Consider the following 288,358-nt stretch of genomic DNA (forward strand, 5'->3'; position numbering starts at 1 on the left):
TGGGCTCAAGCTCAATGCCAAGAAATGTATAGTTATCCCCTTTGGGAAAAAACATGTACCTGTGAATTACCATGTAGGTGGCAGTACACTAAACACCGAAAGTGTGATAAGAGACTTAGGGACACAGGTGGAAAATGGTCTCACCTTCGATAACCACATTGCCACAACAGTCAGGGAATCCTTCTATGTGGCACACCTCATCACTAAGGGCTTTTCATCCAGAAAAAAGGAGGTCATTGTCCCACTATACTCATCCCTCATTAGACCCATTATAGAATACAACGCCCCGTTTGGTATGTACCTCTCAAGACATCTGCAACAATTGGAAAGGCTGCAGAAATACCTCACTAAAAGAATCACAGGCCTAAAGCAGATGCCCTATGCTGACCGCCTTAAAAAACTCCAGCTACACTCTGTCACATATTGTCTACTCAGAGGCGATCTCTGCTTAACATACAAGGCCGTGTCAAACCCAGAGCTGTTGGACATGCTACACTTAAAGAAATCCCAATCCCTCAGAGCCACACGCTCCAGGGATCTAAACCTTGTCATCACAATAAACAAAACATGCTGGAGGGATAGGTTCTTGACCCAGAGACTCCCCAGACTCTGGAATAGATTACCCATACATGTCAAGCAGAGTGCCTCTTTGGCCCTCTTCAAAAGGAACCTTGACAATTAAATGGGAGAAAGGAAATTCACCCCGGGCATCATGTCAGTCGCCCTGCTAGACAGGGGTCCAGGGAAGTAAATAGTGTGGGATGAAATAGCCAGGGAATTGTTATGGCTAGGCTTGTATATGCCCTAGGGCTGATAGCCTAGTACCAACATATGAACCTATGAACCTATCAGTTATGAGGGACTTGGGCACCCAGGTTAATAGCAAACTGGCTTTTGACCACCGTATTGCCTCCATTGTACAGAAAGCTTTCTACATGACCCACCTCATTAGTAAGGGTATCTCATCCAGGGATAAGGTGGTCATAACATCCTTGTATTCTTTCTGTATAAGACCCATTATTGAGAACAATGCCCCTTTCAGCATGTACCTCTCAAAGCACATGCAGCAGCTGGAGAGACCACAGAGGTTCCTCACCAGGAGAATCCATGGCCTCAAACATCTACCCTACACAGGTAGGCTAAAGGCTCTGTCCCTCTACTCAGTCTCCTACAGACTCCTCATAGGTGACCTCTGTCTGGCATACAAAGCAATCTCAGACCCCACCTTGATGGGACTGCGGTATATCTGCAAGTCGAGCTCCATTCGGGAAACCCACACACGAGACCTCAACCTGGTCTGTGACATCAGTAGGACTTGTTGGCAGGATAGATTTGTATCCCAGAGACTCCCCCTTTTGTGGAATAGACTCACGCTCCAAGTCAAGCAGAATAACTCATTAACCATTTTTAAGCGCAACCTGGATAACTGGATGGGAAACAGAAAATACACCCTTGGGATTCTAACTGTGTCCCTAATGGACAGTGGCATAGGATGCTGACTTGTTGGAACATGGGCTAAATACTTGGCTAGGCTTGTAATGGCCTCAGGGCCAATAGCCTAGTAACTTCATAGGACCCTGTGATCCCCTTAAAGCACTAAATCACTTAACCTGCTAAATCCCCTTCTAATCTTCTTCTTCTTTCGGCTTTTTTCCAGTTAGGGGTTGCCACAGCGGATGACCTGTCTGCTCATGAGTGGCAGTGGAGTTTTTTACGGTGTCGAGTTGCCAGCCCAGCACCCAACCTTCTGCGGAAGACACAAACACACACGCACTCACGTCTAGGGCCAATTTAGAGTATCCGATCCACCTACAGCATGTCTTTGGGATGTGGGAGGAAACCGGAGCACCTCGGGGAAACCCACGTGACCACAGGGAGGACATGCAGACTCCGCACAGAAGGCACCCCAGCTGAGGATCGAACTGGAGAACCTCTTGCTGTGAGGTGGCAACATTAACCACTGCACCACCACGGCCGCCCACTTAATCCTATTCTAATACCTTACTTTATTGTACTTCTTAAAGTACTATACCTACTTCTAATTAGCACAACCAAATTACCATTCCATCACTATTTCTCTGTTAACACTCAGACTTGCTTATCTTCTCTAATACCTCACTGTACAGTATTTCTTACTACTACCTATTTTACATGCCAGTCTTTTATCTATAAAGTGTCAGTATGAGTATTGTAAATGTAATGTTTGTGAATGTCAATATAAATTTTATTATACTGACTATTATGTTTTTATATATATATATATATATATATATATATATATATATATATATATATATGTTTATATATATATATATATATATATATATATATATATATATATATATATATTCTGAAACTGCATTATACATAAAATGCGTTACTGTAAATATTGACTGCATTAAATTTGATACATTGGAGTTTTTCTCCACAGACCTCCACTGAAAAAGGGCACCTGTGCCCATTCAGACTTTCCTGGTAAACAAATGTCAGTAAGCAAATAAGTAAGTGATAATTCAGTTGTTTTGTCTTTCGGCTTTTCCCGATTAGGGGTCGCCACAGCGGAACTCCGGTCCCCTAATGATTGGCAGTAGATTTTTACGTGCCGAGTTGCCAGCTCTGACGTACAACCTTCAATGAAAGGAGTTAAAATTGTTGTGACAGATTTTATAAGTTATTAAAAAGGTAAACAGATGCCCAAAATTGAAAACAAAAATATTTTTGTAAAACAAATCCCTAATGAATTTTAAGAGATTTTATATAAGGGATTGTGCTATTATGCTATTTTTAAATGTAGCTGAATGACCTTGATGCCTCCCTTATTGTGGGTTTTGTCACTAATTTTTGAAAACTATTATTTATTTTGAGTTTGTTTTGAAAGTTGACATTAATCGAGTAGTCTCTTACTTTCAAGAAATTTAAATTGCAGTGTTTCATAATGTAGAACTGTCAGATGTTAGATGAAGGTGCTAAATTTAAACTGAAATTCTTTGCTTTGCTAAGCAAATGCATTGTCTGTATTACTGTACTTATTACTTAATTGCTTAGTCTTTTTGTGTTCTGAGTTCATCTTACAATCCAGTAGTTACATGTCTCAACACTGTTAATGGGACAGACACACACACACACACACACACACACACACACACACACACACACACACACACACTTATCTGCAGAACTGTGTCTGTATTTTGAGGTAGGTTGAAAACACCTGAGTAATGTTTCATAAAGCTGTAAGTGCCATGTACTGGAAACAAAGAGGCTGGCAGTTGGAATATGAAAAAACAAAACAATGTTAACTTCTAAAAATTGTTTAAAGGAAAACTCCACCCTAGAACTAAAAAACTGTTTTTTTTCACTCTGTCTTTGTTTCCTGACCTATTTTAACACCTCAGAATCATTCTAAGTGCTTTATTTGTAATTTTTGCCTATTTTCGACAACATGGCTACCAATGGGGCTTGATGTATCAAAGTGATTTTGTACTCCCTCAGCCCTTTCTCTTTCCCATAATACTTTGTATGACTCATGCCAGACATAAGGAAGTAACTTTGAATTCCCATGCCATTGACATAAAATGGATTTGGGAGGGTCACTGTTATTTTCTTTACCTTCTGTAAAAGGACTGCTTCTTTTCTGTCTCTAATCACCCTTATTTATGTTTGGCGCAGACCCTGTTTTACATTATACTTAGAAGTTATCCAGCTACAGACAGAAAAGTAACAAAATAGCAGGTCTTTGTTCAATATTTTATTTTATAGTTCAAGAGAAATTGAGAGTCTCCTCCCCCATACTACTGCAGAGGTGTTAAAACTGTCACTGCACTGAGACACCCTTGCAGAATCAATTCTTCAGACTACAAAAGAAAACCCTGAACAAAGGCCTGCAATTTTATTACTTTTCTGGCTGTAGCTACATAATTTCTGAGTATAGTGTAAAACAAGGTCTGAGACAAACATAAATGAGGGTGATTAAAGACAGAAAAGAAGCAGTCCTTTTACAGAAGGTAAAGAAAATAACAGTGACCCTCCCAAATCACATTATGTCAATGGCATGGGAATTCAAAGTTACTTCCTTATGTCTGGCATGAGTCATACAAAGTATTATAGGAAAGAGAAAGGGTTGAGGGAGTACAAGATCACATTGATACATCAAGCTCCATTGGTAGCCATGTTGTGGAAAACAGGCTAACATTACAAATAAAGCACCTAGAGTGATTTTGAGGTGTTAAAATAGGGCAGGAAACAAAGCTAAGAGTGAAAAAACATTTTTTTTAGTTCTAGGGTGGAACTTTCCTTTAAATACTTCTGAGGCACTGCATCTCACTGAAGTCGATTTAAGTAGCCAGACAGTAATTGGAGGAATAAGTCTGATTTGTTGTTATTTTTTGACAGGTCTCAGTAGTTGATGAACTTAAAACCTGGTGCATATCAAAATTTCAGAACTTGGAGTCCAAACTTTCAGGGAATCTGCAGCATAAGTCAACCCCCACAGCCACAGAAACTGCATTCATAGTACAAGATTCAGAAAGACTCCAGAAAAGTGAAGATTCAGAGTTGTTTCCACTGGGGCCACAGCCGGTCAGCTCACATCATTGTCACTTCGATTTGCAAAGTGGCATTGCTGAAGATTTGGCAACAACTAAAGTGCAGAGTTCTGAAGAAGGTTCCACAAAAATGTATTTTGTTGTTAAGCAAGACAGCCTGAAAGGTATGTGACCACTGTAATAGTGTCAGTGTGGTAGAGTTTAAACTTTAATAGTGTTACATTTCATTATAACAGTATTACAGGACTGCTGATAAAAATAAAAAAAAATCCCTTCATTTCATTTAGTGTCAGCTGGTATGTGCTGCACATAAATTCTATCTGTCAGTTGGTTTTAAACAAAACTAAAATAATTCTTTCACCCCATGTAGTGATGTTGGGTAAAACTTTTATCTGTCAATAACTTAGCTGTTGAATGCTGTGCTGATAAAACAGTAATATTGCCATTTAAGCAGTAAACAGTGTGCTTTAATGAATGAGTTGGCAGCATTAGAAAATGACCAAGAGGAATGAGGTAGCCCACATGTCTAGCCTACTCGGCTTTGAGGAACATTATGGGACTCACAATACTTTGTGTGAGAGGAGAGTATCCATGATCATTGAGAAAAAAAAGAGGTGACATTTTGAGCCAGTAAGCTAGTGAGGCAGGTGCACATCCATTAATTCCAGGGGAGCTTATGATGCAAAGCCACTGGCTAGTTGGATCATGCTACTCCCTGCAAAGGCAACTGTAGCTCAGGTCCATCCTTGTCTCCATCAGTAGGGACACCAAAGGAAGAGAGTATTACCACAACACTCCTGGCATTTCTGTCTTGACAGCACATCATATAGGTGAGGTATGGAAGAGTAAAAGGCTGAAGGACTCAGGTTGGGGAATTCCAGTACAATAAAATATATCAAATCAAATAAATGAAACATACAACATAAGTAACTTTCTAAAAGAAATAGCTTCCTCCACAGATAATATCAAATAATATTAAAAATTGCATAAAATACTTGGTGACTTCAGTCTCAACCTATTTAGTCCCATCTCCAGTGACCTGAATTGTTTTCTAATATACAAAACAAGCTCCAAACGAAGCAAAACACTAGTAACCAAAAAACAAAAAACAAACCAACCCAAAACAGGCAGAGGAACTCCACTTTAATGACACGAGCAGAAAACAGCAAGTCCCATAAACTAAGCGCTTTCACCATTAAAATATGGCTTCCTCAGAGTTACATGGGATACAAACAAATTGGTTTAAATAGAGTGATGTAAGCAAAACCAACCAATCATTTCATGTGGTCACCTTGAATTCATTTTTTTTTAAACACACACAGTTAATAAAGGTAAATAAAACCTTCAGTTCTCTCCAGAAAATATAAAACAACACTTTTACAGCTTATATAACCATATGATTAAAAAACATATATCTTATATATGTGTAATAGATGTGTTATTGAACTGTCAAGAAATAAAATGCAGTTAATGAATTAATTTAAATACCCCTTGCTCTTTCTTTTAAAATGGGTAAAACTGCAATGTTGTCTTTCAAGCCTTGGGGGATGTGGCATCAAGCCTAATTTGCCAGTTTATCGCCATAATTTCTACTTTTAATTTATCATCCCCTCCCCTTTCACACGGTAGCACCTTGTCTATCACAAAAAAGATAAACTTGTTAATGTTAGTGCAGGTTATACTGTGCATGTATAGAGCATTGTGCTGATTTTTGGATTTGATTGCCCTCGTATGTTCTGCTATTCTATCCCTTAATCTATGTATAGTCTTGCCCACGTAGAAACTGTGGCAGCTCGTGCTTGTAGCAACATACACTAACATAGTAATGCTGCAGCTGCACCTTCCTGGGCAAGATAAAGTATGTTCAAATCCATGAATGGAAACGTCAGGGCCATCATTGATATATCTGCAAAACTTACTTGCTCCACACTTAAGCATTATAGACTTTTGTCGGCTCCGTTTAGAATCCTCAATAATATTTTTAATATTCATTCCTCTGCTATAAACAATCTTTGGCTTGTACCCTAAAATATTCTTACTGGTCTCATTGAGACCAATCTGCCAAGCATTGTTGATGGCTATCGATAGTGGTGCAGCACAGTGATTATATCTCAAAATCATAGCACTAACATTATTCATCTCCTTGTTTATAGTTTTCTTCACTATTTCAGAACACTTTTCTAATATAGTTCAACCTCACCCTAATAGACTCAACCTCAAAATCTCACCACTCCGTCCTAGATCTCATATTAAGTAACAACCCTTTTCTTATCTAAAACATCACCATCTTTTAATGACCATCCATATGTAAATGTACCCCCAAAGCTCATATCTTTCTGTAATAAGTCACAGAATAACAATAACAATGTTAAATCTACCCTTTTCTTAATTGACTGGTCACCAGATTTGAACTTCTTTGACCCTAACATTTTGCTATTAACCCATTTTTCCATTCTGAAATAAAAGCACATTTCAACACTCTAGGAAAATGCAACTGCTATATCTCTGGTCATATAACTTAACCTCTTCATTCCCTTAGTCCGTCTACATACCTTGCTCTGACTCTTGATTTTGATTGTGATTCTTTTTTGTAATGCATGTTGTTTTTTTTTTCCACTCACTCTGTGTATAATGTCATGTATTTGTTGTCTTTATTCCCTCAAACCAACTAAAATATTCACTTTGTATGTAATATAGGGTCTATATTATTTGAATGAAAGTTCAAAATATCAATCACTCTAAACAGCAAAAACGGCGGACATCGAATCCTGTATTGTGGGGGGGCTGTGCCCCCCCCACACACACACACAACCCCTGCTAATAATATATAGCAACTAACTCTGAGATTGCACTACAGTGAGGAAAGGGGAAATTTCCCGATCGTCACTGTACCGTGATCTCACAAAACACGCATCAATACCGTACATTTTCGCTGTTTACAGCAGTCAATATTTTGAACATTCGTTCAAATAATATAGACCCGTAATATATATATATATATATATATATTACATTCTGTCATTTACTCTGTATATAACGTCATCTACCTGTTGTTGTTTTTTCCCCTGGCTTGAGACTGAAACAGGTCAAGTGGGATCAGTGCTCTACTCCAGTTAAGAAATTCAAAATAAATAAATAACACTAACTGTAAAGAAAGCTGATACATGGCTATAGTTAAGATAGAGATATAAAACATTAAAAACACCTTATTTAGTTGAAGTGAATCCATGACATTTTCTCTCACCATCCAGGACAGCTTCTCTGTATCCTCCTCAAAGGGAAAGCAAGTGACCTACTGTGCAGAAAAATACTCACATCACTACAAAGTGTTTTGCTTGAAGAGTAAAAGAACATTATTGTCACTTTTTAAATTAAAATTACATATTTTTTCTTGGTTTTGTTTTGTACTTTAGAGGTACAGTTGGGTATATTCCAAAGGAAGACTGCATTGTACATAGAAATAGGGAAATGGTGTTACTTGTTTAGACTAAGTGAAGGCTGACATTTATCATGGATATCCTCTGAAGAAAGAGAGAGAGGTAGAGGGAGAGAGAGAGAGAGAGAGAGAGAGAGATAGAGATAGAACAGGCAAGAGGGGGCATATGCCCCCACGTGGAAAACCAAGTCATATATTTTTAAGTATTGCTGCCTATACCAAGTCAAAACTAGTAATGTATATCCAAGTCTGCTACATTTTTTTTCTGGAGCCTTCTGTTTTGCAGTTTAATTTTTCTCCCACCTTCTAGTTTGAAGAAACCTCCACCAAACTATTAAGGCCATTCTTGTCCAAAATTAATCAAGAACAGTTCAGAACTGACAGAGTACATGATATCTTTCCATATAATGCCCAAAGTCAGAGAACATTTGCTGCCACTGGCTCAGACTGTCACAATGCTTTTATGGGAGCTATGTTAAAGGCAGTTGTCTGACACAGTTGGCATTACATTTCCCATTGTACATTGTGCATGTGTCACAAATTTTTGCATTGGAGAAAAATGGGGGAATTGCAGTAGTACAGCTATCCGGTATACAGTTTTTGACTGAGGTGAACAACCAACTTAACTGAGTGGAAAACACTGGAATAGATAATGGCTATGTATTTAAAATGTGTGTATATTTTAAATAGATTGATATTTGGCTCAGTTTGTTAACTCACTGTCTTCAGTGAACCCTGAGAATCACATAAGCATTTGCTATGACTTTATTTTTTCATTTTGTCTGCCTTGGTTATGTGTTGTTGTAAGTAAATAGTAAGCTGTGCTGTTACTGCAGACATACCTTTTGTGTTTGCACAGCTGTGCTCTGAATACTACTGCAAACATACCTTTTGTGTTTGCACAGCTGGGCTCCGAATACTATCACTGACATATTGCAGTTGGGAAAATATCTTCTCACTGCATCAGTAGCCTTTAGGCTCTAACGGTTGTTTCCCTGCCTAAGAAGCAGCTGTCCAGGTTCACATACTTCTACCCCCTGCAACACCCACACATATACGGTCACACACACCTTCACTCTGACTAATGATTGACTAGCACCAGGAAGTCAGAGTGAAGATTTCTTCTTGCAACCTTAAAGAGAAGTATCTCTGGGGATTCACAGGAGCAGCAATCAGCTAAGAGCTTTGTTTCTGGCAGTAAGTCATTGCTGAGGAACCTCTTCACATAGAAATGGTTGTCGTTGTAAGAAAATATATTTATTTTTAATTTCTCACTAAAAGTGGTATTTAAGAAACTCAGTAGTTTTACAATATCAAAAATTTCTTGTCAAGTTATTTAGCTAATTAGGAGCTAATTTTGGCTAAATATATATTCTGTTTGTGTAGACTCAAGTTTGGTTCTAAAAGATTTATCTTGGGATGGGTGGGGATGTGTGTTTACAGTATAGTGCTTATGTTCTGTTTGTGACAACCTACATGCCATTTTTCTTCTTCTGTCAGCGTTTCTAACTTTCAAAAGGTATATTGTCAGGGAAATTGTGTGCTACTTGTGCTTTTACTTTGCAAATTGACTGGGACAAGAAGTGTGTGCGTAAGTCTGCTGCTCGTGTACCCTAGGTGACAACTTAACTTCTGACCGACTAACACCAGCAATGCTTACTGCTTTTGGCTTCTGTTCCTCAGCTAGAGAATGGAAACTTATGCTTTTCCTGCTGACTCTACTCTCGCTGGTCCTAGAAAGAAAAAAGCTCTTACAAAAGAGTCCTTGCCATTGTCACTGGCTCAGTCTGCTCCTCAGGTAATACTGGGTGAACCTGCAGTGGCCATTGGTTGTTCCTCAGACCACTCACTTACTTTTCCAGCTTCCTATGGTGTGGTGTACTCTTTCCAGCCACCATGAACTAGGGGTCATCCATGTCCTCTTCAGCTGTTCCATTGTCTGACATGTGCAACCTCTCTAGGGCTGGGAGACACCCTGGGAGATTCCTTGGTGGAGGAACCGAGGCAAGACCACCATTAGACTAGTCAGACATCCCTGCTTCAAATCAGTCTTCTTCTACAGGGACTCCTATGAAGAAAAAAAAGAGATTAAACATTGTTTATCTTAAGTCAAGAAAAAATTACAGTTAAGAAAGATGACTTTTTTACCTTAGCAATGCATACATTACAGGCTATGAATCCTGGTGTCCAGAAGCCATTACAGGTGAATATTCCCTGTAAAGAAATTCCTGAAGATACAGGGTCTGACTATTCTGATTGTGACAGAGATGGGGCTTCCTCTCCTATAGACTCAGAAGCCCAATTTTCTGACTGTTAAGAAAATTTTAATTATTTTCCTCAGGTGGAGGAATTTTCTGTTAATCAGACCATAGCCACAGCACATTTGGTATTTTTATGGTAAAAAACAGATGTTCCCTCTGAACTGAGGTGATATTTTATAAATGGGCATTCCTATTTCCACACCCATCCATCCTATACTGCCAGCGTTGGAGGATGGGTTGAATGCTGCCCATAATCATCCTGTTACCCAGTCGCCACTCCCTAGTAAAGTAGATAAGATGTATAAAGTACCTTAGACTAATAAATTGCTGCTAAGTCAGGCCCAGCTGTGATATCTACTGCATCTCCTGCTGTAAATGGATTGGTGTTTAACACCAAACCTGTACATGAGAACAAGGAAGGGAAGGTGTTGGACCATCTAGGTAAGAGAATGCTTTCCTCTTCCACTTTTGCTTTCAGAATTCTCAATTTTTAGGCCTGTATGTATAAGTTTATGCTTTGCTATGTGGACAGTCTGAGGGAACTTACTCCTTCACTTCCTATATAAAAAAGTTATTTTCCGAATCATACCAAATCTGCCTTGTCCCAAATGTCCAAACGTGCTTTAAAGACTGTGTATAATTGTGCAGATACTGTTTATAGGATCACTGTTACTGCTACAGTGTTAAGAAGTTATGCTTGAGAACATAACCAAAAGTCTGCTTATGAGGTAAAGTGTGAAGTTATAGATTCTGTGTTAGATAAGGAGTGTTTGGCTCATCTTCTACCTAGGTTCTCAAGCTATATAATGAAAAAGGGAATAAGATTTTCTTTGTCCCCGAATGCAAATCTTATAGCCCTCCCTATTTCACAAAACAGCCAAACAAGCAAAACTAGTAATTTTCTGGCAAACAATGTGCTAAAAAGAGAAGACCAGAGATAAATAACAAGAAGCAGGGGTAATTTCTGAAAACGGGATAGATTGGCATTTCAGAATGATGATGCCAGCATTCTATCCCCATTCCCTCTTGTCTGGACAGCAGCTCTATAAATCTGTCCCACAGACTGGTTCCCATGACCGTCCTTTGGCAAAAGATTGTCTCAGACTCGTGGGTGTTAAAATGGTGCTGGACAGTTAACAGCTGGCACTGGATACAAAAAACTGTTTTCAAGGGAATTCTTCCCCACCCTCTGAAGCAAACAGAGTATTTTCCTCAGGTTCTTCTGTCTTTACACCCATGGAGTCATAGAACCAGTACCTGTAAATCAAAGTGACAAAGATTTCTGTTCCAGAATGTTTCTGGTACCAAAGAAAAAACCTTTTGGAGACTACTACTAGAGCTTTAATTTCTAAATCATATTGGAAAGTACAAAAATTCAAAATGTTGACCTTGCGGAATCTCTTACCCCTTATTCCTCCCATGAGTTATTAACACTTTCCCATAGCCACAGGCTTCAGGAAGTACCTGAGGTTCTCTGTTTGTAGGCCACATTATCAGTTCTCTGCTTTACCCATTAAATTATCAACAGTTCCAAGAGTCTTCATGAAATGCCTAGTTCCAGTCATAGCTTATTACAGACTAAATGGCATTCACTTTTTTCCTTATTTTGGTGCCTTGCTTATCTTTGCAGAGTTTTTAGCCAGATGTCAAGAATCATTAACATGGATTATGTCTGTTCTGACCAGTATGGGCTTTTGCAGATAAATATTGCAAAATCCTCAGTGACTCTGTCTCACAAAATTGTGTTCTCGGTTGCCTTCTAGAACCTTCTCTTAAAAAGGCCTTTTTCACATACGAGAAGGTGGACTTTTTTTTACCTGGAGTCTTTCTTGGGTTTTTCCAGTTCAAAAGAATTTATCAGTATTCTAGGTTCATGACTGCCATGATTCCCCTAGCCAGGTTGCATGTAAGAAAGATGGCATGGTTTCTAAAAACATGGATCCAGCATTTACATCTTTGGAACATCACATTCCAGTTTTGGATTTTCTAAAAATGTAACTGCACTGGTGGAGATGACAAATTCAGTTGAAACCAGATCTTGCTTTCTCTCCTCAGACCCTAAACCAATCTCTCACCACAGAAGCCTCAGATTTTTCTTTTAGAGCAGTTTGCATGGGGTAAAGGTGCAAAACCTGTGGAGTCATTCAGACAGATGAAAGCACATTAGTGTAAAGGAGAAGTTGGTCATGATCCATACTTTAAAATTCCTCCATCACCTATGGTCACCAGGACCTCTACATGTAATTACAGACAGTGCCACAATCATGTGGTACATAACAAGCAGGGAGGTAGAAGGTTGTACCTTCTATACAGGCTGAATTTGATGTCTTGATAGTTGGCTTTTTTACTTTATTTAACCCTTCAAGCATTGTACATTCTGTCAGAGAAAAACAGTGTGACAGATAAGCAGAGCAGGACCAGAGCAAACACTCACAAATGGAATTTGAACAATGGGGTCTTCCAGGAACCGATTCAGATGTGGGGAATACCTCAAATGTATCTGTAGGCCTCCTTTCAAACAGACAACTGAAAAAATTTTGCACCAGGCTTCTTGCAAGCAGGTATGGAAATAGATGCATTTTCATTCCCATGGAATGGAATGTTCTTTTATACTTCTCCACCCTTTCCACTGATATCCAGGGTAAGTCTGAAAATTCAGAAAGGTTGCCCCAAAATCATTGTGATGACTTCCTTTTGGACCAGGCAACATTAGATGTTCTTCATGTTTCACTGATGCAGTCATTACATTTGGGTAATCTGCTGGCAGGTTGCCCTCAGTCGGCCTGAATTCCAAAGTCTTGGGTCCTGCGTCGGTTGCTGTCTTCTCTTCAATGATGTCAGGTCGTCAGAGCTATAAAACATGTAGCCAACACCATTTTCTTTAGTCTTTCTTGCCGCGCGGTGCCCGAAGCAGAAGCATTTCCCAAGTGCCAGTCGGCCGACTACTGAAATATTCAAGTTTGAGTTTCAGAACTGAAGTCTTCACTAAAGCTAAGTATCCCATTGGGGTAACTTTTTTCTTGCTTTTTACCAATGTCAGAAAAAGTTAATAATTGTATTACTTGTGGAAAGCAAATACCTCATAATGATTTCCATCTATACTGTATTCCTTGCCTAGGCCCTGATCACAACGTGCCTGGCTGTCGGTTTTGTGCTAGATTTAACCAACGCACTATTAAGCGTCGGTATATTTTTGCATCAAAGTATTTTGGAGACAGATTTAACTACCCAGAAATGTTATCTGATAATAAACCGACTACCGGACTACATAAAAAATGCAAAGAAAAGGACAGAGAAAGGCAGTCGAGATCCAAAACCGATGACGAAGCTTCTCCTAAGCCGTTCGCCGGTACTCAGTGAGGTGTTTTCGCAGCCCCTGATACCCGCTACCTTCGAGTCGCAGGCCTCTACCGACACCCATGTGGAGTCTGGCATGCCGCAAGATACTCAAGGTATTGGACCGATGGATATATCTCCCTCGGATGGGTCCGGAGCCGCTGAGCAGGCACCGGCTTCTGAGGGTGTATTCAGACCTCAATATTTGTATATCAAACCGACGAAAGCTGCAAAACCAAAGACAAAAGCAACTTCTAAAACTAAAAAACCGACGTATGAGCCATGTGCACAGGCCTCTATGCCTAAAAAACAGATGGTCAAAATGGCTGAAGACCTTATTACCTTGATCAGGAGTACCCACCCCCCACCCCCCCCGATAAGAGGCCTAGGCAAGACACTGGTTATGAATCTTCAGATCAGGTTTCTATTTCTTCTGATTCCTCTTCTTATCAGGAATTATCTATACCTCCCTATGAGGATTCTGATGCTGAGGAGTCTATTCCATCTGCATCTCCTCCTGAGGATTATTCATTTGGAGAAACCTTGCATACTTTGAGGGAGCATTTTCACTGGGAGAGTCAAGACTTCTCAAAATCAAAAAAGAGACTCAGGGATTTCCTTCTTCTTCCTCAGCACAGGCCTTTAGCCATTCCCCCTGTTTTAGACATTGTGGATGATGTGTTTTCGGAGTCAAGCTTGACCCCTGACTCCTTACCTCCGGCGCCCAGTAAGCCTGACAGATACTACAGGGTCCCTGACTCACATAGATTTTTATTTAGAAACCCTGCTGCTGATCCTGAAACTGTTTCACAGGGTCCAAAGGGAGTTAAGGCCTCAACAGCAAAAAATCCTACCCCCTCTGACAGAGATTCAAGGGCATTGGACAGATGGGGAAAAAAAGGTTTATACATCTGCAACTTTGGCAATCAGGGCCTTAAACTGTCAATTTCATATCCTTAAGTACCAACAACATGTTATGGGATTGCTGAAACAGAAAATTATGTTGATTTCTGAATGTGCAAAAATAAAGAATTGCAGGAATTACTGCATGCAGCTATACAAGTAAAGCATACTTTGCAATGTGGTTTTGATTCCTTAGAGGCCTCCTGCAGGGCCGCAGTTACTGGATCTGTGATTAGGAGGCATGCCTGGTTAAGGGAACAGAATTTGCCTGATCATGTTAAAGCAAAATTACTAGATGCACCTTTACAGCATGATTCTCTTTTTGGTATTAAGGTAGAAAAGGTTTTAAAGAAAATGGAAGGTAAAGCTAAGTCTATGCAAACTGTTAAAGACCTCTTACAAGTGCAGCCACCAAGATTCAGTAGACACTGGCCTACAGAAAACTGGTCCTTTCCTGTGTCAGACAGAGCTCAAAGTGGCAAATCCAGATGCCCTAAGGGTTCCAGATACCAGGCACAAGATTCATACAGGTCAAAGCAATGGGGCACTTCCACCTCCAAATCTGGAGGAAATAAAGCTCAAACCTACAGAAAGCAATCCCAATGACTTCCCTCTGCCTACACCAAGCACGTATCTATTGGCAGCACCCATGGGGGAAAACTAGCACTTTTTGCTCAAAATTGGCAGTTAATAACCCAGGACAAGTGGGTACTACACATCATATCACAGGGATACAGATTTCATTTCCACACTCTGCCAATGGCAAATGGTTGGCCAGATCTGCCAAAAAATCAATGGGCAGAGGCACAGAAACAGGCTACATCCCTCATGGATATGGGGGCCATTCAGACAGTACCATAGCAGGAAAAAGGACAAGGTTTTCACTCAAGACTGTTCTTGGTACCCAGAAAGGACAAGGCCTGGTGGCTAATACTGGATTTATCGATTTTGAACACATACCTGGACATTCCAAAATTCAAAATGCTGACTTTGCAGCAGCTTATGCCCATGCTGGGCAAGAATGCTTGGCTGGTGACTTTAGACCTAAAAGAGGCATACCCAATAAGACAATCGTGCAAAAGATATCTCAGATTCAAAGCTGGCCTAATGCATTAGCAGTTCTCTGCACTGCCCTTTGGCTTATCTACTGCGCATAAGGTCTTTACAAAGTGCCTGGCACCAGTAATTGCATTTTGCAGACAAAAAGTATACAACTATATCCTTACTTGGATGACTGTCTCATTCAAGCAGAGCACAAGGACACTCTTCTTCGACACCTGGCATTTGTGAAAAGGCTTTTAACATGCCTAGGGTACACAATAAACGAAAAGAAATCACAGCTGGTACCCTCTCAAAATATAACATTCTTGGGTGCAAGTTTGAATACAACTGCCCAGATGGCTTACCTCACACCAGACAAACAAAGGCAACCGACTACTTACTTCAAACTGATGGCAACCAAAACCCAGTTATCTGCAAGACAAATTCTGCAGGCTCTGGGCTTCATGGCATCCTGCTAATTCCATATGCAAGACTGCGTATGAGGAAACTTCAGTGGTATCTAAAAAGTTTATGGAGTCAGCATTCTCACAGTCTGGAAGCAATGATTCCTCTCATTCCCTGCCTACAACAGGAGTTTTTGTGGTGGGCAAAGGCATATCACCAGAACATGGGACGGGCCTTCACTCTCCCCCTTGCCAGCCAAACCATAACAACAGACACATCGGATTATGCCTGGGAGGCCCTCATGGCAGGAAGATGCATTCAGGGCATATCGTCCCCAAAACAAATGCATCTACATATCAACCAGAAAGAGATGCTAGCTGTTCAAAATGCCCTAACAGCCTTCAAGGAGTTACTTCATCCAGGACAACTACTGATAAAGACGGACAACACCACAATCATGTGGTATATAAACAAGCAAGGGGGCACACACTCATACCCGCTTTGCAGATTAGCCATGACACTGTGGGACACAGCTTTGACCTACCAAATACATCTTCAAGCTCAATTCCTGCCAGGAAAACAACATACACTGGCAGACGATTTAAGCAGAAGCCTTATGGATCCTCACGAGTGGAAACTAAATCCATAAGTCTTCAGCATGATAACAGAGAAATGGGGGAGACAAACATAGATCTGTTTGCCTCTCCTCAAAATTATCAATTGAAAAGATTCTGCACAAGGACTTATCACAGACAAGCATGTTAAGTGGACGCCCTATCCTTCAGTTGGAAAAACCTATCAGTTTATGCCTTTCCTCCTCTGCCTCTTCTCCCCAAGGTCCTCCTAAAAGTCAGACAAGAGAAACCAAAGATGATACTAATTGTCCTGGACTGGCCCTGCCAGTACTGCTACCCAGTCCTAAGGAACTTGTCTCAATACCCAGCTTGGACCTTACCTCAAAGACCTCAACTACTGTCCCAGCAAAGCAATCAGATCCTGCGCAATCAATTACAGACACTGAATCTGGCAACATGGCTGATCATGTAGTTATACAAACAACACCTCTCAGTAAAGCTGTGATGGATGTCATTTTGGAAGCCAGAAGACCTAGTACTAGGAAATCTTACGCTGACAAATGGAAGAGATTCTGTGCTTGGAATCAAGCACAAAGAACCCATACAGCAGAACCAAATATTCCTCAGATATTATAATACTTAACTGAGATGCTTGACAAAGGCCTATCTTTCTCATCAATTAAAATCCATGCCTCTGCCATATCGGCTCATTACAATACAGAGCCACCAATTTTTTCACATCCTTTACTAAAGCAGTATCTTAGAGGAGCCAAAAATGTAAGGCCTCCTAGAAGATCACCATTACCTGCATGGGACCTCAATTTTGTGTTGGAAAAGCTCACCCTGCACCCATTTGAACCAGCTGCTACCGCTGATATAAAGTTCTTATAATGGAAAACAGCTCTGCTACTAGCAATTACTTCAGCAAGAAGAGTATCAGAGCTACAGGCCCTCATGGCTGTAGAGCCTTTTATCATATTTTACCCAGACAGGGTGTCTCTGAGGTCAAATCCTACTTTTATGCCTAAGGTGGTTTCCAGTGTGGCTCTTAACCAAACAATTCATCTGCCAACCTTTTATCCAAATCCGCAGAACAAGGGGGAGAGAATTCTGCATTCCTTGGACATACACAGGCAGCTAAGATTCTACTTGAGCAGGACTAAAGCTCTAAGAAAAACTGAGCAATTACTAGTGTCATATGCTGCAGGATCAGAAGGAAAGGCTATTACGAAGCAGACAATTTCAAAATGGATAAGCCACTGCATCCGTTTCTGCTACTTACACCATGGTAAATCTGTGCCCAAGGGCATTAGGTCTCATTCCACCAGAGCTGCAGCTACTTCAGCAGCCTTTCTCAGAGAAGTGCCAACCAAAGGCACTCTAGAGTCTGCTACTTGGAGTTTTGTCCACACCTTCACAAAGCATTATCATTTGCCTCTCTACTGTACTTCCTGGGTAGGCTTTGCCACTGCAGTGCTGCAGGGCCTTATAGCTGCACCTAATGCTGTTTAGCTCCAGCCTCCCAACCATAGCTTTGGGATTCTACCCAAATGTAATGACTGCAACAGTGAAACATGAAGAATGTAGTACAGTTGTGTACACTTACCATAAATGCAGATGTTCGAGTGTATTCACTGTTGCAGTCCAGATTACCCTCCCGTCATCCCCCTGTCATTCTGGAGTTTATCTTTCCTTCTCTATCTTCTACAACCTATGTGGTGTATTTGCTTGTAGATGAAGGTAAAGTTTATATTGATGCATGTATATATAAACATATATATTTTTGCTACCTTTTTGGGGGCACCTGACATCGGGGGCAAGATAAACTAAAGAAAATGGTGTTGGCTGCATGTTTTACACCCCTGACAACCTGACGTCATGGTAGAGAAGACAGCAACTGACGCAGGACCCAAGACTTTGGAATTCAGGCCGACTGAGGGCAACCTGCCAGCAGATTACCCAAATGTAATGACTGCAACAGTGAATACACTTGAACATCTACATTTAAGGTAAGTGTACACAACTGTACTTTCTTCCTTCTTACAAAATTAGCCAAGGGCAATTACCAGAATCTTCTTCACAGATAGGATGCATTCACCCAAGACAACAGGAGTTTAAAACACCCCAGTCTCAATCAGTTTCAGCTGACTGCCTGAATGATTCCATTCTAACACCATTTGGGCACTTATTTCATTAGACATGCAGCAGGTACTAAAGGAAGCACAAAAGCTTGCTACTAGAAAGTCATATATTGGGAAGAGGAAGCAATTTTCTAGTTGGTACATAACCAATAATCAGGGGCCTAACATGGATTTTTTACCACTGGTATGCAAATATTCGTGTGACGTTCTTTCCTCTGTCCTCTGCATACCTCTCAGCCTGGAAACATCAAAAATCTGGACAAAGCACCATGAAAAGTTAACTACAACTGGCCAAAAATCTGCATGTTGATTAACATAACATTTGCATATAAAATTACATAACCCCACCTACTCCACTGGAATTGTGGGATACCAGCATTCAAACACAAATTGAAGAACAGACAAAATATTAAACACAAAATATAACCAGAAAAGTGTTTTATTTAAACATTTGAACATGCATCAAACTTTGAACTTGTATAAAACTAAAATATAATTCTCTTTTATAAAACTAAAATTAACTGCATTGAATCGAGAGAGATGTTGAAAGCTGACAAGCAACAGCAGACCCCCATGTAGAAAATCAGAAAAAGAAGTGTTGATGATGACAATTTAATTCCAGTCAAGCTTGCATTTCACTAGTTAACCAACAGGTTCATAGTTACTAGGTATCTCCTTCAAAGGAGGACATTCTCAGGACTGCAGCATCCACCCCCTTTAAAAGTACAAGACAGTACAGTATCAACAATCCATTTGCATACTGTGGGAGTAGAACTCACAGCCTTCTGCATCAAAAGCAAGTATACCACCCATTGTGCTACTAACAATGCAAGCAGACTTGGCATAAGCAGCACTAAACTTCTCTTTCCCTGAAGCTCTCAGCTCCTTGTAAAATCCAGTTGACACTCAACTATATCTCTCAAGTTTCCAGCACAAGAAATCTGGAAAAAGCCAAAATTTATTGGGGGGACAAAGGCCCAAAAAGGGACACATTTTAAACATTGCTTGTATAATCTTGGAAAGTTGCAAGAATAAAATGGTTTGTGTTTTCATGAGTTTCATGAAAGATAAGAAGACTGAAACTTAAATGGCTATCATTATTTAGTGAATTCAGTTCTCACTGATTTGCTAGAGAAACACAAATTTTAAGAGGAACAGACCAAAAGTATGAGCCAGACATTGAATCACAAGGAATCACTAGTGGTGGTATGGGTAGGGAATTCAGGCTTTTGCTCCTTGTACCTTGCAGCATTTTACACACACACACACACACACACACACACACACACACACACACACACACACACACACACACACACACCTTATTTGAACAGATGGCAGCAACTTGAACAGGACGGCAGCAATGAAAACTTGCAAAACAGCAAAGTTTCCTTACAAGCTACAGCACAAATCTATTCAGAAAGAAGTACTGGGACAGACTGGCAGTAATGGGAACTTGCAAAACAGCAAAGTTTCCATACACGTTACAGCACAAATGCATTCAGGAAGAAGAACTGTGACCGGGCCGGAAGAACGTTTTACTATTAATTGATGTGATACTATGGGTAATGTTTTAATTGAAACTATATGTGACAGCTCCAAACCACCCTTCCCATACACCCCCAGCTACGCCACTAACACAACTACTGACAGTTAAGCAACTAACTGCAAATGTGAATTTACTTGAAAGAGTCAATAACTGGCAAATGTTGTCATTTTTATAACACTTTTCAAGTTGCTGTTTGGTTGGAGTCTAAGATTTCTGAATTGAGTGGACCATTTACTTTTACCTGGAGGAGCCGGTGGAAGAGCTGGTGATAATTCTTCTCAAAATTTCTTTAGAAGAGAAGACTGGTCCATCTGAGTCGTCCGATGACTGCTGCTTAGAGTGGTTGCTGCACAGTATTAATGAATGGCTTTCCTTCCCTCCTTGCTCTAATTAATTTAAATACACAGTACTACACTATAGTAGCACAGTACAGCTGCTGCTGCTCTCAGTATCCTCCACCACTCCGTTAGTTACTTAACTCTGCTGTTCCAACTCAAACACATTGCCGTACATAAAAAATAAACACAGACTATAGTAGTACACACCCCCGCCAGCCCTCAGCCAAATTCCAACAGGCTGGCAGCAGTCTGCTCATGCAGCTGACATCATTGCCCGCTCCTGCACGTGATGTCAGCAAAAAAATTGCCCCCTCCCAAAAAAAATTGAAAAAACCCCAGGAAATTCAGAAATTAAAGTGGCCACTTGGGAATTCATGGCACCCCATTATTTTGACCTCAAAACTGGTAAATACAGAGGAATTTGTTATGGTTGAGAGGTGTGGTCCACTTATTCCTGTATAAAGGCTAATTTTGTGTCCATTTCAGCATGTCTGCCCATGGATCCTACTCTTTCTTCTCTTATTTGTAGTAAAACAGTTTCTAAAAGGAGTTTACAAAGGAAAACTCCTTGTAAAAAGGGTTGCTTCTCCTTAGTATCTCAACTTTGTGCTGGACATGTTGACTGCGTCACCCTTTGAACCAGCCAATCAAGCTGATTTAAGGTTCTTGACTTGGAAGACTGTATTTATTATTGCTCTGATCTCTACAAGAAGAGTATTTGAATTGAAAGCTATCGTGGTGGGTGAACCTTACCTCATTTTCCCCGGAGATAGGGTCACATTACACACAAATCCCTCATTCATGGCCATAGTGGTTTCAGATTTTACTTTGAATCAGGTCGTCAGTCTCCTAGTTTTCTATCCAAAACCTAAAAATGGAGAAAATATTCTGCAGGGTGTAGATGTGCATAGGCACTCAGGTGCTATCTTGACAGCATTAAATCCTTTAGAAAACTGATCAGCTATTTGTTTGTTATGAAGGAACAGAAAGGAACATCCTGTGTCTAAACAAACACGTTTCGAGTTGATTGTCATCTGCCATTGCGTTTTATTTCCACCATGGCAAAACCATTCTAGGAAGTATCAAGGCACAGTCTACTAGTGCCTTGTCTTCTTTGATAGCATCCTGGACAGAGTTGGACTCTAGAAGTATTCTAGAGGCAGCTACATAGTCCACTGTGCATACATTCACAAGGCATTATAAACTGGATTCCTTTTCTAAGTCCAGAGTTAGCTTTGCTAGGAACATTCTCCAAGGTCTGTTTGAGCAATAACTTTCCTTCTCCCAGTTTGGATAGGCTTTTCTTATCAACCCATATAGCCTCAAGTCTACTGCAACAATTGTAATGATGAACATATTCCAGCAGTATAAGTTGCACTTACCCATAACATTAGATGTTCAAATTCCACACTGCTGCAGTAGCCACATCCACCCTTTACCCCTTTCTCTTGTATATAGTTGTGTTAAGGATATAAAATAGGATTTTGTGTGTTTCAGCTTTATATTTGTTTCCATGTTATTTACAATTGTTTAGTTCAGGATTGTTAGGCTGTTCTCTTTGTGTGTGTGAGAACGAAAATCTGGAAGAAATTTTCACTCTGACTGCTGGTTTCCCACCTTAGGACTATCAAATCAGCAGCCAGACAAAAGGTGTGGGGGGAGCCAGAGGTTTGTGGAGCTGGACAATTGTTTCCTAAGCAGGAAAAACAACCTCTATCATATCTGCATTGAGGAATTGAGCATCTACTGTTATGGATAAGTGCAGCTTACAGAAATGTACTCATAGCTGTCAAATGTCCCTGAATGTGGCCCACGTTATAGCTCTGTCCCTCTTAAGAGAGAGACAGAGAGAGATCTGTTTCAGTGGAAACGTTGGATTTTGTTTTGACTGCAGGAATGTCTTCAGTCTTAAAACATTACTATCTTGTATGTTTCTTCCTGACAAGACAGGTAGACAGGAGGTAAAAAAATATTGCCTCAGCCAAAGTCCTGCATTATACTGTGTTCTTGGCATTCATTATCTGTTGTAGCTGTGTTTTATTACCATCTCTACAGCTGCTTATTTCTGTTAATTGTCAAAGGGTGTATCACATAGTAGGATCAAAAGGTTGGAAAAATGCTTTAAAGGGCAATACAAAGCATTTAAAACCCCATGGCTGGGCCTCAAGACTCCCAGCAGTATTTAATTATTTCCGCCACATCTCCTGAAATCCCCATTAATGAAATGACCTTGATTTTATAAGTATTTATAGCGTACTTAAGCTGCTTTAATTTTCGCATAGCAGTATTCCGAACTCACTGCAAACAGCTGTATAAATAAATAGTAATATATGCTGTCTACGGCAGAGGGAAACTTTGCCCCACCCCCTCTCATCCACCATGCAGAACCTGGAAAATGTCATTTCTTGTTGATGCGAATGTTTGTTGTAGCATAATGAAAGCTTTGGTTTTATGTACCTTTACATGGTAACTGTGATGGTTAAGTGTCACTTGGAAACTGGTTGAGGAATAAATAGGCAGGTAAATCTGGAGGTAAACACGGAGATTATGATACAAGCTGGGTGGGTTTGGTGGTGGTGAGGTAATTCTAAAAGAGAAAGAGACAAGCCTGTAGCAATTGAAATATTTCATGAAATGCCTCACTGGCAAGTGAAGAAATGTGGACCACGGCATGCTGAGTGTCTCAGACATGTATTAACAATACCCAGTTTAGTGCACCCGCAGGTGTAGCTGAAGTAGATATGGGTTACTTCCTACCTGACTCTGGTGACACCCCTTTTTTAGGCTCAACACCCCAAGATGGCAAGTGATAACAGATTTTATTCTAGGTGAAACTTTAGTTTTAATGGGCAATAGCACAACAACAAACAAATTATTTCAACAGTGCACCAGTTAGCACTAAGGCAGAGTGAGATACGCGTGTAATGAAACCATACATTTACGCCCTTCCCCAGAACTCAACAGAAAAACATATTGACATTCAAACATGCACACGAAAGCAATATCAATGAGCAGTAAAGCTTTTATAATGCAGCAATGCAAACATGGGAAAAAATGCAATGTCATTGAGGGAAAAAAAAGGTTATAATACAACAGTCTTTGTCTTTCGGTTTTTCCCGGTTAGGTGTCACCACAGCGGAACTCCGGTCCGCTAATGATTGGCAGTTGATTTTTATGTACCGGCTTGCCAGGCCTGATGCACAACCTTCAACGAAGGTACGCCCATTCATGCATGTCTCCACGCAGAAGACGCTCTAGCTGAGAATCGAACTGGACAGCGTCTTACTGTGAGGCGACAATGCTACCGCAGCACCACCACCGCGGGTGTTATGAAAAAAGATGCAGTGTCATTGAGCAGTAAAAATTCTTGAAGGCAAAAGTACTAACACGAGCAAAATGCAATGTCACTGAACAATAAAGATTTATAATGCAACAATACAAGTATGAGAAAATGCAATGTCATTTAGCAATAAAGAGTCTTTAAGGCAACCCCCTAGATCAATCTAAACAGACCAACTATGAGACACTCTATTGTACCCTGTTCACTGGCCAGTGACTACTTACAGTCCTGTTGCCGGCATGATGGGGCCCAAGGTTGGAGCTCATATGGATCCCAGCTATGTGTAAGCCACAAAGCATTTATGGGGGATCCACAATCTTATAAAAGTATAAAAATGACAGCCAAAAGCCTCTCACCACTCCGTTGAGAATATCCCAGCTACCAGGCACCACAGTTCCTTCGACGAGAAAAATGGAAAATCACTCGCCAGAACTCTGGTAGTCATCTACGACATCTCTGCACTAGGCCCAAGGGAACTCCTTTTCTTGCTGAATCATATGCAGGCATGGATTTATTGGTTTCAGACTTCTCTCCTGAATCCACAAAATACCATCATCCAGGATTTCTGCAAGAGACAGACACAAACTTCTACCTCACTTCTCTGTCCCAAAACACTAGAAGAAAAAAAATCCAGTCATGCTGCAAGGCCCTTTTCCCTTCAGCTAGTCTTTCAGTCTTCCCTCCTTCAGCTAGTGTTCCAGTCTTCTCTCTTTCACTTTCGAAATTGTCTTTTATATTCCTTGTGGTATAATGGAAAACTGCAGTCTGTTACTTCTAATGAAATACAGTGGGAGCTACACCAGTATTCCAAAAATTAATTTGTATGGTATTACAAAGCAGTCTTACAATTACTAAATCTGAAACTGAGATTGTGTTGTTTACTGTGAATAAAGCATTTAAAAACAGCACCCATAAATAATGTCCTTCTGTGTTCACCAAGTTCTAGTCTTCTTTCACAGATAGGGTATGAACTATTTTCATCAAGTGTTATGTACTTTGTGAGTTATTTTATTACATGGAAATATCAAGATGCAAGGTTCTAGTCTAAGAGCTATTATGTTAACAAGTCTGAGGCATTCATTTCACAAAAATTGTGTTAGTTTGTGATATATCCAGACAGTCTGAATTTGCCTGACATTTAAGAAACTGATGTGGAGTCCATAGCCACTCTTATTCAGATGTTGTTTTTGTTGTTCAAAACTGTTTTTCATGTCTCAGTATCAGTCCGAAACACAGCATTAATTCATCATAAGTTTGATTCTCATAAAATATCTTTAGTTAGGGTTCGGAGCTGCAATTTGTTAATGAAATGAGATGTTTAATTATGTTACCTAATACTTGCTAATTTTTAAGGGGTACAAGTGTATTAACTAGTTCAGGAAATGTTAAATTAAGCAATCTAATTAGATTTAGGAAGTATCTGTCATTTGTAATGGGTCCTGATATTCGTCAACATGGTATCCAAAGGTATATAAGCATTCTGGGCACCGGGTTTAGTGTGCCGACTTTCTGCACCAAAATTCATAGTGATAGATTGTGCCACTGAAGGCAGGCACAAAAAGGAATATCACACAGGAGTGTATAGTACACAATGTGGTCTGTATATGCTATGTTGTTGCATGTTACAGACATTCCCAATTGCAATGTTGTGGTATTGGCTTTGAAACGTGTTCATTATGACCTTCAGTGTTCCAGACACCCCCATTTCGCCTGTTGTGCTGCTAGCATTGCGACACAGCCCAGCACAACAGTGAGTAGTTAATAAGCTGTATAACAGACATGTACCGTATTAACATTCTGTACCCTGTTGCGTTGTTCACCACTATTGTGCCTAACTGTAATTTATGAAACCGATGCCATTTATTAAGCATGATGATGGGGGAGCTAGAGTCCAGAGCCGTAGCTGGTTCATTCGGCACCTGGTGCTGCTTCTCAATTTGACGCTCCACAACAATATGTTGAGGAGAGATAAAAACAAGGCTTATTCCATGATTTAACATTCCTCCATGGAGCATTGTGTCTTATGCACTGTCTGAGAGCACAAAAAGGTGCTCTTTCTTTCTCTCTTAAGTGCCAGCTCCTGAAATCTTTACACTCTACATGTGAGTCAAAAACAAAAAAAAAAGTCTGATCAGGTGTTCCTTCCCTCCTAAGCAGGAGTGAAAGGTCCTAAAGGCCTCATGCTCTACTGCCTGCCCTTACATTTACATGACGAGCAAAAAACTTAAAAAAAGATCTGCCATTTGGACCCTTTAACATATTGTGCTCCCAAGGCAGCTGCTCCCTTCGTGCCACCCTAGCTGTACTTCTGCTAGGATCATTACTTGGTACATTAACGTGGTAAAAAGGGATAAGGTGCTGTATGATTGTTCACTAGAAAGAGTTTGGTAACTCCCAAAGAATATAGCAACAGTCTACCACTGAAGTAATGTGTTTTTACTATACTAACCCACTGTTTCCACACATTTTCCCTCCTCTCCATTTGCTGTAATCAGTTATTGCTTGTTGTTTTAGTAAGTATATCTTTTATTGTTGTTATCATCTGATACTGTTCTGCCCTTCCTGTTGTTTGATAGTCTGTGTTTTCTTTTGTACAGTTTCTGTTTTTTTAACGTATGAGAGCTGAGCTTGTAAATAGTCCATGTAGATCAATGTTTTACCCCTTTTAACAACTGCATTAATAGATAAGTAATTAACTAAATGTTACTGTGTGGGATGGGTAAAGTGTAGTTGTGTTAGCAGGGTTGCCTGTATTGAGGGGACTCCATTACTGGTAAGGTTTTTCCTATTTTCCTACCAGAGAAGAGAGTTTTTTATTGTTATTATTAGTATTATTAGTATTATTATTATTAATTTATTGATGCAGTTCTGCCTGCTGAGCAACATGTCAGCAGGGAAGGGGAGTAGTTGCAGTAGCAAGCAGTACGTCATCTATTTATATGTATCTGGAGTCCCTTAAGTAACCTCTTTGATGTGAATAGCATATGATGTTGAACACAGGTGGGGTACTGAGTATGAGTAGTGGATGAACAGGGAGACGTTGATTTGTACATGCAGTATGTGAGTGGCACATGTGTATACAGTAAGGCAAGACTGTATACAAGGTCCACTGGGTATAATTCTTTATGAATCACAAGGGGCTTTGGTATACAGTTGTACTGTCAGCCCTATTCCCTGGTGTGTAATGATTATGACTCTCTTCCTGAGGTACCAAAACATGTCAAACCTCCCTAAGTCAAATCTGTGAGTGTTGATTGTAATGGAATAACTTTGTATTAAAGAAGTGTTTTATGTCAGTAAAGAGCCAACAAGAATATGTATATTTATTATTACACTGAAAACTAAAGAAATATGCTGATTACATAAAAAGTAAAAAAAAAAGTTACTTTTTTCAGGGAAATGTGCCTTCCTGCGCCCTTCAGTGTTGTGGATTATACCACCACACCCCATCTAACTAAATAAACAAACAACAATGTCATACTAACTTGAAATAAAATGAATACTTGGTTTTCCAGCAGACTATGGCAGTAGCGGTGCAGCGTTAGCACTATCGCCTCTCAGCAAGAGGTTCTCCGGTTCAATTCTCGGCTGCAGCACCATCTGTGTGGAGTCTGCATGTCCTCCCTGCAGTCGAGTGAGTTTTAAAGACATGCAGATAGGTGTGTGTGCCTTATGTGACGGTTGGGCGCTGGGCTGGCAACTCGACACTGTAAAAACTCCACTGCTATTCAATCTGCGGACCGGTGATCCACTGTGGCGACCCCTAACTGGGAAAAGCCAAAAGATATTGCTTTTGCTTCATTTTCCAGCAAACTAAGTGTTCCCATTTCTTTCATGTGGTATCAAACTTAGTATATTTAATTACCAGGAGTATCAGGGGCTTTAGTTATCACAATACTGTAGTCAAATTTGCTTGTGTCTCGAGTTATGAACTGAGTTTTTGGAATACTTTTGACTGCATGTTCTGAGTGACTAGTGCTCTCACTTAATACAGGTATTTTAACAGTCTAACATAAAGGTGTTTTAAAGCTGTTCAGAGATGCTGAACTTATAACTCTCAATCACTTATTGCAAGAAATCTGGACAAAACCTAAAATCATGGGGAAACAAAGGCTCAAAAATAAGGACAAATGTTTAAATATTGCTTTTATAAACTTAGATTGCCAGTAGAATAACAAGATTTATTTTAGCATGCATTTTTGGAAGGATTTGAAGTCTGAAACTCAAATATATGTAATTATTTAGTAACTTCAATCCTCAATAATTTACCAGAAAACACACATTTTATGTGGAACAGACCAAGAATATGAGGCAAAAATCTGGACAGTTGAGAGGTATGGATGAACTTTTATGTTTGATTTAGAAAGTAATTTGGCATGTTGTTTATTATAACATGACTGTGGGAGGGTATTTGAATGTGGAGTTTTACTGTTTGGTTTAAATTGATAAGGACATATTCATGCTAAAACTGGAATTTCTCTGATATGGCCATTAACACACAGCAAACTTTAACTTGTTTTTCTCTTTAAGTGCAGATTTATTGTAGCTTACAGACATATGCAAATAAGCAAACTGGTATGCCTTTGAAGTTTTACAGCTGATTTAGTCATTTGTCAGTAGATTAAAGATGTGCAGTTTTAGAGACAACATTCACAGACTCAACTGTTAAGGAGCTGCACATATCTTCAGTACTGTTTGAGCCTAATGTAATATCTGACTTTTGACTTTTTATTGTAGTTTGTAGTTTTTGCAGAACTAGGTACATTTATTTACCTTTTTATACTGTATAATTAAACACTTACAGATGTGAATTGCTACATTCATCATACTCAGTTCAGCCCTACTTCTGTCTTTTAGTATTTCAAGCTTAGGCATAACTTCTCTAGTTATGTGCAGTATCTTTCTTAGTTACGTAAATCTGTTTATGGTTCTTCAACTTGTACCCTTATAATTCTGCCTTATTTTTAATAACGTATGCACTTTTTATCCTAATGTTTATAATTTCTTTTGAAACAGAAGTGCCCAAATTGTCCTAATTACAGCACTGTTTTCATGTAATGGTGCTCTTCTCAGAGTTCAAAGAAGGAAGAAGGAAAATACCCAATTTTTGTAAAAAAGCCAATCATTTAATTTTTTTTCTGTGCTTAATGTCAACCCTGAAAGTCATTAAAGTAAATAGCACAGGATGTGGAAGGTGAAGGAATTTGGCTGGCTTGACCCTTCAGCGTAAAACAGTAATTTCAGATATCTTTGGGAAAGCTTATTTTCCAAAAGCAACTCTTTTGGTCATGATAACATTCATCTAGGTCATCTTAGAAACAAACTGTTATGCTTAACAATTACTAAAATTTTTTAGATCACATGACATCAAGACAATAATCTGCTCTCTGGTTCCCATTAACCTACATATTCTTTTGGGTGATGCTAGAAGCCTGAACAGCATGATTTTTGACATACATAATGCAGTTACTTTACAGGTATCCGGGCTGGTACTTTGTTGCTCACCAAACACTTTGCTGTGTGTTCCCACCACTGTGTATTTCTGGGTTTAAGGGCTTTCACAGCACCAAGAGTAACAGAATAGGAAGTGGCATTTCCATTTATGAACCAGGATCTCAACTCTTTAGTAAGACTCAGTAGCCTTAATGCTGGAATTACTGGAGCTGACATCACTGTTTGAAGGCACAAACTCTCAGTTCCTCATTAAGCACCTTAGAAATGGTCAGATTTAATTGTGAATTTATCTCTTGTATAAAAAGCTGTTATGCCATAATTACAAAGGATTTTAATTCTACCCATTTTAATTGTGATTCTTGCATATCTAGTAACTCACATGACAAAGATATTTCAGCATGTGTGTTCAAACACAAGCATTCACAACATCTCCTTTATTACAAGGGATTGTGATACTTTAGATGTTGTACTATCACACTGTAATGTCCCTCTTAGTAATGTTCCTTATCCATCCATCAAAACTTCAGACCACATTAATGTACTTTGTAATATTAAGAACAGTAAAGTCATGAACAGGTAACTTAGCTGTGCTACTTTGCTGGGCCAATTTATCATTTACAGTTACCTGCAGTGGAATTAAAGTTGGATTTTAACCTGAGGATTTTGCCTTTCATTTGGATTTTAACCTGAGGATTTTGCCTTTCATTTCTACTTGTGACTCTGCATCAGCCTAGTTGCTCCTTTTGGTTTCATTAATATTATTCAAGTTTTTCTGGAGCACTGGGCGTTTATCCTGTTTGTCAGCAAGTGGTTTGTTCCTGTTTTATTAGAAACATACTTTTGAGTTTTAGATTAAGTAAAGTTAGGGCAGCACGTACATTTAACTTATTTTCTCATCACTAACAAGAAAGGCTTCTACAAATATTCCAGATGTTATACTATTGAAGTCTATGACAATTTAATTCCTCAGGGATAGAGATCAGTTGGCATTTGGCACTGAGGCTGGTGGGTTGGTTGCAAATGTTTTTTTTTCTTTGTATTAATGGGCCTTCCAATTCTATACACAGTAGATCCTTTCTTTAGTGTCAGTCACTGCATAAAGTAAAGAGGGATTTTGCTTCAAGTTCATTTTGTCTGAATGAATGCTTATTCTGTCATATCAGGGATATAGTCAGATTGTGTGGTATACACTTAGCATCTTAGTTAATCCACTGTGTATGTACCCAAGTCCTGAAATGTACATTGAGTTATACAAACCTATAATAGTGATGTCACTGAGCTCATTAATTACTGAGTGATTAGTTTTACACTTATCTTGAAAAATGCTGAGAGAGAGGGAGACAGATAAAAAGTTCTTTAATGCCAGATCCCTTCAAGCAGTTGACATCAACAAACAAAGTTTCAGAAGTGGACATTCTTGTCCATCCTGTTTGTTAAGCTTTTACAGAACAGTTACTGATTCTCTTGGTAATGACATCCCAGACGTTATTGTATCTCAGGCAGACGTCTTCCATTCTATCCGTTGTGTAACCACATTTAATGCCTTGGCATCTTTAAGTATCAACTGTTACATAATCTCTTAGACAATCTTATGCTGAAAGGACTACTATTCTATGTCAGAGTCAAGGATTCTTTTTCTTTATGTCATATACAAAGGGTGCTCCCAAGAACTCTGTACTAAACCCATTTTTGTTTAATATTCTGGTGCCAGCTGCTCTTATGTCTGTACAAAGAAAAATTAGCAGTTAATACCAAGTTAGTCACAGTGATTTTTGGCATCACCAAGCAGTATATTCTTTGAATGTCATTAAGTATCTTGTTTTTTATGGGTGAAATACAACCACATTTTTCTCTTTAATATCAAAAAAGTCTGCACTTGGTCATTAAAAATTAACTTAATCCATATTCAGTTACCAATAGCAATTGGCACAAACTTCCTAAAGACTTGGGGGCAACAGAAGGTAGTGCCATAGACTTTGATGTTAATGTCAGCCAGAAAATTAGGAAATATACTTGCAATATGAAACTTATTTTTCGTTCCATTATTTCAAGACATCTCAGTGTGAAGACTGCATTTTAAGTCATTCATTCATTATTAAGTTGTTGATGCTCTAAGACTAAAGAGAGCGCAAAACAAATTCAAACACTGAAATCCTTAATCTACTTTAAAAAGCTTGCTTGCCCAAATTACATTTGTTCTGTTCTAAATTACAGGAAGGTGACTTGATTATACTATTCAGATATCTTACAGAGTCAATATAAAGTGCCACTATATGGTTTGATTTTTCTAACACATAACATTATGGACAGAGAACATGGTATCAGTCTTGTAGCAGAAAGTTGTAGTAGTCTGTTTAAAAGAAGCTATCCTGGTTTGGGTCAAACTCCCATTTACAGTATTATTTGCAAGCAGTTACCTGTATATAAAGGCTAAGTAGACAAGTACTTTGGGAACAAGGCCTATATATATATATATATATATATATATATATATATATATATATATCTGTGGGATCCAAACTCCTTAATAACTTCTTTTGAGGTTCTGAGTTTGGTTACAGTGTAAATTACAGCATTGTAATTATGTATCTATTCATGGTCTGTGGCATATAACAATAAAACCCAGACTAAAGCCCAGACAACCCTAGTTCATCTGGTGGAGTTGGCAAGGGAGGGCAGTGCAGAGCCAGATGCACATTACCACAACCCATTGGATATGGGACAGTAGTAAATGCACTACTGGGGCTCACAAAGCCACCATCTGGTGGTAGCCTCCAATACAGGTGAGCAAAAGCATGCATTGTCCTGGGGAAGACATTGTAGGCCTCAGTGGTAACATGGATCATATGGCCTCCTGCTCTCATCCAGGGTTAGCCTATTACAAAAAGAGCAGGATGCCAGAGAGGACAATAAAACAGCCTTATGCTGCCACAATGAAAGTCCCCTTCAGACAGCTATCCCCTTCATTTCCAGTGATGTGACCCTGTGGCAGTGGTTGGCTTCTCTGGGAGGGGGGGGGTAAAATTCAGTTGTAGGGGATGAGATTTCACACCCGCAATCATAACATGTAACCCTTTATGCTGTAGTGCTCTGGGAGCTGTCTGTCTTGCTGGTCCACTTTTCCATGAAGTTAGGTCCTTGTTGAAAAAATTAAGTGAATCCAGAAGTGCCAATGAATGGATGAGCCTAATCTTGCTGCACTGGGTGATCCGTCTGTAGCATCGTGTCCTGCCTAGGTCATAACTGAGCCAACAGCCATTGGTATCAGTCTACATCTTGAACCTCCCTCTTCAAACTCACTACCATCCATGCCATCACAGATTCCTTCATGTAACAAGTCTCTGTGAAAGTATAGCATCTAGATGAAATACCTTGGCATGCTTATAGATTGAGTGAAAGATTTCAACAGCTGCTTCTTAACTTTTTCATTGCCTGGGATGTTCAGTTTGGAGGACTGGTGCACGAGGGTCTGTGGTTGGTCTACTGGACCATTACTGAGATAGTAAAATGCAGTTTGAACATCTCTGTCCAGAAAGACAGTTCCTGAGGGGTGATCAAAATCTTGTCTGCTTTCCTAAAAACTGGGGCCATAGTTTTTGGATCTTGCTAATTTTGTTGTACTATGTTGTTGAAGGTGCCAATAGATGAACCCATCCAGGAGGATTGTTCTGTCACTTGGCAGGCTTAGTGAATCCCTTCTCTGGGGAGTTAACATCCTAGCCCCCCCCCCCCATCACATCATTTTTAAGAATTGTCCCCAAGTTTCTGTCATTGCAGGTGGGTAATGGATGAGAATAACCCTCCTTCCTGCCACTTCCCTCTTCATAATCAGTCTGAGGCTTCAGTTTTTGGATTTAGAGAGACTCTTCCAGGTTTTCTTATATGTCAGTGACTCAAATGTGGTTGATACTGCTACAATGTTTTGAATGGAAAGCACCAACATGGAACCCCTTCTGTGTAGGAGGAGGGGTGGTCTTCTGTTGGGAAACTGAAAATTCCATTTGGAGAATTAGAAGGTATAGACTAGTTGAGAGAATTATTAGCATGACACAGTGGATGGGGTGTATATAACACCACATGGAAATCTTATCCTGGCTCTTAAGGGGTCACTTCATTCTTAAATACAGGCAGTGAGAACTCCCTAAACATAATGTGGATGCAGAGATGTGAAATAACAGTGGATGTCCATTGCCATAAGCATGGTAGATGCAGAGGAACGCTATCTGTTTGCCAGACCAGCACCAGGAGTTATGACATTGGTTATCCTGCTGGCACCCTTAAAATATAGGAATTGAGAATTCCCTGAACTTACTCGGTATGTGATATAATGATGACTGTACATAACCAGCAGCATGGCAAATGCTGAGGGAGAGGGGAGACACCTGCTAGACCAACATCAGAGTTATGACATTTGTTATCCTTTTGAAGGCATGACTGATGGCAGTGGTCTAGATATCTGGGGCAGCACTGGTGAGCCTAACCCTTGGTACCTGATGTCCATGGCAGACGTACCTGGTGTAGTCAGTGAAACTGATACTGAACAGATGTGCACTAGTATCTGGCATTTGGAGACCACTACGGTCAATGCCAAGTGGTCATACTCTGTTTCTTCGAATAAGATTATAAGTACTCTGAAGGTGGGAGGAGGGAGTAGAATAGGATCGGGCACCTAAAGAACCTTAAGGAAGGGGAAGCTGTGTGGGGGACTGGTTCAGATAATCTAAAAGAGGGGGCACCAGAACACCTACTTGGGTTTGAACATATGCTGGTGGCATGGCTGTAACAGGAGCTGGTGATGGCAAACATGAGTCCCCTTGAGGATCCTGCCTTTGCCTGGCAGGTTTGAAATTAATCTTAGTCTTACCTTCTCTTACTTCATTACTTTTTGCTGACCTCCTCTCTTTACCTTGAGAGCATCTGTGGTATTTGAAAGATTTCTAAAAAGGCAGAAACCTGAAGTCTAGTGGAAGAATAGTAAGGCTCGTGTTCTAATCTTTTTGAAGGTATGCAGTGTTTAAGTCATACACAGCTGCTGACAAATGCACTAATGAGGTGTAAAGTACCACTGTGCTGGTGAACATGATTATCAGAAACTAACAAAAAAAAAGAGAAAGAAATGCTTTAAATTGATTTAGCAAAGCAATGTTTTTTTTACATCAGTTAAAATGATTTATTTTGATTTAAGCAGTATATTCATGATATTGAATGTCACAAATTCAGTACTGAGAAAAAATGGTTTTGATTACTGTGTCCAGGCTACTTTTGAAGCCCTACACAGCACAAGAGGAATGGTGTGGTCAGAGCTGTCCACACATGTAGTGAGGTTCAAGCTAAGTATAACACAACCAACTTTATGAGCAAAAGTGAGTTAAATAACTGTATAAAGTTTTTATTCAAATTTTAATGGTAGCATCATTAAATCTTCTACAGTCTATATGCTGTTTAGTGTTCAAGGGTCTTAAATACAATGAGCTGTTGAGGTGTGGATCTGCAGTAGGATGTATTTTGCCACAAGGGCTGTAACTAAACAAAAAAACATGCATAAAATGTGGAAATCAGACGAAAGAAAAACAAGTGAAGATTTACAGAGATGGAAAACATGAGAACATTTTTATTTGAAAATCTCATTCAAAAAGAAGAAATGGATTTACTTCAGAAACTTTGAAAGTCAACTTGTGTGTGTGTCTGTACTTTTTCTGCCTCAGTGCCTGTTAACCAGCAGGCTGCTGTCACAGCTGTCCATTCAGTCTCTATCTCCACTGTGGTTAGGACTCTGTGCCCATTTGTTCCCCTACTGGGTGAGAACAGATCATGGCACAGCTGTCAACAAGGCAGCATTGAGGGGATTTTCACTTTAAATCTCTAACTTCACTCCCCCTTCCTTGGTTGTGGTAACAGCATGTCAGCACCTACATGAGCACTGGTACATGTCTTGCAAGAACTACTGGCCCCAGCTTGGGTAGCCACATCTGTGCCTCTGTCACAGCCATGGCTTCACTGGCAGGGACTAGCCTACCCCTGGGATGGTATGGCTGATAGCAAATATTTTATTTTCCATTTTTGCTAATATCCATCACCAGTGAAAGCCAACATCTGGCACTAATAAAATAATTGATCTAATGTTGTCAGTTTTCATTCTGTCCTCAACTGATGGGTTCATATCCAATCTTCGGATCTGTCTTGGCCATTACTAAAGCTCGTGGTAACCAAAAAGCTGTCGAGCTCCTCCCTTACCCATAATCCACCAACAATAAGCAACCTCAGATCTCATTTGCCTCTTTTCGCGAAAGACGTGGTTAGCCTAGCTCTCGAGCTTTTAAAGATAAGTGACAGTTTTTCTTTAAAATCTCCTAAAACTTAATATCTTTATTATATTATAGTGTCTTTCTTACCTTTCTTAACCCTTACCCTCATATGAGTGTGTAGTTCTCTGATTACCATAGTTGGTAACTTCCTTTTCTCCCCTTTCTTCTCCGTCTTCACTAAATATAATTATTATTCTGTCCTTTACCTTTCTACACTTTTGTGTAGTACCTTTTTACCATTGTTGGTATTTCTTTTCCTATATTTGCTGTACATACACACACACACACACACACATATATATATATATATATATATATATATATATATATATATATATTGACTTTATTTGTAGTTTCTACCATAATGGCATAGAAAGGTCCTTCTGGATTTAAAAATGTGTCAAGTGTGGGCACAAGCTACCACTATCAGATGCCCACACATTATGTATTTATTGCCTAGGGTCACAGCATTTACAGGAGGATTGCTCTATATGCCATAGTTTCAACACTACTAGAGCTATAGTCAAAAGAACAAAAAAAGATAGTATTGAAAGATTTGTTACCATCTTTTTTTGGAGAAGTGATATCTGGGACTCAGTACCCTCAAAGGTAAACCTAAAGAGATGAAGCTTTCATCTCCGAAGCCTTCTACTTCATCCACCTAGTCTTTGCAGCCATCTAAGAGATGACCTAAATTGGATCTGAAAAGGTCCCAGAGTTCTTTACCCTTGGATCAGAAAAAGAAAAAAGCTACGGATCTGACTATCTTGGATTCAACGAAATAAACAATCGGATCAGACTGCTTTAAGTCCTGTAGTTATTCCCAGGACTTAGATACTCACCTTCCATTGACCCTGTGCCTTCCAGGGTACCTTCACACATTTTGGAAGGGCACTGATCTAAGTCTCCTTCGCTTGCCTTAACACGTTCATCTGGAAGTCTGACGGAAGAAGATATGGAAAGAATGATGCAGAAGTTCAACTTGGCACAGATTCAGATGGGTGTCTTGCCGGTGCCTAGCCCCCTCAGATCAGGATACCGCATTTATATTACGCTGTTGAAAACTCAAACTGTCGACAGCATAATAACCCGAACATCGAACACACACACAAACAAAAAAAACCACCCAAACACAACACAAATTGCTCTCACCCCCCACACCCCTGCTACTTAAATATAGCAACTCCGAGATCACACTACATTGCAGTAAATGGAAATCTCCCCTTATGGAGATTTCCCTTTACACATGTGATGACTTTCGCTTTTGACATTTCGGTGCCAATATCAGCTTCGATATTGTCGGCCTTCGACAGGGTGAAGTAGACCCAGGATACCTGTCCTTCAACTACAACCCCACTGCAATCTCCTCCTCTGATCCCTTCCATGGTTTCAGAGTCCCTGGATCCAAGCCTCCCGGATCCATCTGGCTTGGATCCAAAGTTAGCTTTATATCCGAAGATTACTGTGAGTGCTCCAGTTTGGATTTCTTTGTATCTGAATGACACTGAGAGCCAAAACTTCCTTGTCTGATCCGAGGTGTTGAAGTCGACTCTGAAGTTGTTGTAGCCATCTCTGCCCCTCAAAGTCTTGGCACTGGATAGCTCAGCTCCAGCTTCCTCCTTGGGAAGATTGCCTTCAGAGCAGGGAAGACAGAGGTCCAGAAGCTTGCCTTCTTGGAGCCTGGGTCTTCTCTTTCTCCAGGGTAATCTGCCTATGAGTTGGTGAAGAGGGTATTCTCTGCTCCATCAGGACGGATGATCTAACTCCCCTCAGATCCTCAACCTTCTACCCTGGTGCCTCTGTGCTTAGAGCCTCATCATTCTTGGCCACAGGGACAGCCAGACTGAGACCTGTAGGATTCCCAGCAGGGTATTACAATTTCTTCCAATACCTCCCCAGATTACCCCACTGAGGAGGTACTTAGTTAGAAGAAGTGCAAGAGGAAGCACTTGGACTGTGCAGAAGAGTCAGTCACAGAGGATACAGATTTTGATGAAGGTGAAGGATCCCCATATTCATTTTCAGAAGATGTCTCATTTGGAGACATCCTTGAGATCCTAAAACACAGAGGTGGTTGGACCCCCAGCAACCCTTCATCTGAGGAGACTGTATTCCAGGAGGCTTTCATTACTGGCCCTTCTACCTCCCTGGTTACTCCACCTGCTGATGAGCTCATTGAGTTGGTCACACGGCGAGTGTGGAAGGAAGCTGACACAGTCGGGCCCATACCTAGAAGACCAGACAAGATTCTGGAACCACCTTTGAGGAAAGAATTTTGGGCTAAAGTGTTGCCCATTGATACCATAGTCATGGCAGCAGCCACCAAAAAGGAACTTGCTGAACATGGAGTCTGGGGTGATGGACAGGTTTGAGAAGCATGTCTATGCTTCAGCCACCTTCGCCCTAAGGTCACTGAAGTATTTGGCACATTTTACTAGGTTGCAGAGGGGATTTGATCAAGGAATTTTCAAATACCCTCTCAGGATCCATATCTGCAGAGGTCCAAGCATCTGTGACTTCTCAGTTGATTACCCTGCAATCTATTTCAAATTCATCCATGAGGCTGATTTTGCATGTAGCCAAAGGGACCTCAAGGGCAGCGGGTTCAGGCATTTCCATCAGGAGACAAAGCTGGATACACTTATGTGAATTTGCAGAGCCCTTTAAGTCATCCTTCATTAATGCTATCTTTCACAGCACTTCCTTGTTTGGCCATACAGTGAAAGAAACTTTATCCAGGTGTGAGAAGGATAGAAAGACACTGTCTCCAGTTGGCATACATTTTTCAACTCCTGAAAGATTGTTTTCAAGGAATCAACAAGGTGGTCAAAAGATGTGGTTCAGAAAATCTCATGGTACTTTCCAGGACACATGTGGAGGAACTTCCCCAAGGGCAGAGGGGGGGGACTTCAATGGTTGACAACACCCATGCAGCAGAGGAGGCCCGCAAAACCAGGGATTCAGAGATTCTTTCTTGGACAGACCCTACTAGCACTCATGAAAGGAGGCCTGATTGCCCACCTCTGGAGGCAATTATCCATACACAAGTTAGCCTGGCTAGACATAGCGAAAGATACTTGGGTGCAGAGGATTATTTCCAGAGGCTTTATAATACCCGTTTCCCTTCCGTCTCCAATCTCAAGAAAAATCCCAATGTTCCACCCAGTCAGAGGTAAGAAGCAATAATTCACATACAAAAGCTGCTGAGTCATCCAAGAGGTCCCACCAGACCAGATAGAATGTAGAACTTACTCAAAGTTCTTTTTAGTGCCAAAGAAAACGGGACTGGAGACCAATTTTGGATCTCAGCAACTTGAACAAGTCAGTTCAACTTGCCAAGTTTCAGATGGTCAGGGTTCAGTCCATTCTCCCTTTTCTGGGCAAGGACAACTGGATGTGCTCAATAGACCTTCAGGATGCGTACTGTCACATAAAGATGATCAGATGATCCAGAAGGCACTTACGCTCTGTCTGGGAGCCAGTCACTACTAGTTCAGATTCTGCCCTTTGGTCTCACCACAGCTGCCAGGGTGCTCACCAAATACATGGCAGTAGTAGCAGCTCACTTGAGATTGCAGGGATTTTGGGTGTTAGCCACATCTAGATGACTTTTTCATTACCACCCAGACCAGGCATCAATTGATAGGGGCAAGAAATCAGGTTCTCCAGACTTGTTCTCATCTGGGAATTACCATAAACTATGACAAGTCTCAACTGGAACTGACTCAGAATTTGGAATTGATAGGAACAGTTTTCAACACAAAGTTAATGATAGCTTCACTGGCTCCCTTAAGATTTCAGCCTCCTTGGTCCTTCAAGCTCTAGGATTATTGTCAGTGGCAGTAACACTAGTACCTTTAGTCAGATTTTATATGAGGATTCTCTAATGCATGTTAGCAACTCAGTGGTCGATACTTTACTAATCCATGTCAACCCAAATACGGATCACTGAGATATGCAAGAGAGATCTCAGGTGGTGGATTCAGTCAGATTAGGTTCTACAAGGCCATCCATTCATCCCCCCAGCTGACGGCCATAGTGACCACGAATGTTTCTCAGTTGGGGGGGGGGGCATTTTGGGGGGAAACAGTCCAAGGCACTTGGTCTCCTGAAGAGATCAACTTGCATGTCACTGTCCTAGAGATGAGAGCAGTGTTTTTAGTGTTGCGGGCCTTTCAAAATATTCTCCCCTCGGGGTGATTGCAATTCAGATGGACAATATGTTAGTAGTTTGGTACATCAACAAACAAGGTGGGACTAGATCTTACTCCTTATGTCAAGAAGCACTCACAGCATGGTAATGGCAGATCTCATCCAACCACTTTCTCATAGCAATGCACATGCCGGCAAAGTCCAGTGTGATACCAGACAAACTGAGCAGTGGTCTCTCAACAAGAACATGACGGAAATTATTTTTTGTCGATGGGACTAACCTTGCTGAAATATTTTTGCCTCTGCCCTAACTAACAAATGCAGCAGCTACTTTGCCTTAACCCCCCCCCCACATGGGGAATCACAGAGGGATGCTCTACTTTACATTTGGCCCCCCAGTCTACATTATGCCTACCCACAAGTCCCATCAATTCCAAACTTTCTGCAGAAAGCTGCTATGTTGAAGAACAAAATCATCCTCATTGCACCTTAATGGCCTTGACAGATTTGTTTACCCTTCCTTTGGCCTCACTTATTTCACCAACCTTGGATTATGGATCTTACTCCAGACCTCCTGTCTCACCTGACAGGCATGATCCATCCTGACATATCAAACCTCAGGCCGACAGCCTGTTTTCTCTAGTTATGTTAATAGCCAGACAACCAATGCCCCCTTCCCTTGTCCGACATATAGTTTTATCTTCCCATAAACCTTCAACACGAAAACTCTATTCAAGTAAATGGAAAAGATTTGTTTACTGGGCACAACAAAATCATGTTGAATGTCTTTCAGCTCCGATACATAACATACTTGATTTTTTAGCCCTGCTTTTTAAAGAAGAGGCTAGTTCTTCAACCAGTAAAATTAAGTTAGCAGCAATATCAAGCTTTAACATTGTATTTGAAGGTAATTCAGTAGTCTCTCAGAATTGTGCAGAGCTTTCTTGCAAGGTACTCTCCTTTTGAGACCTCCATTTAAGGACCCTAGTCCCCCATGGGATCTTAATCTGATACTGCAGGCACTAATACATTCCCCCTTTGAAGCAGCAGCTAAATGTGACCTTAAGTATCTTGACTAGAATACTGTTTTTCTAGTAGCCATTACCTCTGCTAGACGAATTTCAAAGATTCAAACAATGTCTTCAAAACCTCCATACTTGATATTTCACAAGGATAGAGTGACGTTATGAACAAATACCTCCTTCCTTCCCAAGGTAGTGTCAGAATCTAATATCAATCAGTCTATTAATTTGCCAGTATTCTTTCTTAATTTTGCTAACAAGGGTGAGTATATGTTACATTTATTGGATGTTCACAGACAATTACGTGTTTACCTGCATAGAAAAGAGACATCAGAAAAACAGACCAATTGTTTGTTTCCTTTGCAGAACTGAAATTGGGAAAACCAGTTGCCAAAGTAACTTTAGCCAGATGGCTGATTTTATTTAATTTATTTATAATAAATTGGGTATTACATTACCACAACCAGTACAAACTTATTCAAATAGGTCCATGGCAACTTCTTCAGTTTTCCTATCCAGAGCATCCATGGATGACATAAGTGCAGCAGCAACTTGGGCTATTCCCCATACTTTTATTACTCATTACAAATTGGATCTGGTTTTCAGGTGTAGAGCATCATTTGGTTCAACTGTGCTCAGGAACATCCTTCCTTAGAGTCCACCTGGGATTATAGGTAGCTGGGGACTCTGTCCCATCAGTTAAGGATAGAATGAAAATTAGCAACATCAGATAAAGAAGTTATGTACTTACCATAACATTCCATCAGTGTTGTCCATTTTCATTCTTCCTCAACTTCCTGCCCACCAACCCCCATCCTTTCTGTTCATAAACTTCTGGACGAATGAGCTGTTGGTGGAACATCATTAGCCTTAACACTGAGTTACAGATATAGTTTTCTCCTATATTGAGAACATTCGGTTTTTATGTCTCCTATATTTATGCATGTTAAAAATGTCTTTTTAGGTAATAAATAAGCAAACAATATCTGAGGTAGCTTAAGGTTGGTGCATTATGGGTAAGGGATGAGCTATAGAGCTTTTTGGTTACCATGAGCGTTAGTAATGGCCACCCATCAGTTGAGGAAGAATGAAAATGGAGAACACAGATGGAACATTATGGTAAATACATAACTTATTTTTTTCTGTATGCAATTTCTCCCATACTAGGTTATATGTAAAGTCTTCACAAATTAGTAACATCTCAAAGAAATAAATAAAGCACAAATGATAATTATGTCTGCATTTCAAAATATTAGTCACAAAAACAGTGGACAGTAAAGTCATGTTGTAGTTGTTAATCTGCTTTTGTTTTTTGTTTTATTTTAGATGGAAAACAGCAGTTTTCAGTTACTGGTTCAATTCAGGCTGCTGTGGAATCCCCTCCAGCTGTAAGGCCTAAAGAGACCAGTTCCAGTGCCTCTGGAAAAGTATGTCAGGAACTGCCCCCATATGAGTTTTCAACTTCTGCATTTAAACATGCACCCTCCAGAACTACAGACAAACAACTAACTGAAGCATTTCACCAACATGGTGAGTCTGGACAGGAAAAAAGAACTCAAACAAAGAAGTCTGTGATGGGAAAGACTGGTCAGTCCAAACATCGACACCGTCAGCAAAGCTCAGGACATGGCAACCAGGAACAGGGCTTCCTTCATGACAGCACTGGTCAGCCTATCTCTGGAATCAGAGATGGTTCCCAGGCACTTGAGCTTACGCAGTATTTCTTTGAAGCTGTTTCTACTCAAATGGAAAAGTGGTATGAAAGGAAAATTGAGGAAGTAAGTAGTCAAGCTGAGCAGAAGGTGAAAGAGGACAAAGCAGCCCTTCAGGATAGAATTCGTACCCTAGAAGAGGAATTGCTTAAGCTGAGAACTGACGTGCCAAAAGACAGCTAGAAGCAATAGTTGTAGTTGGGTACAGGAGACAGAAAGGGCACAAAGATGCAATGCAGTAGTCAAACTGATGGATATGATCTATTTCTGGAATAGAGCTGCTGTCACTGGTGTGATGGCTTTTTGTTAGACTATGTAATCAAGTAATAGTCACTAAAGTAACTGGCAAGACAAAATTTCCAGCTAGAAATACATCTGCCATATCAAAGTGATCACAAAATAAACAATGTCAGAATTTTTTTTTTCTTTTTCAAAAGCAGTACTTCAGCATTTTTAATGTTTTAGTGTGAACTGTTAACTTTTACAACTACAGTGGTCAACAGAGTTTTTTTTATAATTTAGCCCTGTTTGTTTATTCAATTAACATCACTAGGCAAAGTAATGTTTTGTTTACCCCAGTTTGTCTAAAACGAATAAAATGTTATTGTCATGTGCCATCAGGACATATCACAATTACTCTGAGGATATTTCTTGTACTTGGTAACATCTTTGGAGAGGTAAATCATTAGGACTATGTGAAAATTATAGTTATCAGTGGCCATTAGTGATATGCCAGGTATATATGTGCAGCATCCGTTTCTGTTGTCATTTCATTAGATTTAAGGAAGAAAAAAATGTTAATTTAGTCACCTTTTGTTTATAGTGATTTTAATTAGTACTTTCTCAACTCTGCATGCATTTAAAGCCAAAGTAAGTTTCATTTTGTTGTTGCAAGTGTAAATAAAAACATTTTTAAAGAAGTCAGACACATTAACAGTCTTGGTGTTCTGTTTTGGCTTGTCTTTCAAAAGAGATGATTTGTGACAGCCTAATGTAGGCTACATGAAAATACCACAAAAAGGCTGCAGAAAACTTAATTGTTTTGAGAACTTTGGATGCCAGAAGAAGAACAGGGTCTTACTGCCTATGTTTTACTCAGAATGTATGAGCATGCTTATCAAAACATTAAGACAATGAATGCCCATTGCCTCTTTTAATTTGGTCCTTCACTCAGGTGTAAGGACAGTGCCGCTTTACTACTGAGATCATAGTCACCTTTCATCAAAGGAAGATACTGCTTAATCAGGATCTGCAGCTTACCCAAAAGGTAAAGAAGTGGACAGACTAGGTGGACAGGTGGTTCTCATCTTCCCCCAAAATTCTGTACTTTGTAAAGATGCATGCTGTATAACATCTGGTGTTGTAACACTGAATATAGTTTCTTTTTGTTATCAAGATGCTAGTTCCATTGCTTCGCTTATGCACTGTTCTGGATCATAGGATCAAAGGATCATAGGCGGTTACTAGGCTATCGACCCAGAGGTCATTTCGAGCCTAGCCATTTCATCCCAATTTAATACCATATATACTCTAGTCAATACCCAGGTTTGTATTTAGTAATGACTGCCCATGTCCAGGAGGGTTGTGGGCACTATCCCAGTTATGAATTTACAGTGCCCCATCCACTCATCCAGGTTCCTTTTGAACAATGTCGTAGAGGTGCTCTGCTTCACATGAATTGGCAGCCTATTCCAAAGACACGGCAGTCACTGGGAGACAAATCTGTCCCTCCAGCACATCCTATTCAAGTCGCAGGCCATATTTAGGTCTCTGGAATGGGTATATCTAGTCCTGTTTGATTTGCGGTTGTGCAGCAAATTCATTAGGTTTGGTTCAGAGATTGCTGTGTAAGTCAGGCATAAGTCTGCCCTAAGAAGTTTATACGATACTGAGTGTAGTGACAAGGGCTTTAGTTGGTCTGTGTAAGGCACGTGCTGGAGTCTCATGATCTTCTTTCTTAGAAACCTTTGAGGTCTCTCCAATTGCTGCAGGTGCTTTGTGCAGTACATGCCAAAAGGGGCATTATACTCAGTTATGCGCCTGATTAGTGATATAGAGGGATTATAGCCTCCTTTGCTCTAGAGGCGATGCCTTTGCTAATCAAGTGTGCTATGTAGAAAGCCTTCCTTACTACAATAGACACATGGTGGTCAAAGTTAAGGTCGCAGTCTACTTGTGATTCCAGATCTCTTATCACATCGTAGGTACATAGGGTATTGTTGTTAATCTGATAGTGTGAAGGGGCATTGTTTTTACCAAAGGGAATGATGATGCATTTCTTTGCATTTAGGTTGAGACCGTGACTAAGACACCAGTCATTGGTCTGTGTAAGACCCTCCTGAGGTATACTGACATCATTTCGGGATTCAATAATTGCACTCAGTTTGCAGTCCACAAACTTGGGTCAGCCACAGCCCCTTAGTTTTGGCCTGAACTTCTGAGAAGTATATACCAAACAGTCAGGGGCCAAGCACTGACCCTTGTGGCACCCCACTGTTGACAGATCTGCTGGTTGATGTGGAGTCACCCACTTTGATAATGTGTGACCGGTTTGTGAGCCAGTTGTTAACCCATCTTACAGCAAAGGAGTTTACATTCACTTTGCTAAGTTTATTGGTAATGCCTGAGTGTGGGGTTGTGCAAAGGTCTTGGCCAAGTTGAGGTATGCTGTGTGCACAGATTTGCCACCATCAATGGCTCTGGTCACATTTTTGAAGAAATCCTCCAGGTTTAACAGGCAGGATCTGCCCTTGATGAAGCCAAATTGGGTTGAATCCAAGGTTTGGAGGTCACCTATGTCTTTATTTATGAGGTCCATGATATGTTCCATGGCCTGACAGATAAGGCTGGTCAGACTTATGGGTCTATAATTCCCCAGGTCTGTTGCTAAGCCACCTTTGTGGAGACGAATAACTGTTGCTGTTCTCCATTCCATAGCAGCATAGTGGTTAGGCTGTGATTAAATATGGTACTTAATGGTGATGCTAGTTCATGTTTTAATTTGTTTAGAAGACAGCCTGGGATGCCATCTGGTCCCATACAGGCTGTGTTTTTGCCTTAGACCACGCTTTAATGACCTGCTCTTCAGGGGAAGTTGGGGGCAAGGTTTGTGATAAGTTTGGAGGAGATAAGGGAGTGAAATTTTCACCAAATCTGTCCGCTAGCAGGTTTGTTTCTCTGCGGGATCAGTGTGTGTGTGTGTGTGATACCGTTAGTCACTAGTTCAGCACATGCTTGTGTCCTACCATTTAGGCTGCATACACAGCTGTAAAATGCCTTATGCTTATCCTTGACTGTGATTGGTACGTTTTTCTCAAAGTTAACCTTAGAGGATTTGACATGTCTTATTTGCCTGTTGAGGCTGAGGAGGGTCCTTTTCCATTGTTGGGGCCTCGGCTGCAATGTTTTCTGTTTGTTGCAAAGTTTGTTGATGCTGGATGTCTGCCAAGGTGGCTTGTTTTTACTTTGGACTGTGGCTTTGATTCTGTCTGGAACAGCCGAGTCTATACACTTATACAAGTGATTGTACAGAGCTTTAGTGTAAGTTTTGGTGTAGTTGCCACTTTCAGCTGGGGATGGGGCCTGGAATGCATTTATACCTTCCCCTAGGAGGGTATAATTTGACTTGGTGACGTTTTGTAGTCTCACTTCACCCTTTGTGCATTCTGGTGTTAGTGCCGGTTCGAAGGCAAGTAATTTGTGGTCTGATTTAACAAATGAGGGTCTGATAGTTGCGGTGGTACATTTGTTTGTCATGTCAGTGAGGACCAGATCTACTATGTTTGTTCCTCTTGTTGGGGTTTGAACAATCGTTCCCGGGCATTTGAGTTAACAAAGACAAGGAACTTTTGCAGTACTGAGTTAGGGCTAGAGTAGGTTTCCCAGTTGATGTTGGGATAATTGAAATCCCCCATGACCAGAGCGTTTGGCAATATTTGGATTGACTCCAGTTTAGTCATGTAGAGATTGTGCACATCATGATCCATAGAGGGGGGATGTATAACTAGCTATGAATTGAATGGGGATCTTACCTACAGTAATCTGAACTTGGAGTAACTCCATGGAGTTGTGCTAACTACTGGGGTGGTGAATTTATCTTTAATCTAGACAGAAGCACTGCCTCCTTTGGTTCTCACCTGTTTGTTTTGCAGTCTGAAGGTGCAGAAGGCATTATAGCCTTGCAAGGCCGGGGTACTCTCTGAGGCCTTGAACCAGGTTTCTTTGTGCAGACATCTACATCCTCCAGTGATAGGAGTGTTCCCAGGATGTGCAGTTTTTGGTTTAAGCTTCTAGCGTTTAGCAGCATAACCCTTTTTTTGTTATGACTGGCAATTTTCACGTGGGCAACTTTGTTTTTGAGACCTTGCCTAAAAAGGCACTATGGGGAGGCAAGAACCTTTGCCAGCAGCTGAAAGCCTAGTTGTGCCAGGTGCAAACCTTCTCTGGCAAAGCACCAAGGTTTGTTGACCATGCTATCCCAGGCTGACAGAAACTACATCCCCTTGGAATGACACCAAAAATGAATCCAGTTATTGAAACCAATCATTTTTTGTTTATACTGTGGCATCATTCTAGGTGAGGGTAATACGCTGCTCATGGCTAGGGACATAACTGCCAGGGACACATACTCAGAGAGCTCAATCATGTCTTTCTCCATATAGTCCAGTAAGATATGTCACATGGTCATTCACTACAACATGAGCTATGACAGAACTGTAGTGGTAGTTGTTGCCGAGAGACCCGAGTGCATGCATGGGCTGACAAATCCTGGCACCAGACAAGCAGCTGACTGTGATTTTCTCCTTATCTAACCTGGTGAGTGGGACATAGGTTCATAGGTTAGTACTAGGCTATCAGCCCTAGGGCCTATACAAGCCTAGCCATAACAATTCCCTGAATATTTCTTCCCACATTATTTACTTTCCTGGACCCCTGTCTAGCAGGGCGACTGACGTGATCCCTAGGGTGAATTTCCTTTCTCCCATCCAATCGTCAAGGTTCCTCTTGAAGAGGTCCAAAGAGGCACTCTGCTTGACATGTATGGGCAATCTATTCCAGAGTCTGGGGAGTCTCTGGGTCAGGAAACTATCCCTCCAACATGTTTTGTTTATTGTGATGACAAGGTTTAGATCCCTGGAGCGTGTAGCTCTGAGGGATTGGGATTTCTTTAAATGTAGCATGTCCAACAGCTCTGGGTTTGACATGGCCTTGTATGTTAAGCAGAGATCGCCTCTGAGTAGACGATATGCGACAGAGTATAGCTGGAGTTTTTAAGGCGGTCAGCATAGGGCATCTGCTTTAGGCCTGTGATTCTTTTAGTGAGGTATTTCTGAGGCCTTTCCAGTTGTTGCAGATGTCTTGAGAGGTACATACCAAATGGGGCATTGTATTCTATAATGGGTCTAATGAGGGATGAGTACAGTGGGACAATGACCTCCTTTTTCTGGATGAAAAGCCCTTCGTGATGAGGTGTGCCACATAGAAGGATTTCCTGACTGTTGTGGCGATGTGGTTATCGAAGGTGAGACCACTGTCCACCTGTGTCCCTAAGTCTCTTATCACACTTTCTGTGTTTAGTGTACTGCCACCTATATGGTAATTCATGGATACATGTTTTTCCCCAAAGGGATAACAATACATTTCTTGGCATTGAGCTTGAGCCCATGGCTCTGGCACCAAGCATCTGTTTCTGTAAGGCCCTTTTGTAGAGTATCCACATCATTTGGGGATTCAATAATGGCTCCCAGTTTGCAGTCATCTGCAAACTTTGTTAGCCAGAGTCCCTTAGTGTTGACCTGTACTTCAGAGAAGTAGATGCCAAACAAGAGCGCCCAGGACTGAACCCTGAGGTACTCCACTTGTCACTTGTCTGGAGCTGGATTTGGAGTCAGCTACTTTTACAGTGTGGGTTCTATCAGTAAGCCATTTAGCAACCCATTGGGTGACATAGGGATTAATGCCCAACTTAGTAAGTTTATCTATGATTCCAGAGTGGGGATGGTGTCAAAGGCCTTGGCAAGGTCTAGATAGGCTGTGTGGACCACCTTACCCTTGTCCATGGCTCTGGAGACTGATTCAAAGAAGTCAATCAGGTTCAGGAGACAAGATCGGCCCTTCACAAACCCAAACTGGGTGGGGTCCAGTGTTTGAAGGTTGCCAATGTCTTTGTTTATAAGTTCCATGATAATACGCTCCATGGCCTTGCAGATAAGGCTTGTCAGACTGATGGGACGGTAGTTTCCGGGATCCAAGGTGGATCCCCTTGTGGATTGGGATAACTATAGCTCTGCCACTCAGTGGGCACGAAACCTGAGGTGAGGCTATGATTAAACATGACACTTAGGTGAGGTGCCAGTTCATATTGTAGTTCATGTAGTACACAGCCGGGATGTCATCTGGTCCCATGGATGCTGTATTCTTGGCTTTAGAGAGTGCGTTTTGTACCTGTGTGGCCGTTATTACTGGAATTTGGCAATCTTCGGTATTGAGATGGGCCATTTAGGGGTGAGAGTGGGGTGAAGTTGGCACTGAATCGATCTGCCAGGATATTGGCAATATCCTTCGATCAGTATATTTAATGCCATTCTGTTTTAGCTCAAAGCAGATCTGAGCATTGCCATTTAGATTCTTGACATAATTATAGAATGCTTTGTGGTTGTCTTTGGAATCTTTGGCAATTTTATTTTTGTAACTAGCTTTGGAGGATTTTATGAGGCATCTCAGTTTCTTACTGAGGCTAGTAAGGGAGTTTTTTGCATCCTGGGATTTTCCTCTTTTCTGCAAAAGTTTCTTCCTTTTGTTGTAAAGTTTGTTTATGGCAGGGGACCACCAGATTGGCTTCCTTTTTTTGGATGAGAGCATTTTGGTTCTATTTGGGATGGCACGATTCATGCATGAGTGGATGTGCTCGTACAGTGCCATAGTGTAGGATTCAGCAGTTGAACTTTCAGTTCCCATCTGCATCTGTGTATCTTACTGTGGGGTGCCCAATGACAAGAAAATTTGGTTTATGAGTGTTACGCCCTAAGGGCTTGGTAGGTGAGACACTGGTGGTACTATGTGAAATGGGTGTTGTGGGAACTGTGTTAGTTGTAGCAGTCTTGTGTTTTGGAGGCCACTGGTGTTTCAGTAAGTTTTTTGAGAGAACCTCTGTGTATGTTGATTTATGTGTTGGATGCATACTGTGTGTATGAGTAGTGGTACTGTGTGCATGAGTAGTGGTACTATGTGTACGAGCAGTGGTGCTGTGTGCATGAGTAGTGGCACTGTGTGTATGAGTAGTGGTACTGTGTGCATGAACAGTGGTGGGTGAGTTGACATTTTCTTCAGTGTTACTGTTTCACATCCTAGAGAGCAGGATTCAAGATTCTTGGTGTATATACATCTCACACTCTGTACTAGAGTGAGTTATTAGTAGAGGGTTGTCAGTGTACATGAGGCAGTTGCTACACTGCCTCAGGAGACCCAAGTCAGCAAGGCTGGCAGGAGAAGCAAGGGTAGTCCAATTGTCCATAATGCTAGGTTTGAAGAACTGTTATCACAAAAGGGATGCTTTCAGGACTGATCTAGGAGGCGCTTTGTAGATGGGTGTTTCTTACAGGTTTTTTGACTGGTGGTTTAGTAGGTCTCACCTCACTAGCAGTACTTCTTAGACCGGAAATGTACCAAAGATGACAACTACACTAATGTGCTATAGCTGTATCTAAGGGAAAAACTGGCAAATTATTTGTCCGGCTGTGGCGCACAGTTGTACAGTAGTGCATGCTGCTGTGCAAGGCACAAACAAGGAGAAACCCACTCAAACTTGGGGCTTAAATACCAGAAAATAAAACCTTTAAAAAACTTTTAAAAAAGTTCAAAAGCCCCATGAGGGTGCTTACTCCAAGCCCTAGACCAATCACCCTTCACCAGACAAGTTCCAATCAGCACACTTCTCTCACAAGGGTGTAGAAGGGAACCTTTTAATCAAAGATGGCTTGGAAAATGTGCTCAGAATACAACCACCCCTACAAACAGATCCAGATGCAGCAAACCTGTATCTGAACTGTGCTATAGCTGCTAGCTACACTAATTTAGGCAGGGAACACTAAAAATGATTTAATCAGCAGAAAAACAGCAGTGAGACACTACAAATGTTTTAAACCTCAGAAAAACAGCAAGGGGCCACTAAAGAATGTTTTAAACAGCAAACAATTCACTTATTTAAAACACTGTTTAGTGGGAAAACAAAACAGATGCTTAGCAAACAGTGAAAAGTAGCAACAATTACTTTGCAACCAGTGAAAGTATCAAAAAAGCTTTCCAAACAATGAAAACTGCAACAAAATATGATTTAACAGGCACAGTAAGGCAGACAAATGCAGTACAAGCAGTGCAGTTTAGTTTACAGTATTAAAATACAGTGTTAAATGAGCAGAACACAATAAAGGTACAGTAAATAGCGTACTCAAGCAAAAAAAAAAAAAAAACAGGCAACCTATGGTTTTGGGGAAACTAAGAAGCTTCTAGTTGTCTGGAATCTCAGCTCAGAGCTGTGGCTGGTAGCCCACCTCAGTTCAGCTTGGTTCAAACAAGCAGAAACCTTCTGCTTACTGTGAGTTATAGTGGATTTTTATAACTGCACTAGATTCTGTCAGTATAAATATTCCTTGCTGTTTTTCACTACACCATTAATTCTCAGGCTGTAATAGAGTGTCATTATTAAGGTCACTGGAGCATGCAGCTATTCTACTAATAACATTTTCATTTACTCTACCTTTGGTAACCTGTTGCTGTTTCATTCCCTACCAGTGGACAGGTTCATTTTATTTTATTTTACTTTTGTTTTATTTTAATTCTAATTTGTTAAGTAGGGCAGAGTGTTGATGCAGGTGGATCATTTTCCAGATCAAGCTCAGCCCAGGGAAGTATCTGAAGCTATGAATATGACCCAGACAATTTGTGTAGTGGTTCGAGAGTAGAAAGACCTGGGAGGGCAGGTGGGAGTTTGTTGCAGGATTGACTTGCCCATTCTGAAGGAGAAGGGAGGGGTGGTATTTCCAGTTTGGGTATAGTGTAAGCTGAGTCTTTAGAAAAGCCATTGACCTGGGATGCAATGTTGGAATCCCAGGCTAGTGACATTAGCCTTCATGGGCATGTGTGTGTGGAGGTGTGTGCATATGTGAGCTCGAGGGTATTTTATTCCCTTCTATAGTGGGTTACTTACATCAGCACTAGCTGGAGAGGGTTAAGGAGGCATTAGAACACAGGAAAATTCCTCCTCCACATAAAGCTGAATAATGCAGGTCACTGAAGGGAGAGGTGCCTTTCTGCTAAGGGTAGAAGAAAAAGTTTGCTTTCAGGTTACCAGTCTGGGGATAAACCAGACTCACTTGGCAGTTGGGATAGGCTGGCCTCAGCAATGGGCAGATTAGAAGGAATGACCTTCTTCAACTCTGGTCCAAGGGTAAGCCAGAGGAATTCTGCTGTGATGCACACCTCTGCAGATGCTAGTTGAAGGAGGAGTTTAGGGTGGGATGCACCAAAACACCCCTCATGGCTTCCTGGATGATAGACTCCTCCAGACAGTTTTTGCTGCACACCTGAGTGAAATTTTTGTGTAAGGGAACAAGTAAGCATGTCTGATATGTGGGAGGCTTGATAGTCAGTAGGCATGGGGCATAAAGTTACTTGAAAAAGAACCTGAAGTGGAGGTACTTGCAGATCAATCAAATAGATGAGAGCAGGAAGAAAATGGAGGAACGGGATTAGAGAGAAAATCTTAGTTGTAAACATGAGAAGGAGGTTAGTATCAGAAAGTGAAGAAGTAGAGGAGGTGTTCTGGTTACACTCAGTGTGAATTAATTAACTTCAGTGAATTTTTCCAATTGTTTTGTGTTACATTAGATAAAACAAAATGATCTTTTGATTGAGTGAGTTATGTGATGTCATTATGCTGGAAACATTTGCAGGAGGCATCCTTGAAGGAAGACCTTTTTTAAGCAGGGACCTGAAGTATGGGTAGTAGTTAAAGTGTTTGGAACAGAATCCCATTTTTATAGGGGTGTTACTGAAAACCTGTGGTCAGTTCAGTGCAATCTAGTCCTGAGGATTTGAAGAGAGGGACTTGCTGGGTCAAGAAAAGTACAGTTTTGTACCTACCATAAATGTAGATGTTCGAGTATAGACACTGCTGCAGTCATTACACTTGGGTTATCCTGCCATCAGGCGGTCCCGCAGTCGGCCAGAGTTCCAAAGTCTTGGTCCGGCGTCGGTTGCTGTCACCTCCTCCCTGACATCAGTGCGACAGGGGTATATAAGCTGCAGCCGATGCCATTTTCTTCAGTTTTTCTTGCCCCAGATGTCAGGTGCCTCTAAATATGTTGGCAATTCCAATTGCTAATAAACATACATAAGAAAAGCAAAAAACAACTTACAGCTACCAGAAAATACTCCCCATAGGTAGTAAGGGTAGAAGACATAGGTACGTACCAGCCAGTAAGAGGGGAAGGAGGGAGGGTAACCTGGACTGCAGCAGTGTCTACACTCAAACATCTACATTTATGGTAGGTACAAAACTGTACTATGTTCATCGTGTTACACTGCTGCAGTCATTACACTTGGGTAGAATCCCAAAGCTGAGGAAGGGTGGCTGGTCCTATAAGGCATTAGGGGTGGCTATAAGGCCCTGCAGCACTGCAGTGGCGAAGCCAGCTCTGGATTTAGAGTATAGAGGCATATGGTAATGCTTGGTGAAGGTGTGTACAGAACTCCAAGTTGCTGCTTCCAAAATATCCTTGGTAGGTACTCCCCTGAGGTAGGCAGTTGAAGAGGCTGTTGCCCTGGTGGAGTGAGATCTAATGCTGCTAGGTACAGGTTTTCCATGGTATGTGTAGCAGAAATGTATACAATGTCCTATCCATTTTGAAATAGTCTGTTTTGAAATGGCTTTTCCCTGTGCTCCTGCAGCATATGCTACCAATAATTGCTCAGATTTTCTGAAAGCTTTGGTTTTGTCCAAGTAGAAGCGTAACTGCCTGTGAATGTCCAAAGAGTGCAGTAGTCTCTCCTCTTTGTTCTGTGGTTTAGGATAAAAAGTTGGCAGGTAAATAGTTTGGTTTAGAGCCACACTGGATGCCACCTTTGGCATAAAAGTAGGGTTAGTTCGTAAAGACACCCTGTCCTGGTGGAAAATGAGGAAAGGTTCCACTGCCATTAGTGCCTGTAATTCTGAAACTCTTCGTGCTGATGTTATTGCCAGGAGCAGAGCAGTTTTCCAAGAGATATATTTTAATTCTGCTGTGTTGGCTGGCTCAAAAGGAGGTAAAGTTAGCTTCTCCAAAACAAAGTTGAGGTCCCAAGTTGGAGTAGGTGCTCTACGGGGCGGTCTTATGTTTTAGCCCCTCTGAGGTACTGTTTTAACAGAGGATTAGAGAAAATTGGTGGATCCGTGTTGTAATGAGCAGAGATGGCAGAGGCATGGATCTTGATGGATAAGAAGGAGAGTCCTTTGTCCAGCATCTCAGTTAAGTATTGTAGTATCTGAGGAATGTTTGGGACAAGAGGGTCAAGGCTGTGAGCTTGGTTCCAGGCGCAGAATCTCTTCCATTTATCCGAATAGGCTTTCCTGGTACTAGGCCTTCTGGCCTCCAGAATGACATCCATAACAGCTTTGGAGAGAGGTATTACTTGCTTGACTAAGGAATCTTCCATGCAGCTAGGTTTAAGGTCTTTAGCTGGCTGTGTAGTATTTGTTTGTTGTGCTGAGTCAGCAGATGTGGTATTTGAGGCAAAATCCAGGGTGGTTCTTGTGCTAAGCTCCTTAAGATTGGGTACCAGTGCTGGCGTGGCCAGTCTGGTGCAATCAGGATCATCTTTGGCTCTTCCTGCCTGGCTTTTATGAGTACCTTTGGCAGGAGAGGTAGTGGTGGGAAAGCGTATACTTCTAGGTTCTCCCAGCTGAATGAGAGGGCATCCACTTTCCATGCTTGTGGATGGTAACTCCTTGTGCAGAATTTTTGTAGCTGGCAGTTTATTGGGGATGCAAACAGATCTATGTCCGGGCTCCACCATTTCTGTGTTATCATTCTGAATATTTGTGGATTCAACTCCCATTTGTGGGGATCCATGATGTTTCTGCTTAAGTCGTCTGCCAGTGTGTTTTTCTCTCCTGGCAGGAATTGCGCTTGCAGATGAACTTGAAGGTTTATAGCTGTGTTCCATAAGGTCATAGCTTGTCTGCATAGGGGGTAGGAGTGAGTGCCCCCTTGCTTGTAACTGTGGTGTTGTCTGTCTTTAGTAGTACTTGTCCTGGATGCAGCAGGTCCTTGAAAGCTATAAGCAAATTTTGTACTGCTAGCATCTCTTTTTGATTGATGTGAAGATGCCTTTGTTCTGCGGGCCACGTGCCCTGAATACATTTGCCTGCCATGTGTGCTCCCCAGGCGTAATCCGATGCATCTGTTGTCAGTGTTTGCCTGGCTGTGGGTTGTGTAAAAGGCTGTCCCTTGTTGAGGTGACAAGCTTGAGCCCACCACTGAAACTCCTGTTGAAGGCAAGGGATTAGTGGTATAACTGTTTCCAAACTTTGACAGTGTTGAGGCCATACATTCTTTAGGTACCATTGTAGTTTCCTCATATGCAGTCTGGCATATGGAATTAGTAGTATGCAGGATGCCATGTAACCCAAGGCCTGCAGAATTTTTCTTGCAGGGAGCTGGGTCTTTGTTGCCATGAATTGAAAGTATTGAGCCAGTTGTCCTTGTTTGTCTGGCGTGAGATAAGCCATCTGGGCCGTTGTGTTCAAGCTGGCACCCAGGAATATAATCTCTTGTGAGGACACTAGTTTTGATTTCTTTTCATTTACTGTGTACCCCAGGCAACTTAATAACTTTTTGACAAACGCCAGATGCTTTAGAAGAATGTCCTTGCTCTCTGCTTGAATCAGGCAGTCGTCCAGGTACGGATAAATTTGAATTCCTTTCTGTCTGCAAAATGCAATTACTGGTGCCAGGCACTTTGTGAAGACCCTGGGCGCAGTATATAAGCCAAAGGGCAGTGCAGAGAATTGGTAGTGCATTGAACCAGCTATGAATCTGAGGTATCTTCTGCAGTTTTGTCTGATAGGGACATGCAAGTATGCCTCTTTGAGGTCCAAAGTCACGAGCCAAGCTTTCTTGCCCAGCATGGGAAGAAGCTGCTGTAATGTCAACATTTTGAATTTTGGAACATCCAGGTAAGTGTTTAGAGATGAAAGATCCAGAATGGGCCTCCAGGCTTTGTCCTTTCTGGGTACCAGAAAGAGTCTTGAGTAAAATCCTTGTCCTTGCTCCTATGATGGTACCTTTTGAATAGCTCTCATATCCATGAGTGCTGTAATTTGTTTTTGAGCCTCTGCCCATTGATTTGATGGCAGATTTGGCATTCCTTTTAACCTTGGCAGAGTGTGAAAGTGGAACCTGTATCCTTGAAATACAATGTTGAGAACCCATTTGTCTTTGGTGATCATTTGCCAATTGTGGTAGAAGAGTGCCAGTTTTCCTCCCAAAGGGGCTGCCAAGAAGGATTTGTTTGGCAGCTGTAGCGGGAAGTCATTGGAGCTGCTTTTTATATGGTTGGGGCCTGTCTTCCCCTTCTTTCTGGCCTGATGCAACCCATTGTCGAGGCCTGTAAGGACCTTGTGTTTGATCTCTACCTCTTGGACGTCTGTATCTTCCCCTTTAAGGTCTGTCTGTAATTGGAAAGGACCAATTCTTAGTTGGCCAGTTTCTGCTAAATCTAGGAGGCTGAACCTGTAAGAAATAATTCACCATTTGCATAGATTTTGCCTTATCCTCCATTTTTTTTAATACCTCTTCTGCCTTAACTCCAAATAACACATCCTGCTGCAAAGGTGCATCCAATAATTTTGCTTTAACATGATCTGGTAATGTATGTTCTTTTAACCAAGCATGTCTTCTAATGGCAGAGCCTGTAACTGCTGCTCTGCAGGATGCCTCTAGAGAATCAAAACCACATTGCAAATTATGCTTTCCCACTTGTTCAGCTGCATGCAATAAATCCTGCATTTCTTTAAAATTAGGAGGATCTAATTCTGGAAGCATTTTTTGTTTTAACTGAGACAGTAAAAATTGCTGATATTTTAGCATGTGAAACTGGCAATTTAAGGCCCTCATTGCTAAAGTTGCAGACGTATATACTTTCTTTCCCCATCTGTCTAATGCTCTGGAATCTCTGTCAGAGGGAAGGGGATTCTTGGCTGATGAGGCCTTAACTCCTTTGGGTCCCTGAGAAATAGTTTCAGGGTCAGCTACAGGGCTTTTATACAGAAATTTATGTGAGTCAGGGACTCTGTAGTATCTGTCAGGTTTAACAGGGGCTGGAGGTAAGGAATCAGGATTTAAGCTGGATTCATTATACACATCATCCACAATATCTAACACTGGCAGAATAGCAAGGGGTCTGTGTTGAGGTAATAAAAGGAAGTCTCTGAGCCTTTTTTTGGATTCTGAGTAATCCTGGCCTTCCCAATGGAAATGCTCCCTCATGGTATGTAGGGTTTCCCCAAAGGAGTAGTCCTCAGGCGGTGAGGCTGAAGGGATTGATTCCTCAGTATCAGAATCCTCATAAGGGGGAAAAGAGTATCCTAGGTCTGAGGATGAATCAGAAGAGATGGACACCTGGTCGGATGAGTCATAGTCTGCATCCTGTCTAGGCCTTTTATCAGGAGGGGGATGGGACCCCCTGATCAGAGTAAGTAGGTCTTCGGCCATTTTGAGCATTTGTTTCTTAGGCATGGAGGCCTGTCCTGGAGAATGCTGTATTTGTTTCTTTGACTTTAAAGGAAGCTTAGACTTAACTGAGGGTTTAATGCTTAACTGAGTATGTCTGAAGACACCCTCCGTAGCTGTGGGTTGCTCAGCTACTCCGGATCCCTCTGAAAGGTTAGTTTCGGTAGACTGAAGAGCTTGTGCATCTGAAAGCCCAGCCATCTCCACGTGGGAGTCAGAGGCGGCTTGTGGTTCTACAGAAGCGGTCGTCAGGGGCTGCGAAGGCACCTCACTGAAAACCAGAGAACCGGTGACTGGCCTAGAAGAGGCTTCGTCGTCAGTTTTGGGCCTCGGATGCCTATCCTTGTCTTTGCACTTTTTGTGTATTCCGGTCGTCGGAAGTTCCAACGACATGGTATAATTTAATTTTCTAACAAAATAATGTCGGGCAAAATCAAACAGACGTTTAATAGTGTGCTTGTTAAACCTAGCACAAAACCGACAACCAGTAACGTCGTGGTCAGGGCCTAGGCATGGGATACAATAGGAATGGAAATCCTTATGAGGTATTTGCTTCCCACAAGAAATGCAGTTATTAACTTTTACTGACATCGGTCTGAGGCAAGAAAAAGTTTCCGCAACGGGGTACTTAGCTTTGTAGAAGACTTCGGTTCTGGATTCGGAATGAAAATCTCAGGAGACGGCCTACCGGCACTTGCAAACTGCTTTTGCTTTGGGCACCGCGCGGCAAGAAAGACTGAAGAAAATGGCGTCGGCTGCATCTTATATACCCCTGTCACACTAACGTCAGGGAGGAGGTGACAGCAACCGACGCTGGACCAAGACTTTGGAACTCTGGCCGACTGCGGAACCGCCTGACGGCAGGATAACCCAAGTGTAATGACTGCAGCAATGTAACACGATGAACATTCTAGGATTATAGTTTGAGGTATGCTGAATAAGTCAAATGGCCAAGAAATCGAAGTTTAAATCAGTTAAGTTGTATTTTGGAAACTGAGAATTAGCTTAGACCTTTGATGTGCTGGTAGCCATTTAGGTTTTTATTGAGCAATATCTAGCTGGAGGTTGTGACTGTTTTTTCAGTAGGTCCCCACCCACCCTCCCTGTTTTTGTCTTGGTGTTAATCTTGGTGGCTTTGAAACTGCCCACCCCTCTTGTAAATTTGCACTTGGACACTCCTCCTGGGCCCATCTCATTTGCTCACTCAAAAAAAAAAAAAAAATTTTATCTGCTTTTACTGTATTTGTGTTTCTTCCTACTTTATTTAGCTTTTGCGTCATCTTAAAAGTACTCAGTTGTATTTATTACTGCTTGGTGTAACTCATTCTAAGCCTTTTAGTTTAAGCACTTGGGCTTCAGACCAGTTGTTTTACATTGAGAAGGTTTGTGGTCTGCACTGTAGTGGCAGGACAGGTAGCTTACATCCTTCTAAGTTGGGAACTGCTGATTGAGGGCTCAGTGTCTATTATTCTAAAAGTGTATTAATTCTGGTTTAAGCACTTGGGCTTCAGGCCAGTTATTTTACATTAAGAGGGTTCGTGGTCTGCACTCTTGTGGGAGGAGAGGCTGGACTCTGCCCTTCTGAGCTGGGAATTTCTGGTTAAAGGCTTATAGTGCCTGCATATTTGAACTGCTTCTTACTGAAACTGGTACACCTTGTTTGCTGTAGCATAGACTAGATCCAGGCCTGCTGAATCTAGCTTTGTTTGTATAACTTGAGCACTAATCCAGGCATTCTTTAAAGTATTCAATTGTATTTATTACTGCTTGGTAGTAACTTGATTAAAGTGTAGCTATCATTCTAAGTCTTTTGGATTAAGCACTTGGGCTTCAGACCAGTTGTTTTACATTAGGAAGGTTTGTGGCCTGCACTGTGGTGGCAGGACAGGGAGCTTACATCCTTCTAAGTTGGGAACTGCTGATTGAGGGCTCAGTGTCTGTTATTCTAAAAGTGTATTAATTCTGGTCTAAGCACTTGGGCTTCAGGCCAGTTATTTTACATTAAGAGGGTTCATGGTCTGCACTCTTGTAGGAGGAGAGGCTGGACTCTGCCCTTCTGAGCTGGGAATTTCTGGTTAAAGGCTTATAGTGCCTGCATATTTGAACTGCTTCTTACTGAAATTGGTACACCTTGTTTGCTGTAGCATAGACTAGATCCAGGCCTGCTGAATCTAGCTTTGTTTGTATAACTTGAGCACTAATCCAGGCATTCTTTAAAGTATTCAATTGCATTTATTACTGCTTGGTAGTAACTTGATTAAAGTGTATCTATCATTCTAAGTCTTTTGGATTAAGCACTTGGGCTTCAGACCAGTTGTTTTACATTAGGAAGGTTTGTGGCCTGCACTGTGGTGGCAGGACAGGTAGCTTACATCCTTCTAAGTTGGGAACTGCTTATTGAGGGCTCAGTGTCTGTTATTCTAAAAGTGTATTAGTTCTGGTTTAAGCACTTGGGCTTCAGGCCAGTTATTTTACATTAAGAAGGTTCGTGGTCTGCACTCTTGTGGGAGGAGAGGCTGGACTTTGCCCTTCTGAGCTGGGAATTTCTGGTTAAAGGCTTATAGTGCCTGCATATTTGAACTGTTTCTTACTGAAATTGGTACACCTTGTTTGCTGTAGCATAGACTAGATCCAGACCTGCTGAATCTAGCTTTGTTTGTATGCTTGTTTGCTTGTTATTTCCCTGAAATGCTAATTCCACCTAAAACGCGGCTTTTCAGTGCTTCTGTGGATCCCTAGTGATATCTGCATTGCTTACTGTACTTATTTCCTTGTTTCACTTGAATGAAAGTTACTGTTTGTCGTTTTTGCATTTAAGTTAGCTGTAGCACATTGCATTTAAGTTACCTGGCACTTGCTCACTAAAGCAATTATATAAGTCAGCACTAAAAAATTAAAAGCACTACACCCTCACAAACTCCCCTTGAGTACCTTGTTCCCCATTGGCCCTTTTTTTCAATTATAAAGGAATTCCCAATACTATTCTAGCATGTCCAAAGGTCAATTGTCAATCTCCTCTCCGGTCCGGCTGGTGAATCTGGGAATCTTGAGGCAATGTTACAACTGCCTCATGTACACAGACAACCCTATCCTCCTCCCAACAAATTCCAACACATGAGAGATGCAACCATATAGCCAAACTGGAGGCTAAGCTCTCTCAACTCAGTACTGGCATAACCAGTCAGGAGGAAAAGGAAACCACACTCACTACAATTCCAGTCTCACATAGACCTACCACGACAGCAAACCAAACACATAAACACACAAAAACATACTCGGAGGCTCTAAATAAAAATCTGCCTAAGCAGCAGAGACCTCCAAAGCAGACACCCAAGCAACCGCAACCCCAAAACAAAATATGTGCAACACATAGCTCACAAAGCCAGTGTGCCGAACAGTCACAGCCCTTAAGGCTAAACAACGCATCTGATACACTTGTAATAGGTGACTCTATCGTCAGGCACACTGACGTCCCGCTCACCAGGCTGAACAAGGAGAAGGTCACGGTGAGCTGCCTGTCGGGCACTAGGATCCACCACATAACACAAGCACTCAGGTCACTCCAAGGCAAGTACAAATATGACTCAGTTCCATGCTGGTGTGAATGACCTGAGACGTACCTCCCTGGACTACATGAAAAGAGACATAGAGGAGCTCTCTGAGCATGTAGCCCAGGCCGGTATGACCCTGACCTTGAGTAGCATCTTACCCTCACCAAGATTGATGCCACAATATGAAGACAAGATGATCAATTTCAACAATTGGCTTAAGTATTGGTGTCATTCAAAGGGGATCCAATGCCTGTCAGCCTGGGATGACATGCTCGACAAGCCACAATGCTTCACTAGGGACGGCTTGCACCTATCACCCCTGGGCTTTCGGATATTGGCAAAGGCTCTTGCTACCCCCATAGTGCCTTTTTTTAGGCAAGGCTCAAAAGACAAACCCACCTCCATAGGTATCACAAGGGATAAGAAACTAAGAATAGTGCTACTCAACGCCAGAAGTCTAAACCTCAAGATGCATGCACTCGAAACTCTCCTTAGCATGGAGAACATCGATATCTGTGCAGTAACAGAAACCTGGTTCAAGGCTCCCGAGAGCACCCCAGCACTACCAGGTTATACCTCATACCATGCTTTTCGGCCCCAAAACTTGGACCGAACCACAAAAGGAAGGGGAGTATCAATATTCGTCAAAGTAAAGATACCCACACCTCCAGGTTGGTGGCACAGCACGAAGCATCAGAGACTATCCATGTGCAACTAACAGTGGGTAAAACTGCCTTCCAGTTTATAGCCTGCTACAGACCACCCTCCCAAACCCAGGAACTCCACTCAGCCTTCCTGAGAACACTGGAAAATATGAAGGTCTCTCCAAACACCATTATATTGGGCGACTTCAACTACCCAAACATAGACTGGGAGCATTACTCTAGCTCCAACACCCTAGCCCAAAGGTTCCTAGAATTTATAAACTCAAATGCTATGGAACAACTTGTTACCACTCCCACAAGAGTGGAAAACATACTGGACCTGATCATCACCAACATGGGGACTCTATGCTCCAGACCAGAAGTGTATCCCTCACTGGTAAGATCAGACCATAAACTAATCTCACTGGATATTCACATCCCGACCCCACCCACCTGCCCAGAAAACCACAGTGAAAAACTTCTCTAAAGCAAATTTCACACTCCTCAAAACCGAGGTGGAATCCTTCAAAGCCCCGGGCCTGTGGAAAATACGGCCCAGACCGCAGAATCCTTTATAAACGCATTCTATGAACACCTTCAGGAATGCATGGATCATGCAATCCCAAATAAAACCAAGACCCAATCCTCCAAAGGCAGGCGTCCTGTCTGGTGGACCCCAGCCATAAACAAACTATACAATAGAAGGAGGAAGCTACTACATGACAGAGCAAAATCCCAAAAAGGGAAGGCATCTCTGATCAGTATTAGCAAAAAACTACGGGCACTCATAAAATCGTCTAAGGCCAGCTTCGAGAGAAAAATTGCACAGGACACTAAGGACAATCACAAGACTTTCTTTAGTTGTGTTAGGAACCTGGGTGGGAATTCCCAGATATGCTCAGAATTAGTCGAAAATGACAAAAAATACACCGAACCCACAGACATTGCCAACATCCTAGCTGACAGGTTCAGGGCAAACTCCCCCCCCTCCCCACCAAAAGGGCAAATATCTATCCCAGCAGAGTGCTGCCCCCCGACATCTCAGATGCTCAGGTAAGAGCCGCCCTCTCCAAAGCAAAAAACACAGCATCAATGGGACCAGATGGTGCCCCAGGCTGCGTCCTACATGAACTCCAAGAAGAGCTAAACCCAAACATAAAACTACTGTTCAATCTCAGCCTTACTACAGGATATGTACCCAAAGAGTGGCGTACAGCAATGGTGGTCCCTCTCCACAAAGGTGGTGCCTCAATGGATCCTGGAAACTATCGCCCCATAAGCCTGACTAGCTTGGTCTGCAAAGCTATGGAAAGGATCATCATGGACCTTATAAATAAAGATATTGGGGATCTACAGACACTGGATCCTACCCAGTTCGGCTTTGTTAAGGGCAGATCCTGCCTCTTAAACCTGGTTGATTTCTTTGAAACAGTCACCAAGGCCATTGAAGAGGGGAAGGTGGTCCACACAGCCTACCTGGACCTCGCAAAAGCCTTCGATACAATACCCCACTCGGGCATTAAAGATAAGCTCACCAGCTTAAATATAAACCCCTATGTCACTAGATGGGTTGCAAACTGGCTCAAGGACAGAACCCACATGGTTAGAATTGCTGGAGCCATGTCAGACTCCAAACCAGTTACAAGTGGCGTCCCACAAGGCTCAGTCCTGGGACCTCTCTTGTTCGGTATATATTTTTCAAGGTACAGGCCAACACGAAAGGACTGTGGCTGACCAAGTTCGCAGATGACTGCAAACTGAGCGCCATAATCAACTCTCCAGCCGACACAAGCATCCTCCAAAAGGGCCTCATAGAAACAGACAACTGGTGCCAGAGCCATGGCCTCAAGCTAAACGCCAAAAAGTGTATAGTCATCCCCTTTGGCAAAAACAAAGTCCCACAAATTACCACATAAGTGGTAATCCATTAAGTACGGAAGAAGTAATTAGGGACCTGGGGACCCAAGTTGATAGCAATCTCTCATTTGACAACCACGTGGCCAAAGTGGTTAGAAAAACATTTTATATAGCCCACCTAATCATGAAGAGATTCACATCTAGATCACGGGAGGTCATCGTGCCTCTTTACTCATCCCTCATCAGGCCCATAATTGAGTACAATGCCCCTTTTGGGATGTACCTTACCAGACACCTGCAGCAACTGGAAAGACCCCAAAAGTACCTCACCAAGAGGATCAAAGGGCTCAAACAGATGCCATATGCTGCCCGGTTAAAGAAACTCCAGCTCTACTCAGTGGCATACTGCCTGCTCAGAGGCGATCTGTGCCTGACGTATAAAGCCATGTCCAACCCGGAATTAATGGACATGCTGCACCTCAGAAAATCCAAATCCCATCGAGCTACACACTCGAGAGACTTGAACCTCAGCACTGAAATAAATAGGACATGCTGGAGGGACAGATTCATAACCCAGAGGCTCCCTTCACTCTGGAATAAAATCCAAGTCCAGGTTAGGCAGTGTCCCTCATTGACTCTCTTCAAGAGGAATCTTGATGAGTGGATAGGGGATCGTAGGTTTACCCCGGGTATCACTTCTGTGTCACTGTTAGACAGAGGCACAGTATACTAACCTCGAAAAAGGGCATAGCAAAATTAATTTAAAATGGGTGGCGAAAGCCAAACACACTCTGGCTAGGCTTATAAATGCCCTAGGGCAGATAGCCTAGTATGAACCTATGAACCAGTCAGTGGGATTCTCTTTGAAGAGCTAGGGCAATGAATCTACAGAGGCAGTCTGTGGAGATTTTTTTTGGGGGGGTGAGGTCTATTTTTGGCTCCCCACAGCTGACTATCAGCTGCTATGTGGGCTTCAGCTCATCAACTGAGTCTGCAAAACCTCCTACTTCCTCTAGGTTATCTCTAACCAATGTACAAGGTTAGTCAAGAGGATAAGACACCTGGGGCAGTACTATACTGTTTCCAGGAAGTGTTTTTCCTTTAATTCCCAACTGATTGTGCCTGATTGGTAATACTCCATGGATAGGATATGCAAGTGGGCATCAGTGCTTTTCCACTTCTTCCTTCTAACAGAGCTGATATCAGCAAGACTGCACCCCCCCGGTAGCACAACATGGTGTCTTCCCACTCCACCAGGGAGGTCATCTGATGTGGTATGCCTTGACTGCATGAGTCTCTCACCTCACCACAGGATGGGTGCATCTGTCTTTTTCCACAACCAACAGGCAGCAGTGTGTGCTTATCTTCCCAGTCTTCATCAGGGAGATCAATCACATCAGGGTTCCCCAAGTGTGCACATTTCCCACTATCCCCACCAGGGTAGTCATGTCCATCCTTCCCTCCCTATGCCATTAAGCATCTGAGCTGTTTCTCAAACTTAAGTTGCTAAGGCTGTAGCCAGAGCTTTATCTCTGTGTACCACCAGCACATGGCTAGAGTTAAAAGTTTTTTTTTGTTTTGTTTTGTTTTTTTTTGTGGGAGGCAACAACAGTTAGGTTCCAGCTGGGCAAGATGCACTCCTTTACCTATTGCTGTTTTACCTGCTAGGGACAAAGTAAATGAGAGATTTTCTTTGCCCAAAAAAAAAAAAGAGTTTACTGATTTTTGGCATTAGTTATTTCCATATCCATATGGTAAGGGAAGTTAAGTTTCTGGACTAACTAGGTTCCAACACACATGGAGTGTTTTCTAGTGTGTAAGTATTCATGGTTGTTGCATAATATGTTTAATTGTTCAGGTACTGATGCAATTTTTGCTAACTGCCAAAACTCATAGCTTTAGATTTTTTGATGTTATGTACTATTTTTTAATTAACACATTTGGTATTCTGTGATGGTTAGACCTGTAACTCACCAAATCATTATTCTATAGGATTACGGGGATGTGTAAGAGGTCAGCTGGAAACCTGTTTATAAACAAGAAAAATAGAAAAGACAAAAAGATGAACCCTTGATGGATACCTTAATTGAAAAGGAATGTTAAAGAAGTTGAAGCACCAGTTTGAATTTTATAACTCTTAAGTTTGGTAGATTTTAAAACCAGTGAAGGTCTTGAATACTTTTTTTAAACACCTTTCTTGAAATATCACTTGCAACACAGGCAAACTAACATTTATATAAAAGTAATCAAACTATATTAAATTCACATTTACAAACATGATGCATTATATATATATATATTATGTATAATATAATCAAGGCAACATTACATAAATTAGGGAAGGACTTGACTTATTCCAGTTTGGATGACCAAGCTGAGTAGTACAGGATGAGCCATTATGTCAAAGGAGTCAGGCAAATCTATGATAAAAGAACCTGTAAAGCTGTGTTCATGTTTTGAAAGATGCTAACAGTAAAGGCACATACTACAGTCGTAGTACTTCTACCCAACCAACAAGAATGTTACAAGAGAGCACTGTGTTTTTTGTTGAAGTATTCATATGGATACAGTTGAGAGAAGATTTCATATGTTTTACCATGGATAGGAAAGGTGAAGAAAACTGGTTTCAAGCCTTTTGCTGAAGCTGATTTAGGAACTTTAGGGATAGGTTTGATAATAGCTTGTTTTCATTGTTGCCATAGTGTTTTTGGGAGAGTCCAGGTTTTAAAGGTGCTTGAGAGGTGTAGAGGATGTTTATGTAGAGTAGTGAATGAAGGGTGAAGACCACTACCTCCTGTGAGACTTAAGACTAGAATCTGGTCAGCTATTTTTTTTTTTTTTTTTTTTTTAATAAACAAAAAACATCTTTATTGAATTTATCACGTATGACATAGGAAATCATACATTTATATAAATGAAAACAAACCATACTCACATAATCTTAATTACAAGCATTATACATCACAGACCATATTGACATAATTTTAGTTGCAAACATTATATATTACTTATAATCTACTCAATCATTGTCATTCAAGCATTACATAGCTCATTTAAGTCCTGCCTTCTTTTAAATCTCATTCCTCCCCTGTATGTATTGCTCCACTTCCCATTTCTTATGTAATTTGCACTTGCCCTTTTCTAAAGATCCCAGTTCCAGTTGTTTTATCTCTGTTACTATATTCATTACATCTAGTACAGTTGGTTTAAACTTTGATTTCCATTTTCTAGTAATTGATTTTTGATGGCCACTGTAACTAGACCCAGCAAGGCCTTACTATGTCTTGGCAATTCCAATTCTGTATCATAGCTCAGAAAAGTCATTTCCCTAGATACACCAATTTGCTCACCCAGTGACTCTGATACAGTAGTCTGCAGGAAATCTTTAGTCTGCCAACTCATTACACTTCCAGAAAATACTTTCCCAATTACCACTTTCTTCCCTATCACACCTCCAACATTTGCTGTCTACCGGAGGAAAAAAATTCTGGAGTCTACTTGGAGTATAAAACTACCTATGTAAACATTTCCAATCAAAAATCCTAAATCTTCTAGATTTTGTTGCTTATTTGGGAGACAAACATATATACGCCAGTTGTTTCTTTGTGAATTGCTTATCCAATCTCGCTTCCCAATCCTTTCTAACCTCCTCTGATTTATTTTTATAGCTATCATGCAGCATTTTATATGCTCTACTAATTATTCCTTTTTTAACATTTTTAACAGCATCTTCTGTTCTAGAGTCTACTAAAAACTCTTAAGAGTGCTGGTCTTTTGTTTAAGAACCCTCTGCTTTTTTCTGTATGACTATACTCTGTTATCAATCCTTAACAGGGAAGGCAATCTCTGACCTGCAGTCCAAATAAATTATTGGCATCTTCCCATTCTATTACCTTTCTCTCTCTAGTTTGCTCCCAAAACCTTATTTCCTTTGCCAATTTTCTCCAGCCCCCTCTTGCCTATTGTCTGTATCCCTAATTGCAGTCATCCCTATCGGCAGATTCTCCTTTCTCCATTCTTGTGTTGGCTTAGTTCTTAGAATACTTTTTGCTACTTTATGAATATAACATTTTGTATGATTATTGTTTATCTCTTTAAAGATCTGCATACGAAGTCCCAGTCTGTCCTTGTTACTTGAGTTTCCCCCTGTTTCGTTATTATCCCTTTACACTTTTAATTATAGGTATCTACTTGTGCTATGTATAGGAGTCATAACTGTGTAGCTCTGAAATACCCCTTCAAATCAGGTAATCCCAATCTGCCTTGTTCAATTGGAAGAATCAGTTTGTCTGACTTGACTATTGCTGTCTTCCCCTCCTTGATAAAATCCTTCAGCTGTTTATTAATTGCTATCCACAACTTCTTCTCTAGTTGATAAAAATATGCCTGACCTGTGTATAAGACTAAAGGGACTAAAAACATGTTGACTGCTTGTATTGTACTATCCATAGCCATATAATGGATCTTCCAATTTCTCAGTTTTTGCATTAACTTTTTAGTCTCTTCCCACATAACCTTAGCTGCCACACCACAATCATTTTTACTCCATACTCCTAGTACTTCATTTTATCATGTCCCCATAAATATGGATACTGCTGAACCAATTAGTGTGTGGGTACATAATTTACAACTATTACCTTTGTTATTAGCTTCATTAATTTTGTATCCTGAAAAGATATGAGACTGTCTCAAAATGTTCAACAACATTAAAATGTCCTTTTCTGGTTTTATCAGTTATAAAATAGTATCATCTGCAAATAAAGCCAGCTTTTCTTAACTACCACACCAAATATATCCTTGAATTTATGAGCCTCTTATTTTCTTTTCCAGTGGTTCTAAATGTAATGCAAACAAAAAAGGGGAAAGAGGGCACCCCTGCCTAGTTTCTCTGCTCAAGCAGAAACTATTACTATAATTTTCACCTCTGATCTTCATATATCCTCCTAATCAACATTATAATTTTATCATGGTATGTGTATATAGATATATAAAGGTTCATACTAGGCTATCTGCCCTAGGGCATTTGTAAGCCTAGCCAGAGTGTGTTTGGCTTTCGCCACCCATTAAAATGAATTTTACTATGCCCTTTTTCGAGGTTTAGTTTACTGTGCCTCTGTCTAACAGTGACACAGAGGTGATACCCGGGGTAAACCTATGATCTCCCATCCACTCATCAAGATTCCTCTTGAAGAGAGTCAGTGAGGGAATCTGCCTAACCTGGACTGGGATTTTATTCCAGAGTGAAGGGAGCCTCTGGGTTATGAATTTGTCCCTCCAACATGTCCTATTTACTTCTGTGCTGAGGTTCAAGTCCCTCGAGCGCGTAGCTCGATGGGATTTGGATTTTCTGAGGTGCAGCATGTCCATTAATTCCGGGTTGGACATGGCTTTATACGTCAGGCACAGATCACCTCTAAGCAGGCGGTATGCAACCGAGTAGAGCTGGAGTTTCTTTAACTGGGCAGCATATGGCATCTGTTTGAGCCCTTTGATCCTCTTGGTGAGGTACTTTTGGGGTCTTTCTAGTTGCTGCAGGTGTCTGGTAAGTTACATCCCAAAAGAGGCTAGTCAATTATGGGCCTGATGAGGGATGAGTAAAGAGGCACAATGACCTCCCCTGATCTAGATGTGAATCCCTTCATGATTAGGTGGGCTAAATAGAATGTTTTTCTAACTACTTTGGCCACGTGGTTGTCAAATGAGAGATTGCTATCAACTTGGGTCCCCAGGTCCCTAATTACTTCTTCCGTGCCAATGGATTACCACCTATGTGGTAATTTGTGGGCACTTTGTTTTTGCCAAAGGGGATGACTATACACTTTTTGGCATTTAGCTTGAGGCCATGGCTCTGGCACCAGTTGTCTGTTTCTATGAGACCCTTTTGGAGGATGCTTGTGTCAGCTGGAGAGTTGATTATGGCACCCAGTTTGCAGTCATCTGCGAACTTGGTCAGCCACAGTCCTTCCGTGTTGGCCTGTACATCCGAGAAATATATACCGAACAAGAGAGGTCCCAAGACTGAGCCTTGTGGGACGCCACTTGTAACTGGTTTGGAGTCTGACATGGCTCCAGCAATTCTAACCATGTGGGTTCTGTCCTTGAGCCAGTTTGCAACCCATCTAGTGACATAGGGGTTTATATTTAAGCTGGATAGCTTATCTATGATGACCGAGTGGGGTATTGTATAGAAGGCTTTTGCGAGGTCCAGGTAGGCTGTGTGGACCACCTTCCCCTCATCAATGGCCTTGGTGACTGTTTCAAAGAAATCAACCAGGTTTAAGAGGCAGGATCTGCCCTTAACAAAGCCAAACTGGGTAGGATCCAGTGTCTGTAGGTCCCCAATATCTTTATTTATGAGTTCCATGATGATCCTTTCCATAGCTTTGCAGACCAAGCTAGTCAGGCTTGTGGGGCGATAGTTTCCAGGATCCGTTGAGGCACCACCTTTGTGGAGAGGGACCACTGTTGCTGTACACCACTTTGGGTACATATCCTGTAGTAAGGCTGAGATTGAACAGTAGCTTTATATTTGGGTTCAGCTCATCTTGGAGTTCATGTAGGATGCAGCCTGGGGCACTGTCTGGTCCCATTGATGCTGTTTTTTGATTTGGAGAGGGCGGTTCTTACCTGAGCATCTGAGATGTCAGGGGGGCAGCACTCTGCTGGAATAGATATTTGCTCTTTTGGTGGGGAGGGGGGAAGAAGTTTGCACTGAACCTGTCGGCCAGGATGTTGGCAATGTCTGTGGGTTCAGTGTATTTTTTGTCATTTTGGTCTAATTCTGAGCATATCTGGGAATTCCCACCCAGGTTCCTAAAATAACTAAAGAAAGCTTTGTGATTATCTTTAGTGTCCTGTGCAATTTTTCTCTCGAAGCTGGCCTTAGATGATTTTATGAGTGCCCGTAGTTTTTTGCTAATACTGATCAGAGATGCCTTCCCTTTTTGGGATTTTGCTCTACCATGTAGTAACTTCCTTCTTCTATTGTATAGTTTGTTTATGGCTGGGGTCCACCAGACCTGACGCCTGCCTTTGGGGGATTGGGTCTTAGTTTTATTTGGGATTGCATGATCCATGCATTCCTGAAGGTGTTCATAGAATGCGTTTATAAAGGGTTCTGTGGTCTGGGCCGTATTTTCCACAGGCCCGGGGGCTTTGAAGGATTCCACCTCGGTTTTGAGTAGTGTGAAGTTTGCTTTAGAGAAGTTTTTCACTGTGGTTTTCTGGGCAGCGGGTGGGGTCGGGATGTGAATATCTAGTGAGATTAATTTATGGTCTGATCTTACCAGTGAGGGATACACTTCTGGTCTGGAGCATAGAGTCCCCTTGTTGGTGATGATCAGGTCCAGTATGTTTTCCCTTCTTGTGGGAGTGATCACAAGTTGTTCCATAGCATTTGAGTTTATAAATTCTAGGAACCTTTGGGCTAGGGTGTTGGAGCTAGAGTAATGCTCCCAGTCTATGTTTGGGTAGTTGAAGTCGTCCAATATAATGGTGTTTGGAGAGACCTTCATATTTTCCAGTGTTCTCGGGAAGGCCGAGTGGGGTTCCTGGGTTTGGGAGGGTGGTCTGTAGCAGGCTATAAACTGGAAGGCAGTTTTACCCACTGTTAGTTGCACATGGATAGTCTCCGATGCTTCGTGCTGTGCCACCAACCTGGAGGTGTGGGTATCTTTGACGAATATTGATACTCCCCCTCCTTTTGTGGTTCGGTCCGAGTTTTGGGGCCGAAAAGCATGGTATGAGGTATAACCTGGTAGTGCTGGGGTGCTCTCGGGTGCCTTGAACCTGGTTTCTGTTACTGCACAGATATCGATGTTCTCCATGTTAAGGAGAGTTTCGAGTGCATGCATCTTGAGGTTTAGACTTCTGGCATTGAGTAACATTACTCTTAGTTTCTTATCCCTTGTGATACCTATGGAGGTGGGTTTGTCTTTTGAGCCTTGCCTAAAAAAGGCACTATGGGGGTGGCAAGAGCCTTTGCCAATATCCGAAAGCCCAGGGGTGACAGGTGCAAGCCATCCCTAGTGAAGCAGCGTGTCTTGTCAAGCATGTCATCCCAGGCTGACAGGCATTGGATCCCCTTTGAATGACACCAATACTTAAGCCAATTGTTGAAACTGATCATCTTGTCTTCATATTGTGGCATCATTCTTGGTGAGGGTATGATGCTACTCAAGGTCAGGGTCATACCGGCCTGGGCTACATGCTCAGAGAGCTCCTCTATGTCTCTTTTCATGTAGTCCAGGGAGGTACGTCTCAGGTCATTCACACCAGCATGGACAATGACTGAGTCATATTTGTACTTGCCTTGGAGTGACCTGAGTTGCTTGTGTTATGTGGCGGATCCTAGCGCCCGACAGGCAGCTCACCGTGACCTTCTCCTTGTTCAGCCTGGTGAGCGGGACGTCAGTGTGCCTGACGATAGAATCACCTATTACAAGTGTATCAGGTGTGTTGTTTAGCCTTAAGGGCTGTGACTGTTCGGCACACTGGCTTTGTGAACTATGTGTTGCACGTGTTTTGTTTTGCAGTAGCGGTTGCTTGGGTGTCTGCTTTGGAGGTCTCTGCTGCTTAGGCAGATTTTTCTTTAGAGCCTCCGAGTATGTTTTTGTGTGTTTATGTGTTTGGTTTGCTGTCGTGTTAGGTCTATGTGAGACTGGAATTGTAGTGAGTGTGGATGCCTTCTCTTCCTGACTGGTTAAGCCAGTACTGAGTTGAGAGAGCTTAGCCTCCAGTTTGGCTATATGGTTGCATCTCTCACATATGCTGAACTTATAGGGGGTTGGGAGGGTGGCTTAATGACTAAGGTGTTTGTCTTACAAACACAAGGTGCAGGGTTTGAGTCTCACATGGGATAATTGGCTAGGCTTAAAATAGCTCGCAAGGGCAGTTAGCTTAGTACTAAACTATGAACCCTGCTATGAAATGCTTCCTTTGCCCTGCTCATAAAGTAATTAAATAAATCTAATGAAACATCTTCTTGCGTTTGCATCTCATATACTTACATATTTACATAATAAATTATTTTCCTAACTTCTTCAAAAGTTAACTCTTTAAAAGTATGTTCTTTCAAAAATTCATCCATCAATGTATTATATTTATCTTTATTAAATATTACTGTTGCCCCTCCCTTATCGGCTTGTTTAATAATAAAGCTCAACTCAAGTGCGATAGCCATTTTTCTGCTTTAAAAGTGTTTTACTGTATCTGTTTTAATTTTTTAAAAAAAAAATCATATCTGTCTACTCATTTCCCACCTTTCTATAACCAGTAGAGTCCGGTTTTCAGATTTTGCTGAATTCTGGGCTGATTTGTAGTTTCTGTGTTGCCTAGACCTTACTAGGGTAGAATGAAGCTTCTCTGTTCATCAGTAAGAGTGGTGAGCTTTGAGCAGCCTATTTGTCAATGGGGGAGTGGTTTCAGCTCAGAATCTGTGGTTTTATTGCCATTTTGGGCTATTTCTATCTCTTTCATCTTTCTGTTTAAAAACCCGTGTTTGTGCTGTTTTTGCACTTGTATTATCTCAACAAGATCCTGCATGGGTGTCCTGCAGAGTTCTACAGCAGCACAGAGAAAAAAGGGAGATTTTGAGAGAATTAAGTACCTCTGTTTTGCTTTTTATTGCTTATTTTCGCTAGCTGCACTATTCCGAGCAGTTTCTATTAACTTTGCAACTTATTTGAACTGTTTTTTTTTTTAATTCTGATACTGTTTGCACTTTAACTTATCATTTTTAAGTGTTTTTTCAACTGTTAAACTGTTGAGAGCTACACACTCACACACAAAGCGATTTTTCTGCTTTAAAAGTGTTTATTTTGCTGTATCTGTTTTAATTTTTGAAAAAAACAAAAAAAAAATCCTCTCTCTCTCTACTCTTTTCCCACCTTTCTATAACCAGTCCGGTTTTCAGATTTTGCTGAATTCTGGGCTGTTTTGTAGATTCTGTGTTGCACAGACCTTACTAAGATAGAAGTAAGCTTCTCTGTTCATCAGTGAGTGGTAAGCTTTGAGCAGCCTATCTGTCACTGGGGGAGTGGTTTCAGCTCAGAATCTGTATTTTACTGGCCATTTTGGGCTACTTCTATCCCTTTCATCCTTCTGTTTAAAAACCCATGTTTGCACGGTTTTGCGCATCACGCAGCACCATTTAACTAGGATTAAACTGTTCCCAATGCCAGAAAGTATGCTCTTCTAATTTTCCCTTAGAACTAGCCAGTTTTCTAGTTTTAGCACTCAAAACTGTTTCCTTGTGCTCAGGATGTGTTCAAAACTCACTGCAAGCACTAAATAATCTACAAATTACTGCAGCACTCAACCTTCCTCACTTGTTAGGAGGAAAAGTTTTTAGTATTTAAATTAATAAGCACCTATCCAGACATGTCTAAGGGTCAGCTCCTGGTATTTTCCCCTGTCCACCTGATGAATCTGGGCATCTTGGGGCAATGTACCAATTGCCTCATGTACACTGACAACCCTCTCCTCCTACCACCCAACACTACAACCTGTGAGGTATGCACTTATATAGGCAAACTGGAAGTCAAACTCTCTCCAGCCAAGACTGTACTAGACAGTCAAGAGGAGAAGGTAAACACCTGCAAAACACCACACTCAACACATAGTCCATCAAAACCTACACCACCTAAACCCACACATAGTAACACAAAACACACACCTACATTTGCGGAGGCTCTCAATAAAAATCTGCCCAAACAACAGAGACTTCCAAAGCTGAAACACAAGTAACCACCACCTCCCAACACTACCCAAATGACAAATAACCCACAAAATCAGTGTGCCACTCAATCTGACCCCATAAGGCAAAACAACGTATCCAACACACTAGTCATAGGTGACTCTATAGTCATGCACACTGGTGTCCCACTCACAAGGCTAAACAAGGAGAAAGTTACTGTCAGCTGCCTGTTGGGTGCCAGGATCCACCAAATATTCAGGTCACTCCACAAGTACAAATATAACTCTGTCATTGTCCATGTTGGTGTGAATGCCCTGAGATGTACCTCACTGGACTACATGAAAAGAGACATGGAGGAGCTCTTGGATCATGTAGTCAGGCAGGTATGACCCTAGCCCTGAGTAGCATTCTGCCATTGCCCAGAATGATACAATACAAGGACAAAATGATTGACTTCAATTGGCTAAGCTTCTGGTGTCACTCTAAGGGGATCCGGTGTTTGTCTGCCTGGGACGACATGATCGACAGACCAAGATTCTTTTCCAGAGATGGCCTAAACCTGTTGCCCCTGGGATTCTGGATACTGGCTAAGGCTCTTGCCACCCCTATAGTGCCTTTTTTAGGCAAGGTTCAAATGACAAACTCACTACTGGAGTTGGTATAAGCAAGCAAATTCTGAGGGTAATACTACTCAATGCTAGAAGTCTAAACCTTAAAATGCAATCAGTCAAGGCACTCCTTAAAATGGAGAACATCGACATCTGTGCAGTGACCGAGACCTGGTTCAAGGCTTTGGAGAGCACCCCTGCATTACCAGGCTATAACTCATAATACACCTTTCGGCCACCTAAGCTGGACTGAAACACTAAATGAGGAGGCGTGTCCACATTCATTAAAGATATCCACACCTCCAGGCTAGTTGCTCAACATAATGCATCCGAAATTATCCAAGTGCAGCTAACACTGGGCAAGACTGCAATCCAGGTTGTAGCTTATTACAGATCCACCGCCATGCTCCAGGATGCCTACTCCACATTTCTTGATATACTGGGTAATATTAAGGTACAGCCCAATACCCTAATAATGGGTGATTTCAACTACCCCACCATCAACTGGGAAAACTACTCATCTACTAATTTATTTGCTCAACGCTTTCTGGAATTCAAAAATTCCAACACCCTGGATCAGCTTGTCCATACCCCCACCAGGGGCAGCAATATCCTGGATCTGGTCATTACCAAAATGGGCAACCGATATTCCACGCCAGAGATCAACTCCTCGCTGGTCAGATCCGACCACAAGCTAATCACCCTAGACATTAATATCCCGCCCCCACCCCCATTAGGAAACCACCGTAAAAAACTTCTCCAAAGCCAACTTCATGTTTCTTAAGACAGAAGTGGCAAGCTTCAAGACTCCCATACGGACAGAAAATAGAGGTACAACTGCTGAAGTCTGTACAAATGCACTGTATAAGCACATACACCAGTGCATGGATTATGCCATCCCCAAAAGAACCAAGATGCTATCCTCCAAAAAAAGGAAGCTAATCTGATGGCCCCCTGCCATAAACCAACTTTACAACAGAAGGAAGAAGCTGTTGCAAAAAAGAGTAAAATCCCATGATTGGAGGAACTCCCTGGTCAGCCTCAGTAAGAAGCTGAGATCCCTCATAAAATCCTCCAAAGCTAGTTATGAAAATAAAAATTGCCACTGATTCTAAAGAGAACCACAAGCATTCTACAGCTATGTCAAGAATCTCAATGGCGACACTCAGATCTGCTCTGAGCTACAGCACAATGGCACTAAATATACAGAACCAACTGATATTGCCAACATCCTGGCAGATATGTTCACTGCAAACTTCACCCCCCTCACCCCCCAAAGGGACCATCACTATACCGGAAGAATGCAAAGCCCCTGTAATCATGGCTGCACAAGTAAAGACCACACTCTCCAAAGCCAAGAGCATAGCATCCATGGGACCTGACAACATCCCAGGCTGTGTTCTGCATGAGCTACAGAATAAACTGGCACCCCACCTAAGTGCCATGTTCAATCATAGCCTCACTTCAGGCTTTGTGCCTACTGAATGGTGCACAGTGATGGTTATCCCACTACACAAAAGGGGCACCACCACAGACCCCGGGAACTACTGCCCCATTAGCCTGACAAGCCTGGTCTGCAAGGTAATGGAATGTATCACCTTGGCGCTTATAAACAAGGACATAGGTAACCTCCAAACTCTGGACCCCACTCAGTTTGGGTTTGTAATAGGTAGGTCATGTCTCCTAAACCTGATTGACTTCTCAGAAGCAGTCACCAGAGCCATGGACGAGGTTAAGGTGGTGCAGGCAGCATATCTTAACCTCGCCAAGGCTTTCAACACCATCCCCCACTCTGGAATTATAGGTAAACTCACTACACTGGGCATAAATCCCTATGTCACAAGATGGGTGGCCAACTGGCTCATAGAAAGAACCCACACAGTGAAAGTAGCCAACTCCAAATCCAACTTCAGACCAGTGACAAGTGGAGTACCACAGGCTCAGTCCTGGGTCCTCTCCTGTTTGGCATCTACTTTTTAGAAGTCCGGGCTAATACAGCAGGTCTTTGGCTAACGAAGTTCGCAGATGACTGCAAACTAGGTGTCATAACAGAAGCGCCTAAGGATGTGGACATTCTACAAAGGGGCCTCACTGAGACTGATGCTTGGTGTCAAAGTCATGGCCTCAAGCTCAATGCCAAAAAGTGCATAGTCATCCCCTTTGGGAAAAACACTGTACCCAAGAACTACCACATAGACGGTAGCCTACTAAACACTGAAAGTGTGATAAGAGACCTTGGGACACAGGTGGACAGTAGTCTCTCCTTTGATAATCACATCACCACAGTAGTCAGGAAATCCTTCTATGTGGCACACCTCATCACAAAGGAGTTCACCTCCAGAAAAAAAGAGGTCATTGTTCCTCTCTACTCATCCCTCATCAGACCCATTATAGAATACAATGCCCCATTTGGCATGTACCTCACAAGACATCTACAACAACTAGAAAGGCCACAGAAATACCTCACTAAGAGGATTACCAGCCTCAAACAGATGACATACACAGACTGTCTCAAAAATCTCCAGCTCTACTCCATCGCTTATCGCTTACTCAGAGGCGACCTCTGCCTAACATACAAAGCCATGTCAAACCCAGATATGTTGGACTTGCTACACTTAAAGAAGCCGTAACCCCTCCGAGTGACATGCTACACTTAAAGAAACCCTAACCCCTCTGAGCCACATGCTGCAGGGACCTAAACCTTGCCACCACAATAAATAGAACATGCTGGAGGGATAGATTCCTCTCCCAGAGACTTCCCATGCTCTGGAACAGACTACCCATTCATGTCAAGCAAAGCTCCTTATTAACCCTCTTTAAGAAAAAATCTCAACAATTGGATGGGAAATAGGAAATTTACCCCGGGGATCACTTCTGTGGCTCTGCTAGACAGGGGAGCAGGAAAATAACTTTCTTGGGCGGCGAAAGCCAGGGAACTTTTTTGGCTAGGCTTATATAGGCCCCAGCGCTGATAGCCTAGTACCTACCTATGAACCTATGCATACACTGGCAAGTTGATCTTTTATACAGTTGTATCTTGTCATATCCATTTGAGCCCATGTCACATATTACAAAACTTTTTGTTTTATTGAAAGCCCTCAAACAAAACAAAACAAAAAAACACACTCCAGATATCCTCCTAAAACCTATTAATGCTAACACACAAAGCTATGTACATCTTCAGATATCTAAATTTTACCTCATAATGGGAACACAGGTCCCAAATTGACAGCCACACTCATAGTTCTTGGGTTATCCTAAAAGATGGGTTATCCATTCTAAGACACATGGTACAGTCTGTGCTTCTACTGAGTGCTGTCTGGTTTTGTCTTATCATTATAGCTCTCCCAGCTGGGAAAACACTTGAATGCTTTCAGTAAACATTATTTCCTAGCCATTTCTGTTTATCAGATTGCCTCCATGGAGACATGAGGACCAGACACAGAGTTGTTAATAAGCATTTATTTGCTAGAAAAAGCTTTACAATATTCAGTGTTCTTTTTCATTTACTTGCTTCCTCTTAAAACTTGTTACTAGATCAAAATAAGGGCTTTAATCCAGTCATTCCCATATGCAAGAATGAGTAAAAGTGCATAATTTTTTCTTTGTCGTGATCTTTTGACCAGACATTTCTTCTTTTTTACATTGCAGTGCCTAAATGTCTTAAAACTGAATAAGGAGAAAGAGAGAAGAAGGGAGAAAGAAAAAGAAAACAGGAGCACCTGTTCACATTAGTATCCCTGTTACACTTAAAAATAACTGAGAAAATTTTACTTTGTGGCATGCAAAGAAAATCATGCACTATAAAATATTACTTTTAAGAAAAAAATTGTTTACATACAGTTAACCTTTTCCTTCGTCTTCCCCTCCCCTAAGTATTTTTCCAACCATCAATAACATGAAGTGGTGCATATAATATAGAGTCTCCTACAAGTTTAACAAAGTAAAAAAAGCCCAATATTTCCAGATTGTCTGTTCTGTCATGTTTTACAAACATCATTATTGCTTTGTAATCCACATTTGTCAATTTCCAAGTCACTGGTTTTATTTCTGTTCCTCTCCATCTCCCAAATCCTCTCTCTGTTTCATTTCCAACATACGTTCGATTCTTCTAGTCAACTCTTGTGCATTTTTCCTTCTCTCAAGCATTTTCTGTAAGGTTTCACTGGCACAGTCTCTCTGTGGTCTTTATTACAAGAAGAACAAGAAGCAGAATCTCCCTTTTTGTTGGACAAACTTTTCTATTTCCTCCTTAGCATGTACTGTATCAAAAATTAATTTTGTCCCTCCAGGGAAGAATATTTTGAAGATAGCTGGTTACATCAGTTTGAATCTCATGTCTGCTTCCCAACATTCCTGGAATGGTTTAATAAATGTACTCCTCTTTTGCATGGTGTACAGTGAGTAATCATTCTCCACAAATACTCTGTTGTCTCCAACTTTTAGTGCCACAGTTTTGTCAGAATCAACTCATTCTGCTGCTAAGATTGCATCTTAATGAAAGGTCTAGGCTGCTTTCTCATAGCCAGATTTGGACCATACACATGATGTGCCCTTTTAATTAACTACTGCTGATGTAGAATACCAGTCCAGTTGCTTATTTATGCTTTCATAAAATTAATACGGTCTGTTCCTTCCAGCTTCTCAGGTACAGCAGAAAATCTCAGGTTTTCCCTTCATGCTCTGTCCTCAAATTCTATCATTTTTAAACATCTCTCCTTGAGCAGTCTCATATTCAGCCAGCCTTTTCATCATTTTGATGTCTGATTTTTTGCAGTTTTAGCACCTCGTCTGAATATCTGTTTAAAGCTTCTTCCATTTTTTCCAACCTTTTGTTATTTGAGTTGATATACTCCATCAATGTTTTATTTATTTTTAATCAGGTCTGTCTGCAGTTGTCTTATGTCCTCTAGATTACTGGAAGTCAGCAAAAAAGCAGTGCAAGCTCCAGACATGAATAGCTGCAGTGTTTTCCCAATCAGTGTTTTTTCCTCACGTTTTTATAGCTGATTTTCTTTCAGGTCCTTTGTATTTCTTTTTTTCCTGGCAGCCTGTTACTGAAATTTACCCAGAAATGTAAGTCCACTGGCTTTCTCTGCTGAGTTTCTGTTTTCACACTGGGAGAGCTAAAATTAAGCTGTTACTCAATGTGCAGCCATCTTGGAAGTGCCTGGTCAGTTAGTTTCTCAATACCATTTGTCTTAGTAACTGAAGTGAAAAACTGAGAATAAAACTCTGAGATTCAGGAATGAAACAGGTTGGTATGTAGGTTGTTGTAGAAAGAGACAGAAATTGCAAAAACTCTTTCAGGAACCAGTTGGACAGAGGATTCCTGAAATGGAAAGTACCATGTCATGTATTAGTGGATGTGTGTAGAGTGAGCATCCTGTAAACCGATTCACCAAGTTCATAATTATTTTGGGTTGTTTAACAAAAATTACAGGGACATTGCTTTGTGTCTTTTAGTGGCTTTCTTTGTTGGTTTACTGAGGGGTATAGATTTTTAGTGTGTTTTCAAGAGAGGGAGATATTTTCTATTGTTTCTAAGTGGAGTCCCTAAAGCTATATAGTAATCAAGTGCTACTGGTTAGCTTTTATGAGCTGTGTAACTTTGGAAAAGTATTTATGCTGTAAGTTAGCAGAATGTTGGTTAGTGTTTTAAATACCAGTTAAAGATAGTAGGCAAGCAGATTTTGAAAGCTTGTCATATAAGACTGTGACATTCTTTTGACTTTTGGGATAGAACCTAGTTAATTTTAGATCTGTTCCTGGAGACCTCCCTGCAGATTGATTATGCATTACTATTTAATTTCATCTCCTCCTATCTTAACTATTAGTTGTTGAGCATCATTGTCTTCTAACCTTGGCATAACGAAGTTTTCCATAAATATTTCTGTTGGACTCTTTCTTGGTTTCCACATTCATCTTCTTTATACAAATTTTCATAAAATTTCTGAAACATCCCTACTACCTTTATAGGCTTTCTAGTTATTTTTCTTGTTATACACTCCCAACATTTGGCAACCACCCTTTCTACTGTCTGTTGCCTAGGTCATTAAGCTGAAAGTTTTTTTGTGCTCTAGAGTTATCAAAAACAGTTGTTTAATGGTAATCTTTCTGAATTCATAAGTACTTCCAAATACCCCTGTATTTCTTCTCTATAGAACTCGGTGGTTGCTTCTCTTCTTGTTCTGTAATATTCCCCTTATTCTGCAATACTTTAACCCTTGCCAGACTCTCTAAATAATTACAATTACTTCTTAACCATATCTCTTTCTCTTATATATCTACCCTATTTTTAAACTCCATTTTTGTTTCATCCCACTCACTAGCTGTCACTTCTGAAGAAATTTCTATCTTCCCTAATAATGCTTGAACAAATTCCACTATCCATTCCTTAAATTCCTCTCTTTTTAACAAGTAAATGAAAAGGTGCCAGTGTCCCATGTTTACTTCATTACCCTGCATTTTTATCTTAATTTCTATTGGTGCATGATCTGAATTAGTTATTGAATGTGTTTGAACCTTTTAATTAAATGCACATGTTCTGGGAAGTAAAATTTCAGTGCAGTCTAGACTAGTTATTTATTGTACCTAGGAGAACAATGTGTAAATTCAGAGTTCCTACTACTGAACTAAAGTGTTCCATGTGCAGATAGCCCATCTCCGTGTAAAAGTACTCATGCAATGAGATAAAAAAAAAGCTACCAATTTTGTAGATGCATGCAGGAATCTTTGTAAATTTCACTTAGAACAGAAAGTACAGAATTCCCCTGGCCAGCTACCTCTATCTGCACACTTCTTGCCTGTCAATGAAAAAATTCCCAATGGAAAAAAAAAATCAAGCTAATGTCGTTGCAGATGCAAGAAGTTTAGCATTTGTATGGCTTTCATCATTTTGTCTTATTTTTTCAAGCCTATTTACTTGCAAAACCACTTGTTTGATATATACGTCAAATGCATTAATCTAAAAACCCCACCCTTGTAAAAACAAGAGATATTATCTTAATTCTATGCATAATACAGTCAGTGCACTTTTATACCCCACCCCCATCCCAGCAGCCCAAGATTGCAGCATATTAAGTTGCTTTGGTCTAGCCATTCATCTCTTGTTTCTCTGTAAAGCCTGTATTTCTTGCAACTAAAAAAGTACTTGTTTACTTTAATATCTTCAATGTACAAAACCATCACTCAATGAAAAGACTCCCCCACTTTTAATATACCCCTTACTCTTTACTGTGCATGAGATAAAACTGCTTTACAATATAACATGCAGTTTAATTATGAAATGTTTTATACAAATACTAGTAAGAACAGAAATTGTTTGACTTAGTTACTTATCTTTGTCTTTAGTTTCCTTCTAAGCATTAATGGCATAAAGTGTGGCATATGCTGTAGAGTCCACCCAAAAGTTTAACTAAGTCAACAAAAGTCCAGTCTTTTTCAGCCACTTTTTCTTGCAAAACCATATTTCACAAATGTGATCAATACTTTATAGCCTCCCATTTATTCACTAACTTCAGTATTACTGGTCTTCTTTCTCATTATGTCTAACTCTCAACACCAGACTCTGATTCATGTCCAAGGTAATCTTGATTCTTCTAGTCAACTCCTGGGCTTTTTTTCTGTATTAGAAAAGGTTTCACTGGGAAAGCCTCTCTATGAGCTTTACTGTCAGAAAAATGAGAAGTAAAGTCACTTTTTATGGGATAAACATTTTTTTATTTCCTCCTAAGTCTATTCGGCATCCAAAATGTCTTTGATCCTCCAGGAAAAATATTCTGAACACAGCTGGATACAGCATCTTGAATTTTATAACTTCCTCTTGACATTTCTTGATTACTAGGATAAACTTGCTTCTTTTCTGCTAGGTGTACAATGAATAATCATTTTCCACAAGGACTCTGTTGTCTCCAATTTTTAACACGTTTCCCTTCTGACACAATTTTGTTAGGGTGAACTCTTTCTGCTGGTATAATTGCTTCTTTACTAGTATGGGTCTTGGCTGCTTTGTCATGGTCAGGTTTGGAGAATACATTTTATGCCCTCTTTCTATTAATAAATCCTGCTGTGGAAAACCAGCTTACTGGCTTATTTGTGTTTTCATAAAATTAATGCAACCTGTTTCAGATTTTCTGGCTGCATGCTCTGTCTTCTAACACTACCACTTTTTGAAACAGCTCTTCTTGAGAAATCTCATATACCTTTTCTTTTTTTCAGCATCTGCTTTTTGCAGAGTTATCAGTTCATCTGAATAGCTTCTTCTCTTTTCCAGAATTTTATTTGAATTGATATACTATTTCAGTGTTTCATTTATTTTAATCATATCTCAGTACATTTTATTTATTTTTTCTTCTAAGTTATTGGAAGTCATCTGTTGTACTTTTTGCTGAATAGCTGCAGGAGTTTTCACAGCCAATATTTGCTCATCTTTTCTGGTTGATTTTCTGTCAGGCTTTCCAAATTTCTTCTTTGCTACCATCCAGGCAGTGTTTGTATTAGACAGTAACTGCATTTTGCTCAATGTGACAGTATCAGTAGCCTTTATTTCTCAGTTTCTGATTTCACACTGGGAGAAATTACGCTGTTGATCAGTGTATGGCAATCGTGGAAGTCTGAGGCTCTGGCCTATCAAGAATAGGGACCATGTATACACAGAAACAAGGGCTTTTTAAATAATGGATCTTAAAGGAGTGCTAGAGGAAGAAATGTACAGCTCTTGGTAGTTCAGGTGCATGCCATCAGGCAGTTCTGTCCATAGCCCATGACATCTTCTTTTCCATACGTTTGGGCATGGTGTGTACAAAAAGGAGGCTTACACAACTCTACTTGGGGTATTTTAATACATATGAACAATGTCAAAGGGATGGCAAGGCAAAAGACAAAGCTAAGACTGCTTTGGTGCCATTACCAGTTATTGAAGAAGTCTTCCAAATTATAGCCACAGATATATGGACCTTTTAGTACCCCATGTACCACAGTTACAAAAACAAGCAAAGAGAACCTCATTCAAGGTAAAGCTGCTTGACACAGTTAATCCAAATGAAAAAATAGCAGCTACCACCACTTAGAGAAAATATTTAATCAAACAACTCAATAAAACAAAAACAGGACATGAAAAATAGCCCTGGTAAAAAAACTGTGATGAGCGCTTTCGGGCTGTGCCCTTCTTCAGATAAACTTCTCACTTTCAAACACTCATTTAAAGGGAGTAGCAACCAATCTGTGCTCAGTACTGGACCCGCCTTTTATTTAGGGCAGGTTTTAATGGAAATAACATTGAGTATTGAGTCCTGGATGTCTATGTGCTGTAAGTTCTACTGTCCACTTGGCCTCTTCACATTCTGTGTCATTCACTACATCCCCACCTCTAATACCTTTCACCACATTCCAAATCACCATAAATTTAAAATTATGTCCCTGATGATCAGATACATGTCTATACAGGGCATTGTGCTCATTTTTTACCCTGATGGCTGATAGGTGGTTCGGTATCCTATTCTTGAGCATGCAATTCATTTTCCCTACATATTAGCAGTTACATACCTGGCACGTGGCAATATAAACCACATTAGTGGTCCTGCAAGTAACTCTAACATTAAAATTATATACCCTGCCTGTACTAGGATGAACAAAGTTGGTAGCTTTGTTAATGTAATTGCATGCCTTGCAGGACCCACATGGTCTAGTCCCTTTTCTCACATCTACCTGTTGATTATTCTTCCTACCCTCATGACTCAATAAATCTTTTAAATTTTTGTTCCTCCTGAAGCCAAAACTGGTTTCATCCCCCACAACCTTCCTGAACCTCTCATCAGAGAGCAATATTTTCCAATTATGTTTGACTATGTTACATACCCCATGAATGTTATTGCTGTATGTAAACCCAAGTCTCATTTTACTGCTCTGTGTCTGCCTGCTGTTAGCTTCAAAAACCCTCCCAGTATCCTGTTTCAGCTACAGGGACATTCTACCTTTATTAAAATCTTAGTCTGTGTAATCTGCTGCACTTTCTGCTTACTGTAACCCCTATGAAGTTGCCTTCAAGTCGTGTTACTTCCTCTTCAAAATTGTCTTCCTCAGTGCATATTCTAGATACTCTCCCTAGCTATCCAGTAATAATGTTGTCAAATGTGAACCTAGGATGCATACTATCTTGTGTCAGTAAGCTGTTCTTCCAACACTCTTTTCTGTATAGATGAGGAGCTACTGGACTTTGTTAAATATCCTAGAGGCAACCACTACCTTCCTTAGATTCTCTATGAGTTCTTCAAGAACAGGGATAGATTTTCTGGATGTCAGGGTAATTCAAGATGGGGGGGGGTTCAAGACTACCCTATTTTGTGAACTGAAAACAGACACCGGTAGGGAGGGACAAGAGATCCTTGTTTTCCAGCATGGAAAAAAAATCATTCAAATTAAGAATGACCTGTGTATTCTGTTTTTTCATGTAACTAAAGAGAGATTTATCCTACAAATGGTTATATACTGCCACAATGTATAACAGAAGGTTTGCAAAGTTAATACACAGCAATATATAAAGGGAAAATAAATGTTTGCAAGTAATATGCAATAGTATACACAATAACATTATCAGTACTAGTAGTAACAATAGTAATAATAATAATAAAAAATTCTATTTATTATTAATATTTTTTCAACAGAAAGGCCTCATTTTGACCACATCTACAAAGGACAATCACAAGGCCTTCTTCACATATGTCCGCAATCTCAAAGGTAACACACAAATCTGCTCCAACCAGTGGTCAAAAACATCACATACACAAATGTCACAGATATAGGCAACCTGCTCACAGACAAGTTCAGTGAAAACTTCACCCCCCTGTCCACCCCATCAATAAACCAGGACCCAGCCTTGATGGAGTTTGCTACATATCTGTAAGTCAAACTCCAGTCATGCAACCCACATGCAAGGCCTCAACCTGGTCTGTGACATTAAGAGAAATTGTTGGCAAGATAGATTTGTGCCCCAAAGACTCCTACATCTATGGAACAGACTCCCTTGCCATGTCAAGCAGAGTACCTCACTAGCTCTCTTTAAGAGGAACCTGGACAACTGGATGGGAAACAGAAAATACACCACTAGGATCCCATCTGTGTCCCTGCTGGACAAGGGAAATAGTTACTGGCTTTGTGGGAACATGGGCAAAATTATTGGTTAGGCTTAAGGGTCTCTGGGCCAGTAGCCTAGTATCGTCCTATGAACCTATTTCCACAGGGTGTTGTTGAAGTGGTGGCTATGCAGTTCATGGCCTATCACTTTTACCAAATCATAGGTAACAGCATTCCTCAGAGATGTATTACAGAAAGTTTATCCCTCATTACAGTATCACAGCCACTCCTATCATGGACCTTACTCTCCAAAAAAGGCCACATACTGTTATGTGGGCATGTTTCCAGAAACTTGAGAGTGGTCTCTACAACTTTGTAGTCCTGATTATAGCCAATAATTTACTGTACAGGTAAAGGCTTCAAATGACAGATTTGGGCTTTACTTAGGCAGGTCTCCTCAAAAGGAAAGGATCTCCAGTAGCATGCTGTAATAACTACCCACGGTAAAAACTAGATGCAGCTGCAGACAGGGAATGTTTGACAGTAGTTTGGAATCTCCAAAAGCTTGAACCTTCCCATATGATAGAATATTCATAGTAGTTATAGAGCATAATTCCTGGGGTCTTCTAACAAAAAAAATACTTTTCTTCAAATTTCCCTGTTGAAATCATACCTTATATGACTTGCAATATTTTAATAAGGGTTTGGATTTATGAAATAAAATTGGTACTTTATTTGCCAAGAGTTACTAGTTGTATGGTCAGAGTTATTCTTCTTTTCGAGAGCTCTTCACTGACATATGACAAGAGTGTTGGCACATTGCAAATAATGCAAGTAATATTTTCACAGTATTTGAAAGCAACAGTATTAATCTTTCAAAATGAAGATGCTACTCAACAGGACCAGCAGCAAGATATAACTGTTTTATTTAGCCATTTTGTTTCACTTTTGAAAATAAATCAGAATACAACAATCCCTCTGGTAACAACTTAAATACCCCATTACATAATCAATCATGTGACATAAACAATTTAAAATCCAATCAGAAAAACCTTACCAATTAAGCAAATTTGAAGCACATTACAAAGTAAAAAAACATAAGAATAAGGTTTTAAAACACCCATGAAATCCTGTATTTAATAATCATAACAGACCCAAAGATTTCATTTTAAGTAAACAATTTGCAGAAACTGTCCCATTTAAACCAGGAGCTTTGTCTGCATTTCTTCTAATTTTCCAATATAATTCCCGAAGCTCCAAATGTAAACCTGTAGCCCCACCTCTAGGGTTAATAAAGGGTTTTTTGATCTCAATAAATAAAAATTTGTGACTTGGAAAGTCAACTATATGTTTTGATAAAGAATTGTTGGTATTATTATTCTTCTCTATATTATAAACATGCTCATAAATCCTGTGTTTGAAAGGTTTTGCCATCTTCCCTATGTAAAAACCTTTACATTGTTGACAGAGGGCTGCATATACAAGTCATTTTGTCCCACAATTACAACAAAACATTGGACAAATGAGATCACCACCTACAACAACCAAATTAGCATTCAAAATATATTTACAGTGGTTGCAATTAAAACATTTTGATGTACCCCATCCCCCCAATTCAGAGCATTCTACTAATTTTTTCAAACAAGCCCCTTTTCTTACAATAAACTTCAGGGATGGTCCAAGGTTTTAGTTAACTTCATCCAACTAGTTGAACATATCCAAATTTTTCATAACATTTTTTATACCCACATAGTCAAAACTATATGCTATAATGAAAGCTGTTGACCAATTAATGTCATCCTTATTTGCAGCTGCCATTGAACAAGGCTCATATGAACTCTAATGAGATATCTCTAGCTGAGATTTGTTGTGATTGATGTAATTCCTGGATGAGAACAAAGCTGAGGTACATACTCTCATGTTTTTATCAGAAGATCCTTTGTCTGAGATGTTATGAGCCAGTCGTATGGAAACACCTGGAATCCCTGCAGTCTCAAGTGAGCTGCTACTACTGCCATGCATTTGATGAACACTCTGAGGGCTGTGGTGAGGCCAAAGGGTAAGGCTCTGAATTGGTAATAACTGGCTCCCAGCCAGAAGCATAGGTTCCCCTTGATCACCTGTTAATTTTTATGTGATAGTACGTATCATGAAGATCTGCTTGAACACATCCAGTTATCCTTTTACAGGAAGGCCAAAATGGACTGAACTGTGACCATCCAAAACTTTGTATACTGAACTGATTTGTTCAGATTGCTGAGATCCAAAATTGGTCTCCAGTGCCCTGTTTTCTCTGGCACTAAAAATAATCTTGAATACGTTCTTGACTCTTTCTGGTCTGGAGGACCTCTCGAGTGACTTTCTTTTTTTATAGCAGCTTTTTTATTTCTAGACCTGCTGCTTTCCTCTGACTGGGTGGAACATCAGGAATTTTGTTTACCGTTGAAGGGGGAGGAAGGGAAAATGGTATTATATAACCTCTGGAAATAATTCTCTGCACCCATGCATCTTTGGTAATGTCTAGCCAGGGTCTCTGGTGTAGGGACAGATGACCCCAACTGTCTCCAAAGGTGGACAATCAGGCCATCTTTCAGGAGCACTGGTAGGGTCTGCTGGAGAAAGAATCTCTCGATCCCTTCCTCTGCCATGTGGGTGGTGCCTTCCATTGCAGATCCCCTCTACCCCTGGGGAACTATCTCCACGTGGATCACGAAAAAGACACATTTTTCAACCACCTCAGTGATTCCTAGAGAAGGGTCTTTGAGGAGTCAAAAAACATATGCCCACTGCAAACAGGGTCTTACCATCTTGCTCACACCTAGAGAGTGTCAGTGTCGCTTTAACTTTAGGGCAAAGAACTTCCATCAAAGGAAGCACTGATGAAGGATGACTTGAAGGCCTCTGTGAAATCACACATGCACATCCAGGCACATCTCCTAATGGAAATGCCAGAACCCACCACTCTTGAGCTACCTTCAACTGCATGTGAAATAAGCCTCATCGACAAATTTGTGATGGACTGTTGAGTAGTCAACTGTGAAGCAACAGAGCTCTGTGCCTCAAAAGTAATGGTCTCAGAGAAGGATTTGGAAAGTTCTTTAATCAAATCCCACTGAAGCCTGGTGAAGTATCCCAAATAATTCAGTGGCCTGAGTGCAAAGGTTGCTGAAGCATATACATGCTTCCCAAATCTGTTCAACATCCTACTCCCCAGTAGGGGAAGACAGATGAACTCTGTTCCGTGAATTCCTTCTTTGTGGTCACCACTATGACCATGGCATCTACTGGTACTCCTTTGCTTCAATATTCTCTTCCTTTTGATGGGATGTTCCAGAGAAGAATCAGAAGATATACAGATACCCTGCTGGGTAGACTAGAGACTTTGGCTGTCCCTGTGGAGTAGAGTGTAGAGGGATTCAGAAGGAAGATCTGAGGGGAAGTGGAATTGTCTGTCCTCTAGAAGCACAGAACACTCTCCCTATTGCCTCAAAGGTAGAATGCCCCATGGAGAAGGAGGCCAAAGGAGCCAAGAAGACATGCTTTCCAGACTGTTGGCTTCCTCTGACATGAAGGCAGCCTATCCGAAGCAGAGTTTGGAGCCGAGCTCTCCAATGCCAAGGCTCAAAGGGGCAGAGATGGCTCCAACAACTTTGGAATCAACTCTAACACCTTGAATCCAACAACAATGCTATGGTTCCAAGAGTCCTCTGGCTCTGACACACTCAGAGCCGGTTCGCTCACAGAATGAATCTGAGCAGAAGATACAACAATCTTCAAATCCAACACAGATGGTCCCAGAAGACTCAGATCCAAGGGCTCCAAAGCCAAAGTTCAGACTGGTGAAGCAGCTGGTAAAAGTTTCTGGACCCGAAGGGGTAGGAACCGGGAGAACTCTCATCTGAATCTGTGCAGAGAGAAACTTCATCATTCTATCCATATCTGCTTCTGTCAGGCTCCTGGAAGAATGAGAGAGGAAGCTACTGAAGGGGAACCTAAAATGGTGACATCTCTCTAATATGGGTGAAAGCAGCCCGGAAGGAACAGGGTCCAGAGAGGATTCATACCAGGTCCCTGGAAGCTGTTTTGGCTCCGAAGGTATCTGATCCAATGAAACAGATCAGGCATCGGAGGCAGACAAATCCAAAGATTTAGTCTTCCGATCCAACTGTTTAGACATTTTATGGGCTGGTTCAATGGCAGGATCAGAAGATGGAGTGGAGGATCCAGAAGGGACTGACGGCTGCTTTAGGGGCTCTTTTTTGTCTAATTTGGATGTTTGAGCTCCAGATAATGATTCCAAGAAGCTTGTAGGCAGAAGACCTTTCAAAATAAGCTTGTTCTTGTGATCAATTAATGCCCATGGATTAAAAGCTTTGCAAATATCACATGACACCTTTAAGTGTGCCGTGCACAAGTAATAAATGCAATAAACACAAGAATCATGAGCATCCAAAAGTGGGATCTTATGCCCACACTCTTTGTATTTTTTAAAACTAGGTTTTTCAGCCATCTTAAAAAAAAGGCAGTATAACACTAAGAAGTTTTTTTTTCTTTCTTTCTTTTTGCTTTTTCTACATAGGAAGGAAATAATAGAAAAAAATAAATTACCAACAACGGTAATTAAAGAAATTACCATAAGGGTAAAAGTAAAGTGGAGAGAAAAATAACAGCTATGGTAATTAATTTACATTAGGACAAATGTAGAATAATAGGAATAAATGAGCTATATAGAAAAAAGGATTAAAGTCAGTGAAAAAATAAACAATCTTGTTACTTATCCAACCAGAAAACACTAAAGCTTTAGTGCTATCAGTGACCACATCTATACATGAAGGAGGCAAACAAGATCTGTGGTATGGTAGGAGTCTAGAGCACTATGGGTAAGGGAGGAGCTTGAGAGTTTCCAGTATCCACAACCTGTAAAAAGTGGTGGAGTCTGATCTGAGGGTCGGATTCAAACCCACTTGTTGAATTAATAAATTATTTCTCAGAATCTCTTTATATTATCCACCATATTTTGCTGTCATTTTCTTTACCACCACCCATGGCTTGCATATATCATCCTTAGAGTTACATAACTTGTCGCATACATTCCTTAAAAACTCTAGCCCTGCACAACCCATGCAGATCATTTCACTCTGCATGCTTAGCAGATCATATATGTTTGTAAATGCCAACTTACTGCCTTAGTTCTAGGTATGCATCTGTAACAGAACTTTAGAAAGTAGATTTTGAAAACACTGAGGAGTATAGTCTTCTCAGGAGTATAAGGAAGTCTCTTGTTAAGATGAGTAGACTCTTACTTGATAAACCAGAACTCTGCTTTCTTGAAAATTATGCTCTTGTAGCAAGCAATGACAAAGTTGTTACAGAGAACAGTGGGCAAAATAGAGAGCTTCTTAGATTTTGGGTTTACAGTCCTACAGTATGGCAGTCCATCACTGGAATGGATCATAGGATCACAGGAGTTACAAGGGAACTGAGTTGTGAAGCCATTTCCTCCTTGCCAGTACCCACCCTTAGGACTTGCTTCTGTTTTCAAGGAGGGTAGGGCAGTCATACCAGGGATGAATTTAGGAATATGAATCTAAATGTCTTTCTCCTAAAGGTAGACAATCTAGCCCTCCCCATGTCTTATTTATTTGCTGTAGCAGCTTTAAATCTGTGTTCCTTGTGTTAAATGGACTATTTGATTTATTGAGGTACAAGAGTTATTGGACTTCTGGATCACTTATAGCCTTATAGGCAAGAAACAGATCACCTCTAAGGACTGTATATGAAAACAAGTATAAGGATAAAGCCACCAATCTTTCTTGGTGTTTAGATCTTTAAAGTCCCTGAATTTTTAGTTACAAACTTCTGGGGTCTTTCCAATTCCTTGATATGCTTAGTAAAGTACGTCCCAAATGAGATGTATTCAGTAATGGAGAAATGCCTTTTGTTATGCGCTATGCAAGGTAGAAGGATTTCCACACCACTGTTTCAATAGAATGCTTAAATGTAAAGGAGCTGTCCTTTTCATTTTGAAGTGGTGTGTTATCTGTGCTATAATCTTAAGCTAGGGTCTGTTTACTAGCTGTTAAATATTGCACTTTTTGGCACTGAACTTGAACCCACTTTTAGTGCATCAGCTATTGACAAATACAAGCTTTTGCTGGAGTGCTTGTATGTCACATGGGACTTGTGTATGTCACATGGGGACTTGACGATGTCCAGCTTACAATCATCTGAGAACCTTGTTTGATAAATGCAGATCTGAGAAGTAGATGCTGAACAGCAGAAGTTTCAGCACAGACACCTGTAAAACTCCAACGGCCACCTTCATGCTCTCATAAGTCCTGTCTCCATGTCAGTTGGATATCCACCTAGCCACATACAGGTCAATATGCAGTTCCTTCAATAAGTTTCTTATAAATGCATGTGTTATGACATCTGATTTCTTTTTTTCCTTTTTCTTTTTTGTTAATGGTATCTAATTTCTTGATGAGATCAAAGGTTCACATGATTCATTAGACAGGATCTATTCTTGACAAATTCAAAATGCTGGAAGCTAATTTTTTTAAGTTTTTGATATCATTGTTAATTAGACCAGTTATGATATATTCCATGGCTTTGCATACAAGATGTTTTAGGCTGATAGGTCTGCATCTCCCAGGGTCTATGGTGGGTTCACCCTGCAGAGGCCATTCCTGTATGACAAAGCCACGGTTTGGGTCGAAGAGGTTTAGTGGTGTCACCAGTGCTTTCTTAATGATATTAATTAGGCAGTCAAGTATGTTGTCAGTCCCCAGGGAAGATGTATTCTTCATTATGGAGAATACAGTCAGTAAAGAATGGTATCAGTAATGCACATGCAGATGGTCTGTCAAAACAACCGACTGGGTTACACAACTTAAAATACAGATGTAACACCCAAACTTAATTTACTGGTGATGTCACAAATTTTATCTATATTAAGAGCTTGTCTCTATTGTTTTTTTAAACATTAGGAAATGTACCTAATGGATGGAGAACATAAGAAATTGGTGGGGTTTTGACTGCCAATTGCTGGGATTTTCCATCAGGTGGTCAAAGGATAGCTATGCTAATGAAGAAAAATGTTGCCTTTGACCTACTATCAGTTAAGTTGAACAGGAAGGGGAGGTATGCAGCTATCAACAGTAAGCTAGAATGTCATGTGTGTAACTTGACCAATGTGTACTTGCCTCCAGGCATACTACAAAAGTACCTTACTCCTATGCTAAGAAAATGGATATGATAAAGAAGGGCCTTAATTTTGTGGCAGAAGACTAGAACATGTTTTTTTTACCACAGCATAGTTTCACTCAGGCCCTAGGTTGCATAAAACCCCAGTGATAGTCAGGTTTACACTTAACTATGTTGTGCAAATTGGGAAGGTAGATAATGATGCAGTCATGCTGGCAAAAATTGCTACATGAAACATATACTCATCTCTCTCTTTCTCCTTCAAGGTTAAAATGTTACTTACCAAAATGTATCTCTACTTAATGGATTGTCTGCAGATGCTCGTGGTGGTAGAATCAGATCTTTCTCCAACACTGCTTAAGATGCATCTAGATGAATATGACTGGAGTGCACATTTACACTTTTGCAAGGGGCTACTTTTAAGACAAAAAATTATCAATTTATGGCCTGCTGTAGTGATTTAAAATGTAGTGGACAGTAGTCAGCTTTTGGTCTGTTAGGAAAAGTTTAAAACAGGCTCTATTTAAGGAAGTTTACTATAAACAAAAGCAACAAGTAAAGTTTAAAATGGAACAAGGTTACTACAGAGCTGCTGAAATAGCAGCAAAAGTCAATGGAAGGAAATGAATGTACATGACATAGAATTTAGACTTGCAAAAATGATTTGGAATGTAAGGTAGATTACATGAAAAGAACTCCTAGGCTAAGGGAGTTTGAGACTTTACCAAGGGAGCTAAAATACTTTGCATTAAGATGGAAGATGCAGATGACATAAAAGATGATATATGCACAACATAATGGATTATGATTCAGGCAGGATTTATGAAAACAACTCTACAGATATTAGTGAACCTCGTGGGGTTTTACAAAAGGATATGCACTGCAGATAATAATAATGATGATGGATCCCATGAGGAAGAAATAAGTATTTTAATTTACTTCAGACAAGCAGGGTTGATGGGGGAGTGGCAGCAGTGGTATAGGAGTTAGTTTTGCCACCCCAGAGCAAGAGGTTCTCCAGCTTGATTCTTGGCTGAGGTGCCTTCTCTGCAGAGTCTGCATATCCTCTCTGTGGTTGCGTGGATTTCTTTTGGGTGCTCTGGTTTCCTCCCACATCCCAAAGACACGCTGTAGGTAGATCAGACACTCTAAATTGGCCCTAGGTGTGATTGTGTGCACCTTCTGTTGAAGGTTGGGCTGGCAGCTCAACACCATAAAACTCCACTGCCAATTGTTCTGTGGACCATCGTTCCACTGTGGCGACCCATAATGGCAGAAGCCAAAAAGAAGAGGAGGAGGCAGGGTTGATGGGGAAGCAGGTAAAGATGATGGATTGGCTTCTCAGAAGAGGAACTTACGGTAGCTTTTGAAAGCACAAATGAAAGGGAAGAACCTTTACCCAGATGGTCTAATAGTGGAAACTTACTTAGAAACATTCATACAATGGTTTGTTATGTTAGTAAACTAGATTTAGGAATCAAGAGGTACACCACGTAAGTGGAAAAGTGCTATTATTTCTATCATTTTAAATTTTGGAAAAAGTCTATTACAAGTAAACTCTTATAGTCCAATTTTGATCTTCAACCATGATTATTAGATCTTTACAGCATTAGTTGCTAAGTAGGCGGTAATGGTTTTGCCCAATTTGGCACATTTGGATCAAACATGATTGGTTCTAGAATTTCCAAGAGGCTGTACACTGAACAATAACTTGATTTCAGCACTCAGTGTGAAAAAAAGAAGCTGAGTGATAAGGGACAGTAACAAGGATTTCATAAATTCAATTACTGGCTAGTAAGTACACTGCTTAGATGCCAGCAAAGCAGAAACTTAGAAAGCCTAAAAGAAAATCAACTAGAAAAGGTGAAGAGAAAACACTTATTGGAAAGAATCCTGCAGCTGTCCAGCAAAAGAAGTTCAAGCTCCATCTTAAGTAAAACACATGGTTTCCAGTAACTTACAGAAAAAAATAAATCAAATGTGTTTAGAGCAGATTAAAATACGTGAGACATTGAACGAGTATATTATCTGAAATAAAAGGCTGGAAAAATAGAAGCTTTAAACAGCTATTCAAAAGAACTGATAAAAATGCAAAAATTAGAAGTTAAAATGAAGAAAAGGTGGCTGAGTATGAGACTGCTCAGAAAGCACAAATAAGCAACTGGACTTCCACAGCAGGATTTGTTAATTGAAAGGGCACATCATGTGTATGCTCCAAACCTGACCATGATAAACCAGCTAAGACCTTTATTGACAATGATGCAATCATACCAGAAGAAAGAGTTGATCCTGACAAAGCTGTGGCAGGACAAAATATTACAATTTTGGAGTATGTTTGTGAAAAATGCTTATTCACTGTACACCAGGCACAGCAGAAGCAAATTTATCCTAACAATCAGGGAATGCAAAGAGGTAAGTGTGAGATTCAAGCTGCTGTATCAAGCGATCTTCTGAATATGTTTCCTGGAGGATCAAATTCATTTTCTGACATACAACAGGTTAAGGAGGAAATACTTTTTATTGGACAAACTTCTGTGAGCCATCAAACACTCTCATTCTACTGATAATAAAGCTCACAGAGCAACTTTGCCACTGAAATATTTCCAATATTCCAAAGGAAAACGCTTGACATACAGAAAAAAGCACATGAGCTGACTAGAAGAATCAGGAGTACCTTGGACTTAAACCAGTGTCTGTAGTTGGCATATGGAGATGATCAGGAAGAGAGCAGCAAAACTGAAATTAGTGAATAAATGTGAGAGTGTAAAGCATCAATCACATTTGTGAAATATGGCTGTACAAGAAAGAAAAAGTGGAATGATTACACTTTTGTTGACTTTGTTAAACATGTGGGGAACTGAAACACAAATAACCCACTTTGTGTCATTAATGTTTGGAAGGACAATGAAGGGAAATGGGGACAATCTTTGCTCTTAACAGTATTTGTATACAACATTTCAGGATATAATTGCATGTTATACAGCAAAGTAGTTTCAATTATGGCTGTATGAGTGAAAGATACTAAAGAAAACAAGTTCCTTTTTTCTTCTTTTTTAGTTTTAGTAAATCTAGGCATGTTATACAGCAAAGTAGTTTCAATTATGGCTGTATGAGTGAAAGATACTAAAGAAAACAAGTTCCTTTTTTCTTCTTTTTTAGTTTTAGTAAATCTAGGCATTGTAATATAAAAAGGAAGAAAGACTTGAGTGGTTGATCTGAAATATTTCTTCAAATCAGTTAATCCTAAGCTACCTTCTATTGCAAGGATCAACTTATCCCACTTGACCCTAGCCCTCTTCCCCTCCCAGAAAAAAATCCTTCAACTCTTTATTAATTACCATCCACAAATGCTCTGGTTGATAAAAATATGCCTGACCTATATATAAAACTAAGGGGACTAAAAACATTTTCACTGCTTGCATCTTGCTATTTGTATCCATAAACAAGAGCTTCCAGTTTCTGAGTTACTATATTTTCTTTTGTTTAATCTCTTCTCACATAATCCTTAGCTGCCATAATAGAATCATTTCTAGCCATACTCTTAAATAATTAATTTTATTGTGTCAACATAAATATGCATGTTTCTGAACCAACTCATATCAGTACATAGTTACAGCTATAGCCTTTGTTTTATATTCATTAATGTTATATCCCCAAAAGACTTAAAACTGCCTCAGAAAGTTCCAAAACACTGACATGCCATTTTCTGTTTTTAATCAGGTGCAAAATAATACTGTCTGCAAATAATGGGAACTTTTCTTGATTACCATACCAATTATATCCTTCAATTTATATGTCCTTGCCAATAGCTCTAAAATAAAGCAAATAACAATGGGGAAAGAGGACACCCATGCCTGGTTTCTCTGTTCAGACACAACTTATCAAAAAGAAACCCTTCTACTTTAATTTTTGCCTCCAATCCCTCATATATCCTCCTAATTAAGTTATTATTGTATCAGGAATGCAAATTCTTCCATTGCCCTTCACATAAAATCCAAGCTTAGTCTGATGAATGCTTTCTGTGCATCAAGACTCACCCACCAACAACAGCAATAGTTTCTTATATTCTGCTTCCCTCTGGATCATCATTGTTCTATTAATGTTGTCAAATGTTTGCGTCCCTCCTACAAAACCACATGGATCCATATCTTTCAATTTTGGCAACATCCCTGCCATTATTTTATCTATTATAGACACTTTATAATCATGATTTAAAACTGAAATGTGGCTATATGAAGCTGGGACTGATGGGTCTTTACAGTCTTTAGGTATTACAGCCACCACAGTTTTCTTCCAGGATGTTGGTGCTTCTTTTGAAATACTGTTAAACAAAACCTTCCAGATATTTATCATTTTCTTTCCTCTAAACTTCCACAGGAATACCATCTGCTCCTGGAGAATTTCGTGCAGACTGGTTATACATCACAGTTTTTCTCTCCTCTACTCCTATACTAACTGTTAATTGTTTAGCCTCTTCTACCTCTAACCTTGGCATATACAAGACTTTGATAAATATTTCCATTTCTGCTTTTTCTTGATTTCCACATTTCTCTGCCTTTTTCCATACAATCTCCAAAATATCTCTAATAGGATCTCTGGTTATTGGCTCCCTACATTTGGCAACAACCCTCTCTTTCTGTTGCCAAAGTCATTGTGCTAATTTTTTTTGGGGTCCAGAGATTATCAAAATAGCTGCTTAATAGCAATCTTTCTAAACTCAATATTATTCAAATACTCTCTTATTTTATCTTTAGCACTCTGCAGTTACACCACGCCTTGTTCTATGGGATTCCCCTTTTTCTATAATACTTTAACCTTTGTCAGCCCCTCTAAATAATTCTTGTTACTTTTTAACCAGATATCGCTTTCTTTTATGTGTAACCTATTTTATCCCACTAACTAGCTATAGTTTCTGAAGAAATGTTTGTTTTCCCTAATAACTCTCTAATAATTTCCACCATCCATTTCTTAAATTCCTCTCATTTTAACAGATAGGTTGGAAATGCCAATGTCTCATTTTTACTCCAGTACCCTGCATTTGTCAATTAGTTATTGATACATGATCTGAAATAGTTACTGGAAGTCTGTTGAAGCTTTAAATGAAATGCACATCTTCCTGTGAAATATAATTTGTCTAGTCTTGCCCAGTTATTGTCCCTTGGGGAATGATATGTAAATTCTCTAAGAGTTCCTACTACTGAATTCACATCTTCCATACCAAATATTTTTTTAGATTTCTTCAGAAATCTACCCTCTTTTGTTATATTTTCCCTTCTAGGTCCCCCAGCTACATGTCCACTGTCAAAAATCAAGTTCTAGTCTCCACCTACAAGTTATGTTCCCTGCTAAAAGCTGATTTTTTTCTCCCAAAATTATCCTAAGCTCCATAATAGCAGATTTAGGTGAAATAAAAATACATGGCAACATAACGCTCCTTGCCAGTAACCTCACATTATCATAACTGTGCCATTTTTATATTTTTCCCCTCTTCTATCACTACTGGACCTACTCTGGCAATTAATTAGTATGTGTGCTCCCCTCTTCCTTTGTCCTGATATTCTGCTGAATATCCCGAAATCTTCTCTTTATAAAATTCACATGCTCAGTTCTTTCTAAATGTGTTTCCTGTAGCATTGCTATTTGCACTCTGCATTCATTAATATAATTCAATATTCTTATACTATTGTCTATACCTGTGAGACCATTCACATTTCAAAATACCGCAGAGTAGCCATTATGATAAAAACATATTATTCCCACCTATTATTTATATATATATATATATATATATATATATATATATATATATATATATACACACACACACACACATATAGAGCTGCTTTTCTAAAATGCCTAATCCCAGCTTTTGTGTTACATGAAACCATTTGGCAGGTTAATTTTTTATGCAGTTGTTTCTTGTTATCTGCATTTGATTCTATGTCACATTTTACATTTTTGTTTTAATGAAAATCATGGAAAACAAAACACCCCAGAACACTCCCATAGCCCATTAACTTAAAACAAATGCACAGAATTATGTATATCTTTAAAACAAATGAAGTTTAACCCTCTTGCTAGGAATAATCATCCCAGATTGACAGCTGCATCTAAAGGTATTACTTAACCTAAAATGAAGGTTATCCATGCTAAAATGCATGCTACAGCCTTTGCCACAACTTACAGTAATTGCTGACTGTTCTTTTCTTTTCTTTATTCCCATCCCAGATTTGAACACAATCTGTATGCTTTCAGAAAACATTAACATTTAGCCTTAAGTAAAAGTACACTTGCTATCATTAAATAAAACTAAATTATACATTGCACTAGTAAATTCATTGAGGAATTTAGTTACCAAAAAGCTGTTCTTACTCACTTCCAGTAATTTCAAACTTGAGCTGCTTGTTCTTGTACCTTTTAATTTTCCGTTTCTCTTAGCAATGTCCAGGCATCTCAAGATGTATTGCCTTTACCTGTAGTCAGCTTGTTTCCATAGAAACATAACAGAATGTACAGCTGCCCTCATCTCTCAACTCACATTAATTGTTTATTTGCTAAGGGAAAACTATTCATTACATTCACAGCAGTCTCTTGTTTTTAAAGCCCACTTGCTTACACAAAAAACATGGCTTACAAGGGCATTAATCCAGGCATTCACCTATGCAAAGGTAAAAGAAAACATTTCAACTCTACATACACTATAATCAGTCCACTTTTACACATCTCCCACCCCAAAAGACCATGACTACATGTTATTAACTTAAAACATGCTTTTGTCCAGCCCTTCTGTTCTTAAATCATAATGCCTACACTTCTTAAACCTAGCAGAAGGGGGGAAAAGTACTTGTTTACTTTAACATCTTTATCACGTAGAACAATCACTGAAAATGCTTTACTATATAACATGCAATTTAAATCTTGAAATGTTTTGTAAAATACTGTTAACAAAACTTTTTACTTACTTTTTTCATTTTAGTGTCCTTCGAAACATTAATGACATGAAGCGAGGTATAAGCTTTTCGGTCCCCTACACAAGTTTAACAAAGCTGTTAGTCCAATATTTCTCAGCCACTTTTTCTTGTAAAGCCACATATCACAAATGTGATTGGTGCTTTATAGTTTCCCATTTATTCACTAATTTCAGTATTGCTGGTCTTCTTCCTGTTCATCTCACTCTCCCAACTGCAATTCAAGTCCAAAGTACTTCCAATTCTTCTAGTCCAAGTCTGATTTTGTTCCGTCTCTCAAGCACTTTTCTTTGAACATTGGAAATATTTCACTGGCAAAGTCCCTCTATGAGCTTTTTATAAGAAGAATGAGAAGCAGACTCCCATTCTGTTTGATGGCTCACTTTTTGTTGGACAAACTTTTGTATTTCTTCCTTTGCCTGTTCTGCATGAAAAAATTACTTGGTCCTCCAACTGGTTGCAGCAGCATGAATCCCACATCTGGCTCTTGATATTCCCTGACTGATGGGATAAATTTGCTTCTCTTCTGCCTGGTATGCAGTGAATAATCATTTTCCACAAACACTCTACTGTCTCCAGTTTTTAATATTTTGCCCTTCTGCCACAGTTTTGTCAGGAGCAACTATTGCTGCTGCTGTTATAATTGCATCTTCACTAATACAGGTCTTGGCTGTTTTCACATGGCCAGATTGAGGGCATACACATGGTGTGCCTCTTCAATTAAAAAGCCTGTTGCAGAAAAAAAAACGTCCAATTAAATATTTGTGCTTTCATAAAGTTAATACAGTCAGTTCCATCCAGTTTCTCTTGTACAGCAGAAAATCCAAGATCTTCTCTGCATGCTCTGTCGTCTAACACTACCATATTTTGAAACAACTGTTATTCTGCAGTCTCATACTCAGCCAGCCTTTTTATTTTGACCTCTGACTTTTGCAGGTTCATCAGTTCATTGTTTAAAGCTTCTTCCATTTTTTCCAGCCTTTTGTTATCTGAGATGATACACTGTTTCAGTGTTTCATCTATTTTAATCAGCACTAAACACATCTGATTTATTTTTTTCCTATAAATTACTGGAAGCCATCTCTTAAACCAAAGCTGAAGTTTGAACTGCTTTTCTGCTGAACAGCTAGCTGCAGGATACTTCCCAATCAATCACTCAGTCAGTGTTTTCAATTTACCTTTTCTAGTTGACTTTCTTGCACACTCTAAGTTTCTTCTCTTTGCTAGCATCCAGGCAGTGTGCTTACTAGCTAGTAACTGGATTTTACTAAAAGTGGCAGAATTAATGGCCCTAACCTATCAGTTTATTATTTTTTTTATTTTTTTACCCTGGAAGAGTTGAAATTAAGCTGTTGATCAGTGTGTAACCATCTTAGAAAGTCTGCCATAAAATTTTGACAGTCCAAATACTTCTTCAACTGCAAGTACCATAAGCAAGGTTGTTTCCCTAGCTACCATTCTCTACCTTAACTGAGATAAGGATGATCAGTAAGGAGTATCAGTTCATTACACTGGCAGTCCATGAGCTACTAGTTTCAGTAAAATATTTATGCTTACTAAATATCAAAAAAGTCTTTCTCTGTGTCATCAAAGTAACCTCAGAACAAAAGATGAGTTAGAGTTAACGTTCTATTAAATGGCTCACCTTGTAATTGCAGTGTTTGGTAGAATGTCACTTGGAGGTTAATGGGTTCAAATCCCAGGAGACCTGTATTTCTGTCTGGCAGTTAGCACAGAAGACAAAGGCTATCAGCTATTAACAAGCTACATCCTATGGTACAGTGTTTGATTCCTCAGTCTTCATTTGCCTACTGTGTGACCTTGAGCAAGTCACTTAACCAGATAAGGCATTGGGAATTTGGGCTAAGCTCCTTAATGGTCTCCTGTACTGCATGCCTAGCAATTGTCTATGACATATGGTGAATGTGTTGTACTATATCAACAGTCCTCTGTCTAGTCATATAACCTAACTCACTCTACTTCCACTACTTACCTCTAGCTTTACTTTCTTTCCTTCATTCCAAATCACTGACTTAACTTATCTCTGTCCAGCTCATGCCCGTTTCCACTACCACTGAGACAGCATAAAACAAATTATTTATAATCCCTCATATTCATCCCTGCCCTCTCAACATCTTTGTTACTTTGTAACTACTTGCAAAAGTGTGCATTTTTATGTCACTGCCTTTCTCAAAAATTCTAGTTTATGACTTGTATTGGATGTATAGTTATGTCTTTAAAACAGGAAATGTTTTTCTATGTGCATGGAATGATAAGGTCTTTTTTCTCTATATCCCTGGGTTGAGACTGAAATTGGTCAAATTTTGATCACTACTCAACCCTAGTTAACAAAATCAAATAAATACATAAAATATATATTTCCAATGTCCATCTCAAAACTATGTGGAAAACATGTGAGCATATTTAATTACTACAACTTTTTGTTAACAATGTATCAGGATGTAAACTAACTTCCTTTACTATGAACAGGTAGAAAGTAGCAGTCTGCATATTACCTCAAGTTTACCTCGTACTAGCTGGCTTCAGTTCTTATTAAACCTTAACAAAACAAAATGAAGATCCTGCTTGATAGATATTGTGTAAATTAAAATGCTTTTCCCCAATATACTGTGTATACAATGAAAGGAAATGTGCAAGGCCAAACAGCAGTTTTCAAAATAATATAAGCTAGGCAAACTCAGCATGACCCTTAAATGAAGATTCAACTCCTCGATGCCAAATGAAATTTAAACAGTCTTTGAAGTAATTGGAACTTGACTGGATCCTACTGCCATACTCTACACTTATGGAATCATATGGACAAGATACAAGCCAAAATGTCTTGTCAAACCTAGAAGGACCGACAGAAAATTTTGCATCAACTATGAAAAAATGCTAAAACTGCTCTCAGTAAAGGTGCTCTTCTTCCTACTAAGGAATATGTTCTACCATTCATCATAGGCACCACTATTACTAAACTCCTTAGAGCTTAAACATGGCTTAAAAGAATCTGCAGATGCAAACTTAAGTCAAATCTTGAGAAGCCCAACTGTCTTCCATTAAGCAAGGTTGTTGATTCGCCACTGTAGAGTTCAATCTTGCAACTTTAAAAAGGTAAATCACTGACATGCTATATCTTGCCACTCCTTCTGTTACAAACTTTAGTCTTCAATCACCACTGCAAGATAGTCTTTGCTAATCCATATGTACTTGTGTTTTTTCAGCAATAAGGCTTCTTTCACTCTTGAGTTACAGGTCTAGAATTAGATTCCTTATTATATTAAATCAACCCCCACCTTACCTTTATTAGACTCTATTCTGAAGAAGCAATACATTTTCTAAATGGTATAATTTGAACTTGGGCACAACTACCCAATTCAATTTTAGAGCTGTTGGTGTACAGCTTCCCTTATTGATGCTGCTTTGCAGAACACTGTTTGTACCTTGCTATGATACTTTTAGATGATTGTTTGCAACCTTGTAATGCTATTATCTGTACAGTGTATCACTGTTTCAGATGAAATTGAATCCCATGGTCCAAGTCCACCTACCTATACCCAAAATAGGTACAAGATGGTTAAAAAAAACTGTAATACACAGATTGTAATTAAATACTGTCAAAGTGCCAGTTCCACTGCTGATAAGACCATACAAAAATCTACAAACTGCTTTTCTTCTTCACTACAGGAAAAAAGTACAATTAAAACAAATTAGAAAGAACTAGAGGAAAAGAATAATTCCTCCCTGCTATGTCAGAAGGCAATATAACAGGGTACCAATGTGTTAAAAGGAAACAAACAGGAAATGTGCCAGTGGAATACAGCCTAGACAACTTCTGTTGACTGAAATTACCTTAAAAGACATTAATTGTTGTGCTGGTTTATATGAATAATAATGATTATAAAAGATACAAATTAGGTCATCCTTACCTGTCAGCTTTAATGTCTGCTTACTCAACTTTAATTTCAGTGCTTTATAACAAAGCACTTTACAAAACAGATAAAAACATGCAAGCAAATGTTACACAAAATTTTTGGAAAAACAGCTAAGTACAATGCTTAGTCTTAGCATAACAATGCCCAAGGTTTAAGTTTCAAAATCTAGGCACAGAATAGCTAAACACATTCAATACACCTTTAAAACATATCTGCCATTATATATAAACATTTTGCAGAGTATGAACAAATAACTGAATGAGGGCAAACTGTCTTATCACTATAAAACTTGATTTTGAAACAAATTTACAAAATTGATGACACAGATTTTGTCATTCTCAGTTCCTGAGTATGATGCAAACATTACAAGAAAAATGCAACAACATTCCCTGAAAATATTCATGTGTCCAGACTGCATTCTTGTTAAGATTTTGCAAGTTGAAGTGTTTTCTTTAGCTCCTGTAGCTGTAGGTTGCCTTGAGTGATCATCATACGAATAACATCCTGTAAATGAACAAATTAATTGACTTGGATGCATTTTTAAATACCTAAACTTATTAATTGTTCTTGTGTTTTGTTAAGTCAAAGGATAAAATATGGCAATGTATGTTACCTCTCCAATTTTTTGGTAAGTAAGTAAGCAATTTATTTCATAACCTTCCTATAAAAATATTGAAGAGCATTTGCTGGTTCAACATGGGCAACAACACACATCATATATCATTCAGTCTTAACAGCAGTTTGAATATTTTCTATGCTTAAATGTTTTGGGTGTTTAAACAATAAATAAAATACACACGCGCACACACACCTCAGTGGTGCAACAATTAGCACACTTGTCTTTGGTGCTGTAAGGTCAGAAGGCTGGGGTTTCTATTCCCACTCCAGGTGCTTGGATTACTTCCAGTATTGACACTGCAGTGCAGCATAAGGGGGTTGTTGCACACCTGAGTGTGCCATCCTTTGGAAGGCCTGATCCCCATCCAAATGAGTTGGTGGTTGTTCAGGTGGATGTAAAAGATTCCATTACATCTATCAAAAAGAGTAGAGCTAGTTCCCTGATGACCTGGCCATATTTCCCATACTACTACAAACACTATCTCGAGTCTCTCATGAAAAAGGTGAATAGCCTTGTGGGACTAACAAGGTCAACAAGGGATAAATAAAATAAATATATATATATATATATATATACACACACACACACACACACACACACACACACACACACACACACACATTTTTGAAATTTATAAATCATATAAATATATAGATTTCATGGCTTAGTGAGCAGAATGCATGCCACAAATCTGACACCTTCCTTTCCCGCCCCTGCACACACACAAAGCATCACTGCCAGTCTTCAAAGGGAATGCTGCATGGAGGACCCTATTCCACCCCCCCCCCCCGAGGATAGGCACTCTCATTCATTCCATGTCAACTCCAGCAACCACTAATGCAGCTAATCGAACACCAGTTATCTAGGCTACATTCAGGGCTTTAGGAAATAGGCTACATTCAGGGCTTTATTCCTATATGCTAATAGAATTGGCCAATACTATTTTTTTATATTTACCTATTGAGCTCTAACTTTAAACCACTTCCTGTACAGCCATAACAACCCCAAACTTGTCTCATTCTCTTCTGAAAGGCTCCAAATTCATTATCCCGACATAACCCTTTACAGTATGGGTCCTCTGAATTCATGACCTTGGTCGCAAGGGCCAAGCAATAAAACATCTATGAATGTGTACAGCAATCAGATGTTTTCATCCCCATGATAACTCAATTTTTCTAACCAAGGTGTAAAACCCAATACACACTGGACATCAGCATTTCTTCCACACATGATACTCTATGTGCCTGTTAAACCCTTGGTCTTAAATCTGACAGAAGCTTCTCCTGCTAGTCTTAAGTCATCAAGTCATATTGCAGCTAGTCCCCTACACCTTTCCAGCATTTAACACAGCAGGCCACTTGATGCTTGATCTCACCCTGTCAACTGTGACATTTGGAGATTTTGGCCTGCTCCCAAAAACAGGTTATGGGTGATCCAATTACACATTCTGTTTCCTTGACAAGGGGACATCTTACAGGATTTTTTTAATACGCTGTATCCTAGACTACTGAAAGTGCCTCAGAGATGCAATACAATACATTACTAACTGGCTGAATTGTCCTGGCAGAGAAATTCTAAATCCCTGCCTGTGAAATAGTGGACTGGAATATGATGTGGAGGTGCTACTTGGTAATACTTTGCCAAATATATAGTCTCAAATACAACTAATTCTGAAATCATAGTAAAGATAAGATGATAATGTTTTTTGGCCATACACCATTTTATTTGTTCATTCACAGCAAATAATTCTCAATTATTCATATAAAAATACCAATGTACTTCCATAAGTCTGCCTAGATGACAAACTGACAACAGCCCACACATAACTTTTGCGATAGACGGAGGGTTAACCATGATGCTGTGAAAGAAAGCTGAGCAGAGGCGAAGCAGTAGTAGAAAATCAGCTGGCTACTGAAAATGATTACGAAGACAAAGACGTACAGAAACTATCCATAATGGACAGATCCTAAGTGCCACCAAACACATCTAGTGACTTCTGCAGTGAAGACTTTCACTCTTTCACCGCATTTGGTATAGCACTAGTCAATTACCAATGCTTCAAGATAGAAAAGGACATTTAATAGGGTTGCCACCTTTCCCGGACTGCCCGGGAGTCTCCCGGATTTTTATAGCATCTCCCATCTCCCGGAAGTAATTAAAAAAACTCTGAAATGTCCAAGAATAATGACATTACACTCTTGCTTAACTGGAACTCAAGCAACAGGCATTCACTCATACACAATTGTGCTCACTCTCTCCCAGTCTCTCTCTCACACACACACACACACACCCACGCACAGTCACTAACTCATTCATACCTGCATTCATTCACACACAGCACTCAGTCTCCTGATGACACACACACACACACACACACACACACACACACACACACACACACACACACACACACATACACTTCCTCATTCATACCTGCATTCACTCACAGATCGCTCTCACTGTCTGTCACATGCACACACCCACTCAGGGCCCCAGCAAATGTCAAGTTAGTCTAAGTATCACCCTGTCACTGCCACCACTTCTATCCATCTTTTTAGTTCATGCTGCAGGCTTTTAGGAGTAGTACACACAGACTGACCTGTAGCTACAATGATCTTATTACAACAGGCATACATACCACACTGTGTTGGCCCATCTCACAAAGGGACATTTTACAGTTACTGGCATTTAGGTGTAACAAGGATACATTACAACAACTCTATGTACAGGGGAGAACTAATGTGCAATGGAACCCTAGGCACTGCTTACTGTTTAAAAAAACACACCCTCCAGAGTTTCCCCTCTGTTTGCCCCATGTTGGGCTTCCCACTTATGCACAATACTTTTTTTTCCTTCCATTTCTCACATTTTACCTTTTTTCTTCAGCTTTTTCATGAAGCCATAACTTTATATATGCTCTAAAGTGCTTTTTAAGTTTATTTATTTTTTACCCAATGATGGCTTGAACAGAAATGATGATCAAGGAAAGAAATTCAATATTGTTGTTCAGCTTTAGTTTTCCTTCCGTCTTTTCAATATACTTTCTTGAGCAGGACAGCACAGTAATAACCATTTAGGAAATAACTCAGTTAAGCCAGTGCCCCCAGAAGCTAGAGCATTTCCCAACCTTTTAATCCAAAAGTGGCCTAAACAAAATCGTGTGAGAAAAAAGAATTTCAGTCTTATTTTTTTCTTTCAATGAAGACAAGTTGTATCCAAGGCTTAAAATTCAAAGCTGACAAAAATAGTAGCTCAAAATAAATTAACAAGTCAATTGTTGTGAGGATACACAGATCATGGAATACTGCCTGCCTCCTAATCCTCCCAAAAAGACAGTCACTGCCTATGCAACCCTCTAGTGTTAGATTGGGATGAAAGCAGAGATTCAAATGGCCACAGTCATATATTTCAAGTGACTTCTGAAATACATATACATAGCATGCCTACTTACTCTTTGATCCTAACCCCCAAAGGCAACCAGCTGTATATGTGCCTGATGTTTGATTGTGAGGAAAGTGAAAATAAATAATGACTGCAGTAATGTATTCTACTTTGCTGCTAAAGTAACTTTCTTTATATACCTCTGAGGTCTGTTAGAAAAGTAAAGGAAATGATAACCACACAATCCCCAGCACCCTCATAACCTACGGTAAATTTCTGTTCACAAACATCTGAGCAAGGATGTTTTAGAATGTTTGTGGTTGAAGACAAAGGCTATTATCAGTTTTATCCTAACAGGGTCATATAATAACTCCATTCAGGCTAAAGAGTGCAATCAGAAAATGAAACCATTTTTTTTCTCATTTTTTCCTCAACCAAAAACAGCTTTTTTGGGGTCCCCACAGTCAAGGATGATTAAGGGAGCCTCCTGTATCCATTTATGCAGTTTACAGATTCCTAGAAGATCTAAGTGTCTGAATGCTCTGTGATATATTTTATGCCTTACTTTTGAAATATAATCACTTGTTAGCTACATTTTTATTGATACCCTGAAGAATAATGTGTGTGTTCCGCATTATTGGATATGTGCATTGATAAAGGTCTGTGATATTTTTTACACACACACACACACACACACACACACACACACACACACACATCACAGCAATGCTAATTTTGCACTTATTTCAGCAAGTACATTGCATAACACTAGTACTACTACACAAGATCAGTGACTGCATTTAGCAGTCATCAAACAGCAACAGGGATAAGTCACTTTTATTTACCTCAATGAGGAGTAAATTAATACCTATCACTATCCCTGATTTCACAGATATTCCTGATTTTGTCTCATAATTTTGCTCTGTCACAATAAATCCAGTCATCAGAGTTTTATACTTATTGTCTAAAAATGTGTGTTGAAAAAATGTTATTAGAGTAACTTTTTAAATGAATTAGAGTAATATATAAAATGTGTTCCTCATTTTGAGACTTTATTATGCTATTATTTGGTGCAAGCTATTATTTTTATCACTGAACAGAATTCTTCAGCAAATATGTTGGGAGTTATAGTATCAGTTGTTCTGCCAGTATGTATAAAAACCTTGAAAGAGAAACCATTTCTGAAGATTAGAAGCATCAGCTCTTCTTAAACTCCTATGTTCATTACAGCTTTGTCCTAACAGGGTCATATCACAGTCCTTTTCCCCAACCAACAGGTTATTGCAGGTACCTAAAACTGGCTATGTTGTTAAGTTTAGTGAAGAGGATGTCCCACAACAGGGCTTAACTCGGCTGGATCATTATATCATTGGTAAAATATTTAATGAAATTGTAAAGCTTGTTACCTGACAAAATACTGTTACTACAACTAAAGATGTTTGAATTGTGAAGGAGATTACCTGCTTTATTAAGTATACAAGACTGCTGTACTAGCTTTTGTTGGTTTGACAGACATGTTACAAAATATCAAGATAAGATAACCACCCACTTACACATTTATTCATACATCGCTGTCTCTCTCTCACATGCACACAGCCTCACGCACACACTTATTCATTCACACATTGCAGTCACTCTCCTGATCTCTCTCTCACACACACACACATCTACTTTCTGACTAGGATTGCCACCTCTCCATTTTTTTTCCAGACTATCCAGAAATCAAATTGATTCTCCAGTAGTCCGGAAAACATTGTACAAACTCCAGTACTCAGTTTCAAAATGGAAAACAGACTACCAGAGTTTGTTACATCGGTTGAGTTACTATGCCTTTTTTTTTTTTTTTTTTTTTTTTTTTTTTTTAAATCAGCTAAAAGCAAGCATCAGGAATGGAAAAAGTGGGTGTTCCCCCATCAACTGATGTCATAATGACATCACAAAATAGCTGGGACATGGGTGGGAGAGGGGGTGGGAATGGGCGGAGTAATGGGTGATGCAGGGGGCGTGACCTTACTCCAGTTTTAGCCACAATTAAAGGTGGCAACCCTAAATCCTTTGGATTCCTGAAGCTGTCTAGAAGAGCATCTGTAATATGTATATATCTTTGAATAAGCAAGCAAGTTGTAAATATAAAAGACTGGAAATGTATGATGATATGAAAAGTATCTTTAAAAGATCAGCTATTCAGCAGACCCTTAAACACAAATAAATAATTTCATGCAAAGTAAAAACATCATTCCAGAGTTGTAAATGCCATTACATTAGAGATAAACAATGATTCTCAGCAGTATAATCCTTTCAAACACTTGCATGACTATTATTAAGTGACAATGATATAAGCACTTAATAGGTCAGATTTCAAAATCTAGCAATAACATCAACAGATTAAGTCTTTAACCAAGGTCTGATGTTCACCTACTTTTCACTCTAGGTAATGTGCCAAAAAGCTGTTCTTTGTCAATAACTAAGCAAATTAGTTTTAGATGTAGATTACACTGAATAAATACGGCATTTATAATAAAAAAGACTTAAGGCAAAAAAGTCTGAACCAATAATACTCCAGACAGTGATGTTCGATCTGTGTTTCAATCAGATAAGTAAATGCCCTAAAAGAAACATTTGCTTCCAACCTTGACAACGTTTTAGTATGACTAGACATAAATGTTACCAAGCAATATTGTTGAAGGTTGAATAGTAAATTAAATAGCATATTTATTATAAAGTAACACTGACATTCCTTTTAGACTGAATATTCAAACAGCTGTAATGCATTATCTAGGTTGCTGTTTTAAGGATTTAGAAGTGTTCATCAGTTCTAGAAGTGGAACAACCTCTGAAGCCCTATGATGCCATTTTCACAACCTTATAACTGCAGAACTAACGTAAAAATACTGTTATAATATATGCTAGTATGTCTTTAACAAAGGGGACTACTCCTGCTAGGCAATGCATGCCATGTGGTATCTCCTTCTATAGTTGGCAGTCACAGTACAGACCTTAAGGAGGCTTTTAATACTTCCACTGTATGTCTGTAATCGATGACTATCTGATAAATATTCTAAATGAATACATTTGTTCTTCAAGATGATGAGCAGTTAGCAGTTCAGAAATATAATTCAAAGATTGAAATTCATTTTTAAAATGAAGTCATCATTTTATCTTTCACTCTTATAATGACTCATTGGGAGCCCTTAACAGTATTTTCTTCTTTCATGGAAAGATGGTCCCATTGCGATTTAACAGAAGACTGGAAGCTGTGGATCAAGATATTCAATTTACTCCTCACTGTAAGTAAAACTGCCAAAATGCCTGAAAAGTTAGCATGCCAAGTTTTTGCACATCACACGGGAGAAGGCTTGGACTGTATTCAGTTGTTTTGCTTTTCAAGGAAAAGGAAAAGATAAAATAGCAATAATAAGGATGAAATTCAGAAATTATTGTGAGCTCAGAAAGCAAACTTGTCATTTATTCATTATTTATTCTTTACAAGGGAACATGGCATAACAGAAGCTATAAATGTGCATGTTGCTGAGCTAAAAAATAATCAGTCCAAAGGCTACTACTGGTAATGGTGAAGTACAGACTGGATATTCCCCTCACTGCTCGCATGTGTGAGTACTTAACGTTCTGCAGTGGGTCAGTATTTTTAGTGCCAAATAAGTGGAAAAACAATTTATGTGGTGTAGTCTCCATGTGACAAGTTATTGAAAAAGAAAGCTGAGATGCAACTGAGTTCACAGAAACATTTAGATGTGGTTACTAATCACAATTTGACTGAATATGAGACCACAATCCCCAGAGAAGTGTCTAGTGTGCAGTGTTATAAGTGACCATCAACCAATATCCCAGAAAGAATTCCTTTTGGGCTTCAAGGAACTAAAATGACGCTGGACAACTTTAAAACAACGAACAACAAATAAAATGAGGAAATGACTAAAGCCATGACTTTACATTTGACTCCCACTGAGGAACTTCAATCTTGGTAAAGCAATACACATGGTTAGAATATCAGTCTTCAATCTGAGCATGAAATGTTACAAAAACTGGTAGATTAGGAAGACTGAACTTGGCAGAAAAATAATATCTTCCAAGAAGGTGGAAGACAAGGTCTGTTCAACGTACATTCAAAATAACCAGAATAGGCTGCGTGCGGGTCAAATAAGCAATGAGCAGGCCCACAAAGTTTGCATGCTAAGTTGGAATATAGATGGAGCAAGGCCATGGCACGAACTGGTCAAATTTGAGTTACAAGCTGAAGGATCCAATAGTGATACTGCTGCAGTCATCAAACAAGATGCAACAAACTGGGACAATAAATATTGTTTTAAAATTATACTGTGTGCAAAGAAAAGAGGGCACAATTCATGGAATTTATTAAAGAGTCATAATGAAACAACTGAAACTTTAGGTCCTATACTCAGCCTTGTAAAAATGCATTTTATTAAGGGATATAAGGCATTCCTGGATTCAAAGGAACCACTAAAACTTATAAAAGAATTTAATCCAGTCAAGTGAAAGGAGGGAGCTCAATTACAGTGCCTGAGGAGGGAAAAGGGCCTTTGTTATCAGAGCAAGTTAAAGCAGAGAGTTTGCCTATAAATTGGCTGAAGACAGTTTCTATGAAGATCAGTAGGCCAGGAGGTGTTGCCAATTTTCTAATGAAGACAGCCCCCCCCACACACACACACAAAAAAAAAATGGCACAAACTGTTGAAAAAGATTTGGATGAGTTTTTGAAGTTACTTTGATTGGAGCATTTAGGAAGGGTCAGTGTTTTCTGGGTTGGTTTAGATTCAAACATGGAGCACCAGTAGTTTAGAATCACAATGGGAGGACATAACTGCATCACTAATAAAAGAGTACGTTGTAATAGGGTTGTAATGGAAGGTATTTTCTTGCATATTTGGCTATAAAAATATAAATAAGACAAGAATTAACAGCAAATATAATATGGGAAATACCTGATGAAAGGAGGCTCTTGTAACCAAATGAACTTGGAGAAATAGTGAAATAAGACCTGGCCTTTGTCAGTGGTAGAGGGGCTTGCATTACAACTTCTGAGAAAATTAAACAATACTGCAACAAGACAATGATGCAGCTGTAGAAGTTAATGATTTTAGAAGTGAAATGGTGTTTGTTGCAAAGATTTTGTATCGAACTTAATGTGTCAAAAGAAAGACTGTTAATCATAGATAAACTAATAATTAAAATGTACTTTAGTGATCATATAAAAAGTCAATTCACTGCAGAAATGTTAACTTTAATGATCAATGTCTAGAAGCAATTGGAGAGAATGATGGGGGGAATGCACTGGACAAGTGGTTTAAACAGCTTTCTAATGATAAAATGATGGTCATGTTAGCATCTGACTGCAAAACTTGGCATTTTACTTAATGGTTTGGTTTGTTGTTTAATTGTGTTACTCAACTTTTTTTTACACATTTCTGTTACAGACCACACAGGCTATTAAGGAATGCATGTGGGAGATTTATTATTCAACAAAAGATGGGTTTCATTACTTTGAATGTGAATGGCCTGACTAACCTAAACTAAGCTGCAAAGGATTATGGGACACGTACAGGCCTTAAGACTGTAAACTGTAAGCCCTAAAAGAAATCCATTTGAATGCATAACTGTATGCTGAATTAGTATGAGGTTATCGAAGTAAAAGGTTTGATTCACAATACATGGGCATTGGATAAGAGGGGAAATTTTGCTGGTGGCAAATACATATCCATTAATGGTGCACAACAACCTGACAGATGACTAAGGTTGTTATGCACCAGTAAAGGGATTTATTAGGATGTGAAAAGTAACTAGGTTTAGTATATGTACACTACTTGGGGATTCAGCGATCAAGAGAGAGTTGCATTTGTTTTTCAGCAAAGGGTGTCATTGTTTATGGGACAATGAAATACAGTAATGAATGTAAATTAGGTTAAGAGGGAATGAAGGCCACACAGTTACCCTGATTAGGAAAGTATGTGGACTAATATGCCAAATTATTGGACCTTATGGATGCAGATTTTGTTCCCTATTGAGGATAGAGAAGATATTTACAACAGTAAAGTATGCATACATGGTGAGCAAAAAAATCATGTCAAATTTTTAGATCACTCACATCTGCAATCTAAAGTAAATATTGTGGAGAAATACTAGTGATTTACAAACATGTACCTGAAGCAGTTCACATTTGCTATATGGTTTATGGGTGATGACAAGATAGAGTAGATGGGACTGCCAGAGGATATCTGTATGCTATTCTTGTATCAGTTTAAGAGTGACCTACACACTGCAGTGGAACTCTACACAGATGATTGCTACAGGAACTGAACAACAAAGAATTTGATGGGGATGAGATTTATAGACTGGAAACAACAGCATTCTCAGAAGGTATCTGAAAGGCTATGAGATAGGCATGATGCACAGCTGCCCTGGGATTGTGTGTAAACCGCAGAGGTATTTCATACAGATTATCAAATCATGCATGAAGGGGACACCAGGTGGAGTCAGAATGAGAACCAGATGGACAAGCTGAACTTCTGACCAGACCTATTCATCATGGAAAAAATCCTTAGAAATAATGGCAGCCAAGCAGCAAAACATAACTCGTCTTTATAAAGTCATCTCACCTCTATAAAAGTTTGTTCTTTCTAGTCGATACTATGTAATAAAGTATTCCAGAGCAATGTATTTCTGTTATAATAGAAACAGTAATCCTTAAAAGGGCAAGGACATAATTTTGGCATTTTTCTATATATTAATCTGTATTTTAAATCATGACTACAAATTGTTTATGGCTATACTGGCCACAGTTATGGTACACTGACTTCTGGCTGTAATTAGCCTTTACTGATGGGAAGGCAGATGTTTGACAATATACTGAAACATGACTGTAGTTATTTGGCCCACCCTGAGTAGAAGATTTGATAGTGGCCAGCTTGGATAGAGAGAAAGCTCCTGATAGGAAAGAATGGTACTAAGCAACTACAGCACTGCTAGCCCTAGGCGGTACACAAGGATTTGTTGATGTAATGATGGTCATTTATAAAAGATTGGCAGCCAGAGTTAAAAGTGATGCAAGCCTGACTCCCCACTTTCTGTTAAGAAGACAATCTAGGCAGGGGAATCTAATGTCCCTTCTTTTGTTTTTGGTATTATCTAATGTTACTGATAGCCTGGATTAAACAGTTTAACTTGCACGGTAATTGAGTGGGGAAGGAAGAGTTTATGACATCAACACATCATCATCAAGAGGAAGCTGCAGTATGATTGTATTACAGAAGAAGAAAGAAACCACCTCATGTGACTAGAAAGTACCTGCTGTTGTTAAAATCACTTTTTTAATGTACAAGAATAAGAAGTTATGTGCCTACCATAACGTTCCATGTTAGTTGTCTTCTTCTCGCCTTCTTTCTTGTTGGTTGGGTTCAGAGCCGACTCTCAGCTCTGACTCGGCCATTTTTAAAGCTCGAGAGCTACTTACTGGCTCGAGGCCTCCCTATATCACACAATGCCTGGCGCTAGACCCCCAGATCTCATTTGGAAGACCTAACACCATAATAATACAAGAGGACAACTGTCCCAAAAGCAAGACTTCAGCTAGAGGGCTGACGAAAAAGGTAGAGGACATAAAACGGTAAAGACTCAGCCAGTGACAAGACTCATAGGAGGACTCTTCTCGGTCCATCTAGGCTAGGGGGATGGAGGGTGGGATGCAAGAAAGAAGGCGAGAAGATGACAACTAACATGGAACATTATGGTAGGTACATAACTTCTTAATGTTAAGTTGTCTCTCTCGCCTTCATTCTTGCTGGTTGGGACAGCGTACCTAGCACCTTAGTCCTGGGTGGCTCATCGGAACAGACTCTTGAGCACAGTGGAACCAAAATCAGCTCTGCTCCTAGAGGCCAGATCCAATTTATAATGTGAAATGAAGGTATGAGGGGTGGCCCATGTGGCCGCCGCACAAATGGCTCCCATAGGTAGCCTTGATTGAAAAGCTACTGACGTAGCTAAAGCCCTAGTAGAGTGGCCTTTAGGTTTAGCAGGGAGTTCTTTATTCCTCAACTGATAGACAAGGGTAATAATAGAAGACAACCACCTGGATAAGGTTACTTTAGACACTGGTCGACCTTGTTTACCCTCCGCATAGGACAGGAAGAGTTGGTCTGATTTCCTTATTTGCTCAGTCCTATGCAAATAAAAACGTAATTGCCTATGAACGTCCAACTGGTGTAACTTGTGTTCAGCTTTGTTGGAATAATTTGGAAAAAAGACTGGCAAATCGATGGATTGATTCAAATTGTTCTCGGAGGGGACCTTAGGAAGGAACGAAGGATTAGTCCTGAGTGAAACTCTATCCTTATGGAAAACTAGATAAGGAGGACGAACACAAAGGGCTTGAAGTTCAGAAACTCTCCTCGCTGAAGTAATGGCCACCAAAAAGAGGGTTTTTCAAGAAAGCAATTTCAAGGAGCAGGAAGCTGCCGGTTCAAAGGGAGGCAGTATCAAGGAAGCTAAGATCAAATTTAAGTCCCACGGAGGCGGGGGATCTCTCACTGGAGGCCTGAGCAAGATTGTTCCTTTCAGAAAGGCTTTGCAAAGCTTATGGGGCATGATGCTGGTTTCTGACAGGCCCGTATGGAAATTAGAGATTGCCGCTAATTGAACTCTAATGGTGGCCGACGAGGAGCCCACTTGAAAAAGTTCTGCTAAGAAGTCCAGAACGTTATGGACAGGGGCCGTGAAGGGATCTATATTTCTAGCCTCTGCCCAGAAAGAGAAACGTTTCCACTTACTAGCATAAGTCTTCCTGGTTGTAGGTTTGTGCGAAGAAAGGATAATCTCACGCACGGAATTGGAAATACTGGGAAGCCTGGCTAAGGTTGGAAGTGGAACAACCAAGCAGTGAGGTTGAGAGACTGAAGAGACTGATGCAGCCCACCCGACTGATGGATCAGGAGGTCCGGAACTGGGTCCAGATTCCAAGGCTGCTCTAGAAGGTGATGATGCAGGAATGGGAACCAGATTTGTCGAGGCCAGTAGGGGGCAATGAGGATCATCCTGCAACCCAGCACGGTAGCTTTCTGAATTAGTTTGGGAATTAGTGGAAAAGGTGGGAATGCATACAGAAGTCCCTGGGGCCAATCGTGAACTAGAGCGTCTCTGGGGGAGTGTCCGGGAAGAGGGAAGAGAGTGAAGAAACTGTTGCACTTGCTGTTGAGAGGAGTTGCGAAAAGGTCGCAGCACAGCTGACCCCATTTATGGAAGATTCTGTCCGCTACTGTCCGGTTGAGAGACCACTCATGAGGCATGAGAATAGCTCTGCTTAGCCTGTCCGCTATGACATTGGACTTCCCAGGGATGTGCGTTGCTGTCAGAAACCGTTGAGAGGAGATCGCCCACTGCCATAGTCTGAGTGCTTCTCAACATAAGGGATATGACTTGGTTCCGCCCTGCTTGTTGATGTACCACACTACAGACATATTGCCTGTCTGAATTGCAATAGTCCCAGTGGGTAGAGAGTTCTGAAGAGCTTGCAACGCTAAAAGCACCGCCCTCATCTCCAAGACGTTTATGTGCAAGTGGTACTCGTGGGGTTGCCAGGTGCCCTGGACAGTCCTGCCCTGAAACTGCCCCCCCCACCCGATCAGGGAGGCATCCACGGTCACCGTGGCAACTGGAGGAGGAAGGACAAATGGTCTGCCCTGGGGTACTGATGGAGAGACCATCCACCAAGCCAAGTGGTCTTTGCATGACTGTGTGATTATTATCTTGTGAGACAAAGGAAGTTGTTGAAAAGACCATTGGGTGAAAAGCATCCACTGGAGAATCCTCATGTGAAAACGAGCCAGGGGAACTAATATAATTGCTGCTGCCATGAGACCTAAGGTTTTTAGGACGAATCTGGCCTGAATCTTTCTGCATCCTAATAATACCTGTACATGTCTGCGAATGTCTGCCACTCTGTCTACTGGAAGTCTTGTGGACAGATCTTTCATATTTAATCTTGCGCCTATAAAGGTTAAAGACTGACAAAGCAACAATGCAGACTTTTCGAAATTTATTGAGATACCGAGGTTGGAGCATGTTTGGATGGTATAGTCCCTGGCTCTCAGCAATTGCTGTCTGGTGGTAGCAGTAAGGAGCAGTCATCTAGATATGGAAACACCTGGAATCCTTGCCATCTCAGGTGAGCAGTAACCACTGCCATGCATTTGGTGAACACCCTGGGGGCTGTGGTGAGACCAAAGGGCAGGGCTCTAAACTGGTAATGTCGGACTCCCAGCTGGAAGTGGAGAAACCTTCTGGAACGCCTGTCCATTTTGATGTGGTAGTACGCATCCTGAAGATCTATGGAGCACATCCAATTGTCCTGACCCAAAAAGGGTAGAATGGACTGAAGCGTGACCATCCGGAACTTCGTTCTTTGAACAGACTTGTTCAGTCTGCTGAGATCCAAAATGGGTCTCCAGTCCCCTGTCTTTTTTGGTACCAAAAAGAACTTTGAGTAAATTCCGGGTCCTTGCTGGTCTGCTGGGACTTGTTGGATGGCCCGTTTTTTTAGCAGTCTTGAAATTTCTTGTACTGCCTGTTCCCTTAGACTGGGTGGAACATCTGGGATGGGGTTGTTTGATTTCAAGGGAGTGTGGACAAACAGGATTTTGTAACCTCCGGATATGATAGACTGTACCCATCTGTCTCGAGTGATGAGATGCCAGGCTTCTGGGTACAGAGACAACCTTCCCCCGACTGCCTCCAAAGGCGGGCAGCCCCTCAGGGGTGCTGGAAGGGCTTGTCAGAGAAAGATTTTCTGCTGCCCTGATTCTGCGGACCCCCTCTGCCCTGCGGGCGGCATCTATTGTTGTTCCCTCCTCTGCCTCTGGAGGGAAACTCGCCACGTGTGTCAGGCACGGCTCCCTGGGGTTTCCGGAACCACATCTTTCCACTCTTCTGACCCTTAGGGTATGGTCTAGAGGGAGTGGAAAAATGGACTCCCACGGCAGAGAGAGTCTTGCCTTCCTGCTCACACCTGGTAAGTGTATCTTTCACCTGAGGTCCAGAGGTCCTGAGGTACAGAGCCGAACCATCAAAAGGGGAGTTGGTGAAAGACGCCTTGAAGGGATCAGCGAAGTTACATAACCGCATCCAGGCATGTCTTCTCAAAGCCACGCCTGTGCCTGCGGCTCTACTCACCCCATCAGCCACATACGAAATGAGCCACATGGAGGAGTTAATGATAGAATTAAGAGTCACCAGCTGGGAGTTTATCTTGTCTTGAGCCCCCGCAGCTGATGGATCTTGCAGGGTATCTCCTAGCTCCTTGAGGAGATCCCTCTGAAGACGGGTGAAGTGGCACAAATAATTCAGCGACTGCATGGAGAAGGTTGCTGAGGAAAACATCCGCTTCCCGTATCTATCCATTGTCCTAGACTCTTTATTAGGGGGATGGACAGGTACACAAGTGTCAGCCAACTCCCTTTTTCGTGGCAGCTGCTACCACCATGGCATCAACGGGGACACCCTTTGTCAGAAACTGTTTATCTTGAGGGGCCGTAATAAACTTAGTGGGCCTGCGGGGGGTTGGTTCCAGTGTGTCCGGAGCTGACCACGCCTTTCGAGCCACCACTTCATTAATGGATCAAAAGGCGGAGACACCCAGGAGGTGGAGGACGAGAACCAAACGCATCCAAGTATACCGACTCGTCCTCAGAAGGGTTAAGGGCAGACCAGTTCCCCCTCTGCTTAAGGATGTCTGAGGAAGAGACATCTTAAGAGGGGGATCTTGGGGACCCTTCCGAATCCTCCAAGTCAGTATCTGACGTGACCGACTCTGGGGAGTCAACATGTTTCCTCTTATATTTCCTCTTTTGAGGGGGCTCCTCTGAAATTTCAGGGGAGGCCTTGGAAGAGGAAGATACACCCAGTGGGGTGACCTGGAGCATTCGATCCCCTCGCTTGGGGTCTGGAGGAGGGGCAGAGACCGAAGCAGGCACCCTGGGGGGAGGAGCTGAAAGGGCTGATCGAGGTGCAGACTCAGAAGTCAGCACGCTCCTCATGACCTCGAAGGCGCCCCTGTCCAGCAGAGAACAGGGCCCCCGCTCCGAGGAAATGGGAATCCTCTCCGTCACCGAAAGGGATGGCTCCGAGGCCGATGTAGGAGCCGAGCTTACCTGTGCCAAGGCTCCGAGAGGGAGAACGGGGTCGGACAAGGGTCCGATACCACTTGCCCCCTTGGAGCCAATGAAGGAGACTCGGTGCCCAGATCCCTCCAAGGACAGAACCATTGAAGAAATCGGAGCCGACGAAGGAGCTGAAAGGGGAAGCATCCGCACCATCGTTTCCAGGATCCGAGCCCCAACAAGCTCTGGCTCCGAACTGACAGGAGGAGTCAGAGGAGGAACTACTTCAGAAAAAGGAGCAGCCACAGCCTGATGAGGAGGGCTAGTTAACATTTTAACCAGGGCCTGCGATTTGAGGAGTCTGCTAACCACTCTCTCCAAGTCATGATCGGACAGCCTCGATGACTGAGAAGAGTGGGACCTATGGCTCCGTTCAGACTGTAGCAAAGGTGATCCCGGAGCCGAGCGAATCGACTCCAGGGATGGCGATCTGGATTGCTTACGGCTCCTTGACGGCTCCGACACCAAGGTTGGAGCCGAAAGAGATTTTGATACTTCGGTTCCGGCCAGAACCAAAATTGAAGCAGATGCTCCACTTGGCGACGGCTCCGTACTGGGAGCCGACGGCTTGGTGGGCTTAGGGGTTTTTGCTGGCTGAGACTTTGCCGGAGACCCCTCGGGTTTTAGTAACCCCCTGAGAATTAACTTGTTCCTACGCTCCTGCAGGACTCTCAGACTAAAGGCATGACATACCGAGCAAGAGTCCTGCAGGTGTAGGGCACCCAAACAATAAACACAAGAAGTGTGACTGTCTGTCAGAGACATTTTCTGACAGCACGAGTCACACTTCTTGAACCCTGATACCTTGGTATCCTTTGACATGTTATAGAAAAAAGGAATACCGATGGATGAAATTTAGACTAGTGCAAAAACAAAACACATACACTCATACACACACACTAGTCTCACACCTTCACACAAAAATTTTAGATAACTATACTAACAAAACTAAGAGACTATGATCTTAGACTACAAAGGCTAAACACTACTTCCTACTGAAAACAATATAAAAGGGAAGGGGATAGCCTATAATTTAAACGGCCTACTTAGGGAGATGGGGGGGGAGGGGAGAAACTCTCCAAGTAAAAACGAGTTTCCTAAGGGTCAGAAAACACAGGGAAAACTAAGACTAGTCTACAGGACTACCCTGATTTAACAAAAAATTTGAAAAATATACTCTAAAAGTTTAACTACTAAAATTACAAAAGATTAATACGACCTGAGCCAGTGAAGCGCAACCTCGTAGCTGAAGCAGCAAACGAGATCTGGGGGTCTAGAGCCAGGCATTGTGGGATACAGGGAGGCCTCGAGCCAGTAAGTAGCTCTCGAACTTTAGAAAATGGCTGAGTCGGAGCCGAGAGTTGGCTCTGAACCCAACCAGCAAGAATGAAGGCGAGAGAGACAACTTAACATCTATAATTCTGGCTAAACTTTTTGCCCCCACTTGGATACAGTAAACTGGACTACCAAGTTGAGAATGGATTGAAAAAAGAAGCAACACGCTGAACACAATTTTTTGGGAGCAGCTTTTCTGATCAGAAGAATGGGGTATATCAGACCATGCTCTGTACAAGTAAACATTATATGGTATGCTAACACTGCATTTGGAGGGAATGGTAAGCACAGCTAGGTGGATAGGAATAACTGACATGCTGAGAACAGCTCATACAATGGCTGCTTCCACAATAACAAAAGCGAGAGGGGAAATTTCTGTAATGAAAGGATTGGGTTAGCAAGGCTTATATGGCCCTGAAGGAAGGCAGGTACACAGATATAGGGAATCGTTGCAGAGGTGGCAGGAAAAGTATAGTTAAACAGGCAAAATTACCATAGCAGTACATGTTCAAATTATCACTGCTATAGTAGCCTTAGCCATATGAATTACATCTTGCTAAGGATATAGCAGCTGGATGGATTCCAAACCTTTCAGGGAACCTTACACACACACACAAACTGTTATTCAGCTCAAACTGGGCTGACTAAAAAGTCAGATTTGAGCACCAAGCCCTTCAGAGCTCTCATGCAAACAGAGACAGGGAGGCTAAAGCCCCAACAAGGACAATGCTAGTAAAATAAAATAAAAGGACAACACCCCTGGCATAAAAAGCATACAAAAATAAGGGGGTGGAGAGAGGAAAGGAGTGGCTAATGCAACAGTACTCATACAAAAAACATCTATTGTACTGTGTTCAACTTTATGATCACTGCTGCAGTACTCTTAGCTACATGGGTAGATTATCATATCATATCATAGGTTGAAGAGGAAGAATGAGGGTGCAGTAGTCCCTGGAAACTGGTCCTAGCATAGCCTGTCCTAGATGCAGAGAAGGAATCTAGTTTATAGTGTTTAATAAAAATGTACACGGAATACCAAGTTGCTGCTTCTGGAATGATTTTTAGAATCCATCCCTTTCCAAAAAGCCAGAGATGAAGCCAAGGTCCTGGTAGAATGAACCTCAACCTTGCCTGAAATTGTTCTACTATGGTTGGTATGACAAGAATAATAGCATGAGACTGCCATTTGGAAATAGTCTGCTTTGACATAGGATCATAGGAGGTTACCAGGCTAACAACCCCAGGGACATTACAAGCCTAGCCATGTTCAGCCCATGTTCCCAAGGGGACAAGCAGACACTAAAATCAGCACCTTCTGCCCCTGTCCAAGATGGACATAGGTGGAACCCCCAGGGTGAATTTCTGGTTACCCATCCAATCATCCAAATTACACTTAAATAGGGCCAATGAGGGGTTTTGTTTAACATGCCTTGGAAGCTTGTTCCAAAAGTAGGGCAACATTTGTGAGACAAATCTGTCTCTCCAGTAAGTTTTGTTGATATCACATACCAGGTTAAGGTCCTTTGATTGAGTGACCCGTGTGCCATTTGACTTGCAAATGTGCATTTCCATTAAAACTGGGTCACAAATTGCTCTATATGTAAGGAACAGGTCACCTCTAAGCAGTCTGTATGACACAGAGTAAAGTGACAATGATTTCCATCTGTCCACATAAGACAGCTCTTGAAGAGCCTGAATTTTCTTTGTAAGGAACCTCTGTGGTCTCTCCAATTGCTGCAGGTATTTGGAAAGGAACATACCAAAGGGAGCATTGTACTCTATTACTGGCCTGATTAGGAAGAGTACAGGGGGGGGTTATAAAAAGAAGTGATGTTCTTACCATAACGTTTCATTTGTGTTGTTGATATCTTCATTCATTCATTATTGATGGGTATCGGGTCCATCCTCGGAACCGAGTCGGCCGTTACAACAAGCTCACACCAGCCAAAATACTCTTGAACTAAGCTTACCCACAGTGCCCTTCTCTTCATCACCTCAGATCGAGTTTTCCCATAAGAAAGGAAGAGAAAAAGCAGAGGCTTTATCTGAGCAAATTCCCTATAATAAGGAAGGACCAAATCCGAACCTCCAGGAGTTTTTCGAAGGGGGATGGTGGGTTGGAAGTAATGAATGAAGATCAACAACACAGGTGGAACGTTATGGTAAGAACATAACTTCTTTACCTGATGTTGTTAATCTTCATTCATTCATTATTGATGGGACAGAGTCCCTAGCTACTTTATTTCCTGGGAGGCCCTATGGAAGGATATTCCTGAGCACCAGTGAACCAAAGGAAGTTCTCCCCCTGGAGACCAAATCCAATTTGTAAGGCATGATAAAGGTATGAGGGGTGGCCCATGTTGCTGCTGCACAAATGTCATCCATGGAATCTATTGCATAGAAGGCAACAGATGTTGCGACTGATCTAGTTGAATGTGCTTTCACCTTAGATGGGAGAACAGCTTTGTTTTGTTTTGTTGATAGATAAAGCAAATGCAGTCTCTCAACCATTTAGATAGAGTCACTTTGGAAACAGATCTTCCCAACTTTGGTCTTGAGAATGATACGAATAATTGGTCAGATTTTCATAATGATTTAGTCTTGTCAAAGTAGAATTGCAATTGTCTATGCACATCAAGTAAATGTAGTGAATATTCTCCTTTATTAGAAAAATTTGGAAAGAAAACTGGCAGATCAATTGTTTGATTAATAGTGAAATCGGAAATAAATTTGGGTAAGGAGATGGGATTATTTCGGAGTGACACACTGTCTTTATGGAAAACCATATAAGGATGTTTTATGCACAAGGTTTGTAGTTCAGATATTCATCTTGCTGAGGTAATAGCTACCAAGAATAAAGTTTTCCAGGATAAAAATTTTATATCACAAGTGGCAGCAGGTTTGAAAGGAGAATGAGTCAAGGATTGTAGAACTAGTGTCAAATTCCATGGCTCGACTGCGTCTTTGAAGGGTGGTCTAATGTGCGTGACACCTTTCAAAAAGGTTTTACAGAGACGGTGAGAAATCAAGGATGACCCTGGAAGCCATTGTGGACCAGCTGTACTCAAATAGTTGAAGCTCCTGCTCCCGAACGGAGAAGGTTTGATAAACAGTGCAGTACTGAAGTAATCAGAGCTGAAAAAAGGTCTATTCCCTTCTCTAGAGACCAGGTTATGAATCTTTTCCTCTTGCTGAAATAAAGTTTCCTGGTGGATGGTTTATGGGAAGCCAGAAGAATGTGACATACAAGAGAGGATAGGTTATTTTGCCTGACAATTAAAAGAAGTGAAGGAACCAAGCTGTCAGCTTGAGGCTCAATATGTTTGGATGTATCAACCCTTGTGGGTGTGACAGCAATTCTGGAGTTGGATTCAGAATCCATGGTTGATGTACTAGGTGATGCCAAAGAAAGGGAAACCAAACTTGTTGGGTGCAATGAGGACTACTCTGCTTCTCAACTGAAGAGCCTTCTTTAGAAATTGTGGGATCAGAGGAAGGGGGAGGGAAGGCATAAAGAAGTCTCGTGGGCCAATCATGTACTAGACCATCCCTCTGGGACTCCCCCTGCAGGAGAATTAGGGCAAAGTAGATGCTGCATTTATGGTTTGCAGAGGATGCGAACAGATCACAGCAAGGCTGGCCCCAGCAACTAAAGACCTTCGCCGCTATGATAGGATTGAGGGGCCACTCATGAGGCAGGAGAATGCATCTGCTCAATTTGTCTGCAATTACGTTGGAATCCCCGGGAATGTGCATTGCTGTCAGAAAGCAGTTGGAAGCTATCACCCATTGCCAAATTCTACTGGCCTCCTGACACAACCGGTAGAACTTGGTTCCTCCTTGTTTGTTGAAATACCATATTACAGACATGTTGTCGGACTGGATAGCAACTGTCCCTGATGGGAGGACAGATTGGAATGCTGGCAATGCCAGAAGCACTGACCTCAGTTCTAGGACACTGATATGCAGGTTGACCTCCATCGGTGACAAGTGCCTTGGACTGTCTTTCCCTGGAAATGCCCTACCACCCCATCAGGGAAGCGTCCATGGTCACTATGGCCTTGGGCTGAAAAGGGGAGAACGGACGACTCCACAGGTCTTTTTCTGGCTTCATCCACCAAAGGAGGACTCTGAAGAGTGGGTACCTTGTGGAAGGGTATCTTGAAGTTCCCATGCTTGATGTCCCAGAATAGTGGACTGTGTCAGCTGCAGTTCAGAAGACAGATGTATATGGGTCTCTGGCCCCGAAGGAACCAGCTGTGAGCCTGCAGAGGCAAGTGCCCTCTCCATCACCTGGAAAGCATGCCCACCCGAGGAGGGGTGGGAGGCCGGAACCGAGAAAGACAACCTCAGGACCAAGGTCACACCCTGCTCTGACAAACCCACCCCAAGGAAGGATCCACAAGAAGACTCGGTGCCACCAAGACAACTGGAACTGTAGCAGATGGTGCCATAGAAAAAATAGGTGCTGTACTAGGGGTCATGGTGTCGACAGCCCAGTCACGATCCCGAGGATAGCTCGGCTCCGAGTGAGTCGATGATGACTCCAGAGCCATGGTACGGTCTGCCAATGGGACCAAATAAGCTGGTACCAAGACAGGCGTCTGAGTCGAGGGCTCTAATACCTCCAAGAAGGTCGAAGAAGGAATATATGCCGGAGTCTGTGGAGAAAATTCCTGGGCTCCGGGTGGGAGGGAGGATTTGGAAGGAAATGAAATTCCTCTGGCCGCCAATAGCTGATTCACAAGTCTCACTACGTCGAATTCCAAAAGGCTCCTGGAGGAGCGGGTTGACATCCCCCTGACGGAGAATTGGGGTGCTCTAGAAGGGGATTGCACTGTTGTCCAAAAAAGGGATCTGCCAGCAGGGAATATCGGGTCAGAGGTAATATTTCACCTTTCGGCACAGTGGTCAAAGGACCAGTAAGTTGTATGGGGGGGGGGGAGGTAGTGACCAGAATTAGGAATCCTATTTATGGTCCTGAAAGGGGCATTGGTACTGTAGCAGTAGTTTGTACCATAGAAGATAAAGTTTTGGGTGGTTCCGTAGTCATGACTGGTACCATAGTAGGTGCTTGAAGCATTGGTGCCAAGGACAGTACTGTAGTTGATGGCTGAGGCCCTGGTACTGAGGACGCACCGTAGAAGAGGATTGAGGCCCCTGTGCCGAGATTGCTGGTGTCAATTTAGAAAGTTTTGCTTTTGGTTCCATAGATTTAACAGATTTTGAGTCACTAAAATGTGGAGAGGAAGGTACAGACTGACTCCTCTTTTTGTGTTCCTTTTTAGGAGGGGTTGAGCCCTCCATCTCAGATATAGCCTCCAAGAAAGGAGTTTTTAGGAGACCCTTGAGTATCAATTTATTTTTTCTTTCTGCCAAGGTACGGGTGCTAAAGCCCTTACATATGTCGTATGGGGGTTGAACTTTCAGATGCAGTGCCCTGAGACAGTAAACACAAGACAAATGACTATCTGAATTTGGCATTTTCCTGCTTCACTTTTCACACTGCTTAAAGCCTGTTGTACCTTTTTTATCAGCCATCATCAAAAATAAACCAAGCACTTATCGCACTTATCAGACGACAATACTTCCAAAGCAATCAGCAAAATACACACTTACACAATGAAGAAAAGGAGTTTTTTTTTTTGTTACCAACAATGGTAAGAAAAGAAATACCCAATGGGTAATGAAAGGGAGAAAAAAAAGAGGGGGGATACCAGCAATGGTACAAAGAATACCACAAAACATGGAAAAGAAAAGGAAGAAAGTACTCCAACAGGTAAGCAAGGAAAACAAACTTTAAACAACTACTAAAGAATTCGAAATTCCACAAGATAAACGAGAACAAATTTTAAAGAAGTATAAATTTCTAAATGAATTAGCTTGAGATCTGGCCTGACACGTCTTGATACTATATGCGGCAAATGAGATCTGAGGTGATAAGAGACAGGGGCACTGTGGGTAAGCTTAGCTTGAGAGTTTTTTGGCTGGCACGAGCTTGTTGTAATGGTCGACTCAGTTCCAAGGATGGAACCGATACCCATCGATAATGAATGAATGAAGATTAACAACACCAGATCCTCTTTTTCTAGCGGCAATGCCCTTACTTATGAGATGAGCAATATAAACTGCCCTTCTTACCACTGTGGAGACATGGTGATCAAAGTTAAGGTTGCTGTCAACCTGTGTGGCCGAATCTCTCACCACTGACTGTGTGCTTAGGGTATTGCTATTGATGTGGGATGATAATGGATTTTTTTTTTGCATTAACTTTAAGCTATTTTTGCCTGTCTGCTTTGCACTCCTCCTTTGGCTTCTAGATTTGAGGTCGAACAATTTCTTAAAGGCGTCCTTCATATTAGGCCTCCCAGGAAGCCTATTCCTCCTGCCTGGGACCTAAATTTATTTTTGAAAAATTGACTCTGGCTCCTTTTGAGCCTGCAGTTTCAGCTTCCTTACAACATTGTACTTGGAAGACTGTTCTTCTTTTGGGCCTTACTTCAGCTAGATGGGTGTTTGAGCTTCAGGCCCTTATGGCCGTCCATCCTTTTTTAGTTTTCATAGGGACAGGGTGTCTCTCTGTAATAATCCTTCCTTTATGCCCAAGGTGGTTAATGAGTTGTCTCTTAATCAGTCTGTTAACTTGCCCACTTTTTTCCCCCTCTCTGCAGTCTGCTACTGAGAAGGTTCTTCACACCTTAGATTTGTATAGACAACTCAGATATTATTTAGATAAAACTAAAGCCATTCATAAATCTGAGCAACTTTTTGTTTACTTTAACTCTAGGTCTGGCTGTTTCTAAGCAAACTATTTCTTCTTGGATTTCTAAGGCCATTTCTTTTTGTTACTTTTTTCATCGGAAAACCCCTTCTACTTCTGTTAAGGCTCATTGTACCAGGGCTATGGCTTTTGCTGGTGCTTTTTTTCAAGGGCTTGGATACCGGTTCCATCTTTGAGGCAGCTACGTGGACTTCTGTGCATACATTTACTAAACGTTATAAGCTGGATGTGGCTCCTAGGGCTATAGCTGGATTTGCCAGAGCTATCCTGCAAGGCTTTCTTGAGTGCTCTGCTGGGCCTTCCTCTTCCCAATTTTCTTTTTGAGCTTTTATACTCTCCCTTGAGTAAGGAATCCTGCAACAGTGATACAGAAGGACATAGTACAGTTGTGTAAATCTTACCATAACAGTACATGTCCTTCCCTTCACTGTTGCAGTATTTGCTTCCTCCCTCCCTGCTCCCTCTTTTCTTTACTCTGATTTTATTTTCTTCTTCTGGATGCACATGTTCCTCCTTTGCTTCTTGGACTGTTCCTCCTGGGGCTTTTTAGCTCTGTGGTAGGTACATCAATACATCACCTTATGCCCTACACTGTGAGCAGGGAGTATACATGTGACGTACGACATACATACGATTAATCCTAAGGCTTTGGTATACTGGCCAGATGTCGGGCTGCTCTTGGCAGGGAATCATTTGAGTAAAGAATACTGCAGCAGTGATATGGAAGAACATCAACTGATCAGAGCTCCTGAAAAATTTTGGTCTGTCGAGATATTACTGGTGTTGTCTGTGGACATCCAAGGTAGTATCCTTTCTTCCTCGTTTTTAGGCTCTGAAAAGAAGACAGGCTGATGAATAGCTTGGCTTAAGGTAAACTCAGTTAGCACTTCAGGTATAAATGAAAGGACTAGTTCAGAAGGAAACCCTATCTTTGTAGAAAATGAGAAGATTAACCCATCATAAGAGCTTGCAATTCAGATACTCTTTTTACAGAGGTCAGACAATTAGCACTGTTTTTAATGTGGAGAACCATGTGTCAGCCATTTAAGCTGGTTCATATGGAGCAATAAAAAACACAAAATTAAGACCCAAGGAGGAGCCAGTTGTTTTCTAGGAGGCTTCATATGTAACATTCCTTTTAAAGACATTTTTACATGAGACTGTATTGAAAGAGGGGGATCTATGGGCAAACATGCTGAAATATCCAACAAATGAACCTTGACTGAGGAATAAGACAGGCCAGAGGATAGTAACACACAGAAATACTGCGCAGCCAGAGAAACCCCAGCACTGAACAGCTGAGGATTCTTTTCTTGGCGCCAACTACAAAACTTTTTAAATTTACTAATATACGATTTTCTAGTAGCAGAATTTATTGCCTCTTTTAATACCTGATGTACTTCCTCTGAAAAAAAAAAAAAGATGTTTGAAACGTATTAAGATTTTATCATCCAGGCACTCACTTGCAATTGTTTGGGGTCGGGAAGTATCAAGCTTCCCTGGTGTTGTGTGAGTAGATCCAGTCTGTGAGGAAGCTTGTGGTAATTGCTCTTAGCCATTTCCAAAAGATGGGAAAACCACTGTTGCCTGGACCAAAATGGAGTCACAACAATGATTTTTGGGGAGTCCTGGATCTTCAGGGTGACCCTGAATATCAGTGGAATGGGTGGGAAATTATACAGGAACATTTCTGTCAATAAAAAAGAAAAAGCGTCAGCCTTCCAGGGCTTCTTTCATGGTGTCCAGGAGCATAATTTTTGCCAACTGATTGTTGAGGCTGGAGTCAAAACTATCTATTTGAAGTTTTCCCTATAGCTGGATGAATTCCAGGAAGACACTCAAATTCAATTTCCATTAATGGGGATCCATTCTGGGCCTGGTTAGCTTATCTACCACACAATTTTGCTCTGAAAGTATGAAATATGGCTGTAGAGTGACATACTGAAAAGGTATAACCCACGCTACCATGGCTAGTCTGCACAGAGGGAAAGACCTGGTTCCCCCTTTGCCTGCTTATGTACATCACTGTGATGTTGTCTGTAAACATTTGAAGAGGTCCTGGGGACCACAGATAATTCCCACTTACAAATGCTCTCAGCTCTGCCATCATTTATGTTTATGGGTTTTAGTCTCTCTTGTCTGCTCCAAAGACCCTGTACTTTTATCCCCATGGACAGTGATTCCCAAGCAAAGTCCGAGGTGTCTGTTGTGACCAACTGTGCCAAAGCAGAGGGCGAGAATGGGAGCCCTGAATTCTAAGAAATTAGTAAGGTGAATGGGAAACCTGAATTTTGAGATATTTGATGTCCCTACCAAAAAAAATCACCCTTTTTGCAAACAAACCCTAAAACTGATATCTGACATTTTGGGGGATGTTGAAGTTGAAACCACACAGACTTCTGACACCAATGGATTATTCTTATGTGTTGTCTTGCAAAAGACTATCATGTGTCACAGATGCCATGAGATCCAAAATCCCGAGGAACTCTCCTGAGACAGTAGTCTGAGTGGAAAAACTCACAAACATATCTAGATACATGCTCCTTTTTTCTGTGGAAGAAAAACTCTTTGAACTGAGGTGTCCAAGAGATAACCCAAGAAAACAATCCTGTGGGAAGGAGTTCTCCTGGAACCCTAGTCTATGTACAATATTCCTCAACCAGGTGAGAGATCCCTGACACTGTGAAAAAGACTCTGCAAAAACAAGCAAGTTATCTAAATACCTTGCAGTCAACAGTAGGCTATTACAGGAGCTGGACACTTTCTGAATACCCTTGGAGCAGTGGATAGCCCAAAGGCTAATGCAGAAAATTAATAATGTGATCTGGATACAGTAAACCTTAAGAAACATCTGAAATCTGTATCTATAAGAATGTGATAACAATGGAACTTTTAAATCTAACATTACTAGAAAATTGGGAATGAGGGGTAATAAGTTATGAAGTGTCAACATTTTGAATTTTAGCACTATCACGAACAGGTTTAAAAAAGAAAGATCCAGAACTGGTTTTCATGAATATTCTTTCTTTGACACCAGAAACATCCTTAAATGAAACCCTTCTCCTAAATAAGGAGGAGGGACAGCTTCTATCACTCTATGGGAGAGCATATGCTGAATTACAGGAGGGAATAAAAGAGAGGTTGGTCTGGCAGGTGAGGTGGTATCCCTTGGAAAGGGAGGAGAGAGGCTCCCACTGATATATGTTACCTTCAAAAAATTGCTCACAGAACCCATTTGTCTGATACTATCTGTTGCTAAAGATGGAAATGGAGGTTCAGCCTTTCTGTAAGTATTAAGAGATTGCCAGGGAGGGAGGGAGTGGGGAGAAGAGTTTCATACCTGGGCCTGCTCAGCTTATCTGCCACACAAGTTTGCTCTGACAGTATGAAAGATGGCTGCAGAATGACATTGTACTGAAAAGCTATAACCCAGTCTACCATGGTTAATATGCACAAAGGGTAAGATCTGGTTCCCCCTTGCTTGCTTATGTACTACATCAGTGTGGTGTTGCCTGTAAACACTTGAAGAGGTCCTGGGGACTACAGATAATTGTCAGTTATAAATGCTCTTGACTCTGCCATCACTTCTTATGCTATAGGTTTTCATCTGTCTTGTCTATTCCAAAGACCCTGTACTTTTATCCCCATGGACAGTGATTCCCAAGCAAAGTCCGAGGTGTCTGTTGTGACCAACTGTGCCAAAGCAGAGGGCGAGAATGGGAGCCCTGAATTCTAAGAAATTAGTAAGGTGAATGGGAAACCTGAATTTTGAGATATTTGATGTCCCTACCAAAAAAAATCACCCTTTTTGCAAACAAACCCTAAAACTGATATCTGACATTTCGGGGGATGTTGAAGTTGAAACCACACAGACTTCTGACACCAATGGATTATTCTTATGTGTTGTCTTGCAAAAGACTATCATGTGTCACAGATGCCATGAGATCCAAAATCCCGAGGAACTCTCCTGAGACAGTAGTCTGAGTGGAAAAACTCACAAACATATCTAGATACATGCTCCTTTTTTCTGTGGAAGAAAAACTCTTTGAACTGAGGTGTCCAAGAGATAACCCAAGAAAACAATCCTGTGGGAAGGAGTTCTCCTGGAACCCTAGTCTATGTACAATATTCCTCAACCAGGTGAGAGATCCCTGACACTGTGAAAAAGACTCTGCAAAAACAAGCAAGTTATCTAAATACCTTGCAGTCAACAGTAGGCTATTACAGGAGCTGGACACTTTCTGAATACCCTTGGAGCAGTGGATAGCCCAAAGGCTAATGCAGAAAATTAATAATGTGATCTGGATACAGTAAACCTTAAGAAACATCTGAAATCTGTATCTATAAGAATGTGATAACAATGGAACTTTTAAATCTAACATTACTAGAAAATTGGGAATGAGGGGTAATAAGTTATGAAGTGTCAACATTTTGAATTTTAGCACTATCACGAACAGGTTTAAAAAGAAAGATCCAGAACTGGTTTTCATGAATATTCTTTCTTTGACACCAGAAACATCCTTAAATGAAACCCTTCTCCTAAATAAGGAGGAGGGACAGCTTCTATCACTCTATGGGAGAGCATATGCTGAATTACAGGAGGGAATAAAAGAGAGGTTGGTCTGGCAGGTGAGGTGGTATCCCTTGGAAAGGGAGGAGAGAGGCTCCCACTGATATATGTTACCTTCAAAAAATTGCTCACAGAACCCATTTGTCTGATACTATCTGTTGCTAAAGATGGAAATGGAGGTTCAGCCTTTCTGTAAGTATTAAGAGATTGCCAGGGAGGGAGGGAGTGGGGAGAGAAGAGTTTCATACCTGGGCCTGCTCAGCTTATCTGCCACACAAGTTTGCTCTGACAGTATGAAAGATGGCTGCAGAATGACATTGTACTGAAAAGCTATAACCCAGTCTACCATGGTTAATATGCACAAAGGGTAAGATCTGGTTCCCCCTTGCTTGCTTATGTACTACATCACTGTGGTGTTGCCTGTAAACACTTGAAGAGGTCCTGGGGACTACAGATAATTGTCAGTTATAAATGCTCTTGACTCTGCCATCACTTCTTATGCTATAGGTTTTCATCTGTCTTGTCTGTTCCAAAGACCCTGTACTTTTATCCCCATGGACACTGATCCCCAAGCAAAGTCTGAGGTGTCTGTAGATGGCCTTTGTTCTGGGAGGTTCCTGCTTTCATTTTGGTACCTCCCTGCCATCGATTTTTAAACATTTGCATACCAGCAGCTTGCTGGGTTGTTTATTTTGCTTTTTAAAGAAGGCTGCATACAGAACATTAAATACCTTGACAAAGAAGTTGAAGAATGACAGTTGAAAAATCTAAGATTCCTTAAATCAGCTTACATCTCTTATTAGACTTAGCCAACCATCAATCCTCGAAAGCCCATAAGAGAAGTACTCTGGGGCTGGAAAGTTCAGAAGGGCTTGGCACACAAACCTGTTTTTTTTTTTTAGTCCGCTTAGCCTGAGTGGCCTAACAGTTTAGGTACATGGATGGTGCCCTGACAGACAGTCAAGTGTTATATCCCGAGCAGGATATAATTCATACAGCTAAGACTACTACAACAATAATCATAATACGAACATCTATTAGACACTGAAATTGATCTTTCTGTATGGTTTTGCATTTGCCAATTGCTTCAGTATGCAACTAAATGAATAGGTACAGAATACCTGAATAGAACAGTTTGCAAAAATATCTTATACATAAAACAGTCTTACGTCCACAACTGCATATTTTAGATGCTGGAGTCATCACGATGAGGTTGGAAGTGTATTTTATTTGTTAAGCCCAAAAGTAGAAGATTTCAGTGGAACATTTTGAGACAGTTTCTAATCCTTTCTGGAAACAAAATGAATGAAGCTAAAACAGAGGCAATAGCTGTAAATTATGTACCCACACACAAATTGCTTTAGCAATATCCATATTTATGGAAACATGATAACATGAAGTACTTAGGAGTACAGATTAAAAAAAGATTCGGGTGTGGCAGCTAAGTATATGTGGGAGGAGACTAAAAAAATAATACAAAAAACAGAGAAATTGGCAGCTCTGTTATGTGGATATGGAGAGCAAGATACAAACAGTTAAACTGTTTCTAATCCCTACAGTTTTATACACAGGTCAGGCATATTTTTAATCAGCCAGAGAAGAAGTTGTCGATAACAATAAAGAGCTGAAGGCTTTTATCCAAGAGAGGTAAACAGCAAGAGTCAAGTGGGATAAGTTGATTCTTCCAACAAAACAAGACAGTTTGGGATTACCCAATTTGAAGGAGTATTTCAGAGCTACACAGTTAAGGCTCTTATACATAGCACAAGCAGAAAACTATGATTCAAAGGGGACAGGAACGATAATGATGAAACGGGGGGAGTTCAAGAAACAAGGAGAGATTGGGACATTGGATACATATCCTTGAGGGAATAACACTGACCATAAAAATATTACATTCATAAAGTAGCAGAAAGTGTTCTAAGAACCAAGTCAACATGGGAACAGAGAAAAGAGATTTTGCCAATAAGGATTATTGCAGTTAGGGACACAGACAAAAGGCAAGATAGGGCTGAATTTACTGCAGAAAACTGGCAAAGGAACCAATGTATTGGGAGCAAATAATAATGGAAATGGAACAGAAAGGGAAAAGGCCAAGAATTTCTTTGGACTGCAGGCTAGAGATTACCTTCCCTATCAAGAATTGATATAAGAGTACAGGCCAAAAGAAAGAAACTGGGGGATCCTAAACAAAAGACCAGCACTGGTAGAGTTTTTAGTAGAATCTAAGAGATACGTTGCTGCTGAAAAAGGAATGCTGACTCTTCCAGTTGAACAAGGCAGTTTAAGATTACCCAATTTGAAGAGGCATTTCAGAGCTACACAGTTAAGGCTCTTATACACAGCACAAGCAGAAACCTATAATTCAAAGTGGACAGGGATGATGATGATGAAACAGGGGGGAAGCTCAAGAAACAAGGACTGACTGGAATTTTGGATGCAGGCCTTTAAGGAGAACAGCAATAATCATACAGAATATGTTATCTATAAAGTAGCAGAAAGTATTCTAAGAACTAAGCCAACATGAGACTGGAGAAAGAGATTCTGCCAATAGGGATGACTGCAATTAGGGATGTAGACAATAAGCAAGAGAGGGCTGGAATTCATTGGAGAAAACTGGCAAAGGAGCCAAGGTACTGTGTGCAAATAACTAGAGAGAGAAAGATGATAGAATGGGAAGAAGCCAGGAATTTATTTGGACTGCAGGTTAACGATTGCCTTCTCTATCAAGGATTGATTTAAGAGTACAGGCAAAGAGAAAGAAACAGGGGGTCCTAAATAAAAGACAAGCACTGGTAGAGTTTTTAGTAGAATCTAAAACAGAAGCTGCCATTAAAAAAGGAATAATTAGTAGAGCATACAAAATATTGCATGATAACTATAGGAATCAATCAGAGGAGGTTAGAAAGGATTGCTAGGGGAGATTGGATAAGCAATTCACAAAGAAACAATGGGGGATACATGTATGTCTTCCAAATACGCAGCAAAAGTCTAGAAGATTTAGTATCTTTGCTTGAAAGTGTTTACATAGGTATTTTTATACCTCAAGTAGATTCCTAAGAATTTTTCCTCAGATAGACAGCAAATGTTGGAGGTGTGATGGGGGAACAAAAGAGGTAATTAAGACATATTTTCTGGGAGTATAATGAGTTGGCAAACTTTAAAGATTCCCTGAAGACCACTCTGTCAGAGATAATGGATGAGCAAACTGGTGTAGCTAAGGAAATGATTGTTTTTTAATTAAGATACAGAATCAGAATTGTCTAGACATAGTAAGGCCTTGCTGAGTCTGATTATCGTAGGTGCCAAAAAAGCAATTACTACAAAATGGAAATCAAAGTCTAAACCAACTGTACCAGAAGTAATATAGTAAGAGAGATAAAACAACTAGAATTGGGATCTTTAGAAAAGGTTAGGAGCAAATTTCATAGAAAAAATGGGAATTGTAGAAACTATATATGCAGAAGAGGAACAAGGTTTAAAAGAAAGCAGGATCTGAATGAGCTATGAAAATTATCTCAATATAGTTAGTCTTCAGTTATATAAATATATGATTGTCAAGGTCATATGTGATTAAGATGTTTCTTGTTTAAAAAAAATGCAAGATTTCAAAGAAGACTTTTTTTATACCTTTATTAAATTATCGCCAAGGTGGCGGTGGTGCAATGGTTAGCATTGTCGCCTCACAGCAAGAGGTTCTTCCATTCGATTCTCAGCTGGAGCACCTTCTATGTGGAGTCTGCATGTTTTCCCTGCAGTTGAGTGACGTTAAAGACATGCAGATAAGTGCGTGCGTGAATGGGTGTGGCTTCTTTGAAGGCTGGGCGTTGGGCTGGCACCTCTGCACCGAAAAAATCCATTGTCAATCATTGGCGACCCTTAACCGGGAAAAGCAGAAAGACATTACTATTAAATTATCGCCAAAGACAAAACCAAACATACATTTTACAAACCATATTAAAATGTTTTTGGTTGCACACATTATACATCACATATGTTCTTTTTTACAACCATCCTCAATCCAACATTACTGCTCAATTCCTGCCTTCCATTAGACCTCACTCCACCTCCAGAACATTATTCTGGATTTCCACCCCCAGAACATTATTTTGCATGTACTGTTCTCACAATTTCCATTCTTTCCTATGCAATTTGATCCATTTTTTTTATTCCACAGTATTCAATACTTCCAATACAGTTAATTTAGACTTTGATTTCCATTTTCTAGCAATTGTTTTTTCAGAGTTAAGCTTAACAAGGCCTTATTATATGTCTAGGCAATTCAGATCCTGTGCCCCAGCTCAAAGGAATCGTTCCCTTAATTACACCAATTTGCTCACCCAATACTTCTTGTAAAATATGCTGTTGGGAATTTTTACAATGTGCCAACTCATTATACTCCCAAAACATATATTTCCAGTTACCTCTTTCTTCCCCATCACACCACTAATATTTGCCATCTACTTGAGGAAAAATTCTTTAGAGTCTGCTTGGGGTATAAAAATATCTGTGAAAACACTTCCAAGCAAATATTCTAAACTTTCTAGACATTGTTGCATACTTGGGAATCATACATATATCCTCCCATTATTCCCTTGCAAATTGCTTATCCAGTCTCTCATCCCAAACTTAACTGCAAGAATCAGTCAAAGGAGGTTAGAAATCATGTCATATTTTACATGTCTTACTAATTATCACTTTAACAGCTTTTGTTCTAGATTCAAGTAAAAACTCTACCAGAGAAGGTCTTTCATTTAGGATCCCCCTGTTTGATTTCAGATTACAAGGGGTCTTGCAGTATGAAATGATACTATCATGCACTTTGTTTTTGCTGAGGTATAGCCATCAAATACAAGCTTCTAAAATGAGAAAGCATTGATATTTATAGTGGTGACAGTTCTGAAAAAAAAGCAATTACCAGAAATCAGAAACTAAAAGGGATACAATGAATAGCTAATGTTATTTGGGTGATGGATGAGCTGGACACAGGAGAAACCAGGAAAAAATATGTTAAACAGATGGCTTTCCTTGTGCATGTATAAAAATGGGATAGTTGACTGATATATGAACACTTCTAAGAACAATACTATGATAAGACAAGGTTACGTAAATAATTCTGTGCAATGTAACATATGGCAGTTGTGTTTAGAGGACAAGGTTTAGAGTTTGGTTGGAGTTGGAAAACTAAAAGATAAGTCAACTTCCAATAACTTGGCATCTGGGTTTAGGGATTAACCTGGAGAGTTATTTTAAATAAGTTTGGAAAACTGCATATTACTTCGATTACAGCTCTAAGTTAAAATGTTGTTTAGCTGATACAAACTGTTAAATATCTACATACGTATACATACACACACATACACATTCACACACATGCACGATCAGTCTAAAAACTAATAATATGGCAAACTGCACAATTCACTGATAAAAGACAGAGGTGTCTGTGCCACATAAATGTGTAAACAAAGTACAGGCCTTTATGAGTGGCAGATCTTTGCTAACAGCTGTAAACATATTCAGAGCAAGTAAAACTGCAAATACAAGGTATCTTTTTCCAAAGAGGAAATGCAAAAAGTATAAATAACAAAACCCAGAGATTTCTGAAAGGCATAAAAATAAATATGGACATGGAAAATAAAAAGAAATCTGATATAGCGCAATATATATGCAAAGGAGAAAGCCAAACTAATCAATACAACAAAAAGCAGCTCCAAAGATATCTGAAGAGAAATACAGGCAAAGACACACAGATATGGAAAACTTCACAATACAAAAAGTAAGAACACAAAGGGGGATCACTGAACAGAAGATTAGTAAGGTAAAAGTTAAACAAATAGAAGGCAAAGTTATGCAATTACTGCAAAGTGAAGGCTTTAGTGTTAAAAGTCTAATGCAAGGTATGTCACGGCTTGATGGAATAATGACTTCCCAAATTAAGGGGATACAGCTGGAGTGAGAGACATCTGAAGAAATATGGACATTGGAAAGAAAAAAAAGATTTGAAATGGTGCAATACTCATGCAAAAGGAAAAAGCAAAACTAATAATTACAAAAAAGCAGCACCAGAGATATTTACAGAGAAATACAGGCAAAGGCACTTGGATATGGAAAATTTCACAATACAAAAAAATAAGAAAACAAAGGGGAAAGAAGAAAAGATGATTATTAATGGAGAAGTTACAGAAAAGAAACCAAGTTATGAATTACCTGCAAAGTGAAGGATTTAGTGCAGAAAGCACAACTCGGGTAACGTCACAGCATAATGGAACAATGAGCCCCCAAATTAAGGAGAAACAGGTGAAACAGGAAGCACCTGATCACTTGCCACATGATGGTGCTCTGGAGTCTTTAGTAGGAAACCAGTGCAGAAGTTAATTTGGAACTGCACAGCAAGGGAAGCAGCAGAAACAGTGGCAACTCTGACAAAGGGAATGTTGTGGAGTGTTAGGCAAATAAGTTCCCATATGAAGGAGTAACTGATGATGCAGTGTACAGCTGAAGAAGATCTGTCACAGGAAGATGCTTCAGAACTTTCTGTAGAATACCCTCAGCAAACAGAGAGCAAAGAATGTGCCCTCGACTTATAAGAAAATGATCTGATTTAATAGACAGCTAGAGACATATTAAGATCAATGAAAAAAATAGAGTACATAAAGTAGATATGACCCAAAATGTTAGAAGTCTGATAAAAGAGATGAACATAGTAATCAACACTATTAACAGAAGTTCATGTGATATAACAGAAGTAAACAGGATATGTTACTCTGCAGTTAAGCTAGCAACAGATAAAGTCTTGCCACAAAAATACAAAGCAATAAGGGAAAGGAAGGGAAGAAATAAAATGCCATCATGGAAGCATCAAATATAGAAAACTATAAAGCAATTAAGACAAGAAGTGTCACTGTTAGAAGAATATAAAAGAGGACACATATCAACAAAAATACTTAGAAAGACAGACACGATAAAAGCAATGCATAATATCGGAAAAGTCCAGGATCCATCATGCATTATTGCAAATAATAAACTAAAGATATCAGTATACACAGAAAAACTTAGAAGACATGCACATAAATATAGAGGAAAAGTACAAAATAAACAATTTACTGATGGCCCAAAAAAGTTTTATAGAGAACTGGGAAACAAAGGAAAAGGAATATAAGCACCACCAAAAAATAGAAGAAACAAACATGTTTTAGAGAAATATTTAAAGATCCTGTGTAACATACCAACGATATTGAATGGATAGAAAAATTAAAATAAACAATAAGGAGTTCAAATGTACAGAATATGAAATGGAATGAAGTATTGGCCAAAGAAATTGAAACAAAATTAAGAGATGTCCTAAATGGAAAATCCCAAGCTAAGATTCAGTACCTAACTTTTGGCTTAGAGTATTAACAGAGTTGTACAAATATTTGGCACTGAATAAGAAATACTTGTATGCACATCCCAAATAGACACCAACCTGGTTAACTACAGGAAAAGTTATACTCCTCCTCAAGAGCGAACCTGTAAGCCATCCTAAAAACTATAGTCTAACAACTTGCCTTCCGGTGTACAAACTATATACTGGAATTGATGCAGAGTTTATAGTCATTTAGAAGAAAACTCAATTATGGCAATAGAACAAAAGAAAGTCACATGAAGCAAAGGATCACACTTGTTGGTAAACAAAACCATAATGAAGAATTGTAAAAAGGTGAGGACTCAGGTATGGCATGGAGAGCCTACAAAAGCATTTGACTGCATCCCACATTCACAAATAAAGGAGTGCTTACATTTATACAAGATACATTCTACGTGGATCAATTATATTACAGTGACCATGAAACAATTAAGCCATGACAAAGTGCAAATTATTGTCCTTTGGGATAAACATTCAGAAGGGGATATTCCATGGTAATTCTTTGTTGTTACAGTTTTGTCTTGTCCTTAACCCATTAAGTGGCTTACCTAACAGATTAGGTCTTGGTTAGAATTTAGCTCCCAGAAAATAAACTTGCTTAAAGATTTCTCATCTATTTTTTGTGGCGACCTAAAACTGGATAGTTCATCAGATGAGGAGTCAAAAGTACAGCTGCAAGTGATTAAAACTTTCTCAGATGATATCAAATGAAATTTGGTCTTGATAGAGTACAAAATCAATGTGTAAAGCAGAAGAGTTCCAGTACTAAGAAAATATTAATCTAGTACAGAAATATGATATAAAGGAACTTGAGCAGGAAGAAGTATATAAATACTTGAGAACTGATGAAGGATTGGCAATAAAATATGAGCAAATGTGAGTAAAACTCAATAAGGAATACTTCAGAAGACTAAAACTAATATTGAAAACAGACTTGACATTAGGAATAAAATCCAAGCTACAAATCAATCAATTCTTCCTGTTTTAACGTACAGGCTTGATGTGACCTGACATGCCTCAAAAGGTATTGGAACAGTTGAACAGAACAACAAGAAAAATGCTTCACTCTTATCACATGATATATAAAAATCAGTGTATACCAAGATTACATATTCCACTCTTTGAAGGAGATATAGGTTTCCTTGAAAATAATTACATGTATGGACTGCATACACATCTGTTGAACTCATCAGATCCAAACACAGTGAAAGTTTTACAACATGAGGAAAGGATGTCTAAGATGACCTCTCTACTTAGTTTACCAGAAGCATTCAGGTGGCAATCAAACCAGAATTAGCCAAAAATGAGACAGCTGCTGAATGTGCCAAAAAACAAAAGAAAGAAGGAAAGAAATGTGGAAAAGCAATAAATACAGTGGCAAGTTTAGACATCTCCTGGAACAACCTCATGTTAATCAGAATTTAATGTAGAAATCAGAATTTAATGTAGAAATAGTTAAGGAGAGGCGAGATGAAACCACAGGATGAAAGGTTAATAATGGGAGCCCAAAACAGTGGACTACGTACACATTGGTTTACATAATCCATTGAACATGTGGAAGAAACAGACAAATGTAGGTTCGGTATAAAAAAAAAACAGCAGAGGGTCAGAGGGCCTGTACACTGAAAGGCACAATAATGTGGCAATATCGTTGTACTGGAGATTGTGCAAACTCTACAATACAGAAGTACATGAGAGGCACTGGAAACATGAACTACAAAGAATTACAGAGAATGATGAAGTGTACTTCACATGGGATCATCCATTACCAACAATTCAAAACACAGATGTACTAAAACCAGATATTGTAGTCAAAAGACAGATATTGTACTCCATGAAAAAAAAAGACAAAAGTAGCATTGATCGTTGAAATTGATACAACTAGCGATTACAGTGTCTCGCTTACAGAGAGACACAGACATAAAATATCAAGATTTGCAGGCAGATACGAGAGCAATGTAGAAGAAAGATGCCCAGACAGTTCCAATAATACTATGAGCAACTGAACAATGGGTCTAATAAAAAAAAAGAATCTACAGTCATATTTAGGTATGCTGCCAATACATGCACCACTGTATGAACTGTAGGAGGAGTCCATTCTGGACACATTGCAGGTGCTGCAAAGAGCTCTTTTGGCTAACATCAAAGACTGAAACCATGCTAATTTCATAAACTTTAATTATACTCTGACTTAGAAATGGGGTCCATTCATGTCGTGGTATTAGAAATCCAAACAATTTGGAGAAATTAAACAAAAAGCAAAACTGCAAACACTAAGTTAAAGAAATTCATTGATGAAATGAAGTGTGTGAGATAAAATGTGAGTCAAACAATAAAGTACAAATGAATCTTAAAGTTAAAATACATTTTTGTACCAGTAATGATGACATGAAAAGAGTGTCACAGAAAGTACTGTGTAGTTGAAATTTAGGCCTCATGTACTAGGTATGGCTATGTATACACAAGAATAAGAAGTGTCCAGTGTTTGATTGGTTAAATGTGCAAAAAATAAATTAAATTAGAGCATAAAAAATAATTCAGAAGCTGAATCAACCAAGAAAATAAACTATTAATTTAGAAAGATTTGATACTATGAAGTCAGAGAATAAAAAGGCAGTACAAGACAATCAGACTGGAAAGAGTGGCTCAGAATTAATAAATGGAGTGTTAAATTTACACTAGACATCTTCAGCATACAGTACTGTCAGAAAATATATTTAAAGCACTGAGGCTGAAAGAAAAGCAGTGTGCATAGCACTAATGTGCTCGTGAAACAAAGTAAAGCCAGTGGATCAATACTGATATGTGAACAAAAAGACCAGAGACCCTTTTTCAAACAGTACCAATAAGTAATACATTTAATTAGCCTAATATACTGGTACCCTGGCTTGTGAAAAAGATGGACTAGGCATAATGTCTCCACAATGTTATAAAGCAGAGTATCAATATATTTTCTTCACATGGATGACTGGGAAAACAAGATTTTGGTGGGAGACTAACTTTCCTGGCTTAAACTGAATAAAGCCATGAATTTACCAGGTAATACAGATAAATCAGTATGCAATATTGTAGAAAATAACATTGATTAAACTACAGATAAACCTACATGAGGAAGAAACATTTTAGACATTGCACGTATTAACAAACAATATTTTGACTATACAAGTCTACTATACTGACTAGTATCCACATTATTACTGGAAGCAGGAACAGTTATGTGCTATTTGGCATTTAAATTGCATGCTTATTAGATGTCCAAGTTTTTGTCTGGATTTATCTACTTCTCAAGTGTCTTTGCAGGTTGGAAGGTAGGATGACAGGGTATGATTATGAAGTCAGTTAACTTATGTCTGAGATCCCTGTTGCTTTCATGGATGCAAGGATGGCTGTCAAACAACTATGGGCTGTCAAGCTAGACAGCTCCTGATCTGAAGGGTACACCCTGAAACAGGGCATTCTGCAAGGGCTCAATACTGGGGCCTTATTGACCTCTATGCAGATAACATCAAAACAGGAAAAATTACAAAGCATGCTCTGAGAATGTCTTCACACTGCAGACTAAACTGTTTGATAGTCATAATCATGTAACTGGTCCAGTATTTCATAGGATCATAGGAAGTTACTAGGCTATTGGCCCAGAGGCCCTTACAAGCCTAGCCAAGAATTTAGCCTATGTTCCAACAAGTCTGTACCCTATGCCACTGTCCAGCAGGGACACAGGTGGAATCTAAGGGATGTATTTTCTGTTCCCCATCCAGTTATCCAGGTGGCGCTTAAAAAATGTTTATATGATCATAGGAGAGAAAAGACATCACTGCCAAGTCTCAAACCCAGGACCCTGTGCACTAGAGTCACAGCAATGCACCACTAAGCTAAATCAGGTCTTTAAAACAAAAAGTAAAATAAGAATGATATAACATTTGATAATCTGGTATGTGAGCTAGTCCAAGGACTCCTTTCAGACACAAATGAACCAAAAAATAAAAAAGGCAAATATACGTACATAATCAATACATTTTTTTTAAATGCAGCTTAACAAGTAAATACAGCAGAACAGAGTTATTGTTGCAACAGTATACGTAATGCATATATTAGATACATAGTAAATGTAAACAATTATAGTTGGCATGAGTAAAGGTGAAAGGTTTTGAAGGTGTTATGAGGTAGGACATATTTAGTGATCATCCAATGTTTCTGAAACACTTGAACTTGTTTTCATTTGCAAGGTGTGCATGCAGTGAATACTTGAATGGTTTAATGTTTTTCAATTTGTCCAATGGATACTGGGATAGAGTTCCAGAAGGCTGGGACAATTCTGACACATGACCCCTCTTAAATAGTGACAATAAAGGGAGTTCTCTACAATTACAGGCACACAAACAGTAGCTATCATACTAAAGATAATCAGTAACTATAAAGAGTTTCCATTTTCTAAAGATCTCAGAGTGTTTGTTAATAAAGATTTAGTTTTTGTATATTATGAGAACTGATTAAGTAACAGGGGTTGGAAAATGTTTGGTTGCATCAACCATTCTGTTAAATTTAATAGTACAAAAAAAAAGCCTAAAAGGAGAACCCCACCTATAGACTGAAAAACACATTTACTGCATCATGTCGATGATCATATGCCGATGATACACCCCTGATCTGGTCTGCATCAAACATACAACATCTTTAACATAAAATCCAACAATCCTTCACTGAAACAGAAAACTGGCTAAACAAATCCCAATTAATATTAAAGAAAACACAACTTATGCTGTTCCACACAACAAAGTCCTGTGATACTACCTTCTCCATATCCTCAGCTAACAAGACCCCCATCACCCCAGTCCCAGAAGCAAAATTGCTAGGATTTACAATAGACCAACAACTAAAATACAACAAACATATATCCCTCACTGTCTCCAAAGTCCACAAGAAGCTAGGGACCCTCTATCGCTGTAAAATTTACCTAACATCCGAAGCTAGAATCGCTATCGCCAGAACCCATCTGCTAGCAACACTACTGTATGCTTGCCCAGTGTTAACAAACCTAAATAAAACTGACCTTAATAAACTCTCCACAAACTATAACAAAATCGCCAGGTTCGCTACCAATGCCAGATCATGCTCCCACCACTTTCAATCCCTATATACACTACACTGGTTAGAATTCCCAAATTTACTATGATACCACCAACTCAACCTAGCACACCAGATCTTTTATTATCCTGAAAAAAACCCCGCCCTGACCAACCTCCTAAACTTCTACAATTCAAACAGACAATTATGCTCCAGTAACAAAGCTCTGATAGAAGATATCCAGTGTAAAAACAGCTCTAAGGTAGCTCTATTCCCTCATGAAGTTGCTAAAACATGGAATACCCTGCCTCCTGACCTCAAAATACAGAAATGTACACCCATTCAAAAACCTTCTAAAATCTTATCTATATACCAACCATTTATGCAACTGCAATGGACACCCCCCCAAAGTCACACCATGCTGAAGATAGTTTGCTATTGATGCTTTAGTCAAAAAAATAATAGTGTGATTGATTCATTCTCACTGTACATATTGTAAATATTGCCTATAAGCCTTTACTATACTAATGCTCTGTAATGTAATAACACTGTACCTACACTTGACTATAACGTGTATAATCATATATCTGTACTTCACCTCTGTATTAATTCCCTGTCAACCTTTCTACATCTGTTTCCTAAACGTTGTCACCTTGATGGTTATTATTAATTGTTCTCTACTCTGTAACTGTTTGGAGCTTTTCTCCACAGGACTCCACTGAAAATGGACACCAGCTGTGCAGCCGGACTATCCTGGTAAACAAATATTAAATAAATGAAATGTCTTGATGTTTCCTACATTTTAGCACCACTTTTGAACCCAATATACTTACTTTTTTTATATTTTTAAATGTAATTCCAGAGTCTGCCCACATGGGGTCCTGCACCTTGATTGTTTAGTCTACCTCTACTTGCCCTACATTGCATTGTGTGGCTTTAAAATATTACATCATAGCCCCTAAGCTCCTGTCAATACACTGACTATGTGTTTTCATGTATACCCTTCCTTTCTTTTAGGTCAAGTCAGGTTTAATTACCACTTCCTGCTTTTCAATGACTACATAAATGACAAACTGGGATAATTATACAGAACAGTATTCTCAGTGCCTGTTACTTATTTTTCTTTCTAAAGTGGCCAATTTTCATTCCTTTGACATGCCTGAGTTGTAGTCCTGAAACTCATTTCCCCTCCCCTAAACACTTCCCCTTCATATCTGTTAAAGTGGCAAATTTGAGCTGTTTGCTGCTGTGACTGATAGATTACAGGAGGAAATAAAGTTCATGTGCTGAGAATACTGTTCTGTATGATTATCCCAGTTTGTCTTTTAAGCAGTCATTGAAAAACAAGAAATGGTAATTAAAACTGACTGACTAAAAGAAAGCAGGGTATATGTGAAAACACATGTAAAGTCAATGCACTGGCAGGAGCTTATGGGCTATGATGTAATATTTTAAAGCCAAACACTGCATTGTGGGATACCTGGAGGTAGACTAAAAAAATCAAGATGCCAGACCCTATGTGGGCATCTCTAGAATTACATTTAAACATATAAGAGAGTCTAAAAGTAGTGTTAAAATGTAGGAAACATCAAGACTTGATAAAATAAACATGTTTTTTGTTTTCAGTCTGTGGGCACGGTTCTCCTTTAATCCCAACAGTCATAGGTCCTCAAACAGGACAGACATACTCAAGCCACGATGTAAGGTCTCCCACAGCAAAGGAGTAAGGTGCTGAAAAAAGAGAGAGTCTATCAAAAGATAATTAGGAGAATAATCAATAAAAATCACATACCATATTATATTAATATATTTATCCTCCTAGAAAAGGTTCAGCTGTGAACTTTTGTTGGCTTATGAGGCATGTCATTATACCCATCTGCTTGAATATCAAATGTTAGTTCTTCCAAGACTCATAGAAATAAGTATCTTATAAGTAATTTAAAACTCTGTTTGGATACCACTAATTGGTTAGTCACTGGAATAAAATTCCTTATGATATTAAAACTGTACTTCTCTAAATGCAGTAAGCATAGGCAAGATGACTTACACGAGAGCAATTGACTTATATTATACAATTTTGACAGGTAATTAGGGACTCTTCCCCCTGCCCACACTTTTTTCATTTTTATTTGATATGATAAATGTATACAAAAACAGTTGCACACTCAAACAGCCATCTCAAATGTCCACAGCTATAGCAAGGATATCTTGCACAGCTTTGTTGACATATTAATTCTTAGGAGGCTTGCCAAAAGAATAACATACCCAAATTATTCCAGAACCTACGGCTATAATACATGTTCCAAGGAAGGTACCAGGTGCTAGCATCTCTCAAGAGTAGTAAAAAGCAATGCTTGAAGCAAATAGAAAATGTAGGTATCACTAAGAACAGACACAGCCAAGAGAATGAGTAAACAGTGCTGACACAGTTTTGAAGAAGGACAAAATTTGCATACACACTGAGCTGTAAGAACTGAAAATACACTGATTTGCAAGACCTATAAAAAGTAATTAATAAAGAACAGTAGCAATTACTTACAGTTAGTTGGTCTCAACTATACCCAGAGAAAAAAGTTTCAATATAAAATACAAATAGTGGACTTCCACAATGGCTGCATGCTGAGTGGCAGCTAAGCTCTAGCTCTCCCAGTGTGGCAGCAGAGACTCAATGGAGAGGGTCAGTTGATTTTATTGTTTGTGGGTGGATTTCAGTGGCTGGCTGGTGGGTCTGTTGCCTGGATGCCAGGAGGGGGGAAGTGCAGGGCAACTGTAAGGAAGTCAGCTACAGGGGATGGGGAAGAAACACTAACTGGGGAGAGTTCTGCAGCTGTTCAGTGAAGGGTGGTGCATCCTTCGGATGGGACTTCCAGTGGCCTGCAAGAGTATGTGGGACAACTGCACATAGACCTGGTTAGAGTACATGGAACACTGATGGAGTGTGTCAACACAGGCGACAGGAGACTGGAAAGAATGGAGGAAGCCTTAGGCAGGTGTTAAGACAGAGCAGTGAAGCTGCATGGGTCAGGGTTGGGGTGAAGAAAAGGCTGGCTGAGTGTGGGACTCCTTAGGAATACATGTTTCAAGGAGTGATGGAATGGCAGGATGGAGCACGTGCAGAGGGTCTGGGACTTTCAGCTGTGCTGGAGAGGCTGGAAGGAGCAGACTGCATTGATTTTATGAGCAGCTGGGCTGGTGTTCCACAGCAGGAGTTGCTGGTGGGGGGTGCATAATGTGTGTGCTCTGAACCTGGCTATGAGAGGGCAGCCTGGACCTTTAGTGGTGGAGCTGCAATCCTGCCAGCAGAAGGAGTTGATTCTGGCAAAACTGTGGCAGATGGATGGAGTGCTATAGGGGGAGACAGTGAAGTGTTTGTGGGGGGGGTGACTGCTCGTTGTGTACTGGGCAGGAGAGGAGTGGATTCATTCCACTGTTCTGGGGGTGTTGGGACACAGGTGTGAGTTTCAGGTGTTCTTCCCTGGAAGGACAGGGTCATTTTTGATGAGGTATATGCTAAGGAGGAAATGTGGGGGGTTGTCCAAAAAAAGTCAGCTGTAAAACAGAAAGAGATTCTGCTTCTTGTTCTTCTGGTAATAAAGACTGTACCTGTGAAACCTTTTCCACTGTTTCAATGGAAAATGTTGGAGAGAAGGAAGGAAGCACAAGAATTGACTAGAAGAATCAAGAGCATTGGAAATGAAACTGAGACAGGACTTAGGCGAAGGAGATGAACAGTAATGAAACCAGTAACTTAATGTGGGATTACAATGCAATAATTATATTTCTAAAATAAGACAGAACACTGTGCCTGTAAAATCGAATGTTACTGCTGTTGTCACTGTTTAGCAAGCTTTTTTGTTGTTTTCACGGTTTGTTAAGTATTTACTGGTATTTTTTCACTGTTTTAAAGCAATCTATTTTGCCTGCTCTAGTTTTCCCACCAAGCACTTAATTAACTGACCTGTTAACTGTTTAAAATCATTCTTTAGAGCCTCCTGGCTAATTTCCTGCTGTTCTAAACATTTTTTCGGTGTCTCACTGCTATTTTTCTGATGTGTTAAACATTCTCTAGTGTTTTCCACTTAAACTACAATAGTTAGTAGCTGTAGCATAGTCCAGATCCAGGTCTGCTGCTTCTGGAACTGTTTGTAGTGGTTTGTTTGTTCTGAGCACATTTTTCAGACCATCTTGAATTGGAAGGGAGCCTAGCTGCACTTTTGAGAGAGAATTATGTTGATTGGGACCTGACTGGTAAAGGGAGGCTGGTCTAGGTCTTGGAATAAGCATCCTCATTGGTCCTTTTGAAATTTTTTTCAAGTATTAGCTTCTGGGATTTAAGCCCTGCATCTGAGCAGGTTTCTGCTTGTTTGCACTCGCTCAACACCACTCAGTACTGTGCAATTGTGCGCCAAAGCCGGACAGTTAAATTCAACAAATTTTCCCTTAAAACCCAGGCAGATATAACCATTCGCCAAACTCCTCAGTGATCCCTTCTGAAAAGCCACCCCTATTGACAACAGTCTTCAACCTAACATTATGGACAGTTGGGCTATCTTTGTTTCTCCTGCCAACCTTGTTGACTTGGGTCTCAAGGCAGTGTAGCAATTGCCTCATGTACACAGACAACCTTCTACTAATAACTCAATCTATTACAGAGTGTGAGAGATGTATTTTCACCAAGAAATTAGAATCCAGATTTCTCTCACTCAAAACAGTAACATGGAGAAGGTCGTCAACTCACCCACCACTACATATTCACATTGTACCACTACTCATACACATACCACTAATCACACACATAGTATGCATCAAACATATAAATCCACATACATGGTGGTTCTCTCGAAAAACTTACCAAAACACCAGAGACCTCCAAAACACAAGTCTGCTACAGGTAACAGAGTCTCCACAGCACTGATGACATGCAGCAACACCACTTCCTCACCCATCAAGCCTGTAAAGTGTAACTCTCAAAAACTAAGTTTTCTTGTCATTGGAGACTCAATAGTGAGAGACACAGATGCCCCACTCACCAGGTTGGAAAAGGAGAAAGTCATGGGCAGCTGCCTGCCTGGTGCCAGGATTCACCAAGTCACACATGCATTCAGGTCTCTCAACAACAAGTACTGTTAAAAATCTGTCATAGTTCATGTTGGTGTGAATGACTGGAGGCATACCTTGCTGGACTACATGAAGAGCCACATGGTCGAGCTCTCTAAGTATGTGTCCCAGGCAAATATGTCCCTAGCCTTGAGCAGCATACTACCCTCACCTAGAATGATGCCACAGTATAATCAAAAAAATTATTGATTTCAATAATTGGCATAGGTTTTGGTGTCATTCCAAGGGGATTCAGTTCCTGTCTGCCTGGGAAGCCATAGTCAACAAACCTCACTGCTTTGCCAGAGACAGTTTGCACATAGCACCCCTAGGCTTTTGGCTGCTGGCAAAGGCTGTTGCCTCCCCCATAGTGCCCTTTTAGGCAAGGTCTTGAAAACAACATTATCAATGTGAAATTAACCAATCAGAACAAAATAAGGGTCGTGCTGCTAAATGCTAGTAGCTTAAACCAAAAACTGCACTCCCTGGAAGCACTTCTATCACTAGAAGAGGTAGATGTCTGTGCAGTCACAGAAATCTGGTTTAAGGCCTCAGATGGTACCCCGGCCCTGCAAGGCTACAATGCCTTCCACATCTTTAGACTGCAAAATGAATATGTGAAAACAAAAGGAGGCAGTGTTTCAATCTATACTGGAGATAAATTCACCTCCTGTCTAGTTAGACTGGACAGCTCCATGGAGTTACTCCAGGTCCAGGTTACACTGGGTAGGATCCCCATTCAAGTACTAGCCAGTTATAGATCCCCCTCCATGGGTCACGACATCCACGAAACCTACTTAACCAAACTGAAGACAATCCAAATTTTACCAAACACACAGTTTATAGGGGATTTCAATTATCCCACCATAAACTGGGAAACCTATTCTAGTCCAAACTCGCTAGCATAAAAGCTCCTTGACTTCGTGAATTCAAATGTCCTGGAGCAAATTGTCCATACCCCAACATAAGGAACAAACATTCTGGATCTGGTCCTCAACAACATGTCAAACAGGTGGTCTGCTGCAACTATTGGACTCTCATTAGTTAAAACTGACCACAAATCAGTCACCTTCGAACTGACACTTAACAACAGAACTCACAAAGGGTGAAATCAGACTGAAAAACTTCACTAAGGCAAACTATACCCTCCTAGGTGAAGGTATAAATGCATTCCAAGCCCCACCCCAAGCAGAAAGTGGTAACTACGCCAAAGCTTACACTAAAGCCCTGTACAATCACTTGCATTAGTGTATAAACTTGGCTGTACCAGATAGAATCAAAGCCCCCCAAGTAAAATCAAGCTGCCATGGTGGACTTCCAGCATCAACAAACTCTACAATAAATGCTAAAAGTTACTGTCCAAGAAAATAAAGACAAGGACTCAACAGTAGTAAAGCACTCTCCTCAGCCTAAACAGGAAAATAAGACAACTTGTCAAATCCTCCAAAAACTCCTTTGAGAGAAACTTAGCAAGTACAGCCAAGAATAAGCACACGGCCTTTTACAGCTATATACATAACCTGAAGGGTAGGACCCAGCCATGTGTACAACTAGTAGCCAATGGTATCATACACACTGACCCCCACAGAGACAGCGAACCTGCTAGTGGATAGATTTGGCAAAAATGTCACTCCCATATCCCTGCCTAACTTACAACAAACCCTCACCCAAACTTCCTCCCACCTTACATATCTGAAGAGCAGGTCCTCAAAGCCCTGTCCAAGGCAGAGGACACAGCCTCTATGGGACAGATGACATCCCAGGTGGTTTTCGAAACAGGTTAAAACATGAACTAGTATCACCACTAAGTACCCTTTTCAATCATAGCCTAACCACAGGCTTTGATCCTGCGGAATGGAAAACAGCTACAGTTATTCCCCCCCACAAAGGTGGCCTAGCAACAGGCCCAGGGAATTACAGACCCTTACGCCTGACCAGCTTCATATGTAAGGCCATGGAATGTATCATTATAGACCTCATTAAAAAAGACATAGGTAACCTCTAAACCCTGGATCCTATCCAATTCAGCTTTGTGAAGGGCAGATCCTGCCTGTTAAATCTGGTGGATTTCTTTTAAAGTGTGATCAAGGCTACTGAAGAGGGCAAATCTGTGCACACATCATACCTCGACTTGGCAAAGGCTTTTGACACAATCCCACATTCAGTCATTACCGATAAACTTAGCAAATGGAATGTAAACCCCTTCATTGTAAGATGGGTTGCCAACTGGCTCACAAACCAGACACACAGTATCAAACTGGGTGACTCCACATCAACCAGCAGACCTGTTACTAGCAGGGTGCAACTGGGGTCAGTGCTGAGCCCCCTACTGTTTCTGCAAACTAGGTGCAATCATTGAATGCCCAAATGATGTCAGTATACTCCAGAAGGGCCTCACACAGACCAATGATTGGTGTATTAGTCACGGTCTCACACTGAATGCATAGAAATACATAATCATTCCCTTCGGTACAAACAATGTCCCTTCACAAGATCAAATCAACAACAATACTCTAAGTACCCCTGAAGTGGTAAGGGACTTGGGATCACAGGTTGACCGCAACCTTAACTTTCACCACTACGTGTCTACCGTTGTAAGGAAACCTTTCTACATAGCTCACTTGATTAGTAAAGGCATAGCCTCGAGAGCAAAAGAAGTTATAGCCCCCCATATTCGGTACTTATCCGTCCCATAATTGAATATAATGCCCCACTCTGTATGCACCATACTGGGCACCTGCAGCAATTACAGAGACCTCAGAGGTTTCTAACAAAGAAGATCAAGGGCCTCTAGAGTGTGCCCTACATGGACTCACTAAAGTCCCTGTCACTATACTCTGCATCATATAGACTTCTTAGGGGTGATTTATGCCTGGCCTAGACAGAAACCCAAGATCCAAACCTAATGAACTTACTACATATCTATAAATCAAATGGGTCTCTAACTACCCATTCCAGGGACTTCAATATGGCCTGCAACTTAAATAGGACTTGCTGGGAGAACAGATTTATCTCCCAGCGACCACCACATCTTTGGAACAGGCTACAAATTCATGTGAAACAGAGCACCTCTATGTCACTGTTCAAGAGGAACCTGGATGAGTGGATGGGGCACCATAAATTCTTAATGGGGAGAGCACCCACAACCCTCCTGGACATGGGCAGTTATCACTAAATGCAATCCTGGTTATTGACTAGAACTTGTACGGTATTCCACTGGGTTGAAATGGCTAGGTTTAAAATTACCTCTGGGTTGATAGCCTACTAATCTCCTATGATCCTAAGAAAATCTGGCATTGGACTTTTCAGAATTTGTTGGACTTGTGGGGGGGAGTCTAAAGTACATGCCCTACTTCATGCAATTAATGTTCAGAAAAATGCATTGGGGAAGGGAAGAGAAGGGAGAAAGTTATAAAGAAAACATTTTTTCTTAAAAGTACTATTTTTGTGGTGTATGGTTTTCTTTGCATGCTATAAGGTAAAGTTTTCTCAATTATTTTTGGGTGTAATGGGGACTGTAAATAGGTGCTAATTTTTTTTCTTCTCCTTCATTTCTTTCTCCCTTCTGTCTGTCTTCTTTAGTTGTAAGAAATGTAGGCACTGCAATGTAAAAAAAGGCCTGGCTAAAAAAAAGCATGACAAAAGAAAAATGAATGTGTTTTTTCTCATTCTTGCATGGGGAAATGACTGGAGTAAGGACAGTTTTAAGAAAAACCAAGTAAATGAAAAAGAATATTGAATATTACAAGGCTTTTTTCTAGCAAATGAATATATGCATAGTAGCAATTCTGTATCTGGCCCTCATCACTACATGGAAACAATCTGATAAAGAGAAATTGACTGTCTGGATCTCATGTCTCCATGTTGATAATCTGATAAAGAGAAATTGGTTACAGTCTGGTGGAGACTGATTGGCTGGGGGAAAAACAAAAAGAAAAGAGAAACTGGTTAGGATAATGACAATGTTCTCTGAAAGTATTCAGGGGTTTTCCCAGCTGGGAGAGATATAAAGATAAGACAAAACCAATTAGCACTTATCAGAAGCACAAGCTGCACCATGCTTCTTAGCATGGATAACCTTTCTTTTAGATTAACTCAAGTCTGTCAGTGTGGCTGCCAGTTTGGGACAGTTGTTCCTATTAGGCGGGTAAACTTCAATATTTGAAGATGTACATAGCTCTGTGTGTTAGTATTAAATGAATAAGTTTTAGGGGGGGTATGTGGAGTTTATTTGTTCTTTTATTTGAGGGCTTTCATTAAAACAAAAAGTTCTGTAAGATGTGACAAGAAACAATTACATAACAGTTCAACCTGCCAAACAGTGTATGCATGTAACACAAAAGCTGGAACTAGACATTTAACAAAAAAGGTGATATAACTTTTTAATACAATCATGGTTTCTCTAACATCTTTAAAATGTCAATGGTCTCACAGATAAATACAAAAAAGAACGAACAGCAAGAACTGAAAATGTGAATTTGATAAAGAAAGGTTTTCAGGACGGTTATTTAGTGGAATAACTGGGACATAAGAAAAGAGTACTTTCCAAGAGGAGCTCCAACAGTGATAGAAGAGGATAAAAAAAGATAATGATGGCAGATTTATAGTACTAAGGGGTTACTGGCAAGGGAGGAGGATTACACTGGCATGTATTTATATTCCACCTAAAACTGCTATAGTGGAGCTTTAGTAAATTTTGGGACAAATAATCAGCTTTCAACAGGGAATATTACTTATAGGTGGAGAATGGAATTTAATATGCAAGAGTAAAGATGTATCCCGAGAATACTAGAAGGGAATATATAACAACAGGATGAATTTCTAAAGAAATTTATGAAAATATTTGGTATGGAAGATGTGGATTTGGTAGTCAGATCATTGACACAATATGCATATTATTCCCCAAGTACAATAACTTGAATGGATTGGGCAGATCATGCACCGATAAAAGCCAAGATAAAAATGCAGGTAATGAAAAAAATGCAAGATAATGAAGTAAAAATGAGACAATGGCACTTTCCCAATTGCCTATTAAAAAATAAAGGAAATTAAGGCATGGGTAGCTAGTGAGTCAGATAAAATGAAAATAGAAATAAAAAAAGAGAAGAAATAAAACAGAAAGGGATATGATTAAGAAGTAATAGGAATTACTTACAGGGGCTGACAAAGGTTTAAGTGTTGCACAATAAGGGTATCTCAAAGAACAAGAAGAAGCACAAGTGCAGAGTGCTACAAAGAAAAGAAGGGAGTAGTTGGATAATAGATACAAGTTCAGAAAGACTGCTAATATGCAACTATTGTTTCATAACTCCAGAGCACAAAAACTTTTACTACAGCAACGTAGGCAACAGAAAGTCGAAAGGATTGTCACCAAACGTATGGAATCTATGAAAGAAAAATATCCAGAGAAGCTACAGAAGTATTACATAGATTTCAGAAATGTTAAGAAAATTTTAACTAAGCAGAGGAAAGTGGAAACCAAGAAAGAGCGCACCTGGAAATATTTATGAAAGACTTAATTATCCCAAGATTAAAGGAAGATGAGGCTCAACAAATAATAGTTAAGATATGTGGAGATCAGACAAAATGGTGATGTATAATCACTCTGCAGGAATGTCTCCAGGAACAGATGGTATTCCTGTGGAAGTCTGAAGGTTAGGTGGAAGAAAATTATAAATAGCCAAAATATACGGTTTAATAGTATTTTAAAAGAAGGGGAAGCACCAGCTTCCTGGAAGAACGCTGTGATGGCTGCATTACCCAAAGAAGGTAAAGACCATCAGACCCAGCCTCATATAGACCCATTTCAATTTTAAACCATGGTTACAGTGTCTTTATGTCTATATAAGCTAAAAGAATGGGAAATGTGTGGCCAAAATTGCTGGATATGAATCAATGTGACTTTCTGGAGGGGATGCAATCATTTGACAACACTGAGCGAAAAATGATGATCCACAGAGAAAAGCAGAAATTAAGAAAATACCACTATTGTTGGCAGGTATTGATGCAAAGAAAAGAATTGATAGAGTAAGCTGGGATTTTACGAGTAGGGCAATGGAAGCATTTGCATTCCCTGATACACTAATATGGTTAATTAGGACGATATACGAAAGATCGGAGGCTACAATTAAAGTGGGAGGGTTCCTCTCTGATAAGTTGTGTTTGAAAAGAGAAATCAGGCAAGGGTATCCTTTTTCATTTTTGCTATTTGCTTTATATTTAGAAACACTGCCAAAAAATAAGGGACTCTGAAATTCAAGGATATAAATGGTATGGTAATCAAAAAAAGTTGGCTTTATTTGCAGATGATATTATTTTGCACGTAATAAATCCAGAAAAAGGATGCTGTGGAACATTTTGAGACAGTTTCAAGTCTTTTTAGGATATAAAATTAGTGAAGATAAAACAAAGGCTATAGCCATAAATTATGCACCCACACACAAATTGGTTCAGCAATACCCATATTTATGAGAGCACAATAAGATGGAGTGTTTGGGAGTATAGATTAAAATGCTTCTGTAATGGCAGCTAAGGATATATGGGAAGAGACTAAACAAAAGATAACACAAAAACTGAGAAATTTGAAGTTCTTGTTTATGTATATGGATAGCAAGATGCAAGCAGTGAAAATGTTTTAACCTATTTAGCTTTATATACAAGGTCAGACAAATTTTTATCAACCATAGGAGATATTGTGAACAATAATTGGAAAGAATGCAACAGTTAAGTGGGATACATTGATGCATCCAACAGAACAAAGATTCCCTGATTTGAAAGTATATTAAAAGCTATACAGTTAAGACTCGTATACACAACATGTACAAGATTATATTATAAAGGGATAATAATGATGATGAAGTTGAAGAAATAGGGAGAGAATGAGATTTTGGATATAGCTCTTTAAGGAGAATGATAACTATACAGAATATTATATTCAAAAAGAATTCAGAGAACCAAGACAACACAAAAATGGAGATTTTGCCAACATAGTTGACTGCAAGTAGGGATACAGAAAATAGGAAAGAGGGTGCTGGAATGTACTGGAGAAAACTGGGACATAAACCAAGGTACTGGGAGAAAATAACTAGAGATAGAAAAGTAACAGAGTGGGATGAAGCCTAGAAGACATGTGGACTGCAGGCTAGAGACTGCCTTCCACACCAGGAATTGATATCAGAGTATAAGCAAAGAGAAAAGGATAGTAGAAGTTTTAGTTAAATCTAGAACAAGAAGCTTCTGTTACAAAAAGTGATACTTAGTAGGGCATGTACAATATTGGAAGGTAACTGTAAGAATTAATCAGAAGAAGTTAGAAAGATTTGGGAAGAAAGACTGGAAAAGCAATTTACAAGTGAACAATGGAAGGACATAGGTAGGGCTCCCAAGTATGCAACAAAGTTGAGAAGGTTTAGGATTTGTGCTTTGAGGTGTTTGCATACATATCTTTATACCCCATGCAGACTTCAAAGAATGTTTTCTTGGGTAGACAGCAAATGTTGGTTATGTAGTGAGGAAGAAAGAGGTAACTGGGAACATATGTTTTGGGAGTGTAATGAGTTGGCAGATTTTAAAAACTCCCAACAGAATACTCTGTCATTAATGACGGATCATACGAGGTTACTAAGCTAATGGGCCTGGGGCCCTTACAAGCCTAGCCAAGAGTTTATCCCCAAAAAGGAAACCTCAGTCAGCACCAGCCGCCCCTGTCAATGAGGGACGCAGGTGGAAAAAAATGGTGGTGGGTTAGCTATCTATGTGTGTATTTATATCTGTACTGTCTAGCATTTCTTCCTTTATATGCTTCCTTGACCCTCTTGTGAAAACTGTTTTTAATGCACACTTGGATAGTATGACTGCTCAGGACTCAAACCCGTGACCTACTACACTGTAGGTTATGACTCAACCTATCTAGCCACTTGGATGAGCCATATTGGCTAAGCAAATGACTGTAACTAAGGAATGATTCTTTTGAGCTGCAAACCAGGATTTGCCTAGACACAGTAAGACCTTGTTAAGTGTAATTTGGTTTGCTGCTTTAAAAGTACTGGATTTTGTAAAGGAGATTAAAACAAAACTGGAAGAGGGACCTTTAAAAAGGGAAGGAGCAAATTACATAGAAATAAATGAAAATTGTGGGAACAATGCATGCAGACTACTGTGCAGGAAGTGGAGTTAGGTTTAAGAGAAGGCAGGAATTGAGCAAGTTATTTAATGATGGTTACAAAGAAAGACAACTTATATGATGTACAATGTGTGTAAATGGAAAAATGTTAATATGGTTTGTTTTATCTTCTATAAATCTATGTGTGCCTATGCCTTAAGTGATAATTTAATAAAGATGTTTCAAAAAATAAACTCAGGAAATCACATCAGCAGGAACTGCATAACCACAAACCAAAAAAAAAAAACGAAAACAGTTCCAGTAGAACACTCAAATAGTGCTGCAAAGATGATCACAACGGTGTAATAAATAAAATAGTAGTTTCTAAACTACTATTTTATTTATTACACCGTTGTGATCATCTTTGCAGTACTATTTGAGTGTTCTACTGGAAATGTTTTCTTTTTTTGTTTCAAAAAATGTATTACAACGCCCCGTTTGGTATTTACCTCTCAAGACATCTACAACAACTGGAAAGGCCGCAGAAATACCTCACAGGCCTAAAGCAGATGCCCTATGCTGACCGCCTTAAAAAACTCCAGCTATACTCTGTCACATATCGTCTACTCAGAGGCGATCTCTGCTTAACATACAAGGCCATGTGAAACCCAGAGCTGTTGGACATGCTACACTTAAAGAAATCCCAATCCCTCGGAGCCACACGCTCCAGGGATCTAAACCTTGTCATCACGATAAACAAAACATGCTGGAGGGATAGGTTCTTGACCCAGAGACTCCCCAGACACTGGAACAGACTGCCCATACATGTCAAGCAGAGCACCTCTTTGGCCCTCTTCAAAAGGAACCTTGACGATTGAATGGGAGAAAGGAAATTCACCCCGGGGATCATGTCAGTCACCCTGCTAGACAGGGGTCCAGGGAAGTAAATAATGTAGGAAGAAATAGCCAGGGAATTGTTATGGCTAGGCTTGTATAGGCCCTAGGGCCGATAGCCTAGTACCAACCTATGAACCTATAAGAGTAAGGCTACTCCTCCACCTTAACTTTTGGGATCTGTCACTTCTTATGAGTTTATAGTTAGGGGACGTTATTTCGGTATCTTTTATGTGTAGCTTTAGCCAGGTTTCTGTGATAGAGAGAATATCAGGTTTGTTGTGGGAGATCCAGGCATGAAAGACAGGTATTTTATTACAAAGCCTCCTGACATTAAGTGTAGAAAGGAGAAGAGATTTGTGGGGGAGGGGAGAACTATGTGAGTTTGGTTTGGAAGTGGAGTTATACGAAGGCCCTGGGTTAGGGTGTATATCTCAAGAGCGGAGGAGGAGGGTGACTAATTTAGAATTGAGAATGGAGAGGTATCTATGTTCTAAGGGGTTATAGATTTGTGTATTGGAACCTAATGAGGTTAGCTTGGTAGGTATGGGAAGTGGTTTATTGGAGTAAGGAAGAGCTTCCTTTGAAACAGAAAAGATACATTATGTTTATAGAGGTGGGAAGAGACTTGGGTTGTTGAGGGAAGAGTCTTTTTTTAACACACATTGCAGTTGTGTGATAGGGAGGTGAGTACTGGAACTGTGGGAGACTAGTGTGGTACAGTAGGCAGAAGAGGATGAGGCTTTGAAATAAAGACAGTAGAGCATGAGCAGGTTTTGTTTGCATGATAGATGTTAGATGCAAGTGAAGTGACAGGGATATGTAGGAAGAGAGACAGTTAATAAATGGGAGAGGTGTAGTTACAATGGTTAGTGTGTGGATGTGTAGACAGGGATGTTGCTGGGTGAAGGATGAGTAAAGCAAAGGGCAGTGGGTGGGTGTAAGAAAACAGGCTGAGGATAGTGATAGGGAGTGGAGGGAGGGATTTCTTTTGATAGGCAGTTGTTATGTGGGAGTGGTTAGAGAGCTATACAGATAGACCAGAGTGAGCCTGCAGGGCAAACGGAGCGGGAGGAGCTGAGAGAGGAGGAAGCCTACAGGAACAATCAGTAGAACTGGATGTTAAGCAGTAAGGAAGCACAGGTAAGGGTAAGCTGGGATACAATTGTATTTGGAGTAAATGTGGACTGTAACCAATGCAAAGAGTGAGCTACAGAGTGTTGCTAAACACTAAGTACAGTGGGGAAAGCTTAACTCAAACCTAGAGCAAATGAGGTTATGGTTAGGGAAGGAAGGGTTTGCACTACTATCTAGTGGTAGACCTAGTAATTGCTGCTGAAGAGAGAAGAGGGAGAAAATGGGGAATGAGGGCAGGCTGCTAGCAACGCATGGAGGGGCACAACACTAGGCAGACTACTTAATCAGAGAAAAAGGCAAACAATAGTTGAAGCACATAAACTGGTATAACTTTAGGCAGCAGTAGGTTTCTTATCCTTCTTTATACAAACCCTTTTTGGGTTTATTTGGTTGTCACAGGTTGATAGTTCAAGGTAGTGAGAGGGAGAAACGCCTTGGGAGATGGGAGGGCAGGACGTATCAAGCTGTAAGGGAGAAAAAAACCTGTTTAGTAACTTAATCAGAGAGAGGGAAGGCAAAAGTAATACTAAAAGAACAAGCTAGGAACAGCCGGAGAGCTAGAGGGAGAGGCTGGAGGCTAGGATAGGCATGAGCATGACAAAATGTAGGTAGGGAAAAATACAAATAAATCAGGTAGGGAGCTTGGTAACAGCAGGAGATAAGGGTGAACATGCAGAGAAACAGCTGAGAGGAGTAGGTTTAAGCTGTTAATACACTGTGATATACCAGGTTGCACAGGTAAATACCGCAGAAGTTTCCCAGGTTAACTCAATATAACATAGAGCTCCCTTATACAGATACAACTGTGAATATAAATACAGCAGAATTACATATAAGCATCACATTGTGCCTAATATTTAAACCAATATAGAGGCAACAACAGTAGTTACAGCAGGCAGCAGATTTTAATGAGGTAACAGTAAAGATCAGCAAACGCAGTCACGGCTCGGCAACAAGTTATGTACTCACCATAACGTTCGATGTATGTAGTCCATCTCACCTCACATTCTTACCCGTGGGTTCGGAGCCAAACCTCAGCTCCGACTTGGTCATACTCTAGCTCGAAGTCTTTCAATTGGCTGGGCTAAGAAGGTATCCCATGCTGCACTACTCCCTTTCCCCAGATCTTGTTTGCTGTGAGCTAATCATTCACTCCTCCACATACAACAACATATACAGAAGTAAGAACATACTAACCAGAAAAGAATTTGAAACCACACCTAACCCCTAGGTCCTCCAGGATGGGGGAAGGAGGGGGGGGGTAAGTAAGAATGTGAGGCAAGATGGACTACATACATCGAACGTTATGGCGAGTACATAACTTCTTGATGTTATGTAGTCCAACCTCGCCTACATTCTTACCCATGGGACAGCGTCCCCAGCACCTAAATCCTGGGAGGCTCAGTGGAAAATACTCCTGAGCACTGTGGAACCAAAGGAAGACCTGCCTCTGGACACCAAATCTAACTTGTAGTGAGTAACAAAGGTGTGAGGAGATGCCCATGTAGCCGCAGCACAAATATCATCCATAGACAACCTGGCCTGAAAAGCTGCAGATGTAGACACAGATCGGGTAGATTGAGCCTTCACTCGAAATGCCACCTGAAGCATAAATGAATGAAATGCAACTGGAAATCCATCTGGACAAAGTGACTTTGGAAACAGGAGACCCAATCCTGTTGTCTGAAAATAAGACAAACAACTGATCCAATTTTCTGAGATCCTTCGTTCTACGTAAATAGAATCATAATTGTCTGTGCACATCCAGCTGATGAAATCTAAATTCTGCCTTGTTCGAGAACTCTGGAAAGAATACAGGTAGTTCAATGGACTGGTTTAGATTATTGACAGAAGCCACTTTTGGTAGAAAGGAAGGGTTTGGTCTGAGAGAAACCCTGTCCTTATGAAAAATCAAGTAAGGTGGTCTAACTGATACGGCTTGAAGCTCCAAGACATGTCTGGCTGAAGTGATGGCTACTAAAGAGATTCTCTTCCAAGTCAAATATTTTAAATCACAAGTGGCTGCAGGCTCGAAGGGGGGTGAAGTGAGATATTGTAGAACAAAATTTAAGTCCCAAGGCATAACTGGTTCAAAAACTGGAGGACGAAGCGCATAGTGCCCTTCAGGAATACCTTACAAAGTCTGTGTGCCATGAGACTAGGCTCATCAGCGATGTGAAAAGTGGAAATAGCCGCCAACTGGACTTTAACAGTTGTGGCCACTGATCTTAGGTTGAAAAGCATGGAGAGGAACTCCAGGACTGCCGAAATTGGAGCTGTATAAGGATCAATTTGTCTTGCGTGCTCCCAGATTGAAAATCTCTTCCATTTGCTGGAATAGATTTTTTTGGTGGAAGGCTTATGGGAAGAAGACAGAATATGAACCACTTCCAGCGAAAAATGATGACTAACGATGGAAGTGGAGGAGCCAGGCTGTCAACCGGAGGGTCTGAAGAGAGGGATGGAGCTGCCCTGACATATGAGACAGCAAATCTGGTTGAGGGTCCAGAATCCAGGGGGCGTCCACTAGGTAAGGATGGAGGAAGGGGAACCAAATTTGACGAGGCCAGTGTGGAGCAATCAGAATAATTTTTCTTCCCAAAGATTGCGCTTTCTAAATAACCTTTGTCAGCAGAGGAACAGGAGGGAAGGCATACAGTAGACCAGAGGGCCAATCATGAACTAGAGCGTCCCTGGGTGACTCCCCCTGAGGGGGGATAAGGGTGAAGTAGCTGCTGCATTTGGTATTGAGGGGGCTGGAAAATAGGTTGCAGCAAGGCTGACCCCACCTGCGGAAAATCTGCTCTGCAATCTGATTGTTCAGGGACCACTCGTGAGGCATCAGAATCGCTCTGCTCAACCTATCAGCAAGCACAATGGACTTCCCCGGAATGTGTGTTGCTACAAGAAAATGTTGGGAAGCCACTGCCCACTGCCACACTCGCATGGCCTCTCTGCAAAGGGGATATGACTTGGTTCCTCCCTGTTTGTTTAGATACCATACCACTGACATATTGTCTGTGTGGATCGCAATTGTCCCGAGAGGAAGAAAGCTCTGAAGTGCTTGCAACGCTAGTAGCACTGCTCTCATCTCCAGGACACTGATATGCAGATGCATCTCGTGTTCCTGCCACATGCCTTGGACTGTCCTGCCTAGATAATGCCCCCTCACCCTATCTGGGAGGCATCCGTGGTCACTGTGGCAACCGGAGGGAATGGAACGAAGGGTTTTCCCGCGTCAAGGTTGCTGGTGTGAAGCCACCAGTGTAGATCCTGCTTGCACCTGCCTGTGATTATTATGAGATGAGAAAGAGGAAGATGTTGCAGAGACCACTGGGCGGAGTAGCCATTGAAGGAGCCTCATGTGCAGCCTCGCCAAAGGAACCAGCATAATTGTAGCAGACATCGTGCCCAACAATTTGAGGCTCAATCTTGCTTTCACTCTTCTCATAGGGAGTAACACATAGACCTGCTGTTGTAAACTTTGAATCCTTTCTCTTGGTAAGAACGCCCTCAGGAGCACAGTGTCTAACTCGGCGCCTATAAAGGTGACATGCTGCGAGGGCAACAAGGCAGACTTTTCCCAATTTAGAGATATGCCTAATTGTTGACACAGTTTGATCGTGGCGTCTCTGGTTTGTAGGAGTAGATGCCTGGTGGTGGCAGAAAGGAGCCAGTCGTCCAGGTACGGAAACACTTGGAATCCCTGACGTCTCAAGTGAGCTGTTACCACTGCCATGCATTTGGTGAACACCCTGAGAGCTATGGTGAGACCAAAGGGAAGGGCGCGAAATTGAAAATGACCGACTCCCAGCCGGAAGCGTAAATGACCTCTGGATGCCCTGTCCATCTTTATATGGTAGTAAGCATCCTTGAGGTCGATGGAGCACATCCACACTTCTTTTCCCAACAATGGGAGAATAGATTGCAACGTGACCATTCGGAACTTGGACTTCTTTATATGGGTGTTCAATCTGCTGAGATCCAAAATGGGTCTCAGGTCCCCTGTTCCTTTCGGCACCAAAAATAAACTGGAGTAAGTCCCTAATCCGATCTGGTCTGAGGGGACAGGCTGGATGGCTCCTTTTTCTAGTAGCTTTAAAACCTCTGAAGCTGCGGAATCCCTTTGATTGGGTGGAACATCTTGGATTTCTTTTGATCGGAGGGGGAGCTGAAGAGAAGGGAATGCGATATCCTCTGGAAATTATTTTTAATACCCATTGGTCCTGAGTTATACTTTGCCAGGCCTCTGGGTATAGTGAAATGCGACCCGCGACTGGCTCCGGAAATGCACAGTCGGGCCTCCCATCAGGACCGCTGGTAGGGAGAACCACGAGAGGAACTGCAGTCTCCCTGGTTACACGGGCCTCCTCTGCCCCTAGGGCGGCGTTTACCAGAATTACCACCCCCTCCCCTGCCTCTGGAGGGGGACTCACCTTGTGCGTCATGAAAAAATCTCTGCGATTTTTTTGAACCACATCTTCCCACCCCTCTGGGTCTTGGGATAAGGCCTAGAGGGTAGGGAAAAATGGACTCCCACAGCAGACAGAGTTTTTCCCTCTTGCTCACACCTAGTGAGAGTGTCCTTCACCTTGGTTCCGAATAAGGAGGAACCATCAAATGGGGCGTTGGTGAACGCAGACTTGAAGGCCTCCGCGAAATTACAGAGGCACATCCAGGAGCGTCTCCTAAGAGCAACTCCCAAACTCGCTGCCGTACCTGCTCCTTCGGATGTGTAAGAGATCAGCCTTATGGAGGAGTTAGCAATAGAGTTGAGGGTGGACATCTGAGCATTGACCCTCTGAGCCACTGCATCCGAAACGTTACCCTATAGAGTATCTCCAAGCTCTTTCAGGAAATCTCTTTGGAGCCGTGTAAAATGAGATAAGTAATTCAGTGACCACAGTGTAAAGGCCGCTGAAGAAACCGTACGCTTCCCGTATCGGTCCATGGTCCTAGACTCCTTGTTAGAAGGATGGACGGTAGACGAAGTCTCAGCTAGTTCCTTCTTGGTGGCCGCTACCACCACCATGGCATCTACAGGAACTCCCTTGGATAAAAACTCTTTGTCAGAGGGGGTGGACAAGAATTTGTTGGGTCTCCTGGGGACTGGTTCCACAGAGTCAGGGGTTTCCCACACCCTTCGACAAACCAGATCTAAAAGCTCGAAGGGTGGAGACACCCAGGAGGCGGAGGGATGAGCCCTGAAGGCCTTCAGGAACACTGACTCCTCCTCGGAGGGAGCTTTGGAGGGCCAGTCACCCCTCTGCTTCAAAATTTCCAGGATGTCAGAGAAAGAGACATCCTCAGAGGATGACTTGGGGGACCCCTCCGATTCCTCGAGATTGGTGTCTGACGTGAGGGACTCATCTTGGGAGTCAATGTGCTTCCTCTTGCACATTCTTTTTCTGGGTGGCTCCTCAGGCAAAAACATTGAGGGGCCCTCAGAAATAAGGGGACCACTCATGGGGGTATCCTGAGGCCTTGGGTCTCTGCTGTAGAAAGATAGAGGGCGATCAGAGACCCGCACCGGAGCTGGAGGGGACAGAGTGTCAGCGCCGAATGATGTCGCTGAAGACCAGGCCAGTGCGCTCAGCATGGCCTTGAAAGCTGGTCCCCCCGGCTCCAAAGATCGACCAGCCGTGGAAGACCTCAGAGCAGAAGGGACAAGGTCCGAAGCCGATGCAGGGGTCAGGCTTCCCCATGCTGAAGCAATGAGAGGGAGGCTAGGAGCCAAAAAGCAACCCCGAGGCCTCCACCTCGGGTCCAACCGAGGAACCCTGAGTCCTGGACCCCGTGGACGGAGCCGATGGGGTCGGAGCTGAAGCCAGAGCCGATAAGCCAGGATGGGCCATCGGAGCAAACCTAGGGACATATGACAGCGCCAACCACTGAGCTCCGAAAACTGAGATTCGATTGGAGGAGGAAGTATCGATGCTGGTTGGGTGACAGGCTCCGGAGCCGACTGGGCTGGAGCCAAAAACAATTTTGCCAGAACCGGTGACTGGAGATGTCTCTGCACCACTCTATCTACATCCACATCTGAAAGAGTCCTGGAGGACCTAGAAGATAAGGAAGGAGATCTAGACTTCCTCTCCGAAGGAGACCTACGAGGAGGAGAGATAGCCTAAAATTTGGAGACCGGCTCCGAACTAGCACCTCCATAATCGACTCCGAGGGACTTGGAGCCAAAGCAGATTCGGTCAATATACTAACTTCCTGCGGCTCCGAGGACAGTGGAGCCGAGGATGCCACAGAAGATTTCACTACTTTCTCCGGGGGCTCCGAGGATACAGATGGAGCCGGAGAATGCTTTTTTGCCTTAGAAGTTTTAGCCTTAGAGGGAGAGGACTTAAAGCTAGAAGCCCTTCCCAAATCCTCCTCGAAGGAGGGTTTCAAAAGTCCTTTCAAAATTAGCTTGTTCTTCCTCTCCTGAAGAACACGCGGGCTAAATGCATGGCAAAAAGTACAAGATTCCTGGAGGTAAATAGGCCCCAGACAAAAAACACAGACAGAGTGTCCATCAGTGATAGACATCTTATAACCACATTTAGTACACTTCTTAAAGCCTGAGGGTTTATGCTCTTTCGTATCCTTAGACATGATGAAAAGAAAAACCAACCGTTAATAACAGTCAACCGTTAATTTATATATAAAGCGCAGGAACTAAGCAAAACCACAACAGACAAATACACAAGACCTCTAACTTAATTGGTCTCAACAGGGACACAAGGAAAGACTAGGTCCTCTAATTTAAATGGTCCTAGCCCAAAGGATAGGTACCTACTAACACTAACAAGTAACACAGAAGAAGGGGCGGACTAGGTCCTCTAAATGAAACAGGCCTAGCCCGTAGGGGAAACATTTAGCGGGACACCACAAAAGACAATAATACCAGAAATTTTTTTTTACCAAGGGTTAAATCAGTACACACACACACAACACACAGCTATGAAAATAGCTTTTTTTGAAGCAAAAACTGTCAATAAAGACAAAAGTGATACTTAGCCACAGCCAAGAGCGAGACCATGTCCGAGCTATACGACGGCAAACGAGATCTGGGGAAAGGGAGCAGTGCAGCATGGGATACCTTCTTAGCCCAGCCAATTGAAAGACTTCGAGCTAGAGTATGGCCAGGTCGGAGCCGAGATTTGGCTCCGAACCCACGGGTAAGAATGTAGGTGAGATTGGACTACATAACATCTGATGTTCAATTACTCAGATCAAAAAATGTAGTGCCTGACCAAACCTTAGTGAGAGTAATACAGAAAGGTAAGGAGATGGCTTATTCCATGACCTACAACTAGAGATTTTAACAACAGGATAACATGCTTTCCCTATAATACCTTAAAAGGAAACAGGGGTCCTAATTTGTGCAGATTGGAAATAAAGCAGCTAAATGCATAATCACATACTACATCTTGTTATATTAAATGCAGAAAGCCCGGGGAAGCAGTGAGCAGGGATTGCAAACATAGTATATGTGAGGGGCATGGAGGGCCTTCATGTGCTAGCAGATCTAGGAGACTGTCTCTGTGATGCCCTCCCTGCTTGTTGAAGTTTCATGTAGTTTATTTAGTTAAGTAGGCAAATGGGCAAGGCTTCACCAAGAACCACTGTCCCTCTCCCCTCAGGATGAGCAAGCCCATCCTCCCTCCCCAGTCAAATTTGGATCACCTGACTGTAATCAATGCTTTACCTCCTTACATCAGACTACAAATGTGTGCATTTTAATGCAATAAAGTTCTCTTTTGGGAATGGAGCAGAAAAAGAAGTCATCAGCAAATAAATGCAGACTTATCCAAACCACACATTTACTTTCTAGACACCGAGTTTACTACCTCAGACCAACTTCCTAAATGGCATAGCACTTTAAATGGCTTAGCTTCTTATTATACTAGACATCTGTTATTTGGTCCAAATGTTTAACATAAACACTCCAGGCATTTCTGCAGTTATCTCCTACTGTCTTCTAGGTGGCAAACATTGCATGTTCATATTTGCATTAATAATTCCAAAACCATGCTACATACAAGGTATCAGAATATTTTATCTTGAAGCATACATGATGGCAAACGCAATTACATTGATATTTGACCTCTGTCAATGAGCATGTGTTAGAACTGTAAGGTGATTAACTTCATTTTTTTAAAGGCTCAAGCCACACTCACTGGGAGCTAAAGGTACACACTCAAAAGAGCTGTACTGGAGAGAATGAGTTAAAATTCTACACCTAAAGGGGGAGACTAAGATATGGTTCTTACCTCTTCTTTTGCATCTTTATTCCTCCTAAATTCCTCTCTAGCCCAAGATTTCAGGTACTGACGATCTGATTCATTTTGCACTTCTCTGACTGTTCGTAAAATGTCTCTATACAAACTAAGGACCTTCTGTCTCTGCAAAAACTGTAGTGAAATAAAATAATGCTGCTTTACCACCACCTTGTCTGAACATTTGTTTTATCACATGACGTTCATTATTTTTCATAATATTCAAAAGAGTCATATGCTTTAAACATCAACCACTACAATACACTTGGTTGTCCTTATTGTGCTACCATTACCTTTTCCTTCTCCTGATCAGTATATATTATGTTCTCTCAGCTTCCCACAAAGAGGATACTGCTACATTCACAATATCACTTCAACTGTACTCCTACAATATCAATGAACCTATGTTCTTTTTCAGTTCATTTCTTTTAACTCTATGCTGGTAAGTCACACAAACAACTTACAGTATCTGTCTACACTCACTACGCATAGTTCTACTTCAGCTTCACAATGTGATACAAGACTGTTCCCCTATACCCTGAATACAGCTGTTTGTAAAGCTACTTAAAGGGACCGGGTGTGAAACTCAATAGGTCAGATTCAGAAGTGTGCTATGTACTATGCAAGACCATGAAAAGTGTCTTACATAGTATCCACGGGTGGCAAAAGTACATAAATTCAGAAAAGACTGATGATGAAAATGACTATGCACAGAAATGTCTAAAGACAACACACGTAAGTAGTTCTGTGGGACTTCCTTAATTAAACTGAGGCTCAGATATGTTATTCCATGAGTCCAGACTGATTCATATACAGCCACTGTATGGATAGAGTGCAGGTAATTTCTATATTGCACCATTTTACTCCATAATCCAATAACTGGTGCAAAGTTTAATGCTGCTGAGTTGATAAAATAGAAAAGGTAGGAGACTGACATTCACGGTTACTGTGGAGCAATCTGGCTACATGGATACAAGGTTCAGAGATATGTAAATGATGCAGAATGCTGAAATGCATTAAACAGTGCAACTCTGTGCAGCAAAAATAGCAGGGTTTCAGGGCTTTGTCTGAATCCTAACCAAGGTCTTCACTGTATATTAGGAGATCTGCTTATGGAAACCCCTTTCTAATTCTCTTCCAAAGACAGAAAAATGCACCTACATCTGGCAGGTATGTAGATACACAAACACTCTCATTCCTGCTCTTAGGAGTTCTGTTGCAGTTTGCCCCCAGTTTAAAGACCTGCTGCCCAATGAGCTGCTAGAAGTCAGCGAGGTATACAAATTTGTATTATTCCTCAATCCTTCTTTCTCAGGGAAGGAAAGCAGTTTGAAGAACCCTTGAACCTTTCTTTCCTACTCAAAACCCTCCCTTCTCCTTGAGCATGATCTAGCACTAATCCTGAGTAACCAGTAACATCAGCAGAAAAAAGTGCTACTGTGCTATGAGGCTCATGCCTGCATGCCCTTATGATGAGCCTTCCAAGGCCTGTTAAGTGGCTTTGACATGGATATTAGCACAGGAAGAAGTGCATCATCAAAAATGCAATTACTGTTGTAAGTAAACTGCTTATTACGATGATAATCAGCTGACTCTGAATTAGTAAATAAGGTTGGCTCGAGACTATGGAAAGAGAAGTTTAGAACTAAACAAGACCAGAATTAATGATATACGTAAAGGAAAAGGCAAACCTTTTTATTCCTCTAAGGTCAGAGAAGGCAAAAGTACACCATCCCTAGCTATACCTAAAAGAACATCTAACTTAAGGGTCAATTTGACTTACACTATGGACCATGATAACGTATGCCAGGTGATCAGAAAGTTCTGGCCGATTCTAACTTCGGATAAAAAGTTAAACGAGATTGTTAGAGATAACCCAAGTTTCCTTTTCAAAAATAAAAAGAATCTCAAAAGGATTTTATGCTCAAATGATGGGATATGTAACAACTACGTACAACTACGTACATAATAATTCATCAGGAACAAAGAAATGTGGCTTCTGCAAGGTCTGCAATGTAATCAATTGTAGCAACACATTTAAGCATCTGGTTACTAAACAGACATTTGTTTTTCATGGATTAGCTAATTGCCTAACCAGCAATATTGTTTACATAGCTACCTGCACTTCCTGCACAGCATTTTATGTTGGAAAAACTAATATGAAGCTAAAGGAAAGAATTATCAAACATCAATCTGATATACGTAACAGAAAGGAAACAAATTCTCTTTTGCTTCATTTATGTGAGCATGCGGGACATAGCTTTGTTTTCATGGTCATTTCGAAGATACATTTTACTTCCAGAGAAGGAGACCTGACTAATCTGACAGAGAGAGGAAGCCAAATGGATAATGCGGCTGAGGGCAGATAACCCTCCTGGCCTTAATGGCTGTGTTCCCTTAAAACCTTTTCTTAAAAATAGATGAGCAATGAGCTATGCTCACTTATGACCTGTTTTCATTGCCAGAAACCTTAGGTATACTGACTTAGGCTCTGATGTCCCAAAGAAACTGTTGAAATGAAATAAATGAAATAAAAGCGCCCTAAATGACCATCTTTATTTTTCACCTTTTTCTCTCAAATCTTGGCTTTTATGCAGAGCTTGTTCTTTTAATTAGAACCTACTGAAAATATTTTACTAATATTCCTTCTGAAAATATGTCTGAGTCTGTCTTAGAAATGTCAAACTTTCATGTTGTTTTAAACAAAGAGTTTTAAATAAAGAGTTTAAACTTCAAGCTATGGAGGTGTGTACCAATGGAATAACTTGATTGGTTAACATTCATCATTCACTGTAGGTTGTTTCATTGGATGATACCAACTTTTAAATACTGAACCCAGCTTACCTACTTGGATCTGAAGAAGGCTTGAAAAAGCTGAAAGCGCTTGTCCATTGTTTACATCAGAAGGGTTCTTCACTTTTATGTTAGTTTTTCTGTTTTTATGACATCAACATGTTTTAAAGCTGTGGAATTACAACGCCACTTGACTTTTACAACAGCAAAGCTCTATATTTCATATACTGTGGATTCAACATGGTAAAGGCCTGTAATTGAAGCTGTTGTTTTGAAGCTGTCTTTTCGCCATTTTGGTTGTTTAGCAAGTTTTGAATACTCAGATGAAATACTAATACTTGTGGTGCAACGAAACTGCAAAAATCAGAGGTTGACATGAAGAAAAAGCTGGCTGAATATGAAGTTTCTTTAGAAGAAATGTTTAAAAAACAGTAGAGTTAAAGGACAGAGTGTGAGCAGAGAAAACCTGAGATTATCTGCTGTGCTAGAGAAATGGGAAGGAATAAACTGTATTAATTTTATGAAAGCACAATCAAGCAACTGGAGTGGTGTTCCACAGCAGAATTTGTAAATTGAAAGGGCATATCAAGTGTATGCTCCAGACCTGGCTACAAGAAAACAGCCAAGATCTATATTAGTAAATATGCAATCATACCAGCAGAAAAAGTTGATCCTGACAAAAGTGTGGCAGAAGGGCAAAGTATTAAAAACTGGAGACAGCAGAGTATTTGCAGAACATGATTATTCACTGTACAGCAAGCAGAAGAGAAGTACATTTATCAAAGCAATCAGGGAATGTTGAGAGGCAGTTGTGAGATTTAAGCTGCTGCAGCCAGCTGTCTTCAAAGTGTTTTTTTTTCTTGGAGGATCAAAGTCATTTTTGATGCAGAAAACGATAAGGAGGAATTAAAAAAGTTTATCCATCAAAAAGTGAATCAACAAGCAGAAGGGGGCTCTGCCTCTTATTCTTCTGATGGTAAGGTTCATAGAAAGACTGCCAATGAAACCTTTTTGAATCTTCCAAAGTAAAATGCTTGAGAACATAGGAGTTGACTAGAAGAATCAGCAGTACCTTGGACTTAAAATCAGAGCTTGGTATTGGGAGATGGAGATGAACAGGAAGACCAGCAAAACTGAAATTAGTTTATTATGTATTTATTTATTTGCTTACTTATTACTGACATTTAATTCCCTGGAAATTCTGACTGGGTAGAAGCCCATTTTCAGCAGAGGCCTGGGGAGAAAAGCTCCAAAGTATTACAAAACATTTTAAGAAGAAGAATTTTGCAATCTTCAAAAATAAAACAAAGACATCTGCTGTTTAAATAATTACAAATCAGACATAATATAAAAACACTGATTAAGAATCAATGCAAGGTATATGACAACCATTTAATATTTAGAAAATTTGGAGACAGTTTGTAGAGAAATTAAAAATAAACAAGTCTAATACAGGCAGGAATTGCAATATGAAGCGGGGACAAAATAGGCTTATGGTACATTTACTGAGAAAGTCAGGAAAGAGAATTAGCAGTAAGGAAGTAAGTGATGAAGGGAGAATAAGGAGGTATAAGGAATGAAAATGTACTTGTTCACATTTAGGGATATAGTTTATCATACTTTTGAACAAGAACAGAGACAGATTTTAGATAGGAAATCTTTCAGAGTGGTTTTGAAAGATGCAAGAGTGTGTATAGACCTGATGAATACAGGGAAGGACTTCCAGGCCTTAGCAACCTTGTACGAGTACATAGTTGTACAGAATGTTTTTTAGTGCTGGACAGGCAGATGAATGCTGGATAATTTTATAGGTGTTAAGAAGCTGTGCATATGTTAGTTGATGTGACATTTCTAACAAATTTAAGCTTTTCAGTGCTATACAGTGGTGAGTTCTGAAGGTGGTATATGCTGCAAATTTGTTATAGCACTGTTCAAGTTTTAAATTTTGTGAAGCCTGGAGGTTAGTGAGGATGGGAGCACCATAAAGAAGAGTGGGGAGGAGATAAGTAGTGGCAAGTGTAGTTTTAGTTGAGTTGGTGAGAACGTTTTTGGCTCTGTAAAGCATCCCTAGTTTTTGAGGAGTTTTTCTTATGCAATTTTGTATATGCAGGTCGAATGTAAGATTATCATAAATATCACCCACTAATAGTTTCCTATGAGAAGTGACTTCAATAGTTGTATTATCAAGTGAGAAAACTTTAAACTGTGCTTTTCCATGAGAGAGGGATTTAGGGGAAAAAAAGTAGTAGTTTGGTCTTTTTGGGGTTAAGTATGAGTTGTGAGTTATGAAGCCATGTTTCGATGGCTGTTAAAAGCTTTCTGAGTAATTTTTTTGGAGGTGTACCATGTACAAATGAGTGGAATTATCTGTGTATTGTATTAGGGTGGCCTGTTTGGAGGCATAGAGGGTTTTGGTGAAAATGTTAAAGAGGAAGGTACCAAGGATAGAGCCTTGTGGTACACTGGTGGTGACTGGGGGGTTAGGAGAGAGTGTGGAGTGCCATTTTACTGACAGATACCTATTGGACTGGTAGATTTTGAACCACAGAAGGGTAGGCTGAGAGAGACCTAGTGAGGACATTTGAAGTAGAACTTTATTATGACAAGTCTAGAAATAAGGAAGAGACTAGTTTGCCATTATCTATAGCTTTATTGACAATATCCACACAAGTTAGAAGGACAGTACTATTACTATGGGAAGGTTGAAAGCCATGTTGTGTAGGGGATAGGAGTTCTTTCTGCAGGAGATAGTCTAGCAATTGTTTTTGAACACATGTTTCAAGCATTTTGGTGAGGGAGATAAGATTGCTATAGGTCTAAAGTTATTAATGTCTATTGAATTTCCTCCTTTGTGCAGAGGGATAATGTGCAACTTTTTCCAAAGAAAGGGAAAATAGGATTCTGGGACTGACCTATTTATAAGGATTGAGACAGGACAGGCAACGTTAGTGTCTGCTATTTTTAGGTACTCTCTTGGAAGGTCATCAGCTAAAGAAGAGCATGGTTTAAGTTTAAGAGTAGTTTTATATAGGATGTAGGGACAGGTTTGAAGGTGAAAGGGGATGTGGTGATATGTGGCTCTTGGGCAGGATTGAGATTAGATATTGAGGAATTCTTGGTTAGAGATGCTATATAATCTATAAAATAAGAGTTGAACTCTATTGCAGTTTCAAGTGGTGAGTTTTCAGGAGATGGGTTTCGGTTGAATTTTTGGCTGGGATACAAGATTTCTTTAATCGATGCCCAAAATGTTTTAGTGTTGTGTTTAGTATTATCCTAAAAGTTATTATAGTATACTTTTTTGTATTCATTTATTCGCTTTTTAGTACGATTGCAAAGCACTCTGAAGTTTTCGATATTGTGGTGTTTTATATTTTTGCTATTCTTTCCATACTTTTTCTCTATCCTGCATTAGCATTCTACTCTTTTTGGATAGCCAAATTGCATTATTTGTTTTTAGTCTCTTGCTTCTAGGAGGTGCAAGGTTATTTAGGATATTTAGAAAAGTTGTATTGAATTCACTTGCAGCATTGTCTAAGGAGAAGATTTTTAGGAAGTTCCAGTTAATAGAAGATAGTATAATAATGAACATTTATTTATTTTATTTATTTATTTTCCATTTGTTTACCGGGTTAGTCTGACTGGACACGAGGTGACTGTTTTCTGTGGAGGCCCGGGGAGAACACCTCCAAATACATAGTAAAAAATTATAAAAAAATTATATAAACATAGCTATTTTGTACAAAGAGCACAAAACATATAAAAGGAGTAAAAATCAGAGTTTTACAACTGATGCAGCATTCAGTGTTTAGAATACCGAGACACAATTAAACAAGATATTATATAACAAATATAGATAAATACAAAAATAAGTTTCCATAGACAAACAGAGTCATAAACTAGAAATCACAACTATAAAGGTGGCCTAAACATCTGGTTCACAGTACTATCCACTAAGTGAAACTACACAGTACACCTGTGATCTAGGGATGCTGAAAGTCAGGAACAGGTGAAATTAGTCTGGTTCTGTACAGGAAAATATCCAAGTTTTGAATAGGAGATCTTTTAGTAGGGATTTGAAAGTATGTTCACTATTTAGACATCTAATGTCAGGGGGTAGAGCATCCCAGGCCTTAGCAGCTTCATAGGAATAAAGAGATTAGCCTGAGCTATGTAAGCAACTGGTAACAGACAGTAGGGTGGTATTGGAAGATCTTACTTGACGTGCAGTATTATGGAAGGTGAGCAGACCAGAGAGGGCAGGTATTTTATTTGGTTGGTATAGCAGTTGATGGGTCAGGAGAAGTTGATTGTATTTTAGTAGGCTAGGGAGTTCTAACCATCTTAGTTGTCTTAGGGAGAGGCAGTGATGAGAACGAAACTTAGCATTGGTTGCAAATTTTGAGATTTTATTGTAGCAGGTAGATAGTTTCAGAAGGTCAGATTTGTTTAGGTTAGTTAGAACTGGGGAAGTGTATAGTAAGGTGGAGAGTAGATGGGTACGAGAGATAGAGATTCGGGATTCCTGTATGAGGAAGTACTTGCAGCAGTAGAGTTAAGAACCTTGACAATTGTTAGTGCTATATGTTTGTCGAATTTTAGGTTTTGGTCAATAGTTACACTTAGTAGCTTGGCTTGAGTTACTGGTGTGATAAGGGTATTGTTGGAGGATGTTATTGAGAATAGCGAGGTAGGGGTGAAAGTTTTGGATGGGTGGAAGATCGTGAGTTGGGTCTTAGATGGGTTTAGTATGAATTGGGAGGAATTTAGCCATTTTTCTGTAGTAGTGAAGGCTTTTTCTGGGTTCTATCGTGGAGTAATTGTAGAGAGTAGCCGAGAAGAGGTTATTGGCAAAGATGGAAAATAGTAAGGGACCAAGAATGGATCCTTGTGGAACACCTTATCCCACTGGGAGGAGAGGGGAGAGAGAGTTATGCTATTTAACAGCATGTTGCCAGAGGGACAGATAATTTTTAAACCACAGTAGAGAGGAATTATCCAGACTGAGCTCACAAAGAGCCAATAGTAATTTGCAGTGGGATACCGTGTCTTTGACAGGACTAGGAAGACAACAGATACTAAGTTACCGAGATTTCTTTGTTGGTTGACGTGGTCAGTAAAGGATATAAGGGCAGAGGTGGTACTATGGTTTGGCCAAAATCCATGTTGGGAATTTGCTAGCAGGTTATATTGAAGATGATTCAGTAGTTGGGTGTGTACACATTTTTCTAAGATTTTTGATAGGGAAGATAGTAATTATCGCCCCATAGCTATACTAAGTTCTGTCGAGGATCCACCTTTGTGTAGGGAGATGATGTAAGAAATTTTCCAGAGGGAGGGGACAGTGTGTTCAGCTATGGATCTATTGATGAGTATGGAAATAGGGTAGGTGATGGAAGAGGTGGCAATCTTGAAGTAATCAGCGGGGAGTTTATCAGCAGAGAGAGTGGTGGGTTTCAATTTGGCAAGGTGTTTACGAATTAGGTCAGTTGGAACTGGTTTGAGAGAGAATTGGGTGTTGGTCTTATGGTGACAGTTTTGTATTTTGGGGGTATTTGTAGTAGTAGTAGTGGGGAAATTGTTGAATAATTTTTGGATGGAGGAGGTGAAATAGTCATTAAACTGGGTGGCAATATCATTGTTATCACCTTCAGTTTTCTAACTTTCTGGGTTAAACTTGAAAACGTTGCACATTTTATAAACATGCTGTTTAACTGGATATGTGAGATGTTTAGTCATACAGATTGGGAGAAGATCACCGAGAGAGTCTGACACTGGAACTGTGGTGGAGTATTTGCTAAGATATGACACTAGGATCCAGTCAAATACAGAATTCAATGGCTTGCTTTAATGTGTGGGGCTATTAATTAGTTGTGTGAAACCATCTGAGTTCAAGCTAACTGTAGGGGAGTTAGAGCTTATGTCCAACTAACTGACATTCACATCATCTAGTAATATTATATTTTGTGGAAATGTTAAGGTTATCCAATAGGATATCTTCCAGTATAGCTGTATTGTCACCAGGGGGTATACAAAGGACAATAATACATATTTGTTTATTAATGGTTTATTTTAAGGAAAGCAATAAGAAGTTATGCCGAACTGAATTTTGGTGTTGGTTTGCTGTATGGGAAAATGTAGTAGGTATTGGGAAATATTAAAGCAATACCACCACCCCTCCTTTTTATAGTGTCAATACAGATGATATTTTAGTCAGGATGTGTAACTTCAGAGTTATTCATGCTGTGTTTCAGCCACGTTTCAGTTACAGTGAGAACATCAGTCTTATGTTGGGTAATCCAGTCATGTAGTTCACCAGTTTTATTTCTTACACTACTAGCATTTATTGCAGCATATATTAGATCACCAGGGTTGGGGATTGGCTGTTTTGGGGATACAGAAGTGTGTGGGAGAGAATTATCTTTGTGTTCACTGTGATAGGTGAGGCCAGGATCAGAGTGTACATCTCCTCCTAGAAGGATTTTAGTATATTGGGGAATTATGCATACTTGATTTTGGAGAGAATTCTTGCACTTAGTTTTGTTTTGCTTTAAGTTGACGTGCAATTAAATCAGCCTACATTTGGAATATATGTGATAGGCAACATTAAAAAGGTTTGGTGCAATGTATGCAGAGTATAAGGAGGAGGTATAGATAAGTGACTGGGACAGCACTGGAGAGGTATTGCGAGATATTATTGAGCCATGGTAGGAAAAAAGATGGCACAGTACAGTAGCATAATTAAGTACATGAATCTGTATTTTACAGATGTCAGGTAGTGGGGGAAGTTGCAATAAAGAAGGAAACAAGGAGTTGAAGGACAGTAGGAAATTCAGTGATGATGGATTCTGAAAGTAAGAAGTGGATAGGTAAGGAGAGTATTTTCTATAAAAGAAGAGAGGTAGGTTGTTTTAGTATCTTCTCTGGAATGCAAGGAATAGAGGGGGGTATTAAAGGCTAGAGTAGAGTATAATGATGTAGTCAAAAGAAGAAGAAATAAAGGTCTATTTCAGAAAAGAAAAAAGATACAATGTGGAACAGATAGGTACCATTAGGGAGGGTCATGATTGATTAAAAATGGATATAGTGCAAACTGTATGGAAGGGATAAGCAATTAACAAAGAGATGCAAGTAAAACAGGTTGTCTGTCATTTCTTGAGACTAAATAACTAGCACATGCAGTAAACTCTACTGGTCAAGCAAAAGGGGATAGTGGCCGACTTAGTACGAGGTCCTTAGAGTGCAAGGACTATTTCACAGACTTTCAATCACATAGCAGGCATGTATTTAACTGATTAAAGTTAATACGCAGCAAGATTCTTCATGATAAATATGCTTACATTAAACACTGACAAAATTCTCAGAAAGCTTGTAGGTGTAGGCCCTTGTGGCAGAGTTCCTGTAATATTGAGGTCAGATTTAGTGACCACAGGCTATTAAGCACCGACAAAATTCTCAGTAAATTAATAACTGGAAAACTATGAAACATCTTATCACAACTGCAAAATGTGGTTTTGGAAGAAAAAGAGGGTGATACACTGGACATTTGTTGACTTTGTAAAACTTGTGTGTGAACTATAAAGCACATATTCCACTTCATATCATTAATGCTTAGAACACTAAAAGGGGAAAACTAACAATAAAACAGTTTTGTGTAGTGTGCAGTCACGTGTATTTTAAATGTAGGGGTGAGTCTTTTCAATGACTGCTGTATGTGTTAAAGATACTAAAGTCAACAAGTATTTTTTTAATTGCAAGAAATACCGGTTTTAGAGTATAACAAGAGAAAAAAAGACTGCACAAAAGCAAGTTTAATGTTCATATGACACGATCTTGAGCTGCTGGGTGGGTGTAAAAGTGCACTGATTGTAGTATATGAAAAATTAGAATAATTTTCTCTTTTTCTTTTATAGGGTGAACGTGAAGATTACTACCTTTACCTTCAGCTGTAAATGGGTGCTTTTGTAAACTTGGAGGCTTTAAAAATCAGACAAAATTATGAAAGACAAGAAAATGCTTAGTCTTTACAATTGCAAAGACATTAGCTTGTTTGTTTCCCACTTGCAAATGTTCAGTGGAGTCGAGATTTCTGCCGCTGAAGTTGGCTTTGCATTCTTTTCTGAGTGAAATTTAAAGACTCATTGCAGAGTACATTTTCATGGAGACAAGTTATCTGCAGGTACAAGGAGTTAATCTTGAAAATTCTGAGTATTCCTTGGTGAGGGAAATGTCAAATTTAAAGATAGAAGGAAAGCAGTTCAGTGAAAAACATAATGTTGAAATTATGGGAAGTGAATAAGAAGTAACAACCCATCAGTCTTAATACTTTAATGCAGTTAATAGAAAAGTGTACAATTTAGTATTATTTAAAGATAGCCACTGCACTTTTTCTTGGGGCTAAAAGTTAATGTTTTCTGAAAGCATACAAACTGTTTTTCATATTTGAGAGGGGAAGAGAAAAAAGCAAAAAACAGACAGCAATCATTGTAAGTGGGAGCGCAGCTGTAGCATGCACTTTAGCATAGATGACCTTCATTTAGGTTAGATAAGGCCTGTAGGTACAGCCATCAATATGGTGCAATTGTTCAGCTTTGGAAGGTTAAACTTCATATTTTGAAGATGTACATAGTTTTGTGTGCTTATTCTAAGTTAATAGGAGATGGGGTGCTTTATATTTAGTCTTTTTGTTTGAGGGTTTTCATTAAAACAAAAAAGTCTTGAAAATGTGACATAGGTTCAAATGGAGTCAGCAGAAAGAACTGTACAAAAGAACAGCCTGCCAAACCTTACTATATGCATGCAACAAGCTGAAAATAAAACTGTTGTGTACAAAATGTGGAAACAATAGCTTTTTATTATGATGTTTATGCTGGCGATATTTTCCTGGAACATGGATGGCCTTGCATGTATAGATAAAAAGGAAAGAGTACTGAAATGCAGAGTGCAAATAGCTATGCTGCAGTAGAACTCATCTGGAAAGAAATGAGCATGTGCACTTGACAAGGAGAGGATTTCAGAATGGATATTCAGCAGAATATCGGGGACAGAGGAAAAAGGGGAGTAATCATACTAATAGCTAGAGGGGGAAAAAGACAAACTGGTAGATTTGTGGTAGCAAGGGGTATTGGCAAGGGAGGAGGATTACAATGACATATATTTATTTATATTCCACCAACAACTGCTATTATGGAGCTTAAGAAAGTTTTGGGAGAAATAAATAAATAATCAGCTTTCAGCAGGGAATATTATTTATAGGTGGGGATTAGAATTGGACTTGCAATAGTCAGGATGTATCCGAGGGACGTAGAAAGGACAATATAATAAAACAGGGTAGATTTCTGAAAAAAAATTTGGTATGAAAATGTGAATTCAGTAACAGAAACTCAGACAGAGTTTGCATATTATTCCCCAAGGTACAACATCTGGGCTAGACTAGATGGAAATTATATTTCACAGAAGCGTGTGCATTTACTTGAAAGCTTCAACACAAATCCAATGACTATTTCTGATCACGCATCAATAAAAAAATAAGACAAAAATGCAGGATAATTAAGCAAAAATAAGACACTAGCCCTTTCCCACCTACCTGTTAAGAGATAAAGATTTAATAAGGAATGGGTAGTAGATATTATTTGAGAGTTATTAGGGAAGACAGCAATATCTATTTTCAAAAGTTATATCTAGTGAATGGGATAAAATGAAAATGAAGTTTAAAAATACGGTCAAAATAAAAAAGAGAAAGAGATAAGGTTAAGAAATAATAGAAATTACTTAGAGGGCTGGCAAAGGTTGAAGGACTGCAGAATAAGAGGAATCTCACAGAACAAGAGGAGAAACAAATGCAGATTGTTAAGGATAAAATAAAGACAACTCCACAGCATAAAAACTTATAGCACAATGACTTGGGCAACAGAATGTCAAAATGGTTGTTGCCAAACTTAGGGAACCTATGACAAGAAAAATAACCAGAGATCCTGTAGAGGTTTTAGAGCTATTCCAGAATTTTTATGAAAATTTGTATAAAGCAGAGAAACGTGGAAATCAAGAAACAGTACAAAAATAAATATTTATGGAAGACTTAATTATACCAAAGTTTAGAGGTGGATGAAGCTCAACAACTCACATTTAAGATAGGAGGGGATAAGATAAAAACATATATCTCCAGGAAAGTCTCTAGGAACAGATGGTATTCCTGTGGAAATTTGGAAATTAGTAGGGAAGAAAGGGATAAAGATCTGGAACATTTTGTTTAACATTATTTTAAAAGGAGGGGAAGCACCAACATCTTGGATGAGAGATGTGGTAGCTGTGTTACCTAAAGATGGCAAAGACCCTTCAGACCCAGCTTTATATAGACCATTTCAATTTTAAACCACAATTATAGTGTTTATGTCTATACTATCTAAAAGAATGTCAAAGGTGTTGCCAAAATTGTTAGAGATGCATCAGTGTGGTTTTGTGGAGGGAAGGCAAACACTTGACAACATTAATAGAACAATGATGATTCGGAGGGAAGAAGAATCTAAGAAAATACCGCTGCTGTTGGTGGGTTTTGATGTAGCAAAAGCATTCAATACAGTAAGCTAGAATTTTATGATTAGGGCAATGACACTATTTGCATTCCCTGATACAATATTAAGGTTAATTAGGAGAATATATGAAGGATCAGAGGCTAAAATTAAAGTGGGAGAGTTCCATTCTGATAAGTTGTATCTGAACAGAGAAACCAGGTAGGGGTGTCCTCTTTCCCCTTTGTTGTTTGCTTTATATTTAGAGCCACTGGCAAAGAAAATAAGGGACTCAGAAATTTAAAGATATAACTAGTATGGTAATCAAGAAAAGTTGGCTTTATTTGCAGATGATATTATTTTGTATCTAATAAAACCAGAAAATGACACCTCAGTGTCATAGAACATTCTGAGGCATATACAATTAATTAAGATAAAACAAAGGCTATAGCTATAAACTATGTGCCCACACAAGTTGGTTCAGCAATACCCATATTTATGGGGACATGATTGTAAAGTGTTTATGTTTAAAATAGCTAAATGATGGCAAGGGTGTTGCCAAAGTTGATGGCTACAGATCGGTGTGGTTTTGCGGAGGGGAGGCAAACATTTGACAACATTAACAGAACAATGATGATCCAGAGGAAAGTACAATACAAGAAAAAACTCTGTTGTTGTTGGGTCTTGATGCAGAGAAAGCATTTGACAGAGTAAGCTGGGATTTTATGAGTAGGGCATTACAAGCATTTGCATTTCCTGATACAATAACAACATTAATTAGAAGGATATAGGTGTAAATTATGCACACACACAACAACTGGTTTAGAAATACCCATATTTATGGGGACACAGTAAAGTATTTAGGCGTATGGATTAAAAAGGCTTCTGCTTTTGTTATGGCAGCTAAAGATATGTGGGAATAGACTAACAAAAGATAATTCAGAAATTGAGAAACTGGAAGCTGTTATTTATGGATATGAATGGTAAGATACAAGCAGTGAAAATGTTTTTAGTAACTTTAGTCTTGTATACGGATCACGCATACTTTTATCAACTTGAGGAGAAGTTGTTGACAATAATTAATAAAGAATCAAACACATTTATTTGGGAGGAAAAGAGAGAAAGAATTAAATGGGATAAGCTGATCCTTCCAAAAGGACACGGTGGTTTAGGTTTACCTGATTACAAGGGATAGTTTAGAGCTACACGGTTAAGCTTTATATACATAACACAAGCAGAGGGTTATAATTCAAAGTGGAAAGGGATTATGATGACGCAAGGGGGAAATTCATGAACTAGAAAGAGAGTGGGATTCTGGATGCAGATCTTTAAGGAGAATAATTCAACAACCATACAGAATATTATATTCATGAAGTAGCAGAAAGTACTCTAAGAACGAAGCCACTACGAGAATGGAGAAAGGAGATTTTTCCAAAAGGGATGACTGCTAGTAGGGGTACAGAAAATAGGCAAGAGGGGGCTAGAATTTATTAGAGAAACTTGCAAAGGAACCAAGATATTGGCAGCAAATAACTCAAGCAGGAAGAGTAATAAATTGGGATGAGGCAAAGAAGACATGTGGATCACAGGTTAGAGATTGCCTTCCCTACCAGGACTTCATCTCAGAGTAGAGGCAAATAGAAAGAGATGGGGATTTAAGTGCAAGACCTGCTCTGGTACAATTTTCAGTTTAATCTAGAACAGAAACATCTGTTAAAAATGGATACTTAATAGGCCAAATAAATACAATGACAACTACAAAAATCAGAGGAGGTAGAAAAGATGGGGAACAGAGACTGAAAAGGCAATTTATAAAAAACAACAACAGAAAGACAAATGTATGGCTCCCAAGTATGCAACCAAGTCCAGGTTTAGGATCTTTGCTCTGAAGTGTTTGCACAGGTATTTTTATACCTCAAACAGGCTTCAAAGATTTTTCCTCAAGTAGTCAGTACATTTTGGAGGTGTAATGAAGAAAGATGCAACTGGGAACATATATTGTGGGAGTGTAATGAACTATCAGATTTTAAAAATTCCCTACAGAGTACTCTCTCAGAAATATTGGGTAAGCATATGGCTGTAAGTAAGGAAATGATTTTTTGAGCTGGGATACAGGATCTTAATTGTCTAGACATAGTAAGACCTTGTTAAGTTTGATTCTGCTGGCTGCTCTACACCAACGGAATTTGAGGTATTGAACTTTATAAAAAGAGGCAAAAGAAATGGAAGAGGGATCTTTAGAAAAGGGAAGGAGTAAATTACACAGAAGTAAAGGGAAACTGTTGGCACAATACATGCATAATAATGTTCAGGAGGAGGAGTAAGGTTTAAAGGAAGACAGAAATTCAACAATTTATGTTAGACTGATGATAGTAGCAAAGAAAATTTTTGTGATGTATATTGTACTTAAATGGAAAAATATTAAAGTGCTTTGTTTTCTTTTCTGTTAATATAGATCACCTATGTCTTAAGAGATAATTTAATAAAGGTGTTTAAAAAAAGCAGAAAGTGTACAAAAGCAGGTCAGTTGTATATTTACAATTCTCTTCCAGCTTGGACTAAAATGTGATCTTGTCACTGAGCCATGCTGCATCTGAATAAAGGTCTAACTAAAAATAAAAGGATGGGTAAACTACCAATGACCAACCCCTTCCACCCTCCTTGGCTGACTCCTCCAGTGGTATGGTTACTATCACAGGTTGTCTAGCCCTTAGCACTACATAGCTGGTGGAATGTTGAGCATTTCCATGAAATATAATGGAGTGTCAATAACGTTCGATGTAAACATGATGGCATCATGTTGCCCTTGAATATATGGTAGTGCTGGCAGGGAGCATTCATGAAGATTTGTGATATGCAAGACTGATGACTCACATCTGTGTAGTAGTACAGCAGCTACAGTGCAGCACAGACATTTAAATAACTTTATTTTTATGTCACAACATAACTAGCTATAACCTGCAGCTTGCTAACACAGCAGATTGTGACAAGGCTGTAGTGCCTTTAAGCTAATTTACTAAAGTTATGGAAGGTTTGTATTTATAGGAGTGCATGATACAAGGAACAAATATGCTTAGCTCTCTGCTCATTTTTACTCTAATTATGTTTGAAGGTACCAGTACTTCCATGTTATACTTCATCAGGAGGCATAATAATGTTTTTTTTTTCCTAAATATTTTGTTAGCTTATGCCAAAACTGCTGGCCATTCTTCCCGCTAAAGAACCTGAAATTTAACAATGTTGCTAAATCAATTTACTTACTTTGATGGGCAAGATACCTTTGAATATTTTAAGACTGGACTTCAGCAAGTCCTCTAAACACAGTGACATTCATGACACTGAGAAGGAGGAGAAGACAACGTGAGATCTAAGAGGGTTAGGTGGATTCAAAATTTCATTGCTTACTTGAGACAACGGGTAGTAAAGAGATGGGGTGTGGGTGAGAAACCAGTAACCACTGATGTCCCTCATTATGAGGAATGTAAATCGTTTTCTCGTTTTGACTTGAGCACAATCTGGATAACTGGATGGGAAACAGAAAATACACCCCTGGGATTCCACCCATGTCCCTTCCTGGACAGGGGCATCGGGTGCTGACTTGTCTAAACATGGGCTAAACTCTTGGCTAGGCTTATAAGGGCCTCAGGGTCAATAGCCTAGTAACCTCAAAGTACATGTTCCTCAAAGTTCTACATGAAAGGGTATGTCACACATTCGGTGTTGAGGTTTTTTTAACCAATATCCATTAAGTAATAATGGATCATATTAACACATCTAAAGAATGTTTTATCAGTATAAAATAACATTTTACCATCTTGTGAGCTTCCCAGTTTAAGTTGTTAGGAAGTGTTCACACTTTGTCCATTTGTTCCACTTTTGAGAGGTAGTGTTTACATACGGGAAATAGAAGGTTGATGTACAAAAGGACCAAGTACTGGGACTGCCTCTATTCAGCAGATTTACTATCTGATGTAAGTAGGGAAGTGGACAACAAGCTTAATCGTTTTGTTGATGACACCAAAGCTAGCATAATAATCAGGGAGAGGGTATCATAGTTCAGTAAGTAGTAGTAAATCCAGCATAGTAGATAGAGAGATGGTAGAAAATGTTTTTTATATTTAAAGATTAAATGACACTGGAGTAAAAGAGCTCAGCAGGATAAGTGGGGGGGATACAAAGCAGTGCTGTTCACCCATATTCTCAGTCATGCAGCAGTGTCAACAGGAGAAGACCAATATGATGCTGGACTACAAAGTGAGAGACTGGACTCAGAGGAGCAGGTCACAGCTGAAGCAATATGTGCAGTTCTAGAGGCATACAAAGAAAGGTATAACTGTGGTGGAAGGTGAGAATGAGGAGTGCAAAAATGGATAGGAAGATAAGAATATGAAATATGAGGAAAGTCTGAAAACAATGGCCATCTACAGTATGGAGAAGACAGATGAACAAGATATGGACTCAGTGTTCCATTAGGGGGTCAAGTAATGGGAGTGCAGTCAACATGGAAAGAGAAACAGGAGGGAGGCAAGGCCATGAGTGTAGAATTAACCATGACATTATAAAGTACTTTTGCTTACAAAACAAAACAGTGGAGCCCTGTAATATCGAAATAGAGAAACTGACAGTGTACAGGGCATAGGCATTTAAATGTGTCTGAAATATGCAGAACAGGTAGAAGCAAGGAAAAAGGAACACTTAGTGAACTCTACAAACTGATTATCTTCCATCAACTGGAGTGTTCTCCAGATGGCAACCTGGAAAAATGTGTTAAAGTATTTGCTAATGTAACATTATTCCATCTCCAGCCATTGTGAAATATAGCAACAGTCCTTTCACTAAACTCTCTTGCTACGTACTGAACATAAAAGGGTAAAACGACAGTCTCATAATCCTGCTTCAGATCTGTTGCCTCCTATACTACCTTACTCAATACTGTCAACACAAGAATCGTTGTGCCTTGAGGAAAAGAGAACTAACCCAATGAAGCACATCCTTAGTTCAAGCGTATGTGCATTTTTTGCATTGTTGTCTGCTGGACAGCTGTCCACTGGACTAGTGCTGTAGTTCCATAGGTCAGGGCCTGCACTATACTGTAGGAGAACGATACACAGACTGGCTTCCTTCACTGGCAGTAGAATTCTACTGTCAGGTGTTATACAACTAATCCTGATTTAATTAGCAACACTGATTCTGACAAAGTTAACTGTGGGAGACATGCTGAGAAAATTGCTGGTTTGTGTTTCCATCTCAATGAAGAATTCTCTTTTTGCTGCACTGCCAAACTTTAATGCACATTGTGAGGTGGGTAACATGCAGGTACTCAGAAGTAACATACATCTGACCTCCAATGTTGTCCTCAGCCTGAATATCACATGGACACAAACACTCTGAGAGGCAACCTGGTAACACTGTCCTGGGAGGTTGGGTAGGCTTACAATACTAAAGGTAAACCAACCTCCAGCCTTCCTGATCACTTGATGAAGGCCTCTATGGCTGTTCCATGAAAGCATCAATGGGGTACTGGTCAGTGCAGGTACAGAAAAAGTAACCTGATAAGGCAATGATCGAAGAAGCTGATAAAAGTTAAGCAAGCTAATAGTCAAAAGAAATAAACTACTATACAACTGTCCAAGTACACATCTTTGTATATACTCACACATAAATGTGTATAATATAAGTCTGTACAGAAACATACATATATACATACACGTACGCATATGCACAAAATACCTTTTAAAATAGATTTAGGAATCAGTTTTGTAATGAGTGAAATTTGCTTCCCTAAACTTACGGTACATGACATTTCATGCATCAAACAAAATAGACCCTAGATATTCCATTTATTCATTTTTTGTTACTGTTTATTTTTTTCTATTTTAGTTTTTTTTTTTTTTATGTCAGAGCAGTTATATTTTGTCAGAGCAATGTTTCTCACTATCTTCAATAAGTTAAGTTTCTACTAACCATGTCTTTAACTCATTGACCCCTTAATCAAATGTGACATTCCTCACTGCCAGGAGGCTAGATCCCATTTGCCTAGAGCCAGTCACCAAAAGTAACTCACTAAGGCTACAATATCTACAATGTTATACATCTGCAGAAAAATAATACTCTTCAGAAGAAGAACTAATGCTTACTGAAAAAGATTACAGATATATTAAAACTGTAGTACTGCTTAAGGGAAGTTTCCTCATAGTCGTAGTTCTTTTCCTAAGATAACGAAAAAGAGAAGTTATGTCTTACCATAATGTTCCATCTGTGTTGCTGATCTTCATTCATTCATTACGGATGGGTTATCGGTTCCGTACTAGGAACCGAGCCAGTCAATATCAAGCTCGTGTCAGCCAAAAACTCTCAAGCCAAGGTCCTACCCAGAATGCTCTACTCCCTGTTACCTCAGATTGGAGTTTGTAAGTTGACAGCAAAAAGTACAGGCTACCTCTGGTCATAACAGACCTACAAGAAAGGAGTACATGAGATCAACAAAGAACCTCCGGATGGGGGACGGAGGGTGGGAAGTAATGAATGAACGAAGATCAACAACACAGATGGAACATTATGGTAAGACATAAATTCTTTATCTGATGTTGTTAATCTTCATTCATTCTTTACTGATTGGACAGAGTCCCCAGCTACCTGTATTCCTGGGTGGCCCCCATGGAAGGACATTCCTGAGCACCATGGAGCCAAAGGAACCTCTACCTCTGGAGGCCAAGTCCAATTTGTAATGAAGAACAAAGGTATGAGATTTGGCCCAATTTGCAGCCTTAGCATGGAAAGCTGCTAACCACGGATGCCTCCCTGATGGGGAGGGGACTATGTCAGGGAAACTCGGTCCAAGGCACCTGGTCGGAGACACAGGCCCTTTTGCATATCAATGTCCTAGAACTGAGGGCAGTGCTTCTAGCGTTGCAATCATTTCACTCCATCCTTCCATCAGGGACTATTGCAATCCAATCAGACAACATGTCAGTGGTCTGGTACATCAACAAACAAGGGGGCACCAGCTCTTACCCGTTATGCCAAGAGGCCTTGAGAATATGGCAATGGGCGATAGCTCACAACCTCTTTCTGACTGCAATGCACATTCCCGGGAGCTCCAACATGATAGCGGACAAATTGAGCAGGTGCATTCTACAGCCTTATGAGTGGTCCCTCAATCCTCTGATAGCGGCAAAAATCTTCAACCGCTGGGGCCAGCCTTGCTGTGACCTATTTGCCTCCCCAACCAACTACAAGTGCAGCAACTACTTTGCCCTGATCCCACCCCCGGGGACAGTCACCAAGGGATGCTCTAGTCCACATTTGGCCCTCGGTCTACTTTATGCTTATCCTCTCCCCCCATAGCATCTACTGGAAGACCTTGTGACTGTCAGCTGGGGGCGATAATATTTTATCTGGTCTCTTAGGTATCGCTTCCATGGTGTCAGGAGCCTTCCATGTGCGCTGCTGGATGAGCTCATTGACAGGGGGGGTGACCCAGGAGGTAGGGGGCCGGGCACGAAAAGCTGCAGGAATACAGATTCCTCAGAGGAAGGATTAGAGGGCTTCCAGTCACCCCTCTGTCCAAGGATCTCAAGGATGTCACCAAAAGACACCTCATCAGAGGGTGACTGTGGGGACCCTTCCCCATCATCAAAATCTGTATCTTCAGTCAATGACTCCTCAGTGGAGTCCATGCGTTTCCTCTTACATGATGCTTTGCGGGGTACTTCCTCAGTGGGAGGTTCTGGGAATAACTGCAAAAAGGGGGTCTCCTGAGGAGGAGAAACCTAAGGCTCTTGTGCCCGGTGTCCAGCAGTTGAAGCTTGTGGCAGTTGCGGCACAGAGAGGGAAGAGGACTCTGACAAATGAACTTTGCTAGCAGAGGCAAGCACCCTCTCCATGGCCTGGAAGGCTGTCCCGCCCAAGGAGGGATGGGAGCCCGAAACCAAGCAAGACAACCTCGGAACCGGGGTCACACCCCACCCTGACGAGCCCGCCCCCAGACCAGGAGTCTCAAGAGGACCGTGAACCATAAGAGACAGAGCATCCCTGGAAGGTGCCATAGAAAAAAATCGGCGTGGAGCCAGGAATGCCTTCCTCAACGGCACAGCCACTGGCCTGAGAAGAGCCCGATGCCCAGTGCACCGAAGGCCACAAGAATGACTCTGGTTCCAAAGTGAGTTCCACTATTGGAGTCGGAGGGAGGGAAGCTGCTGTCAGAGTAATAGGCTTCGAGACTTGAGTGGAAGTCGAAGGAGAAGTATACGTTGGGGTTTGAGGCAATATACGCTCACCTGAATGAGGGAACATGGACTTTGATGGTTGAGAGAGACCTCTGGCCACAAGCAACTGGTCAACAAGCCGCAACACATCCTGTTCAGAAAGACTCTTGGTTGACCTCATGGAGAAAGCAGATGGCGATTCTGGCCTTTCTAGGAAAGGACTATACTGACTGCTAGCAAAAGGATCCAGTGAAGGGGAATATTTGGTCCTTGCTAATTCAATAGGTGCAGAGCTCGGAGCTGAGGAAGTCTGCACTGAAGAAAATGGTGTGGACAAAATCTGTGCCGAAGATGTCAGCGCCGTAGTAGTTGAAGGTGTCTGCACTGTAAAGGCAAAGGTCTGCCCCGAAGGGTATGGTGCCGTAGTGGAAAGTGTCTGCACCGGCAAAGAGGACAGTGCAGAGAAGGACTGCACCAAAGCACATGTCAGTGCCGAAAATGTCTGCACCGTGGAGTACAGAAGAGTCATACTTGGAGCCGAAGGTGACTGTACCAACTGTGCTGAAGGGGACTGAACCTGTATTGACGGTGCCATTAGGGGTTGCGACAGAACTGTCAGAACCATAGTTGTCTGCACTGGGAACTTCGGTGCTGGTATCGATAAAGGAGACATGGCTGTAGTCAAAATCATTTGGGGCGGTGTCGAGCCTGGAGCCGACAGGGTCACAGGGGGCAGTACCGAAGTAGTAATCAATTTCACCTTCTTGTGAGTCGACTCCCTACCATCTCCAGAGAGAGAAGAAGAGAGTGACTTCAATGAAGAAGAGGAAGAACACCTCTTGCGGGGTTTAACAGGAGGGTTTGAGCCCTCCGACCCAGAAATAGCCTCAGAGAAAGGAGACTTGAGGAGATCTTTCAAAATTAACTTATTCTTCCTCTCATTGAGAGTCTTGGTAGAGAAATTTTTACAAATCCCACATGGAGGATCCACAGTCTAGTAGGAGACATTAAGACAGTAGACACAAGTCATGGCCATCGGAAAGCGGTAACTTACGGCTGCAATCCTTGCACTGCTTGAAACCAACTGAACTTTTCTTATCTGACATAACTGGTGTGGATAAGAAGCACCGTATCAAAAGGAAGAATAACAGCTACCCAAGAAAAGGGTAAAAAGAGAAAAGGAAGGATTACCAACGATGGTAATGGAGAATTACCACAAGGTAAGAAAAGAGGGTAATAAAGGGAAAAGACTAAAGGGAGAGAGTCTAAAGTGTGCAATAGGGTAGGAAAATATTAAAGGAGTAAACTTCTGAGTAATAACAATATAGAAGTTTTCAAAAAAATTAGACAGCTGAGAAAGTGGATTGACACGGCTGTTCAGCAATGCAGCAAACGAGATCTGAGGTAAAAGGGAGGAGAGCATTCTGGGTAGGATCTTGGCTCGAGAGTTTTTGGCTGACGTGAGCTTGATATTGGCCGGCTCGGTTCTGAGGACGGAACTGATAACCCATCAGTAAGGAATGAACGAAGATTAACATCAGATAGTAAATTTAGAAACATGATTTTCCCTTACGGTACTTTGATTCACAAATTTCACTGGGCTATGTGTTTCACCCCAGCAAAATGGGGAAATCAGAAGAAGCTAAGAATTGAGATAGAAGGGAAAATGGTGGAACAGGTTAGCAGCTTCCAAGTTTCTGGGAGGGGGTGGTTTGAGGAGAAGGAAGGTCTGAATGAAGAGTTCTAAGCCAGAATCAGAATCAGAGGGGCTGCAGACAACTGGCATACAATGTCAGGTGTAGTGTATAACAGAAGAATACCAAAGAAACTGAAAAGTAAGGTGTACAAAACAGTGGCGTGGCCAGTACTATTGTATGGCACAAAACCTGGGCAGTAAAGGCAGAGCAGATGAGAAAGCTAGAGGAGATGGAAATGATGTGCTTGAGAAGGATGGTAGGATGTACTGTGGGACAGCTGAAGAAATGAGGACATAAGAGCAGAAGCCAAAGTAGCTCCAATTGCAGAATAGATCAAAGAGAACAGATTACAGTGGTTTGGGCATGTGCAGAAAACAATCTTGTGAAGATGATTTGGGACAGAGAGGAAGACGGTATGAGGAAACGAGGGCATCCAGCAAAGAGGTGGATGGATTGTGTGAGAGAAGATCTGTGACAGTCATGCACGAGTGTCAAAGAAGGCAGGAGTGTGGCATTCAATTGAGAGATATGGAGACAGTTAACATGACATCCCAACCCCATGCAGAAAATGGAAAGAAGGTGGTTGATGATGATGATGATGTGTTTCACCCCAGTCCATCTACAAAAGAAAAAAGGAAAAAAGTCACTTGCCGTTTCCTGCGGACTGAGAAAGGAAGACTGCAGGATTTTATCCAATCCCTCGTGATGGAAAATAATTACGATGATTATCTAAGGTTATTTAATGGTGAGGGAGGGGGGCTTTTTCTCTTGAGCTTCATTTATGTTCTTTAACATAGAATGATCATAAACCTGGCACTACTAGTTTTAAATAGTTTATATCTGCAGTCTTAGCATTTGCCTTCTATGTATTTGTTCTTGTTAATATGCATTACATTTTATTTGTATTATTATGACATCAGACCCTCCACTCCCACTACAGGAATCTAATGGTTATGATAAGTACACAGAAAACACTACTGGTGGTGGAGTATCTCAGATTTCATTGGCACTTCCACCATATTTGTCAACAGTACTAGTGAAATCACAGGTGTAAATATCTGTCCAAATCACACTGACTGATATAGCATCCTTTCACAGAACTCCTAAATTGAATTACTTTGGAAATGCAAATTCTGTAAACAAATGGAGAAAATGTTTATAAAAGCATCATCTGTTTATAACTAGTGATCTGACTGCACCGATATCTCTTGGGAAACACTGACCTAGCCTAAGCCATTTGTGAAAGAAATTTTTAAAGTCAGCATCAACAGGAATTAATCTCAAGTGAAATTACTTATAAGGTTACACAATATTTGTAATGTGACATGGATCTGTTCAGTTGTCCAAGGTGCCCATGTTACACTGAACTTGAATTTGTAAATTCAGATAACCTTAGCAAAAGCAAGTAATTTATTACTATAGTATGCAACTCACAGGCTGTTTCTGCTAGGTTTTACAATGCCGACTTTTGCAGTATTTACTGGAATTTAAAGCATGATTCTGGCAAGGATCATTGACTCCTTTCCGCATAAGGAATTGTTTGACCAATTTTACAAGCAAATACATGCAATGCTAAAAATATATGTGCACAGAGGGAATATACAAGAAAGTCATAAACCTCTTCCCAGTGGGGGAAAAAAAGTGTCTCACTTGGTAAGCAGGAAAATGTATTGTTCAGCAACCTACAGAAGTTGCCATTCAAACAAAGTTACGGCTACATCTAGTTTAAGAAAGAAATTGAGGGGACAGAAATCTACATTTGAACACAAATTTACAGCTTAAAGGCATTTTTAAACTATGGTTGTTTTGTAGGAATGCCTCTACCAGCATGAACAACAATCTCTAACAAAAGCGTTTAACAGAAATTTTTATTGTAAAATATTTTGTTGAAAAATCATGGTACCAATACCATCCTAACTAAAGAATTTACTTTCAGGTGACTGCAACTACTCAAAGGTCAAAGAGAATATGGTCACTGCAGATGGAGCTGCTGGTTCAGACAGCTTTAATGTATCTTTGTTTGAGTTATAGAAAATAATGCAGCACTCCTTGCCTAATTTTTCCCTTCCAGAAAAATTTAGGCTGCAGACAAGTATTGGAATTTGAAGATGGGCTGTAGTAATATTTGTTTTAAAAACAGACCAAGTTACTTAACCAGTACTACTTGAAGAAGTTATGAAAAAAGTACCTTTGAGTCTGTTTTCAACCTCTTCTTTTTTTAAACAGCTAATCAACATCAGTCAACATGTGTATTTTTTTTTTACTGCCTGCTCTCGTCTAAGTAACTTCATACAAATTTGACTGATGTGTTTAATTAAGGTCTCTTTGTTGTTGTACACCAAGTGAGGGGCTTCAGTTCTGTACCAGTCATCCATACACCAAGCACTTTCTGAACTTGAGGTAGACTGTTTTGTCAGAAGACAGACTTGCAACAACTGTATGGTCATAAATAGCAAGCAATTGTTTGTAAAATGTTTTCCACTCACATAATACTTAATAAAGGCACCCCACAGGGCTTAGAATGGAGGTCACTTTTATTCAAAATCTTTAGGCCATGTTTCAAAATACAAATGAAGTATGGATTGTAAAACATTCAGATGACACCAAGACTGGTAACGTTGCTACTAACCTGAAGGACAATGGAAGGCTACTGAATTACCTGGATTTCTTATACACATGGTCCTTAAACAACTATGTCCTTTAAAATAAAATAAAAAAAAAGTTTTATTAACATAACAGTAAATACCTACATTGAATTAATGACCAGATTAGGGTCAGCACAATATAAAAGACTACAAAGTAAATATAGTCAGTAAGGAATCTTATTTATCATGAAAGGCTGGCTAAACTCAGCCTGCAATATCAAACAATTATAGGCTTACTATAGGTGACCTCATATTTGCATACCAGTGTTTACACTGTGACAAGTTAGCAGCATTAGTATGGGTGAATTTTATTTGTCTGAAATGGGATCTATAGAAATACTAATTTAATCAATGCAAATCAAAGGCTATACTACTTAATCTAGAAACATGTTAAATCTTCTCATGGTAGCTTGTATTTGGAACCAGGCAATAATTTCATAAAGGAAAGCAGCAAATCTAAAAAAATTTGATAGACTGTTGGTTTGGTGCAAGGGTCAATGAACCCCATTATTATAGAATTTATATTCCAAGATGACCTTTTTGAGGCCCCGAGTTTTTCTACCACATTGTAATACAGTACCACTTTACATCTCACTAATCCAACCCATTACTGAACACAGCACAGCATTTTGTAACACTTGAAACAAGCTATTTCAAAGACGAAGGTACATTTACTTACAAGAACAAATATGTACTGGAAAACATGCACTTTTCAGAAAGGTTTCAGAAACTGTCATTACATTCAGTTTCTTGTTGGTAACTTACGGGTGACCTCTGCCTGATCTATAACGCAATGTGTAATTATTTGAAAGTCTACACCTGGAATACACTATTGGAAAAGCCAACATCACATTAGGAAACCTAATACTAAAAATAAGTATCAATAATACAAATAAGTAGCCCAACCCTGTGCCATAGAGGAATAAAAACTTTGACTACACCCCAGATACCAATGTTCAGTTAGCAGCTTGGTCTGGCAAGGAGGATGGAAATGAATGTCTAATACTAGCTCATCCACCTGGGAGACGGAAGCAGTGGGCCAACAGCATCACTGACCTCAGCCAGAAGGATAAAGCATGCAATTATGCAGCTAACAGGCAGAAAGCATATGCAGATCACTCCAACAGAGATGCCAAGAGCAAATGAAGGTCCAGTTACATGCGTCTGTTGTACTGCACTAAGTGCACTTACTAGCTGCTACAGGGACATGCTAGACCTAGGGGTGGGGGAGTCTGCTTTACTGGAAGTCTGGTCAGTTCCCTTCCACCTGAACCTTCACCTCCAAAGAACAAATAGGCCCAAGAGGCTGTCACCTTAATTAGGAATGAATGGACCATAGGGGTCCCACACAGAAGGGATAATGAAGGGAGCTGACTCTTGCCTTGGAGGAAAAAATGGGCCTTTGGGATGAATGAGAGAAGCCACTGGGGCTGATCACGGACACTTACATGTTTTACAATGCTTTCTGATATTATGAAATATGCTTCCCTTTACTATAAAAAGTATACCATCAGCATTAACGTCCTTCAAAAACTAATCAGGTATAAACTATATTACACATCCATACATGTATATATAGCTGCAAACTGCTGTATGTCTTGCCCAAGAGACCATAAAGCTGTTTGTGCAAAGGCTGTACTGGGTGACAAAGGTAAGCGGTTGGGCTGGGAATTTATGTGCAAGTGTCTTAGGGGTAGGTAAGGGGATAGGTTCAGGTGTGTGTGTGTGTGTGTGTGTGTGTGTGTGTGTGTGTGTGTGTGTGTGTGTGTGTCCAACCTTTCTTGTGTAGTGCTAGTATTATGGAAAGATACCCCTCTGGGTCCACCTTTGTAATGCCTGCTAACCCTAACTTGAATCCTGCCCCTGCCCATAACTCTAATGTGCCATTTTCCTTAGAAAGCCCTTTTAATTACACTATCAATATTCAGACAAACCTGAGCTGATTATCTGGTAGGTTTATAGGTAATACATCAGAAAAGAATCTGTTTCCTTTTTCAATATGCTGAGTTTCACTGTTTATTGTTTTTGATATAAAGAATGGTTGATGTATTTTTGTCAATTTTTTGTGTCAATCATTTAACATTTTGACCATTCATTATATAATTTTATAAGATATATACAAACACACACACATAATATATATATATATATATATATATATATATATATATATATATATATACGGGTCTACTTGAAAACACCAAAAGACCTAAACGCCGACGACGAGAACACCAACACCGGAAGATCGACAACGGAGATGATCGACAGTTGAAAATCCCGATGCTGAAAACACCAACATGTTAAGGTAAGTGTGCGATAGTGACGGACTGTAGGGTTAGGGGCAGATTAAGTGAGTTAGGGTTAGGGCGTGGGTCAAGTGAGTGTGCAATAGTGACAGACATTAGGGTTAGGGGCGGTTTAAGTGAGTTACGGTTAGGGCGCGGGTCAGGTGAGTGTGCGATAGTGACGGACCTTAGGTTTAGGGTTTGGGTTAAGGTTAGTGCATAGATAGTTGTGTATGTAAGGTTTAGTGTAGGTTTGTAAGGTTTTTGGTGTGCTTGTGTTGTGTGTGTGCTTTTTGGACAGGGAATTTGTTTTGTTTGTTGACTGTCAGGATTGTGGTTTGTCGGGCATGTGAAGTTTCGTGTTTTTAAACTTTCGGTTTTGTGGTGTCGGTGATTTTGTTGTCGGTGTTTTCGCATGTCGGTATTTTCAGGTAGACCCATATATACACACACACACACACACACACACACACACACACACACATATATGTCATTGTCACTTCATAACAAGAGGCTCTTCAGTTTGATTCTCATCTGGGATGCCTTCTTGTGCTCATGTGGGTTTTCTCCATGTAGTCCAGTTTCCTACCTCCCAAAGACATGTAGTAGGTTAATTGGTGTGTCTAAATTCACCCTAACCTAGGTGTGTGTTCAGTCTGTGATACAGAAGAAAGGCCTGGCAGTCAACTTTTGTTATTTACCTGCCTGGTATAAAGTCCATGAAAGGCATCAGCTGTTCAAGAGGTATCTAGAAGAGTCGAGTACAGCTTGGGAGCATGAATGCATGTTATAAAGGAATGACAGTGTCTTAGCATGAGTTAGTCATGGATCTTTTTACCAAGAGATGACTCACACTGACAGCTTCCTTAAATACGTACTCGCTGGTCAGTTACCTTGAAAACCTCCCCACTCCATTTTTTTTTTTTTTTTTTTTGAGGTGGGCTTCCTTAACTAAGTGACTCACTAAATAATAACATCCTTTAATTGAAAGGCAAGACATATGAAAGAAAATGAAATTGATTGTTAATGTATGATATATTGCAGTGAAGATATAATATTAAGGTTTCCAAAGCAAACTGACCTACAAACTATAGCATGATATCAGGATATCAGGACAAAGCTTAGATCACATTAGTATTTGTTACTGATACTTGTACTCTGCATCGTACAGCCTTTTTTTCAACATCTTTATTAAATTTCCACATGTGACAAAGGCAATCTTACATTTATATAAATGAAAAACATACAAAATGAAATCACTTTAGTTGTAAACAGCTTACATCACAGACATTACTGAAACAACTGTAGTTGTAAACATACTAATCACTTATAAACATTATAGTCACTGGCAATTAAGCATTGTATAGCTCATTCAAATCCTGCTGCTTAAACCTCATTCCTGCTCTGCATATACGTTTCCCACAATTCGCATTTTTTCTATGTAGTTTGCTCCTTCCCTTTTCTAAAGATCCCAATTCCAGTTGTTTTATCTATGTCGCTATATTCACTACTTCTTGTAAAGTTGGTTTAGACTTTGATTTCCATTTTCTAGTAATTGCCTTTTTGGCAGCCACCATAATTAGACTCAGCAAGGCTAAATTATGTCTAGGCAATTCTGAGTCTGTAGCATAACTCAAAATAATCATCTCCCCAGTCAGTCCAATCTGCCCACTCAGCATCTCCAACAGAGCAGCCCACAGGGAATCCCAAAGATCTGCTAGCTCATCACACCTCCAAAAAATATGTTCCCAGCTACCTCTTTCTTGCCCATCACACCTCCAACATTTACTATCCACCTGAGGAAAAATTCTTTGGAGTCTACTTGGGGTATAAAAATACCTATGTAAACCTTTCCAGGCAAAGATCCTAAATCTTCTAGACTTTGTTGCATATTTGGGATATATATATATATCCCCATTGTCTCTTTGTGAATTTCTTATCCGATCTCTCTTCCCAATCCTTTCTAAGCTCCTCTGATTGATTCTTGTAATTATCATGCAGCATTTTATATGCTTTACTCATTATTCCTTTTTTAACGGCAGCTTCTGTTCTACATTCTGTTAAAAACTCTGCCAGTGCTGGTCTTTCATTTAGGGGCTCCCTATTTCTTTCCCTTTGCCTATATTCTGATATCAATCCTTGATAGGGAAGGCGATCTCTAACCTGCAGTCCAAATACATTTTTGGCCTCTTCCCATTCTATTACCTTTCCCTTTCTAGTTATTTGTTCCCAATACCTTGGTTCCTTTTCCAATTTTTTCCAATAAATTCCAGTCCCCTCTTGTCTATTATTTGTATCCCTGACCACAGCCAACCCTATCAGCAAAATCTATTTTCTCCATTCTTGTATTGGTTTGATTCTATTTCATGAATATAATACTCTGTATGATTTTGGTGGTTCTCCTTAAGAGTTTGCATCCAAAATCCCAATCTCTCCTTATTTCTGAGCTTCCTCCCTGCGTCACCACCATCCCTTTCCACCATGAATTATAGTTTTCTGCCTGTGCTATATATAAGAGACTTAACTGTATTGCTCTAAAATACCCCGTAGATAAGGCAGCCCCTGCAAGTACTGCAACTGCACGGCTCCAAAAAGACCTTATAGCACTAGAAAAATTAGAGGCAGCAGACTGTAGCATAAACCGTTTATTAGCACAAAGGCATAAAAAAAGAGAAAAAACAGACCGGTTTCAGCTGTAAAAATTACAAAGCCTTCTTCAGTGCAGTAGAGACATATTCACTTGTTCTCCTTTTTATACGTTACCACTAAATGATGCTCCAACTTAGTGAATTAATTACTCAGTTAACCATACCAATTAAAGGTATTCATTAAGCCCTGGTGAAAACAGTGCCCCCAGTTTGATGATCCATTTCTTCTCTTTGTTATTTAATATCTGATGCCAACCTGATTTATTTGTTCTCTGTCCAATAATTTTGTCTATCACAGTAAAGGTGAAGGATGCATTCTTATGTACCCCAGTGTGTTTGTATACAGCATTTGTGAGCTTCTTGTGTCTGATGTCACTTAAATGTTCAGAGATTCTGAATTTTAAAGGCCTAGACGTTTGTCCCACATGAAATGCAGAGCAAGTGCAGATAACCAAATATATCACCCAGTCAGTCTGACAGTTTGCAAAAAAGAAAATATCAAATACTTGCCCAGTATTTTTGCTGCTGAACTGGCATGTCTTCATCACCCTTCTGCAATGAGTACAATGGACACAGGGAAAACATCCCTTGAGTTGGTCCCCCACAAGAGTGGTTTGTATAGAGTCACCTTTACTTCTCCAACCATGTTTATAAAGATTTAAGAATGAGCCCAGATTTTTGACTCTCCTGAAAGAGAAATGGCATCTGTCATCCAGAAACTCGCATATTTTGGTATCTGCCAAAAGTATGTTCCAATGTCTACAGACACTATTGAGTAGGACATCAGTGTTCCTTCCATACGTAGTGACCAGTCGGATGGTTGAATCTTTATTCATAGTCTTGTCCCTATATGTTAAGAGATCCTGCCTGTCATGATTAGCCACCCAATGCCTGGCCTGAAAGATGTTCCCCATTTTGTAGCCTCTATTCCTGAATCTAGTGGTAAGGTCTTCTTGATATACCTGATAAGTAGCATCACTTGAACATATACGTTTCATATGCAAAAATTGTGATTTGGGGATGTTTCTGCATATATGTGGAGGGTGAAAGCTGGCAGCATGGAGAAGGGAGCTATATTGGGGTATTTGCGATACAATTCTGATGTTAGGGTATAATCATTGTTCCTAATAACCAAGACATACAAAAAAGTGATCCTATTTATATCATAGGTAACAGTAAAGTGTATGCCCCATTTGTTGTCATTTAAGTATACAACAAACTCCGTAAGATAATCAGGGTCCGATCTCCATACTAGCCAGCAGTCATCCAAGTATCTCCTCCAAATATCAATCTCATCAAGATAAATATTATGCGAGTTGTCATAGATGAGCTGTTCCTCAATGTGGGCCATGAATAAGTCCGCATATATGGGAGCAAATGAGGCTCCCATAGCAGTGCCTTGTATTTGTAAGTAGCATTTGTTCTGGTAATAGAACACGTTCTTGGTAAGAATGTGTTCGGCTAAGCAAAGTAGAAAAGTGTTGAAACCCGGTTGGTATAACCAGTATTCTAATACTTCCAGCCCCGCCCAGTGAGGAATGCTGGTGTACAATGCAGAAACATCAAGGGTGCAGAGCAACCACCTTGCCTGAATTATGGTGCTAAGAGTTTTTGTGCTCTAGAATTATTATCAAAAAACAGTTGCTTAACAGCAACCTTTCTAAACTCATGCATATTATTGAGGTAATCCCTTATTTTCTGTTTAGCATTCTGCAGTTGCTCCTTTTCTTGTTCTGAGAGATTTCCCGCTATTTTGCAATACTTTAACATTTGTCAATCCCTCTAAATAACTTTTAGCCATATCTCCCTTTCTTTTATTTCCAACCTAGTTTTAAACTTCACTTTAATTTTATCCCACTCCTTAGCTATGTTTTTCAGAAGACAAATCTGTCTTCTCTAGTAGCTCCTGAAATAAGTTCACAACCCATTCCTTAAATTCCTCTCTTTTCAACCGTTAGGTGAGAAGCGCCAGTGTCTCATTTTCATTTCATTACCTTGCGTTTTTATTTTAATTATTATTGGTGTATGATCTGAAATACTTATTGGGTGCGTTTTAAGACCTTCAATATAAAATCTATCTAGCCTAGCACAGTTTTTGTATCTTGGTGAGTAATATGTAAATTCACTCCAAACTCATAGTACTGAATTCACATCTTCCATGCCAAGCATTTTCCTAAACTTCTTCAAAAATCTACCCTCCCTTGTTATATTATCCCTTCTAGGCCCCCCCCAGACACATATTCACTATCGCAAACCAAATTCCAGTCTCCACCTATAAGTAATATTCCTTGCTGAAAGCTGATTATTTCTCCCCACATTTTCTTATGCTCCACTACAGCAGTTTTAGGGAGGATGTAAATGCATGTCAGTGTAATCCTCCTCCCTAACCAGTAACCCCTTAGTACTGTGTATCTTCCATTATTATCTTTTTTTTTCCTCTTCTATCAGTATTGGAGCTCCTCTTGCATGCAGCTTGAGACAAATGCTGGTTACATAGTTAATTATGCAAATAGCATAATTTCTCATATTTCTATATCTCAATAAGCATCACACAGAAAGGATTTTCCTACTATCATGTAAAGAATCAAATCTGAACAAACGTGCTGCTAACAGTATAAGCCTAGGATGTGAAAAAGTTGTTAGTGATAACTTAGAGAGAAACATAAATCTGTATTTTCCTTATACAATATAAATGAGGTACAGATTGTGAGTGTAATGACTATTACTCTTGGGAAGAAGATATTTGCTAAATAGCTTTGATATTTACACTTTTTTCATAACATTTACTGTTGACAAGATGTTTACATGCATTTGACTTTTCCTTTTTAATTTGATCTTAAGACGCCAATGAAGTAAGTAGACTGCTACACAAGTGACATCCATTCCTTTCAAGTGTATCTCATTACATGGAGTGCTCCTCATTCTGAGTCTTAAAATGCCCATGCTCTTCATTGTTACACGTTGAAAGTGTCGGTCACACATTGAGTGTTAAGAGTATTTTCAACTGATATCCATGGTAAACAACCAAGGAAATCTAAAGGTATTACTGCTCAATGCTAGGAGTCTAAACAAAAAACTCCCTCCTTAGAAGCTCTTTTTACCCTACAGAATGCTGATGTCTTTGCGGTCACTGAGACATGCTTTAAAGCCATGGAGAGCACACCAACAGTGCAAGGTTATAATGCCTTCCACACATTTAGGCCAGCTACTTCATAGGCAGGGACTAAAGGTGAAGGTTTCTCCATTTACATCAAAAATAAATATACTTCAAGGCTGGTCAAACAGGACAATGCACTTGAGCTGCTCCATGTTCAAATCACCATAGGCAAAATCCAATACCATTTCCTTGCAAGCTATGGGTCCTCCTCTATGACCCAAGAAACCCATACCATGTATTTAAACTTATTAGAAACACTAACCATCCAACCCAATACCATATTCATGGGTGACTTTAATTACCCAACTATTAAGTGGGAATCCTATAAAACACCAAATGTACATGCACAGAGATTCCTGGACATTGTAAACACAAACTCCCTGGACCAGATAGTCAATACACCAACCCAGGGTTCAAGCATACTGGATCTGGTCCTCACTAATTTGGGAGAGTGCTGCACACCCCCTACTGTAATGCCTTCCCTGGTAAGGTCACACCACAAAATGGACTGCTTCAAAGTAAAAATAAAACCTGAACCCCCAGCTAAACCAAGAATATTCAGGAACTATTCTAAGGCTAACCTCTTGCTATTAAGTGAGAGCCTGGCAAAATTTCAAGCCCCCATAAACCCTGAGAAAACTGCTGCCTATGCAGAACTGTTCACAGAAACCCTGTACAACCGTGTTAATAGCTGCACAGAGACAGCTATACCCACCAGAAAAGTACAGAACTAGCTCAAAAAACAAGCCACCCTGGTGGAATCACAAAATCAATAGGCCATATAACAGGAGGACGAAAATCATGGCAAAAATTAGGAGTTGCAGCACCCAGCAGGATAAAAGCACCCTCATCAAACTAAACAAACAACTCAGAAGACAAATAAAGTCTACCAAAGCCAAATTTGAGGTAAGTTTGCCCTCCCAGGCCAAGGACAACCACAAAGCATTCTTTAGCTATGTCTGCAACCTCAAAGGCAATACACAATTGTGTGCAGAGCTCATTGTAAATGGAGCCACCTATACGGAGACAGAAGATATAGCAAGCCTCCTGGCTGATAAATCCGGCTCCAGCTTTACCCCTCTCTCCCCCTCAACCTTCCCCCAGCAAATATCATCAAATATAACTCCCCCTACTATCACTAAGGAACAGGTCCTTAATGTTCTCTCTAAGACCAAGAACACTGCATCAATGGGCCCAGACAAAATCCTAGGATGCCTTCTAATAGCATGAAACATGCCTTATATGGGCCTCTGGAATTACTGTTTACCTGTAGCCTCCAAACTGGTTTCATGCCTCATGAATGGAGAGAGGCAACAGTCATCCATCTGCACAAATGTGGGATATCTACAGACCCTGGAAACTACAGACCCATAAGTCTCATTAGTCTTACATGTAAAGCCATGGAAAGAATTATTATGGAGATGATCAATAGAGATATAGTAAACCTCCAGGCACTGGATCCAACCCAGTTTGGTTTCGTCAAGGGCAGATCATGCTTACTCAACCTGGTGAACTTCTTTGAGAAGGTCACCAAAGCAATGGATGAGGGCAAACTTGCTCACACTGCCTACATTGACCTGGCTAAGGCATCTGACACAATACCCGACTCAGGCACTGTTGACAAACTCAAGAGGTTAGGTACAAACTTGTATTTCACCTGGTTGATAGCCAACTGGCTCACAGACAGAACCCAGGAAGTTAGAATTAGGGAGTTCACCTCTACAAAGAGGCCAGTCACAAGTGGAGTCCCTCAGGGATCAGTCCTTGGACCACTCCTTTTTGGCATTTACTTCTCAGAAGTCAAGGCCAATGTCAGTGGTTTCTGGCTGACTAAATTTGCAGATGATTGCAAATTAGGAGCTGTCATCGACTTTCACACTGCTACAAATGTTCTCTAGGAGGGGCTGACACAGACAAACAACTGGTGCCAGAGCCATGGACTAAAACTAAGTACCAAGAAATTCATAATAGTATCCTTTGGGAAGACATCCATCCCTAGTAACTATCACACTGACAACACACCACTTAGAGTTGACCCAATAGTCAGGGACTTAGCAACACACATAGATAGTAATCCAGACTTTGATCATCACATGTCTACAGTGGTGAGGAACTAATTCTATGTTGCACAACATATAAACAAAGGTATGGCATCTAAGTCCAAGGAAGTCATTGTTCTACTGTATTCGGCATTCATCAGACCTATCACTGAGTACAATGCCCTCTTTGTTATGTACCTAATCAGGCATATCCAACAATTGGAACGTACACAGAGGTTCCTCACTAAAAGAATACAGGGCGTAAGTAAAATGTCCTGTGCAGACCACCTCAAGGCCTTATCCCTGTATTCCTTCTCCTACAGGCTTTTGAGGGGAGATTTATGCCTGGCATACAGGACATTGTCAGACCCCACTCTGATGGACCTCCTGCATATCCACAAAACAAACAGCACCAAAAATACCTGTTCTAAACACTTAAATCTTGCCTGTGATATAAATATGACCTGCTGGAGAGATAGGTGTGTATCCCAGAGACTACCCAGTCTATGACCAGAGCTCCTCCCTAACCCAATTCAAATGCAACTTGGAAAACTGGATGGAAAACCAGAAAGTCATCCCTGGTTTGGCACATATGTCTCTAATGGACTCAGGTAACCTGTAAATGGTTCATCTCCCAGGTCCATGCTTACACTTATCAAGGGTATCAGAACTTGTCAGAGATTTGAGGTGCATGGCTAGGTTTAAAAAGGCCCTTGTGGTGGTTAGCTTAGTAAACGCCCATGAACCTATGAATGACATTAATTCCCCACCTATGAATGACATTTATTCCCCTAAAGAACATAAAGTAACACGTTAACCATTCTTTGAACTTCCTACTTAAGGTCCACGTTTTGCCAAGTTGTTCCACATTAAGTGGGGTAGTGTTCCTCAGTCTAGAAATCTACGTTCTAGAGCCATGTCTACAATTAGTATGGTTAAATGATTACACAGGACAACGTTATTTAGGATGTGTGTTACTTCCGCATATAAAGTGTGCTTGCCTCATTCTACGTGTGACTGGCAGTGTCTTAAAAGCAGGTGATGCGATGCATACACGGGATTATCCAAAGCTCCGTGCAAGCAATAACAGGACTATATATATCAGCGGTGGGAACGGTTACAAGCAATTTTTAATCAGTATACACAGTTTAACCAGAAATTATACTGAGCTAACAGACAGATAATATCAGTGCACTAATTGAAAATTGGTGGTAACCGTTCCCACTGCTGAGAGAGAAGGGAAGATACAACTCATTCATAGACGTGTCTTGCACAAACAGAAACTTCAATAAGTTGCAAACTATCTTAACTAAAAATATTAAGGAAAGCAGGAATTCCACTTTAAATATTTGATATAATTAACCGTTAAGTAGAAAACATTGAGTGGACTGTACTGCAGCTCACCTGTTTAAAGGTTACATGGGGTACTTTCGACAGCACCATGGCGACCTGCTGCGTCAAAATCCATCATAGTGACGTGTGGGTGTGTGAAAGGCTGCACACTCATGCACCGCAGCAGAAATTTGAACGTCATCATTCTGTGCAATTTAGAAACTGAAGTGTCAATATAATGGAAGTTTGTTTCTGAATGCAATAACGGGAAGTGGTTATTGTTTTTACCATTTAAAGCAGAGAAATGTTTATTTATGGGTCTAAAGTTAGTAGTTTGTAAATACTTGTATTGCTCAATCGTTCCTTTGTGAAATGTGTCGTTATAGGTATATGGACGTTGAGTATTAAAGTACTTCCTCGTATACCAGTGAATTGTCCTACTTTTTGCCTCATATTTTTTGTCTGTTCCTCATAAAATGTCTGGTTTTCTGGCTAATCACGGTTAGACTAAAGTCACTAATTAATGAAGTATATGCGAGTTTCAGAATTCATATAATTCAGACAATCCATGACAAGAAACTTTCTAAGAGCATCATTTAAAATATGTCCCCATTTTAGAACCTTTGTGGCCCCATTATTTCGGCTATGTCCAGATTTCTTGATGTAAGAGGATGAGAGCTGAAAATATAAAGCAGATATGCCGCCCCCCGAAAAAAAGTTAACCGTGGTAACAAACATGGAAAATATTGATAAAAAAATGAAGAACCAGATCATAGTAGTGTAATAAAAAGTCGCCAGTGGATGTATCACTAACTCTGCCTAAGTTCCAACTTCCACCCTCGTCGAATAAAACCAACTACTAAAAACAAGAACGCCCTTTTATGAATATTCATGTCCCCATGGCACTGTGTGCATTGAATATTCATGAAGTATTTTCCGGGACGTGGGGCATGCTGGTGACTTTTTAATCAAATCAGCAAGTATAGTATCGAGTTATTGAAATGTCGGGGGCAACAGACTCCTATACACAAGACACCCCTCTTCAGTCTTCTTCTCCCCGAAGATTTTTGTGTTGACCGGACCCAGGCTACAAACCCCTGCTTTCCCAAGGCTCTATCGAAGTTCCAGCCCTTGCTCCCAATAAAATCAATATTTGGGGACTGACTGTGACTGTCCAGAGTCAGACGAAGTGCCCCATTCCCGTCCCGTCCAGGATGAAGAGGAAAAATGGATTTTATTTTGCTCATATGCAAATTAGCAAACCAGAGGCTAAAATGATTACACTCAACTCTACTCATAATGTGGAACAAATGGGCAAAATGTGGAACACATTCTAATGACTTACTAACTTCAACTAGGAAGGTCATAGGATGGTTAAAATATGCTGGTTTTACTTATAAAGATCTTTTAATGAATTAATATGATTAATTTCTGTTTACCATGGATTTCACTTAAAAAAATTCCTAACACTGAATGTGTGACAGAGTCTTTTAATGTGGAACATCGAGGAACTTTGAGGAACATGAACTTTTTAGGACCCCAAATGAGGTACGTTCCTTGTAATGAGGTACACTTGAGAGGTATGCTAACAACTTCAACTAGGAAGGTCATAGGATGGTTACAATATGCTGGCTTTACTTATAAAGATGATCTTTTAATGAATTAATATGATCCATTTGTATTTACAATGGATTTCACTTAAAAAAATTACTAATACTGAATGTGTGACAGAGTCTTTCAATGTGGAACTTGGAGGGAACTTCGAGGAACATGAACTTTTTAAGACCCCAAATGAAGTACGTTCCTCGTAATGAGGTACACTTGAGAGGTATGGAAAGTGCCCCATTCCCGTCCCGTCCAGGATGAAGAGGAAAAATGGATTTTGCTCATATGCAAATTAGCAAACCAGAGGCTAAAATGATTACACTCAACTCTACTCAAATAACCTTGTTTTTTCGGCAAAACCTGCACAGTTTCCTTTTTGTTTATACAGTAAACGACAAGTAAGTCTAAGAAAATCAAGATACTTCTAATTTCATTTGAGAACTTTACAAGTCTGAGTCTGCAAGTTAAATGAAGTCACAAATATATACGATTAGTCAGGAAATTAGGAAGTGTGTCAGGAAATTCAGTTTTGGCGACCACTTATCAAGTTATTTTGAATGGTCATATTTCTGAAGGGTATTTCCCAAATTTCTTAGTGTTTCACTTAGATTTCCCATTTGAATTAAAGTTATTTTGTTAACACTCACACAGTATATATATTTAAATGACATCGTGGGTGGTGTGAGCATTCGCAGGCTGTGTTAGACTAATCAAAAGAATCCTGATGCATCTTAAAAGAAGTATAGAAAAATACCCGAGCCTTCTGGTTTATGAAAAAAAATGTCTATGTCCTCCAGCTTAAGTTTATATTCTCTGCAGTAGAACTACATATGCTTTACTTTTTGTGTTCATTGTAAATAATACTGTAGATATGTTGCTCTCAACCTTCCATGTCCAAAATGAGGAACACTAGCCCTCATAATGTGGAACAAATGGGCAAAATGTGGAACACATACTAATGGCTTACTAACAACTTTAACTAGGAAGGTCATAGGATGGTTAAAATAAGCTGGTTTTACTTATAAAGAAGATATTTTAATGAATTAATATGATTCACTTCTATTTACAATGGATTTCACTTAAAAAAATTCCTAACACTGAATGTGTGGCAGAGTCTTTCAATGTGGAACTTTGAGGAACATGAACTTTTTAAGACCCCAAATGAGGTATGTTCCTCGTAATGAGGTACACTTGAGAGGTATTATGGTTTCTTCAAAACTGTGCAGGCATGGTCATTAACTTTGAAAGAGAAACAACCTACATTTATGGGTGGAGGGTGGAGCAATGGTTGGAGCAAAGAGCAGGATTTTTGTCAGGTGTTTAGCTTTTTCAAAGCTGCCAACCATACTGCTCAACTGTCTAGCTTTTCGCAGAATGTCCAGATTTTTGTCTCATATTTTTGGTTTCTTCCTCATAAAATTTGTGTTTTTCTGCCAAATCACTGAGATGATTTGAGAAGTGAAGTCGCAAAATAATGACATACATTTAAGACTTCAAATCCTTCAGAAAATGTATGTTAACATAAACCCGTTAAGCTAGTAATTTTCTAAATTTACAAAAGCAATATTTAAAATCTCTCCCTATTTTTGGGCCTTTGTCCCCCCATTTTGTCAGGCTTTGTCCAGATTTCTTGCAATAAGATGTTAGTCAACAGAATTATCCCAGGTAACCCCGGCTAAGCAGCTAGACACCAGCCAGCTGGTAGCTTATTGACCCAGGGCTGCTGGGTTTATGGTGGCACCCACTGGCCAATAGGGGCACATATACCCCTCCCACCATTAGCATGTGTCCCTGGCATTAGTTGGAATAGGCCAGGTCATCAACCTACTTAGCACTGGCAAATACCCATGCCCATTTGCCGACATTAGTCAACATAAACGAGTCACCTTGAGACATATTTTACACTGAGTGGCTAGCCCTGCCACAGCATGCAGTCTGTGATCCATGTTCTCCTATCTTGAGGATACTGTGCACCATAGTAGATGCCCAAAGTGGTTGGTCTGTACAACTCTTCCCCCTAAAGGGCACCATGTAGAGTCTGTGCTGCTGCCCACAGCTCCATTCATTGGTGAGTTTGAGATAGAAACACAGCATGTTTTTCAGAGGTAGGAGGAACCCCCACAGAGACACAAGGAGAACATGCAAACTCCAAACAGTCATTGGCCGGAGGTCAGGATTGAACCTTGTACCTTGTGCATGGGAGGCAAAGACTTTAACCATTAAGCCTAAAATAATGGGGAACAAAGAGTGTATGTGTGCATGAAAGTAAGAGTAAGATTGATTCAGCCATTATTTTATGCTTGATAAACAGAGCTTTTGCAGTTTAATGAGTGTAAAATTAAAAGAAATGGATAATAAAAAAAATTAAAAAAATTGTGTGTGTATTTTCTGCCTGCATGTGTGAGTGTATGGGTGTCTGCTTGCATGAAAGTGTGTGTGCGTGTGTGTGTGTGTGTGTGTGTGTGTGTGTGTGTGTGTGTGTGTGTGTGTGTGTGTGTGTGTGTGTGTGTGTGTGTGCGTGTGTGTGTGTGTGTGTGTGTGTGACAGAAAGAGAGCGATCAAGCAGTAGATGCAAATCTTTTAAAAGGCACGCATACCTCTCAACTGCTTAGCTCAAAAAATCCAGATAAAGCCTAAAATAATGGGGGAACAAAGGCTTAAAATTAGGGACAGATTTGAAATATTGTTCTTATAAAATTAGAAAGTTGTAACAATGAAGTAAAAACAAAGCACTTCTTCACAACGTAAGCAGTTTATTAAGGAACAAAGCTTTCAGACATCAAGTCCTTCCTTAGTGTTTCAAACAAACTGACAAACATATTCCATTAAATATTAAAACAATCATAAATTACATGATACAGCCAACCTATTAGAATAACAAAGCAATTAAAACACATTCATTAAAAAGCATTCAGTAAAAATGCTTTAAAAAACAATGCAAATACACATTATGCAAACTCCAAAGAAAAAAGTTTTTTTATATATACCCTTTAGCCCACTACGAATCAGCCCTTAAATGAACAATCCACTCATATTCTGTAACATCCAGTCTAGTAATAATATCACCACACCTCATATGAGGTTTTAGGAATTCTATAACCTAAAAGTAAACTCATGTAATTCACCCTGCTCCTGTACATGCTTAGCTAAAGAGTTAGATTCAATAACCCTACGTATATCAGATCTGTGATCTATCATCCTGTCACGTAATCTTCTTGCAGATTTCCCTACATAAAAACCTGAACACTGAGTGCAGGTAGCTAGATAAATCACAAAAGTGGAGTTGCAAGTAGCCATACAATTAAGCAAAACCTTTTTCCCAGTGACAGGATGTACAAACTCATTGGAGCTGCATATATTAGAGCAACATGAGCAATTATAGCATAGTCTAGTACCTTTTGTGTTATAGATAATGCTCACTTTTCTATTTAGAGAAAAATCTTTATAGCATAGATGCTGCTTAAGATTCTCGCAATTTCTATATGTAAATAGCGGTCTATCAGGAAGCCATTTTTCATGCCCTGGAATGGCTTTCGAAATGTGCCAATTTTCCTTAATAACCTTCTCAGTAGACGGAGTAGCCCTGCTATATATCATTAAATATCTTAAGGGTTGTGCATTCCCTTCCTGCCATATTGCAACATCTCCCCTATCTTTAAATAAATAGGGTTTGGCCCGTCTGTCCCTCATATCCAAGGTACTATTTCTAATGGCATTTAATTCATGACAATCATAACCCCTTGATAAAAAATTCTGGGTCATATTATCCATTTCTTTATGGCAGGCAGTTCTATCGGTATTGAGTCTACTAGCCCTCATATATTGACTCTTTGTGATGCCCTTAAACACATGCTTAGCATGCATACTTTGTCTATGGAGAAACTTATTAACATGAGTATCCTTTCTATATATAGAAATATGTAGCATCCCATCCTTCAAATAGACAGTAACATCCAGGAAATTGATGCTCTTATATGACTTATACATCTCAAATTTCAAGAAAGAAGTAAATTCATTCAAGTACGCAAAAAATTCTCCTAGCTCTATATCAGTCCCTCCCCAAATCAGGAAGATGTCATCCACAAAACTTTTAAAGAAAAGTACTTTTGGACCAAAAATACCATGCTGACATATAGCAATAGATTCCCATTTTCCCAATGTTAAATTGGCATACGTATAAGCCAATGCACTACCCATTGCTATACCTGATAACTGGTGATATGTCTGCTTGTTAAAAATAAAAACATTCTGTAGCACCAATACCTCCGCTGTGGTGCAGCGATAGTGCTGTTACCTCACAGCAAGAGGTTCTCCTGTTCGATTCTTGGCTAGAGTGCAGGGAATGCCTTCTGTGTGGAACCTGCATGTCCTCCCCACAGTTGGGTGGGCGTTCGAAAGACATGCATAAATGGGAGTGCCTTTGTTGAAGGTTGAACGTTGAGCTGGCACCTCGGCGTTTGTGAAAATCTACTGCCAATCATTGGTGGACCGGAGTTCCGCTGTGGCGACCCCTAACCAGGAAAAGCTGAAAAGACAACATTCTCTAGCACCAATTCAAGAAGTTCACAAATGGTTGTAACCTTTCGTGCTGTGCATTGACCATGTTCAATCAAAAGTTCTCTAATTTGTTATATACCATAAGCATTTGGGATGACAGTAAAAAGTGACTTTATGTCTAATGTTACAAAAATGAAATCATTAACATCATTAACATTCTATCACTCTCGTAACTGTATCAGAAAATCTCCTGTATCCTTAATAAAACTAGGAATAAATCCTAAATATGATTTTAACACATTTTGTAAATAAACAGACAAAGGTTTGGTTATCCAAACCCATCCGGAGACGATTGGTCTCATTGGTGGATTACTAAGTGATTTATGTACCTTAGGCAAACCATACAAGACTGGTATGGTGGGACAAGGGACAGAAAAAAAATTAAAAGTGGTCAGATCTATATCATTCATCAGTTGCAGATCATAAATGCACATATTTACCTTACTGATAATCATATTCACATCTTGTTGAGAAATAAGTTTAAACACTGAAGTGTCAAAAATCAACTCATTAATTCCCTCAACATAGTTACTAACATTCATAATAACAATATTTCCTGCCTTGTCCGCTTCCTTAATTATAATATCTTTGTTTTCCTGTAGAGTTAGTAATGCATTAAATTCAGTTTGTGTCAAATTATATGCATAAATCACTTAGTAATCCAGCAATGAGTCCAATCGTCTCCAGACGGGGCTGCATAAACAAACCGTTGTCTGTTTATTTACAAAATGTGTTAAAATCATATTTAGGATTTATTCCTAGTTTTATTAAGGATACAGGAGATTGTTTGATACAATTATGAGAATGGTGGAATGTTAATGATGTTAATGATTTCATTTTTGTAAAATCCACACATAGAATCTCAAAAACATTCGCGGAGGCTCTCAATAATAATCTGCCTAAGCAAAAAAGACCTCCAAAGCAGAAACACAAGCAACCTCCATCCTCCAACACAACCCAAATGACACATAGCCCACAGACTCAGTGTGCCACTCAAACACAGCCAATAAGGCAAAACAACATACCCAACACACTAGTCATAGGTGCCTCTATAGTCAGGCACACTGATGTCCCACTCACCAGGCTAAACAAGGAGAAGGTTACTGTCAGCTGCCTGTTGGGTGCCAGGATCTGCCACATAACCCACACACTCAGGTCACTCCACAACAAGTACAAATATGACTCTGTCATTGTCCATGTTAGTGTGAATGACCTGAGACGTACCTCCCTGGACTACATGAAAAGAGACATGGAAGAACTCTCCGATCTTGTAGCCCAGGCAGGTATGACCCTAGCCCTGAGTAGCATTCTGCCATCACCCAGAATGATACCGCAGTACAAGGACAAAATGATTGACTTCAACAATTGGCTAAGCTTCTGGTGTCATTCTAAGGGGATCCAGTATCTGTCTGCTTGGCATGACATGGTCAACAGACCACGATGCTTTGCCACAGATGGCCTGCACCTGTCGCCGCTAGGATTCTGGATACTGGCTAAGGCTCTTGCTGCCCCTATAGTGCCTTTTTTAGGCAGGGTTCAAGTAACAAATTCACCACCATAACAGGAACAAGCAAGCAAAAACTGGGGGTAATGCTACTCAATGCTAGAAGTCTAAATTTCAAAATGCACTCACTCGAGGCACTCCTTAAAATGGAGAACATCGATATCTGTGCAGTGACTGAGACATGGTTCAAGGCTCCAGAGAGCACCCCTGCACGACCAGGCTATAACTCATACCACACTTTTCGGCCATGTAACCTGGACCGAAACACCAAAGGTGGGGTTGTGTCCATATTCATTAAGGATATCCACACCTCCAGGATAGTTGCTCAGCATAATGCATCCGAGGTTATCCAAGTGCAACTAACTCTTGGCAAAACTGTAATCCAAATTGTAGCTTGCTACAGATCCCCCACCATGCCCCAGGATTCCCACTCCTCTTTTCTTGATGTAATGGAAATATTAGGATTCAACCAAACACTCTAATAATGGGCGACTTCAACTACCCCACCATTAACTGGGAAAACTACTCATGTACCAACTCCATAGTGCAACGCTTTCTGGAATTCATAAACTCCAATGCCCTAGATCAACTTATCCACACCCGCACCAGGGGCAACAATATCCTAGCCCTAGTCATTACCAACATGAGTGACCGGTGTTCCACACCTGAAGTCAACTCCTCGTTGGTCCGATCCAACCATAAGCTAATCACCCTTGATATTCACATCCCAACCCCACCCCCCATTAAGGAAACCACAGTAAAAAATTTCTCCAAAGCCAAATTCATGCTTCCTAAGACAGAAGTAGTGAACTTCATGACACCCATGCAGATGGACAATACAGTTACAACTGCTGAATCCTACACAAATGCACTCTATAAGCACTTACATGAGTGCATGGAACGTGCTATCCCAAACAGAACCAAGACGCTATCCTCCAAAAAAGGAAGCCAATCTGGTGGTCCCCTGCCATAAACAAACTGTACAACAGAAGAAAGAAACTGTTGCAAAAGAGAGTAAAATCCCATGAGTGGAGGAGCTTCCTGGTCAGCCTCAGTAAGAAGCTGAGATCAAAGCTAGCTACGAAAATAAAATCGCCACTAATTCCAAGGACAACCATAAGGCATTCTATAGCTATGTCAAGAATCTCAATGGCAACACCCAGATCTGCTCTGAGTTACAGCACAAGGCACGAAAATTACAGAACCAACTGATATTGCCAACATCCTGGCAGATAGGTTCAGTGCTAACTTTACCCCCCCTCACCCCCTAAAGGGCCCATATCTATACAGGAAGAATGCAGAGTCCCTGTAATCACAACTACGCAGGTGAAAGCTGCACTCTCTAAAGCCAAAAACACAGCATCCTTGGGACCGGACAACATCCCAGGCTGCGTTTTACACAAACTTCAGAATGAACTGGTTCCTCACTTAAGCACCATATTCAATAATAGCCTCACATCAGGCTTTGTGCCCACTAAATGGCGCACACGAACAGTTATCCCACTCCACAAAGGGGGAGCCACCCACAGTGGGAGTGGGGAGCCTTGAGCAGCCTACCTGTCCCTGTAGGAAGTGACCTCAGCACAAGAAGCTGTAGTAATTGGTTGTTTTGGACTATTTCTAGCTCTTTTGTAGTTCACTGTTTAAAATCCGCCTCTGGGTGTTTTTTTCTGGCTATACTGCTCAGACAAGCTCCTCGTGGTCCTGCAGAGTGGTCCTAGCTACAGGGAACTCAGAAAAGCGACTACTTTCTGGATTTAAATATCTTTGCTTTTTTTTCACTTGGAATAGCTTCTGTAGCTTACCCTGAACTAGCTTGAACTGTTTGCTGCATTATTTTAAAATCTGCACTTAAAGTTACATTTTAGTCGAATTTGATCGAAAGTTTGTTTGTTTGTTTGTTTGTTTAATTTAACTGTGGAGGCTGCCCACTAAAGTGTGCTAGCCTGTGTAACCGATTTATCACTGTTTCTGCATTTTCTGTGTGTTTCTATCAAAAAAACAAAAAAACAAAAAAATAATCCTTGTTTTCCCGCCTCTCCTCGACTAGTTTAGACCAGTTTACAGGCATTGCTGTATTCTGGGCTGTGGTGTAGTTCCTGTGTTGTCCATTACCTTACTTGGATAGAAGGAAGTTTCTTTGCTCACCAGTGGGAGTGGGGAGCCTTGAGCAGCCTACCTGTCCCTGTAGGAAGTGACCTCAGCACATGAAGCTGTAGTAATTGGTTGTTTTGGACCATTTCTAGCTCTTTTGTAGTTCATTGTTTAAAATCCGCCTCTGGACGTTTTTTTCTGGGCTATACTGCTCAGACAAGCTCCTCGTGGTCCTACAGAGTGGTCCTAGCTACAGGGAACTCAGAAAAGCGACTACTTTCTGGATTTAAGTATCTTTGCTTTTTTTTTCTCTTGGAATAGCTTTTGTAGCTTACCCTGAACTAGCTTGAACTGTTTTTTAACTGTTTGCTGCATTATTTTAAAATCTTCACTTAAAGTTACATTTTAGTCGAATTTGATCGAAAGTTTGTTTGTTTGTTTGTTTGTTTAATTTAACTGTGGAGGCTGCCCAATAAAGTGGGCTAGCCTGTGTAACCGATTTATCACTGTTTCTGCATTTTCTGTGTGTTTCTATCAAAAAAACAAAAAAACAAAAAAATAATCCTTGTTTTCCCGCCTCTCCTCGACTAGTTTAGACCAGTTTACAGGCATTGCTGTATTCTGGGCTGTGGTGTAGTTCCTGTGTTGTCCATTACCTTACTTGGATAGAAGGAAGTTTCTTTGCTCACCAGTGGGAGTGGGGAGCCTTGAGTAGCCTACCTGTCCCTGTTGGAAGTGACCTCAGCACAAGAAGCTGTAGTAATTGGTTGTTTTGGACCATTTCTAGCTCTTTTGTAGTTCATTGTTTAAAATCCGCATTTGCACGGCTTTGCACAGTTGTGTGCATAGCTCAGCGCCGGTTAAACAAGGATAAACTTCTTCTGGTTCCACCAGGTCTGCTCTTCAAATTTTCCCTTAAGGAAGCTCTACTCTTAGTATAATCAGACTACTCACTATATTATAAGCCTAGCACTTTATAAGCCTAGCAGTTGTTCTCAATACTTCTCTACTAAGTAAGCACTCTCGTACTAAGTAAAGCACTACATCTACTTACCACCCGTGTGAATATCCACTTCCCTTAAAGGTACAGCACTCCCTTATACTGTTCTAGCATGTCGAGTGGTAGATTACTGGTGTCCTCTCCAGTTCAGCTGGTCAATCTGGGTATCTTGAGACAATGCTACAATTGTCTCATGTACACAGACAACCCTCTCCTCCTCCCAACAAACACAAATACATGTGAGAGATGCAACTATATAGCCAAACTGGCATGACCAGACAGGAGGAGATAGTAACCACACACACAACAATCTCAGTCCCACATAGACCTACCACAACTGCAAACCAAACACATAAAAACACAAAGACATACTTGGAGGCTCTAATAAAAAACGTACCAAAACAACAGAGGCTCCCAAAGCAGACATCCAAAAATCCACCACCTCAAAACAAAACACATGCAACACATACTTCAATAAATCAGTGTGTCAACCAATCACAGCCCTTAAGGCCAAACACCATGCCTGATACACTAGTAATAGGTGTCTCTATAGTCAGACACACTGATGTCCCGCTGACCAGGCTGAACAAGGAGAGGGTGACTGTGAGCTGTCTATCAGGAGCTAGGATCCGCCACATAACACACGCACTCAAGTCACTCCAAAGCAAGTACAAATATGACTCCGTCATTGTCCATGCTGGTGTGAATGACCTGAGACGTACCTCCCTGGACTACATGAAAAGAGACATAGAGGAGCTCTCCGATTATGTAGCCCAGGCTGGTATGACCCTGATACTGAGCAGCATCTTGCCCTCACCAAGAATAATACCACAATACAAAGACAAGATGATCAGTTTTAATAATTGGCTCAAGTACTGGTGTCATTCTAAGGGGATCCAATGTCTGTCTGCCTGGGATGACATGTTGGACAAGCCACGCTGCTTTGCAAGGGATGGCTTACACCTGTCACCACTGGGCTTCCGGATATTGGCTAAGGCTCTTGCCACCCCCATAGTGCCTTTTTTAGGCAAGGCTCAAAAGACAAACCCACCTCCTTAGAAAACAAAAATGGAAAAAAACTAAGGGTAATGCTGCTCAACGCCAGAAGTCTAAATCTCAAGATGCAAGCACTTGATGCACTCCTCAGCATGGAGAACATCGACATCTGTGCAGTAACTGAAACCTGGTTCAAGGCTCCTGAGAGCACCCCAGCGCTACCAGGCTATACCTCGTATCATGCTTTTCGGCCCCAAAACCCGGGCCGAACCACAAAGGGAGGGGGAGTGTCCATATTCATCAAGGCCACCCACACCTCCAGGTTAGTAGCAACACATGAAGCATCAGAGACCATACAGGTGCAACTAACCATAGACAAAACTGCTATACAACTGGTAGCATGTTACAGACCACCCTTCCAATCTCAAGAACCCCACTCAGCCTTCCTGAAGACATTGGAGGATATGAATGTATCACAAAATACCATCATACTGGGAGACTTCAACTACCAAAACATAGATTGGGTACATTATTCTAGCCCTAATACCCTAGCCCAAAGGTTCCTGGAATTCATAAATGCAAATGCACTGGAACAACTAGTCACCTCTCCCACTAGGGGAGATAATATACTAGACCTGATCATCACAAACATGGGGACAAAATGCTCCACACCGGAAGTATACCCCTCACTAGTGAGATCTGACCACAAACTAATCACCCTGGATATACATATCCCACCTCCACCCCCAGCCCAAAAGACCACAGTAAAAAACTTCTCAAAAGCAGACTTCACTCTTCTTAAGACTGAGATGGTGTCCTTTAAGCTCACTGTGCCAGTGGATACCACATCCCACAATGCCAAATCCTTCACAAATGCGTTCTATGGACATATCCAAGAATGCATGGATCATGCAATCCCAAATAAATCCAAGTCCCTCTCCATCAAAGGCAAGCATCCTGTCTGGTGGACCTCAGCCATTAACAAATTGTATAACAAAAGAAGGAAGCTACTGCACGTCAGAGCAAAATCCCATGAAGGGAAGACATCTCTGATCAACATTAGCAGAAAACTACGTTCTCTCATAAAAACATCCAAGGCCAACATTGAGAGAAAAATCGCTAAGGACACTAAAGATAACCACAAAGCCTTCTTCAGCTATGTTAGAAACCTGGGCGGAAACCCTCAGATATGCTCACTGTTGGTTCACAACAACAAAAAATACACTGAACCCACAGATATTGCCAACATTCTGGCTGACAGGTTCAGTGCAAATTTCTCCCCTCCCTCACCCCCAAAAGAAGAAATACTTATCCCAGCTGAAAGTAATCTCCCTGTCATCTCAGATGTCCAAGTGAGAACCGCCCTAAACAAAGCTAAAAACACAGCATCAATGGGACCTGACGGTATCCCGGGTTGCATGTTACGTGAACTCCAAGAGGAGCTAAACCCACACATAAAAATGCTATTTAACCTTAGCCTTACTTCGGGATATGTACCTGAACACTGGCGTACAGCAACAGTGGTCCCACTCCACAAAGGGGGTGCCTCTACAGACCCTGGAAACTACCGCCCCATAAGCTTAACCAGCCTGGTCTGCAAAGCTATGGAAAGAATCATTATGGAACTCATAAACAGAGACATAGGGGACCTACAGACACTTGACCCCACCCAGTTCGGCTTTGTAAAGGGCAGATCCTGCCTTTTGAACCTGGTAGACATTTACGAAACAGTCACTAGAGCCATTGATGAGGGCAAAGCAGTCCATACAGCCTACCTGGATTTGGCTAAGGCCTTCGACACAATACCCCACTCAGGCATCATAGATAAGCTCAACAGCTTAAATGTAAACCCTTATGTCACTAGATGGGTTGCAAACTGGCTAAAGGACAGAACCCATAAAGTTAAAATCGCTGGAGCAATGTCAGATTTAAAGCCAGTCACAAGTGGTGTCCCACAGGGGTCTGTCCTGGGACCCCTCTTGTTCGGCATTTATTTCTCAGATGTTAAAGCAAACATGGGAGGGCTGTGGCTGACAAAGTTCGCAGATGACTGCAAACTAGGCGCCATAGTTGATACACCAGCGGACACATACATCCTACAAAAAGGCCTCACAGAAACTGACAACTGGTGCTGGAGTCACGGCCTTAAACTAAATGCCAAAAAATGTATAGTCATCCCCTTTGGGAAAAACAAAGTACCCACAAATGATCACATAGACAGCAACCCACTGAGTACGGAAAAAGTAATCAGAGACCTAGGGACCCAAGTCGACAGCGACCTCTCATTTGACACCCACATTGCCAAAGTGGTTAGAAAAACATTCTACCTTGCACACCTCATCATGAAGGGATTCACATCCAGATCCAAGGATGTCATTGTACCCCTATACTCCTCCCTCATCAGACCCATGATTGAGTACAATGCCCCATTTGGTATGTACCTCAGCCGGCATTTGCAACAGCTGGAGAGACCACAAAAGTACCTCACCAAGAGGATCAAGGGTCTCCAACATATGTCTTATTCTGCCAGACTAAAGAAACTTCAGCTCTATTCAGTAGCATACTGCCTGCTCAGAGGTGATCTCTGCCTGACATACAAGGCCATGTCCAATCAGGATCTGATGGACATGCTCCACCTCAAAAAATCCAAATCCATCAGGACCATGAGAGCTAAAGACTTAAACCTCAGCACAAGTATGAATAGGACATGCTGGAGGGATAGATTCATAACCCAGAGGCTTCCCATGCTTTGGAACAAGATCCCAGTTCGTATTAGGCAGAGCCCCTCACTGACTCTCTTGATGAGTGGATGGGAGATCGTAAGTTTACCCCATGGTTACATCTGTGTCACTGCTAGACAGGGGCACAGTAAACTAATTCTATTATATAAGGGGACCTTCATTGTGTCACTACTAGACAGAGGCACAGTATTCTAAATTTATTCTGTACATTTTTTGTACCATTTCATGGGGTGGCAAAAGCCACATCACTATGGCTAGGCTTACAAATGCCCCAGGGCAGATAGCCTAGTACTATACTATGAAACTATGATCCTGTGAAACTATAGACCTATTAGCCTGATGAGCCTGGTCTGCAAGGCCACGGAACGTATCATCATGGAACTCATAAACAAAGACATTGGTAACCTCCAAACTCTGGATCCCACCCAGTTTGGGTTTGTGAAAGGCAGATCATGCCTCCTGAACCTGATCAACTTCTTTGAGGCAGTCACCAAAGCCGTAGATGAGGGTAAGTTGGTTCACACAGCCTATCTTGACCTCACCAAGGTTTTCAACACCATCCCCCATTCTGGAATTATAGCTAAACTCAATAAACTAGGCATAAATCCCTACATCACAAGATGGGTTGCCAACTGGCTCGTTCACAAAACCCACACTGTAAAAGTTGCAGACTCCAAATCTGACCTCAAACCAGTGACAAGTGGAGTACCACAGGGTTCCATCCTGGGACCGCTCTTGTTTGGGATCTACTTCTCTGAAGTACAGGCTAACACAGAAGGCCTCTGGCTAACGAAGTTCGCAGATGACTGCAAACTAGGAGCCATAGTCAAGTCCCCAAATAATGTGAACATCCTACAGAAGGGCCTCTCTGAGACAGATGCCTGGTGTTAGAGCCATGGCCTCAAGCTCAATGCCAAAAAGAGCAGTGTCATCCTCTTTGGTAAAAACTCTGTACCCATGAACTACCACATAGGCAGCAATCTACTTAACACCGAATGCGTTATAAGAGACCTTGGGACCCAGGTGGACAGTAGTCTCTCCTTTGAAAGTCACATCGCCACAGTAGTCAGGAAGTCCTTCTACATGGCACACCTCATCATAAAAGGGTTCTCATCCAAGAAAAAAGAGGTCATCGTTCCCCTCTACTCGACACTCATTAGACCCATTACAGAATACAACATCCCTTTTGGAATGTACCTCACAAGACATCTGCAGCAGCTGGAAAAGCCACAGAAGTACCTCACAAAGAGGATTACTGGACTCAAACAAATGCCCTACACTGACCATCTCAAAAAACTTCAGCTTTACTCCATAGCATATCGTCTACTCCGAGGTGATCTCTGCCTAACATATAAAGCTGTGTCAAACCCAGAGCTGTTGGACACGCTACATCTAAAGAAATCCCAATCCCTTCAAGCTACACGCTCTAGGGACCTAAACCTTGTCACCACAATAAGCAGGACATGCTGGAGGGATAGATTCCTATCCCAGAGACTTCCCATACTCTGGAACAGGCTACCCATCTATGTCAAGCAAAGTTCTTCATTAGCACTCTTCAAGAAAAATCTTGATGAGTGAATGGGAAATAGGAAATACACCCCAGGGATCACTTCTGTGTCTCTGCTCGACAGTGGCACAGGAAAATAACTTTCTTGGGTGGCATAAGCCAGCGAACCTTGTTGGCTAGGCTTATGTAGGCCCTTGGGCCGATAGCCTAGTACCTACCTATGAACCTATGAACCTATTAGACATAAAGTCACTTTTTACTGTCAACCCGAATGCTTATGGTATAGAACAAATTAGAGAACTTTTGATTGAACATGGTCAATGCACAGCAAGAAAGGTTGAGACCATTTGTGAACTTCTTGAATTGGTGCTAGAGAATAATGTTTTTATTTTTAACAAGCAGACGTATCACCAGTTATTAGGTGTAGCAATGGGTACTGCTATGGGTAATACTTATGCCAGTTTAGCATTGGGAAAATGGGAATCCATTGCTATATGTCAGCATGGTATTTTTGGTCTAAAAGTACTTTTCTTTAAACATTTCATGGATGACATCTTCCTGATTTGGGGAGGGACTAATATAGAGCTAGGAGAATTTTTTGCATACTTGAACATGATTTATGTTAACATGCATTCCCTGATGGATATGATCTCCATACCTCACAGCTGACCTTGATTTTCACTGTCACCCCTGATTTTGACTCAAATTTTGGATCTGCCTCCCTTAATTCCTTGTAAAACTGGAGACTTTTGAAGAAAAGATGGTAAATTACTCTTAATAAACAATGACAATAAATAGAGTTACAGACTTTGTATTACAGAAATGTATATTAATTCACATCCTCTTATTCTGCCAATGTCTAAAATTAATAGTATTAATATTTTAAAACTGTCCATGATTACTTCTGGATCTGTCCCTGATTCTGTTGAGATTTGTCCCTGATTAGTTGAGAGTAATGATAAAGTTTGAAACTCAAATGTAACTCATTATTTAGTAACTTAAACTCCCAATGATTTGCCAGCATATATTGCAGCAAGTTTGAAGCAGTGGGTGGAAGAACTATTTTACATCAAAATGATTAAAAATATAGCTATAGTAATTAAAACAAACAAACAAATACAGAACAGTTTAACAAATATCCCATTCTCTAAACACAATAATGCCCTCCAGGGTGTGTGTTATTGGATAAATAACTCCCTGTATGCCAGCAAAAAATAAATTCAGAGAACCTGAAAGAAAACAAATCACAAAAGGTGAAGAAAAAAACACTGACTGAGAAGAATTCTGCACCTCTTCAGCAAAAAGCAGTGTAAGCTCCAGCTTTGGTGTAAGACATAACTTCCAGTAACATAGAGGAAAAAAAATAAGTCAGATGTATTCAGAGGTGATTAAAATAAATGAAAGACTGATGGAGTATATCAAATCAAATAAAAGGCTGGAAAAAAATGGAAGACGTTTTAAACAGATCCACCTCTCAATTGTACAGATTTTTGCGGAATGTCCAGATTTTTGCCTCAGGTTTTTGGTGTGTTCCCATAAAATCTTTGGGTTTTTTTTCTGGCAAATCTTTGAGGACTGAACTCAGAAAATAATGACAGATATTTGAGTTTCAGACTTCATACCCTTCAGAAAATTCATGTTAATGCAATACCTGTTATTCTAATAACTTTCTCAGTTTATAAGAGCAATATTTAAAACTGTGCATAGTTTTGGACCTGTGTCCCCACCCATTAGTTATGGCTTTGTCCATATTTCTTGCTGTAAGAATTTGAGAGCTATGAAACAGATATTCAGATGAGGTAATAAAACTGCAAAAATCAGAGGTTGCAATGAAGAAAAGTTGGCTGAATATGAGACTTCTCAAGAGGACATGTTTAAAAAAAATAATAAAATTAGGGGACAGAGCACATAAGTAAAACCTGAGATTTTCTGCTGTACCAGAGAAGCTGGAAGGAGCAGACTGTATTAATTTTATGAAAGGACATATAAGCAACATGAGTGGTATTCCACAGCAGGAATTGTTAAATGAAAGGGCACATCATGTTTATGCTCCAAACACGGCCATTATAAAGCAACCTTGACCTTTAAGAGTACAGATTCAATCCTACCAGCAGAAGGAGTTGATTCTGACAAAACTGTGACAGTAGGACAAAGTATTAAAAGTAGGAGACAGTGGAGTGTTTGTGGAAAATGATTACTCACTGTACACCAAGCAGAAGAGGAGTAAATTTATTCCAGTAATCAGGGAGCGTCAAAAAGCAGGTGTGTATGCAGCTATATTCAGAATATTCTTTCCTGGAAGGATAAAATCATTTTTTGAGGCAGAAGATACTAAGGAAAAAATACAAATGTCTGTCCAACAAAAAGTGAACTCTGAAACAGAAGAAGATTCTGCATCTTGTTCTTTTGGTAATAAAAAACACAGAGAGACTCTACCAAGGAAAAATGTTCCAATGTTTCAATGGAAATGCTTGAGAGAGAGAAAAAAACATAAGAGTTGACTAGAAGAACCAAGAGTACACTGGAAATGAAGCAGAGACTGGATTTGAGAGATGGAAGTAAACAAGAATAAAACCAGTACCTCAGAAATTGACAAATAAATGTGGGATTACAAAGTAATGATTATATTTGTGAAACATGACAGAACAAGAAAACCTGGAAATATTGGACTTTTTTGACTTTGTTAAACATGTAGGGGGCTCTCTGTGTGTGGTCTAAACTGTACTGTACTGCTACAATTTAAAAGTAAAAAAATATTTTTTGTTTTAACTAAAATCTGAGCACTGTAAGTGCTCCGTGCAGACAGGGTATAAACTGCAGCAACTGTTTGCTACATTTGTAGCAAGCACTTGACTATAATTTAAAAAGGAGATTTTTTTCTTTCAAGTATTGCATAGGCGCTGTAGTGCTTAGTGCAGACAGGGTATAAACTGTAGCAAATGTTTGCTACATTTGCAGCAAACAGTTTGGAAGAAATGATGTTGAGGGAGGATTGGGGACAGGGCACAGAAACGGGACCTGAATGGCTGGGGCAGGAGTGAGGGGAATGTGTTATGCATCTGGCTACCTGGTTGATGTGTTAGTAAAATAAATGTCCATATATGTTTTTTTGGTCTTCAATGGAAGATGAAAGATCTGGGGGAGGGGCATAGATCTAACTGTAATAAGCCAATCACTTCCTATGTATTTATTAATCAGATTATTACAGTGAAGTGCTTTTTTTTTGAAGAGTGGGTGGGATGCTGATTCACAATACCTACCTACAGCCCAGGGAGCTGGTTTAACCAGCTTATGCTTCTATTATTATGCATTTCTTGGCATTGAGTTTTAGACCATGGCTTTGGCATCAGTTAGTAGTCTGTATCAGACATTCTTGGAGGACTGTGTCTAGATTACAATCATGTGCAGACTTGGTCAGCCAGTGGACCTTGGCATTGATCTTGACTTCAAAGAACCAGATACCAAAAATGAGTGGCTCCAGCATTGAGCTTTGAGGTACTCCTAATTTTTGCCATGTATTTTCTTCCTTTTGTTATACAACCTACTGATGTTGGGATTTCACCATAGTGGCTTTTTTCAGTTTGTTCTGTGCTTATTCCGGATAGGTACAGCTGTCTCTATGCAGCCCTTAACCTGACTGTACAAGGTTTCCATGAATAATTCCATGTAGGCAACAGTGTTTTCAGGGTTGGGGGGGGGGGCTTGAACTTTTCCCAGCATGCCAATTATTAGTATGAAGTTTGCCTTAGAATAACTCATAGATTAGCTGGGGTCTTAGGTTTTATTTTTATTTCAAAGGAGACAGCTTTTTGGTCCGACCTGTCCAATGAGGACATTACACTAAGGGCAATGCAATGTTCTCCCATGTTTGTGAGGACCAGGTTAAGGATGTGTGGAAGTGTGGGGTAGCTGGTGCAGGGTGCTTGTGTTTATAAAGTCCAGGAACTGCTAAGACTACATGTTTGGGGTTGTGCATGATTCCCAGTTTATAGTAGGGTAGTTAAAGTCACCCATGAATATGGTGATGGGTTGAATGGGGAGTGTCTCTGGTACATAAGTATGTGTTATGGGTTTCCTGGAATATAGATGGGGGCATATAGTGTGCAAGGATATGGTATGGGATTTTACCTACTATAATCTGGAAGTGGAGAAGCTTAAGCATGTCATACTGTTTGACCAGCCCTAAGGTGTGGTTGTTTTTATATAACTTAAGACACCTCCACTTTTTGTCCCTCCCTGTTCAGTAGCTGGTCTAAATGTGTGGAAGGCATTATAGCCCTGCACTGCCAGGATGCTCTCCATGGCTTTAAACCATGTCTCAGTAACAGCATAGACATCTGCATTTTCCAGGGTGAGAAGGGCATATAGGGAGATTAGTTACTTGTTTAGACTCCTAGCATAGAGCAGTAGCATCTTTAGATTTTCTTGGGTTGGCTTTGCTATGTTGAAAGGTTTATCAGATTAGCAGTGCTTTAATAAAGTCACTATGGGGGTGTGGCTTGGATGGCAAGATGAAAGCAGTAGAGTTATTGAGCTCTGCAGTCTTCATTTTTTCCTGACAGGATTTTTTATTTAATTTCCCCAACAAAGACCTGAAACTACTAAAATCAGATTCTGGAAGTCATAAACTACAAGTTGGTGTCATTTATAAGTGTAAATTTTCATATGTTCCTATCAAACTTTCAAATAGAAGGGACATTGAAACCACATTCACAAAGGAAGATGAGCAGCTCCAAGTTTTCTCAGCAAGAAACTCCAGTGAAGAAAGGCATACAGGCAATCCTTACTGCAGTTCAAGACTTGGTGAGTAAAATAGACAAATTAAACTTAAAAGTGGACAATATAAAAAAAAGATACTACCAAACAAATAACCTTATTAAATGAAGTCCTTAAACAACAAACTGCCCAGATTGCTGCTTTGGAACATTCTGTAACAGATATAGACTACAGGTTAACAGACAGAGAGAAAAACATAAGACTTTCTTCTTCAAGAAAACACCAGACTCATTGAAAAGATAGATGACATTGAGACTAGAACCAGGAAAAAATAATATAAGAATCTATGGCATCTCAGAGCAGATGGAGGGGGACAGTATGATTCATTTCCTGACTTCTCGGATTCCTAAAATCCTAAACCTACCTGAAGCACTATCCTTCGGGATAGAAAGGGCACACAGGTCTTTAACTACAATTTCTGTATACAGTAAAAGCAGCCTTCCAGGATCTAATTTATCTCCACTCAAGACAAATACATTGTTTTAAAAACTGCCTGGTCCCTTACTCCATTAAAAATTAGTGACCAAACTATCAGGTTTGACAACACCTTTTCACCCCTTGTAATGTCCAAAAGAAGAGCATGTGTCCCTTTAATAAAATCATTAAAAAAGGAAGGAGTCAAACCACAACTCATATTCCCAGCAAGAATAAGACTACCCCTGCCAAAAAGAAAGAAAACTTTTGACTTTCTCTCGAAGCATCCACATTTGTCCAAAAAAAGAACCTTTTAAGTGAATCTGAATCCAAGGATTCCTCAATGAACTTAAAAAGACAATCTTCAAAAAATGAGTGGACTATTAAAGAAAAAAAGAAACCCAAAGACGAATGAATATACATAATTTCATATTTCTTGCAAGTTTTTGTTTCCTCCCTTCTTAATAATGTGGAATCATACACAGAAGGTAATGTAACTTTTTTTCTCCTCTCCTATTATCTTTTCCACAACAATGCTAACTTTATAAATAATATATAGTACTCAAAATTCAAGTAAATCAAAATCTTATCCCACTGCCAACTACTATTTTATACTTTTATCTCTTTGTATACATGGCATAGCACTAGTGAATGTTATAAAATCACTCACTCATTTCATATATTTATATATATTTCTTTTATATCCTACACTTATTTCATCATGTATGTGCCTTCTCTTTCTGTTTTAGTCCTAGTGTCATAGTATTTAATCCCTGCAGGAGAGAGAAATGCTTATTGTGTTACTTTTAAGTATTTAAAAAAAAAGTGGTGACATTTTATTATTATATATACATTTACTACTTAACTGAACTTCTGTAATGTGCCCCATTTAGCTAATGTATCTTATAGCTGTGTATGGTTGGTAATTTGGAGCCTTTATTTTAAAATATTTATAATTTTACAAGTTATGCTTAAAAGCTTCACTTCACTAGAAAATTCCCACCCACTTACTTTTTTGATGGAATTTTGACAACTTTTGTGACAAGCTCAAGCTTCTAAAGGCTTCAGTTAGCTCCCAGACTCATGGCAAACATTCTGTGATGTCTTTCAGGAAGTTGGTGTGGCTTTTGAACCTGTTTCTCTTCACTGAACTCTAACAGCCAGTCAGATTCAAGAATGATCGTTTGAACTGTGTTTTCAGTCATTTAGCAATTATTTTTATCTAAAAAGTCTTATAAGCACACGTTTTACTGTAAACAGTGATTTATTTAATCTGAATTACATTTATATTTAAATAAGAATTACAAATATGTTTCTGACAGTGACAGTTTTAAATGCATCTTTTCTCCTGTCTGCTTTAATGATATTATAGTCCTGTATTTACTCATAGTAACAAATAATTATTAGGATTAATCAATTTATCTTAGTCTGTTTAGAAGAAATTGTTTACAACTTCATGTTCTTATTTCATGCATACATAGTATATTAAATCATTTTTTTTCCTTTTGTATGTTTTTAATGTACATGCAGTTTCCCTTCTGCTTGCCATTAACCTGCAGTAGCTAGGAATTCCCACTAGATGTCATGAGAGGATTAGTTTATGACTTCTATCAGAGATATAGTAAGCCTGGATTTAGTTTATCCATGCAGAAGGTTGTTAAAATATACAGTTTTATTGTTTTCAAATTTAGAGTTATTAAATTGTCTGTAACAGTTTTAAAATTATTTGTAATAATGAATCAAGAAAAGCACTTTTCAATTTTACTTATAATAGCAGTCTCCATCAAATGATAATATTTAACATTATGTCTATTAATGTCAGTGGGTTGAACAACCCCATGAAAAGGAGTAGTGTCAACAAATATTTAATGCTGCATAAAGCAGATTTTGCATTCAATCAGGAATCTCACTTAGTAACAGAAGATCTATTCAAATTAACCTTTAAGGATTATAAGATTTTGGTAAAGTCAAACTACAACCACAAGAGAAGAGATGTCCTAATTTTACACAGAACATCAATGAGAATTCCAGAAATAGTTGACTCATACTCAAGCAATAATGGTATACTTGTTTTAGTCATACTAAAACTAGGTAAAGATATGTACACTCCTGTAAACACCTACTGGATACCAGGTTTTAGGACTAAAACTGTGAAAAACATTTAGACACCATAACATTAAAGTCTAAAGGTGAGTTACTATTAGCAGGTGATTTTAATTGTATCTTGTCCTCCACTGATACTACAAACTCTAAGCCCTTCAAGATGTCCCCTGTTGCCAACCACTTGAACAACTACATAAAAGACAGAAACCTAATTGACATTGATGGTATAAAAATATTATCTTCCATGAAATATTCTCACTACTCTTACAGATTTGGCATGCAGACCAACATAGACAAAGTCTTTGCAACCATCTCTTTACTTGCCAAAATAGATAATGTAGTGCTAACATCATGCCCTATGTCTGGTCACAATGCTATTGCCTTCAATGTAACACTTAGTACGGACCTCTTAAACTGCTGCCAAAGACTACCTGCTTATCTAGTAATCGTACAAGGATTTAAAGAATAGTTTCTAGATGAAATAAAGCTTTACCTAGACATCAATAATAATGGAGAAGTTGCAGATATTATCCTGTGGGACACTTTAAAGGTAGTCTTACATAGTAAAGTCAAAAGTTGATATATAAATAAAAAAAAAGAGTGGGATAAAAACTGGTAGACATACAAAAAGAAATAGAGCTAAAACTAAAACTTACAGGAAATGACAAATCTACATTAGCTGACATATGTAAACTGAACAAGGAATATCAGGACATCATACAGCATAAAATATCAATAAATCTGGAAAAAATCAGATTACAATCCTACTCAATTAATCCCAAAAGTATGCACAGGATTCCGATTAGATCTAAACATTTAAATGAAAAAAGTCATATGAAAGAAATAATATATACTAGAAATAATCAGATCAATTTACAGATCTAAAAAAAAATCTTATGTTTTTAAAAGAATTACAAGAATATTAATAATAATAACTCATCTACAAGTGATAAATGCATAGACAACTTTCTTGCTAATAATATTCAAAAGAAGCTATCCAAACACAATATTAATAGCATAGATAAACCTGTTTCCTTTAAAGAATTAAAGGAACAAATAAAACATCTTAGGACAAAAAAGGCACCAGGGCTGGATGGTCTAATTCCAGAATTTTACAAACTCTTACCTGATAACGTCTTGAAAATCTCATTCAATGCAGTCCAAGAAGTTGAAACTACAGCAAACATCGCTCCCTCATGGAAATATTCTATCATCTCTCCCAACTTAAAACCAAATAAAGAGCCCAACCTTTGCATACCATACCAGCCAATTTATTTGCTTAACATTAATTACAAGATACTCATGTCTATCTTAGCAGACAGATTAAATAATATTCTTTCAATATTAATTCATGAAGACCAAACCAGGTTTATCAAAAACAGAAAGGTAAGAGACAATGTAATTTGATTACTGTCCTTAATAGACTTAGCAAACAAGAAATAAAAAGAGCTTTCTATTTTAAGCCTTGATATAGATAAAGCTTTTGACTCCCTAAGTTGGCCATATTTGTTTAAAGCTCTGCAAAAATACAATTTCTCCCCAGACTTTATAGGATTAATTTAAAAACTATATAAAAGGTCCATAGCCTGTGTAAAGATTGGATCTTACCTATCTAGCCCATTCAAAATATTAAGAGGTACTAAACAGGGGTGCCTCCTCTCCCCATTACTCTTTGCCCTGGCTATTGAGCCTCTCACAAATTATGTTAGAAATAATGACAGCGTTAAAGGATATAAAGTGTCAGACAAATTATCCTCAAGATACAACTGCTTGCAGATGACCTACTAATAACTTCATATGATATTGACAATTCAGTACGTCACCTATTACATAATCTAGACCTCTTTGCAAACATCTCTGGTCTAAAATTCAATCATAACAAAACTCAGGCACTTCTAGTGAATAAAAATGTTACTATGAAACTTAGATACATACTTATCTGTTATTTCTAAAATTCTCAGAAATGATTTTAGCAAAAATGATGTTTCTTTTTGGAATTATTCAAGGGATGTTAATAAACAAGTAATTTCAGAAAAAGATTAAAAAAATTTGTTTACAGTCAGAGAAGGAATCCACATCTTCTCTGTTCTGGCATGTATACACGTGGACATTTTTACACAGATGTTTTTTTCACCCCACATAGACTAGCAATAATGTACAAGAAAGATGAAATGAAATGCTGGAGATGTGGACGCCCTGATGCTGACTGGTTACACATGGTTGTTAATTGCAAAATAACTTCCCCATTTTGGTTAGACTTTAAATATCTTTGTAAAGCTCTATGGAATGACAACTGTATAATTTCTGACTCCCTTACCCTTTTCAGTGTTTCTGTTCCTGAAGTCATTCCTAAAAAAACAAACATTTTTACTATGGTCTATCCTCTTTATAGCAAGGAAAATTGTTACTAAAAATTGGAAATCCCAATCTACTCCTATCTTTAAAGTTGAATGTATTCATCTTGTGAAATACATTTGTAAGAATGAGATTGCTAGTATAAAAGCAAGGACTAATAACATAACTCATCATTTAATTGCTTGGACAAAATTGTCTAATCTGTTAGAGAAATATTAAGTGTTCTCCTATGTTTATTGCTTTTTTAATTGTTATGGGCATTGTATGTAGTTTATTTGTTTTTTCTTGTTACTATACTGTTAAATTATTATGTTATAAAATGAATAAAAACATTTTGGAAAAAAAGGCACTATGGGGGTGATCAATGTTTTAGGCAATATTCAAAAGCTTTGGGGGGGCAGGTGCAGACCAAACCTATCAAAGCAGCATGGTCTATTAACCATATCCTCCCAGGCTGACAAATATTGTACTCCCTTCAAATGACACTAAAAAACTAAGCCAATTGTTAAAGCAATTATCTTCCATTCATTTTGTGGCATCATCCTTAAAGAAGGTAGAATGCTACTCAATGCTAGACTCATACTGACCTGGGACACATAGTTTGAGAGCTCCGTCATGTCTGTCTTCATGTAGTCCAGATAGGTACATCTCAGTTTTTTACAGCCACATGGGCTATGTATATATAGGTAATTGTGGTGACCTGAGAGTATGATCTGGCTGATCCCAGCCCTTGGTATGCAACTGGCCATGACTTTCCTTCCCAGCTTGGTGAGTGGGACATCTCTGTGTCTCACAATGGAGTCTTCTTTAACCAAAATAGTGGGTTATGTGGTGGTTTGCCTATTGGGTTTAGAAGTTAAGATGCTATGAGATGTGGCTGTGTGTGTCGTGGTTGGTGTTGTTTTTTGGTAGAGTGCTTCTGAGGTTACTGAGGATACTTATTGTAAGTGCAATGTCTCAGAAGCCTTGGGGTTTAGGAAGATTGCATTTACGAGCCTCAGCTTAAGTGGGTCTGTGTGTTTATTCCATACTATGTGTGGTTGGTATAACATCCATGTTTCTTACAATCTGTTTGATATTATAAATCCTTATACAGTATATGAGAGTGTTGTCTACAGTGACCTTGTGCAACTACATCGCTCATGTACTGTATCAGTTTGTTTAAGAATCAGATGGTTGTCAGTAAGGGTGAGACAATTGCTATATATTGCCTTAGTATGCCCATATCCACCAAACTGACTGCAGAAATAGTAGGAAAATGCATATTCATGGTTACAAATCCTTATTACATGAGCTACAAGGGGATGGAACAAGAGAAGTTTACAGCTGGCTAGCTTGTGTCCTTTAAGAGTATAGACTACAATCAAGACTATCTGAAACTAAATTTTGCTTCTTCTCTTACTAGAAACAAAAGCATTGCACTAATCTCAAGCTGCTTCCTGAGAAGTAGTTTTATCCCAGATGTTTATGGGTTCAGTATATTTACTATTGTCTTCAATTAGCAGATACCCTGGACAAAACCTATAACAGTGGATGGAACAGACTGCTAAGCTACACAAAGGCCCTGACTATATTTTCAATAAAACTAGAACCAGACCACTCAGTGAAGTCCCGTACATACTGCCCTATCAGAGATCTGCAGGAAAAAATGTCCCTCTGCTCCTTCTCTGTATTTACATTGTTTAGTGGGGTCTATATTAAATCAGCACACACTTAAAAAAGTGAACGCTGATTTATCAACCCCATGTAAGTGAAATCTTACAATCCTGAACACTTGGAACAGCAATTTTTTTCCCAGGGAAAAAAATCGCTGTTCCACAAAATAAATAAATAAATAAAAACTTCAAAACATAACGTGGGGGGCTTCACGCCCCACACCCCGCAATGTGAGGGGCTGTTCCCCCCACACCCCCCTACTTAAATATACGAACTCCAAGATCCACTACAGTGACGAAAATGACATAGTAATGGAGGCAGCCAAGCAATTTCTTTCCCAGAGAAAGAAATCGCTTATATGCCATTTTGCTATTTTGCTGTTTTGTGCTTTCAAGTTTGATCAAGAAGCATATAAAGGATTGCATCTTCGATTATATAATAGGAACCCATTTAGTATATATAATTTTTTAATTTTATTTTGGTAAATGTTTATGTTTACCATAAGGGCAAAGTACATTTATTTGTTTATTTATTTATTTAGAGTTTGATTACCAGGATAGTCCACTCAGGATGACAAGCCTACCCATTTTCAGCAAAGAACTGGGAAAAAAGCTCTACATTTATATAGGATCATATGAGATTACTAGGCTAATGGCTCTGGTGCCCTTACAAGCCTACCCAAGAGTTTATCCCCAAAAAAGAAACCTCAGTCAGCACCTGTCACCCCTGTCAATGAGGGACAAAGGTGGAACCTCTAGGACAAATCTATGGTTTCCCATCCACTCATCAAGAGTGCATTTGAAGAGGGCCAGTGAGGTACTCTGACATATATGGGAAGTCTATTCCAGAGATGGGGCAGCCTCTGGGAGACACCTGTCTCTCCAGCAGGTTTTGTTTATGTTGCATATTAGATTTAGGCCTATCGAGCGGGTAATGCACGAGGAGTTGGACTTATGGATATGGAGCATCTCTAGTGATATACTTTATTTTCATTTACAAATACAGCATGGATTTATACATGACAAATATAGAAAACATATCTATACATTCCAGATAAAAAGTACAGAAAATCAGCTTATTACAGAGCAGTTTAAAGTAAATGAAAATCAGTATATTCAGAACAGATTAATATAAATAAAAAGCATACTGAAAAGTACATGAATTATGTGAAAAAAAACTCAGGATGAAGGTACACAAGAATGATTGTATATGGTAGAGATATTAAAATGTGTACTTTTGTGGGTCTAAACGTTGAGAGGGTGTAAGAAAAACTGTAAGTTTTATTATTGGGCACATTAGTTTTTAGCTATGGTACACAGAGTAAGAAAGTGGTTAGGTACTCGTGAAATGAGAGAATGTGAGAAAAAGTACAGTTTTGTACCTACCATAAATGTAGATGTTCGAGGATCTCCATTGCTGCAGTCCTTACATATGGGTACTCCGCTGTCCACAATCGGCCCGAATACCAGTACAAATGTGCATGACCGACGCCATAACCTCAGTCTTTCTTGCCCCAGACGTCAGAATGCAAAACACACCACCCAAACCCCAACCTAAAAAGAAAAGGGGGGAAGGAGGGAGGGAAAATTGGACTGCAGCAATAGAGATCCTCGAACATCTACATTTATGGTAGGTACAAAACTGTACTATGTTCTTCGTCTCCCATTGCTGCAGTCCTTACATATGGGTAGAATCCCAGAGCAACGGAAAAAAGAGAGGCTGGTCAACTAAATAGCATTAGGAGCTGCTGACATGCCCTGTAAGATTGCAGTGGCAAACCCAGCCCTAGACCTAGAATAAAGAGGTAAATGATAATGCTTTGTAAAGGTATGTACAGAACTCCAAGTAGCTGCCTCTAGAATGTCTTTAGTAGCTAAAAAGCAGTAGAAGTGGCTAGTAGAATGAGGCCTGATCCCAACTGGAACATCCTTTCCATGATGAATACAATGGCCAATCCACTTGGAAATAGTTTGTTTGAGACAGCGAAGTCAAAGCAAAAGAAGCAAATAATTGTTGAGATCTTCTGAACTCTTTGGTTCTGCTCAAATAATACCTTAACTGCCTATGTACATCCAAAGAATGCAAAACTTTTTCCCCTTCATTTTGGGGGTTAGCATAAAAAGTAGGCAAATGTATGGATTGGTTCAGTGCCACATTAGAAATCACTTTAGGCAGAAAAGTAGGATTGGAAACTCTGTCATTGTGAAAAATCAGAAAAGGTTCCACTGCCATGAGGGCCTGTAATTCAGATACCCTTCTAGCAGAAGTAACAGCCAATAAAAAAGCAGTCTTCCAAGACAACAACTGCAATTCAGCTGTAGCTGCAGGTTCAAAAGGAGGCAGAGTCAGCTTTTCCAAAACAAAATTAAGATCCCAGGTAGGAGTAGGAGCCCTCCGTGGGGTCTTATATTCTTGCCCTCTAAGAAACTGTTTAACCAATGGATGTGAAAATAAAGGAGGGTCACAATCATAGTGAGCAGAAATAGCTGCAGCATGCACTTTTACAGAAGAGAAGGACAAACCCTTGTCCAATAAAACAGTCAAATATTGCAATGTACAACTCAAATTAGGCAATTCGACATCAAAGCCTTTAGCTGAACTCCAAAGAAAAAATCTCTTCCATTTACCAGCATAAACTTTTCGAGTACTAGGATGCCTGGCTTCCAAAATAACATCCAAAACTTGTTGGTCCTCCTTCTCTAAAACAGAATGCCAGGCTGTCAGGTGTAGGGATTGCACCTGACATTGAGAAAATGATTGTTTTCCTGAGACAATAAGTGAGGAATCTGTGGTAATGGCCAAGGTGGTACATGAATTAAGCTCCTCAACAGAGTGTACCAATCCTGTCGAGGCCAATCCGGTGCTATAAGGATCATGCAAGGTTTGTCCCTCCTGACTTTCAACAGCACCTTTGGAAGAAGAGGCAAAGGAGGAAAAGCATACACGTGAAGGTTGCTCCAACTGAAGGATAGTGCATCTATTTTCTAGGCTTTTGGATGAAATAGCCTTGTGCAAAACAGTGGCAGTTGGAAATTCAGAGGAGAAGCGAACAGATCTATGTCCGGAGTTCCCCAAGCCATTGTCAACTGAAGAAATACCTGAGGGTCCAATTTCCATTCGTGAGGATCCACAATCTGTCTGCTCAGAACATCTGCTAAAAAAGTGATGTGCAGATTCAAAGCAGTTTCCCATAACAGCATTGCTTGTCTGCAAAGAGGGTAAGAATGAGTTCCCCCCTGCTTGCTGATGTACCACATGACAGTCGTGTTGTCTGTTCGAATCAACACCAGTCCTGGTTGAAGTAGGCTCTTGAATCCTTCCAAAGCAAATTGAACTGCCAGCATCTCTTTCATGTTGATATGCAAGTGAAGTAGCTCTGGGGGCCAAAGGTCTTGAATCCATTTTCCTCTGAAATGAGCTCCCCAGGCTGACTCCGAGGCGTCTGTCGTCAATATCTGACTTGCCTCTGGTTGGGTCACAGAGAGCCCCTTGTTTAGGTGACATTCCTGAGCCCGCCACAGAAATTCTCTCTGAATGCAAGGTAGAATCCGAATGACAGTGTCCAAATCATGGCAGTGTTGAGTCCAAACGCTTTTGAGATACCATTGTAGCTTCCTCATATGCAGTTTAGTACTAGAATGCAAGATGCCATGAACCCCAAGGCTTGAAGGACTGTCCTTGCAGTCAGCCTGGACATTACTGATAGCTGTTGGAAGTATAGGTGAAGATTTCTTTGTTTGTCTGGGGTAAGAAATGCCATCTGAGCAGCTGTATTCAGTTTCACACCCAGAAAACACATCTCTTGTGAGGGTACTAGACTGGACTTTATTTCGTTCACAGAATACCCTAGGCATCTTAAAACTGTCATTACATACTGCAGATGTTGAAGAAGTTTGCCTTGAGCCAGAATCAAACAGTCGTCCAGATAAGGATAAATTTGAATTCCTGTTAGTCTGAGAAAAGCTATTACTGGAGCCAGGACTTTTGTGAATAGCAATGCAGAGAACTGATAATGCAAATTCCCATTCAATCTCAGGAATTTCCTGCAACTGGGCCTGATAGGAATGTGAAGATAGGCCTCTTTGAGATCCAGAGTCACCATCCAGTGATCTTTGCCCAGCATAGGTAACAGCTGTTGCAGTGTTAACATCTTGAATTTTGGAATTTCCAGAAAGGTATTTAGAATGGACAAGTCCAGAATTGGTCTGAATTAAACCCTGTGCCTCTTTCTGCAGAAGGTACTACCTGTATTGCTCCCAACTGAAGCAGAGAAGAAATTTGTGTCTGTGCTTCCAGTCTTTGCTGATGAGGCACATCCTTGAAAGGAGGGAATGTGTGAAAATAAAATTTGTAGCCTCGATTTATTATGTCCAATACCCATTTGTCTTGGGTAACCAAATGCCAATTCCTTTTGAAAAGTCTCAGTTTTCCTCCTAGAGGGGCTGCCAGCAAGGCAGAGTCCGGCAGCTGAAGACAGGTCATTGGGTCTGTTTAAGGACTGACCCCTGCCTCCCCAGCAGAAGGGTAGAAGAACCCAAAGACCTAGAAGTAACAGGGCCCTGAGAGGAAGCCCTACCTCTACCTCCCCTAGATTGATAATCCAAGAGGGAAAGACCATCCCTTAGCAGGCCAATTCCTACTGAACTTAGGGGCTGAACCTGTAAAAGTCCTTAACTGTCTGCATAGACTTAACTTTTTCCTCCATTTTTTCAAAACTGATTCTACTGGAGGACCAAAAGAACATCAGATTGTAGAGGAGCATCCATAATTCGAGCCTTAACATGCTCTGACAAGGTCTGATCTTTAAGCCAAGCATGCCTACGAACAACTGAACTAGTAGCAGCCACCCTGGAAGAAGCCTGTAAAGCATCAAAACCACACTGCAAAGAATGCTTACCAACTTGGTCTGAAGCATGCACTAAATCCTGAAGCTCCTTACATTCAATACCTTCAGCTAAAGCATCTACTTTACATTTCAATTGGCCCAGCAAATAATTTTGATACCGGAGCATATGAAACTGACAATTTAAAGCTCTCATAGCCAAAGTAGAAGAGGTATACAGTTTTACCCCACCTATCCAGGGCCCTAGCATCCTTGTCCAGAGGAACTGGATTCCTAACCACAGAAGCCCTAACACCTTTGGGGCCTTGAGTAATAGTTTCTGGATCAGCCCTAGGACTCTTATATAAGTACTTGTGAGCTTCCGAACCCTGTAGTATCTATCTGGTTTAACGCAGGAGGCAGAGAATCTAGCCTCAGAAAATACATCCTGAACAACATAAACAAGAATTCTCTTAGTCTTTTATGAGAATCAGAATAATCCTGGCCCTCCCATTTGAAATGTTCCCTCATGGAATGCAAAGTCTCAGAGAAAGAAAAATCTTCTGGAGTAGTGTCCTCAGCCTCCGAATCAGAATAGGGAGGGAAATCCTGAAGTTCTTCTACAGAGGAATCTGACTCATTGGAAGACTGAACCAAACCCTCCAACTCTGTCTCTACCCTGGGCCTCTTAGCAGGGGCATAGAACCCCCAATTAAAGTAATCAAATCTTCAGCCATCTTTAACATGTGCTTCCTAGGAGCTGGACCCTGGGGACTAGCACCAGCAGGGGCAGACTTAGACTTAGAATGGGCTTTGCTTTGAGAAGGAGGAGGCCTAACTACCCTATGAGGGAGGGAACCACTGACATCAGAGAAGCACCTCAACCTGGCCTAACACAGGAGAAGCCACTTCCTGCAGTAACAAAGGCTCCCCTTGAGACTCAGGTAAACTTTCAGAAGGAGCCGCTGAAGTAGCCAGAGGTACTACAGAACCGCTCATCCTGTTTGGACCGCAAATACTTTTCTCCTTAGAAGAACCAGTCAAACACCAGCCTAGCACAGTCCAACCGACGTTTAATAGTACGCTTGTTAAAAGTAGCACAAAAGCAACACCCAACAACGTCGTGCTCAGGCCCTAAACAAGGAATGCAGAGTGAATGGTAATCCCTATGAGGAATCTGTTTCCCACAAGAAATACAGTTATTAACTTTTTCTGACATCCGGCAATACTGAGGCAAGAAAAGACAAAAGTGTCCCCAACGTAATTTAGCCAACTTGGTCTCCGGTCTGAAACTCGAAAACCGACAATTCCAGAACGCCGAACGGCACTTGCAAATGCTGCTTCTGCTTAGGACCACGCGGCAAGAAAGACTGAGGTTATGTCATGCGCATTTGTACTGTTCTAGCCCTTTGGTATTCGGGCCGATTGTGGACAGCGGAGTACCCATATGTAAGGACTGCAGCAATGGGAGACGAAGAACATCTGGCAGTAGGATAGTAAGAGAGTTGCTTAAGAGATTTTTAAAACTAGTTAGTAGTATGACAGAAGCACAAGCATTTTGAGAGAGAGAGAGAGAGAGGGATGTTCTTTGAGAAGAATTTTAAATTTGGGATGATTCAAAGTATGTTTTATATTGAGTGGGATGGAGTTCCACAATTTTGTAATTTGTAATTTGCAATGCTGAATTTTTTGATTTGGTGGTACTAAGGAAAGCTTGTGAACTAGATTTTAACTGTCTAGTTGGAGTGTTGTTTGATAGAAGATTGTATAATGTTGGACAGTTTTAGGTTGATGTAGTAGAATGTAAGCTGTGACTAAATAGGAATGGGTGAAGTGATGTGATTGGGTAATTCTAACCAATTCATTTTCTTTAATGCAAGACAATAATGGGTATATGAAGGAAGGATGGAGGCAAACTTTGCAATTTTGTAGTGGCAATAGCTTAGGTTTGTTATAAGGTTAGATTTTAGGTTTGTAAGTATAGGTGAATCATATAGTAGTGATGGCAGTAGGAAGGTAGGTTTTATGTTTTCTTTTGCTACTGTTTGGTAGTATTTGGATCTGTATAAGGTACCAAGTTTCTGGTGTTTTTTTAATTATGTGGGATATATGCTAGTCATATTTCAGATTGTCATCAATGATTATACCTTGCAGTTTAGTTTAAGATACAGCTTCAGAAGGGATATTATCATTAGAGGTGATGGTGAAGGTTTGTATAAGTCCGTTACTATTTTTAGGGGTGAAAAGCATGCGTTTTGTTATATTAGGGTTAGGAAGGAGCTGTGAGTTGAAAAGCTATGTTTCAATAGAAGTGATGGTGTCTTGTGTATTTTTTTGTAGTGATGAGATGGTAGGAGCTATGTAATAATGTAAAATACAGTATGTTTTTTATATTTACATTCTTCAGTGACATGTTAAGTGATTTTGGAAAAGAGTTTAAGTTTATGATAAGGGTGAGGCCTGTGTGATGCACTTTTTTACCGACTAGCACTGCATTGTGGGATACCTAGAGGCAAACTAAACAATCCGAATTACTTCAAGATGCCAGACCCCATGGGGTCAGACTCAGAAATGACATATAAAATATTTAAAAAAAACTGTAAGTAGTCCCAGAGTGGTGTTAAAAAGTAGGAAACACCAAACAATTATGAAATAAACATGTTTTTTTAAGTCTGGGGGTGCAGTTCTCCTTTAATATATGTTTCATATCATCACTTCATTAGCATAAACAGCTTATCTTGTGTAATGCATGTGCAGCCATGCACTTTCAGGTGACAGTCAAGATCGGAATGCTCACATCTACACAGTCCCAACTTTGTGATGACTTTTATTGAAAAATTATCATTATTTTAAGACAGAGCTAAGTTAACGGAGTCCTAAAATAGCAGTCAGACAACTGGCAGATTTAATTGCTTAAAATGCAATGCTACATCAGATGTATAAACCCTACCCTAAGTGTCCCTGATTTTACCTCTAAATGCCGCTCTATACTAATACAGTTTGTCATAACAGTGGGGGTTTAAGTCATTACATACTTCCAGGCATTATAACAATAGACTTCTTGCTAATCACAAATGCATAGTAATACAAATACTGTCAATATTTTAAGTTATTCTGATTTTTGGGCCTTTGTCCCTATTTTAAAGAAAATAGGTTGGTAACTATAATAAAAACTGAAGCCACTGCAAGACTGTTTACCATGTTTCACAGTTATTCTGAAAAGTAAGGATTTGCTTGCAGCTATGCTTGTTATTATTAGCTTGATTTAACATCTGTTCTGATGAACTAAGAAAATGCAAAAGTAAGTAAAGTGCAAAGATGTAAAACATGCAGTTATGCATCACAGAATTGAAACCATTATAAAGATGACTTAACATGGTTGTTTCAGGGCCATTGTGTATGTTATTATGCTCCTATATCTACTGTGAAGGACTAAAGAATTTATAATAGGTGGGTAGGGCAAGCATGGCCCCTTATAAACACTTTAGTGTGTATGTCTTATAAACTGCTAATTCTGGACTAATCAGAAAAAATAAATAAATCATTACTGTTGCGATTCCCCTGCCACCATATTTGCTAACCATGCAAATGATGAGTTTGGACAGCTTAATCATTCACAGACACCTTAATGAGTGTTTCTTTTATACTCTTAATTTTGTACTAATAAGTGAATTTAAAGAATGACTAAAAGCAACAGTATTGTGCCTTTTACATCTCGGAAATGTACCAAAGGCTGTAAGGTAGCAAAAATTCAAGTAAAATGCAGTACATCCTTTTTGATATTTCTATTGTCACTATTGCCAGATATTTGAGGCAGCCATTATTCACTGAAAACAAACCCAAACTTGAGCATGATGTTAGGACAGCCAGTAATGTGAAATTTCACCAAGTGTGATAGAGTTAAGGAATGCACTTATTTTTAAATCATTTGAAGTCAGATGATTTAGGCAGGCCACCCCTTGTATGAGGTCCCTGCAAAGGTTAAACAGTTCAGCTGTAACAAGGCTGTAAAAGTGGATGAGATCCAGCCAGAAATTCCAAAGGTGCTGGACTCTGTTGATGTGTTATGATTAATAATTCTTTTTTTAACGATTGTGGTAGTATGTCTGGGGGTTGGGAGGGTGGTCCAGTGGTTAAGGTGTTTGTCTTACAAAGACAAGGTGCAGCATTTTGAGTCTCACAAGGGATAATTGGCTAGGCTTACAATGGCTCGCAAGGGCAGTTAGCCTAGTACTAACATGATAGTACATAACTGTTGTTAATGCTGCAGAGGTTAAAAAGAAGCTAAACTAGCATTTGAAGTCCACTACCTATGACCAAAACTGCAGTAGTGGTCCTCATTTTCAGCAAGGACAGGACTTTTCTACAGAGGGAATCACACATTTTTCAACATCATTATTGAATTATTATATTTTAAGATGAAATATAAGATCACATACATCAATACAAAGGAAAAAAAACATAATAACAATTTTGATTATTATCATAGTGCAGTATACATATATCTTTTATTTTTATCAGTTTTCATTCATTCCAGCATTTCCAACATTGCACAGTTCCTGTCTTCCCTTAAACCTCATTCTGATCATTATTTTCATTATTTTGCATGTATTGCTAACATATATTCCATTTATTTATATGAAATATGCTCCCAACACATATTCCATTTATTTATATGAAATACGCTCCCTCCTTCATCTAAAGAGACCTCAATTATTCTGTCTCCTTTGTGTTCAAAGTTCTTCTGTCTCTTTAGTGTTCAAAACATCCATTACATTTGGCTTAGGTTTTCATTTTCATTTTCTGTAATTGATTTTTTTAACTGATAGTAGCATTAAACTTAGGAAGGCCTTAATATGTCTAAGCAATTCGGATCCTAAATCCCAACTCAAAAGACTAATTTCCTTAGTTACTATCATTTTCCCCCAACATTCCAACATTTCTGTCAAAGTACTCTGTAGGAAAATTTAAAAAAACTGCCAGTTCATTACATTCCCAAAAACATGTTCCCCATTTCTTCTTCCCTTCCTTATCACATATCATAAATATCACATATCATAAATAATTTGCTATCTGCCTGAGGAAAATCCCCTGAAATCTGTTTGGGTTCCCTTTATTCTTGCCATGCTTCAAAAATTCATTTTCATTTCTTGATTTTATTCGCTCTAGTATTGATCTAGAAATCTTTATTTTATTTTGCCGCTCGAAACCTTATGTTCACTAATCAATTCTGTTTTACATTTCCATCTCATAATGCTCAGTACTCAATTATGCTGCTTCCCCCCCACTAATTAGTAACAACTAAGCTAGCCACAGCATCTCAGCTGTTACACTCTCACCCCTTTTACTTACTAATGTTTCCTGACTAACTTCAGCATCCCACACCATCACAATGACTGTAGCATATTATGTATCCCATTTATAATACTGTGATGAGTAATGACTTTTCTAAGTGTGATTTCTATAGTAGTATCATCAACATTATTGTAAGGAATGTATATTGTTTTTACTATGTATTACATGAAATTATGTTCTAAAGTTTCTTGTCTTTATTGCTAGGTGTTATCTTATGACATTTACTATCTTATAACTTGATATCCATAGTCTAAGTGTTCTTGATTACTTCCTGTTTGATTTATGTCTTTTCTCTGGAGCTTTTCTTCCTGGGCCTCCTCTGAAAATGGACCTGTGTCCAATTGGACTTTCCCGGTAAGAAAATGTAAAATAAAATAAAATAAATAAAATAAATTTTATCTCATTCACTAGGTATTGTTTGTGAAGACATTTCTATCTTCCATAATAACTGTCAAATTGTACTCACTACACATTACTCTCTTTTTCCAAATAAGAAAGAAAGCACCAGTGCTTAATTTTACATCATAACTCTGCATCTTTATCTTAGTTTTAATTGGTGCATGGTCTTATATAGTTATTGGATGGGTCGCAAAGCTTTCAATTAAATGTATATGCTTCTGTGGAATATATTTCTATCCAGTCTAGCTAGCCCATTTGTTGTATCTTGGGGAGAATACATGAACTCTTTTCAAGTGTCTGATACTGAATTCACATCCCACATGCCAAATATGCTAGTAAATGTCTTTGGAAATCCACCTGTCTTTTTATATTTATCTTCTGTGCCTCCTAATACAACCTTACTGTTGAAAATCAAGTTCCAGTCCTCACCAATAAATAATATCTGCTAAGTATTCCTGCCAAAATTAACCTAATTTCAATTAACAATAGTTTTAGATAATATATAAAATCAGCATAATCCTTCCTGTCAGTAACTCTTTGATAGCACACATGTATCATTACTGTCATTTCCCCTCTTCTAGCATTATTGTGGCCACCTCTCACAACCTATATATTATTACTTCTCTCCTTTTCATTTTTCTCTAATATTCTACTTAATGTCCATCCTGAAATCCGTTCTCTGCCAACTTCACATGCTCATTTCTATCCAAATGCATACCATGTGACATTGCTATCTGTACCCTACATTCCATAAAATAACTCAATACTCTTTGCTTTTTTTCTATATCTATAAGGCTATTTACATTCCATATTAATACTGACAAACTAGACATTCTGATTAAAATCACTTGCTCACAATTATACATGACAGTTATTTTAAATATATAGATTCATAGGTTCATAGGTAGGTACTAGGGCCTACGTAAGCCTAGCCAGCAAGGTTCCATGGCTTACGCCACCCAAGAATGTTATTTTCCTGTGCCACTGTCGAACAGAGACAAAGAAGTGATGCCCGGGGAGTATTCCCTATTTCCCATCCACTCATCCAGATTTTTCTTGAAGAGTGCTGTGACAAATTCACACAGTCTACTAGGTTTTTGTTATGCCTCGAGCCACATATCACTGTGTATGTTTGATTATTGCTAGATTGATTATTGCTAGATCTGACATGCTATTACCTCCCTATATGCTGCTAATATTGTAACAATACAATATGCTTAAGAGCAGGCCTTGCTCACTGATTACTGGTATAACTAAACTTTTGTTGACCTGTAGGTTGTTTTCAGCTTAAAGGATGTTTACCAAAATATGGGGGATTTCAATAAGGAACTATATCACAAGTTTGTCAGCTAACTGTTCTTTAGAAAAGGGAAGTAAGACATAAGACCAGACATTATGAGACTTGTTTACAACTTAGAAAATGATCTGTAATTTTCTAAAGTGTTCCATCAACTCATGATGAGCTTGTAATGTCATATTTTCTACAACATTCCATCAACTCATGATGAGCTTGTGATCAATATGTTATTAGTTGAACCTATTGACCCTATTGTTTGTTCAAGACTATAAAAGCTCAAAGGCTAAAATGAAAATCATCATAATCCGGATTTGATCACAGTACCAGCCTGAACTGAGTTTAGAGCCATTTTGCCAGTGTCGGCCTTGCTTTGACTAATCAGATAGCTGCACTGGATAGGATTAAAGTCTCCCTATCAGTGGCAAAGATGATTTTGTTTATACATATGCTTGTAAGTGCATGATTTATTAGTTTTTTTTTTCTGTTTATCTAGTAAATGTTTGCTTAATAAATTGTTAAGTTTGAGCCTTGGTGTCTTGTGTCATTTCTAATCATGTATTAACCTCAAACTGAGGTTTGCAGTGGAAATGTCACAACAACCAATGTTTTTTCCTTTAAAACATATAGGCATAGGTAAGAAAGATGCTGTGTCAGGCATCCCAAATAAGTTGGGTGTTGGTACTATGATGCCAGCATTGTTTGGGAAATGCGATCCTCTTGCTAAGGTGTTAAGTCAAGTTTCACCCCCTCCTTCCCCAAACCCTTGCAAGAAAGACCTAAGGCAGACCCCAATAGTCTAGCTAAAGCTTTATCGAAACTAAAGTTAGATGATAAGGGGAAAAAGGTGAAGGAGGGGGTGGGAGCAGCTGGATGGATGTTCTTTGAGGCAATTCAGGAATTAGACAGAGATGTAGAGAAACTAAAAAAAAGTTTTAAAGTTAGAAGAGCAATGTAAAGAACATGCTCATACACATAGAATGGATAGAAATGCCTTAGAAAAGGCAGATATGGCACTTGTCAAAGCAGGAGAGGAAGCTGAACACTGAAAATCGAATTCAGTAACTTTAGCTACTTTAGCTACTCGAATAATTCAGCAGCATAGACAGCAAAATGGAAGAAGATGTCGCCCGCCCTCAAGGCCTCAGGTTCGTGCTTTGCTGTGTAAGGCAGAGTTTGACCCCGGGAAGTGGGAGGGTGATCTCCCCTCAACTGATGAGGGTGATAGTGATTTTAAAATAGTAAATTCCCCATCAGTGGAGGCACGCCCAGTTATTGAGAGAAAGGGAAAGTATACTGGGGGGGGGCGGCACCACAATAATGGGTTGAGGTGTGGAGTTATACCCAAGCTGAATTATTAAATGTAATCCAAACCTATAAGCAAAAGCCAGGGGAAACTGTTTTAGCATGGTTTCTTCTGGTTTGGGCTACAGGGGAAAAAGCAGTGCCTCTAAATGCCGAAGAAATGCACCAATGTGCATGCTTGGTGTTTCACCCATGGTTAAAACAAATAGTAAATAATGTGAATCATGATGATCCCCAGGTAAATATACTGGTGGTGTGGTTAGCCTCGGCTTTCCGAGCTACTTGGCCTGATGCTACAGCAGTAGCTAATGAACATAAGCCTTGGAAAGCAATAGCAGAAGCAATACAACAGTTAAGAAAAATGGCTATGTTGCCTACCATTTATTCATTGAAATTAAGAAATGGGGCATTAGTGCTTCCAAAAGAACCAGATGCACAAATGATGACCAGCAATATGAAAAGTAAATTGATCAAAAATGCACCACAGTGGTAAAAAGGGCAGCCGATGGCTGCCCTGGCAGGCTGTGTAGATCAACAGATATGGGATGTAATAGCCACTCTAAACCAAATGGCAGAATTAGTGAAAAAACAGCAGAAAAAAGCTAAAAAAGCAAATGCAGAGAAACCAAAAGATAAATCTGGTAAAAAAGTTACAAAAAAGCAAATGTTTCTAGATATATTAAGATGGGGGTTAGAAGTTGCAAAAATAGATGGGATAGCTACTGAGGAATTATATAAAAAATAAAAACAAAAACAAAAAGAGAAAGGCTCAAGCTCTGCAGGCAAAAAGCAAACCCCTACAAAAAGTCCAACTAAAAGTACCACTGAAGGGAAGGTAGGGTGGAATCAATTATATCCTGACATCCCTACTGATGAGGAGTTAGCACAGTGGCAAAAGGGGGAATTCAGTGTTGAGAGAGATTAGGGAGAAAAGGAATTGAAAACCTCGGTTGAAAAAACAAAGACAAATTGACTAATAAGTGGGTCCCCAGGAGCTACGGGTACAGTAAGAGCAATTACATCTGGGGACCGATGCCCTTATGTACCCCTTACCATTTTATGGAGGAGAGGGCCACAACATGTAATGGCTCTGGTAGACACAGGATCAAAAATAACGATTTTTGCAGGCAACCCCCGTAAATTTCATGGACAATATGTAGAAATTAATGGTTATGGAGGGGCAAAAACAGTAGGTACCAAAACCAAGGTTAAAATAGCTTTTGGAAATGGTATTCCTATTTTCATTAAAGCAGTAATAGCGCCAGTACCTGAGCACATTTTAAAAATAAATGTGTTAAAGGGTAGAACTTTGAAAACCACTGTAGGGCCATTTAGGTTTGAAGTGCGGCATTGTTCAGTCAACGCAGTTAAGGCTGTAGTCTGAGGCAATGCTAAGTGGAAACCACTTTATATTCCCACACCCAAAACAATAGTAAACATCAAACAGTATTGTATTCCAGGTGGGCACGCTGAAATCACTGAGACAATCCAGAAACTGCTTTGGGTTGGCATACTTCAGCCAACAGTTAGTCCATTCAACAGTCTGGTATGGCTAGTAAAAAAACCTAATGGATCATGAGGAATGACTGTAGATTATCAAGGTCTGAACAAGGTGGCCCCACCTTTAGCGGCAGCTGTTCCAGACATTGTTACGATCGTGAAAAGATTGTCTTCATTTGCTGAACCATATCATGCAGTTTTGGACTTAGCAAATGCCTTCTTCTCCATTCAAATAGCAGAAAAAAGCAGAGCCCAATTTGCTTTTACCTGGGAGGGGAGGCAGTATACCTTCCAAGTGTTACCACAGGGATCTCTACACAGCCCTATCCTGTTTCATGGACTAGTGGCTAGAGACCTAGCCAAGTTACAGCTGGACAAAGTGACTATTTTCCATTACATTAATAACATAATAATTACCAAAAAAAATCTGATGTGACTATCGCACTAAAAACTGTAATCCAACACCTCCAGAACAGAGGGTGGGTTATAAATAAAAATAAAACACAACAAGGGACATCAGTAAAATTCCTTGGTATGATTTAAAATGGAGCAAAAAGAAAAATTCCTGCAGCGGCACTAAAGAGTATTCAAAAAATTGCAGTCCCAAAAACAAAACAGCAGGCACAGGCTTTCTTGGGAGCAATGGGCTTTTAGAGGGCATTTGTACCTCACCTTGGACTGATTTTGTGGCTCATTCACTATGTAACAAAAAAAATGTGAGGTGGGGTCCCAAGCAGCAAACGGCTTTCAAAGAAGCAAAAAAGGCCCTTCAGCAGAGTGTGGGGCTGGGCCCATTTGATCCCCAGCAACCTTTTATCCTTAAAGTAACAGTTGACAATAATGTTATGTCTTGGGGGCTGCAGCAAAAGGATGACACTGGATAAAAGAGACCCTTGGGATTTTGGTCCAAATCCCTGACTGGAGTGCAAGTAAAATAAAGCCCCCTTGAACAACATGTGCTGGCGGTATACACAGCACTGATTCATGTGAAAGAAACAACTAAACAAGAAACAGCGACAGTTAAGATAGACTACCCAATCCAGGGGTGGTTACAAGATAATTTAATGAAAACTCTTAATAGCACAGTCCTCGACTGTACAAAAATAAAAGTGGTATTTACAGAAAAGGGCCAACATCGTGCCTGGGGTATCTCAAGTACAACAACAGTTGGATGAACTGGTAATTTTGAATGATGCTGATGTAATAAAACAACAGCGATATGAGCTTACAAAGTCCCCAATCACTGAAGCATTACCATTTAATAATTTAGATGCAGGAAAACAAAAACATGCATGGTTTACTAATAGTTCTGCTAAAATTGGATCAAATGGTAGGACCTGGACTGCGGTGGCTTATTGCCCACAAACAAAAACTGTGTTATTTGACAAAGGTACTGCCGGTACAAATAATCAGGCAAAATTACAAGCTGTTGCCCTGGTCATTGATAGTTTATCACCTGGAGATAAAGCGTACATCTATACTGACAGCTGGGCAGTTTTTAAGGGACTGACAATCTGGTTACCTGCCTGGCAACAACAAAACTAAAAGATCCATGGCAGACCTCTATGGGGAGGTTCAAAAGACTAGCAACAGATTTAAAAAAAAGCTCAACAATGCAAAATCAGTGTTGGACATGTAGATGTCCATGCATCACTTGTGACCAATGAAAGGAGGCATAACCAGCAGGTAAATAAGATGGCCGCGGTACGTATCGCCAAAAAAAAAACAAAAGTGCTAGTATGGCAAAATGGGCCCATAATCAGAGTGGGCACTTGGAAAGAAAAGCAACAATAAAATGGGCACAAAGGCATGGTATGCAGTTGAATAAAAAAAATCTACAAATGTTATAAAGCAGTGTAAAATCTGTCAAAGAAATAAACAAAAGCAACTGCAAGCAGAAGCATGTGGGCACATTCACCGAGGCAGTCGTTTGGCACAAATCTGGCAAATAAACTTTATTGGTCCTTTACCACTAGATCAAAATCAGCAATATTGCTTAACGATGGTGGACATTTACTCAGGATTACTAATGGTTTCTCCATGCAAAAAGGCAAACCAACAAGCAGTATTAAAAGGATTAAATAAATTATGTGTAACATATAAAATTCCCAGTAAAATCCAAAGTGACCAGGGCAGCCACTTTACCAGAGCAGAGGTTCAAGAATGGAAAAAAAATGGAGTTCGATGGGTGCTGCATATCCCATATCATCCTCAAGCTGCTGGTTTGATTAAAAGGTATAATGGGCTCCTTAAAAAACAAATTCATAAAAATACAAGTGATGAAACATTACGAGGTTGGGCAAAGGTATTAAAATTAGCTGTAAGCCAGCTAAATAATAGGCCTCAAAAGCATCAAGGAACCCCTTTGCAAATGCAAATAAATAACATTCGGTCCAACTGTTGTATTTTAAAATTAAAAAAGCTGAACCCAAATGCCATATACCTTCTTTTGACAAATACTGATCAAACTCGGTTCTGGCTGTGCGCATTGACTAAACAAAGAGTGCCAGCACAAAATATAATGTTAGTTGAGACAGGTTAAAAACTCTATCTCCCAAAAAATTGGCACTGGGGCAAAAAAGACTATTAAGGGAAAATTAAAAGGTTTTTACATTATGGAAGCCAGAACGAGAAGTGATAGTAAAGGCTATCAATTTAGATAACAAGACACAAATAATTCAAAAAAGACAACCTATAGTAAAAATTTGTATGCATCAGGATGCTGTTATTTTACTATAGGACTGTGATACCAAACCAAGCAAATGGCTGAAAATAAAAGTTATAGTGACCACACCCAATCAGCCAAATAAACATGAGACTGTGATTTGTAATGGACCTGGTGATACTGTTTTAGTATTACTTAATTCTGCTAAACAACCGTTGTACTTTCCTCTCCATAGATTATTGCCACTGTTTGGAAAGGTGCCAACCTTTTCTGATGACAGCACTTAAATGGGCCATATAACTGTCTTGATCCTATCCCACTATTTGAAGAAAAAGACGTTGCAAATGTAATGGTGGACTGTGACTTTTATTAAAAATTGGGAGATGATTTATATGCGGTGACACCTAAACCTGCCTTAACTTGAAACATCACTCAAACAAAAAACATTACAACTGCATGTAGACTAAACTGTAATAGACATCCTAAAAATGTGTTTCCAACCCTTTTGAAGGTTTGTACCAAAGGCTAAATGAATCGGGATTTCCACTAGCCAAGTCTCCATTAGATTCCTCCTGCATAGCTAAATTAAAAAAAAAATGACACCGCGAAAACCCTATCTCCAAGTTTGAAAATATATGCCATAAATAATAGTTCAACTGTATTTGATTTAAAACATGTGGTAAATATACGAGAGGATGTAAACTGTAAGTAGTGCTAGAGTTATACTATGTATTAAAATAATAGTTAACATGACAGCAGTTAATATTACTACCAGGTATCCACATTGTAAAATTGTACAATTATGGCCAGTTAATACCTTACATATCAAATGCAGACATTACAAATATAAAAGGAATAAATGTAATGTTACAGGTATTCTTGGTACTGCACTAGGTGCGGTCGAAACAGGGACTAAATTTCTAAACAGTATAGATATAGATACCCTACGCAGCAAATTAAGCCGTTTGGGCACTGACCTAAATATGGCCTTTAAGCTACTAGCAGATTATGATCCCAAACTGGGACAAAGAACTGTTGACAGTATTTTAACTCAAACTGTCTTGTGGTGGTAGATTAAACATGCAAATACATATACAAAACAAATTTTAAATAACCTCACAGCAAAAGTAAATCAGACCTTCTGTATCCTATCTCAGTTGGCTGCCAACCAGCAATATTTGCAATTCACTCAAACTCGGGGGGCTAAAAAGGCAGCCCATTGGCAAAAAAAAACTGTAACTATATCATTGGTTAAAGCCAATAGATTTTGCATGTAAAAATAAGTCTTGTATACTGATTTTTAACTATCTTGCTAGTAAAAAAGGGACAAAGCAGATCTGTCCATTTGTTACATTGCCCTTACAATTTAAAAATAATTGGTGGGTACCTCAAATTGAGTCTACTTTAATTGATTATAGTGATGTACCCATTAATTTGGCAGGTTGTGAGACCTGGCCCCAGGGGTGGGTATGCATAATGGTAAAAAGAAAACGTCACCCATGCTTACATAATAAAACTGGGGAATGCACCTGGCACAGGTATGTAGTAAATGGTACAGACATCTACCAACTAAATAATATCCCCCTGTAAATTAGCCTAAAGTAATGGGATAATCACAACTGGTGAAGCATACTGTAAAAGTAATATCCATGCAATTATTGATTTTTGTACTAAAAAAACTTATTAGATTGACTAGATAAATGAACATCACATTTAATGCTAACATAGAACCATTACACACCCTTAGATGGCCATCTCTAGTCCACCCGGACTTTCTACAGATTAAGCAGAAAGGACAAATAATGTTGCAACTTTTAAATAAAACACTAAATAATGCGCATCAAACAGTAATTAAAATGATTAAAGACAAAGGTACCATTGTAAAAATTGCAAATAAAATACAAAATATAATTGTTTTGCATTGGTATAATATGTTTATGTGGTCATCTAAAGCTTCAGTGTGGTTTAATTTGTTATCGCATCCTTTGCTTTTGACCACAATAGTTTCAGTGTTATTTTGCTTAATATCATGCTGCATTTACTGTAAGGTAATAAAAAAATACAAATTAATGTCAGTTTTAACTTTTATAAGGGATACACAGCGTATGTTGCTCGATGCAAGGGGTGGCCTGTGACGAATCCACACAGTCTACCATGTTTTTGTTATGCCTCGAGCCACATATCACTGTGTATGTTTGATTATTGCTAGATTGATTATTGCTAGATCTGACATGCTACTACCTCACTATTGTAACAATACAATATGCTTAAGAGCAGGCCTTGCTCACTGATTACTGGTATAACTAAACTTTTGTTAACCTGTAAGTTGTTTGTCAGCTTAAAAGATGTTTACCAAAATATGGGGGATTTCAATAAGGAACTATATCACAAGTTTGTGAGCTAACTGTTCTTTAGAAAAGGGAAGTAAGGCATAAGACCAGACATTATGAGACTTGTTTACAACGTAGAAAATGATCTGTAATTTTCTAAAGTGTTCCATCAACTCATGATGAGCTTGTAATGTCATATTTTCTACAACATTCCATCAACTCATGATGAGCTTGTGATCAATATGTTATTAGTTGAACCTATTGACCCTATTGTTTGTTCAGGAGTATAAAAGCTCAAAGGCTAAAATGAAAATCATCATCATCCGGATTTTATCACAGTACCAGCCTGAACTGAGCTTAGAGCCATTTTGCCAGTGTCAGCCTTGCTTTGACTAAACAAATAGCTGCACTGGATAGGATTAAAGTCTCCCTATCAGTGGCAAAGATGATTTTGTTTATGCATATGCTTGTAAGTACATGATTTATTAGTTTTTTTCTGTTTATCTAGTAAATTTTTGCTTAATAAATTGTTAAGTTTGAGCTTTGGTGTCTTGTGTCATTTCTAATCCTGTATTAACCTCAAACTTTAAAGTAACATACTAATTCAAGTGCTAATGAAGAACTTTGCTTGACATAGATGGGTAGCTTGTTCAAGAGCATAGGAAGTCTCTGGAACAGGAATCTATCCCTCCAGCATATTCTGTTTATTGTGGTGACAAGGTTTAGGTCCCTAGAGTGTGTAGCTCGGAGGGATTGGGATTTCTTTAGGTGTAGCATGTCCAACAGCTCTGGGTTTGACATAGCTTTATATGTTAGGCAGAGATCACCTTGGAGTAGGTGATATGCTACGGAGTAAAGCTGGAGTTTTTGAGGCGGTCAGTGTAGGGCATTTGTTTGAGGCCAGTAATCCTCTTTGTGAGGTACTTCTGTGGCCTTTCCAGCTGCTGCAAATGTCTTGTGAGGTACATTCCAAAATGGGCATTGTACTCTATAATGGGACTAATGAGTGTCAAGTAGAGGGAACAATGTCCTCTTTTTTTCTGGATGAGAACCCTTTAATGATGAGGTGTGCCACGTAGAAGGACTTCCTGACTACTGTGGCGATGTGACTATCAAATGAAAGACTACTGTCCACCTGGGTTCCAAGGTCTCTTATCATGCATTCGGTGTTAAGTAGATTGCTGCCTATGTGGTAGTTCATGGGTACAGAGTTTTTACCAAAGGGAATGACACTGCACTTTTTGGCATTGAGCTTGAGGCCATGGCTCTGACACTAGGTATCTGTCTCTTCTGTAGGATGTCCACATCATTTGGGGACTTGACTATGGCTCCTAGTTTGCAGTCATCTGTGAACTTCATTAGCCAGAGGCCTTCTGTGTTAACCTGTACTTTAGAGAAGTAGATACCAAACAGGAGAGGTCCCAGGATGGAACCCTGTGGTACTCCACTTGTCATTGCTTTGAGGTCAGATTTGGAGTCTGCAACCTTTACAGTGTGGGTTCTGTCAGTGAGCCAGTTGGCAACCCATCTTGTGACATAGGGATTTATACCTAGTTTAGTGAGTTTAGCTATAATTTCAGAATGGGGGATGGTGTCAAAAGCCTTGGCGAGGTCAAGATAGGCTGTGTGAACCACCTTACCCTCATCCACAGCTTTGGTGACTGCCTCAAAGAAGTCAATCAGGTTCAGGAGGCATGATCTGCCTTTTGCAATCCCGAACAGGATGGGATCCAGTTTGGAGGTTACCAATGTCTTTGTTTATGAGTTCCATGATGATACGTTCCATGGCCTTGCAGACCAGGCTCATCAGGCTAATAGGTCGATAGTTCCCGGGATCTGTGGTGGCTCCCCCTTTGTGGAGTGGGATAACTGTTGCTGTGCACCATTCAGTGGGCACAAAACCTGATGCGAGGCTATTATTGAATGTGGTGCTTAAGTGGGGAGCCAGTTCATTCTTAAGTTCATGTAAAACGCAGCCTGGGATTTTGTCCGGTCCCATGGATGCTGTGTTTTTGGCTTTAGAGAGTGCAGCTTTTACCTGCGTAGTTGTGATTACAGGGACTCTGCATTCTTCCTGTATAGATATGGGCCCTTTAGGAGGTGAGAGGGGGGTAAAGTTAGCACTAAACCTATCTGCCAGGATGTTGACATTATCAGTTGGTTCTGTAATTTTCGTGCCTTTGTGCTGTAACTCAGAGCAGATTTGGGTGTTGCCATCTAGATTCTTGACATAGCTATAGAATGTTTTGTGGTTGTCCTTGTATTTAGTGGTGATTTTGTTTTCGTAGCTAGCTTTGGAGGATCTTATAAGGGATCTCAGCTTCTTACTGAGGCTGACCATGGAGCTCCTCCACTCATGGGATTTTACCCTCTTTGCAACAGTTTCTTCCTTTTGTTGTACAGTTTGTTTATGGCAGGGGACCACCAGATTGGCTTCCTTTTTTTGGAGGATAGTGTCTTGGTTCTGTTTGGGATAGCACGATCCATGCACTCATGTAAGTGCTTATAGAGTGCATTTGTGTAGGATTCAGCAATTGTAACTGTATTGTCCATCTGCATGGGTGTCATAAAGTTCACCACTTCTGTCTTAAGAAGCATGAAGTTGGCTTTGGAGAAATTTTTTACTGTGGTTTCCTTAATGGGGGGTGGGGGCGGGATGTGGATATCAAGGGTGATAAGCTTATGGTCGGATCGGACCAACAAGGAGTTGACTTCAGGTGTGGAACACCAGTCACTCATGCTGGTAATGACTAAGTCTAGGATATTGTTGCCCCTGGTGGGGGTGTGGATAAGTTGATCTAGGGCAGCTTACAGGTACTTATTAATGAATGACAGGCTGATCTTGTATGTAGTTGTGTCTTCTTAACTCTATTTGAACTTGTGTAACATTTTCTCACACTTTTCACTTCAATAAAAACAAACAAGAAAAATAACATTTAAAAAAAATTCCTTTTACCTCACAGCAAATACACACAACTACACACACTTTCCAAAAAGAAATTCTACACCTCCAGATAGGAGCAGTTGTCCTAAATCACCAGCTTCATCCAGAGATATCACCAGTTCTAATAGCTTCATAGGTTTATAGACAGTTACTGGGCCATATTTTAAGCCTTGGCAATTTCTCTCAAAGGTGAGAATCAAAGCTTGCACCTTCTGTTTGTGAGGTAAACACCTTAACCGTTACACCAACCCATCCCCTGTGTTAAGGTTAATAATGCTGATGTGCATATTAGAGCCCAAGTTTCCACTTACACAGATTGCTATGCGAAAAAAAATCCATACTTTCAATAAGAATTAAAGGGGAAGTCATAAAAGTTAAAAGCTGGTATTGCATTTGAGGTTAAACCTGAGTGCTGTAGCTATCCATGTACGGTCTAAACTGTAGCAACTGCTAGCTACATTATGGCAAGCAGTTTACTACAGTCTTTTTTTTTACTAAAACCTTAGCTCTGTAGCATTCCATGCTGGCAAGATATAAACTGTAGCAAATGTTTGCTACATTTGTGGCAAGCAGTCTGCTACAGTTTAAAAATATTGTTTTGTTTGTTTGTTTTAAATCAAAACATCAGAGCTGTAGCATTCTATTTAGGCAGGGTATAAATTGTAGCAACTACAGTTTCCTACAGTTTAAAATAAGACATTTTTTAATAAAATAAGTTGAAGAAGGTTTAGGGGCAGGGCACAGAAACAGGACATGAATGTCTGGGGCAGGAAGGGGGGGGGGGGTCATGCATCTGGCCACCTGATTGGTGTGCCAGTAGAATGAATGTCAATTTTTTTTTTTTTTTTTTTTTTGCTGTTTAGGTAATCTTATTGAGTAAGGCAGAAACCCCTGCATCATCAGATGAATAGCCAACTGGCTCCCTCACAGGGCACATGTTGCCCAGATAGGTGAATCCACTTCTTATAAGAAACCTGTTACTAAAACAGTGTCCCACAGGGATCAGTGTTGGGGCCCAGCCTGTTTGGTATATACTTCCTTAAAGAGAAGGCCAATGTTGAGGGCCTCTCGCTCATTAAGTTCACCAACAACTGTAAGCTGGAAGCAATCACTGAATCCCCAGATGATGCTGATATTCTACAAACAGGCCTAAAAATTACAAAAGACTGGTGCCAAACCCATGGCCTGTGAATAAATGCAAAAAAAGTGTAATCGTACCCTTTGGGAAATCAGATATCCCTGTATCATATAATATTGATATCACACCCTTAAAAGTAGAACTAGTGGTGAGAGACCTAGGAACACAGATAGATAATAACCTAAACCTTGGCCACCAGGTAGCTACAGTAGTGTGGAACTCATTCTGTGTGGCTCAACTTATAAATAAAGGCATGGCATCCAAATCAAAGAAGTCATAATGCCATTGTACTTGGGATTCATCAGGCCTATAATAGAGAACAATTCTCCCTTCTGCATCTACCTAACTAGGCACTTATACCAAAAGGAGTGGCCCCAGAGGTTTCTCACTAAAAATGATAAAGTGTAAAACACATGTCTTAAGCAGACCAACTAAAGGCCTATCCCTTTACTCTATCTCATATCTTTTATTGAGAGGTGACTTATGCCTGACCAATAAGGCATTCTCTGATCCAGCCCTGATGAAAATGTTACATATTTGCAAGAAAAATTATAAAAGGGTTATGTATTCAATGTACCTGGACCCTATTTATGGCTCTAACTGAACTTGCTGGATAGATGGATTCGGATCCCAAAGGCTACCTCATGTATGGAATAAACTTCCCATCTTTGTAAAACAAAGCCTGTCCCTCACTATCTTCAAAAAGAATTTGGATAACTGGATGGAGAACTGTAAATTCACTCCTGGGGTAATGCCCATGTCCTTTATGGACAGAGGCAGTCTGTAAAATAACTCAGGGCTCCAACACCCAAATGCCCACTACCCTGGTACTACCCCATCCCATATTTGCCAAATTAAGATATAATATTGTCATATCCTCGGTATTACTGGCTAGGCTTATAAAGACTCTTGTTGTACCATTAGTCTAGTAATTGCATATGAACCTATGAACCTGCTACACTTCTGCTTAGAACACACTGTTTCACTGAAATAGTTGCCAATATCATTCAGAAATCAATTAAATTGTAATACCCACATTTTGTTCAAAACACAGTATTTAGACCTCTCATAATTAACTGCCTATACCTAAACACTGCTTGCCTTCTGCCAAAAGCAGGTGTCAATGCAAAAAAACAGCCAGGTTATTATGCACAAGCAAAACACTACAACATTACCTAAAATGCTTAACTCCTGTCTTCCTTTAAACCTTATTCCTCCTCCTGAATATTATTTTGCATTTATTGTTACCACAAATTCCATTTATTTCTGGGTAATTTGCTCCTTCCCCTTCCTAAAGATCCCTCTTCCAGTTCTTTTATCTAATTTACAGTATTCAGTACTTCAAATATATTTGGTTTACATTTTGATATACATTTTCTAGTAATTGCTTTTTTGGTAGCCAAAAGAATTAAACTTAATAAGGCCTTACTATATCTAGGCAAGTCAGATCTTGTGTCCCAGCTCAAAAGAATAGTGTCCTTATTTACAGGCCTTTGACCAAACAATATTTCTAACAGAGGTTTCTGCAGAGAATTTTTTAAATCTGCTACCTCCTTACACTCCCCCCAAAAAACATGTTCCCAGTTTCCTCTTTCTTCCCCATCACAACATTTGCTATCTACCTGAGGAAAAATTATTTTAGGTCTATTGGGGTATAAAAATGTCTATGCAAACACTTCTAAGCAAAAATCCTAAACCTTCTGTACTTTGTAGCGTACTTGGAAGCCACGCTTATGTCCTCCCACTGTTTCCTCATGAACTGCTTTTCCAGTCTCTCTTTCCAATCATTCTAATCTCCTCTGATTGATTGATTCTTATACTTATAATGTGATATTTTATATGCCCTACTAATTATCCATTTTTAACAGCAGATTCTGTTCTAGATTTGGGTAAAAACTCTACCAGAATACACTTTTCACTTAGGGCTTTCCTGTCCTTTTGTCTTTGCATATACTCAGATATGAATCTCTGATAGGAAAGGTAGTATCTAACCTGGAGTACAAACTTTTTCTTGGCTTGGTCCCATTCCAATGTTTCCATCTGTAGTTATGTGCTCCCAATACCTTTATTTCTTTGCCAATTTTCTCCAGCAAATTCCAGCCCTATCTTGCCTGTATTCTGTAGACACCCTATTGACAAAATCTACTTTCTCTAGTCTCATATTGGCTTAGTTCTTAGAATAAGTTCTGCAATTGTATGAATATAAAATTCTGTATGGTTGTTAAGAATCTAAATACAAAATCCCACTCTATCCTTTTTTCTTCAACTCCCCCCACTCGGCTTCATCAGCATCCCTTTCTACTTTGAATTATAACCTTTTGCTTGCGTTATATATAAGAGTTTTAACTGCATAGCTCTAAAATGTCTTTTCAAATCAGGAAAACCCTTGTTTTATTAGGAGGACCAACTTTATCCCACTTAACTCTCATCCTCTTACCTTCTCAGATAAATACCTTTAACCCTTTGGTAATTACTGTCTACAAACTTATTTCTGGTTGAGAAAATATGTCTGACCTGTGTGTAAAACTAAAGGGACTAAAAACGTTTTAACTGCTTGTATCTTACTATCCATATCCATAAACAAGAGCTTCAATTTCCTCAGTGTTTTATTATCTTTTGTTTAGTCTCTTCTCACATATCCTTAGCAACCATAACAGAAGCCTTTTTTAATCCATACTCCTAAATACTTTATCTTATTGTGTCCCCATAAATATGGGTGCTGTTGAACTAATTTGTATATAGGTACACAATCTACTGCTATAGCCTTTGCTTTATCTTCATTAATTTTATATTCTGAAAAGACTTGAAGCTGAAACAAAATATTCCACAACACTGAAATGTCCTTTTCTGTATTTATCAAGTACAGAATAATGTAATCTGAAAATAAATCCAGCTTTTCTTGATTACCGTACCAATTATATCCTTGAATTTTGCGTCACATCTTTTATTTGGCAATGGCTTTAAATACAAAGCACATAACAAAAGGGAAAGAGGACACCCCTACCTGGTTCACCTGTTCAAACACTACTTATCATAGATGAAACCTCCCACTTTATTTTTTACCTCTGATCCTTCATATTGCTTCCTAATTAAGCTTATTACTATACCAGGGAATGCAAATGCTTCCATAGCCGTACCCATAAAATCCCAGCTTACTCTGTAAAATGCTTTCTCTGTATCAAGACCCACCAACACAAGCAGTATTTTGTTACATTCTACTATATTCTGGATCATCATTGTTCTATGTCAAACATTTGCCTTTCCTCCACAAAACAACATTGAACCATATCTAGCAATTTTAGCAACACCTTTGCCATTCTTTTAGCTAGTATAGACATAAATGCTTTGTAATCATGGTTTAAAATTAAAATGGGTCTATATGAAGCTGGATCTGACGGGTCTTTACCCTCTTTGGGTAATACCTTTACTATAGCCTTCTTCCAAGATGCTGGTGCTTCCCCTCATTTTAAAATACTGTTAAACAAGATCTTCCAGATTTTTATCACTTTCTTCCCTGCTAACATCCAAGGTTCCACAGGAATACCGTCTGTTCCTGAAGACTTCCCTGCAGATTGATTATACATCACCATTTTTATCTCCCACCTTAACTACTAGTTTTTGAGCCTCACCTTGCTACAACTTTGGCATAGTTAAGTCTTCCATAAATATTTCCATTTGTACCCTTTCTTGGTTTCACATTCCTCTGTTTTTTTACAAATTTTAATAACATTTCAAAAATATCTCTAATACTTATTTTAGGATCTCTGGTTGTCTTTACTGTCATAGGCTCCCTATGTTTGATGGCAACCCTCTTTACTTTCTGTTGCCAAAGTCATTGTGTTAAATGTTTTTGTGCTCTGGACATGTTAGCAAAAAAGTTGACTAATAGCAATCTTTACAAACTCATGCATGTTATCTTCATACTCCCTTATTTTCTCTTTAGCATTTTTTAGTTGCTCCTCTTCTTGCTCATTCTACCTGATCATTTTGATCTCGCATCACCGGTCTCTGGTTTGCGTCTAAGGTGCTCCTGATTCTTTTAGTCAGCTCTTGGGCTTTCTTCTTTTGCTCAAGCATTTTCCTTTGAAAAATGAAAAAGATTTGACTGTCAAAGTTTCTCTATGCTTTTCTTAATGTAAGAAGCTTGGGAAGCAGAGTCCCCTTCAACTTTCTGTCTCAATCTTTGTGGGTTAAACATTTTTATTTTGCCCTTATACTGTTCTGTATCAAAACTCAGCTTTGGTCCTCCACAGAATATATTCTGAAAACAGTTTGATATAGCCACTTGAATCTCATACCTGCCTGATTACCAGGCTAAGCTTTCTTCTCTTTTGCCTAGTGTACAGTGAATAATCATTTTCCACAGATATTCTGGTGTCCTCAATTTTTGATAATTTTCCTTTCTGTCACAGTTTGCCCAGAGCAGTACTTTTTGCTGAAATCATTGCATCTTTACTAATATAGGTCCCATCTGCTTTCTGATGGCCAGCTTTTGGAGCATGAACATGATATACCATCTCATGGGGCTGGCAACTCGACACCATAAACCTCTATTGCCACTCATTCTGCAGACTGATGATATGCTGTGGTGACCCCTAGAGGGAGCAGCCAAATAGAAGAAGAACAAATTAAGAAATCATGATGAGAAACACCAATGCAGCTGCTTATTTGTACTTTCATAAAATTAATGCAGATTACCCCTTCCAGTTGGTCTATAAGAGCAAAAAATGTTAGGTTGTATTTACATTCTTTCTCTTCTAATTTCATTTTTTAAACAGTTATTTTGGAGAATCCTCACGTTCATTTAATTTTCTAATTTCTACAGTTTTTGTCAGATCTTCCTAATGGCTACATAAAGCTTATTCTATTTTTTCAGCATTTTGTAATTTGACTTTATATATATGAGCATGAGGATCCTTCCAGTCAGAGCTTTTTTCTTTCTTCTTTTCTGGTTGATTTCCCTTACCTTTTCCCAAATTTCTTCATTGCTGGCATCTGGGTGCTGCAATTACTAATCAGTAACCAAATTCTACCCATAGTGATAATTTTCACTGTCTTTCTTTACACACTTTATTGGTTTTGACACTGAAAGAGTTGTAATTAGACTCATAGATACTTATTAGGCTATTAATCTGGGAGAAAGCTAAGAAGCCCAGCCTTACATTCTCATGGTAGTTTCTTACACGTCTGTTTTGTCTATGAAAAACCCAGAGGAGGACAGAACAAGGATATGTTGGGACATTTACTTGTTGTCACTATCAGTAAGGGACATGGATGCTAAACTGGAATAAATTAGTGGATTCCTATCCATTCATCTAAATTACATTTAAATGGAGTAAGAGAAGTACTTTGCTTTATGTGGAGAATAAAACAGTCCATAGAAGCAGTATTCTCTGCAATACATATCTATCCCTCCAACTTGTCCTATTTATTCTGCAAAAGAGATTGGAATTTCTAGCTTGAGTGTGTGTTCATTCTATCATTGGACTTATGAAACTGTAATATATCAGAAAGTATAGGGTCTATTAAGGCTCTAATTACAAGGCAGAGGTTGCCTCTTTATTTATTTGTTTATTTATTTATTGGCATCAGCCTACATGGTACCAAGAAGAAGGTAAGTCTTTGAGATGGTATGCACATATTTTTATGATTTAGTCCCCTGATTTATTTTTGTGAAAAATATTTGTTGGTCTTTCCAACTGTGACAAGTGTTCAGACAGATACATACCAAAAGAGGCATTGCAAAGATATGCATCTAGAGCATTTCTTCCCAGGCCTCCGCTGAAAACTGGGTCATTCAAGTTGGACCTTCCCAGTAAACAAATGTTAAATGTTAAAATTATACTGACTGATCAGCCTAGTGAGAGCAAAGTACAGTGGAATGATTAAATCCTTGGACCTGGATGCCATACCTTTAGATATAATCTGTGCAATGAAAAGGGACTTCCTTACAATAGATACATGGTGATCAAGGGACAGGACAGTTCATTTTTTACATAGTTTTTCAGATCCTTGACTATAGGATCACCTTTGGGGGGCTAGCAATGTTATAGAATGGAAGTTATGCTTTCTGGAGGATAGTGTTATACATTTATTGACACTTAGTTTTAATCCCTGGTTTTTCACACCTGCTATTTGTTTGGAAAATGGCCTCTTGATGGATCTTGGTGTCCTCTGGAGAGTTAATGTTGATATCAAGTTTACAGTTGCTTGCATACTTGGTTAGCCATAAACCCTTAACATTTGCTTTAAGCTTTAAGAAGTAAATGTCATAGAAGAGTAGCCCAAGGACTGAATCCTGTGGTATACCACTAGTGACAAATCATTCAGAGGAAGTAAAGTCACCCACCATAATTTCCTGGGTTCTATTTTTGCTATCCACTGGTATTTACAGCTGTGAGAGTTTATGATACCTGAATTGTGAAATGGTGTCAAACACCTTTGTGAGTTCTATATACATGGTGCAAACTAAGTTTCACTCATCTATTGCTTCAATAATGTTCTCAAAGAAGTCAACTAGGTTAAGTAGGCAGGATCTGCCCTTGAAGAATCCCAACTGGCTTGGGTCAATAATATGTAGGTTGCCTATATCCTTATTTATTAATACATTAATGATCATTTCCATAGCCTTTCAAATGAGGATGATCAGGCTTATAGGTCTATAAATACCCGGATCCATCAACACCCCCTTGGGTAAGGGGATAACTGCTTCTGTCCTTAATTTATCTGACATGAAGCCTGTTAGGAGGCTGGTACTGATTAGCCTCTGTAGGGGGTCTGACAAGTCCTGTCTCAGGCTGGTAAGTAGGCAGCCTGGTATATTATCCAGTCCCATAGAAGTAGTACTCTTGGCCTTGGATAGTGCCTTGATGATTTGTTCATGGATGAACTGAGGGTGGTGTAGATATGGTTATGTAATCTGGGGATATAGGAGGGGAGTGGAGGGTAACGTTTGCAACTAAATTTGTTCCCCAGTAGGCTGGCTATGTCTTCTGGGTCCAATTATGTGATATAATTTACTATTGGCTCTGGGCAGTGTTGGGCATTTTTTCTGAAGTTTTTAACATAGTTAAACATAGTTAAAAAGGCTTTTTGGTTATTTTTCTCCTAGGTGGCTATTTTTACCTCATATTTAGCTTTGGTTAATTTGATCAAGGTCTGGAGTTCCTTAATAATTTTAGCAAGAACATTTTTGGCACCATGAGAGTTAAATGTATTTCTGAGTAAAATTAACTTTTTCTTTTATTATAGAGTCTGTTTATATTAGCGATTCACCACAGAGGTTTATTATTATATTTGGTATTGTATTTACTTCAAAGGGGGGCAGCTGCCTGTGCAGCTATTTATTTCTGCATAGAATTTAGCAATAGAGGATTCCACATAAGCAGTGAGGTCAACACGTAAGGGATTTTGAAATTTGACAGGTCATCACTTAGTTTTAGTGTTTAGCCTTAGCATACTTTCTGAATACTGAGGTATTGGAAGATGTTTCCAGCTTCAGTCTTGTGGTGAATGTGACTGATTTGTGGTCTCATTTAGACAGGGAGGAAGTTACAATTTTGGGGAGCAAAGCTGTCCCATATAGATAAGGACCAAGTTCAGTACAAAGTCCCAGTGGCGGCTGCTGGCTTCAAATCAAAGAAGGGCTACAGGAGACAGCTGGATGGGTGGGGCAATGGGAAGAGGCGTGGTCAACTAGAAATGGGTAGGGCTATGCTAAAAACCACACAAACTGGGACTTTAAATACGCTGCAATGGGTGCCAAGCTGTCATTATGAGAGTCCAATCAAAACAAAATGAAGTGTAGAAGAAAAAAATATTTCAATGTGTTGGCTACATGATAGCTTACTTAATATCTAGATGGAAACAAAAAGGTTGTGAGACATGAAAAAAGAAATTACTTTTTAAATACATTACTGGGATGCCAGTCAAAATCAAGTATAAAAAAACAAGCAGCACTCAACTCAAATCACTTCTTCTTGTGCTGCAGTTCTAATTATAATTTATATTCAGCGTTATAAAAGTACCAAGTAATATGCTAAAAGTAGCAATCTCTGTGATATCCCCACTTGTAAAAATGTTTCTTAGCCAAAAAGACCTGTTGCCTAACAACAACTATCTACTTGTTTCATGGGGAAAACATGGTCGAAGTAAAAAAAAATGAACAGCAAACAAGAAACAAGCTCAAGATAAAGTGCTTAAAGGATTACTATTACTGCACAGGTTATGGACCACACATGATAGATTGGCATTCCATTTAGTTTACAAGTAAAGCCTGCAAAGATGACTGCAAGTCTCCAACAAATGTAATGCGCTTCTGAAAATACTGTAATCCTGTCCTTTATTGCAAATCCTGTCATATGCATTTCAATACCTAAGGCTTATACACAATCTAGTTATGTAAATATTCTCTGCATGGCAACAACAAAAAGTCTTTCAATGTTGGTAATTCTTTAACAGTATGCTTATTAAAGCTTACTTGCATCTTACAGTCTCAGACAAGCTTACTTGATGGTCATTAAAGCATTGCTACTTAAACACAGAGCAACAGGCTCTGCAACAACATGCATTTTCTGAATAAGAAGCAGCATAAATCAACAGTATCAAAATATAACAGAAAACCAGAGCATTCTGCAAAATCAAGGACAGATGAAAAGCCACTATAGTACTTGTGTCTACCTCTGCACACTTACACTGCATAACTGCTCCTTACCTTGCTTGGGCACATCCAGAGTCACTACGTGGGGGAGTGGGGTGCAACAAGTATGTCACAATTTGAAATGTCTCTGGCTGACGGTGATGGCCCTGACACATTTGTTATACCTCCCAACCTCAGAGCAAGAAATCTGGACAAAGTCATAAGTAGAATTGGGACAAAGGCCCAAAAATAAGAACACTTTTTAAATATTGCTCTTATAAACATAGAAAGATAATAGAATAGTAGGTCTTAGATTAGTATGAATTTTCTGAAGGGTATGAAGTCTGAAACTCAAATGTCTGTCACTGTTTTCTGATTTGCTAATAATTTGCCAGAAAACCACAATTTTATGAAAAACGGACCAAAAATGTGATGCAAAAATATAAAACAGCCACACACTATAGCTGGGAACCTGTCAAACAAGGGACACTTTTTTAATATTAGTACTGTTAACTTGAGCAGCTGACAAAATAAGAAAATCTGCATGTATTTCTGAGATTAAAAGTAATCTATTACTCTGATCATTAAAATTATTTATTAATTGTAAACCCTCCACATTTTCTTCCAAATTTGCCATTTTGTGGAGGGATTATTAGGGGGAGAGCAACATTTTGAGCCAAAATCAGGGACAGTTGAGAGGTTTGGATATACCTAATTCTATAAGGCGATTTATTTGCTCGTACCTCTCAACCTCTTAATGCAGGAAGTCTGGAAAAGGTCAAATATATTGGGGGAACATACAAACAGTACTAAAAATTGCCCTTGTATAAACTTAGACAGTTGACAGAATAACAGGTCTTGCTTTAGCATGCATTTTTCTGAAGGGTATGAAGTCTGAAACTCAATGTCTGTCATTATTTAGTGACTTCATTCCTAAATGATTTGCCAGAAAACCACAAATGTTATGAGGAACAAACCAAAATAAGCAAAACTCTATTCATTCTGCAAAAATCTGGGCAGTTAAGAGGTATAGTTCAGCCGGGGCTGAGTTTGCCGCACTTCCCCCCTCACAAAATATGGCCTACTTTAGATTGACGAAAAATCAGTGTCGAACACTCACATGAGCATAAATGTAGGAAGTCTATGTTCATTTTTTTGGATTGCAGTGCAGTGAAGATCGGAATATTTGCCCTTTCCTCACTGTAGTGCGATCTCATAGTTGGAATATATATTTGGCGGGGGGGGTGTGGGGGGTCCAGCCCCCCCACAATAGCAATTTTAACTTTCTGAAGTTACGCTCATGTGAGCGTTCGACATTTTGAGTTTTGTCTATATAATATCGACCCTCAAAATCATGGTCGAATGGGACTTCCCCCTTACAGCTATTCCAATGTTCCATTACTTGGCTATTTCTCCCCATTTACCATAAACACTCTAATGTGCATACTGCTTTACTTCTATGGTGATTTGGATTTCATTTAAAAGTTTTATTTTACATTTTACAGCACAAACACTAATAGACATCAGCTAAACAAATCAATGCAGCTTCACAATGAAAATAGACTTAGCATTAAAACTTCTCTGCCCTTGAAACTCACATTTATTGAAACAGCATTGAAACCCACATTCAAAGAATATACATCTAGCCAGTGGCAGATAATAATCAACTTTGGGCTGCTTTCAAATCATAGGCCCCTTGCACAGGAAACATAGAAACATACATGTATGTGTTCTTTGATACACCTTCCTGATTGTATTAAATTATATTCCTTGTATAATACAGTACAGTTGTTAGAGGGCATTTTAAATTTATTGTTTTGAACATTTTTCCAGTAAACAATGAAACAAAACACATGCACCAATAATGAAAAACTACCCAATTCAGAACATTTCCATCATAAAAGTCTACTCAAACTTCTACAATCCACCAGTATCAGTAAGTATGCACAATCTCTGCGAAGTAAAATCCATCTAAATAATTCCACATTAAAGAGATCTGTAACTAATGAAGAGGTTGCTGCTAGCAACAACTTTATATTTCATTGTTTCATCTACAGATAAAGTGCCTGTTGCTCTTGAGGAATAAATTGCCAATGCTACATTAATAAAATGATATGCTAGTAATATTGCAATAAGGAATGGATGGCAAACTGATAACAGGTTCATCATTACTAGGTATCTCTACCAAAGACATTCTCAGGACTGCAGCATCCACCCCCTTTAAAAGTACAACACAGTACAGTAATGCATCTATATACTGTGGGAGTAGAACCCACAGTCTTCTGCATGTGCTATTAACAATGCAAGCAGACACAGCATCAGCAGCACTAAACTTCTCATCAAGCTCTCAGCTCATTGTAAAATGCACTCAACACTCAACTGTATCTCTCTATTTTGAAGCACAGGAAATCTGGAAAAAGCCCAAATTTATTGGGGGGGGGACAAAAGCCCAAAAAACTAGGGACACATTTTAAACATTGCTTGCATAATTTTGGAAAATTGCTAGAATAAAATGCTGTGTGACCACCATGTATTTCACTGCCAGGTCGTGAACCCAGGACCCTGTGCACTACAGTCAGAGCAACATACCACTAAGCTGCTTCTTGAAAGACAGGTAGACTGAAACTCAAATGGCTATCATTTAGTGAATTCAGTTCTCATCATAGCTCTCAACCTCTTAGCACAAAACACCCAGACAAAGCCAATAATTGGGGAATACAGCCCTCAAACATATTCAGTGAATTCAGTTCTCACCATAGCTCTCAACCTCTTAGCACAAAAAACCTGGACAAAACCAATAATGGGGGAATACAGTCCCAAAAATAGGGACACATTTCAAATATTGATCTTATAAACAGAAAATTGCTAAAATAAAAGGCTTTGTGTTACCATGTACTCTCTGAAGAATATGAAGTCTGAAATTCAAATGCCTGTCATTTAGTGAATTCACAATCCAGAAAAAAACACAGATGTTATGAGGAACAGAACAGAAATATGAAGCAAAAATTTCACAAGTGGTGTCTCACCAGCAGTCCGGATTATGTGCGCATGCTCCTGGTTCAGTAGCAGTCTGGACTCGGGAAATGCCACAAGTGCGCATGCATGAGTTCCGGACTCTGGAAATGCCACAAGTGCACATGCGCAAGTTCCTGACCTGGGAAATGTTGCAAGTGCACATGCACGAGTTCCAGGACTCGCGTTTGTTGTTTTATTTATTTTTTCTTTTATTTTTATTTTTTTCTTTCTTTTGTACAAATGGGGGGTACAGTCCTACAGCCCAATAGCATGATCTGCCCCTGCCAAGTCCAGTATTTTATCATCCCTGGTTGGGGTGCAGACAAACTGGTCCAGAAAGTTTGTATTCATGAAGTCCTGAAATTTCTAGGTATACATGTTTGAGGATGTATAGGACTCCCAGTTGATGGAGGAGGTGGTTGAAGTCACCTAGAAAAATAGTGTTTGGCTTAATGCATAGAGACGCCATACTACTTATGTATGAATTAAGGACTGGGGGGGACAGAGAGTGGGGTCCTATGATATGAGATGATATAATTGATATGATATGATATGATATAATATGATATGATAAGGGATTTTGTTCATAGTAAGTTAGACATAGAGGAGTGCAAGATCAAAAGATCAATACCTTGACTAATGAGTCTGGAGGTGAAATGTTTTTTTTTTTTTTTTTGCCTTTAGTGCCTTCATCTAATGCAGTGAGCCTGGGGTGGAATATTATAAGCTTGTTTTTTGGGGGGGATTTAGAAAAAGTTGGAACTCTGTAAGCCATGATTCAATTGCTGAGAAAGATTGTTGGGTTTTGATTAGCAGTTCAGGGAGGGTATGGAAGGTGCAGATTGAGGTTGAGTCATCTGTATACTGTACTAATGTTCCAGCTATATAGGTTATTGGTAAATATGTTAAATAGTAAGAGTTCTAAGTCAGAGCCTTGGGGTACTCCTGTGGAGATTGGTAGGAAGGAGAAGAGTTGATTTGACCATTTAACTGAGTGTTTCCTATCATGGGGGTAACTTTGGAACCACTGGAGTGTGAAGGAGGAACAGCCTAGGTTGGGTAGTCTGTTAAGTAGTAAAGTGTGTGAAGCAGTATTGAATGTTTTTGAGAGGTCTAGGAATACTGCTGCTACTAGGTGACCTTTGTCTCTGGCTTTGTTAGTGCTGTTTGCAAAGGATAGTAGTGCTATGGATGTGCTGTGATTTGGCCTGAAGCCATGCTGAGTTTCAGAGAGCAGGTTGTTTTGGAGTACATATTTCATGATTTGTTGGTGAATACACCTTTCCATGATTTTGAATAGCTGGGATAGTACTGATATTGGGCAGAAATTAGACATTTCCGTGGATTGCCCTCCTTTATGAATAGGTGTTATGTGAGATAGTTTCCATAGTGTAGGGACTTTGGCTTCATAGAGTGACCTGTTTATTAAGATGCTGACTGGTTATGCAATTCAGTTGGCAGTGAGTTTTATGTATTGGGGTGGTCGACTGTCTGCTTATGTGGAGAAGGTTTTGAACTTGAGTAGTAGTTTTTTTTTTTTATTTGAGAGTGGGTATGGGATGGAAAGTGAAAGTATCGGAGCTATTTTGTTGGTTAGTGGTATGATCATGGGATTGATCTTTTGGGGGGGGGGGTAAGGAATTGTTGATGTGTAGGTTTAGTTGTGAGTTACCTGAGTTTGTAGAGTTGACTAGGTCTGCTATGGATTTTATGAAATGTTTGAGAATTTCTTCAGCAATTTCTGCTGGGGGGCATAGGTAGGGGATGTGACCTATGTCTGAGCCTGGTTAAGAAGGGTAGTTACAGAGTGCCAAAATCTGTCGGTGTTGTACTGTGTTGAAGCTGGGGATTGGAGTAGTATGATTGCTTACATTTGTTGACTATTTTGGTTACTCTATTGCTTAATGTTTTATAAGCTTGAAGATTTTGTTGGGTTCTGCTTTGTTTCCTTTTGTTCCATGCTATGTCTCTTTGCTTCACAGAGTTAGCTGTTAACCATTGGGTTTTTGTTTTCTTTACTCTCTTTGTTTGTATGGGGGCCAGACTATCAAGTATTTTTAAGAAAGTAATATTGAAGTATTGAACAGCATCATTTAGTGGTAGTAATTTTAGGGATGACCAGTTTATTCCATTTAGTAGGTTGTTGGGTGTTTTTTGATTGAGTCTAGTGGCATTTCTAACTGTTTTTATGGTATGTTCATTTGGCTGGTGGGTGGTTGCTCTGATGGCAAAGGCTGGAACATGGTCGCTTAGTGAGTTTGGTAGTGTACCTGTGGAGGAGAAATTGGTTGGCTGGGACACAAGGATCCAGTCAAGGGTACAGTGGTTAGTGAAGTCTTTGCTGTACTTTGTAGGTTCAGTGATTAGTTGTTTAAACCTGTAGAGTTTTATATTTGTGTTTGGAAAGTTTACAATGATGGCTTGCCAGTTAATATTCATATCTCCTAAGATTACGGTTTCTAGTTTGATGTTTTCAGTTGACCGTGACAGTATGTTTTCTAAGGCTGGTACATTATTTCCTGAAGGAATATAGACTGTTATGAGAAAGATTTTTTTAGAGTTGTTAAGATTTTGGGCATTTACTAGTACTTCGGCATTAAGGAATTTGGGTGGTTTGTGTGGGTAAGGAGTTATATTGAATCTGGATAGATACAGTAGTGCTATCCCTCCGCCCTTCATTTTCAGTCAGTCTAGTCTAAAGATGGCATAGTTAGGGGGTATAATTTCAGTATCTTTTATACCAGAGTGTTAGCCAGGTTTCTGTTAGGGCTAAGATGTCTGAGTTGTATTGTTCCATCCAAGCATGTAGGGAAGTTATTTTATTGCATATGCTTCTTAGGTTTAGAGTAAATAGGTTTAGGGACTTGAAGTTAGCTTGTATATTTGGTCCAGGGTTTGGGTGTATATCACCACTTTGTATTTATTTCAGTATTAGTTTGCAATGGGCTGCATTTAGTGTTATGGTATGGACTTAGTGTAGGAAGAAGGGGGTTTGGTGGTATTGTGGGTTTTTATTTTGCTGTTGGGGTTGTAGGGAAAAGGATAGTATAATAGTTGCGGCAGATATTTGAATAATGCTTTAGTTGCTGGGATATGTTGGTGGAGGATGTTGTAGTGGTTTAGATGGGTATCGCTGCTTTATTTGTAAGTGATGTGGCTGAGCTAAGTAGTATTAATATTATGAATAAAATGGAGAATGCTAGTAGTATCTTATGTGGCGTGTTGGACATAGTGGTTGTTGGTGGGTAGGGGTTATTGGAGTATAGGATGAGTCTAGTTGTGGTAGTTGGTGAGTGGATAGTTACTTATTTTTATTTATTTTATTTTCATTTCAGTTCGATGACCAGGGAAGTCCACTGGGCCATGAAGAGCCCATTTTCAGTGGAGGCCCAGGGAGAAAAGCTCCAAGAAAAAATTGATACAAAACATACATGATGCAATACAAACATTATTACTGAGAAATATACAGCATGTTACATATAAAACATATAATCATTGAGCATAGTAAATTAGACATACATTGAACATTGAAAAATAAGTATACAAGTACTTGAAGCAGTAGTACATCCATAATAAGGAATAGGTCATCCCATAATATGGGAGAGATCATCCCCTGGAGATTTGTCCAGGGGAGTCATGGAGGTAGCATTAGTAATGGTATATAAGTGTTGTATACAATGGAAAAAGAGAATGAGAGAGAGTTAGAGGGGAGGTTAAATTGGAGCATGACATGGGCATTCCCATTTGGAAGACAGATGAGAGAACAACTGAGGTTTGAAAATGTTATGGTTAGATAAATTACGTGGGGGGAGTGCCACTGTTTAGCTATGGAGCAGGGTAGTAGTAGCTGGCCAGAGGGGCTTGAGGGTTTGTAGACTTGTAGGAGATTTTGATTTTTGGATCTGAGTGAGCGGTGGTATGTAGGGGGTTAAGACTGTAGCAAGAGAGGGGCAGTTTGCAGAAGAGCTTGTGGGCAGTGGTAAGCTGAAGATATCTTAGGTAGATAGGAGGGTATGGAGGGAGTGGCAGTGGTGGGATGAGTTTTTTGAATTGGTTGCGAATTTGCAGATTTTGTGGTAACAGGATTCAAGTTTGGATCGTAGGCCAAGCTGGAGATTGGTGAACAGGGGAGTGCCATACATAAGAAAGGGGAGAAGGAAGGAGGATGCAAGAGTTTGTCTGGTGGAGGGGCTGAGGTAGCGGTTGTGTTTGTAGAGGAGACCAATTTTTGATGGATTTTCTTGAATGTGGAATGAATGTGGGTGTCAAATCTTAGGTCTTTATCAATGATGATGCCTAGTAGCTTGGTACTGGGAACACTTTCAAGGGTGGGGAGTTATTCTGGCTAAGTATGGAGAATGAGTTTTTGTCGATATTGGAGTTTCTGGAAAGAGTAAAAATCATTAGTTTAGTTTTATTAGCATTTAGGGCCAGGTGATTGGATTGCATCCAGGTTTCTGTTTTGGAGAAGGCTAATTTGGCTTTTAGTAGGAGTTTGGTGGGGGAGTAGGCTGGGCAGGTGATAGTGGAGTCATCTGAGTACTGGATGAGTGAGAATTTGGGGATGGAGTGGTGGAAGTTGTTGATAAATATGTTGAAGAGTGGAGGACCAAGAACAGAAACCTTGAGTATGCTGGTGGGTGTAGGTAGGAAGGGAGAAGTTGGAGATTTCCACTGGACAGTTTGTTGGTGGTCAGACAAGTAGCTGGAGAATCAGGGTATGGTGATAGGAGAGAGATGTAGGGCAGAAAGTTAGGATAGTTTAGAGATATGTTGTTATTTTGGTGGGAAGTGGTATGATTTGTTGAGAGATGAATGTGGGTGGGGTCTGTATAACTATAAATGTAAGGATATGTGGGGTGGGAGGGAATGAGGGTAGGGTATGGGAGAAGACTGAGCCAGAGCAAAGCGAGGGCGAACAGAGTGGGTCTCACCTAGACCCTCTTTGCAGCTATCTTCAAAAATGATCAGTAAGGTATTAAAGCCAGTGAAAAAGCAAAAAGATATGTTACTTAAAAGTAGGGTTTTAAAATGGAGTGGAATGCCTTTAACAAGGAAACGTAATGTAGGTGGAGTGAGCACAGAAACAGAAATGCTTACTGCATGGTTGTTTGGTGACCGTGGATAGTCTACTGTGCAATAAGAAAACTACTGCTGGTCACTAGAATCAGATTATCTGAAGATGCAGAGCAATGGTATCATCTGAAAGATGCTGCTAAAATGAATGGGATGGTTTATGTTTAATACACATTTAAAATGTTTGTGACACTGTTTGTGAAGTGCAAGAGGACTGAAAACCAATCAATGAACCTTAAGAAAAGATATGTTACTTTGCATAGTCACTCTACTTTATAGTGTTAAATTAAGACAAGTGTAGACATTATCATATTTTACCCTGAATTTCTTAAAAAGATATAATATTAAAGCTGAGGTTAGGTAAAGATAAAGAGGAGAGGTACTGGTATGCTATTTTATAGATTTAAGATTTTCTCAAAAGAAAATAGACTGTGGTTTGCAGGGGAAACTTACTGGAGAAGGTTATGAAGCTGTTGCTTCCACATGATGAGCTCATCAGTTCAGTGGTTTGAGTAAGGAACTATACAGCAGAATGCACTAACACACTAACACTTGTTTAATTGAGTGCAGTTAAGGTATTTTACTGTCTAGATACTTGTAAGTTAGGCACCTACATTAGTTTTAAGTCTCTTTAGTTACAGGACAGTGTCCGTGGATGCCTGGGGCATGACTGAGGTATTTTTGAGGTTTCTGCTTCTCGTTATGGGGGGCACAGACCAACTTGACCTGAGGGGTGGCTTGGTTTACTGAAATAAAAATAAAAAAAAGGAACAGAGCATTAGGTTAAGTCAGCACATGCTGTGTGACCAGTTACCAGGAATGATAGTGCTATGACTAGTAGGTAATAGCTCTGGTAAAGCTGTAAGAGTCAGGGCAAGGGCATACAGTATGAAGATAGGTTATAGCCTAGTAAAATAAGTTAAATGATGCATAGGAGAGCTATAGAAATGAAAATCATATGTACAAGTGCATCAGTTAAGAAGAATTAAGCTGTATAAGATTGGCTTTGGTTTAACAGCACTCAATAACAACATTATCAGGTAATGATAATGGTTGTTTCTGCTTCAGCACCTGATAACATAAGTTATTTCTTGTGGCAACAGACAAAAATATAGTGTGAATAATACATAAAGCAATTCTCTACTACATTAAAGTAAGATAAACTTTCAACATGTTTTAAACGCTAGTCAATGCGGTACATTTACGCCCACATGCTCCAATACATATTATCTCAGTTTGTAGGTGGTTGTCAGTTAACATGAGACAATTGCTACATTGTCTCAGGATGCCCATTTGAACCCAAATGGCTACAGGAATAGTTGGAAAGTGTTGAGCCATGGTTCCAGTTGATTATAAGGAGAAAAGTATTTAAATAGCTAAAAGGGAGTGAATTTACAAACTTATACTTTTGTAATTAATGACAACAACCCATGAAAGAGGAAAAGGAATGAGTTTATTAAAGCAGCGGTGGTACAGCAGTAGTGTTGTTGCCTCACAGCAAGAGGTTCTCCTGTTTGATTCTCGGCTGGAGTGCCTTCTGTGTGGAGTCTGCATGTCCTCCCCACGGTCGAGTGGCCTCCGAAAGACATGCGTGAATGGGCATGCCTTCGCTGAAGGTTGGGTGTTGGGCTGGCAACTCGGCACCATAAAAATCTACTGCCAATCATTAGCAGACTGGAGTTCCGCTGTGGCGACCCCTAACCGGGAAAAGACAAAAAGACAAACAACTATCATAAGGGACAAACAAGGGAGACACTTGGTTTAAGAACACAAGAAGAAGCAAGGTGGAAGTTTGGAGCACTTAGTCTCTTGCTAGATAGCCTGAGAATGGCACATACAGAAGGTGAAGACTTAACTAAAAGTTTTTGGACCTCAGACAACAAAATAATCCAAATGACAGACACAGCATATTACTCAGTCAGTTGAAATCTTGGAAAGACCGATAGTTCTCACAACTTCTGTGTTTGACAAGTAGTGTGGATTGGGTGATATATGTTTGAATTCCCATCCCTGCACAAATCTTATTAATTCATTACTTATGTATTATGGGCCACATTCTTACAAGACTACATCGTGTACCTGGTTCTGAGAATATATATTTTAAAGCAATATTTATGCATGCACTAGCTGTGTCTGTTAGTCTGAGTATTTCAAGAAACTTGGAATATCAAGCCACACATAAAAAATATACAGTTTTTTTGGACTGGATCAAATCTGCCCACTGGGCTTCTTGAATAATCTGGTACAGGCTATGCTATTGTCTCTTCCTAAGGATTATTTTTTTTTTAAACATGCTTTTTTTAAATCATCTCATTTTAAGATGGAGCACAAATATATAATACATTAATAGAAAATAAAACAAACCATAATAACTGTTTCTGTTGTTATTGTCATGCAGTATATACATTTTGTTTTTAACAATTTTCATTCACTCCAACAGTACAGTGGATGTTCACCTTCCACTTAAATCTCATCCCTCCTTCTGAAGATTATTCTGCATGTACTATTTCCACAAATTAAATTTATTTCAATGAAATGTGTTTTCCTTTTGTAAATACCATACCATTTTATTACTTCATTTACAATATACAGATTTTTTATTGGGAAAATATTGTGATTTCTGTTTTCCAGTAATTACTTTCTTGGCGTCTAATAACATTAAAAGTAGCAAGGCCTCACTATGTTAAGGAAATAGAACAGCTTCTATTCTAGACTCATCTAAAAACTTAACCATAGATGGTCTTTCACTCAATACTCAACTATCCCTTTCTCTTCTTCATACTATGCCTTCCCTATTGACAACAGTCTCTAATCTGCACTTCAGTATTCTGCTTAGTCTCATCCCACTGTAATACCTTTCCCTCCAGAGTTATTTGCTCCCAGTACCGTGGTTCCTTTGCTGACTTCCAGTCTCTTCATGTCTGTTTTCTATACCCCTACCTGCAGACATCTCTACTGGTAAAATGTCCTTTCTCCATTCCCAAACTGGCTTAGTTCTTAACCTAGTTTATCTAACAGCCTCTTACAGATTCCCATCATCCAGTTTGAGCTACGACTATCACTGAGACTTGAGGGTCACCCTTATGTTATTCACTGAGACTGATTGCTAAGAATAATTACTTAAAATCTTTGCCCTCCTGAAAGAATGATTGCTGTACCTCCTGTAAGGGTGACTACTTAGAAACTCCCCTACTGTTTCTTATTAACTGCTTAGTGAATAGTGCCATTTGGCATTATTTATTCGTGTATGCATGGTTCCTTTCACTAATATTTGATTTGGTGAAACTGAGGAACAACTCCCATTTTAAAACCTTATAATGTTTACTTTATGATATTTTTATGCTGTCTTACTAATGGGTGGAATCTGTAAGAAGCTGCATAGTTTCTTATAGGGAAATTTCTGTTCCCCTGAACAAAAGTATAAAAGTCTCTGTCATACAATAAGCATAGTTAACCCCTTTATTGCTAAGTATGCATTACCTTTGGACACTATTTGCTTCCAAAGTTTAGGACAATCTGAAGCTTATATTAACTTTAGTTGCAAGGCTTCCTGCTGTCCTGTTTGCATGGAGTCTTCTGCGCACTTGCAGCCTGATTAACTCACGCACCTGTATGAGTCTGTCCCGCTTTGCTCCCCTCCCACCACCAATTCCCCAGCCACCCCCAGGGCCCCTAGCTTTATCACATCCATTATTACCCTCCCACACCTTTGCTGACATAAATACATTTTAAAGTCATACCTACCACTAATAAAAAAATTAAAATGTCAGGTAGTTCCCTCAATCTTATTATCACACACACCATACATCACCCCCTCTGCCCAGTGTTGTATACCTTAAAACTTTTTTACCATGTTACTCTTTCTTTCCTCACTTACACTTCCATGTTGTTATTCTCTTTCACTAGCAACCACAGCAACAACTCTTTCCCCACATACCTGACTTGTAGACATCTTCTCATATAGTTCGTATAAACACTCCTCTCATCTACCTCAGCTCTTCCCACCCTACCCCTTCTTCCTTATTCAATGTATGCACATCCCCTACCCTATACATCCCCTACCCTATCTGTACCATTACAAACCTCTCCTTACGTCTGTCTCACATCCACTCTTACTTGCATATACTAGTAACCCACTCTGTACTATTCACTACTTTAAACTACCTAGATTTCTCTAAATATTCATTCCTGTCATCCTGATCCTCCTGTTCATACACAATAACATTGAACCAAATCCTGAATATTCTCATGTACAATATATGCTACTTAATGCACAAAGTATACGGAATAAGACAGACCAAGTGAATACCTTCTTCATTCTTCACAACCCAGACCTCATTGCTATAACAATCTTGGCCCAAACCTAATGATTCTGCCATCCACTTTATTCAAGGGTATAACTACTATCTAGATGAGATACAAGGACTTAGACCTTGTGGTGGGGAGACTCTACTTCTCTTCAAATTGGATATTAGGGTCCAACCTTTAGCTTGAAGTAATCCTACCTCTGACTCTATCCTTAATTGGCTAGTCTTTTGTCTTCCCTGCCTAATAACTCCCCAACACATGTTGTGATCATGTACCTTCCCCCTTCCTCATCCTTAGCTAAGCTCAAAAGCCTCCTTCTTGACATTACTTCCTCCACTCATAATATCAAAAACCCCATCCTTCTAGGGAACTTCATTCTCAACCTTTTTGGTCCTAACCAAAGCAAGATCTTAGAATTACTAAATGAATTTAATCTCACAACTGTTACTGAACCTACCAGGCCAGACCCTAATTTATATTATAACTCCCTGCTAGATCTAGTTATTACTAACAATCTAGCCATTGTTTCCAACATCTTCTTGCACCCCCTTCATTACTTTCAGCATCACTCTACACATTAATAAAGTCACTCCATACTACTGATTGGAGACACATTTACCTAGAGGGATTAAGAATCTTGGCAAGTGATAGAAGAATCCAGGATACACTGAAACTAGTCTTGGACTACGATATAAACATGGAAGGAGCTGACTAAAGCACTCGCCAAGGGGATAAGGCAGACACATACTGTGATGCCCATAAATGTCAATGACATATTAGAAGAAATAGACAAAGAAAGAAGGAAGCACAACCAGGAAGAAGAAGGCAGGGAAATGCAAGAAGAGTAGACTGAAGTTAACATTCTGTGAATTGTTACCTGTGCTAGAGGGCTGGTGGAGGACAGGATTACTGAATATAATAATTTGTTATGGTGGTGTACAAGGAAGGAGAGTATGGGACTGGGTGGATGCCCAACAGTGTGTCAAGGACAGGAATCATATGTCAAGGACAGGAATCATCTTAACACAAAAACAACAGCAGTGCAAAAACCTTGGTTGACTCTACACTCATAAATTTGAAACTATGATGGAAATTGGAAGGGGCATTTAGGAAGCAGAAAAGAGGGATATGTACTCAGGCAAAAGACATGGGAAGAAAATGGAAACAGGACATTGTACAGGGGGAAAGGTGAATTGTAGCATAACAAACAACCTTGGAAGAGTGGTAGGGAGTTACAAGGTGTAGTGCAGCAGGGAACATTGATATTGATAGGGGACATTGATATTGATAGGGAACATTGATGTTGATAGAGGACATTGATATTGATAGAGGACATTGATATTGGTAGGGGACACTGATAATGATAGGGAACATTAATATTGATAAGGGACATTGATATTGATAGGGGACTTTGATAATGATAGGAAACATTGATATTGATAGGGGATATTCATAGGGGACATTGATAATGATAAGGAACATTGATATTGATAGGGGACAGTGATATTGATATGGAACATTGATATTGATAGAGGACATTGATATTGATAGGCAACATTGATACTGATAGGGAACATTTATATTGATAGGGGACAGTGATATTGATATGGAACACTGATATTGATAGGGGACATTGATATTGAGATTGATATTGATATTGATAGGGATCTGTAGCTACTGAATATTGCTGTTATCACAGAAGCATGGGTTTGTAACAAGTGGTGGGACACAGAGGTACCAGGTTTTATACTGTTTAGGAATGGCAGTCTACATAATGGAAAACATTAAATGAGAGATCATATAGCAGGAGAAACATCACCCTCTGAAAGAAAATGAGTCAGGACATGGTATAGGTGTTCTTGCAGTTGCAGTAGAGTAAGGGGTTGCTAGTGTATCAATATAGGGTACTGACCTTCCAGACACAACAAGGGAGGAGGGTAGGAGATTGAAAGTAAGAATAAAAGAATGTGGAAAGAGGATAGGAGGGAAGGAAAAGGGGAGTTTTAATTATGGGGAATCTGAATTTCTTAAAGCAGACTAGGAGAGCCCAAGCTTCTGTGGAGTAGGAGGTTGATTTACATCTTGGACCATGAGGTATTAAACCACCACCAAGTGTGAAAGTGCATCAGAAGGAATTGAATTCTGGCTGTATGCCTAATCAACATAGAGAGAATCAGAGATGTCCAGGCATAATCATCATTAAATAAATATGATTACAACCACTGTGTGGTTTTAGAGTGAAGGGAAGGACAGGAAACAATGGACTAAGATCATAGTGTGGGATTTCAGAATGGTGGATTATACTAAGCTGGGAAAGGGTCAAATACATGTTAGAAAAAACTGGAGGCAAAGCAGTGGGGTAAACAAGTATGGGAATGGGTAGGGATAGAGTATTTGGAGCTATCAACAGGGTTTTGAGGACAAAGTAAATAAAAAGGAGAAAGTGAAGGTTCATAAAGCTATACAGGACAATAAAACTAAAAATTAGGACAGATGACAGGGCATTCAATAAGTAGAAGGGATGTGGATACAGCACAAAGAGACAAGTGAAATCCTGCTGAGAGGAGCAACAGTGTGTACGTAATAGAGGTTGGCAGAATCAAAGTCAGCATTTTAGGTATACTGTAAAAAGGATGAAGAGAGGGACAGGACTGCACAGGCTGAGTAAGGATGAGCGACTATGGAAAACACAAAACAAGCAGAGGTACTGAACAAATATTTCTTTCTTTATGTAGTAAAGGGATGGCAGATTGTAATGCAGGAAGGAAGCTATGGCAGAGTAGGACAGTAGTGGACAGAGACCTAGATGGAAAGGTTGGCAGTGAGCTGGAACTAGTTTCCCAGGACAGCATAAGCACAGAGACCAGACATATTGTGCACTAGGGCTCTCAGGAATTTTGTCAGTGTGCTGGTAGGTACTCTCACTGAGATCTTCAGCAGAGCATTGGCCATTACAGTGCCTAAGGAGTGAAAGATGATGAGTAGGACCCTATTTGTACAAGACAAAAATGGCAAAAATCCAACAAAATGCATTCTTGTTAGCCTTACAGCAGTGAGAGGGAAAGTGGTGGAGAAAATCCTGAGGGAAGAACTCGTTATTTTCCTAGATGAAAACAATCTCCAGGCAGCAACCAACATGTTCATATCCAGAATGAGCTGTTGCTCAAACCTGACAGAGTCTTGATGTTGCATCATTGGCAAACCTAGCAATAGAGAACCAGAAGTCGTGGTTCTTCTGGACTTCTACAAGGCATTTGACTTGATCTCACAAAGATGGCTGCTAGGAAAACTACAGGGGTTAATGGCAGAACTGAGATTAAGGAACATAATGGTGACATGGTTGGAAATTATGATACAGGTAGTTTTTGAGAGACAAGAACATTAATTACTAGCTGCGTGCAGCTGTGATGAGATGACAGCACTAGGAGTAGCCAATAGGCAAATCATCACTATTCATCACTCTTAACAAACCTAATTCTGTATTTTCACGAAGTACTGCCAGATTAGCTACAATCTAGCCTAACTTCAGAGTATCACTCTAAATACTTCATCTGTAGAGCTTTAGGGTCTACTATAGTAGTCTCCCTCTAACTCCTGAACCGTACAGCCAGCCCTAGTCCTAATCCTTCGGCAACATGGCTCAATTGTCTGATCATACTACATGTTCTAAGCTAGCGTAACAGATGCTTTATGCTTACTGACTGTTCATTGCTTTTACCAATTGATAGTACAGCCTGCAAGTGATGTATGCATTTAGGAAACATGGAGGCAAGCCTCTTTCATCAACCCACTGTTGGTAAGCATCAAACCTCCACAACACCACATCAATCACAATGCACACCTAGGCCCATAACTTAAGCTGAGTCTGTAAAGAAAAAAAAATGCCAACATTTTCTAGAACATATGCTAAAAAGATCCCAACCACTAGCACACAAGTCAACATATATTCCTTTTCCACTCAAACATGCTGCAAATCCACACAGCTCACTCTAGACATTAGGACAGCAGGCCTAAGCCAATAAGGCCCACTAAATCTGTTTCCATATACAGAATGGTTTAGTCATAAGGGCTCTATAGTTGGGCATTCAGACTGCACACACTCCAGACTAGACAAGAACAGAATAACTGTAATACGCTTGTCTGGCACCAAGATTCATAATGTCACAAGAGCCCTAAACCAAACAAATATGATTATGACCTAGTGGTGGCTCATGTGGTAGTAAATGACCTGAGATGCTCCTTTCAAAAGGACATGCAAAGAGACATGGCGGAACTTAGTATTCATATGCTAGAGGCAGGAAAAACACTGCTCTTGAGTAGTGTCTTGCCCTTACCAAGAATGATGCCTAGATGGACTTCCAAGATGGCTGCACACTGATGAACAGCTTAATCTCAGCCCTCCCAGTGTGAAAAAATAAACTGAAAATTAATAGCCAGTTGTATAGTCAATCTGAGTAAAATTCAATTACTGGCTAGTAAGTACACGGCCTGGAAGCCAGCAAAGATGAAATTCAGAGAAACAGAAAGAAAATCAACTAGAAAAGGGAAGCAGAAAACACTGTCTTGGAAGAATCCTGAAGCTGTTCAGCAAAAAGCTGTTCAAGGTTCAGCTCTGGGACAAGAGATGTCTTCTAGTAATTTAGAGGAAAAAAGAAATCAGATGTACTCAGTGATCAAAATAAATGAAACATTGAAATAGTATATCAACTCAAATAATAACAATCTGGGAAAACAGAAGAAGCTTTAACTAGCTATTCAGACAAATTGATAAAACTGCAAAAACCAGAGGATGAAATGAAGTAAAGGCTAAGTATGAAACTTCACAAGAAGAGCTGTTTCAAAAAATGATAGAGTTAAGAGACAGAGTATGCAGAGAAACATGAGATTTTTCCATTGTACAAAAGAAACCAGAAGGAACAGACTGTATTAATTTTACAGAAGCACAGATAAACAACTGGACTAGTATTCCACCTCAGGATTTTATAATCGAAAGGGCACATTGAGTGTATGGTCATGTGAAAGCAACCAAGACCTGTACTGATAAAGATGAATTCATATACATTCAAAATATACACAAAAAGGTCAGCACGCTACTGTTCTGGGCAAACAAGATCTCACATCTCCTTTCTAAGCCAGAAAAAGCTACCATAGACAAAAGAATACTCTTATCACAACTTGAATATGGATCACCCATTACAGCTGCAGCCTCAAAAAACATGCTATCACCTTACAAACCATATCCAATAAAATATGTCTGTTCATTACTAACTCCCCCATTAATGAACACAACTGCCTAACTGTTGCAAAAGGTAAATGATTCCCAGTACATTTGAGAGCCAACCTCCTACTAGGATCACTAATTCACAAAGCCCTTTCTCCTGACACATTTTCCCCTCTCACTCATAAATTTTTTACCAAACCCCCCACATATAATCTCAGGGGTATCTCTCAATCTCAACCCACCCTACTAACTCCAAAAACTAAACTCCATTGCAGTGACCATGCATTCTCCATTCTGGGACCCAGACTTTGGGACTCCATTCCACTCTCAGTCAGAGAAGTCCTAATGTACTCAGACTTCAGATAGCAACTCAAGGGACACCTCAGCCAAATAAAGTGCAGCTGCACTCACTCAGGTCATGTCACAGTTCTGTCACAGCTCTGTATCCCTATTTCACTCTTCCTTATCTCATCTTGTCATCCCCTTACTGCCTCTCATCATCTTCCTTCTTCATGCCTCTTTCTCCACTCCTCTGTCTTATGCTTTCCTGCAACTATTCTCACTTGCCTCTTCTAATGTCTTCATACCTCTCTATATAATGATATACTACTGTCCCAGCATGATAAACCATCTCAGTCATTATGGCTACATCTTATCCGTAAAGCTCTGCTAAGCATAATTCCATTTTCCATCCATGTTTTGACTTTGTAAACTGCTTCCTGAACTAAATGTTGTAGCATATTTTTCCATCTGTCAATACGTATATGTTTTATAGGCTCCCCTTCACGTTGTCGACACTTCAAAATGCCAAATTTCATATGGTCAAGACCATATGATCGACATTTGAAATGCCGACAATGCGGAACCAGCATCTCTGTACAGTGCGGAATGGAAAGATTTCCATTCCTGCACTGTAGTGCAATCTCGGAGTTGGTATATTTAAGTTACGGAGGGGCTTGCCCCCCTGCTAGCAGTGTTTAGGTAAGTGTTTGTTGTTTTTTACTTTTGTTTTTCATATGTTCGACATTTCAAATGTCGATCATATGGTCTTGGCCATATGAAATTCGGCATTTTGAAGTGTCGAACATATGAAGTAGATCCATTTTATAGAATATCCTTGCATCTGTAAACACGTGTTAATTTCTTATGTGATCCTATTCATCTGAGCTGGGCCTGCAAATGGTCCACTGAGATCAGTGCACTACCCTGGTAAATACATATAAATAAATAAATACTAGCAGAAAGAGTTGATCCTGACAAAAACTGTGGAAGAAAGAAAAGGTATTAAAATGTAAGACAGCAGAGTGGAAAATGATTATTCACTGTATGCCAGGCAGAAGAGAAGCAAATCTGTCCCAGCAAACAGGGAATGTCAAGAGGCATGTGTGAAATTAAAGCTACTGTATCCAGCTGTCTTCATTTTTTTTTCTCGAGGATCAAATATATTTTTTGATGCAAAGCAGGCAAAGGAGGAAATAAAAAAGTTTATACAACAAAAAGTGAACCAGCAAACAGAAGGAAACTCTACTTCTCATTCTTCTGACAATAAAGTTCATAGAGAGACTTTACCAGTAAATTATTTTCCAATATTCCAGAGGAAAATGCTTGAGAGACAGAAAAAAAGTACAGGAGTTGAGTTGAAGAATCAGCAGTACCTTGAACTTCAACCAGAGTCAAGTGTTGGGAGTTGAGGATGAACAGAGAGAAGACCAGCAACACTAAAACTACTGAATAAATGGGGGACTATAAAACATTAATCACTTTTGTAAAGTATGACTTTGCAAGAAAAAGTAGCTGAGAAAGACTGGACTTTTGCTCACTTTGTTAAACTTCTGGGTGGATTGTAAAGCATAGGTTCATAGGTAGGTACTAGGCTATCGGCCCTGGGGCCTATACAAGCCCAGCCAAAAAGGTACCCTGGCTTTTGCCACCCAAGAAAATTATTTTCCTGTGACACTGTCGAGCAGAGCCACAGATGTGATCCCTGGGGTGAATTTCCTATTTCCCATCCAATCATCAAGATTTTTCTTGAAGAGTGCTAATGAGGAGCTTTGTTTGATATAGATAGGTAGTTTATTCCAGAGTATGGGAAGTCTCTGGGACAGGAATCTATCCCTCCGGCATGTTCTGTTTATTGTGGTGACAAGGTTTAGGTCCCTAGAGTGTGTAGTTTGGAGGGATTGGGATTTCTTTAAGTGGAGTATGTCCAACAGCTCTGGGTTTGACATAGCTTTGTATGTTAGGCAGAGATCACCTCTGAGTAGGCGATATGCAACGGAGTAAAGCTGGAGTTTTTTGAGACAGTCTGCATAGGGCATCTGTTTGAGGCCAGTAATCCTCTTTGTGAGGTATTTCTGTGGCCTTTCCAGTTGTTGTAGATGTCTTGTGAGGTACATACCAAAAGGGGCGTTGTACTCTATAATGGGTCTAATGAGTGATGAGTAGAGGGGAACAATGACCTCTTTTTTCTGGATGAGAAACCTTTTGTGATGAGGTGTGCCACATAGAAGGATTTCCTGACTACTGTGGCAATGTGATTATCAAAGAAGAGACTACTGCCCACCTGTGTCCCAAGGTCTCTTATCACACTTTCCGTGTTACGTATACTACTGCCTATGTTGTAGTTCATGGGTACAGAGTTTTTACCAAAGGGGATGACAATGCACTTTTTGGCATTGGGCTTGAGGCCATGGCTTTGACACCAGGCATCTGTCTCAGTGAAAGAAATACTGAGACTATTACATATTTGGACATTAGATTAACCTTTGACAAAATAAATAACATACTTAAATCAAATATTTATAGAAAATCTACCTTTTCAAATTCTTATTTACACTTCGAAAGCTGGCACCCTGACCATCAGAAAAAGGCAATAGTTAAAGGCCAAATGGTCAGGGCTGCAAGAATGACCAGCCTAGAGGTGGAATTTGTTGATCAATTACGTTTCATGATGTCCTTATTTGTTAATCGAGGTTACCCTGAGGAATTATATTTAAATATATTTGAAGAAGTCAAGTTAAAAAGGGAAAAAGGAATATATACATCTATTTTAAACTATGATGTTAATACAAGATCAAATTTAGACAATTACGGTAAAAATACATCTTACAATTTAAATACTATCCCTTTTTATATTACTACCTTTAACGATATTTCCTATGTCATTAGAAGTATTATCAATAAGAATTGGAATTTGGTTAACATTGATAATAATTTGGGATGACTTTTCCTAGGAAAGATTTCTTATATTTTTAGGAAGGATATGTCATTTAAAGAATCTTTTGAACGTGGAATGTCCAATTGTACAAATATTTCTAATAGGAGAATTGGGAATTTCAAATGTGGCAGGTGTTCAACATGCCCATATGTCTTGAATACTAGTAATATGGTTAAGGTCAATCACCACAAAATAAAAATTGGGGCACATTTTAATTGTTATACTACCAATGTGGTTTATATTGCCTTATGCCAACAATGTGATGCATTTTATGTTGGGAAAACTAGCAGACATATGAGGGATAGAATTAAGGAACACTTGTTGGATATTAAAAAATCTAAGTCTACCAATGCCTTGGCTAGACACATTGCACTGTTCAATAACCATCAATTTAAGTTTTTTGGTGTTATACATATTGAATTTGACCCACAAGGAAAAACTATTGAGTATGACTTGGATGTACAAGAATTGAGAATGCAAATATTTTCAAATGCCCACACTCCACCGGGCTTAAATGAATATTGTAGTATCAAGCCCATTTTGAAACTAAATAGTCTTAAGGGCAAGTAAGGTTATACAGTGTAAACCTTTTTACCTATTTAATTTATTCATTACAGTATGTTAGTATTGTTTCACATCCATTTGTGAGTGTATATATACATTTTTTACATTTTTTACTTATATATTATATATATTTATATATTTATACATTATAATTAAGTATTTATACATTTTATTTGTGTATTTATATATTTATTTATTCCTTAATACACACCATGTGTATATGTATATATACACATACATACTTTTTATATATATATATACATATTTTCCTTGTGTGTAATTACATACATACATATAATAATTTTTTATGTATATATTTTAAATTAATGAAATTATAATGTTTTAGTTCATTTAGGTTTATTATGATCACAGTTTTATTATGATTACTGTTATACGTTTGCATTGGGAATGAATGAATCAATTAATTTATTTATTATTTTATTAATTTATTTTTTATTGATTGGATAATTGGTGAATTAACTGGAGATTACTATTTAAGTGGCTTTATTCCTCATGCACCTGTATTCTGATGAAGTCTGTGGAGACGGACGAAACCCGGGTAAATGTTTTATCGGCGTTCTATCTGATGTGAATAAAGATCCTTTGGAGCACATTTTTGCTTGCAGCTGGTCTATTATGCAATTTGAGACTTGTGGAACGTTGGATTCATCACTCATTGGCTTTTGACATTTGTTTTGGCTTATACCCTTCCTCGATTGTGCTTCCCCATTCCACCGGAGTGGTTACTGTTTGGTTTCATATTCGTTGGTTAACAGCCTGGGATGTTGTCTGGTCCCATGGATGCTGTGTTCTTGGCTTTGGAGAGTGTGGCTTTTACCTGTGCAGCCGTGATTACAGGAACTTTGCATTCTTCTGGTATAGAGATGGGTTCTTTATGGGGGTGAGAGGGGGGGTAAAGTTAGCACTGAACCTATCTGCCAGGATGTTGGCAATATCAGTTGGGTCTGTATATTTAGTGCCATTGTGCTGTAACTCAGAGCAAATCTGAGTGTTGCCATTGAGATTCTTGACATAGCTATAGAATGCTTTGTGGTTGTCTTTAGAATCAGTGGCAATTTTGTTTTTGTAACTAGCTTTGGAGGATTTTATCAGGAATCACAGCTTCTTACTGAGGCTGACCAGGGAGCTCCTCCACTCGTGGGATTTTACTCTCTTTTGCAAGAGTTTCTTCCTTCTGTTGTACAGTTTGTTTATGGCAGGGGACCACCAGATTGGCTTCCTTTTTTGGAGGATAGTGTCTTGGTTCTACTCATGTAAGTGCTTATAAA

At 39.8% G+C, this 288,358-nt stretch overlaps 2 protein-coding genes across 8 annotated transcripts in view; one reads left to right on the forward strand and one right to left on the reverse strand.

The window, feature by feature from the left end:
* Positions 1-43,444, forward strand: part of ANKRD6 (ankyrin repeat domain 6) — a 1,808,044-nt gene extending 1,764,600 nt beyond the window's left edge. For all 7 annotated transcript variants that reach the window (XM_044067116.1, XM_044067125.1, XM_044067156.1 and 4 more), the window contains 2 exons: positions 4,393-4,708; positions 42,129-43,444. In XM_044067116.1, coding sequence (XP_043923051.1) covers positions 4,393-4,708; positions 42,129-42,697 — 885 coding nt within the window. In that variant the 3' untranslated portion in view covers positions 42,698-43,444. The remainder of the gene's footprint in view (positions 1-4,392; positions 4,709-42,128) is intronic.
* Positions 43,445-103,804: 60,360 nt separating this feature from the next.
* Positions 103,805-206,145, reverse strand: LYRM2 (LYR motif containing 2). The gene is made up of 3 exons (XM_044067168.1): positions 206,043-206,145; positions 168,654-168,794; positions 103,805-104,324 (listed from the first exon to the last, which is right to left on the reverse strand). The coding sequence occupies exons 1-3, from the start codon at positions 206,079-206,081 to the stop codon at positions 104,244-104,246; spliced, it is 261 nt and encodes an 86-aa protein (XP_043923103.1). The 5' UTR covers positions 206,082-206,145; the 3' UTR covers positions 103,805-104,243.
* Positions 206,146-288,358: the final 82,213 nt, after the last annotated feature.

The sequence above is a fragment of the Protopterus annectens genome, chromosome 1.part0 (genome assembly GCF_019279795.1).
Source record: "Protopterus annectens isolate FY-2018-M chromosome 1.part0, PAN1.0, whole genome shotgun sequence".
NCBI lineage: Eukaryota > Metazoa > Chordata > Ceratodontiformes > Protopteridae > Protopterus > Protopterus annectens.

Excerpts from the sequence above, each read along its gene's own strand:
- LYRM2 (XM_044067168.1), bottom strand. The coding sequence starts at position 206,081 with ATGGTGCTGTCGAAAGTACCCCATGTAACCTTTAAACAG. Across the intron at positions 168,795-206,042 it reads CCCATGTAACCTTTAAACAG|TTTTTGCAGAGACAGAAGGT; the intron begins GTGAGCTGCAGT and ends ATTTCACTACAG. Across the intron at positions 104,325-168,653 it reads ATAAAGATGCAAAAGAAGAG|GATGTTATTCGTATGATGAT; the intron begins GTAAGAACCATA and ends GTTCATTTACAG.